The sequence below is a fragment of the Pelecanus crispus genome, chromosome 10, assembly GCF_030463565.1.
Source record: "Pelecanus crispus isolate bPelCri1 chromosome 10, bPelCri1.pri, whole genome shotgun sequence".
Classification (NCBI taxonomy): Eukaryota; Metazoa; Chordata; class Aves; order Pelecaniformes; family Pelecanidae; genus Pelecanus; species Pelecanus crispus.
The window spans coordinates 42,754,241-43,032,996 of record NC_134652.1 but is presented as its reverse complement, the minus strand read 5'-3'; the positions used below and the strand labels follow the sequence as shown (position 1 = coordinate 43,032,996).

The window sequence follows — 278,756 nt, the reverse complement described above, 5'->3', positions numbered from 1 at the left end:
GCACGGGGCTTGCAAACGTCCGGGGATTTCTCCCACACCAAAGAGCCCAGCCCCCAAAGCTGTGGCCAGCCCTGTGCACCCACTGCCGCCGCTTCCACGGCACCACTAAGACTGGGGCTGCGGTCGCACCTGTGCTGCCTATGCCCCGACGTACGAGGCACGCTCGGCGGCGTTTTTTGCCCGAACCCGGCACGGGGCTTGCGAACGTCCGGGGATTTCTCCCACGCCAAAGAGGCCACCCCCCAAAGGTGTGGCCAGCCCTGTGCCCCCACTGCTGCCGCTTCCACGGCACCACAGAGACTGGGGCTGCGGTCTCACCTGTGCTACCTATGCCCCGACGTACGAGGCACGCTCGGCGGCGTTTTTTGCCCGAACCCGGCACGGGGCTTGCAAACGTCCGGGGATTTCTCCAACACCAAAGAGCCCAGCCCCCAAAGCTGTGGCCAGCCCTGTGCCCCCACTGCTGCCGCTTCCACGGCACCACAGAGGCTGGGGCTGCGGTCGCACCTGTGCTGCCTATGCCCCGACGTACGAGGCACGCTCGGCGGCGTTTTTTGCCCGAACCCGGCACGGGGCTTGCGAACGTCCGGGCATTTCTCCCACACCAAAGAGGCCACCCCCCAAAGCTGTGGCCAGCCCTGTGCACCCACTGCCGCCGCTTCCACGGCACCACAGAGACTGGGGCTGCGGTCGCACCTGTGCTGCCTATGCCCCGACGTACGAGGCACGCTCGGCGGCGTTTTTTACCCGAACCTGGCACGGGGCTTGCGAACGTCCGGGGATTTCTCCCACACCAAAGAGCCCAGCCCCCAAAGCTGTGGCCAGCCCTGTGCACCCACTGCCGCCGTTTCCACGGCACCACTAAGACTGGGGCTGCGGTCGCACCTGTGCTGCCTATGCCCCGACGTACGAGGCACGCTCGGCGGCGTTTTTTGCCCAAACCCGGCACGGGGCTTGCGAACGTCCGGGGATTTCTCCCACGCCAAAGAGGCCACCCCCCAAAGCTGTGGCCAGCCCTGTGCACCCACTGCCGCCGCTTCCACGGCACCACAGAGACTGGGGCTGTGGTCGCACCTGTGCTGCCTATGCCCCGACGTACGAGGCACGCTCGGCGGCGTTTTTTACCCGAACCCGGCACGGGGCTTGCGAACGTCCGGGGATTTCTCCCACGCCAAAGAGCCCAGCCCCCAAAGCTGTGGCCAGCCCTGTGCACCCACTGCCGCCGCTTCCACGGCACCACAGAGACTGGGGCTGCGGTCTCACCTGTGCTACCTATGCCCCGACGTACGAGGCACGCTCGGCGGCGTTTTTTGCCCGAACCCGGCACGGGGCTTGCGAACGTCCGGGGATTTCTCCCACGCCAAAGAGGCCACCCCCCAAAACTATAGCCAGCCCTCGGCCCCCACTGCCGCCGCTTCCACGGCACCACAGAGACTGGGGCTGCGGTCTCACCTGTGCTACCTATGCCCCGACGTATGAGGCACGCTCGGCGGCGTTTTTTGCCCGAACCCGGCACGGGGCTTGCGAACGTCCGGGGATTTCTCCCACGCCAAAGAGGCCACCCCCCAAAACTATAGCCAGCCCTGTGCACCCACTGCCGCCGCTTCCACGGCACCACAGAGACTGGGGCTGCGGTCGCACCTGTGCTGCCTATGCCCCGACGTACGAGGCACGCTCGGCGGCGTTTTTTGCCCGAACCGGGCACGGGGCTTGCGAACATCCGGGGTTTTCTCACACACCAAAGAGCCCAGCCCCCAAAGCTGTGGCCAGCCCTGTGCACCCACTGCCGCCGCTTCCACGGCACCACTAAGACTGGGGCTGCGGTCGCACCTGTGCTGCCTATGCCCCGACGTACGAGGCACGCTCGGCGGCGTTTTTTGCCCGAACCCGGCACGGGGCTTGCGAACGTCCGGGGATTTCTCCCACGCCAAAGAGGCCACCCCCCAAAACTATAGCCAGCCCTGTGCCCCCACTGCCGCCGCTTCCACGGCACCACAGAGACTGGGGCTGCGGTCTCACCTGTGCTACCTATGCCCCGACGTACGAGGCACGCTCGGCGGCGTTTTTTGCCCGAACCCTGCACGGGGCTTGCGAACGTCCGGGGATTTCTCCCACACCAAAGAGGCCACCCCCCAAAACTATAGCCAGCCCTGTGCCCCCACTGCCACCGCTTCCACGGCACCACAGAGACTGGGGCTGCGGTCGCACCTGTGCTGCCTATGCCCCGACGTACGAGGCACGCTCGGCAGCGTTTTTTGCCCGAACCCGGCACGGGGCTTGCGAACGTCCGGGGATTTCTCCCACACCAAAGAGCCCAGCCACCAAAACTATAGGCAGCCCTGTGCCCCCACTGCCGCCGCTTCCACGGCACCACAGAGACTGGGGCTGCGGTCGCACCTGTGCTGCCTATGCCCCGACGTATGAGGCACGCTCGGCGGCGTTTTTTGCCCGAACCCGGCACGGGGCTTGCGAACGTCTGGGGATTTCTCCCACGCCAAAGAGGCCACCCCCCAAAACTATAGCCAGCCCTCAGCCCCCACTGCCGCCGCTTCCACGGCACCACAGAGACTGGGGCTGCGGTCTCACCTGTGCTACCTATGCCCCGACGTATGAGGCACGCTCGGCGGCGTTTTTTGCCCGAACCGGGCACGGGGCTTGCGAACGTCCGGGGATTTCTCCCACACCAAAGAGGCCACCCCCCAAAACTATAGCCAGCCCTTGGCCCCCACTGCCGCCGCTTCCACGGCACCACAGAGACTGGGGCTGCGGTCGCACCTGTGCTGCCTATGCCCCGACGTACGAGGCACGCTCGGCGGCGTTTTTTGCCCGAACCCGGCACGGGGCTTGCGAACGTCCGGGGATTTCTCCCACACCAAAGAGGCCACCCCCCAAAGCTGTGGCCAGCCCTGTGCACCCACTGCCGCCGCTTCCACGGCACCACAGAGACTGGGGCTGCGGTCTCACCTGTGCTACCTATGCCCCGACGTAGGAGGCACGCTCGGCGGCGTTTTTTGCCCGAACCCGGCACGGGGCTTGCAAACGTCCGGGGATTTCTCCCACACCAAAGAGCCCAGCCCCCAAAGCTGTGGCCAGCCCTGTGCACCCACTGCCGCCGCTTCCACGGCACCACAGAGACTGGGGCTGCGGTCGCACCTGTGCTGCCTATGCCCCGACGTACGAGGCACGCTCGGCGGCGTTTTTTGCCCGAACCCGGCACGGGGCTTGCGAACGTCCGGGGATTTCTCCCACGCCAAAGAGGCCACCCCCCAAAGGTGTGGCCAGCCCTGTGCCCCCACTGCTGCCGCTTCCACGGCACCACAGAGGCTGGGGCTGCGGTCGCACCTGTGCTACCTATGCCCCGACGTACGAGGCACGCTCGGCGGCGTTTTTTGCCCGAACCCGGCACGGGGCTTGCAAACGTCCGGGGATTTCTCCAACACCAAAGAGCCCAGCCCCCAAAGCTGTGGCCAGCCCTGTGCACCCACTGCTGCCGCTTCCACGGCACCACAGAGGCTGGGGCTGCGGTCGCACCTGTGCTGCCTATGCCCCGACGTACGAGGCACGCTCGGCGGCGTTTTTTGCCCGAACCCGGCACGGGGCTTGCGAACGTCCGGGGATTTCTCCCACACCAAAGAGCCCAGCCCCCAAAGCTGTGGCCAGCCCTGTGCACCCACTGCCGCCGCTTCCACGGCACCACAGAGACTGGGGCTGTGGTCGCACCTGTGCTGCCTATGCCCCGACGTACGAGGCACGCTCGGCGGCGTTTTTTACCCGAACCCGGCACGGGGCTTGCGAACGTCCGGGGATTTCTCCCACGCCAAAGAGGCCACCCCCCAAAGCTGTGGCCAGCCCTGTGCACCCACTGCCGCCGCTTCCACGGCACCACAGAGACTGGGGCTGCGGTCTCACCTGTGCTACCTATGCCCCGACGTACGAGGCACGCTCGGCGGCGTTTTTTGCCCGAACCCGGCACGGGGCTTGCGAACGTCCGGGGATTTCTCCCACGCCAAAGAGGCCACCCCCCAAAACTATAGCCAGCCCTCGGCCCCCACTGCCGCCGCTTCCACGGCACCACAGAGACTGGGGCTGCGGTCTCACCTGTGCTACCTATGCCCCGACGTATGAGGCACGCTCGGCGGCGTTTTTTGCCCGAACCCGGCACGGGGCTTGCGAACGTCCGGGGATTTCTCCCACGCCAAAGAGGCCACCCCCCAAAACTATAGCCAGCCCTGTGCACCCACTGCCGCCGCTTCCACGGCACCACAGAGACTGGGGCTGCGGTCGCACCTGTGCTGCCTATGCCCCGACGTACGAGGCACGCTCGGCGGCGTTTTTTGCCCGAACCGGGCACGGGGCTTGCGAACATCCGGGGTTTTCTCACACACCAAAGAGCCCAGCCCCCAAAGCTGTGGCCAGCCCTGTGCACCCACTGCCGCCGCTTCCACGGCACCACTAAGACTGGGGCTGCGGTCGCACCTGTGCTGCCTATGCCCCGACGTACGAGGCACGCTCGGCGGCGTTTTTTGCCCGAACCCGGCACGGGGCTTGCGAACGTCCGGGGATTTCTCCCACGCCAAAGAGGCCACCCCCCAAAACTATAGCCAGCCCTGTGCCCCCACTGCCGCCGCTTCCACGGCACCACAGAGACTGGGGCTGCGGTCTCACCTGTGCTACCTATGCCCCGACGTACGAGGCACGCTCGGCGGCGTTTTTTGCCCGAACCCTGCACGGGGCTTGCGAACGTCCGGGGATTTCTCCCACACCAAAGAGGCCACCCCCCAAAACTATAGCCAGCCCTGTGCCCCCACTGCCACCGCTTCCACGGCACCACAGAGACTGGGGCTGCGGTCGCACCTGTGCTGCCTATGCCCCGACGTACGAGGCACGCTCGGCAGCGTTTTTTGCCCGAACCCGGCACGGGGCTTGCGAACGTCCGGGGATTTCTCCCACACCAAAGAGCCCAGCCACCAAAACTATAGGCAGCCCTGTGCCCCCACTGCCGCCGCTTCCACGGCACCACAGAGACTGGGGCTGCGGTCGCACCTGTGCTGCCTATGCCCCGACGTATGAGGCACGCTCGGCGGCGTTTTTTGCCCGAACCCGGCACGGGGCTTGCGAACGTCTGGGGATTTCTCCCACGCCAAAGAGGCCACCCCCCAAAACTATAGCCAGCCCTCAGCCCCCACTGCCGCCGCTTCCACGGCACCACAGAGACTGGGGCTGCGGTCTCACCTGTGCTACCTATGCCCCGACGTATGAGGCACGCTCGGCGGCGTTTTTTGCCCGAACCGGGCACGGGGCTTGCGAACGTCCGGGGATTTCTCCCACACCAAAGAGGCCACCCCCCAAAACTATAGCCAGCCCTTGGCCCCCACTGCCGCCGCTTCCACGGCACCACAGAGACTGGGGCTGCGGTCGCACCTGTGCTGCCTATGCCCCGACGTACGAGGCACGCTCGGCGGCGTTTTTTGCCCGAACCCGGCACGGGGCTTGCGAACGTCCGGGGATTTCTCCCACACCAAAGAGGCCACCCCCCAAAGCTGTGGCCAGCCCTGTGCACCCACTGCCGCCGCTTCCACGGCACCACAGAGACTGGGGCTGCGGTCTCACCTGTGCTACCTATGCCCCGACGTAGGAGGCACGCTCGGCGGCGTTTTTTGCCCGAACCCGGCACGGGGCTTGCAAACGTCCGGGGATTTCTCCCACACCAAAGAGCCCAGCCCCCAAAGCTGTGGCCAGCCCTGTGCACCCACTGCCGCCGCTTCCACGGCACCACAGAGACTGGGGCTGCGGTCGCACCTGTGCTGCCTATGCCCCGACGTACGAGGCACGCTCGGCGGCGTTTTTTGCCCGAACCCGGCACGGGGCTTGCGAACGTCCGGGGATTTCTCCCACGCCAAAGAGGCCACCCCCCAAAGGTGTGGCCAGCCCTGTGCCCCCACTGCTGCCGCTTCCACGGCACCACAGAGGCTGGGGCTGCGGTCGCACCTGTGCTACCTATGCCCCGACGTACGAGGCACGCTCGGCGGCGTTTTTTGCCCGAACCCGGCACGGGGCTTGCAAACGTCCGGGGATTTCTCCAACACCAAAGAGCCCAGCCCCCAAAGCTGTGGCCAGCCCTGTGCACCCACTGCTGCCGCTTCCACGGCACCACAGAGGCTGGGGCTGCGGTCGCACCTGTGCTGCCTATGCCCCGACGTACGAGGCACGCTCGGCGGCGTTTTTTGCCCGAACCCGGCACGGGGCTTGCGAACGTCCGGGCATTTCTCCCACACCAAAGAGGCCACCCCCCAAAGCTGTGGCCAGCCCTCGGCCCCCACTGCCGCCGCTTCCACGGCACCACAGAGACTGGGGCTGCGGTCGCACCTGTGCTGCCTATGCCCCGACGTACGAGGCACGCTCGGCGGCGTTTTTTGCCCGAACCTGGCACGGGGCTTGCGAACGTCCGGGGATTTCTCCCACACCAAAGAGCCCAGCCCCCAAAGCTGTGGCCAGCCCTGTGCACCCACTGCCGCCGCTTCCACGGCACCACTAAGACTGGGGCTGCGGTCGCACCTGTGCTGCCTATGCCCCGACGTACGAGGCACGCTCGGCGGCGTTTTTTGCCCAAACCCGGCACGGGGCTTGCGAACGTCCGGGGATTTCTCCCACGCCAAAGAGGCCACCCCCCAAAGCTGTGGCCAGCCCTGTGCACCCACTGCCGCCGCTTCCACGGCACCACAGAGACTGGGGCTGCGGTCTCACCTGTGCTACCTATGCCCCGACGTACGAGGCACGCTCGGCGGCGTTTTTTGCCCGAACCCGGCACGGGGCTTGCGAACGTCCGGGGATTTCTCCCACGCCAAAGAGGCCACCCCCCAAAACTATAGCCAGCCCTCGGCCCCCACTGCCGCCGCTTCCACGGCACCACAGAGACTGGGGCTGCGGTCTCACCTGTGCTACCTATGCCCCGACGTATGAGGCACGCTCGGCGGCGTTTTTTGCCCGAACCCGGCACGGGGCTTGCGAACGTCCGGGGATTTCTCCCACGCCAAAGAGGCCACCCCCCAAAACTATAGCCAGCCCTGTGCACCCACTGCCGCCGCTTCCACGGCACCACAGAGACTGGGGCTGCGGTCGCACCTGTGCTGCCTATGCCCCGACGTACGAGGCACGCTCGGCGGCGTTTTTTGCCCGAACCCGGCACGGGGCTTGCGAACATCCGGGGTTTTCTCACACACCAAAGAGCCCAGCCCCCAAAGCTGTGGCCAGCCCTGTGCACCCACTGCCGCCGCTTCCACGGCACCACTAAGACTGGGGCTGCGGTCGCACCTGTGCTGCCTATGCCCCGACGTACGAGGCACGCTCGGCGGCGTTTTTTGCCCGAACCCGGCACGGGGCTTGCGAACGTCCGGGGATTTCTCCCACACCAAAGAGCCCAGCCCCCAAAACTATAGGCAGCCCTGTACACCCACTGCCGCCGCTTCCACGGCACCACAGAGACTGGGGCTACGGTCGCACCTGTGCTGCCTATGCCCCGACATACGAGGCACACTCGGCGGCGTTTTTTGCCCGAACCCGGCACGGGGCTTGCGAACGTCCGGGGATTTCTCCCACGCCAAAGAGGCCACCCCCCAAAGCTGTGGCCAGACCTGTGCACCCACTGCCGCCGCTTCCACGGCACCACAGAGACTGGGGCTGCGGTCTCACCTGTGCTACCTATGCCCCGACGTACGAGGCACGCTCGGCGGCGTTTTTTGCCCGAACCCTGCACGGGGCTTGCGAACGTCCGGGGATTTCTCCCACACCAAAGAGGCCACCCCCCAAAACTATAGCCAGCCCTGTGCCCCCACTGCCACCGCTTCCACGGCACCACAGAGACTGGGGCTGCGGTCGCACCTGTGCTGCCTATGCCCCGACGTACGAGGCACGCTGGGCAGCGTTTTTTGCCCGAACCCGGCACGGGGCTTGCGAACGTCCGGGGATTTCTCCCACACCAAAGAGCCCAGCCACCAAAACTATAGGCAGCCCTGTGCCCCCACTGCCGCCGCTTCCACGGCACCACAGAGACTGGGGCTGCGGTCGCACCTGTGCTGCCTATGCCCCGACGTATGAGGCACGCTCGGCGGCGTTTTTTGCCCGAACCCGGCACGGGGCTTGCGAACGTCTGGGGATTTCTCCCACGCCAAAGAGGCCACCCCCCAAAACTATAGCCAGCCCTCAGCCCCCACTGCCGCCGCTTCCACGGCACCACAGAGACTGGGGCTGCGGTCTCACCTGTGCTACCTATGCCCCGACGTATGAGGCACGCTCGGCGGCGTTTTTTTGCCCGAACCGGGCACGGGGCTTGCGAACGTCCGGGGATTTCTCCCACACCAAAGAGGCCACCCCCCAAAACTATAGCCAGCCATTGGCCCCCACTGCCGCCGCTTCCACGGCACCACAGAGACTGGGGCTGCGGTCGCACCTGTGCTGCCTATGCCCCGACGTACGAGGCACGCTCGGCGGCGTTTTTTGCCCGAACCCGGCACGGGGCTTGCGAACGTCCGGGGATTTCTCCCACACCAAAGAGGCCACCCCCCAAAGCTGTGGCCAGCCCTGTGCACCCACTGCCGCCGCTTCCACGGCACCACAGAGACTGGGGCTGCGGTCTCACCTGTGCTACCTATGCCCCGACGTAGGAGGCACGCTCGGCGGCGTTTTTTGCCCGAACCCGGCACGGGGCTTGCAAACGTCCGGGGATTTCTCCCACACCAAAGAGCCCAGCCCCCAAAGCTGTGGCCAGCCCTGTGCACCCACTGCCGCCGCTTCCACGGCACCACAGAGACTGGGGCTGCGGTCGCACCTGTGCTGCCTATGCCCCGACGTACGAGGCACGCTCGGCGGCGTTTTTTGCCCGAACCCGGCACGGGGCTTGCGAACGTCCGGGGATTTCTCCCACGCCAAAGAGGCCACCCCCCAAAGGTGTGGCCAGCCCTGTGCACCCACTGCTGCCGCTTCCACGGCACCACAGAGGCTGGGGCTGCGGTCGCACCTGTGCTACCTATGCCCCGACGTACGAGGCACGCTCGGCGGCGTTTTTTGCCCGAACCCGGCACGGGGCTTGCAAACGTCCGGGGATTTCTCCAACACCAAAGAGCCCAGCCCCCAAAGCTGTGGCCAGCCCTGTGCACCCACTGCTGCCGCTTCCACGGCACCACAGAGGCTGGGGCTGCGGTCGCACCTGTGCTGCCTATGCCCCGACGTACGAGGCACGCTCGGCGGCGTTTTTTGCCCGAACCCGGCACGGGGCTTGCGAACGTCCGGGCATTTCTCCCACACCAAAGAGGCCACCCCCCAAAGCTGTGGCCAGCCCTCGGCCCCCACTGCCGCCGCTTCCACGGCACCACAGAGACTGGGGCTGCGGTCGCACCTGTGCTGCCTATGCCCCGACGTACGAGGCACGCTCGGCGGCGTTTTTTGCCCGAACCTGGCACGGGGCTTGCGAACGTCCGGGGATTTCTCCCACACCAAAGAGCCCAGCCCCCAAAGCTGTGGCCAGCCCTGTGCACCCACTGCCGCCGCTTCCACGGCACCACTAAGACTGGGGCTGCGGTCGCACCTGTGCTGCCTATGCCCCGACGTACGAGGCACGCTCGGCGGCGTTTTTTTGCCCAAACCCGGCACGGGGCTTGCGAACGTCCGGGGATTTCTCCCACGCCAAAGAGGCCACCCCCCAAAGCTGTGGCCAGCCCTGTGCACCCACTGCCGCCGCTTCCACGGCACCACAGAGACTGGGGCTGTGGTCGCACCTGTGCTGCCTATGCCCCGACGTACAAGGCACGCTCGGCGGCGTTTTTTACCCGAACCCGGCACGGGGCTTGCGAACGTCCGGGGATTTCTCCCACGCCAAAGAGGCCACCCCCCAAAGCTGTGGCCAGCCCTGTGCACCCACTGCCGCCGCTTCCACGGCACCACAGAGACTGGGGCTGCGGTCTCACCTGTGCTACCTATGCCCCGACGTACGAGGCACGCTCGGCGGCGTTTTTTGCCCGAACCCGGCACGGGGCTTGCGAACGTCCGGGGATTTCTCCCACGCCAAAGAGGCCACCCCCCAAAACTATAGCCAGCCCTCGGCCCCCACTGCCGCCGCTTCCACGGCACCACAGAGACTGGGGCTGCGGTCTCACCTGTGCTACCTATGCCCCGACGTATGAGGCACGCTCGGCGGCGTTTTTTGCCCGAACCCGGCACGGGGCTTGCGAACGTCCGGGGATTTCTCCCACGCCAAAGAGGCCACCCCCCAAAACTATAGCCAGCCCTGTGCACCCACTGCCGCCGCTTCCACGGCACCACAGAGACTGGGGCTGCGGTCGCACCTGTGCTGCCTATGCCCCGACGTACGAGGCACGCTCGGCGGCGTTTTTTGCCCGAACCCGGCACGGGGCTTGCGAACATCCGGGGTTTTCTCACACACCAAAGAGCCCAGCCCCCAAAGCTGTGGCCAGCCCTGTGCACCCACTGCCGCCGCTTCCACGGCACCACTAAGACTGGGGCTGCGGTCGCACCTGTGCTGCCTATGCCCCGACGTACGAGGCACGCTCGGCGGCGTTTTTTGCCCGAACCCGGCACGGGGCTTGCGAACGTCCGGGGATTTCTCCCACACCAAAGAGCCCAGCCCCCAAAACTATAGGCAGCCCTGTACACCCACTGCCGCCGCTTCCACGGCACCACAGAGACTGGGGCTACGGTCGCACCTGTGCTGCCTATGCCCCGACATACGAGGCACACTCGGCGGCGTTTTTTTGCCCGAACCCGGCACGGGGCTTGCGAACGTCCGGGGATTTCTCCCACGCCAAAGAGGCCACCCCCCAAAGCTGTGGCCAGACCTGTGCACCCACTGCCGCCGCTTCCACGGCACCACTAAGACTGGGGCTGCGGTCTCACCTGTGCTACCTATGCCCAGACGTACGAGGCACGCTCGGCGGTGTTTTTTGCCCGAACCCGGCTCGGGGCTTGCGAACGTCCGGGGATTTCTCCCACACCAAAGAGCCCAGCCCCCAAAGCTGTGGCCAGCCCTGTGCACCCACTGCCGCCGCTTCCACGGCACCACAGAGACTGGGGCTGCGGTCTCACCTGTGCTACCTATGCCCCGACGTACGAGGCACGCTCGGCGGCGTTTTTTGCCCGAACCCGGCACGGGGCTTGCGAACGTCCGGGGATTTCTCCCACACCAAAGAGCCCAGCCCCCAAAGCTGTGGCCAGCCCTGTACACCCACTGCCGCCGCTTCCACGGCACCACAGAGACTGGGGCTACGGTCGCACCTGTGCTGCCTATGCCCCGACGTACGAGGCACGCTCGGCGGCGTTTTTTGCCCGAACCCGGCACGGGGCTTGCGAACGTCCGGGGATTTCTCCCACGCCAAAGAGGCCACCCCCCAAAGCTGTGGCCAGACCTGTGCACCCACTGCCGCCGCTTCCACGGCACCACAGAGACTGGGGCTGCGGTCGCACCTGTGTTACCTATGCCCCGACGTACGAGGCACGCTCGGCGGCGTTTTTTGCCCGAACCCGGCACGGGGCTTGCGAACGTCCGGGGATTTCTCCAACACCAAAGAGCCCAGCCCCCAAAGCTGTGGCCAGCCCTGTGCACCCACTGCCACCGCTTCCACGGCACCACAGAGACTGGGGCTGCGGTCTCACCTGTGCTACCTATGCCCCGACGTACGAGGCACGCTCGGCGGCGTTTTTTGCCCGAACCCGGCACGGGGCTTGCGAACGTCCGGGGATTTCTCCCACACCAAAGAGCCCAGCCCCCAAAGCTGTGGCCAGCCCTGTGCACCCACTGCCGCCGCTTCCACGGCACCACTAAGACTGGGGCTGCGGTCGCACCTGTGCTGCCTATGCCCCGACGTACGAGGCACGCTCGGCCGCGTTTTTTGCCCGAACCCGGCTCGGGGCTTGCGAACGTCCGGGGATTTCTCCAACACCAAAGAGCCCAGACCCCAAAGCTGTGGCCAGCCCTGTGCACCCACTGCCGCCGCTTCCACGGCACCACAGAGACTGGGGCTGCGGTCTCACCTGTGCTGCCTATGCCCCGACATACGAGGCACGCTCGGCGGCGTTTTTTGCCCGAACCCGGCACGGGGCTGGCGAACGTCCAGGGATTTCTCCCACGCCAAAGAGCCCACCCCCCAAAGCTGTGGCCAGCCCTGTGCACCCACTGCCGCCGCTTCCACGGCACCACAGAGACTGGGGCTGCGGTCTCACCTGTGCTACCGATGCCCCGACGTACGAGGCACGCTCGGCGGCGTTTTTTGCCCGAACCCGGCACGGGGCTTGCGAACGTCCGGGGATTTCTCCCACGCCAAAGATCCCAGCCCCCAAAGCTGTGGCCAGCCCTGTGCACCCACTGCCGCCGCTTCCACGGCACCACAGAGACTGGGGCTGCGGTCTCACCTGTGCTGCCTATGCCCCGACGTATGAGGCACGCTCGGCGGCGTTTTTTGCCCGAACCCGGCACGGGGCTTGCGAACGTCCGGGGATTTCTCCCACGCCAAAGAGGCCACCCCCCAAAACTATAGCCAGCCCTCGGCCCCCACTGCCGCCGCTTCCACGGCACCACAGAGACTGGGGCTGCGGTCTCACCTGTGCTACCTATGCCCCGACGTATGAGGCACGCTCGGCGGCGTTTTTTGCCCGAACCCGGCACGGGGCTTGCGAACGTCCGGGGATTTCTCCCACGCCAAAGAGGCCACCCCCCAAAACTATAGCCAGCCCTGTGCACCCACTGCCGCCGCTTCCACGGCACCACAGAGACTGGGGCTGCGGTCGCACCTGTGCTGCCTATGCCCCGACGTATGAGGCACGCTCGGCGGCGTTTTTTGCCCGAACCCGGCACGGGGCTTGCGAACGTCCGGGGATTTCTCCAACACCAAAGAGCCCAGCCCCCAAAACTATAGCCAGCCCTCGGCCCCCACTGCCGCCGCTTCCACGGCACCACAGAGACTGGGGCTGCGGTCTCACCTATGCTACCTATGCCCCGACGTATGAGGCACGCTCGGCGGCGTTTTTTGCCCGAACCCGGCACGGGGCTTGCGAACGTCCGGGGATTTCTCCAACACCAAAGAGGCCAGCCCCCAAAGCTGTGGCCAGCCCTCGGCCCCCACTGCCGCCGCTTCCACGGCACCACAGAGACTGGGGCTGCGGTCTCACCTGTGCTACCTATGCCCCGACGGACGAGGCACGTTCGGCGGCGTTTTTTGCCCGAACCCGGCACGGGGCTTGCGAACATCCGGGGATTTCTCCCACACCACAGAGGCCACCCCCCAAAACTATAGCCAGCCCTGTGCACCCACTGCCGCCGCTTCCACGGCACCACAGAGACTGGGGCTGCGGTCGCACCTGTGCTACCTATGCCCCGACGTACGAGGCACGCTCGGCGGCGTTTTTTGCCCGAACCCGGCACGGGGCTTGCGAACGTCCGGGGATTTCTCCCACGCCAAACAGGCCACCCCCAAAACTATAGCCAGCCCTGTGCCCCCACTGCCGCCGCTTCCACGGCACCACAGAGACTGGGGCTGCGGTCTCACCTGTGCTACCTATGCCCCGACGTACGAGGCACGCTCGGCGGCGTTTTTTGCCCGAACCCGGCACGAGGCTTGCGAACGTCCGGGGATTTCTCCAACACCAAAGAGCCCAGCCACCAAAACTATAGGCAGCCCTGTGCCCCCACTGCCGCCGCTTCCACGGCACCACAGAGACTGGGGCTGCGCTTGCACCTGTGCTGCCTATGCCCCGACATACAAGGCACGCTCGGCGGCGTTTTTTGCCCGAACCCGGCACGGGGCTTGCGAACGTCCGGGGATTTCTCCCACGCCAAAGATCCCAGCCCCCAAAACTATAGCCAGCCCTGTGCCCCCACTGCCGCCGCTTCCACGGCACCACAGAGACTGGGGCTGCGGTCTCACCTGTGCTGCCTATGCCCCGACGTACGAGGCACGCTCGGCGGCGTTTTTTGCCCGAACCCGGCACGGGGCTTGCGAACGTCCGGGGATTTCTCCCACGCCAAAGATCCCAGCCCCCAAAACTATAGCCAGCCCTGTGCACCCACTGCCGCCGCTTCCACGGCACCACTAAGACTGGGGCTGCGGTCGCACCTGTGCTGCCTATGCCCCGACGTACGAGGCACGCTCGGCCGCGTTTTTTGCCCGAACCCGGCTCGGGGCTTGCGAACGTCCGGGGATTTCTCCAACACCAAAGAGCCCAGCCCCCAAAGCTGTGGCCAGCCCTGTGCACCCACTGCCGCCGCTTCCACGGCACCACAGAGACTGGGTCTGCGGTCTCACCTGTGCTGCCTATGCCCCGACGTACGAGGCACGCTCGGCGGCGTTTTTTGCCCGAACCCGGCACGGGGCTTGCGAATATCCGGGGTTTTCTCACACACCAAAGAGCCCAGCCCCCAAAGCTGTGGCCAGCCCTGTGCACCCACTGCCGCCGCTTCCACGGCACCACAGAGACTGGGGCTGCGGTCGCACCTGTGCTGCCTATGCCCCGACGTACGAGGCACGCTCGGCGGCGTTTTTTGCCCGAACCCGGCACGGGGCTTGCGAACGTCCGGGGATTTCTCCCACACCAAAGAGCCCAGCCCCCAAAACTATAGGCAGCCCTGTACACCCACTGCCGCCGCTTCCACGGCACCACAGAGACTGGGGCTACGGTCGCACCTGTGCTGCCTATGCCCCGACATACGAGGCACGCTCGGCGGCGTTTTTTGCCCGAACCTGGCACGGGGCTTGCGAACGTCCGGGGATTTCTCCCACACCAAAGAGCCCAGCCCCCAAAGCTGTGGCAAGCCCTGTGCACCCACTGCCGCCACTTCCACGGCACCACTAAGACTGGGGCTGCGGTCTCACCTGTGCTGCCTATGCCCCGACGTACGAGGCACGCTCGGCGGCGTTTTTTGCCCGAACCCGGCACGGGGCTTGCGAACGTCCGGGGATTTCTCCCACGCCAAAGAGGCCACCCCCCAAAGCTGTCGCCAGTCCTGTGCACCCACTGCCGCCGCTTCCATGGCACCACAGAGGCTGGGGCTGCGGTCGCACCTGTGCTACCTATGCCCCGACGTACGAGGCACGCTCGGCGGCGTTTTTTGCCCGAACCCGGCTCGGGGCTTGCGAACGTCCGGGGATTTCTCCCACGCCAAAGAGCCCAGCCCCCAAAACTATAGCCAGCCCTTGGATCCCACTGCCGCCGCTTCCACGGCACCACAGAGACTGGGGCTGCGGTCTCACCTGTGCTACCTATGCCCCGACGTACGAGGCACGCTCAGCGGCGTTTTTTGCCCGAACCGGGCACAGGGCTTGCGAACGTCCGGGGATTTCTCCCACGCCAAAGAGGCCACCCCCCAAAACTATAGCCAGCCCTTGGCCCCCATTGCCGCCGCTTCCACGGCACCACAGAGCCTGGGGCTGCGGTCTCACCTGTGCTGCCTATGCCCCGACGTACGAGGCACGCTCGGCGGCGTTTTTTGCCCGAACCCGGCACGGGGCTTGCGAACGTCCGGGGATTTCTCCCACGCCAAAGAGGCCACCCCCCAAAACTATAGCCAGCCCTGTGCACCCACTGCCACCGCTTCCACGGCACCACAGAGACTGGGGCTGCGGTCTCACCTGTGCTACCTATGCCCCGACGTACGAGGCACGCTCGGCGGCGTTTTTTGCCCGAACCCAGCTCAGGGCTTGCGAACGTCCGGGGATTTCTCCCACACCAAAGAGGCCACCCCCCAAAGCTGTGGCCAGACCTGTGCACCCACTGCCGCCGCTTCCATGGCACCACAGAGACTGGGGCTGCGGTCTCACCTGTGCTACCTATGCCCCGACGTACGAGGCACGCTCGGCGGCGTTTTTTGCCCGAACCCTGCACGGGGCTTGCGAACGTCCGGGGATTTCTCCCACGCCAAAGAGGCCACCCCCCAAAACTATAGCCAGCCCTCAGCCCCCACTGCCGCCGCTTCCACGGCACCACAGAGACTGGGGCTGTGGTCTCACCTGTGCTACCTATGCCCCGACGTATGAGGCACACTCGGCGGCGTTTTTTGCCCGAACCCGGCACGGGGCTTGCGAACGTCCGGGGATTTCTCCCACGCCAAAGAGCCCAGCCCCCAAAACTATAGCCAGCCCTTGGCCCCCACTGCCGCCGCTTCCACGGCACCACAGAGACTGGGGCTGCGATCTCACCTGTGCTACCTATGCCCCGACGTATGAGGCACGCTCGGCGGCGTTTTTTGCCCGAACCCGGCACGGGGCTTGCGAACGTCCGGGGATTTCTCCCACGCCAAAGAGGCCACCCCCCAAAACTATAGCCAGCCCTGTGCACCCACTGCCGCCGCTTCCACGGCACCACAGCGACTGGGGCTGCGGTCTCACCTGTGCTACCTATGACCCGACGTACGAGGCACGCTCGGCGGCGTTTTTTGCCCGAACCCGGCTCGGGGCTTGCGAACGTCCGGGGATTTCTCCCACGCCAAAGAGGCCACCCCCCAAAACTATAGCCAGCCCTGTGCCCCCACTGCCGCCGCGTCCACGGCACCACAGAGACTGGGGCTGCGGTCTCACCTGTGCTACCTATGCCCCGACGTACGAGGCACGCTCGGCGGCGTTTTTTGCCCGAACCCGGCACGGGGCTTGCGAACGTCCGGGGATTTCTCCAACCCCAAAGAGCCCAGCCCCCAAAGCTGTGGCCAGCCCTGTGCACCCACTGCCGCCGCTTCCACGGCACCACAGAGGCTGGGGCTGCGGTCGCACCTGTGCTGCCTATGCCCCGACGTACGAAGCACGCTCGGCGGCGTTTTTTGCCCGAACCCGGCACGGGGCTTGCGAACGTCCGGGGATTTCTCCCACACCAAAGAGCCCAGCCCCCAAAGTTGTGGCCAGGCCTGTGCACCCACTGCTGCCGCTTCCACGGCTCCACTAAGACTGGGGCTGCGGTCTCACCTGTGCTACCTATGCCCCGACGTACGAGGCACGCTCGGCGGCGTTTTTTGCCCGAACCTGGCACGGGGCTTGCGAACGTCCGGGGATTTGTCCCACACCAAAGAGCCCAGCCCCCAAAACTATAGGCAGCCCTTTGCCCCCACTGCCGCCGCTTCCACGGCACCACAGAGGCTGGGGCTGCGGTCGCACCTGTGCTACCTATGCCCCGACGTACGAGGCACGCTCGGCGGCGTTTTTTGCCCGAACCCGGCTCGGGGCTTGCGAAAATCCGGGGATTTCTCCAACCCCAAAGAGCCCAGCCCCCAAAGCTGTGGCCAGCCCTGTGCACCCACTGCCGCCACTTCCACGGCACCACTAAGACTAGGGCTGCGGTCGCACCTGTGCTGCCTATGCCCCGACGTACGAGGCATGCTCGGCGGCGTTTTTTGCCCGAACCCGGCTCGGGGCTTGCGAACGTCCGAGGATTTCTCCCACGCCAAAGAGCCCAGCCCCCAAAACTATAGCCAGCCCTTGGCCCCCACTGCCGCCGCTTCCACGGCACCACAGAGACTGGGGCTGCGGTCTCACCTGTGCTACCTATGCCCCGACGTACGAGGCACGCTCGGCGGCGTTTTTTGCCCGAACCGGGCACAGGGCTTGCGAACGTCCGGGGATTTCTCCCACACCAAAGAGGCCACCCCCCAAAACTATAGCCAGCCATCGGCCCCCATTGCCACCGCTTCCACGGCACCACAGAGACTGGGGCTGCGGTCTCACCTGTGCTGCCTATGCCCCGACGTACGAGGCACGCTCGGCGGCGTTTTTTGCCCGAACCCGGCACGGGGCTTGCGAACGTCCGGGGATTTCTCCCACACCAAAGAGGCCACCCGCCAAAGCTGTGGCCAGACCTGTGCCCCCACTGCCGCCGCTTCCACGGCACCACAGAGACTGGGGCTTCGGTCTCACCTGTGTTGCCTATGCCCCGACGTATGAGGCACGCTCGGCGGCGTTTTTTTGCCCGAACCGGGCACGGGGCTTGCGAACGTCCGGGGATTTCTCCCACGCCAAAGAGGCCACCCCCCAAAACTATAGCCAGCCCTTGGCCCCCACTGCCGCCGCTTCCACGGCACCACAGAGACTGGGGCTGCGGTCTCACCTGTGCTACCTATGCCCCGACGTACGAGGCACGCTCGGCGGCGTTTTTTGCCCGAACTCGGCTCGGGGCTTGCGAACGTCCGGGGATGTCTCCCACGCCAAAGAGGCCACCCCCCAAAACTATAGGCAGCCCTGTGCCCCCACTGCCGCCGCTTCCACGGCACCACAGAGACTGGGGCTGCGGTCTCACCTGTGCTACCTATGCCCCGACGTACGAGGCACGCTCGGCGGCGTTTTTTGCCCGAACCCGGCTCGGGGCTTGCGAACGTCCGGGGATTTCTCCCACACCAAAGAGCCCACCCCCCAAAGCTGTGGCCAGCCCTGTGCACCCACTGCCGCCGCTTCCACGGCACCACAGAGACTGGGGCTGCGGTCTCACCTGTGCTACCTATGCACCGACGTACGAGGCACGCTCGGCGGCGTTTTTTGCCCGAACCCGGCTCGGGGCTTGCGAACGTCCGGGGATGTCTCCCACGCCAAAGAGGCCACCCCCCAAAACTATAGCCAGCCCTCAGCCCCCACTGCCGCCGCTTCCACGGCACCACAGAGACTGGGGCTGCGGTCGCACCTGTGCTGCCTATGCCCCGACGTATGAGGCACGCTCGGCGGCGTTTTTTGCCCGAACCCGGCACGGGGCTTGCGAACGTCCGGGGATTTCTCCCACGCCAAAGAGGCCACCCCCCAAAACTATAGCCAGCCCTGTGCCACCACTGCCGCTGCTTCCACAGCACCACAGAGACTGGGGCTGCGGTCTCACCTGTGCTACCTATGCCCCGACGTACGAGGCACGCTCGGCGGCGTTTTTTGCCCGAACCCGGCACGGGGCTTGCGAACGTCCGGGGATTTCTCCCACACCAAAGAGCCCAGCCCCCAAAGCTGTGGCCAGCCCTGTGCACCCACTGCCGCCGCTTCCACGGCACCACAGAGACTGGGGCTGCGGTCGCACCTGTGCTGCCTATGCCCCGACGTACGAGGCACGCTCGGCGGCGTTTTTTGCCCGAACCCGGCACGGGGCTTGCGAACGTCCGGGGATTTCTCCCACACCAAAGAGGCCACCCGCCAAAGCTGTGGCCAGACCTGTGCCCCCACTGCCGCCGCTTCCACGGCACCACAGAGACTGGGGCTGCGGTCTCACCTGTGCTACCTATGCCCCGACATACGAGGCACGCTCGGCGGCGTTTTTTGCCCGAACCTGGCTCGGGGCTTGCGAACGTCCGGGGATTTCTCCCACGCCAAAGAGGCCACCCCCCAAAGCTGTGGCCAGCCCTGTGCACCCACTGCCGCCGCGTCCACGGCACCACTAAGACTGGGGCTGCGGTCTCACCTGTGCTACCTATGCCCCGACGTACGAGGCACGCTCGGCGGCGTTTTTTGCCCGAACCCGGCTCGGGGCTTGCGAACGTCCGGGGATGTCTCCCACACCAAAGAGGCCACCCCCCAAAACTATAGCCAGCCCTGTGCCCCCACTGCCGCCGCTTCCACGGCACCACAGAGACTGGGGCTGCGGTCTCACCTGTGCTACCTATGCCCCAACGTACAAGGCACGCTCGGCGGCGTTTTTTGCCCGAACCCGGCACGGGGCTTGCGAACATCCGGGGATTTCTCCCACGCCAAAGATCCCAGCCCCCAAAACTATAGCCAGCCGTTGGCCCCCACTGCCGCCGCTTCCACGGCACCACAGAGACTGGGGCTGCGGTCGCACCTGTGCTGCCTATACCCCGAAGTACGAGGCACGCTCGGCGGCGTTTTTTGCCCGAACCCGGCACGGGGCTTGCGAACGTCCAGGGATTTCTCCCACACCAAAGAGCCCCGCCCCCAAAGCTCTGGCCAGCCCTGTGCACCCACTGCCGCCGCTTCCACGGCACCACAGAGACTGGGGCTGCGGTCTCACCTGTGCTACCTATGCCCCGACGTACGAGGCACGCTCGGCGGCGTTTTTTGCCCGAACCCGGCACGGGGCTTGCGAACGTCCGGGGATTTCTCCCACACCAAAGAGGCCACCCCCCAAAACTATAGCCAGCCCTGTGCACCCACTGCCACCGCTTCCATGGCACCACAGAGGCTGGGGCTGCGGTCGCACCTGTGCTACCTATACCCCGACGTATGAGGCACGCTCGGCGGCGTTTTTTGCCCGAACCCGGCACGGGGCTTGCGAACGTCCGGGGATTTCTCCCACGCCAAAGAGGCCACCCCCCAAAACTATAGCCAGCCCTCGGCACCCACTGCCGCCGCTTCCACGGCACCACAGAGGCTGGGGCTGCGGTCGCACCTGTGCTGCCTATGCCCCGACGTATGAGGCACGCTCGGCTGCATTTTTTGCCCGAACCCGGCACAGGGCTTGCGAACGTCCGGGGATTTCTCCCACACCAAAGAGGCCACCCCCCAAAGCTGTGGCCAGACCTGTGCACCCACTGCCGCCGCTTCCATGGCACCACAGAGACTGGGGCTGCGGTCTCACCTGTGCTACCTATGCCCCGACGTACGAGGCACGCTCGGCGGCGTTTTTTGCCCGAACCCGGCACGGGGCTTGCGAACGTCCGGGGATTTCTCCCACGCCAAAGAGGCCACCCCCCAAAACTATAGCCAGCCCTCAGCCCCCACTGCCGCCGCTTCCACGGCACCACAGAGACTGGGGCTGTGGTCTCACCTGTGCTACCTATGCCCCGACGTATGAGGCACACTCGGCGGCGTTTTTTGCCCGAACCCGGCACGGGGCTTGCGAACGTCCGGGGATTTCTCCCACGCCAAAGAGCCCAGCCCCCAAAACTATAGCCAGCCCTTGGCCCCCACTGCCGCCGCTTCCACGGCACCACAGAGACTGGGGCTGCGATCTCACCTGTGCTACCTATGCCCCGACGTATGAGGCACGCTCGGCGGCGTTTTTTGCCCGAACCCGGCACGGGGCTTGCGAACGTCCGGGGATTTCTCCCACGCCAAAGAGGCCACCCCCCAAAACTATAGCCAGCCCTGTGCACCCACTGCCGCCGCTTCCACGGCACCACAGAGACTGGGGCTGCGGTCTCACCTGTGCTACCTATGACCCGACGTACGAGGCACGCTCGGCGGCGTTTTTTGCCCGAACCCGGCTCGGGGCTTGCGAACGTCCGGGGATTTCTCCCACGCCAAAGAGGCCACCCCCCAAAACTATAGCCAGCCATCGGCCCCCACTGCCGCCGCGTCCACGGCACCACAGAGACTGGGGCTGCGGTCTCACCTGTGCTACCTATGCCCCGACGTACGAGGCACGCTCGGCGGCGTTTTTTGCCCGAACCCGGCACGGGGCTTGCGAACGTCCGGGGATTTCTCCCATGCCAAAGAGGCCACCCCCCAAAACTATAGCCAGCCATCGGCCCCCACTGCCGCCGCGTCCACGGCACCACAGAGACTGGGGCTGCGGTCTCACCTGTGCTACCTATGCCCCGACGTACGAGGCACGCTCGGCGGCGTTTTTTGCCCGAACCCGGCACGGGGCTTGCGAACGTCCGGGGATTTCTCCCACGCCAAAGAGGCCACCCCCCAAAACTATAGCCAGCCCTGTGCACCCACTGCCGCCGCTTCCACGGCACCACAGAGACTGGGGCTGCGGTCTCACCTGTGCTACCTATGCCCCGACGTATGAGGCACGCTCAGCGGCGTTTTTTGCCCGAACCCGGCACGGGGCTTGCGAACGTCCGGGGATTTCTCCCACGCCAAAGAGGCCAGCCCCCAAAACTATAGCCAGCCCTGTGCACCCACTGCCGCCGCTTCCACGGCACCACAGAGACTGGGGCTGCGGTCTCACCTGTGCTACCTATGACCCGACGTACGAGGCACGCTCGGCGGCGTTTTTTGCCCGAACCCGGCTCGGGGCTTGCGAACGTCCGGGGATTTCTCCCACGCCAAAGAGGCCACCCCCCAAAACTATAGCCAGCCATCGGCCCCCACTGCCGCCGCGTCCACGGCACCACAGAGACTGGGGCTGCGGTCTCACCTGTGCTACCTATGCCCCGACGTACGAGGCACGCTCGGCGGCGTTTTTTGCCCGAACCCGGCACGGGGCTTGCGAACGTCCGGGGATTTCTCCCACACCAAAGAGCCCAGCCCCCAAAGCTGTGGCCAGCCCTGTGCACCCACTGCCGCCGCTTCCACGGCACCACAGAGGCTGGGGCTGCGGTCGCACCTGTGCTGCCTATGCCCCGACGTACGAAGCACGCTCGGCGGCGTTTTTTGCCCGAACCCGGCACGGGGCTTGCGAACGTCCGGGGATTTCTCCCACACCAAAGAGCCCAGCCCCCAAAGTTGTGGCCAGGCCTGTGCACCCACTGCTGCCGCTTCCACGGCTCCACTAAGACTGGGGCTGCGGTCTCACCTGTGCTACCTATGCCCCGACGTACGAGGCACGCTCGGCGGCGTTTTTTGCCCGAACCTGGCTCGGGGCTTGCGAACGTCCGGGGATTTCTCCCACACCAAAGAGCCCAGCCCCCAAAACTATAGGCAGCCCTTTGCCCCCACTGCCGCCGCTTCCACGGCACCACAGAGGCTGGGGCTGCGGTCGCACCTGTGCTACCTATGCCCCGACGTACGAGGCACGCTCGGCGGCGTTTTTTGCCCGAACCCGGCTCGGGGCTTGCGAACGTCCGGGGATTTCTCCAACCCCAAAGAGCCCAGCCCCCAAAGCTGTGGCCAGCCCTGTGCACCCACTGCCGCCGCTTCCACGGCACCACAGAGACTGGGGCTGCGGTCGCACCTGTGCTGCCTATGCCCCGACATACGAGGCACGCTCGGCGGCGTTTTTTGCCCGAACCCGGCACGGGGCTTGCAAATGTCCGGGGATTTCTCGCACGCCAAAGAGGCCACCCCCCAAAGCTGTGGCCAGCCCTGTGCACCCACTGCCGCCACTTCCACGGCACCACTAAGACTAGGGCTGCGGTCGCACCTGTGCTGCCTATGCCCCGACGTACGAGGCATGCTCGGCGGCGTTTTTTGCCCGAACCCGGCTCGGGGCTTGCGAACGTCCGAGGATTTCTCCCACGCCAAAGAGCCCAGCCCCCAAAACTATAGCCAGCCCTTTGCCCCCACTGCCGCCGCTTCCACGGCACCACAGAGACTGGGGCTGCGGTCTCACCTGTGCTACCTATGACCCGACGTACGAGGCACGCTCGGCGGCGTTTTTTGCCCGAACCGGGCACGGGGCTTGCGAACGTCCGGGGATTTCTCCCACACCAAAGAGGCCACCCCCCAAAACTATAGCCAGCCATCGGCCCCCATTGCCACCGCTTCCACGGCACCACAGAGACTGGGGCTGCGGTCTCACCTGTGCTGCCTATGCCCCGACGTACGAGGCACGCTCGGCGGCGTTTTTTGCCCGAACCCGGCTCGGGGCTTGCGAACGTCCGAGGATTTCTCCCACGCCAAAGAGCCCAGCCCCCAAAACTATAGCCAGCCCTTGGCCCCCACTGCCGCCGCTTCCACGGCACCACAGAGACTGGGGCTGCGGTCTCACCTGTGCTACCTATGCCCCGACGTACGAGGCACGCTCGGCGGCGTTTTTTGCCCGAACCGGGCACAGGGCTTGCGAACGTCCGGGGATTTCTCCCACACCAAAGAGGCCACCCCCCAAAACTATAGCCAGCCATCGGCCCCCATTGCCACCGCTTCCACGGCACCACAGAGACTGGGGCTGCGGTCTCACCTGTGCTGCCTATGCCCCGACGTACGAGGCACGCTCGGCGGCGTTTTTTGCCCGAACCCGGCACGGGGCTTGCGAACGTCCGGGGATTTCTCCCACACCAAAGAGGCCACCCGCCAAAGCTGTGGCCAGACCTGTGCCCCCACTGCCGCCGCTTCCACGGCACCACAGAGACTGGGGCTTCGGTCTCACCTGTGTTGCCTATGCCCCGACGTATGAGGCACGCTCGGCGGCGTTTTTTGCCCGAACCGGGCACGGGGCTTGCGAACGTCCGGGGATTTCTCCCACGCCAAAGAGGCCACCCCCCAAAACTATAGCCAGCCCTTGGCCCCCACTGCCGCCGCTTCCACGGCACCACAGAGACTGGGGCTGCGGTCTCACCTGTGCTACCTATGCCCCGACGTACGAGGCACGCTCGGCGGCGTTTTTTGCCCGAACTCGGCTCGGGGCTTGCGAACGTCCGGGGATGTCTCCCACGCCAAAGAGGCCACCCCCCAAAACTATAGGCAGCCCTGTGCCCCCACTGCCGCCGCTTCCACGGCACCACAGAGACTGGGGCTGCGGTCTCACCTGTGCTACCTATGCCCCGACGTACGAGGCACGCTCGGCGGCGTTTTTTGCCCGAACCCGGCTCGGGGCTTGCGAACGTCCGGGGATTTCTCCCACACCAAAGAGCCCACCCCCCAAAGCTGTGGCCAGCCCTGTGCACCCACTGCCGCCGCTTCCACGGCACCACAGAGACTGGGGCTGCGGTCTCACCTGTGCTACCTATGCACCGACGTACGAGGCACGCTCGGCGGCGTTTTTTGCCCGAACCCGGCTCGGGGCTTGCGAACGTCCGGGGATGTCTCCCACGCCAAAGAGGCCACCCCCCAAAACTATAGCCAGCCCTCAGCCCCCACTGCCGCCGCTTCCACGGCACCACAGAGACTGGGGCTGCGGTCGCACCTGTGCTGCCTATGCCCCGACGTATGAGGCACGCTCGGCGGCGTTTTTTGCCCGAACCCGGCACGGGGCTTGCGAACGTCCGGGGATTTCTCCCACGCCAAAGAGGCCACCCCCCAAAACTATAGCCAGCCCTGTGCCACCACTGCCGCTGCTTCCACAGCACCACAGAGACTGGGGCTGCGGTCTCACCTGTGCTACCTATGCCCCGACGTACGAGGCACGCTCGGCGGCGTTTTTTGCCCGAACCCGGCACGGGGCTTGCGAACGTCCGGGGATTTCTCCCACACCAAAGAGCCCAGCCCCCAAAGCTGTGGCCAGCCCTGTGCACCCACTGCCGCCGCTTCCACGGCACCACAGAGACTGGGGCTGCGGTCGCACCTGTGCTGCCTATGCCCCGACGTACGAGGCACGCTCGGCGGCGTTTTTTGCCCGAACCCGGCACGGGGCTTGCGAACGTCCGGGGATTTCTCCCACACCAAAGAGGCCACCCGCCAAAGCTGTGGCCAGACCTGTGCCCCCACTGCCGCCGCTTCCACGGCACCACAGAGACTGGGGCTGCGGTCTCACCTGTGCTACCTATGCCCCGACATACGAGGCACGCTCGGCGGCGTTTTTTGCCCGAACCTGGCTCGGGGCTTGCGAACGTCCGGGGATTTCTCCCACGCCAAAGAGGCCACCCCCCAAAGCTGTGGCCAGCCCTGTGCACCCACTGCCGCCGCGTCCACGGCACCACTAAGACTGGGGCTGCGGTCTCACCTGTGCTACCTATGCCCCGACGTACGAGGCACGCTCGGCGGCGTTTTTTGCCCGAACCCGGCTCGGGGCTTGCGAACGTCCGGGGATGTCTCCCACACCAAAGAGGCCACCCCCCAAAACTATAGCCAGCCCTGTGCCCCCACTGCCGCCGCTTCCACGGCACCACAGAGACTGGGGCTGCGGTCTCACCTGTGCTACCTATGCCCCAACGTACAAGGCACGCTCGGCGGCGTTTTTTGCCCGAACCCGGCACGGGGCTTGCGAACATCCGGGGATTTCTCCCACGCCAAAGATCCCAGCCCCCAAAACTATAGCCAGCCGTTGGCCCCCACTGCCGCCGCTTCCACGGCACCACAGAGACTGGGGCTGCGGTCGCACCTGTGCTGCCTATACCCCGAAGTACGAGGCACGCTCGGCGGCGTTTTTTGCCCGAACCCGGCACGGGGCTTGCGAACGTCCAGGGATTTCTCCCACACCAAAGAGCCCCGCCCCCAAAGCTCTGGCCAGCCCTGTGCACCCACTGCCGCCGCTTCCACGGCACCACAGAGACTGGGGCTGCGGTCTCACCTGTGCTACCTATGCCCCGACGTACGAGGCACGCTCGGCGGCGTTTTTTGCCCGAACCCGGCACGGGGCTTGCGAACGTCCGGGGATTTCTCCCACACCAAAGAGGCCACCCCCCAAAACTATAGCCAGCCCTGTGCACCCACTGCCACCGCTTCCATGGCACCACAGAGGCTGGGGCTGCGGTCGCACCTGTGCTACCTATACCCCGACGTATGAGGCACGCTCGGCGGCGTTTTTTGCCCGAACCCGGCACGGGGCTTGCGAACGTCCGGGGATTTCTCCCACGCCAAAGAGGCCACCCCCCAAAACTATAGCCAGCCCTCGGCACCCACTGCCGCCGCTTCCACGGCACCACAGAGGCTGGGGCTGCGGTCGCACCTGTGCTGCCTATGCCCCGACGTATGAGGCACGCTCGGCTGCATTTTTTGCCCGAACCCGGCACAGGGCTTGCGAACGTCCGGGGATTTCTCCCACACCAAAGAGGCCACCCCCCAAAGCTGTGGCCAGACCTGTGCACCCACTGCCGCCGCTTCCATGGCACCACAGAGACTGGGGCTGCGGTCTCACCTGTGCTACCTATGCCCCGACGTACGAGGCACGCTCGGCGGCGTTTTTTGCCCGAACCCGGCACGGGGCTTGCGAACGTCCGGGGATTTCTCCCACGCCAAAGAGGCCACCCCCCAAAACTATAGCCAGCCCTCAGCCCCCACTGCCGCCGCTTCCACGGCACCACAGAGACTGGGGCTGTGGTCTCACCTGTGCTACCTATGCCCCGACGTATGAGGCACACTCGGCGGCGTTTTTTGCCCGAACCCGGCACGGGGCTTGCGAACGTCCGGGGATTTCTCCCACGCCAAAGAGCCCAGCCCCCAAAACTATAGCCAGCCCTTGGCCCCCACTGCCGCCGCTTCCACGGCACCACAGAGACTGGGGCTGCGATCTCACCTGTGCTACCTATGCCCCGACGTATGAGGCACGCTCGGCGGCGTTTTTTGCCCGAACCCGGCACGGGGCTTGCGAACGTCCGGGGATTTCTCCCACGCCAAAGAGGCCACCCCCCAAAACTATAGCCAGCCCTGTGCACCCACTGCCGCCGCTTCCACGGCACCACAGAGACTGGGGCTGCGGTCTCACCTGTGCTACCTATGACCCGACGTACGAGGCACGCTCGGCGGCGTTTTTTGCCCGAACCCGGCTCGGGGCTTGCGAACGTCCGGGGATTTCTCCCACGCCAAAGAGGCCACCCCCCAAAACTATAGCCAGCCATCGGCCCCCACTGCCGCCGCGTCCACGGCACCACAGAGACTGGGGCTGCGGTCTCACCTGTGCTACCTATGCCCCGACGTACGAGGCACGCTCGGCGGCGTTTTTTGCCCGAACCCGGCACGGGGCTTGCGAACGTCCGGGGATTTCTCCCACGCCAAAGAGGCCACCCCCCAAAACTATAGCCAGCCATCGGCCCCCACTGCCGCCGCGTCCACGGCACCACAGAGACTGGGGCTGCGGTCTCACCTGTGCTACCTATGCCCCGACGTACGAGGCACGCTCGGCGGCGTTTTTTGCCCGAACCCGGCACGGGGCTTGCGAACGTCCGGGGATTTCTCCCACGCCAAAGAGGCCACCCCCCAAAACTATAGCCAGCCCTGTGCACCCACTGCCGCCGCTTCCACGGCACCACAGAGACTGGGGCTGCGGTCTCACCTGTGCTACCTATGCCCCGACGTATGAGGCACGCTCAGCGGCGTTTTTTGCCCGAACCCGGCACGGGGCTTGCGAACGTCCGGGGATTTCTCCCACGCCAAAGAGGCCAGCCCCCAAAACTATAGCCAGCCCTGTGCACCCACTGCCGCCGCTTCCACGGCACCACAGAGACTGGGGCTGCGGTCTCACCTGTGCTACCTATGACCCGACGTACGAGGCACGCTCGGCGGCGTTTTTTGCCCGAACCCGGCTCGGGGCTTGCGAACGTCCGGGGATTTCTCCCACGCCAAAGAGGCCACCCCCCAAAACTATAGCCAGCCATCGGCCCCCACTGCCGCCGCGTCCACGGCACCACAGAGACTGGGGCTGCGGTCTCACCTGTGCTACCTATGCCCCGACGTACGAGGCACGCTCGGCGGCGTTTTTTGCCCGAACCCGGCACGGGGCTTGCGAACGTCCGGGGATTTCTCCAACCCCAAAGAGCCCAGCCCCCAAAGCTGTGGCCAGCCCTGTGCACCCACTGCCGCCGCTTCCACGGCACCACAGAGGCTGGGGCTGCGGTCGCACCTGTGCTGCCTATGCCCCGACGTACGAAGCACGCTCGGCGGCGTTTTTTGCCCGAACCCGGCACGGGGCTTGCGAACGTCCGGGGATTTCTCCCACACCAAAGAGCCCAGCCCCCAAAGTTGTGGCCAGGCCTGTGCACCCACTGCTGCCGCTTCCACGGCTCCACTAAGACTGGGGCTGCGGTCTCACCTGTGCTACCTATGCCCCGACGTACGAGGCACGCTCGGCGGCGTTTTTTGCCCGAACCTGGCTCGGGGCTTGCGAACGTCCGGGGATTTCTCCCACACCAAAGAGCCCAGCCCCCAAAACTATAGGCAGCCCTTTGCCCCCACTGCCGCCGCTTCCACGGCACCACAGAGGCTGGGGCTGCGGTCGCACCTGTGCTACCTATGCCCCGACGTACGAGGCACGCTCGGCGGCGTTTTTTGCCCGAACCCGGCTCGGGGCTTGCGAACGTCCGGGGATTTCTCCAACCCCAAAGAGCCCAGCCCCCAAAGCTGTGGCCAGCCCTGTGCACCCACTGCCGCCGCTTCCACGGCACCACAGAGACTGGGGCTGCGGTCGCACCTGTGCTGCCTATGCCCCGACATACGAGGCACGCTCGGCGGCGTTTTTTGCCCGAACCCGGCACGGGGCTTGCAAATGTCCGGGGATTTCTCGCACGCCAAAGAGGCCACCCCCCAAAGCTGTGGCCAGCCCTGTGCACCCACTGCCGCCACTTCCACGGCACCACTAAGACTAGGGCTGCGGTCGCACCTGTGCTGCCTATGCCCCGACGTACGAGGCATGCTCGGCGGCGTTTTTTGCCCGAACCCGGCTCGGGGCTTGCGAACGTCCGAGGATTTCTCCCACGCCAAAGAGCCCAGCCCCCAAAACTATAGCCAGCCCTTTGCCCCCACTGCCGCCGCTTCCACGGCACCACAGAGACTGGGGCTGCGGTCTCACCTGTGCTACCTATGACCCGACGTACGAGGCACGCTCGGCGGCGTTTTTTGCCCGAACCGGGCACGGGGCTTGCGAACGTCCGGGGATTTCTCCCACACCAAAGAGGCCACCCCCCAAAACTATAGCCAGCCATCGGCCCCCATTGCCACCGCTTCCACGGCACCACAGAGACTGGGGCTGCGGTCTCACCTGTGCTGCCTATGCCCCGACGTACGAGGCACGCTCGGCGGCGTTTTTTGCCCGAACCCGGCACGGGGCTTGCGAACGTCCGGGGATTTCTCCCACGCCAAAGAGGCCACCCCCCAAAACTATAGCCAGCCCTTGGCCCCCACTGCCGCCGCTTCCATGGCACCACAGAGACTGGGGCTGCGGTCTCACCTGTGCTACCTATGCCCCGACGTACGAGGCACGCTCGGCGGCGTTTTTTGCCCGAACTCGGCTCGGGGCTTGCGAACGTCCGGGGATGTCTCCCACGCCAAAGAGGCCACCCCCCAAAACTATAGGCAGCCCTGTGCCCCCACTGCCGCCGCTTCCACGGCACCACAGAGCCTGGGGCTGCGGTCTCACCTGTGCTACCTATGCCCCGACGTACGAGGCACGCTCGGCGGCGTTTTTTGCCCGAACCCGGCTCGGGGCTTGCGAACGTCCGGGGATTTCTCCCACACCAAAGAGGCCAGCCCCCAAAGCTGTGGCCAGCCCTGTGCACCCACTGCCGCCGCTTCCACGGCACCACAGAGACTGGGGCTGCGGTCGCACCTGTGCTACCTATGCACCGACGTACGAGGCACGCTCGGCAGCGTTTTTTGCCCGAACCCGGCTCGGGGCTTGCGAACGTCCGGGGATGTCTCCCACGCCAAAGAGGCCACCCCCCAAAACTATAGCCAGCCCTCAGCCCCCACTGCCGCCGCTTCCACGGCACCACAGAGACTGGGGCTGCGGTCGCACCTGTGCTGCCTATGCCCCGACGTATGAGGCACGCTCGGCGGCGTTTTTTGCCCGAACCCGGCACGGGGCTTGCGAACGTCCGGGGATTTCTCCCACGCCAAAGAGGCCACCCCCCAAAACTATAGCCAGCCCTGTGCCACCACTGCCGCTGCTTCCACAGCACCACAGAGACTGGGGCTGCGGTCTCACCTGTGCTACCTATGCCCCGACGTACGAGGCACGCTCGGCGGCGTTTTTTGCCCGAACCCGGCACGGGGCTTGCGAACGTCCGGGGATTTCTCCCACACCAAACAGCCCAGCCCCCAAAGCTGTGGCCAGCCCTGTGCACCCACTGCCGCCGCTTCCACGGCACCACAGAGACTGGGGCTGCGGTCTCACCTGTGCTACCTATGACCCGACGTACGAGGCACGCTCGGCGGCGTTTTTTGCCCGAACCCGGCTCGGGGCTTGCGAACGTCCGGGGATTTCTCCCACGCCAAAGAGGCCACCCCCCAAAACTATAGCCAGCCATCGGCCCCCACTGCCGCCGCGTCCACGGCACCACAGAGACTGGGGCTGCGGTCTCACCTGTGCTACCTATGCCCCGACGTACGAGGCACGCTCGGCGGCGTTTTTTGCCCGAACCCGGCACGGGGCTTGCGAACGTCCGGGGATTTCTCCCACGCCAAAGAGGCCACCCCCCAAAACTATAGCCAGCCATCGGCCCCCACTGCCGCCGCGTCCACGGCACCACAGAGACTGGGGCTGCGGTCTCACCTGTGCTACCTATGCCCCGACGTACGAGGCACGCTCGGCGGCGTTTTTTGCCCGAACCCGGCACGGGGCTTGCGAACGTCCGGGGATTTCTCCCACGCCAAAGAGGCCACCCCCCAAAACTATAGCCAGCCCTGTGCACCCACTGCCGCCGCTTCCACGGCACCACAGAGACTGGGGCTGCGGTCTCACCTGTGCTACCTATGCCCCGACGTATGAGGCACGCTCAGCGGCGTTTTTTGCCCGAACCCGGCACGGGGCTTGCGAACGTCCGGGGATTTCTCCCACGCCAAAGAGGCCAGCCCCCAAAACTATAGCCAGCCCTGTGCACCCACTGCCGCCGCTTCCACGGCACCACAGAGACTGGGGCTGCGGTCTCACCTGTGCTACCTATGACCCGACGTACGAGGCACGCTCGGCGGCGTTTTTTGCCCGAACCCGGCTCGGGGCTTGCGAACGTCCGGGGATTTCTCCCACGCCAAAGAGGCCACCCCCCAAAACTATAGCCAGCCATCGGCCCCCACTGCCGCCGCGTCCACGGCACCACAGAGACTGGGGCTGCGGTCTCACCTGTGCTACCTATGCCCCGACGTACGAGGCACGCTCGGCGGCGTTTTTTGCCCGAACCCGGCACGGGGCTTGCGAACGTCCGGGGATTTCTCCAACCCCAAAGAGCCCAGCCCCCAAAGCTGTGGCCAGCCCTGTGCACCCACTGCCGCCGCTTCCACGGCACCACAGAGGCTGGGGCTGCGGTCGCACCTGTGCTGCCTATGCCCCGACGTACGAGGCACGCTCGGCGGCGTTTTTTGCCCGAACCCGGCACGGGGCTTGCGAACGTCCGGGGATTTCTCCCACACCAAAGAGCCCAGCCCCCAAAGTTGTGGCCAGGCCTGTGCACCCACTGCTGCCGCTTCCACGGCTCCACTAAGACTGGGGCTGCGGTCTCACCTGTGCTACCTATGCCCCGACGTACGAGGCACGCTCGGCGGCGTTTTTTGCCCGAACCTGGCTCGGGGCTTGCGAACGTCCGGGGATTTCTCCCACACCAAAGAGCCCAGCCCCCAAAACTATAGGCAGCCCTTTGCCCCCACTGCCGCCGCTTCCACGGCACCACAGAGGCTGGGGCTGCGGTCGCACCTGTGCTACCTATGCCCCGACGTACGAGGCACGCTCGGCGGCGTTTTTTGCCCGAACCCGGCTCGGGGCTTGCGAACGTCCGGGGATTTCTCCAACCCCAAAGAGCCCAGCCCCCAAAGCTGTGGCCAGCCCTGTGCACCCACTGCCGCCGCTTCCACGGCACCACAGAGACTGGGGCTGCGGTCGCACCTGTGCTGCCTATGCCCCGACATACGAGGCACGCTCGGCGGCGTTTTTTGCCCGAACCCGGCACGGGGCTTGCAAATGTCCGGGGATTTCTCGCACGCCAAAGAGGCCACCCCCCAAAGCTGTGGCCAGCCCTGTGCACCCACTGCCGCCACTTCCACGGCACCACTAAGACTAGGGCTGCGGTCGCACCTGTGCTGCCTATGCCCCGACGTACGAGGCATGCTCGGCGGCGTTTTTTGCCCGAACCCGGCTCGGGGCTTGCGAACGTCCGAGGATTTCTCCCACGCCAAAGAGCCCAGCCCCCAAAACTATAGCCAGCCCTTGGCCCCCACTGCCGCCGCTTCCACGGCACCACAGAGACTGGGGCTGCGGTCTCACCTGTGCTACCTATGACCCGACGTACGAGGCACGCTCGGCGGCGTTTTTTGCCCGAACCGGGCACGGGGCTTGCGAACGTCCGGGGATTTCTCCCACACCAAAGAGGCCACCCCCCAAAACTATAGCCAGCCATCGGCCCCCATTGCCACCGCTTCCACGGCACCACAGAGACTGGGGCTGCGGTCTCACCTGTGCTGCCTATGCCCCGACGTACGAGGCACGCTCGGCGGCGTTTTTTGCCCGAACCCGGCACGGGGCTTGCGAACGTCCGGGGATTTCTCCCACGCCAAAGAGGCCACCCCCCAAAACTATAGCCAGCCCTTGGCCCCCACTGCCGCCGCTTCCATGGCACCACAGAGACTGGGGCTGCGGTCTCACCTGTGCTACCTATGCCCCGACGTACGAGGCACGCTCGGCGGCGTTTTTTGCCCGAACTCGGCTCGGGGCTTGCGAACGTCCGGGGATGTCTCCCACGCCAAAGAGGCCACCCCCCAAAACTATAGGCAGCCCTGTGCCCCCACTGCCGCCGCTTCCACGGCACCACAGAGCCTGGGGCTGCGGTCTCACCTGTGCTACCTATGCCCCGACGTACGAGGCACGCTCGGCGGCGTTTTTTGCCCGAACCCGGCTCGGGGCTTGCGAACGTCCGGGGATTTCTCCCACACCAAAGAGGCCAGCCCCCAAAGCTGTGGCCAGCCCTGTGCACCCACTGCCGCCGCTTCCACGGCACCACAGAGACTGGGGCTGCGGTCGCACCTGTGCTACCTATGCACCGACGTACGAGGCACGCTCGGCAGCGTTTTTTGCCCGAACCCGGCTCGGGGCTTGCGAACGTCCGGGGATGTCTCCCACGCCAAAGAGGCCACCCCCCAAAACTATAGCCAGCCCTCAGCCCCCACTGCCGCCGCTTCCACGGCACCACAGAGACTGGGGCTGCGGTCGCACCTGTGCTGCCTATGCCCCGACGTATGAGGCACGCTCGGCGGCGTTTTTTGCCCGAACCCGGCACGGGGCTTGCGAACGTCCGGGGATTTCTCCCACGCCAAAGAGGCCACCCCCCAAAACTATAGCCAGCCCTGTGCCACCACTGCCGCTGCTTCCACAGCACCACAGAGACTGGGGCTGCGGTCTCACCTGTGCTACCTATGCCCCGACGTACGAGGCACGCTCGGCGGCGTTTTTTGCCCGAACCCGGCACGGGGCTTGCGAACGTCCGGGGATTTCTCCCACACCAAACAGCCCAGCCCCCAAAGCTGTGGCCAGCCCTGTGCACCCACTGCCGCCGCTTCCACGGCACCACTAAGACTGGGGCTGCGGTCGCACCTGTGCTGCCTATGCCCCGACGTATGAGGCACGCTCGGCGGCGTTTTTTGCCCGAACCCGGCACGGGGCTTGCGAACGTCCGGGGATTTCTCCCACACCAAAGAGCCCAGCCCCCAAAGCTGTGGCCAGCCCTGTGCACCCACTGCCGCCGCTTCCACGGCACCACTAAGACTGGGGCTGCGGTCGCACCTGTGCTGCCTATGCCCCGACGTACGAGGCACGCTCGGCGGCGTTTTTTGCCCGAACCCGGCACGGGGCTTGCGAACGTCCGGGGATTTCTCCCACACCAAAGAGGCCACCCGCCAAAGCTGTGGCCAGCCCTGTGCACCCACTGCCGCCGCTTCCACGGCACCACAGAGACTGGGGCTGCGGTCTCACCTGTGCTACCTATGCCCCGACATACGAGGCACGCTCGGCGGCGTTTTTTGCCCGAACCGGGCACGGGGCTTGCGAACGTCCGGGGATTTCTCCCACGCCAAAGAGGCCACCCCCCAAAGCTGTGGCCAGCCCTGTGCACCCACTGCCGCCGCTTCCACGGCACCACTAAGACTGGGGCTGCGGTCTCACCTGTGCTACCTATGCCCCGACGTACGAGGCACGCTCGGCGGCGTTTTTTGCCCGAACCCGGCTCGGGGCTTGCGAACGTCCGGGGATGTCTCCCACGCCAAAGAGGCCACCCCCCAAAACTATAGCCAGCCCTGTGCCCCCACTGCCGCCGCTTCCACGGCACCACAGAGACTGGGGCTGCGGTCTCACCTGTGCTACCTATGCCCCAACGTACAAGGCACGCTCGGCGGCGTTTTTTGCCCGAACCCGGCACGGGGCTTGCGAACATCCGGGGATTTCTCCCACGCCAAAGATCCCAGCCCCCAAAACTATAGCCAGCCGTTGGCCCCCACTGCCGCCGCTTCCACGGCACCACAGAGACTGGGGCTGCGGTCGCACCTGTGCTGCCTATACCCCGAAGTACGAGGCACGCTCGGCGGCGTTTTTTGCCCGAACCCGGCACGGGGCTTGCGAACGTCCAGGGATTTCTCCCACACCAAAGAGCCCCGCCCCCAAAGCTCTGGCCAGCCCTGTGCACCCACTGCCGCCGCTTCCACGGCACCACAGAGACTGGGGCTGCGGTCGCACCTGTGCTACCTATGCCCCGACGTACGAGGCACGCTCGGCGGCGTTTTTTGCCCGAACCCGGCACAGGGCTTGCGAACGTCCGGGGATTTCTCCCACACCAAAGAGGCCACCCCCCAAAACTATAGCCAGCCCTGTGCACCCACTGCCACCGCTTCCACGGCACCACAGAGGCTGGGGCTGCGGTCGCACCTGTGCTACCTATACCCCGACGTATGAGGCACGCTCGGCGGCGTTTTTTGCCCGAACCCGGCACGGGGCTTGCGAACGTCCGGGGATTTCTCCCACGCCAAAGAGGCCACCCCCCAAAACTATAGCCAGCCCTGTGCACCCACTGCCGCCGCTTCCACGGCACCACAGAGGCTGGGGCTGCGGTCGCACCTGTGCTGCCTATGCCCCGACGTATGAGGCACGCTCGGCTGCATTTTTTGCCCGAACCCGGCACAGGGCTTGCGAACGTCCGGGGATTTCTCCCACGCCAAAGAGGCCACCCCCCAAAACTATAGCCAGCCCTGTGCACCTACTGCCGCCGCTTCCACAGCACCACAGAGACTGGGGCTGCGGTCGCACCTGTGCTACCTATGCCCCGACGTACGAGGCACGCTCGGCGGCGTTTTTTGCCCGAACCCGGCTCGGGGCTTGCGAATGTCCGGGGATTTCTCCCACGCCAAAGAGGCCACCCCCCAAAGCTGTGGCCAGCCCTGTGCCCCCACTGCTGCCGCTTCCACGGCACCACTAAGACTGGGGCTGCGGTCTCACCTGTGCTACCTATGCCCCGACGTATGAGGCACGCTCGGCGGCGTTTTTTGCCCGAACCTGGCACGGGGCTTGCGAACGTCCGGGGATTTCTCCCACACCAAAGAGCCCAGCCCCCAAAGCTGTGGCAAGCCCTGTGCACCCACTGCCGCCACTTCCACGGCACCACAGAGACTGGGGCTGCGGTCTCACCTGTGCTGCCTATGCCCCGACGTACGAGGCACGCTCGGCGGCGTTTTTTGCCCGAACCCGGCACGGGGCTTGCGAACGTCCGGGGATTTCTCCCACGCCAAAGAGGCCACCCCCCAAAGCTGTCGCCAGCCCTGTGCACCCACTGCCGCCGCTTCCATGGCACCACAGAGACTGGGGCTGCGGTCTCACCTGTGCTACCTATGCCCCGACGTACAAGGCACGCTCGGCGGCGTTTTTTGCCCGAACCCGGCTCGGGGCTTGCGAACGTCCGGGGATTTCTCCCACGCCAAAGAGCCCAGCCCCCAAAACTATAGCCAGCCCTTGGATCCCACTGCCGCCGCTTCCACGGCACCACTAAGACTGGGGCTGCGGTCTCACCTGTGCTACCTATGCCCCGACATACGAGGCACGCTCAGCGGCGTTTTTTGCCCGAACCGGGCACAGGGCTTGCGAACGTCCGGGGATTTCTCCCACGCCAAAGAGGCCACCCCCCAAAACTATAGCCAGCCATCGGCCCCCATTGCCGCCGCTTCCACGGCACCACAGAGCCTGGGGCTGCGGTCTCACCTGTGCTGCCTATGCCCCGACGTACGAGGCACGCTCGGCGGCGTTTTTTGCCCGAACCCGGCACGGGGCTTGCGAACGTCCGGGGATTTCTCCCACGCCAAAGAGGCCACCCCCCAAAACTATAGCCAGCCCTGTGCACCCACTGCCGCCGCTTCCACGGCACCACAGAGACTGGGGCTGCGGTCTCACCTGTGCTACCTATGCCCCGACGTACGAGGCACGCTCGGCGGCGTTTTTTGCCCGAACACGGCTCGGGGCTTGCGAACGTCCGGGCATTTCTCCCACACCAAAGAGGCCACCCCCCAAAGCTGTGGCCAGCCCTGTGCACCCACTGCCGCCGCTTCCATGGCACCACAGAGACTGGGGCTGCGGTCTCACCTGTGCTACCTATGCCCCGACGTACGAGGCACGCTCGGCGGCGTTTTTTGCCCGAACCCGGCACGGGGCTTGCGAACGTCCGGGGATTTCTCCCACACCAAAGAGGCCACCCCCCAAAACTATAGCCAGCCATCGGCCCCCATTGCCGCCGCTTCCACGGCACCACAGAGACTGGGGCTGCGGTCTCACCTGTGCTACCTATGCCCCGACGTACGAGGCACGCTCGGCGGCGTTTTTTGCCCGAACCCGGCACGGGGCTTGCGAACGTCCGGGGATTTCTCCAACCCCAAAGAGCCCAGCCCCCAAAGCTGTGGCCAGCCCTGTGCACCCACTGCCGCCGCTTCCACGGCACCACAGAGACTGGGGCTGCGGTCGCACCTGTGCTGCCTATGCCCCGACGTACGAAGCACGCTCGGCGGCGTTTTTTGCCCGAACCCGGCACGGGGCTTGCGAACGTCCGGGGATTTCTCCCACACCAAAGAGGCCACCCCCCAAAGCTGTGGCCAGCCCTGTGCACCCACTGCTGCCGCTTCCACGGCTCCACTAAGACTGGGGCTGCGGTCTCACCTGTGCTACCTATGCCCCGACGTACGAGGCACGCTCGGCGGCGTTTTTTGCCCGAACCTGGCTCGGGGCTTGCGAACGTCCGGGGATTTCTCCCACACCAAAGAGGCCAGCCCCCAAAACTATAGGCAGCCCTTTGCCCCCACTGCCGCCGCTTCCACGGCACCACAGAGGCTGGGGCTGCGGTCGCACCTGTGCTACCTATGCCCCGACGTACGAGGCACGCTCGGCGGCGTTTTTTGCCCGAACCCGGCACGGGGCTTGCGAACGTCCGGGGATTTCTCCAACACCAAAGAGCCCAGCCCCCAAAGCTGTGGCCAGCCCTGTGCACCCACTGCCGCCGCTTCCATGGCACCACAGAGACTGGGGCTGCGGTCGCACCTGTGCTACCTATGCCCCGACGTACGAGGCACGCTCGGCGGCGTTTTTTGCCCGAACCCGGCACGGGGCTTGCGAACGTCCGGGGATTTCTCGCACGCCAAAGAGGCCACCCCCCAAAGCTGTGGCCAGCCCTGTGCACCCACTGCCGCCACTTCCACGGCACCACTAAGACTAGGGCTGCGGTCTCACCTGTGCTACCTATGCCCCGACGTACAAGGCACGCTCGGCGGCGTTTTTTGCCCGAACCCGGCTCGGGGCTTGCGAACGTCCGGGGATTTCTCCCACACCAAAGAGCCCAGCCCCCAAAACTATAGCCAGCCCTTGGATCCCACTGCCGCCGCTTCCACGGCACCACTAAGACTGGGGCTGCGGTCTCACCTGTGCTACCTATGCCCCGACGTACGAGGCACGCTCAGCGGCGTTTTTTGCCCGAACCGGGCACAGGGCTTGCGAACGTCCGGGGATTTCTCCCACGCCAAAGAGGCCACCCCCCAAAACTATAGCCAGCCATCGGCCCCCATTGCCGCCGCTTCCACGGCACCACAGAGCCTGGGGCTGCGGTCTCACCTGTGCTGCCTATGCCCCGACGTACGAGGCACGCTCGGCGGCGTTTTTTGCCCGAACCCGGCACGGGGCTTGCGAACGTCCGGGGATTTCTCCCACGCCAAAGAGGCCACCCCCCAAAACTATAGCCAGCCCTTGGCCCCCACTGCCGCCGCTTCCACGGCACCACAGAGACTGGGGCTGCGGTCTCACCTGTGCTACCTATGCCCCGACGTACGAGGCACGCTCGGCGGCGTTTTTTGCCCGAACACGGCTCGGGGCTTGCGAACGTCCGGGCATTTCTCCCACACCAAAGAGGCCACCCCCCAAAGCTGTGGCCAGCCCTGTGCACCCACTGCCGCCGCTTCCATGGCACCACAGAGACTGGGGCTGCGGTCTCACCTGTGCTACCTATGCCCCGACGTACGAGGCACGCTCGGCGGCGTTTTTTGCCCGAACCCGGCTCGGGGCTTGCGAACGTCCGGGGATTTCTCCCACACCAAAGAGGCCACCCCCCAAAACTATAGCCAGCCCTCAGCCCGCACTGCCGCCGCTTCCACGGCACCACAGAGACTGGGGCTGCGGTCTCACCTGTGCTACCTATGCCCCGACGTACGAGGCACGCTCGGCGGCGTTTTTTGCCCGAACCCGGCTCGGGGCTTGCGAACGTCCGGGGATTTCTCCCACGCCAAAGAGGCCACCCCCCAAAACTATAGCCAGCCCTCGGCCCCCACTGCCGCCGCTTCCACGGCACCACAGAGACTGGGGCTGCGGTCTCACCTGTGCTGCCTATGCCCCGACGTACGAGGCACGCTCGGTGGCGTTTTTTGCCCGAACCCGGCACGGGGCTTGCGAACGTCCGGGGATTTCTCCAACCCCAAAGAGCCCAGCCCCCAAAGCTGTGGCCAGCCCTGTGCACCCACTGCCGCCGCTTCCACGGCACCACAGAGGCTGGGGCTGCGGTCGCACCTGTGCTGCCTATGCCCCGACGTATAAGGCACGCTCGGCGGCGTTTTTTGCCCGAACCCGGCACGGGGCTTGCGAACGTCCGGGGATTTCTCCCACGCCAAAGAGGCCACCCCCCAAAGCTGTGGCCAGCCCTGTGCACCCACTGCTGCCGCTTCCACGGCTCCACTAAGACTGGGGCTGCGGTCGCACCTGTGCTGCCTATGCCCCGACGTACGAGGCACGCTCGGTGGCGTTTTTTGCCCGAACCCGGCACGGGGCTTGCGAACGTCCGGGGATTTCTCCCACGCCAAAGAGGCCACCCCCCAAAGCTGTGGCCAGCCCTGTGCACCCACTGCCGCCACTTCCACGGCACCACTAAGACTAGGGCTGCGGTCGCACCTGTGCTGCCTATGCCCCGACGTACGAGGCATGCTCGGCGGCGTTTTTTGCCCGAACCCGGCACGGGGCTTGCGAACGTCCGGGGATTTCTCCCACGCCAAAGAGGCCACCCCCCAAAACTATAGCCAGCCCTTGGATCGCACTGCCGCCGCTTCCACGGCACCACTAAGACTGGGGCTGCGGTCTCACCTGTGCTACCTATGCCCCGACGTACGAGGCACGCTCGGCGGCGTTTTTTGCCCGAACCCGGCATGGGGCTTGCGAACGTCCGGGGATTTCTCCCACGCCAAAGAGGCCACCCCCCAAAACTATAGGCAGCCCTGTGCCCCCACTGGCGCCGCTTCCACGGCACCACAGAGACTGGGGCTGCGGTCTCACCTGTGCTACCTATGCCCCGACGTACGAGGCACGCTCGGCGGCGTTTTTTGCCCGAACCCGGCTCGGGGCTTGCGAACGTCCGGGGATTTCTCCCACACCAAAGAGCCCACCCCCCAAAACTATAGCCAGCACTGTGCACCCACTGCCGCCGCTTCCACGGCACCACTAAGACTGGGGCTGCGGTCGCACCTGTGCTGCCTATGCCCCGACGTATGAGGCACTCTCGGCGGCGTTTTTTGCCCGAACCGGGTACGGGGCTTGCGAACGTCCGGGGATTTCTCCCACACCAAAGAGCCCAGCCCCCAAAGCTGTGGCCAGCCCTGTGCACCCACTGCCACCGCTTCCACGGCACCACAGAGACTGGGCCTGCGGTCGCACCTGTGCTGCCTATGCCCCGACGTACGAGGCACGCTCAGCGGCGTTTTTTGCCCGAACCCGGCTCGGGGCTTGCGAACGTCCGGGCATTTCTCCAACACCAAAGAGCCCAGCCCCCAAAGCTGTGGCCAGCCCTGTGCACCCACTGCCGCCGCTTCCACGGCACCACTAAGACTGGGGCTGCGGTCTCACCTGTGCTGCCTATGCCCCGACGTACGAGGCACGCTCGGCGGCGTTTTTTGCCCGAACCCGGCTCGGGGCTTGCGAACGTCCGGGGATTTCTCCCACGCCAAAGAGGCCACCCCCCAAAACTATAGCCAGCCATCGGCCCCCACTGCCGCCGCGTCCACGGCACCACAGAGACTGGGGCTGCGGTCTCACCTGTGCTACCTATGCCCCGACGTACGAGGCACGCTCGGCGGCGTTTTTTGCCCGAACCCGGCACGGGGCTTGCGAACGTCCGGGGATTTCTCCCAAGCCAAAGAGCGCAGCCCCCAAAGCTGTGGCCAGCCCTGTGCACCCACTGCCGCCGCTTCCACGGCACCACAGAGGCTGGGGCTGCGGTCGCACCTGTGCTGCCTATGCCCCGACGTACGAAGCACGCTCGGCGGCGTTTTTTGCCCGAACCCGGCACGGGGCTTGCGAACGTCCGGGGATTTCTCCCACACCAAAGAGCCCAGCCCCCAAAGTTGTGGCCAGGCCTGTGCACCCACTGCTGCCGCTTCCACGGCTCCACTAAGACTGGGGCTGCGGTCTCACCTGTGCTACCTATGCCCCGACGTACGAGGCACGCTCGGCGGCGTTTTTTGCCCGAACCTGGCTCGGGCCTTGCGAACGTCCGGGGATTTCTCCCACACCAAAGAGCCCAGCCCCCAAAACTATAGGCAGCCCTTTGCCCCCACTGCCGCCGCTTCCACGGCACCACAGAGGCTGGGGCTGCGGTCGCACCTGTGCTACCTATGCCCCGACGTACGAGGCACGCTCGGCGGCGTTTTTTGCCCGAACCCGGCTCGGGGCTTGCGAACGTCCGGGGATTTCTCCAACCCCAAAGAGCCCAGCCCCCAAAGCTGTGGCCAGCCCTGTGCACCCACTGCCGCCACTTCCACGGCACCACTAAGACTAGGGCTGCGGTCGCACCTGTGCTGCCTATGCCCCGACGTACGAGGCATGCTCGGCGGCGTTTTTTGCCCGAACCCGGCTCGGGGCTTGCGAACGTCCGAGGATTTCTCCCACGCCAAAGAGCCCAGCCCCCAAAACTATAGCCAGCCCTTGGCCCCCACTGCCGCCGCTTCCACGGCACCACAGAGACTGGGGCTGCGGTCTCACCTGTGCTACCTATGCCCCGACGTACGAGGCACGCTCGGCGGCGTTTTTTGCCCGAACCGGGCACAGGGCTTGCGAACGTCCGGGGATTTCTCCCACGCCAAAGAGGCCACCCCCCAAAACTATAGCCAGCCATCGGCCCCCATTGCCACCGCTTCCACGGCACCACAGAGACTGGGGCTGCGGTCTCACCTGTGCTGCCTATGCCCCGACGTACGAGGCACGCTCGGCAGCGTTTTTTGCCCGAACCCGGCACGGGGCTTGCGAACGTCCGGGGATTTCTCCCACGCCAAAGAGGCCACCCCCCAAAACTATAGCCAGCCCTCGGCCCCCACTGCCGCCGCTTCCACGGCACCACAGAGACTGGGGCTTCGGTCTCACCTGTGTTGCCTATGCCCCGACGTATGAGGCACGCTCGGCGGCGTTTTTTGCCCGAACCGGGCACGGGGCTTGCGAACGTCCGGGGATTTCTCCCACGCCAAAGAGGCCACCCCCCAAAACTATAGCCAGCCCTTGGCCCCCACTGCCGCCGCTTCCACGGCACCACAGAGACTGGGGCTGCGGTCTCACCTGTGCTACCTATGCCCCGACGTACGAGGCACGCTCGGCGGCGTTTTTTGCCCAAACTCGGCTTGGGGCTTGCGAACGTCCGGGGATGTCTCCCACGCCAAAGAGGCCACCCCCCAAAACTATAGGCAGCCCTGTGCCCCCACTGCCGCCGCTTCCACGGCACCACAGAGACTGGGGCTGCGGTCTCACCTGTGCTACCTATGCCCCGACGTACGAGGCACGCTCGGCGGCGTTTTTTGCCCGAACCCGGCTCGGGGCTTGCGAACGTCCGGGGATTTCTCCCACACCAAAGAGGCCACCCCCCAAAGCTGTGGCCAGCCCTGTGCACCCACTGCCGCCGCTTCCACGGCACCACAGAGACTGGGGCTGCGGTCTCACCTGTGCTACCTATGCACCGACGTACGAGGCACGCTCGGCGGCGTTTTTTGCCCGAACCCGGCTCGGGGCTTGCGAACGTCCGGGGATGTCTCCCACGCCAAAGAGGCCACCCCCCAAAACTATAGCCAGCCCTCAGCCCCCACTGCCGCCGCTTCCACGGCACCACAGAGACTGGGGCTGTGGTCTCACCTGTGCTACCTATGCCCCGACGTATGAGGCACACTCGGCGGCGTTTTTTGCCCGAACCCGGCACGGGGCTTGCGAACGTCCGGGGATTTCTCCCACGCCAAAGAGCCCAGCCCCCAAAACTATAGCCAGCCCTTGGCCCCCACTGCCGCCGCTTCCACGGCACCACAGAGACTGGGGCTGCGATCTCACCTGTGCTACCTATGCCCCGACGTATGAGGCACGCTCGGCGGCGTTTTTTGCCCGAACCCGGCACGGGGCTTGCGAACGTCCGGGGATTTCTCCCACGCCAAAGAGGCCACCCCCCAAAACTATAGCCAGCCCTGTGCACCCACTGCCGCCGCTTCCACGGCACCACAGCGACTGGGGCTGCGGTCTCACCTGTGCTACCTATGACCCGACGTACGAGGCACGCTCGGCGGCGTTTTTTGCCCGAACCCGGCTCGGGGCTTGCGAACGTCCGGGGATTTCTCCCACGCCAAAGAGGCCACCCCCCAAAACTATAGCCAGCCCTTGGCCCCCACTGCCGCCGCGTCCACGGCACCACAGAGACTGGGGCTGCGGTCTCACCTGTGCTACCTATGCCCCGACGTACGAGGCACGCTCGGCGGCGTTTTTTGCCCGAACCCGGCACGGGGCTTGCGAACGTCCGGGGATTTCTCCAACCCCAAAGAGCCCAGCCCCCAAAGCTGTGGCCAGCCCTGTGCACCCACTGCCGCCGCTTCCACGGCACCACAGAGGCTGGGGCTGCGGTCGCACCTGTGCTGCCTATGCCCCGACGTACGAAGCACGCTCGGCGGCGTTTTTTGCCCGAACCCGGCACGGGGCTTGCGAACGTCCGGGGATTTCTCCCACACCAAAGAGCCCAGCCCCCAAAGTTGTGGCCAGGCCTGTGCACCCACTGCTGCCGCTTCCACGGCTCCACTAAGACTGAGGCTGCGGTCTCACCTGTGCTACCTATGCCCCGACGTACGAGGCACGCTCGGCGGCGTTTTTTGCCCGAACCTGGCTCGGGGCTTGCGAACGTCCGGGGATTTCTCCCACACCAAAGAGCCCAGCCCCCAAAACTATAGCCAGCCCTTTGCCCCCACTGCCACCGCTTCCACGGCACCACAGAGGCTGGGGCTGCGGTCGCACCTGTGCTACCTATGCCCCGACGTACGAGGCACGCTCGGCGGCGTTTTTTGCCCGAACACGGCTCGGGGCTTGCGAACGTCCGGGGATTTCTCCAACCCCAAAGAGCCCAGCCCCCAAAGCTGTGGCCAGCCCTGTGCACCCACTGCCGCCGCTTCCACGGCACCACAGAGACTGGGGCTGCGGTCGCACCTGTGCTGCCTATGCCCCGACATACGAGGCACGCTCGGCGGCGTTTTTTGCCCGAACCCGGCACGGGGCTTGCGAATGTCCGGGGATTTCTCGCACGCCAAAGAGGCCACCCCCCAAAGCTGTGGCCAGCCCTGTGCACCCACTGCCGCCACTTCCACGGCACCACTAAGACTAGGGCTGCGGTCGCACCTGTGCTGCCTATGCCCCGACGTACTAGGCATGCTCGACGGCGTTTTTTGCCCGAACCCGGCTCGGGGCTTGCGAACGTCCGAGGATTTCTCCCACGCCAAAGAGCCCAGCCCCCAAAACTATAGCCAGCCCTTGGCCCCCACTGCCGCCGCTTCCACAGCACCACAGAGACTGGGGCTGCGGTCTCAGCTGTGCTACCTATGCCCCGACGTACGAGGCACGCTCGGCGGTGTTTTTTGCCCGAACCGGGCACAGGGCTTGCGAACGTCCGGGGATTTCTCCCACACCAAAGAGGCCACCCCCCAAAACTATAGCCAGCCATCGGCCCCCATTGCCACCGCTTCCACGGCACCACAGAGACTGGGGCTGCGGTCTCACCTGTGCTGCCTATGCCCCGACGTACGAGGCACGCTCGGCAGCGTTTTTTGCCCGAACCCGGCACGGGGCTTGCGAACGTCCGGGGATTTCTCCCACGCCAAAGAGGCCACCCCCCAAAACTATAGCCAGCCCTTGGCCCCCACTGCCGCCGCTTCCACGGCACCACAGAGACTGGGGCTGCGGTCTCACCTGTGCTACCTATGCCCCGACGTACGAGGCACGCTCGGCGGCGTTTTTTGCCCGAACTCGGCTCGGGGCTTGCGAACGTCCGGGGATGTCTCCCACGCCAAAGAGGCCACCCCCCAAAACTATAGGCAGCCCTGTGCCCCCACTGCCGCCGCTTCCACGGCACCACAGAGACTGGGGCTGCGGTCTCACCTGTGCTACCTATGCCCCGACGTACGAGGCACGCTCGGCGGCGTTTTTTGCCCGAACCCGGCTCGGGGCTTGCGAACGTCCGGGGATTTCTCCCACACCAAAGAGGCCACCCCCCCTAAGCTGTGGCCAGCCCTGTGCACCCACTGCCGCCGCTTCCACGGCACCACAGAGACTGGGGCTGCGGTCTCACCTGTGCTACCTATGCACCGACGTACGAGGCACGCTCGGCGGCGTTTTTTGCCCGAACCCGGCTCGGGGCTTGCGAACGTCCGGGGATGTCTCCCACGCCAAAGAGGCCACCCCCCAAAACTATAGCCAGCCCTCAGCCCCCACTGCCGCCGCTTCCACGGCACCACAGAGACTGGGGCTGCGGTCGCACCTGTGCTACCTATACCCCGACGTATGAGGCACGCTCGGCGGCGTTTTTTGCCCGAACCCGGCACGGGGCTTGCGAACGTCCGGGGATTTCTCCCACGCCAAAGAGGCCACCCCCCAAAACTATAGCCAGCCCTCGGCACCCACTGCCGCCGCTTCCACAGCACCACAGAGGCTGGGGCTGCGGTCTCACCTGTGCTACCTATGCCCCGACGTACGAGGCACGCTCGGCGGCGTTTTTTGCCCGAACCCGGCACGGGGCTTGCGAACGTCCGGGGATTTCTCCCACACCAAAGAGGCCACCCCCCAAAGCTGTGGCCAGCCCTGTGCCCCCACTGCTGCCGCTTCCACGGCACCACTAAGACTGGGGCTGCGGTCTCACCTGTGCTACCTATGCCCCGACGTACGAGGCACGCTCGGCGGCGTTTTTTGCCCGAACCCGGCACGGGGCTTGTGAATGTCCGGGGATTTCTCGCACGCCAAAGAGGCCACCCCCCAAAGCTGTGGCCAGCCCTGTGCACCCACTGCCGCCACTTCCACGGCACCACTAAGACTAGGGCTGCGGTCGCACCTGTGCTGCCTATGCCCCGACGTACGAGGCACGCTCGGCGGCGTTTTTTGCCCGAACCCGGCACGGGGCTTGCGAACGTCCGGGGATTTCTCCCACGCCAAAGAGGCCACCCCCCAAAACTATAGCCAGCCCTCGGCCCCCACTGCCGCCGCTTCCACGGCACCACAGAGACTGGGGCTTCGGTCTCACCTGTGTTGCCTATGCCCCGACGTATGAGGCACGCTCGGCGGCGTTTTTTGCCCGAACCGGGCACGGGGCTTGCGAACGTCCGGGGATTTCTCCCACGCCAAAGAGGCCACCCCCCAAAACTATAGCCAGCCCTTGGCCCCCATTGCCGCCGCTTCCACGGCACCACAGAGACTGGGGCTGCGGTCGCACCTGTGCTGCCTATGCCCCGACGTACGAGGCACGCTCGGCGGCGTTTTTTGCCCGAACCCGGCACGGGGCTTGCGAACGTCCGGGGATTTCTCCCAAGCCAAAGAGCGCAGCCCCCAAAGCTGTGGCCAGCCCTGTGCACCCACTGCCGCCGCTTCCACGGCACCACAGAGACTGGGGCTGCGGTCTCACCTGTGCTACCTATGCCCCAACGTATGAGGCACGCTCGGCGGAGATTTTGCCCGAACCCGGCACGGGGCTTGCGAATGTCCGGGGATTTGTCCAACACCAAAGAGCCCAGCCCCCAAAACTATAGCCAGCCCTCAGCCCACACTGCCGCCGCTTCCATGGCACCACAGAGACTGGGGCTGCGGTCTCACCTGTGCTACCTATGCCCCGACGTACGAGGCACGCTCGGCGGCGTTTTTTGCCCGAACCCGGCACGGGGCTTGCGAACGTCCGGGGATTTCTCCCACGCCAAAGAGGCCACCCGCCAAAACTATAGCCAGCCCTCAGCCCCCACTGCCGCCGCTTCCACGGTACCACACAGACTGGGGCTGCGGTCTCACCTGTGCTACCTATGCCCCGACGTACGAGGCACGCTCGGCGGCGTTTTTTGCCCGAACCCGGCACGGGGCTTGCGAACGTCCGGGGATTTCTCCCACACCAAAGAGCCCAGCCCCCAAAGCTGTGGCCAGCCCTGTGCACCCACTGCCGCCGCTTCCACGGCACCACAGAGCCTGGGGCTGCAGTCGCACCTGTGCTGCCTATGCCCCGACGTACGAGGCACGCTCGGCGGCGTTTTTTGCCCGAACCCGGCACGGGGCTTGCGAACGTCCGGGGATTTCTCCCACACCAAAGAGGCCAACCCCCAAAGCTGTGGCCAGCCCTGTGCACCCACTGCCGCCGCTTCCACGGCACCACAGAGACTGGGGCTGCGGTCTCACCTGTGCTACCTATGCCCCGACGTACGAGGCACGCTCGGCGGCGTTTTTTGCCCGAACCCGGCACGGGGCTTGCGAACGTCCGGGGATTTCTCCCACGCCAAAGAGGCCACCCCCCAAAGCTGTGGCCAGCCCTGTGCACCCACTGCCGCCGCTTCCACGGCACCACAGAGACTGGGGCTGCGGTCTCACCTGTGCTGCCTATGCCCCGACATACGACGCACGCTCGGCGGCGTTTTTTGCCCGAACCCGGCACGGGGCTTGCGAACGTCCGGGGATTTCTCCCACGCCAAAGAGGCCACCCCCCAAAACTATAGCCAGCCCTGTGCACCTACTGCCGCCGCTTCCACGGCACCACAGAGCCTGGGGCTGCGGTCTCACCTGTGCTACCTATGCCCCGACGTATGAGGCACGCTCGGCGGCGTTTTTTGCCCGAACCCGGCTCGGGGCTTGCAAACGTCCAGGAATTTCTCCCACGCCAAAGAGGCCACCCCCCAAAACTATAGCCAGCCCTTGGCCCCCACTGCCGCCGCTTCCACGGCACCACAGAGACTGGGGCTGTGGTCTCACCTGTGCTACCTATGCCCCGACGTACGAGGCACGCTCGGCGGCGTTTTTTGCCCGAACCCGTCACGGGGCTTGCGAACGTCCGGGGATTTCTCCCACGCCAAAGAGGCCACCCCCCAAAGCTGTGGCCAGCCATCGGCCCCCACTGCCGCCGCTTCCACGGCACCACAGAGACTGGGGCTGCGGTCTCACCTGTGCTGCCTATGCCCCGACGTACGAGGCACGCTCGGCGGCGTTTTTTGCCCGAACACGGCTCGGGGCTTGCGAACGTCCGGGGATTTCTCCCACGCCAAAGAGCCCACCCCCCAAAACTATAGCCAGCCCTCGGCCCCCACTGCCGCCGCTTGCACGGCACCACAGCGACTGGGGCTGCGGTCTCACCTGTGCTACCTATGCCCCGACGTATGAGGCACGCTCGGCGGCGTTTTTTGCCCGAAGCCGGCTCGGGGCTTGCGAACGTCCGGGAATTTCTCCCACGCCTAAGAGGCCACCCCCCAAAACTATAGCCAGCCCTGTGCCCCCACTGCCGCCGCTTCCACGGCACCACAGAGACTGGGGCTGCGGTCTCACCTGTGCTACCTATGCCCCAACGTACGAGGCACGCTCGGCGGCGTTTTTTGCCCGAACCCGGCACGGGGCTTGCGAACGTCCGGGGATTTCTCCCACACCAAAGAGCCCAGCCCCCAAAGCTGTGGCCAGCCCTGTGCACCCACTGCCGCCGCTTCCACGGCACCACTAAGACTGGGGCTGCGGTCGCACCTGTGCTGCCTATGCCCCGACGTACGAGGCACGCTCGGCGGCGTTTTTTGCCCGAACCCGGCACGGGGCTTGCGAACGTCCGGGGATTTCTCCCACGCCAAAGAGGCCACCCGCCAAAACTATAGCCAGCCCTCGGCCCCCACTGCCGCCGCTTCCACGGCACCACAGAGACTGGGGCTGCGGTCTCACCTGTGCTACCTATGCCCCGAGGCACGCTCGGCGGCGTTTTTTGCCCGAACCCGGCTCGGGGCTTGCGAACGTCCGGGGATTTCTCCCACACCAAAGAGCCCAGCCCCCAAAGCTGTGGCCAGCCCTGTGCACCCACTGCCGCCGCGTCCACGGCACCACTAAGACTGGGGCTGCGGTCTCACCTGTGCTACCTATGCCCCGACGTACGAGGCACGCTCGGCGGCGTTTTTTGCCCGAACCCGGCTCGGGGCTTGCGAACGTCCGGGGATGTCTCCCACGCCAAAGAGGCCACCCCCCAAAACTACAGCCAGCCCTGTGCCCCCACTGCCGCCGCTTCCACGGCACCACAGAGACTGGGGCTGCGGTCTCACCTGTGCTACCTATGCCCCGACGTACGAGGCACGCTCGGCGGCGTTTTTTGCCCGAACCCGGCACGGGGCTTGCGAACATCCGGGGATTTCTCCCACGCCAAAGATCCCAGCCCCCAAAACTATAGCCAGCCGTTGGCCCCCACTGCCGCCGCTTCCACGGCACCACAGAGACTGGGGCTGCGGTCGCACCTGTGCTGCCTATACCCCGAAGTACGAGGCACGCTCGGCGGCGTTTTTTGCCCGAACCCGGCACGGGGCTTGCGAACGTCCGGGGATTTCTCCCACGCCAAAGAGCCCCGCCCCCAAAGCTGTGGCCAGCCCTGTGCACCCACTGCCGCCGCTTCCACGGCACCACTAAGACTGGGGCTGCGGTCGCACCTGTGCTACCTATGCCCCGACGTACGAGGCACGCTCGGCGGCGTTTTTTGCCCGAACCCGGCACGGGGCTTGCGAACGTCCGGGGATTTCTCCCACGCCAAAGAGGCCACCCCCCAAAACTATAGCCAGCCCTGTGCACCCACTGCCACCGCTTCCACGGCACCACAGAGGCTGGGGCTGCGGTCGCACCTGTGCTACCTATGCCCCGACGTATGAGGCACGCTCGGCGGCGTTTTTTGCCCGAACCCGGCACGGGGCTTGCGAACGTCCGGGGATTTCTCCCACGCCAAAGAGCCCAGCCCCCAAAACTATAGCCAGCCCTTGGCCCCCACTGCCGCCGCTTCCACGGCACCACAGAGACTGGGGCTGCGATCTCACCTGTGCTACCTATGCCCCGACGTATGAGGCACGCTCGGCGGCGTTTTTTGCCCGAACCCGGCACGGGGCTTGCGAACGTCCGGGGATTTCTCCCACGCCAAAGAGGCCACCCCCCAAAACTATAGCCAGCCCTTGGCCCCCACTGCCGCCGCTTCCACGGCACCACAGAGACTGGGGCTGCGGTCTCACCTGTGCTACCTATGCCCCGACGTACGAGGCACGCTCGGCGGCGTTTTTTGCCCGAACCCGGCACGGGGCTTGCGAACGTCCGGGGATTTATCCCACACCAAAGAGCCCAGCCCCCAAAGCTGTGGCCAGCCCTGTGCACCCACTGCCGCCGCTTCCACGGCACCACAGCGACTGGGGCTGCTGTCTCACCTGTGCTACCTATGACCCGACGTACGAGGCACGCTCGGCGGCGTTTTTTGCCCGAACCCGGCTCGGGGCTTGCGAACGTCCGGGGATTTCTCCCACGCCAAAGAGGCCACCCGCCAAAACTATAGCCAGCCATCGGCCCCCATTGCCGCCGCTTCCACGGCACCACAGAGACTGGGGCTGCGGTCTCACCTGTGCTACCTATGCCCCGACGTACGAGGCACGCTCGGCGGCGTTTTTTGCCCGAACCCGGCACGGGGCTTGCGAACGTCCGGGGATTTCTCCAACCCCAAAGAGCCCAGCCCCCAAAGCTGTGGCCAGCCCTGTGCACCCACTGCCGCCGCTTCCACGGCACCACAGAGGCTGGGGCTGCGGTCGCACCTGTGCTACCTATGCCCCGACGTACGAAGCACGCTCGGCGGCGTTTTTTGCCCGAACCCGGCACGGGTCTTGCGAACGTCCGGGGATTTCTCCCACACCAAAGAGGCCACCCCCCAAAGCTGTGGCCAGCCCTGTGCCCCCACTACTGCCGCTTCCACGGCTCCACTAAGACTGGGGCTGCGGTCTCACCTGTGCTACCTATGCCCCGACGTACGAGGCACGCTCGGCGGCGTTTTTTGCCCGAACCTGGCTCGGGGCTTGCGAACGTCCGGGGATTTCTCCCACACCAAAGAGGCCAGCCCCCAAAACTATAGCCAGCCCTTTGCCCCCACTGCCGCCGCTTCCACAGCACCACAGAGGCTGGGGCTGCGGTCGCACCTGTGCTACCTATGCCCCGACGTACGAGGCACGCTCGGCGGCGTTTTTTGCCCGAACCCGGCACGGGGCTTGCGAATGTCCGGGGATTTCTCGCACGCCAAAGAGGCCACCCCCCAAAGCTGTGGCCAGCCCTGTGCACCCACTGCCGACACTTCCACGGCACCACTAAGACTAGGGCTGCGGTCGCACCTGTGCTGCCTATGCCCCGACGTACGAGGCATGCTCGGCGGCGTTTTTTGCCCGAACCCGGCTCGGGGCTTGCGAACGTCCGAGGATTTCTCCCACGCCAAAGAGCCCAGCCCCCAAAACTATAGCCAGCCCTTGGCCCCCACTGCCGCCGCTTCCACGGCACCACAGAGACTGGGGCTGCGGTCTCACCTGTGCTACCTATGCCCCGACGTACGAGGCACGCTCGGCGGCGTTTTTTGCCCGAACCCGGCACGGGGCTTGCGAACGTCCGGGGATTTCTCCCACACCAAAGTGGCCACCCCCCAAAACTATAGCCAGCCATCGGCCCCCATTGCCGCCGCTTCCACGGCACCACAGAGACTGGGGCTGCGGTCTCACCTGTGCTGCCTATGCCCCGACGTACGAGGCACGCTCGGCAGCGTTTTTTGCCCGAACCCGGCACGGGGCTTGCGAACGTCCGGGGATTTCTCCCACACCAAAGAGCCCAGCCCCCAAAGCTGTGGCCAGCCCTGTGCACCCACTGCCGCCGCTTCCACGGCACCACAGCGACTGGGGCTGCGGTCTCACCTGTGCTACCTATGACCCGACGTATGAGGCACGCTCGGCGGCGTTTTTTGCCCGAACCCGGCTCGGGGCTTGCGAACGTCCGGGGATTTCTCCCACGCCAAAGAGGCCACCCCCCAAAACTATAGCCAGCCATCGGCCCCCATTGCCGCCGCTTCCACGGCACCACAGAGACTGGGGCTGCGGTCTCACCTGTGCTACCTATGCCCCGACGTACGAGGCACGCTCGGCGGCGTTTTTTGCCCGAACCCGGCACGGGGCTTGCGAACGTCCGGGGATTTCTCCAACCCCAAAGAGCCCAGCCCCCAAAGCTGTGGCCAGCCCTGTGCACCCACTGCCGCCGCTTCCACGGCACCACAGAGACTGGGGCTGCGGTCGCACCTGTGCTGCCTATGCCCCGACGTACGAAGCACGCTCGGCGGCGTTTTTTGCCCGAACCCGGCACGGGGCTTGCGAACGTCCGGGGATTTCTCCCACACCAAAGAGGCCACCCCCCAAAGCTGTGGCCAGCCCTGTGCACCCACTGCTGCCGCTTCCACGGCTCCACTAAGACTGGGGCTGCGGTCTCACCTGTGCTACCTATGCCCCGACGTACGAGGCACGCTCGGCGGCGTTTTTTGCCCGAACCTGGCTCGGGGCTTGCGAACGTCCGGGGATTTCTCCCACACCAAAGAGGCCAGCCCCCAAAACTATAGGCAGCCCTTTGCCCCCACTGCCGCCGCTTCCACGGCACCACAGAGGCTGGGGCTGCGGTCGCACCTGTGCTACCTATGCCCCGACGTACGAGGCACGCTCGGCGGCGTTTTTTGCCCGAACCCGGCACGGGGCTTGCGAACGTCCGGGGATTTCTCCAACACCAAAGAGCCCAGCCCCCAAAGCTGTGGCCAGCCCTGTGCACCCACTGCCGCCGCTTCCATGGCACCACAGAGACTGGGGCTGCGGTCGCACCTGTGCTGCCTATGCCCCGACGTACGAGGCACGCTCGGCGGCGTTTTTTGCCCGAACCCGGCACGGGGCTTGCGAATGTCCGGGGATTTCTCGCACGCCAAAGAGGCCACCCCCCAAAGCTGTGGCCAGCCCTGTGCACCCACTGCCGCCACTTCCACGGCACCACTAAGACTAGGGCTGCGGTCGCACCTGTGCTGCCTATGCCCCGACGTACGATGCATGCTCGGCGGCGTTTTTTGCCCGAACCCGGCACGGGGCTTGCGAATGTCCGGGGATTTCTCGCACGCCAAAGAGGCCACCCCCCAAAGCTGTGGCCAGCCCTGTGCACCCACTGCCGCCGCTTCCATGGCACCACAGAGACTGGGGCTGCGGTCTCACCTGTGCTGCCTATGCCCCGACGTACGAGGCACGCTCGGCGGCGTTTTTTGCCCGAACCCGGCACGGGGCTTGCGAACGTCCGGGGATTTCTCCCACGCCAACGAGGCCACCCCCCAAAACTATAGCCAGCCCTGTGCACCTACTGCCGCCGCTTCCACGGCACCACAGAGACTGGGGCTGCGGTCTCACCTGTGCTACCTATGCCCCGACGTATGAGGCACGCTCGGCGGCGTTTTTTGCCCGAACCCGGCTCGGGGCTTGCAAACGTCCAGGAATTTCTCCCACGCCAAAGAGGCCACCCCCCAAAACTATAGCCAGCCCTTGGCCCCCACTGCCGCCGCTTCCACGGCACCACAGAGACTGGGGCTGTGGTCTCACCTGTGCTACCTATGCCCCGACGTACGAGGCACGCTCGGCGGCGTTTTTTGCCCGAACCCGTCACGGGGCTTGCGAACGTCCGGGGATTTCTCCCACGCCAAAGAGGCCACCCCCCAAAGCTGTGGCCAGCCATCGGCCCCCACTGCCGCCGCTTCCACGGCACCACAGAGACTGGGGCTGCGGTCTCACCTGTGCTGCCTATGCCCCGACGTACGAGGCACGCTCGGCGGCGTTTTTTGCCCGAACACGGCTCGGGGCTTGCGAACGTCCGGGGATTTCTCCCACGCCAAAGAGCCCACCCCCCAAAACTATAGCCAGCCCTCGGCCCCCACTGCCGCCGCTTGCACGGCACCACAGAGACTGGGGCTGCGGTCGCACCTGTGCTGCCTATGCCCCGACGTACGAGGCACGCTCGGCGGCGTTTTTTTGCCCGAACCCGGCACGGGGCTTGCGAACGTCCGGGGATTTCTCCCAAGCCAAAGAGCGCAGCCCCCAAAGCTGTGGCCAGCCCTGTGCACCCACTGCCGCCGCTTCCACGGCACCACAGAGACTGGGGCTGCGGTCTCACCTGTGCTACCTATGCCCCAACGTATGAGGCACGCTCGGCGGAGATTTTGCCCGAACCCGGCACGGGGCTTGCGAATGTCCGGGGATTTGTCCAACACCAAAGAGCCCAGCCCCCAAAACTATAGCCAGCCCTCAGCCCACACTGCCGCCGCTTCCACGGCACCACTAAGACTGGGGCTGCGGTCTCACCTGTGCTACCTATGCCCCGACGTACGAGGCACGCTCGGCGGCGTTTTTTGCCCGAACCCGGCTCGGGGCTTGCGAACGTCCGGGGATTTCTCCCACGCCAAAGAGGCCAGCCCCCAAAACTATAGCCAGCCCTCAGCCCCCACTGCCGCCGCTTCCACGGCACCACACAGACTGGGGCTGCGGTCTCACCTGTGCTACCTATGCCCCGACGTACGAGGCACGCTCGGCGGCGTTTTTTGCCCGAACCCGGCACGGGGCTTGCGAACGTCCGGGGATTTCTCCCACACCAAAGAGCCCAGCCCCCAAAGCTGTGGCCAGCCCTGTGCACCCACTGCCGCCGCTTCCACGGCACCACAGAGCCTGGGGCTGCAGTCGCACCTGTGCTGCCTATGCCCCGACGTACGAGGCACGCTCGGCGGCGTTTTTTGCCCGAACCCGGCACGGGGCTTGCGAACGTCCGGGGATTTCTCCCACACCAAAGAGGCCAACCCCCAAAGCTGTGGCCAGCCCTGTGCACCCACTGCCGCCGCTTCCACGGCACCACAGAGACTGGGGCTGCGGTCTCACCTGTGCTACCTATGCCCCGACGTACGAGGCACGCTCGGCGGCGTTTTTTGCCCGAACCCGGCTCGGGGCTTGCGAACGTCCGGGGATTTCTCCCACGCCAAAGAGGCCACCCCCCAAAGCTGTGGCCAGCCCTGTGCACCCACTGCCGCCGCTTCCACGGCACCACAGAGACTGGGGCTGCGGTCTCACCTGTGCTGCCTATGCCCCGACATACGACGCACGCTCGGCGGCGTTTTTTGCCCGAACCCGGCACGGGGCTTGCGAACGTCCGGGGATTTCTCCCACGCCAACGAGGCCACCCCCCAAAACTATAGCCAGCCCTGTGCACCTACTGCCGCCGCTTCCACGGCACCACAGAGACTGGGGCTGCGGTCTCACCTGTGCTACCTATGCCCCGACGTATGAGGCACGCTCGGCGGCGTTTTTTGCCCGAACCCGGCTCGGGGCTTGCAAACGTCCAGGAATTTCTCCCACGCCAAAGAGGCCACCCCCCAAAACTATAGCCAGCCCTTGGCCCCCACTGCCGCCGCTTCCACGGCACCACAGAGACTGGGGCTGTGGTCTCACCTGTGCTACCTATGCCCCGACGTACGAGGCACGCTCGGCGGCGTTTTTTGCCCGAACCCGTCACAGGGCTTGCGAACGTCCGGGGATTTCTCCCACGCCAAAGAGGCCACCCCCCAAAGCTGTGGCCAGCCATCGGCCCCCACTGCCGCCGCTTCCACGGCACCACAGAGACTGGGGCTGCGGTCTCACCTGTGCTGCCTATGCCCCGACGTACGAGGCACGCTCGGCGGCGTTTTTTGCCCGAACACGGCTCGGGGCTTGCGAACGTCCGGGGATTTCTCCCACGCCAAAGAGCCCACCCCCCAAAACTATAGCCAGCCCTCGGCCCCCACTGCCGCCGCTTGCACGGCACCACAGAGACTGGGGCTGCGGTCTCACCTGTGCTACCTATGCCCCGACGTATGAGGCACGCTCGGCGGCGTTTTTTTGCCCGAACCCGGCTCGGGGCTTGCGAACGTCCGGGAATTTCTCCCACGCCTAAGAGGCCACCCCCCAAAACTATAGCCAGCCCTGTGCCCCCACTGCCGCCGCTTCCACGGCACCACAGAGACTGGGGCTGCGGTCTCACCTGTGCTACCTATGCCCCAACGTACGAGGCACGCTCGGCGGCGTTTTTTTGCCCGAACCCGGCACGGGGCTTGCGAACGTCCGGGGATTTCTCCCACACCAAAGAGCCCAGCCCCCAAAGCTGTGGCCAGCCCTGTGCACCCACTGCCGCCGCTTCCACGGCACCACTAAGACTGGGGCTGCGGTCGCACCTGTGCTGCCTATGCCCCGACGTACGAGGCACGCTCGGCGGCGTTTTTTGCCCGAACCTGGCTCGGGGCTTGCGAACGTCCGGGGATTTCTCCCACGCCAAAGAGGCCACCCCCCAAAGCTGTGGCCAGCCCTGTGCACCCACTGCCGCCGCGTCCACGGCACCACTAAGACTGGGGCTGCGGTCTCACCTGTGCTACCTATGCCCCGACGTACGAGGCACGCTCGGCGGCGTTTTTTGCCCGAACCCGGCTCGGGGCTTGCGAACGTCCGGGGATGTCTCCCACGCCAAAGAGGCCACCCCCCAAAACTATAGCCAGCCCTGTGCCCCCACTGCCGCCGCTTCCACGGCACCACAGAGACTGGGGCTGCGGTCTCACCTGTGCTACCTATGCCCCAACGTACAAGGCACGCTCGGCGGCGTTTTTTGCCCGAACCCGGCACGGGGCTTGCGAACATCCGGGGATTTCTCCCACGCCAAAGATCCCAGCCCCCAAAACTATAGCCAGCCCTTGGCCCCCACTGCCGCCGCTTCCACGGCACCACAGAGACTGGGGCTGCGGTCGCACCTGTGCTGCCTATACCCCGAAGTACGAGGCACGCTCGGCGGCGTTTTTTGCCCGAACCCGGCACGGGGCTTGCGAACGTCCAGGTATTTCTCCCACGCCAAAGAGCCCCGCCCCCAAAGCTGTGGCCAGCCCTGTGCACCCACTGCCGCCGCTTCCACGGCACCACAGAGGCTGGGGCTGCGGTCGCACCTGTGCTACCTATGCCCCGACGTACGAGGCACGCTCGGCGGCGTTTTTTGCCCGAACCCGGCACGGGGCTTGCGAACGTCCGGGGATTTCTCCCACGCCAAAGAGGCCACCCCCCAAAACTATAGCCAGCCCTGTGCACCCACTGCCACCGCTTCCACGGCACCACAGAGGCTGGGGCTGCGGTCGCACCTGTGCTACCTATGCCCCGACGTATGAGGCACGCTCGGCGGCGTTTTTTGCCCGAACCCGGCACGGGGCTTGCGAACGTCCGGGGATTTCTCCCACGCCAAAGATCCCAGCCCCCAAAACTATAGCCAGCCCTTGGCCCCCACTGCCGCCGCTTCCACGGCACCACAGAGACTGGGGCTGCGATCTCACCTGTGCTACCTATGCCCCGACGTATGAGGCACGCTCGGCGGCGTTTTTTGCCCGAACCCGGCACGGGGCTTGCGAACGTCCGGGGATTTCTCCCACACCAAAGAGGCCACCCCCCAAAACTATAGCCAGCCCTTGGCCCCCACTGCCGCCACTTCCACGGCACCACAGAGACTGGGGCTGCGGTCTCACCTGTGCTACCTATGCCCCGACGTACGAGGCACGCTCGGCGGCGTTTTTTGCCCGAACCCGGCACGGGGCTTGCGAACGTCCGGGGATTTTTCCCACACCAAAGAGCCCAGCCCCCAAAGCTGTGGCCAGCCCTGTGCACCCACTGCCGCCGCTTCCACGGCACCACAGCGACTGGGGCTGCTGTCTCACCTGTGCTACCTATGACCCGACGTACGAGGCACGCTCGGCGGCGTTTTTTGCCCGAACCCGGCACGGGGCTTGCGAACGTCCGGGGATTTCTCCCACGCCAAAGAGGCCACCCCCCAAAACTATAGCCAGCCATCGGCCCCCATTGCCGCCGCTTCCACGGCACCACAGAGACTGGGGCTGCGGTCTCACCTGTGCTACCTATGCCCCGACGTACGAGGCACGCTCGGCGGCGTTTTTTGCCCGAACCCGGCACGGGGCTTGCGAACGTCCGGGGATTTCTCCAACCCCAAAGAGCCCAGCCCCCAAAGCTGTGGCCAGCCCTGTGCACCCACTGCCGCCGCTTCCACGGCACCACAGAGGCTGGGGCTGCGGTCGCACCTGTGCTACCTATGCCCCGACGTACGAAGCACGCTCGGCGGCGTTTTTTGCCCGAACCCGGCACGGGTCTTGCGAACGTCCGGGGATTTCTCCCACACCAAAGAGGCCACCCCCCAAAGCTGTGGCCAGCCCTGTGCCCCCACTACTGCCGCTTCCACGGCTCCACTAAGACTGGGGCTGCGGTCTCACCTGTGCTACCTATGCCCCGACGTACGAGGCACGCTCGGCGGCGTTTTTTGCCCGAACCCGGCACGGGGCTTGCGAACGTCCGGGGATTTCTCCCACACCAAAGTGGCCACCCCCCAAAACTATAGCCAGCCATCGGCCCCCATTGCCGCCGCTTCCACGGCACCACAGAGACTGGGGCTGCGGTCTCACCTGTGCTGCCTATGCCCCGACATACGAGGCACGCTCGGCAGCGTTTTTTGCCCGAACCCGGCACGGGGCTTGCGAACGTCCGGGGATTTCTCCCACGCCAAAGAGGCCACCCCCCAAAACTATAGCCAGCCATCGGCCCCCACTGCCGCCGCTTCCACGGCACCACAGAGACTGGGGCTTCGGTCTCACCTGTGTTGCCTATGCCCCGACGTATGAGGCACGCTCGGCGGCGTTTTTTGCCCGAACCCGGCACGGGGCTTGCGAACGTCCGGGGATTTCTCCCACGCCAAAGAGCCCAGCCCCCCAAAGCTGTGGCCAGCCCTGTGCACCCACTGCCGCCGCTTCCACGGCACCACAGAGGCTGGGGCTGCGGTCTCACCTGTGCTGCCTATGCCCCGACATACGAGGCACGCTCGGCGGCGTTTTTTTGCCCGAACCCGGCACGGGGCTTGCGAACGTCCGGGGATTTCTCCCACACCAAAGAGCCCAGCCCCCAAAACTATAGCCAGCCATCGGCCCCCACTGCCGCCGCTTCCACGGCACCACAGAGACTGGGGCTTCGGTCTCACCTGTGTTGCCTATGCCCCGACGTATGAGGCACGCTCGGCGGCGTTTTTTGCCCGAACCCGGCACGGGGCTTGCGAACGTCCGGGGATTTCTCCCACGCCAAAGAGGCCAACCCCCAAAGCTGTGGCCAGCCCTGTGCACCCACTGCCGCCGCTTCCACGGCACCACAGAGGCTGGGGCTGCGGTCTCACCTGTGCTGCCTATGCCCCGACATACGAGGCACGCTCGGCGGCGTTTTTTGCCCGAACCCGGCACGGGGCTTGCGAACGTCCAGGTATTTCTCCCACGCCAAAGAGGCCACCCCCCAAAACTACAGCCAGCCCTCGGCCCCCACTGCCGCCGCTTCCACGGCACCACAGAGACTGGGGCTTCGGTCTCACCTGTGTTGCCTATGCCCCGACGTATGAGGCACGCTCGGCGGCGTTTTTTGCCCGAACCCGGCACGGGGCTTGCGAACGTCCGGGGATTTCTCCCACACCAAAGAGCCCAGCCCCCAAAGCTGTGGCCAGCCCTGTGCACCCACTGCCGCCGCTTCCACGGCACCACAGAGACTGGGGCTGCGGTCTCACCTGTGCTACCTATGCCCCGACGTATGAGGCACGCTCGGCGGCGTTTTTTGCCCGAACCCGGCACGGGGCTTGCGAACGTCCGGGGATTTCTCCCACACCAAAGAGCCCAGCCCCCAAAGCTGTGGCCAGCCCTGTGCACCCACTGCCGCCGCTTCCACGGCACCACAGAGACTGGGGCTGCGGTCTCACCTGTGCTGCCTATGCCCCGACATACGAGGCACGCTCGGCGGCGTTTTTTGCCCGAACCCGGCACGGGGCTTGCGAACGTCCGGGGATTTCTCCCACGCCAAAGAGGCCACCCCCCAAAACTATAGCCAGCCCTGTGCACCTACTGCCGCCGCTTCCACGGCACCACTAAGACTGGGGCTGCGGTCTCACCTGTGCTACCTATGCCCCGACGTACGAGGCACGCTCGGCGGCGTTTTTTGCCCGAACCCGGCTCGGGGCTTGCAAACGTCCAGGAATTTCTCCCACGCCTAAGAGGCCACCCCCCAAAACTATAGCCAGCCCTTGGCCCCCACTGCCGCCGCTTCCACGGCACCACAGAGACTGGGGCTGCGGTCTCACCTGTGCTACCTATGCCCCGACGTACGAGGCACGCTCGGCGGCGTTTTTTGCCCGAACCCGGCACGGGGCTTGCGAACGTCCGGGGATTTCTCCCACACCAAAGAGGCCACCCCCCAAAGCTGTGGCCAGCCATCGGCCCCCACTGCCGCCGCTTCCACGGCACCACAGAGACTGGGGCTGCGGTCTCACCTGTGCTGCCTATGCCCCGACGTACGAGGCACGCTCGGCGGCGTTTTATGCCCGAACACGGCTCGGGGCTTGCGAACGTCCGGGGATTTCTCCCACGCCAAAGAGCCCACCCCCCAAAACTATAGCCAGCCCTCGGCCCCCACTGCCGCCGCTTGCACGGCACCACAGAGACTGGGGCTGCGGTCTCACCTGTGCTACCTATGCCCCGACGTATGAGGCACGCTTGGCGGCGTTTTTTGCCCGAAACGGGCACGGGGCTTGCGAACGTCCGGGGATTTCTCCCACGCCAAAGAGGCCACCCCCCAAAACTATAGCCAGCCCTTGGCCCCCACTGCCGCCGCTTCCACGGCACCACAGAGACTGGGTCTGCGGTCGCACCTGTGCTGCCTATGCCCCGACGTATGAGGCACGCTCGGCGGCGTTTTTTGCCCGGACCCGGCACGGGGCTTGCGAACGTCCGGGGATTTCTCCCACACCAAAGAACCCAGCCCCCAAAGCTGTGGCCAGCCCTGTGCACCCACTGCCGCCGCTTCCACGGCACCACAGAGACTGGGGCTGCGGTCTCACCTGTGCTGCCTATGCCCCGACGTACGAGGCACGCTCGGCGGCGTTTTTTGCCCGAACCCGGCACGGGGCTTGCGAACGTCCGGGGATTTCTCCCACACCAAAGAGGCCACCCCCCAAAACTATAGCCAGCCCTTGGCCCCCACTGCCGCCGCTTCCACGGCACCACAGAGACTGGGGCTGCCGTCGCACCTGTGCTGCCTATGCCCCGACGTACGAGGCACGCTCGGCGGCGTTTTTTGCCCGAACCCGGCACGGGGCTTGCGAACGTCCGGGGATTTCTCCAACCCCAAAGAGCCCAGCCCCCAAAGCTGTGGCCAGCCCTGTGCACCCACTGCCGCCGCTTCCACGGCACCACAGAGACTGGGGCTGCGGTCGCACCTGTGCTGCCTATGCCCCGACGTACGAGGCACGCTCGGCGGCGTTTTTTGCCCGAACCCGGCACGGGGCTTGCGAATGTCCGGGGATTTCTCGCACGCCAAAGAGGCCAGCCCCCAAAGCTGTGGCCAGCCCTGTGCACCCACTGCCGCCGCTTCCACGGCACCACAGAGACTGGGGCTGCGGTAGCACCTGTGCTGCCTATGCCCCGACGTACGAGGCACGCTCGGCGGCGTTTTTTGCCCGAACCCGGCTCGGGGCTTGCGAACGTCCGAGGATTTCTCCCACGCCAAAGAGGCCACCCCCCCAAAACTATAGCCAGCCCTTGGCCCCCACTGCCGCCGCTTCCACGGCACCACAGAGACTGGGGCTGCGGTCTCACCTGTGCTACCTATGCCCCGACGTACGAGGCACGCTCGGCGGAGTTTTTTGCCCGAACCGGGCACAGGGCTTGCGAACGTCCGGGGATTTCTCCCACACCAAAGTGGCCACCCCCCAAAACTATAGCCAGCCATCGGCCCCCATTGCCGCCGCTTCCCCGGCACCACAGAGACTGGGGCTGCGGTCTCACCTGTGCTGCCTATGCCCCGACGTACGAGGCACGCTCGGCGGCGTTTTTTGCCCGAACCCGGCACGGGGCTTGCGAACGTCCAGGGATTTCTCCCACGCCAAAGATCCCACCCCCCAAAACTATAGCCAGCCCTCGGCCCCCACTGCCGCCGCTTCCACGGCACCACAGAGACTGGGGCTTCGGTCTCACCTGTGTTGCCTATGCCCCGACGTATGAGGCACGCTCGGCGGCGTTTTTTGCCCGAACCGGGCACGGGGCTTGCGAACGTCCGGGGATTTCTCCAACCCCAAAGAGCCCAGCCCCCAAAGCTGTGGCCAGCCCTGTGCACCCACTGCCGCCGCTTCCACGGCACCACAGAGACTGGGGCTGCGGTCGCACCTGTGCTGCCTATGCCCCGACGTACGAGGCACGCTCGGCGGCGTTTTTTGCCCGAACCCGGCACGGGGCTTGCGAACGTCCGGGGATTTCTCCCAAGCCAAAGAGCGCAGCCCCCAAAGCTGTGGCCAGCCCTGTGCACCCACTGCCGCCGCTTCCACGGCACCACAGAGACTGGGGCTGCGGTCTCACCTGTGCTACCTATGCCCCAACGTATGAGGCACGCTCGGCGGAGATTTTGCCCGAACCCGGCACGGGGCTTGCGAATGTCCGGGGATTTCTCCAACACCAAAAAGCCCAGCCCCCAAAACTATAGCCAGCCCTCAGCCCACACTGCCGCCGCTTCCACGGCACCACAGAGACTGGGGCTGCGGTCTCACCTGTGCTACCTATGCCCCGACGTACGAGGCACGCTCGGCGGCGTTTTTTGCCCGAACCCGGCACGGGGCTTGCGAACGTCCGGGGATTTCTCCCACACCAAAGAGCCCAGCCCCCAAAGCTGTGGCCAGCCCTGTGCACCCACTGCCGCCGCTTCCATGGCACCACAGAGACTGGGGCTGCGGTCTCACCTGTGCTACCTATGCCCCAACGTACGAGGCACGCTCGGCGGCGTTTTTTGCCCGAACCCGGCACGGGGCTTGCGAACGTCCGGGGATTTCTCCCACGCCAAAGAGGCCACCCCCCAAAACTATAGCCAGCCCTCAGCCCCCACTGCCGCCGCTTCCACGGCACCACAGAGACTGGGGCTGCGGTCTCACCTGTGCTACCTATGCCCCGACGTACGAGGCACGCTCGGCGGCGTTTTTTTGCCCGAACCCGGCACGGGGCTTGCGAACGTCCGGGGATTTCTCCCACACCAAACAGCCCAGCCCCCAAAACTATAGCCAGCCCTGTGCACCCACTGCCGCCGCTTCCACGGCACCACAGAGACTGGGGCTGCGGTCTCACCTGTGCTACCTATGCCCCGACGTACGAGGCACGCTCGGCGGCGTTTTTTGCCCGAACCCGGCACGGGGCTTGCGAACGTCCGGGGATTTCTCCCACACCAAAGAGCCCAGCCCCCAAAGCTGTGGCCAGCCCTGTGCACCCACTGCCGCCGCTTCCACGGCACCACAGAGACTGGGGCTGCGGTCGCACCTGTGCTGCCTATGCCCCGACGTACGAGGCACGCTCGGCGGCGTTTTTTGCCCGAACCCGGCACGGGGCTGGCGAACGTCCGGGGATTTCTCCCACGCCAAAGAGCGCAGCCCCCAAAGCTGTGGCCAGCCCTGTGCACCCACTGCCGCCGCTTCCACGGCACCACTAAGACTGGGGCTGCGGTCTCACCTGTGCTACCTATGACCCGACGTACGAGGCACGCTCGGCGGCGTTTTTTGCCCGAACCCGGCACGGGGCTGGCGAACGTCCGGGGATTTCTCCCACGCCAAAGAGCCCAGCCCCCAAAGCTGTGGCCAGCCCTGTGCACCCACTGCCGCCGCTTCCACGGCACCACAGAGACTGGGGCTGCGGTCTCATCTGTGCTACCTATGACCCGACGTACGAGGCACGCTCGGCGGCGTTTTTTGCCCGAACCCGGCTCGGGGCTTGCGAACGTCCGGGGATTTCTCCCACACCAAAGAGGCCACCCCCCAAAGCTGTGGCCAGCCCTGTGCACCCACTGCCGCCGCTTCCACGGCACCACAGAGACTGGGGCTGCGGTCTCACCTGTGCTACCTATGCACCGACGTACGAGGCACGCTCGGCGGCGTTTTTTGCCCGAACCCGGCTCGGGGCTTGCGAACGTCCGGGGATGTCTCCCACGCCAAAGAGGCCACCCCCCAAAACTATAGCCAGCCCTCAGCCCCCACTGCCGCCGCTTCCACGGCACCACAGAGACTGGGGCTGCGGTCGCACCTGTGCTGCCTATGCCCCGACGTATGAGGCACGCTCCGCGGCGTTTTTTGCCCGAACCCGGCACGGGGCTTGCGAACGTCCGGGGATTTCTCCCACGCCAAAGAGGCCACCCCCCAAAACTATAGCCAGCCCTGTGCCACCACTGCCGCTGCTTCCACGGCACCACAGAGGCTGGGGCTGCGGTCTCACCTGTGCTACCTATGCCCCGACGTACGAGGCACGCTCGGCGGCGTTTTTTTTGCCCGAACCCGGCACGGGGCTTGCGAACGTTCCGGGGATTTCTCCCACACCAAAGAGCCCAGCCCCCAAAGCTGTGGCCAGCCCTGTGCACCCACTGCCGCCGCTTCCACGGCACCACTAAGACTGGGGCTGCGGTCGCACCTGTGCTGCCTATGCCCCGACATACGAGGCACGCTCGGCGGCGTTTTTTGCCCGAAACCGGCACGGGGCTTGCGAACGTCCGGGGATTTCTCCCAAGCCAAAGAGCGCAGCCCCCAAAGCTGTGGCCAGCCCTGTGCACCCACTGCCGCCGCTTCCACGGCACCACAGAGACTGGGGCTGCGGTCTCACCTGTGCTACCTATGCCCCAACGTATGAGGCACGCTCGGCGGAGATTTTGCCCGAACCCGGCACGGGGCTTGCGAATGTCCGGGGATTTCTCCAACACCAAAGAGCCCAGCCCCCAAAACTATAGCCAGCCCTCAGCCCACACTGCCGCCGCTTCCACGGCACCACAGAGACTGGGGCTGCGGTCTCACCTGTGCTACCTATGCCCCGACGTACGAGGCACGCTCGGCGGCGTTTTTTGCCCGAACCCGGCACGGGGCTTGCGAACGTCCGGGGATTTCTCCCACACCAAAGAGCCCAGCCCCCAAAGCTGTGGCCAGCCCTGTGCACCCACTGCCGCCGCTTCCATGGCACCACAGAGACTGGGGCTGCGGTCTCACCTGTGCTACCTATGCCCCAACGTACGAGGCACGCTCGGCGGCGTTTTTTGCCCGAACCCGGCACGGGGCTTGCGAAGGTCCAGGGATTTCTCCCACGCCAAAGAGGCCACCCCCCAAAACTATAGCCAGCCCTCAGCCCCCACTGCCGCCGCTTCCACGGCACCACAGAGACTGGGGCTGCGGTCTCACCTGTGCTACCTATGCCCCGACGTACGAGGCACGCTCGGCGGCGTTTTTTGCCCGAACCCGGCACGGGGCTTGCGAACGTCCGGGGATTTCTCCCACACCAAACAGCCCAGCCCCCAAAACTATAGCCAGCCCTGTGCACCCACTGCCGCCGCTTCCACGGCACCACAGAGACTGGGGCTGCGGTCTCACCTGTGCTACCTATGCCCCGACGTACGAGGCACGCTCGGCGGCGTTTTTTGCCCGAACCCGGCACGGGGCTTGCGAACGTCCGGGGATTTCTCCCACACCAAAGAGCCCAGCCCCCAAAGCTGTGGCCAGCCCTGTGCACCCACTGCCGCCGCTTCCACGGCACCACAGAGACTGGGGCTGCGGTCGCACCTGTGCTGCCTATGCCCCGACGTACGAGGCACGCTCGGCGGCGTTTTTTGCCCGAACCCGGCACGGGGCTGGCGAACGTCCGGGGATTTCTCCCACGCCAAAGAGCGCAGCCCCCAAAGCTGTGGCCAGCCCTGTGCACCCACTGCCGCCGCTTCCACGGCACCACTAAGACTGGGGCTGCGGTCTCACCTGTGCTACCTATGACCCGACGTACGAGGCACGCTCGGCGGCGTTTTTTGCCCGAACCCGGCACGGGGCTGGCGAACGTCCGGGGATTTCTCCCACGCCAAAGAGCCCAGCCCCCAAAGCTGTGGCCAGCCCTGTGCACCCACTGCCGCCGCTTCCACGGCACCACAGAGACTGGGGCTGCGGTCTCATCTGTGCTACCTATGACCCGACGTACGAGGCACGCTCGGCGGCGTTTTTTGCCCGAACCCGGCTCGGGGCTTGCGAACGTCCGGGGATTTCTCCCACACCAAAGAGGCCACCCCCCAAAGCTGTGGCCAGCCCTGTGCACCCACTGCCGCCGCTTCCACGGCACCACAGAGACTGGGGCTGCGGTCTCACCTGTGCTACCTATGCACCGACGTACGAGGCACGCTCGGCGGCGTTTTTTGCCCGAACCCGGCTCGGGGCTTGCGAACGTCCGGGGATGTCTCCCACGCCAAAGAGGCCACCCCCCAAAACTATAGCCAGCCCTCAGCCCCCACTGCCGCCGCTTCCACGGCACCACAGAGACTGGGGCTGCGGTCGCACCTGTGCTGCCTATGCCCCGACGTATGAGGCACGCTCCGCGGCGTTTTTTGCCCGAACCCGGCACGGGGCTTGCGAACGTCCGGGGATTTCTCCCACGCCAAAGAGCCCACCCCCCAAAACTATAGCCAGCCCTGTGCCACCACTGCCGCTGCTTCCACGGCACCACAGAGGCTGGGGCTGCGGTCTCACCTGTGCTACCTATGCCCCGACGTACGAGGCACGCTCGGCGGCGTTTTTTGCCCGAACCCGGCACGGGGCTTGCGAACGTCCGGGGATTTCTCCCACACCAAAGAGCCCAGCCCCCAAAGCTGTGGCCAGCCCTGTGCACCCACTGCCGCCGCTTCCACGGCACCACTAAGACTGGGGCTGCGGTCGCACCTGTGCTGCCTATGCCCCGACATACGAGGCACGCTCGGCGGCGTTTTTTGCCCGAACCCGGCACGGGGCTTGCGAACGTCCGGGGATTTCTCCCACACCAAAGAGCCCAGCCCCCAAAGCTGTGGCCAGCCCTGTGCACCCACTGCCGCCGCTTCCACGGCACCACTAAGACTGGGGCTGCGGTCGCACCTGTGCTGCCTATGCCCCGACGTACGAGGCACGCTCGGCGGCGTTTTTTTGCCCGAACCCGGCACGGGGCTTGCGAACGTCCGGGGATGTCTCCCACGCCAAAGAGGCCACCCCCCAAAACTATAGCCAGCCCTCAGCCCCCACTGCCGCCGCTTCCACGGCACCACAGAGACTGGGGCTGCGGTCGCACCTGTGCTACCTATGCCCCGACGTACGAGGCACGCTCGGCGGCGTTTTTTGCCCGAACCCGGCTCGGGGCTTGCGAACGTCCGGGGATTTCTCCCACACCAAAGAGGCCACCCCCCAAAGCTGTGGCCAGCCCTGTGCACCCACTGCCGCCGCTTCCACGGCACCACTAAGACTGGGGCTGCGGTCGCACCTGTGCTACCTATGACCCGACGTACGAGGCACGCTCGGCGGCGTTTTTTGCCCGAACCCGGCACGGGGCTGGCGAACGTCCGGGGATTTCTCCCACGCCAAAGAGCCCAGCCCCCAAAGCTGTGGCCAGCCCTGTGCACCCACTGCCGCCGCTTCCACGGCACCACAGAGACTGGGGCTGCGGTCTCATCTGTGCTACCTATGACCCGACGTACGAGGCACGCTCGGCAGCGTTTTTTGCCCGAACCCGGCTCGGGGCTTGCGAACGTCCGGGGATTTCTCCCACACCAAAGAGGCCACCCCCCAAAGCTGTGGCCAGCCCTGTGCACCCACTGCCGCCGCTTCCACGGCACCACAGAGACTGGGGCTGCGGTCTCACCTGTGCTACCTATGCACCGACGTACGAGGCACGCTCGGCGGCGTTTTTTGCCCGAACCCGGCTCGGGGCTTGCGAACGTCCGGGGATGTCTCCCACGCCAAAGAGGCCACCCCCCAAAACTATAGCCAGCCCTCAGCCCCCACTGCCGCCGCTTCCACGGCACCACAGAGACTGGGGCTGCGGTCGCACCTGTGCTGCCTATGCCCCGACGTATGAGGCACGCTCCGCGGCGTTTTTTGCCCGAACCCGGCACGGGGCTTGCGAACGTCCGGGGATTTCTCCCACGCCAAAGAGCCCACCCCCCAAAACTATAGCCAGCCCTGTGCCACCACTGCCGCTGCTTCCACGGCACCACAGAGGCTGGGGCTGCGGTCTCACCTGTGCTACCTATGCCCCGACGTACGAGGCACGCTCGGCGGCGTTTTTTGCCCGAACCCAGCACGGGGCTTGCGAACGTCCGGGGATTTCTCCCACACCAAAGAGCCCAGCCCCCAAAGCTGTGGCCAGCCCTGTGCACCCACTGCCGCCGCTTCCACGGCACCACTAAGACTGGGGCTGCGGTCTCACCTGTGCTACCTATGCCCCGACATACGAGGCACGCTCGGCGGCGTTTTTTGCCCGAACCCGGCACGGGGCTTGCGAACGTCCGGGGATTTCTCCCACACCAAAGAGCCCAGCCCCCAAAGCTGTGGCCAGCCCTGTGCACCCACTGCCGCCGCTTCCACGGCACCACTAAGACTGGGGCTGCGGTCGCACCTGTGCTGCCTATGCCCCGACGTACGAGGCACGCTCGGCGGCGTTTTTTGCCCGAACCCGGCACGGGGCTTGCGAACGTCCGGGGATGTCTCCCACGCCAAAGAGGCCACCCCCCAAAACTATAGCCAGCCCTCAGCCCCCACTGCCGCCGCTTCCACGGCACCACAGAGACTGGGGCTGCGGTCTCACCTGTGCTACCTATGCCCCGACGTACGAGGCACGCTCGGCGGCGTTTTTTGCCCGAACCCGGCTCGGGGCTTGCGAACGTCCGGGGATTTCTCCCACGCCAAAGAGGCCACCCCCCAAAGCTGTGGCCAGACCTGTGCACCCACTGCCGCCGCTTCCACGGCACCACAGAGACTGGGGCTGCGGTCTCACCTGTGATACCTATGCCCCGACGTACGAGGCACGCTCGGCGGTGTTTTTTGCCCGAACCCGGCTCGGGGCTTGCGAACATCCGGGGATTTCTCCAACACCAAAGAGCCCAGCCCCCAAAGCTGTGGCCAGCCCTGTGCACCCACTGCCGCCGCTTCCATGGCACCACAGAGACTGGGGCTACGGTCGCACCTGTGCTGCCTATGCCCCGACGTACGAGGCACGCTCGGCGGCGTTTTTTGCCCGAACCCGGCACGGGGCTTGCGAACGTCCGGGGATTTCTCCCACGCCAAAGAGGCCACCCCCCAAAGCTGTGGCCAGCCCTGTGCACCCACTGCCGCCGCTTCCACGGCACCACAGAGACTGGGGCTGCGGTCGCACCTGTGCTGCCTATGCCCCGACGTACGAGGCACGCTCGGCGGCGTTTTTTGCCCGAACCCGGCACGGGGCTTGCGAACGTCCAGGGATTTCTCCCACGCCAAAGATCCCACCCCCCAAAACTATAGCCAGCCCTCGGCCCCCACTGCCGCCGCTTCCACGGCACCACAGAGACTGGGGCTTCGGTCTCACCTGTGTTGCCTATGCCCCGACGTATGAGGCACGCTCGGCGGCGTTTTTTGCCCGAACCGGGCACGGGGCTTGCGAATGTCCGGGGATTTCTCCAACCCCAAAGAGCCCAGCCCCCAAAGCTGTGGCCAGCCCTGTGCACCCACTGCCGCCGCTTCCACGGCACCACAGAGACTGGGGCTGCGGTCGCACCTGTGCTGCCTATGCCCCGACGTACGAGGCACGCTCGGTGGCGTTTTTTGCCCGAACCCGGCACGGGGCTTGCGAACGTCCGGGGATTTCTCCCAAGCCAAAGAGCGCAGCCCCCAAAGCTGTGGCCAGCCCTGTGCACCCACTGCCGCCGCTTCCACGGCACCACAGAGACTGGGGCTGCGGTCTCACCTGTGCTACCTATGCCCCAACGTATGAGGCACGCTCGGCGGAGATTTTGCCCGAACCCGGCACGGGGCTTGCGAATGTCCGGGGATTTCTCCAACACCAAAAAGCCCAGCCCCCAAAACTATAGCCAGCCCTCAGCCCACACTGCCGCCGCTTCCACGGCACCACAGAGACTGGGGCTGCGGTCTCACCTGTGCTACCTATGCCCCGACGTACGAGGCACGCTCGGCGGCGTTTTTTGCCCGAACCCGGCACGGGGCTTGCGAACGTCCGGGGATTTCTCCCACACCAAAGAGCCCAGCCCCCAAAGCTGTGGCCAGCCCTGTGCACCCACTGCCGCCGCTTCCATGGCACCACAGAGACTGGGGCTGCGGTCTCACCTGTGCTACCTATGCCCCAACGTACGAGGCACGCTCGGCGGCGTTTTTTGCCCGAACCCGGCACGGGGCTTGCGAACGTCCGGGGATTTCTCCCACGCCAAAGAGGCCACCCCCCAAAACTATAGCCAGCCCTCAGCCCCCACTGCCGCCGCTTCCACGGCACCACAGAGACTGGGGCTGCGGTCTCACCTGTGCTACCTATGCCCCGACGTACGAGGCACGCTCGGCGGCGTTTTTTGCCCGAACCCGGCACGGGGCTTGCGAACGTCCGGGGATTTCTCCCACACCAAACAGCCCAGCCCCCAAAACTATAGCCAGCCCTGTGCACCCACTGCCGCCGCTTCCACGGCACCACAGAGACTGGGGCTGCGGTCTCACCTGTGCTACCTATGCCCCGACGTACGAGGCACGCTCGGCGGCGTTTTTTGCCCGAACCCGGCACGGGGCTTGCGAACGTCCGGGGATTTCTCCCACACCAAAGAGCCCAGCCCCCAAAGCTGTGGCCAGCCCTGTGCACCCACTGCCGCCGCTTCCACGGCACCACAGAGACTGGGGCTGCGGTCGCACCTGTGCTGCCTATGCCCCGACGTACGAGGCACGCTCGGCGGCGTTTTTTGCCCGAACCCGGCACGGGGCTGGCGAACGTCCGGGGATTTCTCCCACGCCAAAGAGCGCAGCCCCCAAAGCTGTGGCCAGCCCTGTGCACCCACTGCCGCCGCTTCCACGGCACCACTAAGACTGGGGCTGCGGTCTCACCTGTGCTACCTATGACCCGACGTACGAGGCACGCTCGGCGGCGTTTTTTGCCCGAACCCGGCACGGGGCTGGCGAACGTCCGGGGATTTCTCCCACGCCAAAGAGCCCAGCCCCCAAAGCTGTGGCCAGCCCTGTGCACCCACTGCCGCCGCTTCCACGGCACCACAGAGACTGGGGCTGCGGTCTCATCTGTGCTACCTATGACCCGACGTACGAGGCACGCTCGGCGGCGTTTTTTGCCCGAACCCGGCTCGGGGCTTGCGAACGTCCGGGGATTTCTCCCACACCAAAGAGGCCACCCCCCAAAGCTGTGGCCAGCCCTGTGCACCCACTGCCGCCGCTTCCACGGCACCACAGAGACTGGGGCTGCGGTCTCACCTGTGCTACCTATGCACCGACGTACGAGGCACGCTCGGCGGCGTTTTTTGCCCGAACCCGGCTCGGGGCTTGCGAACGTCCGGGGATGTCTCCCACGCCAAAGAGGCCACCCCCCAAAACTATAGCCAGCCCTCAGCCCCCACTGCCGCCGCTTCCACGGCACCACAGAGACTGGGGCTGCGGTCGCACCTGTGCTGCCTATGCCCCGACGTATGAGGCACGCTCCGCGGCGTTTTTTGCCCGAACCCGGCACGGGGCTTGCGAACGTCCGGGGATTTCTCCCACGCCAAAGAGCCCACCCCCCAAAACTATAGCCAGCCCTGTGCCACCACTGCCGCTGCTTCCACGGCACCACAGAGGCTGGGGCTGCGGTCTCACCTGTGCTACCTATGCCCCGACGTACGAGGCACGCTCGGCGGCGTTTTTTGCCCGAACCCGGCACGGGGCTTGCGAACGTCCGGGGATTTCTCCCACACCAAAGAGCCCAGCCCCCAAAGCTGTGGCCAGCCCTGTGCACCCACTGCCGCCGCTTCCACGGCACCACTAAGACTGGGGCTGCGGTCGCACCTGTGCTGCCTATGCCCCGACGTACGAGGCACGCTCGGCGGCGTTTTTTGCCCGAAACCGGCACGGGGCTTGCGAACGTCCGGGGATTTCTCCCAAGCCAAAGAGCGCAGCCCCCAAAGCTGTGGCCAGCCCTGTGCACCCACTGCCGCCGCTTCCACGGCACCACAGAGACTGGGGCTGCGGTCTCACCTGTGCTACCTATGCCCCAACGTATGAGGCACGCTCGGCGGAGATTTTGCCCGAACCCGGCACGGGGCTTGCGAATGTCCGGGGATTTCTCCAACACCAAAGAGCCCAGCCCCCAAAACTATAGCCAGCCCTCAGCCCACACTGCCGCCGCTTCCACGGCACCACAGAGACTGGGGCTGCGGTCTCACCTGTGCTACCTATGCCCCGACGTACGAGGCACGCTCGGCGGCGTTTTTTGCCCGAACCCGGCACGGGGCTTGCGAACGTCCGGGGATTTCTCCCACACCAAAGAGCCCAGCCCCCAAAGCTGTGGCCAGCCCTGTGCACCCACTGCCGCCGCTTCCATGGCACCACAGAGACTGGGGCTGCGGTCTCACCTGTGCTACCTATGCCCCAACGTACGAGGCACGCTCGGCGGCGTTTTTTGCCCGAACCCGGCACGGGGCTTGCGAACGTCCGGGGATTTCTCCCACGCCAAAGAGGCCACCCCCCAAAACTATAGCCAGCCCTCAGCCCCCACTGCCGCCGCTTCCACGGCACCACAGAGACTGGGGCTGCGGTCTCACCTGTGCTACCTATGCCCCGACGTACGAGGCACGCTCGGCGGCGTTTTTTGCCCGAACCCGGCACGGGGCTTGCGAACGTCCGGGGATTTCTCCCACACCAAACAGCCCAGCCCCCAAAACTATAGCCAGCCCTGTGCACCCACTGCCGCCGCTTCCACGGCACCACAGAGACTGGGGCTGCGGTCTCACCTGTGCTACCTATGCCCCGACGTACGAGGCACGCTCGGCGGCGTTTTTTGCCCGAACCCGGCACGGGGCTTGCGAACGTCCGGGGATTTCTCCCACACCAAAGAGCCCAGCCCCCAAAGCTGTGGCCAGCCCTGTGCACCCACTGCCGCCGCTTCCACGGCACCACAGAGACTGGGGCTGCGGTCGCACCTGTGCTGCCTATGCCCCGACATACGAGGCACGCTCGGCAGCGTTTTTTGCCCGAACCCGGCACGGGGCTGGCGAACGTCCGGGGATTTCTCCCACGCCAAAGAGCGCAGCCCCCAAAGCTGTGGCCAGCCCTGTGCACCCACTGCCGCCGCTTCCACGGCACCACTAAGACTGGGGCTGCGGTCTCACCTGTGCTACCTATGACCCGACGTACGAGGCACGCTCGGCGGCGTTTTTTGCCCGAACCCGGCACGGGGCTGGCGAACGTCCGGGGATTTCTCCCACGCCAAAGAGCCCAGCCCCCAAAGCTGTGGCCAGCCCTGTGCACCCACTGCCGCCGCTTCCACGGCACCACAGAGACTGGGGCTGCGGTCTCATCTGTGCTACCTATGACCCGACGTACGAGGCACGCTCGGCGGCGTTTTTTGCCCGAACCCGGCTCGGGGCTTGCGAACGTCCGGGGATTTCTCCCACACCAAAGAGGCCACCCCCCAAAGCTGTGGCCAGCCCTGTGCACCCACTGCCGCCGCTTCCACGGCACCACAGAGACTGGGGCTGCGGTCTCACCTGTGCTACCTATGCACCGACGTACGAGGCACGCTCGGCGGCGTTTTTTGCCCGAACCCGACTCGGGGCTTGCGAACGTCCGGGGATGTCTCCCACGCCAAAGAGGCCACCCCCCAAAACTATAGCCAGCCCTCAGCCCCCACTGCCGCCGCTTCCACGGCACCACAGAGACTGGGGCTGCGGTCGCACCTGTGCTGCCTATGCCCCGACGTATGAGGCACGCTCCGCGGCGTTTTTTGCCCGAACCCGGCACGGGGCTTGCGAACGTCCGGGGATTTCTCCCACGCCAAAGAGCCCACCCCCCAAAACTATAGCCAGCCCTGTGCCACCACTGCCGCTGCTTCCACGGCACCACAGAGGCTGGGGCTGCGGTCTCACCTGTGCTACCTATGCCCCGACGTACGAGGCACGCTCGGCGGCGTTTTTTGCCCGAACCCGGCACGGGGCTTGCGAACGTCCGGGGATTTCTCCCACACCAAAGAGCCCAGCCCCCAAAGCTGTGGCCAGCCCTGTGCACCCACTGCCGCCGCTTCCACGGCACCACTAAGACTGGGGCTGCGGTCGCACCTGTGCTGCCTATGCCCCGACATACGAGGCACGCTCGGCGGCGTTTTTTGCCCGAACCCGGCACGGGGCTTGCGAACGTCCGGGGATTTCTCCCACACCAAAGAGCCCAGCCCCCAAAGCTGTGGCCAGCCCTGTGCACCCACTGCCGCCGCTTCCACGGCACCACTAAGACTGGGGCTGCGGTCGCACCTGTGCTGCCTATGCCCCGACGTACGAGGCACGCTCGGCGGCGTTTTTTGCCCGAACCCGGCACGGGGCTTGCGAACGTCCGGGGATGTCTCCCACGCCAAAGAGGCCACCCCCCAAAACTATAGCCAGCCCTCAGCCCCCACTGCCGCCGCTTCCACGGCACCACAGAGACTGGGGCTGCGGTCGCACCTGTGCTACCTATGCCCCGACGTACGAGGCACGCTCGGCGGCGTTTTTTGCCCGAACCCGGCTCGGGGCTTGCGAACGTCCGGGGATTTCTCCCACACCAAAGAGGCCACCCCCCAAAGCTGTGGCCAGCCCTGTGCACCCACTGCCGCCGCTTCCACGGCACCACTAAGACTGGGGCTGCGGTCGCACCTGTGCTACCTATGACCCGACGTACGAGGCACGCTCGGCGGCGTTTTTTGCCCGAACCCGGCACGGGGCTGGCGAACGTCCGGGGATTTCTCCCACGCCAAAGAGCCCAGCCCCCAAAGCTGTGGCCAGCCCTGTGCACCCACTGCCGCCGCTTCCACGGCACCACAGAGACTGGGGCTGCGGTCTCATCTGTGCTACCTATGACCCGACGTACGAGGCACGCTCGGCAGCGTTTTTTGCCCGAACCCGGCTCGGGGCTTGCGAACGTCCGGGGATTTCTCCCACACCAAAGAGGCCACCCCCCAAAGCTGTGGCCAGCCCTGTGCACCCACTGCCGCCGCTTCCACGGCACCACAGAGACTGGGGCTGCGGTCTCACCTGTGCTACCTATGCACCGACGTACGAGGCACGCTCGGCGGCGTTTTTTGCCCGAACCCGGCTCGGGGCTTGCGAACGTCCGGGGATGTCTCCCACGCCAAAGAGGCCACCCCCCAAAACTATAGCCAGCCCTCAGCCCCCACTGCCGCCGCTTCCACGGCACCACAGAGACTGGGGCTGCGGTCGCACCTGTGCTGCCTATGCCCCGACGTATGAGGCACGCTCCGCGGCGTTTTTTGCCCGAACCCGGCACGGGGCTTGCGAACGTCCGGGGATTTCTCCCACGCCAAAGAGCCCACCCCCCAAAACTATAGCCAGCCCTGTGCCACCACTGCCGCTGCTTCCACGGCACCACAGAGGCTGGGGCTGCGGTCTCACCTGTGCTACCTATGCCCCGACGTACGAGGCACGCTCGGCGGCGTTTTTTGCCCGAACCCGGCACGGGGCTTGCGAACGTCCGGGGATTTCTCCCACACCAAAGAGCCCAGCCCCCAAAGCTGTGGCCAGCCCTGTGCACCCACTGCCGCCGCTTCCACGGCACCACTAAGACTGGGGCTGCGGTCGCACCTGTGCTGCCTATGCCCCGACGTACGAGGCACGCTCGGCGGCGTTTTTTGCCCGAACCCGGCACGGGGCTTGCGAACGTCCGGGGATGTCTCCCACGCCAAAGAGGCCACCCCCCAAAACTATAGCCAGCCCTCAGCCCCCACTGCCGCCGCTTCCACGGCACCACAGAGACTGGGGCTGCGGTCTCACCTGTGCTACCTATGCCCCGACGTACGAGGCACGCTCGGTGGCGTTTTTTGCCCGAACCCGGCTCGGGGCTTGCGAACGTCCGGGGATTTCTCCCACACCAAAGAGCCCAGCCCCCAAAGCTGTGGCCAGCCCTGTGCACCCACTGCCGCCGCTTCCACGGCACCACTAAGACTGGGGCTGCGGTCGCACCTGTGCTGCCTATGCCCCGACGTATGAGGCACGCTCGGCGGCGTTTTTTGCCCGAACCCGGCACGGGGCTTGCGAACGTCCGGGGATTTCTCCCACACCAAAGAGCCCAGCCCCCAAAGCTGTGGCCAGCCCTGTGCACCCACTGCCGCCGCTTCCACGGCACCACTAAGACTGGGGCTGCGGTCGCACCTGTGCTGCCTATGCCCCGACGTACGAGGCACGCTCGGCGGCGTTTTTTGCCCGAACCCGGCACGGGGCTTGCGAACGTCCGGGGATGTCTCCCACGCCAAAGAGGCCACCCCCCAAAACTATAGCCAGCCCTCAGCCCCCACTGCCGCCGCTTCCACGGCACCACAGAGACTGGGGCTGCGGTCTCACCTGTGCTACCTATGCCCCGACGTACGAGGCACGCTCGGCGGCGTTTTTTGCCCGAACCCGGCACGGGGCTTGCGAACGTCCGGGGATTTCTCCCACACCAAAGAGCCCAGCCCCCAAAGCTGTGGCCAGCCCTGTGCACCCACTGCCGCCGCGTCCACGGCACCACTAAGACTGGGGCTGCGGTCGCACCTGTGCTGCCTATGCCCCGACGTACGAGGCACGCTCGGCGGCGTTTTTTGCCCGAACCCGGCACGGGGCTTGCGAACGTCCGGGGATTTCTCCCACACCAAAGAGGCCAGCCCCCAAAGCTGTGGCCAGCCCTGTGCACCCACTGCCGCCGCTTCCACGGCACCACTAAGACTGGGGCTGCGGTCGCACCTGTGCTGCCTATGCCCCGACGTACGAGGCACGCTCGGCGGCGTTTTTTGCCCGAACCCGGCTCGGGGCTTGCGAACGTCCGGGCATTTCTCCAACACCAAAGAGCCCAGCCCCCAAAGCTGTGGCCAGCCCTGTGCACCCACTGCCGCCGCTTCCACGGCACCACAGAGACTGGGGCTGCGGTCTCACCTGTGCTACCTATGTCCCGACGTACGAGGCACGCTCGGTGGCGTTTTTTGCCCGAACCCGGCTCGGGGCTTGCGAACATCCGGGGATTTCTCCCACACCAAAGAGCCCAGCCCCCAAAACTATAGGCAGCCCTGTACACCCACTGCCGCCGCTTCCACGGCACCACAGAGACTGGGGCTACGGTCGCACCTGTGCTGCCTATGCCCCGACGTACGAGGCACGCTCGGCGGCGTTTTTTGCCCGAACCCGGCACGGGGCTTGCGAACGTCCGGGGACTTCTCCCACGCCAAAGAGGCCACCCCCCAAAGCTGTGGCCAGACCTGTGCACCCACTGCCGCCGCTTCCACGGCACCACAGAGACTGGGGCTGCGGTCTCACCTGTGCTACCTATGCCCCGACGTACGAGGCACGCTCGGCGGTGTTTTTTGCCCGAACCCGGCACGGGGCTTGCGAACGTCCGGGGATTTCTCCAACACCAAAGAGCCCAGCCCCCAAAGCTGTGGCCAGCCCTGTGCACCCACTGCCGCCGCTTCCACGGCACCACACAGACTGGGGCTGCGGTCTCACCTGTGCTACCTATGCCCCGACGTACGAGGCACGCTCGGCGGCGTTTTTTGCCCGAACCCGGCACGGGGCTTGCGAACGTCCGGGGATGTCTCCCACGCCAAAGAGGCCACCCCCCAAAACTATAGCCAGCCCTGTGCACCCACTGCCACCGCTTCCACGGCACCACAGAGACTGGGGCTGCGGTCTCACCTGTGCTACCTATGCCCCGACGTACGAGGCACGCTCGGCGGCGTTTTTTGCCCGAACCCGGCTCGGGGCTTGCGAACGTCCGGGGATTTCTCCCACGCCAAAGAGGCCACCCCCCAAAGCTGTGGCCAGACCTGTGCACCCACTGCCGCCGCTTCCACGGCACCACAGAGACTGGGGCTGCGGTCTCACCTGTGATACCTATGCCCCGACGTACGAGGCACGCTCGGCGGTGTTTTTTGCCCGAACCCGGCTCGGGGCTTGCGAACATCCGGGGATTTCTCCAACACCAAAGAGCCCAGCCCCCAAAGCTGTGGCCAGCCCTGTGCACCCACTGCCGCCGCTTCCACGGCACCACAGAGACTGGGGCTACGGTCGCACCTGTGCTGCCTATGCCCCGACGTACGAGGCACGCTCGGCGGCGTTTTTTGCCCGAACCCGGCACGGGGCTTGCGAACGTCCGGGGATTTCTCCCACGCCAAAGAGGCCACCCCCCAAAGCTGTGGCCAGCCCTGTGCACCCACTGCCGCCGCTTCCACGGCACCACAGAGACTGGGGCTGCGGTCGCACCTGTGCTGCCTATGCCCCGACGTACGAGGCACGCTCGGCGGCGTTTTTTGCCCGAACCCGGCACGGGGCTTGCGAACGTCCGGGGATTTCTCCAACACCAAAGAGCCCACCCCCCAAAGCTGTGGCCAGCCCTGTGCACCCACTGCCGCCGCTTCCACGGCACCACAGAGACTGGGGCTGCGGTCTCACCTGTGCTACCTATGCCCCGACGTACGAGGCACGCTCGGCGGCGTTTTTTGCCCGAACCCGGCTCGGGGCTTGCGAACGTCCGGGGATGTCTCCCACGCCAAAGAGGCCACCCCCCAAAGCTGTCGCGAGCCCTGTGCACCCACTGCCGCCGCTTCCACGGCACCACAGAGACTGGGGCTGCGGTCTCACCTGTGCTACCTATGCCCCGACGTACGAGGCACGCTCGGCGGCGTTTTTTGCCCGAACCGGGCACGGGGCTTGCGAACGTCCGGGGATTTCTCCCACGCCAAAGAGGCCACCCCCCAAAACTATAGCCAGCCCTGTGCACCCACTGCCGCCGCTTCCACGGCACCACAGAGGCTGGGGCTGCGGTCTCACCTGTGCTACCTATGCCCCGACGTACGAGGCACGCTCGGTGGCGTTTTTTGCCCGAACCCGGCTCGGGGCTTGCGAACATCCGGGGATTTCTCCCACACCAAAGAGCCCAGCCCCCAAAACTATAGGCAGCCCTGTACACCCACTGCCGCCGCTTCCACGGCACCACAGAGACTGGGGCTACGGTCGCACCTGTGCTGCCTATGCCCCGACGTACGAGGCACGCTCGGCGGCGTTTTTTGCCCGAACCCGGCACGGGGCTTGCGAACGTCCGGGGACTTCTCCCACGCCAAAGAGGCCACCCCCCAAAGCTGTGGCCAGACCTGTGCACCCACTGCCGCCGCTTCCACGGCACCACAGAGACTGGGGCTGCGGTCTCACCTGTGCTACCTATGCCCCGACGTACGAGGCACGCTCGGCGGCGTTTTTTGCCCGAACCCGGCACGGGGCTTGCGAACGTCCGGGGATTTCTCCAACACCAAAGAGCCCAGCCCCCAAAGCTGTGGCCAGCCCTGTGCACCCACTGCCGCCGCTTCCACGGCACCACAGAGACTGGGGCTGCGGTCTCACCTGTGCTACCTATGCCCCGACGTACGAGGCACGCTCGGCGGCGTTTTTTGCCCGAACCCGGCACGGGGCTTGCGAACGTCCGGGGATGTCTCCCACGCCAAAGAGGCCACCCCCCAAAACTATAGCCAGCCCTGTGCACCCACTGCCACCGCTTCCACGGCACCACAGAGACTGGGGCTGCGGTCTCACCTGTGCTACCTATGCCCCGACGTACGAGGCACGCTCGGCGGCGTTTTTTGCCCGAACCCGGCTCGGGGCTTGCGAACGTCCGGGGATTTCTCCCACGCCAAAGAGGCCACCCCCCAAAGCTGTGGCCAGACCTGTGCACCCACTGCCGCCGCTTCCACGGCACCACAGAGACTGGGGCTGCGGTCTCACCTGTGATACCTATGCCCCGACGTACGAGGCACGCTCGGCGGTGTTTTTTGCCCGAACCCGGCTCGGGGCTTGCGAACATCCGGGGATTTCTCCAACACCAAAGAGCCCAGCCCCCAAAGCTGTGGCCAGCCCTGTGCACCCACTGCCGCCGCTTCCACGGCACCACAGAGACTGGGGCTACGGTCGCACCTGTGCTGCCTATGCCCCGACGTACGAGGCACGCTCGGCGGCGTTTTTTGCCCGAACCCGGCACGGGGCTTGCGAACGTCCGGGGATTTCTCCCACGCCAAAGAGCCCAGCCCCCAAAACTATAGGCAGCCCTGTGCCCCCACTGGCGCCGCTTCCACGGCACCACAGAGACTGGGGCTGCGGTCGCACCTGTGCTGCCTATGCCCCGACGTACGAGGCACGCTCGGCGGCGTTTTTTGCCCGAACCCGGCACGGGGCTTGCGAACGTCCGGGGATTTCTCCCACACCAAAGAGCCCAGCCCCCAAAACTATAGCCAGCCCTGTGCACCTACTGCCGCCGCTTCCACGGCACCACAGAGACTGGGGCTGCGGTCGCACCTGTGCTACCTATGCCCCGACGTACGAGGCACGCTCGGCGGCGTTTTTTGCCCGAACCCGGCTCGGGGCTTGCGAACGTCCGGGGATTTCTCCCACGCCAAAGAGCCCAGCCCCCAAAACTATAGCCAGCCCTTGGATCCCACTGCCGCCGCTTCCACGGCACCACTAAGACTGGGGCTGCGGTCTCACCTGTGCTACCTATGCCCCGACGTACGAGGCACGCTCGGCGGCGTTTTTTGCCCGAACCGGGCACAGGGCTTGCGAACGTCCGGGGATTTCTCCCACGCCAAAGAGGCCACCCCCCAAAACTATAGCCAGCCATCGGCCCCCATTGCCGCCGCTTCCACGGCACCACAGAGACTGGGGCTGCGGTCTCACCTGTGCTACCTATGCCCCGACGTACGAGGCACGCTCGGCGGCGTTTTTTGCCCGAACCCGGCAAGGGGCTTGCGAACGTCCGGGGATTTCTCCCACGCCAAAGAGCCCAGCCCCCAAAACTATAGCCAGCCCTGTGCCCCCACTGCCGCCGCTTCCACGGCACCACAGAGACTGGGGCTGCGGTCTCACCTGTGCTACCTATGCCCCGACGTACGAGGCACGCTCGGCGGCGTTTTTTGCCCGAACGCGGCACGGGGCTTGCGAACGTCCGGGGATTTCTCCCACGCCAAAGAGCCCACCCCCCAAAACTATAGCCAGCCCTGTGCCCCCACTGCCGCCGCTTCCACGGCACCACAGAGACTGGGGCTGCGGTCTCACCTGTGCTACCTATGCCCCGACGTACGAGGCACGCTCGGCGGCGTTTTTTGCCCGAACCCGGCTCGGGGCTTGCGAACGTCCGGGGATTTCTCCCACGCCAAAGAGCCCAGCCCCCAAAGCTGTGGCCAGCCCTGTGCACCCACTGCCGCCGCTTCCACGGCACCACTAAGACTGGGGCTGCGGTCTCACCTGTGCTACCTATGACCCGACGTACGAGGCACGCTCGGCGGCGTTTTTTGCCCGAACCCGGCACGGGGCTTGCGAACGTCCGGGGATTTCTCCCACGCCAAAGAGGCCACCCCCCAAAACTATAGCCAGCCCTCGGCCCCCACTGCCGCCGCTTCCACGGCACCACACAGACTGGGGCTGCGGTCTCACCTGTGCTACCTATGCCCCTACATACGAGGCACGCTCGGCGGCGTTTTTTGCCCGAACCCGGCACGGGGCTTGCGAACGTCCGGGGATTTCTCCCACGCCAAAGAGCCCAGCCCCCAAAACTATAGGCAGCCCTGTGCCCCCACTGGCGCCGCTTCCACGGCACCACAGAGACTGGGGCTGCGGTCGCACCTGTGCTGCCTATGCCCCGACATACGAGGCACGCTCGGCGGCGTTTTTTGCCCGAACCCGGCACGGGGCTTGCGAACGTCCGGGGATTTCTCCCACACCAAAGAGCCCAGCCCCCAAAACTATAGCCAGCCCTGTGCACCTACTGCCGCCGCTTCCACGGCACCACAGAGACTGGGGCTGCGGTCGCACCTGTGCTACCTATGCCCCGACGTACGAGGCACGCTCGGCGGCGTTTTTTGCCCGAACCCGGCTCGGGGCTTGCGAATGTCCGGGGATTTCTCCCACGCCAAAGAGGCCACCCCCCAAAGCTGTGGCCAGCCCTGTGCCCCCACTGCTGCCGCTTCCACGGCACCACTAAGACTGGGGCTGCGTTCTCACCTGTGCTACCTATGCCCCGACGTATGAGGCACGCTCGGCGGAGTTTTTTGCCCGAACCTGGCACGGGGCTTGCGAACGTCCGGGGATTTCTCCCACACCAAAGAGCCCAGCCCCCAAAGCTGTGGCAAGCCCTGTGCACCCACTGCCGCCACTTCCACGGCACCACTAAGACTGGGGCTGCGGTCTCACCTGTGCTGCCTATGCCCCGACGTAGGAGGCACGCTCGGCGGCGTTTTTTGCCCGAACCCGGCACGGGGCTTGCGAACGTCCGGGGATTTCTCCCACGCCAAAGAGGCCACCCCCCAAAGCTGTCGCCAGCCCTGTGCACCCACTGCCGCCGCTTCCATGGCACCACAGAGACTGGGGCTGCGGTCTCACCTGTGCTACCTATGCCCCGACGTACAAGGCACGCTCGGCGGCGTTTTTTGCCCGAACCCGGCTCGGGGCTTGCGAACGTCCGGGGATTTCTCCCACGCCAAAGAGCCCAGCCCCCAAAACTATAGCCAGCCCTTGGATCCCACTGCCGCCGCTTCCACGGCACCACTAAGACTGGGGCTGCGGTCTCACCTGTGCTACCTATGCCCCGACGTACGAGGCACGCTCGGCGGCGTTTTTTGCCCGAACCGGGCACAGGGCTTGCGAACGTCCGGGGATTTCTCCCACGCCAAAGAGGCCACCCCCCAAAACTATAGCCAGCCATCGGCCCCCATTGCCGCCGCTTCCACGGCACCACAGAGACTGGGGCTGCGGTCTCACCTGTGCTGCCTATGCCCCGACGTACGAGGCACGCTCGGCGGCGTTTTTTGCCCGAACCTGGCATGGGGCTTGCGAACGTCCGGGGATTTCTCCCACGCCAAAGAGGCCACCCCCCAAAACTATAGCCAGCCCTGTGCCCCCACTGCCGCCGCTTCCACGGCACCACAGAGACTGGGGCTGCGGTCGCACCTGTGCTGCCTATGCCCCGACGTATGAGGCACTCTCGGCGGCGTTTTTTGCCCGAACCGGGTACGGGGCTTGCGAACGTCCGGGGATTTCTCCCACACCAAAGAGGCCACCCGCCAAAGCTGTGGCCAGACCTGTGCACCCACTGCCGCCGCTTCCACGGCACCACAGAGACTGGGGCTGCGGTCTCACCTGTGCTACCTATGCCCCGACGTACGAGGCACGCTCGGCGGCGTTTTTTGCCTGAACCCGGCTCGGGGCTTGCGAACGTCCGGGGATTTCTCCCACGCCAAAGAGGCCACCCCCCAAAGCTGTGGCCAGCCCTGTGCACCCACTGCCGCCGCGTCCACGGCACCACTAAGACTGGGGCTGCGGTCTCACCTGTGCTACCTATGCCCCGACGTACGAGGCACGCTCGGCGGCGTTTTTTGCCCGAACCCGGCTCGGGGCTTGCGAACGTCCGGGGATGTCTCCCACGCCAAAGAGGCCACCCCCCAAAACTACAGCCAGCCCTGTGCCCCCACTGCCGCCGCTTCCACGGCACCACAGAGACTGGGGCTGCGGTCTCACCTGTGCTACCTATGCCCCGACGTACAAGGCACGCTCGGCGGCGTTTTTTGCCCGAACCCGGCTCGGGGCTTGCGAACGTCCGGGGATTTCTCCCACGCCAAAGAGCCCAGCCCCCAAAACTATAGCCAGCCCTTGGATCCCACTGCCGCCGCTTCCACGGCACCACTAAGACTGGGGCTGCGGTCTCACCTGTGCTACCTATGCCCCGACGTACGAGGCACGCTCGGCGGCGTTTTTTGCCCGAACCGGGCACAGGGCTTGCGAACGTCCGGGGATTTCTCCCACGCCAAAGAGGCCACCCCCCAAAACTATAGCCAGCCATCGGCCCCCATTGCCGCCGCTTCCACGGCACCACAGAGACTGGGGCTGCGGTCTCACCTGTGCTGCCTATGCCCCGACGTACGAGGCACGCTCGGCGGCGTTTTTTGCCCGAACCTGGCATGGGGCTTGCGAACGTCCGGGGATTTCTCCCACGCCAAAGAGGCCACCCCCCAAAACTATAGCCAGCCCTGTGCCCCCACTGCCGCCGCTTCCACGGCACCACAGAGACTGGGGCTGCGGTCGCACCTGTGCTGCCTATGCCCCGACGTATGAGGCACTCTCGGCGGCGTTTTTTGCCCGAACCGGGTACGGGGCTTGCGAACGTCCGGGGATTTCTCCCACACCAAAGAGGCCACCCCCCAAAGCTGTGGCCAGCCCTGTGCACCCACTGCCACCGCTTCCACGGCACCACTAAGACTGGGGCTGCGGTCTCACCTGTGCTGCCTATGCCCCGACGTACGAGGCACGCTCGGCGGCGTTTTTTGCCCGAACCCGGCTCGGGGCTTGCGAACGTCCGGGGATTTCTCCCACGCCAAAGAGCCCAGCCCCCAAAGCTGTGGCCAGCCCTGTGCACCCACTGCCGCCGCTTCCACGGCACCACTAAGACTGGGGCTGCGGTCTCACCTGTGCTACCTATGACCCGACGTACGAGGCACGCTCGGCGGCGTTTTTTGCCCGAACCCGGCACGGGGCTTGCGAACGTCCGGGGATTTCTCCCACGCCAAAGAGGCCACCCCCCAAAACTATAGCCAGCCCTCGGCCCCCACTGCCGCCGCTTCCACGGCACCACAGAGACTGGGGCTGCGGTCTCACCTGTGCTACCTATGCCCCGACATACGAGGCACGCTCGGCGGCGTTTTTTGCCCGAACCCGGCACGGGGCTTGCGAACGTCCGGGGATTTCCCCCACACCAAAGAGCCCAGCCCCCAAAACTATAGGCAGCCCTGTGCCCCCACTGGCGCCGCTTCCACGGCACCACAGTGACTGGGGCTGCGGTCGCACCTGTGCTGCCTATGCCCCGACGTACGAGGCACGCTCGGCGGCGTTTTTTGCCCGAACCCGGCACGGGGCTTGCGAACGTCCGGGGATTTCTCCCACACCAAAGAGCCCAGCCCCCAAAGCTGTGGCCAGCCCTGTGCACCCACTGCCGCCGCTTCCACGGCACCACTAAGACTGGGCCTGCGGTCGCACCTGTGCTGCCTATGCCCCGACGTACGAGGCACGCTCAGCGGCGTTTTTTGCCGGAACCCGGCTCGGGGCTTGCGAACGTCCGGGCATTTCTCCAACACCAAAGAGCCCAGCCCCCAAAGCTGTGGCCAGCCCTGTGCACCCACTGCCGCCGCTTCCACGGCACCACAGAGACTGGGGCTGCGGTCTCACCTGTGCTACCTATGCCCCGACGTACGAGGCAAGCTCGGCGGCGTTTTTTGCCCGAACCCGGCACGGGGCTTGCGAACATCCGGGGATGTCTCCCACGCCAAAGAGGCCACCCCCCAAAACTATAAGCAGCCCTGTGCACCCACTGCCGCCGCTTCCACGGCACCACAGAGACTGGGGCTGCGGTCTCACCTGTGCTACCTATGCCCCGACGTACGAGGCACGCTCGGCGGCGTTTTTTGCCCGAACCCGGCACGGGGCTTGCGAACGTCCGGGCATTTCTCCCACACCAAAGAGGCCACCCCCCAAAGCTGTGGCCAGCCCTGTGCACCCACTGCCGCCGCTTCCACGGCACCACAGAGACTGGGGCTGCGGTCTCACCTGTGCTACCTATGCCCCGACGTACGAGGCACGCTCGGCGGCGTTTTTTGCCCGAACCCGGCTCGGGGCTTGCGAACGTCCGGGGATGTCTCCCACGCCAAAGAGGCCACCCGCCAAAGCTGTGGCCAGACCTGTGCCCCCACTGCCGCCGCTTCCACGGCACCACAGAGACTGGGGCTGCGGTCGCACCTGTGCTGCCTATGCCCCGACGTATGAGGCACGCTCGGCGGCGATTTTTGCCCGAACCCGGCACGGGGCTTGCGAACGTCCGGGGATTTCTCCCACGCCAAAGAGGCCACCCCCCAAAACTATGGCCAGCCCTGTGCCACCACTGCCGCTGCTTCCACGGCACCACAGAGACTGGGGCTGCGGTCTCACCTGTGCTACCTATGCCCCGACGTACGAGGCACGCTCGGCGGCGTTTTTTGCCCGAACCCGGCACGGGGCTTGCGAACGTCCGGGGATTTCTCCCACACCAAAGAGGCCACCCCCCAAAGCTGTGGCCAGCCCTGTGCACCCACTGCCGCCGCTTCCACGGCACCACTAAGACTGGGGCTGCGGTCGCACCTGTGCTGCCTATGCCCCGACGTACGAGGCACGCTCGGCGGCGTTTTTTGCCCGAACCCGGCACGGGGCTTGCGAACGTCCGGGGATTTCTCCCACACCAAAGAGCCCAGCCCCCAAAGCTGTGGCCAGCCCTGTGCACCCACTGCCGCCGCTTCCACGGCACCACTAAGACTGGGGCTGCGGTCGCACCTGTGCTGCCTATGCCCCGACATACGAGGCACGCTCGGCGGCGTTTTTTGCCTGAACCCGGCTCGGGGCTTGCGAACGTCCGGGGATTTCTCCCACGCCAAAGAGGCCACCCCCCAAAGCTGTGGCCAGCCCTGTGCACCCACTGCCGCCGCGTCCACGGCACCACTAAGACTGGGGCTGCGGTCTCACCTGTGCTACCTATGCCCCGACGTACGAGGCACGCTCGGCGGCGTTTTTTGCCCGAACCCGGCTCGGGGCTTGCGAACGTCCGGGGATGTCTCCCACGCCAAAGAGGCCACCCCCCAAAACTACAGCCAGCCCTGTGCCCCCACTGCCGCCGCTTCCACGGCACCACAGAGACTGGGGCTGCGGTCTCACCTGTGCTACCTATGCCCCGACGTACGAGGCACGCTCGGCGGCGTTTTTTGCCCGAACCCGGCACGGGGCTTGCGAACGTCCGGGGATTTCTCCCACGCCAAAGAGGCCACCCCCCAAAGCTGTGGCCAGCCCTGTGCACCCACTGCCGCCGCTTCCACGGCACCACAGAGACTGGGGCTGCGGTCGCACCTGTGCTGCCTATACCCCGAAGTACGAGGCACGCTCGGCGGCGTTTTTTGCCCGAACCCGGCACGGGGCTTGCGAACGTCCGGGGATTTCTCCCACGCCAAAGAGCCCCGCCCCCAAAGCTCTGGCCAGCCCTGTGCACCCACTGCCGCCGCTTCCACGGCACCACAGAGGCTGGGGCTGCGGTCGCACCTGTGCTACCTATGCCCCGACGTACGAGGCACGCTCGGCGGCGTTTTTTGCCCGAACCCGGCACGGGGCTTGCGAACGTCCGGGGATTTCTCCCACACCAAAGAGGCCACCCCCCAAAACTATAGCCAGCCCTGTGCACCCACTGCCACCGCTTCCACGGCACCACAGAGGCTGGGGCTGCGGTCGCACCTGTGCTACCTATGCCCCGACGTATGAGGCACGCTCGGCGGCGTTTTTTGCCCGAACCCGGCACGGGGCTTGCGAACGTCCGGGGATTTCTCCCACGCCAAAGAGGCCACCCCCCAAAACTATAGCCAGCCCTCGGCACCCACTGCCGCCGCTTCCACGGCACCACAGAGGCTGGGGCTGCGGTCGCACTTGTGCTGCCTATGCCCCGACGTATGAGGCACGCTCGGCTGCATTTTTTGCCCGAACCCGGCACAGGGCTTGCGAACGTCCGGGGATTTCTCCCACGCCAAAGAGGCCACCCCCCAAAACTATAGCCAGCCCTGTGCACCTACTGCCGCCGCTTCCACAGCACCACAGAGGCTGGGGCTGCGGTCGCACCTGTGCTACCTATGCCCCGACGTACGAGGCACGCTCGGCGGCGTTTTTTGCCCGAACCCGGCTCGGGGCTTGCGAATGTCCGGGGATTTCTCCCACGCCAAAGAGGCCACCCCCCAAAGCTGTGGCCAGCCCTGTGCACCCACTGCCGCCGCTTCCACGGCACCACAGAGGCTGGGGCTGCGGTCGCACTTGTGCTGCCTATGCCCCGACGTATGAGGCACGCTCGGCTGCATTTTTTGCCCGAACCCGGCACAGGGCTTGCGAACGTCCGGGGATTTCTCCCACGCCAAAGAGGCCACCCCCCAAAACTATAGCCAGCCCTGTGCACCCACTGCCGCCGCTTCCACGGCACCACAGAGACTGGGGCTGCGGTCTCACCTGTGCTGCCTATGCCCCGACGTATGAGGCACGCTCGGCGGCGTTTTTTGCCCGAACCCGGCACGGGGCTTGCGAACGTCCGGGCATTTCTCCAACACCAAAGAGCCCAGCCCCCAAAGCTGTGGCCAGCCCTGTGCACCCACTGCCGCCGCTTCCACGGCACCACAGAGACTGGGGCTGCGGTCTCACCTGTGCTACCTATGCCCCGACGTACGAGGCACGCTCGGCGGCGTTTTTTGCCCGAACCCGGCTCGGGGCTTGCGAACGTCCGGGGATGTCTCCCACGCCAAAGAGGCCACCCCCCAAAACTATAGCCAGCCCTCAGCCCCCACTGCCGCCGCTTCCACGGCACCACAGAGACTGGGGCTGCGGTCGCACCTGTGCTGCCTATGCCCCGACGTATGAGGCACGCTCGGCGGCGTTTTTTGCCCGAACCCGGCACGGGGCTTGCGAACGTCCGGGGATTTCTCCCACGCCAAAGAGGCCACCCCCCAAAACTATAGCCAGCCCTGTGCCACCACTGCCGCTGCTTCCACAGCACCACAGAGACTGGGGCTGCGGTCTCACCTGTGCTACCTATGCCCCGACGTACGAGGCACGCTCGGCGGCGTTTTTTGCCCGAACCCGGCACGGGGCTTGCGAACGTCCGGGGATTTCTCCCACACCAAAGAGCCCAGCCCCCAAAGCTGTGGCCAGCCCTGTGCACCCACTGCCGCCGCTTCCACGGCACCACAGAGACTGGGGCTGCGGTCTCACCTGTGCTGCCTATGCCCCGACGTACGAGGCACGCTCGGCGGCGTTTTTTGCCCGAACCCGGCACGGGGCTTGCGAACGTCCGGGGATTTCTCCCACACCAAAGAGGCCACCCGCCAAAGCTGTGGCCAGACCTGTGCACCCACTGCCGCCGCTTCCACGGCACCACAGAGACTGGGGCTGCGGTCTCACCTGTGATACCTATGCCCCGACGTACGAGGCACGCTCGGCGGCGTTTTTTGCCCGAACCTGGCTCGGGGCTTGCGAACGTCCGGGGATTTCTCCCACGCCAAAGAGGCCACCCCCCAAAGCTGTGGCCAGCCCTGTGCACCCACTGCCGCCGCGTCCACGGCACCACAGAGACTGGGGCTGCGGTCTCACCTGTGCTACCTATGCCCCGACATACGAGGCACGCTCGGCGGCGTTTTTTGCCCGAACCCGGCTCGGGGCTTGCGAACGTCCGGGGATGTCTCCCACGCCAAAGAGGCCACCCCCCAAAACTATAGCCAGCCCTGTGCCCCCACTGCCGCCGCTTCCAAGGCACCACAGAGACTGGGGCTGCGGTCGCACCTGTGCTACCTATGCCCCAACGTACAAGGCACGCTCGGCGGCGTTTTTTACCCGAACCCGGCACGGGGCTTGCGAACATCCGGGGGTTTCTCCCACGCCAAAGATCCCAGCCCCCAAAACTATAGCCAGCCGTTGGCCCCCACTGCCGCCGCTTCCACGGCACCACAGAGACTGGGGCTGCGGTCGCACCTGTGCTGCCTATACCCCGAAGTACGAGGCACGCTCGGCGGCGTTTTTTGCCCGAACCCGGCACGGGGCTTGCGAACGTCCAGGGATTTCTCCCACACCAAAGAGCCCCGCCCCCAAAGCTCTGGCCAGCCCTGTGCACCCACTGCCGCCGCTTCCACGGCACCACAGAGACTGGGGCTGCGGTCTCACCTGTGCTACCTATGCCCCGACGTACGAGGCACGCTCGGCGGCGTTTTTTGCCCGAACCCGGCACGGGGCTTGCGAACGTCCGGGGATTTCTCCCACACCAAAGAGGCCACCCCCCAAAACTATAGCCAGCCCTGTGCACCCACTGCTGCCGCTTCCACGGCACCACAGAGGCTGGGGCTGCGGTCGCACCTGTGCTACCTAAACCCCGACGTATGAGGCACGCTCGGCGGCGTTTTTTGCCCGAACCCGGCACGGGGCTTGCGAACGTCCGGGGATTTCTCCCACGCCAAAGAGGCCACCCCCCAAAACTATAGCCAGCCCTGTGCCCCCACTGCCGCCGCTTCCACGGCACCACAGAGACTGGGGCTGCGGTCTCACCTGTGCTACCTATGCCCCGACGTACGAGGCACGCTCGGCGGCGTTTTTTGCCCGAACCCGGCTCGGGGCTTGCGAACGTCCGGGGATGTCTCCCACGCCAAAGAGGCCACCCCCCAAAACTATAGCCAGCCCTCAGCCCCCACTGCCGCCGCTTCCACGGCACCACAGAGACTGGGGCTGCGGTCGCACCTGTGCTGCCTATGCCCCGACGTATGAGGCACGCTCGGCGGCGATTTTTGCCCGAACCCGGCACGGGGCTTGCGAACGTCCGGGGATTTCTCCCACGCCAAAGAGGCCACCCCCCAAAACTATGGCCAGCCCTGTGCCACCACTGCCGCTGCTTCCACGGCACCACAGAGACTGGGGCTGCGGTCTCACCTGTGCTACCTATGCCCCGACGTACGAGGCACGCTCGGCGGCGTTTTTTGCCCGAACCCGGCACGGGGCTTGCGAACGTCCGGGGATTTCTCCCACACCAAAGAGGCCACCCCCCAAAGCTGTGGCCAGCCCTGTGCACCCACTGCCGCCGCTTCCACGGCACCACTAAGACTGGGGCTGCGGTCGCACCTGTGCTGCCTATGCCCCGACGTACGAGGCACGCTCGGCGGCGTTTTTTTGCCCGAACCCGGCACGGGGCTTGCGAACGTCCGGGGATTTCTCCCACACCAAAGAGCCCAGCCCCCAAAGCTGTGGCCAGCCCTGTGCACCCACTGCCGCCGCTTCCACGGCACCACTAAGACTGGGGCTGCGGTCGCACCTGTGCTGCCTATGCCCCGACGTACGAGGCACGCTCGGCGGCGCTTTTTGCCCGAACCCGGCACGGGGCTTGCGAACGTCCGGGGATTTCTCCCACACCAAAGAGGCCACCCGCCAAAGCTGTGGCCAGACCTGTGCACCCACTGCCGCCGCTTCCACGGCACCACAGAGACTGGGGCTGCGGTCTCACCTGTGCTACCTATGCCGCGACGTACGAGGCACGCTCGGCGGCGTTTTTTGCCCGAACCCGGCTCGGGGCTTGCGAACGTCCAGGGATTTCTCCCACGCCAAAGAGGCCACCCCCCAAAGCTGTGGCCAGCCCTGTGCACCCACTGCCGCCGCGTCCACGGCACCGCTAAGACTGGGGCTGCGGTCTCACCTGTGCTACCTATGCCCCGACGTACGAGGCACGCTCGGCGGCGTTTTTTGCCCGAACCCGGCTCGGGGCTTGCGAACGTCCGGGGATGTCTCCCACGCCAAAGAGGCCACCCCCCAAAACTACAGCCAGCCCTGTGCCCCCACTGCCGCCGCTTCCACGGCACCACAGAGACTGGGGCTGCGGTCTCACCTGTGCTACCTATGCCCCGACGTACGAGGCACGCTCGGCGGCGTTTTTTGCCCGAACCCGGCACGGGGCTTGCGAACGTCCGGGGATTTCTCCCACGCCAAAGAGGCCACCCCCCAAAGCTGTGGCCAGCCCTGTGCACCCACTGCCGCCGCTTCCACGGCACCACAGAGACTGGGGCTGCGGTCGCACCTGTGCTGCCTATACCCCGAAGTACGAGGCACGCTCGGCGGCGTTTTTTTGCCCGAACCCGGCACGGGACTTGCGAACGTCCAGGTATTTCTCCCACGCCAAAGAGCCCCGCCCCCAAAGCTCTGGCCAGCCCTGTGCACCCACTGCCGCCGCTTCCACGGCACCACAGAGGCTGGGGCTGCGGTCGCACCTGTGCTACCTATGCCCCGACGTACGAGGCACGCTCGGCGGCGTTTTTTTGCCCGAACCCGGCACGGGGCTTGCGAACGTCCGGGGATTTCTCCCACACCAAAGAGGCCACCCCCCAAAACCTATAGCCAGCCCTGTGCACCCACTGCCACCGCTTCCACGGCACCACAGAGGCTGGGGCTGCGGTCGCACCTGTGCTACCTATGCCCCGACGTATGAGGCACGCTCGGCGGCGTTTTTTGCCCGAACCCGGCACGGGGCTTGCGAACGTCCGGGGATTTCTCCCACGCCAAAGAGGCCACCCCCCAAAACTATAGCCAGCCCTCGGCACCCACTGCCGCCGCTTCCACGGCACCACAGAGGCTGGGGCTGCGGTCGCACTTGTGCTGCCTATGCCCCGACGTATGAGGCACGCTCGGCTGCATTTTTTGCCCGAACCCGGCACAGGGCTTGCAAACGTCCGGGGATTTCTCCCACGCCAAAGAGGCCACCCCCCAAAACTATAGCCAGCCCTGTGCACCTACTGCCGCCGCTTCCACAGCACCACAGAGGCTGGGGCTGCGGTCGCACCTGTGCTACCTATGCCCCGACGTACGAGGCACGCTCGGCGGCGTTTTTTGCCCGAACCCGGCTCGGGGCTTGCGAATGTCCGGGGATTTCTCCCACGCCAAAGAGGCCACCCCCCAAAGCTGTGGCCAGCCCTGTGCCCCCACTGCTGCCGCTTCCACGGCTCCACTAAGACTGGGGCTGCGGTCTCACCTGTGCTACCTATGCCCCGACGTATGAGGCACGCTCGGCGGCGTTTTTTGCCCGAACCTGGCACGGGGCTTGCGAACGTCCGGGGATTTCTCCCACACCAAAGAGCCCAGCCCCCAAAGCTGTGGCAAGCCCTGTGCACCCACTGCCGCCTCTTCCACGGCACCACTAAGACTGGGGCTGCGGTCTCACCTGCGCTGCCTATGCCCCGACGTACGAGGCACGCTCGGCGGCGTTTTTTTGCCCGAAACCCGGCACGGGGCTTGCGAACGTCCGGGGATTTCTCCCACGCCAAAGAGGCCACCCCCCAAAGATGTCGCCAGTCCTGTGCACCCACTGCCGCCGCTTCCATGGCACCACAGAGACTGGGGCTGCGGTCTCACCTGTGCTACCTATGCCCCGACGTACAAGGCACGCTCGGCGGCGTTTTTTGCCCGAACCCGGCTCGGGGCTTGCGAACGTCCGGGGATTTCTCCCACGCCAAAGAGCCCAGCCCCCAAAACTATAGCCAGCCCTTGGATCCCACTGCCGCCGCTTCCACGGCACCACAGAGACTGGGGCTGCGGTCTCACCTGTGCTACCTATGCCCCGACGTACGAGGCACGCTCGGCGGCGTTTTTTTGCCCGAACCCGGCACGGGGCTTGCGAACGTCCGGGGATTTCTCCCACGCCAAAGAGCCCAGCCCCCAAAACTATAGCCAGCCCTTGGCCCCCACTGCCGCCGCTTCCACGGCACCACAGAGACTGGGGCTGCGGTCTCACCTGTGCTACCTATGCCCCGACGTATGAGGCACGCTCGGCGGCGTTTTTTGCCCGAACCCGGCACGGGGCTTGCGAACGTCCGGGCATTTCTCCAACAACAAAGAGCCCAGCCCCCAAAGCTGTGGCCAGCCCTGTGCACCCACTGCCGCCGCTTCCACGGCACCACAGAGACTGGGGCTGCGGTCTCACCTGTGCTACCTATGCCCCGACGTACGAGGCACGCTCGGCGGCGTTTTTTGCCCGAACCCGGCTCGGGGCTTGCGAACGTCCGGGGATGTCTCCCACGCCAAAGAGGCCACCCCCCAAAACTATAGCCAGCCCTCAGCCCCCACTGCCGCCGCTTCCACGGCACCACAGAGACTGGGGCTGCGGTCGCACCTGTGCTGCCTATGCCCCGACGTATGAGGCACGCTCGGCGGCGTTTTTTTGCCCGAACCCGGCACGGGGCTTGCGAACGTCCGGGGATTTCTCCCACGCCAAAGAGGCCACCCCCCAAAACTATAGCCAGCCCTGTGCCACCACTGCCGCTGCTTCCACAGCACCACAGAGACTGGGGCTGCGGTCTCACCTGTGCTACCTATGCCCCGACGTACGAGGCACGCTCGGCGGCGTTTTTTGCCCGAACCCGGCACGGGGCTTGCGAACGTCCGGGGATTTCTCCCACACCAAAGAGCCCAGCCCCCAAAGCTGTGGCCAGCCCTGTGCACCCACTGCCGCCGCTTCCACGGCACCACTAAGACTGGGGCTGCGGTCTCACCTGTGCTGCCTATGCCCCGACGTACGAGGCACGCTCGGCGGCGTTTTTTGCCCGAACCCGGCACGGGGCTTGCGAACGTCCGGGGATTTCTCCCACACCAAAGAGGCCACCCGCCAAAGCTGTGGCCAGACCTGTGCACCCACTGCCGCCGCTTCCACGGCACCACACAGACTGGGGCTGCGGTCTCACCTGTGCTACCTATGCCCCGACGTACGAGGCACGCTCGGCGGCGTTTTTTTGCCCCAACCTGGCTCGGGGCTTGCGAACGTCCGGGGATTTCTCCCACGCCAAAGAGGCCACCCCCCAAAGCTGTGGCCAGCCCTGTGCACCCACTGCCGCCGCGTCCACGGCACCACTAAGACTGGGGCTGCGGTCTCACCTGTGCTACCTATGCCCCGACGTACGAGGCACGCTCGGCGGCGTTTTTTTGCCCGAACCCGGCTCGGGGCTTGCGAACGTCCGGGGATGTCTCCCACGCCAAAGAGGCCACCCCCCAAAACTATAGCCAGCCCTGTGCCCCCACTGCCGCCGCTTCCACGGCACCACAGAGACTGGGGCTGCGGTCTCACCTGTGCTACCTATGCCCCAACGTACAAGGCACGCTCGGCGGCGTTTTTTACCCGAACCCGGCACGGGGCTTGCGAACATCCGGGGATTTCTCCCACGCCAAAGATCCCAGCCCCCAAAACTATAGCCAGCCGTTGGCCCCCACTGCCGCCGCTTCCACGGCACCACAGAGACTGGGGCTGCGGTCGCACCTGTGCTGCCTATACCCCGAAGTACGAGGCACGCTCGGCGGCGTTTTTTGCCCGAACCCGGCACGGGGCTTGCGAACGTCCAGGGATTTCTCCCACACCAAAGAGCCCCGCCCCCAAAGCTCTGGCCAGCCCTGTGCACCCACTGCCGCCGCTTCCACGGCACCACAGAGACTGGGGCTGCGGTCTCACCTGTGCTACCTATGCCCCGACGTACGAGGCACGCTCGGCGGCGTTTTTTGCCCGAACCCGGCACGGGGCTTGCGAACGTCCGGGGATTTCTCCCACACCAAAGAGGCCACCCCCCAAAACTATAGCCAGCCCTGTGCACCCACTGCCACCGCTTCCACGGCACCACAGAGGCTGGGGCTGCGGTCGCACCTGTGCTACCTATACCCCGACGTATGAGGCACGCTCGGCGGCGTTTTTTTGCCCGAACCCGGCACGGGGCTTGCGAACGTCCGGGGATTTCTCCCACACCAAAGAGGCCACCCCCCAAAACTATAGCCAGCCCTGTGCACCTACTGCCGCCGCTTCCACAGCACCACAGAGGCTGGGGCTGCGGTCGCACCTGTGCTACCTATGCCCCGACGTACGAGGCACGCTCGGCGGCGTTTTTTGCCCGAACCCGGCTCGGGGCTTGCGAATGTCCGGGGATTTCTCCCACGCCAAAGAGGCCACCCCCCAAAGCTGTGGCCAGCCCTGTGCCCCCACTGCTGCCGCTTCCACGGCACCACTAAGACTGGGGCTGCGGTCTCACCTGTGCTACCTATGCCCCGACGTATGAGGCACGCTCGGCGGCGTTTTTTGCCCGAACCCGGCTCGGGGCTTGCGAACGTCCGGGGATTTCTCCCACGCCAAAGAGCCCAGCCCCCAAAACTATAGCCAGCCCTTGGATCCCACTGCCGCCGCTTCCACGGCACCACTAAGACTGGGGCTGCGGTCTCACCTGTGCTACCTATGCCCCGACGTACGAGGCACGCTCAGCGGCGTTTTTTGCCCGAACCGGGCACAGGGCTTGCGAACGTCCGGGGATTTCTCCCACGCCAAAGAGGCCACCCCCCAAAACTATAGCCAGCCCTCGGCCCCCATTGCCGCCGCTTGACGGCACCACAGAGCCTGGGGCTGCGGTCTCACCTGTGCTGCCTATGGCCCGACGTACGAGGCACGCTCGGCGGCGTTTTTTGCCCGAACCCGGCACGGGGCTTGCGAACGTCCGGGGATTTCTCCCACGCCAAAGAGGCCACCCCCCAAAACTATAGCCAGCCCTGTGCACCCACTGCCACCGCTTCCACGGCACCACAGAGGCTGGGGCTGCGGTCGCACCTGTGCTACCTATACCCCGACGTATGAGGCACGCTCGGCGGCGTTTTTTGCCCCAACCCGGCACGGGGCTTGCGAACGTCCGGGGATTTCTCCCACGCCAAAGAGGCCACCCCCCAAAACTATAGCCAGCCCTCGGCACCCACTGCCGCCGCTTCCACGGCACCACAGAGACTGGGGCTGCGGTCTCACCTGTGCTGTCTATGCCCCGACGTATGAGGCACGCTCGGCGGCGTTTTTTGCCCGAACCCGGCACGGGGCTTGCGAACGTCCGGGGATTTCTCCCACGCCAAAGAGGCCACCCCCCAAAGCTGTCGCCAGCCCTGTGCACCCACTGCCGCCGCTTCCATGGCACCACAGAGACTGGGGCTGCGGTCTCACCTGTGCTACCTATGCCCCGACGTACAAGGCACGCTCGGCGGCGTTTTTTGCCCGAACCCGGCTCGGGGCTTGCGAACGTCCGGGGATTTCTCCCACGCCAAAGAGCCCAGCCCCCAAAACTATAGCCAGCCCTTGGATCCCACTGCCGCCGCTTCCACGGCACCACTAAGACTGGGGCTGCGGTCTCACCTGTGCTACCTATGCCCCGACGTACGAGGCACGCTCGGCGGCGTTTTTTGCCCGAACCCGGCACGGGGCTTGCGAACGTCCGGGGATGTCTCCCACGCCAAAGAGGCCACCCCCCAAAACTATAGCCAGCCCTGTGCACCCACTGCCACCGCTTCCACGGCACCACAGAGGCTGGGGCTGCGGTCGCACCTGTGCTACCTATGCCCCGACGTATGAGGCACGCTCGGCTGCATTTTTTGCCCGAACCCGGCACAGGGCTTGCAAACGTCCGGGGATTTCTCCCACGCCAAAGAGGCCACCCCCCAAAACTATAGCCAGCCCTGTGCACCTACTGCCGCCGCTTCCACAGCACCACAGAGGCTGGGGCTGCGGTCTCACCTGTGCTACCTATGCCCCGACGTACGAGGCACGCTCGGCGGCGTTTTTTGCCCGAACCCGGCTCGGGGCTTGCGAATGTCCGGGGATTTCTCCCACGCCAAAGAGGCCACCCCCCAAAGCTGTGGCCAGCCCTGTGCCCCCACTGCTGCCGCTTCCACGGCTCCACTAAGACTGGGGCTGCGGTCTCACCTGTGCTACCTATGCCCCGACGTATGAGGCACGCTCGGCGGCGTTTTTTGCCCGAACCTGGCACGGGGCTTGCGAACGTCCGGGGATTTCTCCCACACCAAAGAGCCCAGCCCCCAAAGCTGTGGCAAGCCCTGTGCACCCACTGCCGCCTCTTCCACGGCACCACTAAGACTGGGGCTGCGGTCTCACCTGCGCTGCCTATGCCCCGACGTACGAGGCACGCTCGGCGGCGTTTTTTGCCCGAACCCGGCACGGGGCTTGCGAACGTCCGGGGATTTCTCCCACGCCAAAGAGGCCACCCCCCAAAGATGTCGCCAGTCCTGTGCACCCACTGCCGCCGCTTCCATGGCACCACAGAGACTGGGGCTGCGGTCTCACCTGTGCTACCTATGCCCCGACGTACAAGGCACGCTCGGCGGCGTTTTTTGCCCGAACCCGGCTCGGGGCTTGCGAACGTCCGGGGATTTCTCCCACGCCAAAGAGCCCAGCCCCCAAAACTATAGCCAGCCCTTGGATCCCACTGCCGCCGCTTCCACGGCACCACAGAGACTGGGGCTGCGCTCTCACCTGTGCTACCTATGCCCCGACGTACGAGGCACGCTCGGCGGCGTTTTTTGCCCGAACCCGGCACGGGGCTTGCGAACGTCCGGGGATTTCTCCCACGCCAAAGAGCCCAGCCCCCAAAACTATAGCCAGCCCTTGGATCCCACTGCCGCCGCTTCCACGGCACCACAGAGACTGGGGCTGCGGTCTCACCTGTGCTACCTATGCCCCGACGTATGAGGCACGCTCGGCGGCGTTTTTTTGCCCGAACCCGGCACGGGGCTTGCGAACGTCCGGGGATTTCTCCCACGCCAAAGAGGCCACCCCCCAAAACTATAGCCAGCCCTTGGCCCCCACTGCCGCCGCTTCCACGGCACCACAGAGACTGGGGCTGCGGTCTCACCTGTGCTACCTATGCCCCGACGTACGAGGCACGCTCGGCGGCGTTTTTTGCCCGAACCCGGCACGGGGCTTGCGAACGTCCGGGGATTTCTCCCACACCAAAGAGCCCAGCCCCCAAAGCTGTGGCCAGCCCTGTGCACCCACTGCCGCCGCTTCCACGGCACCACAGAGACTGGGGCTGCGGTCGCACCTGTGCTGCCTATGCCCCGACGTATGAGGCACGCTCGGCGGCGTTTTTTGCCCGAACCCGGCACGGGGCTTGCGAACGTCCGGGCATTTCTCCAACACCAAAGAGCCCAGCCCCCAAAGCTGTGGCCAGCCCTGTGCACCCACTGCCGCCGCTTCCACGGCACCACAGAGACTGGGGCTGCGGTCTCACCTGTGCTACCTATGCCCCGACGTACGAGGCACGCTCGGCGGCGTTTTTTGCCCGAACCCGGCACGGGGCTTGCGAACGTCCGGGGATTTCTCCCACACCAAAGAGGCCACCCGCCAAAGCTGTGGCCAGACCTGTGCACCCACTGCCGCCGCTTCCACGGCACCACACAGACTGGGGCTGCGGTCTCACCTGTGCTACCTATGCCCCGACGTACGAGGCACGCTCGGCGGCGTTTTTTGCCCCAACCTGGCTCGGGGCTTGCGAACGTCCGGGGATTTCTCCCACGCCAAAGAGGCCACCCCCCAAAGCTGTGGCCAGCCCTGTGCACCCACTGCCGCCGCGTCCACGGCACCACTAAGACTGGGGCTGCGGTCTCACCTGTGCTACCTATGCCCCGACGTACGAGGCACGCTCGGCGGCGTTTTTTGCCCGAACCCGGCTCGGGGCTTGCGAACGTCCGGGGATGTCTCCCACGCCAAAGAGGCCACCCCCCAAAACTATAGCCAGCCCTGTGCCCCCACTGCCGCCGCTTCCACGGCACCACAGAGACTGGGGCTGCGGTCTCACCTGTGCTACCTATGCCCCAACGTACAAGGCACGCTCGGCGGCGTTTTTTACCCGAACCCGGCACGGGGCTTGCGAACATCCGGGGATTTCTCCCACGCCAAAGATCCCAGCCCCCAAAACTATAGCCAGCCGTTGGCCCCCACTGCCGCCGCTTCCACGGCACCACAGAGACTGGGGCTGCGGTCGCACCTGTGCTGCCTATACCCCGAAGTACGAGGCACGCTCGGCGGCGTTTTTTGCCCGAACCCGGCACGGGGCTTGCGAACGTCCAGGGATTTCTCCCACACCAAAGAGCCCCGCCCCCAAAGCTCTGGCCAGCCCTGTGCACCCACTGCCGCCGCTTCCACGGCACCACAGAGACTGGGGCTGCGGTCTCACCTGTGCTACCTATGCCCCGACGTACGAGGCACGCTCGGCGGCGTTTTTTGCCCGAACCCGGCACGGGGCTTGCGAACGTCCGGGGATTTCTCCCACACCAAAGAGGCCACCCCCCAAAACTATAGCCAGCCCTGTGCACCCACTGCCACCGCTTCCACGGCACCACAGAGGCTGGGGCTGCGGTCGCACCTGTGCTACCTATACCCCGACGTATGAGGCACGCTCGGCGGCGTTTTTTGCCCGAACCCGGCACGGGGCTTGCGAACGTCCGGGGATTTCTCCCACGCCAAAGAGGCCACCCCCCAAAACTATAGCCAGCCCTCGGCACCCACTGCCGCCGCTTCCACGGCACCACAGAGACTGGGGCTGCGGTCGCACCTGTGCTGCCTATGCCCCGACGTATGAGGCACGCTCGGCTGCATTTTTTGCCCGAACCCGGCACAGGGCTTGCGAACGTCCGGGGATTTCTCCCACGCCAAAGAGGCCACCCCCCAAAACTATAGCCAGCCCTGTGCACCTACTGCCGCCGCTTCCACAGCACCACAGAGGCTGGGGCTGCGGTCGCACCTGTGCTACCTATGCCCCGACGTACCAGGCACGCTCGGCGGCGTTTTTTGCCCGAACCCGGCTCGGGGCTTGCGAATGTCCGGGGATTTCTCCCACGCCAAAGAGGCCACCCCCCAAAGCTGTGGCCAGCCCTGTGCCCCCACTGCTGCCGCTTCCACGGCACCACTAAGACTGGGGCTGCGGTCTCACCTGTGCTACCTATGCCCCGACATATGAGGCACGCTCGGCGGCGTTTTTTGCCCGAACCCGGCTCGGGGCTTGCGAACGTCCGGGGATTTCTCCCACGCCAAAGAGCCCAGCCCCCAAAACTATAGCCAGCCCTTGGATCCCACTGCCGCCGCTTCCACGGCACCACTAAGACTGGGGCTGCGGTCTCACCTGTGCTACCTATGCCCCGACGTACGAGGCACGCTCAGCGGCGTTTTTTGCCCGAACCGGGCACAGGGCTTGCGAACGTCCGGGGATTTCTCCCACGCCAAAGAGGCCACCCCCCAAAACTATAGCCAGCCATCGGCCCCCATTGCCGCCGCTTGACGGCACCACAGAGCCTGGGGCTGCGGTCTCACCTGTGCTGCCTATGGCCCGACGTACGAGGCACGCTCGGCGGCGTTTTTTGCCCGAACCCGGCACGGGGCTTGCGAACGTCCGGGGATTTCTCCCACGCCAAAGAGGCCACCCCCCAAAACTATAGCCAGCCCTGTGCACCCACTGCCGCCGCTTCCACGGCACCACAGAGGCTGGGGCTGCGGTCGCACCTCTGCTACCTATACCCCGACGTATGAGGCACGCTCGGCGGCGTTTTTTGCCCGAACCCGGCACGGGGCTTGCGAACGTCCGGGGATTTCTCCCACGCCAAAGAGGCCACCCCCCAAAACTATAGCCAGCCCTCGGCACCCACTGCCGCCGCTTCCACGGCACCACAGAGACTGGGGCTGCGGTCTCACCTGTGCTGTCTATGCCCCGACGTATGAGGCACGCTCGGCGGCGTTTTTTGCCCGAACCCGGCACGGGGCTTGCGAACGTCCGGGGATTTCTCCCACGCCAAAGAGGCCACCCCCCAAAGCTGTCGCCAGCCCTGTGCACCCACTGCCGCCGCTTCCATGGCACCACAGAGACTGGGGCTGCGGTCTCACCTGTGCTACCTATGCCCCGACGTACAAGGCACGCTCGGCGGCGTTTTTTGCCCGAACCCGGCTCGGGGCTTGCGAACGTCCGGGGATTTCTCCCACGCCAAAGAGCCCAGCCCCCAAAACTATAGCCAGCCCTTGGATCCCACTGCCGCCGCTTCCACGGCACCACTAAGACTGGGGCTGCGGTCTCACCTGTGCTACCTATGCCCCGACGTACGAGGCACGCTCAGCGGCGTTTTTTACCCGAACCGGGCACAGGGCTTGCGAACGTCCGGGGATTTCTCCCACGCCAAAGAGGCCACCCCCCAAAACTATAGCCAGCCATCGGCCCCCATTGCCGCCGCTTCCACGGCACCACAGAGCCTGGGGCTGCGGTCTCACCTGTGCTACCTATGCCCCGACGTACGAGGCACACTCGGCGGCGTTTTTTGCCCGAACCCGGCACGGGGCTTGCGAACGTCCGGGGATTTCTCCCACGCCAAAGAGCCCAGCCCCCAAAGCTGTGGCCAGCCCTGTGCACCCACTGCCGCCGCTTCCACGGCACCACAGAGACTGGGGCTGCGGTCTCACCTGTGCTACCTATGCCCCGACGTACGAGGCACGCTCGGCGGCGTTTTTTGCCCGAACCCGGCTCGGGGCTTGCGAACGTCCGGGGATTTCTCCCACACCAAAGAGCCCAGCCCCCAAAGCTGTGGCCAGCCCTGTGCACCCACTGCCGCCGCTTCCATGGCACCACAGAGACTGGGGCTGCGGTCGCACCTGTGCTACCTATGCCCCGACGTACGAGGCACGCTCGGCGGCGTTTTTTGCCCGAACCCGGCACGGGGCTTGCGAACGTCCGGGGATTTCTCCCACGCCAAAGAGGCCACCCCCCAAAACTATAGCCATCCCTCAGCCCCCACTGCCGCCGCTTCCACGGCACCACAGAGACTGGGGCTGCGGTCGCACCTGTGCTACCTATGCCCCGACGTACGAGGCACGCTCGGCGGCGTTTTTTGCCCGAACCCGGCACGGGGCTTGCGAACGTCCGGGGATTTCTCCCACACCAAACAGCCCAGCCCCCAAAGCTGTGGCCAGCCCTGTGCACCCACTGCCGCCGCTTCCACGGCACCACAGAGACTGGGGCTGCAGTCGCACCTGTGCTGCCTATGCCCCGACGTACGAGGCACGCTCGGCGGCGTTTTTTGCCCGAACCCGGCACGGGGCTTGCGAACGTCCGGGGATTTCTCCCACACCAAAGAGGCCAACCCCCAAAGCTGTGGCCAGCCCTGTGCACCCACTGCCGCCGCTTCCACGGCACCACAGAGACTGGGGCTGCGGTCTCACCTGTGCTACCTATGCCCCGACGTACGAGGCACGCTCGGCGGCGTTTTTTGCCCGAACCCGGCACGGGGCTTGCGAACGTCCGGGGATTTCTCCAACCCCAAAGAGCCCAGCCCCCAAAGCTGTGGCCAGCCCTGTGCTCCCACTGCCGCCGCTTCCACGGCACCACAGAGACTGGGGCTGCGGTCTCACCTGTGCTGCCTATGCCCCGACATACGAGGCACGCTCGGCGGCGTTATTTGCCCGAACCCGGCACGGGGCTTGCGAACGTCCGGGGATTTCTCCCACGCCAAAGAGGCCACCCCCCAAAACTATAGCCAGCCCTGTGCACCTACTGCCGCCGCTTCCACGGCACCACAGAGACTGGGGCTGCGGTCTCACCTGTGCTACCTATGCCCCGACGTACGAGGCACGCTCGGCGGCGTTTTTTGCCCGAACCCGGCACGGGGCTTGCGAACGTCCGGGGATTTCTCCCACGCCAAAGAGGCCACCCCCCAAAGCTGTGGCCAGCCATCGGCCCCCACTGCCGCCGCTTCCACGGCACCACAGAGACTGGGGCTGCGGTCTCACCTGTGCTGCCTATGCCCCGACGTACGAGGCACGCTCGGCGGCGTTTTTTGCCCGAACACGGCTCGGGGCTTGCGAACGTCCGGGGATTTCTCCCACGCCAAAGAGCCCACCCCCCAAAACTATAGCCAGCCCTCGGCCCCCACTGCCGCCGCTTGCACGGCACCACAGAGACTGGGGCTGCGGTCTCACCTGTGCTACCTATGCCCCGACGTATGAGGCACGCTCGGCGGCGTTTTTTGCCCGAACCCGGCTCGGGGCTTGCAAACGTCCGGGAATTTCTCCCACGCCTAAGAGGCCACCCCCCAAAACTATAGCCAGCCCTGTGCCCCCACTGCCGCCGCTTCCACGGCACCACAGAGACTGGGGCTTCGGTCTCACCTGTGCTGCCTATGCCCCGACGTACGAGGCACGCTCGGCGGAGTTTTTTGCCCGAACCCGGCACGGGGCTTGCGAACGTCCGGGGATTTCTCCCACACCAAAGAGGCCACCCCCCAAAACTATAGCCAGCCCTTGGCCCCCACTGCCGCCGCTTCCACGGCACCACAGAGACTGGGGCTGCGGTCGCACCTGTGCTGCCTATGCCCCGACGTACGAGGCCGCTCGGCGGCGTTTTTTGCCCGAACCCGGCACGGGGCTTGCGAACGTCCGGGGATTTCTCCCACACCAAAGAGCCCAGCCCCCAAAGCTGTGGCCAGCCCTGTGCACCCACTGCCGCCGCTTCCACGGCACCACTAAGACTGGGGCTGCGGTCGCACCTGTGCTGCCTATGCCCCGACGTACGAGGCACGCTCGGCGGCGTTTTTTGCCCGAACCCGGCACGGGGCTTGCGAACGTCCGGGGATTTCTCCCACACCAAAGAGGCCACCCCCCAAAACTATAGGCAGCCCTGTGCACCCACTGCCGCCGCTTCCACGGCACCACAGAGACTGAGGCTGCAGTCGCACCTGTGCTGACTATGCCCAGACGTACGAGGCACGCTCGGCGGCGTTTTTTGCCCGAACCCGGCACAGGGCTTGCGAACGTCCGGGGATTTCTCCAACCCCAAAGAGCCCAGCCCCCAAAGCTGTGGCCAGCCCTGTGCACCCACTGCCGCCGCTTCCACGGCACCACTAAGACTGGGGCTGCGGTCTCACCTGTGCTGCCTATGCCCCGACATACGAGGCACGCTCGGCGGCGTTTTTTGCCCGAACCCGGCACGGGGCTTGCGAATGTCCGGGGATTTCTCGCACGCCAAAGAGGCCACCCCCCAAAGCTGTGGCCAGCCCTGTGCACCCACTGCCGCCGCTTCCACGGCACCACAGAGACTGGGGCTGCGGTCTCACCTGTGCTACCTACGCCCCGACGTACGAGGCACACTCGGCGGCGTTTTTTGCCCGAACCGGGCACAGGGCTTACGAACGTCCGGGGATTTCTCCCACACCAAAGTGGCGACCCCCCAAAACTATAGCCAGCCATCGGCCCCCATTGCCGCCGCTTCCACGGCACCACAGAGCCTGGGGCTGCGGTCTCACCTGTGCTGCCTATGCCCCGACGTACGAGGCACGCTCGGCGGCGTTTTTTGCCCGAACCCGGCACGGGGCTTGCGAACGTCCGGGGATTTCTCCCACACCAAAGAGGCCACCCCCCAAAGCTGTGGCCAGCCCTGTGCCCCCACTACTGCCGCTTCCACGGCTCCACTAAGACTGGGGCTGCGGTCTCACCTGTGCTACCTATGCCCCGACGTACGAGGCACGCTCGGCGGCGTTTTTTGCCCGAACCTGGCTCGGGGCTTGCGAACGTCCGGGGATTTCTCCCACACCAAAGAGGCCACCCCCCAAAACTATAGGCAGCCCTTGGCCCCCACTGCCGCCGCTTCCACGGCACCACAGAGACTGGGGCTGCGGTCTCACCTGTGCTACCTATGCCCCGACGTACGAGGCACGCTCGGCGGCGTTTTTTGCCCGAACCGGGCACAGGGCTTGCGAACGTCCGGGGATTTCTCCCACACCAAAGAGCCCAGCCCCCAAAACTATAGCCAGCCATCGGCCCCCATTGCCGCCGCTTCCACGGCACCACAGAGACTGGGGCTGCGGTCTCACCTGTGCTGCCTATGCCCCGACGTACGAGGCACGCTCGGCAGCGTTTTTTGCCCGAACCCGGCACGGGGCTTGCGAACGTCCGGGGATTTCTCCCACGCCAACGAGGCCACCCCCCAAAACTATAGCCAGCCCTCGGCCCCCACTGCCGCCACTTCCACGGCACCACAGAGACTGGGGCTTTGGTCTCACCTGTGTTGCCTATGCCCCGACGTACGAGGCACGCTCGGCGGCGTTTTTTGCCCGAACCGGGCACGGGGCTTGCGAACGTCCGGGGATTTCTCCCACGCCAAAGAGGCAACCCCCCAAAACTATAGCCAGCCCTTGGCCCCCACTGCCGCCGCTTCCACGGCACCACAGAGACTGGGGCTGCGGTCTCACCTGTGCTGCCTATGCCCCGACGTACGAGGCACGCTCGGCGGCGTTTTTTGCCCGAACCCGGCACGGGGCTTGCGAACGTCCGGGGATTTCTCCCACACCAAAGAGGCCACCCCCCAAAACTATAGGCAGCCCTTGGCCCCCACTGCCGCCGCTTCCACGGCACCACAGAGACTGGGGCTGCGGTCTCACCTGTGCTACCTATGCCCCGACGTACGAGGCACGCTCGGCGGCGTTTTTTGCCCGAACCGGGCACAGGGCTTGCGAACGTCCGGGGATTTCTCCCACGCCAAAGAGGCCACCCCCCAAAACTATAGCCAGCCATCGGCCCCCATTGCCGCCGCTTCCACGGCACCACAGAGACTGGGGCTGCGGTCTCACCTGTGCTGCCTATGCCCCGACGTACGAGGCACGCTCGGCAGCGTTTTTTGCCCGAACCCGGCACGGGGCTTGCGAACGTCCGGGGATTTCTCCCACGCCAAAGAGGCCACCCCCCAAAACTATAGCCAGCCCTCGGCCCCCACTGCCGCCGCTTCCACGGCACCACAGAGACTGGGGCTGCGGTCTCAACTGTGTTGCCTATGCCCCGACGTATGAGGCACGAACGGCGGCGTTTTTTGCCCGAACCGGGCACGGGGCTTGCGAACGTCCGGGGATTTCTCCCACGCCAAAGAGGCAACCCCCCAAAACTATAGCCAGCCCTTGGCAGCCACTGCCGCCGCTTCCACGGCACCACAGAGACTGGGGCTGCGGTCGCACCTGTGCTGCCTATGCCCCGACGTACGAGGCACGCTCGGCGGCGTTTTTTGCCCGAACCCGGCACGGGGCTTGCGAACGTCCGGGGATTTCTACCAAGCCAAAGAGCGCAGCCCCCAAAGCTGTGGCCAGCCCTGTGCACCCACTGCCGCCGGTTCCACGGCACCACAGAGACTGGGGCTGCGGTCTCACCTGTGCTACCTATGCCCCAACGTATGAGGCACGCTCGGCGGAGATTTTGCCAGAACCCGGCTCGGGGCTTGCGAATGTCCGGGGATTTCTCCAACACCAAAGAGCCCAGCCCCCAAAACTATAGCCAGCCCTCAGCCCCCACTGCCGCCGCTTCCACGGCACCACAGAGACTGGGGCTGCGGTCTCACCTGTGCTACCTATGCCCCGACGTACGAGGCACGCTCGGCAGCGTTTTTTGCCCGAACCCGGCACGGGGCTTGCGAACGTCCGGGGATTTCTCCCACACCAAACAGCCCAGCCCCCAAAGCTGTGGCCAGCCCTGTGCACCCACTGCCGCCGCTTCCACGGCACCACAGAGGCTGGGGCTGCGGTCTCACCTGTGCTACCTATGCCCCGACGTACGAGGCACGCTCGGCGGCGTTTTTTGCCCGAACCCGGCACGGGGCTTGCGAACGTCCGGGGATTTCTCCCACGCCAAAGAGGCCACCCCCCAAAGCTGTGGCCAGCCATCAGCCCCCACTGCCGCCGCTTCCACGGCACCACAGAGACTGGGGCTGCGGTCTCACCTGTGCTGCCTATGCCCCGACGTACAAGGCACGCTCGGCGGCGTTTTTTGCCCGAACACGGCTCGGGGCTTGCGAACGTCCGGGGATTTCTCCCACGCCAAAGAGCACACCCCCCAAAACTATAGCCAGCCCTCGGCCCCCACTGCCGCCGCTTGCACGGCACCACAGAGACTGGGGCTGCGGTCTCACCTGTGCTACCTATGCCCCGACGTATGAGGCACGCTCGGCAGCGTTTTTTGCCCGAACCCGGCTCGGGGCTTGCAAACGTCCGGGAATTTCTCCCACGCCTAAGAGGCCACCCCCCAAAACTATAGCCAGCCCTGTGCCCCCACTGCCGCCGCTTCCACGGCACCACAGAGACTGGGGCTGCGGTCTCACCTGTGCTACCTATGCCCCAACGTATGAGGCACGCTTGGCGGCGTTTTTTGCCCGAAACGGGCACGGGGCTTGCGAACGTCCGGGGATTTCTCCCACGCCAAAGAGGCCACCCCCCAAAACTATACCCAGCCATCGGCCCCCATTGCCGCCGCTTCCACGGCACCACAGAGACTGGGGCTGCGGTCGCACCTGTGCTGCCTATGCCCCGATGTACGAGGCACGCTCGGCGGCGTTTTTTGCCCGAACCCGGCACGGGGCTTGCGAACGTCCGGGGATTTCTCCCACGCCAAAGAGGCCACCCCCCAAAACTATAGCCAGCCCTGTGCACCCACTGCCGCCGCTTCCACGGCACCACAGAGACTGGGGCTGCGGTCTCACCTGTGCTACCTATGCCCCGACATACGAGGCACGCTCGGCGGCGTTTTTTGCCCGAACCCGGCTCGGGGCTTGCGAACGTCCGGGGATTTCTCCCACACCAAAGAGGCCACCCCCCAAAGCTGTGGCCAGCCCTGTGCACCCACTGCCGCCGCTTCCATGGCACCACAGAGACTGGGGCTGCGGTCTCACCTGTGCTACCTATGCCCCGACGTACGAGGCACGCTCGGCGGCGTTTTTTGCCCGAACCCGGCACGGGGCTTGCGAACGTCCGGGGATTTCTCCCACGCCAAAGAGGCCACCCCCCAAAACTATAGCCAGCCCTCAGCCCCCACTGCCGCCGCTTCCACGGCACCACAGAGACTGGGGCTGCGGTCTCACCTGTGCTACCTATGCCCCGACGTATGAGGCACGCTCGGCGGCGTTTTTTGCCCGAACCCGGCACGGGGCTTGCGAACGTCCGGGGAATTCTCCAACACCAAAGAGCCCAGCCCCCAAAACTATAGCCAGCCCTTGGCCCCCACTGCCGCCGCTTCCACGGCACCACAGAGACTGGGGCTGCGATCTCACCTGTGCTACCTATGCCCCGACGTATGAGGCACGCTCGGCGGCGTTTTTTGCCCGAACCCGGCACGGGGCTTGCGAACGTCCGGGGATTTCTCCCACGCCAAAGAGGCCACCCCCCAAAACTATAGCCAGCCCTTGGCCCCCACTGCCGCCGCTTCCACGGCACCACAGAGAGTGGGGCTGCGGTCTCACCTGTGCTACCTATGCCCCGACGTACGAGGCACGCTCAGCGGCGTTTTTTGCCCGAACCTGGCACGGGGCTTGCGAACGTCCGGGGATTTCTCCCACACCAAAGAGCCCAGCCCCCAAAGCTGTGGCCAGCCCTGTGCACCCACTGCCACCGCTTCCACGGCACCACAGCGACTGGGGCTGCGGTCTCACCTGTGCTACCTATGACCCGACGTACGAGGCACGCTCGGCGGCGTTTTTTGCCCGAACCCGGCTCGGGGCTTGCGAACGTCCGGGGATTTCTCCCACACCAAAGAGGCCAGCCCCCAAAACTATAGGCAGCCCTTTGCCCCCACTGCCGCCGCTTCCACGGCACCACAGAGGCTGGGGCTGCGGTCGCACCTGTGCTGCCTATGCCCCGACGTACGAGGCACGCTCGGCGGCGTTTTTTGCCCGAACCCGGCACGGGGCTTGCGAACGTCCGGGGATTTCTCCAACCCCAAAGAGCCCAGCCCCCAAAGCTGTGGCCAGCCCTGTGCACCCACTGCCACCGCTTCCACGGCACCACAGAGACTGGGGCTGCGGTCGCACCTGTGCTGCCTATGCCCCGACATACGAGGCACGCTCGGTGGCGTTTTTTGCCCGAACCCGGCACGGGGCTTGCGAATGTCCGGGGATTTCTCGCACGCCAAAGAGGCCACCCCCCAAAGCTGTGGCCAGCCCTGTGCACCCACTGCCGCCACTTCCACGGCACCACTAAGACTAGGGCTGCGGTCGCACCTGTGCTGCCTATGCCCCGACGTACGAGGCATGCTCGGCGGCGTTTTTTGCCCGAACCCGGCTCGGGGCTTGCGAACGTCCGAGGATTTCTCCCACGCCAAAGAGCCCAGCCCCCAAAACTATAGCCAGCCCTTGGCCCCCACTGCCGCCGCTTCCACGGCACCACAGAGACTGGGGCTGCGGTCTCACCTGTGCTACCTATGCCCCGACGTACGAGGCACGCTCGGCGGCGTTTTTTGCCCGAACCGGGCACAGGGCTTGCGAACGTCCGGGGATTTCTCCCACACCAAAGAGCCCAGCCCCCTAAACTATAGCCAGCCATCGGCCCCCATTGCCGACGCTTCCACGGCACCACAGAGACTGGGGCTGCGGTCTCACCTGTGCTGCCTATGCCCCGACGTACGAGGCACGCTCGGCAGCGTTTTTTGCCCGAACCCGGCACGGGGCTTGCGAACGTCCAGGGATTTCTCCCACGCCAAAGATCCCACCCCCCAGAACTATAGCCAGCCCTCGGCCCCCACTGCCGCCGCTTCCACGGCACCACAGAGACTGGGGCTTCGGTCTCACCTGTGTTGCCTATGCCCCGACGTATGAGGCACGCTCGGCCGCGTTTTTTGCCCGAACCCGGCACGGGGCTTGCGAACGTCCGGGGATTTCTCCCACGCCAAAGAGGCCACCCCCCAAAACTATAGCCAGCCCTCGGCCCCCACTGCCGCCGCTTCCACGGCACCACAGAGACTGGGGCTGCGGTCGCACCTGTGCTGCCTATGCCCCGACATACGAGGCACGCTCGGCGGCGTTTTTTGCCCGAACCCGGCTCGGGGCTTGCGAACGTCCGGGGATTTCTCCCAAGCCAAAGAGCGCAGCCCCCAAAGCTGTGGCCAGCCCTGTGCACCCACTGCTGCCGCTTCCACGGCACCACAGAGACTGGGGCTGCGGTCTCACCTGTGCTACCTATGCCCCAACGTATGAGGCACGCTCGGCGGAGATTTTGCCCGAACCCGGCTCGGGGCTTGCAAATGTCCGGGGATTTCTCCAACACCAAAGAGCCCAGCCCCCAAAACTATAGGCAGCCCTCGGCCCCCACTGCCGCCGCTTCCACGGCACCACAGAGACTGGGGCTGCGGTCTCACCTGTGCTACCTATGCCCCGACGTACGAGGCACGCTCGGCGGCGTTTTTTGCCCGAACCCGGCTCGGGGCTTGCGAACGTCCGGGGATTTCTCCCACACCAAAGAGCCCAGCCCCCAAAGCTGTGGCCAGCCCTGTGCACCCACTGCCGCCGCTTCCATGGCACCACAGAGACTGGGGCTGCGGTCTCACCTGTGCTACCTATGCCCCGACGTACGAGGCACGCTCGGCGGCGTTTTTTGCCCGAACCCGGCACGGGGCTTGCGAACGTCCGGGGATTTCTCCCACGCCAAAGAGGCCACCCCCCAAAGCTGTGGCCAGCCCTGTGCACCCACTGCCGCCGCTTCCACGGCACCACAGAGACTGGGGCTGCGGTCTCACCTGTGCTGACTATGCCCCAACGTATGAGGCACGCTCGGCGGCGTTTTTTGCCCGAACCCGGCACGGGGCTTGCGAACGTCCGGGGATTTCTCCCACACCAAAGAGCCCAGCCCCCAAAGCTGTGGCCAGCCCTGTGCACCCACTGCCGCCGCTTCCACGGCACCACAGAGACTGGGGCTGCGGTCTCACCTGTGCTGCCTATGCCCCGACATACGAGGCACGCTCGGCGGCGTTTTTTTGCCCGAACCCGGCACGGGGCTTGCGAACGTCCGGGGATTTCTCCCACGCCAAAGAGGCCACCCCCCAAAGCTGTGGCCAGCCATCGGCCCCCACTGCCGCCGCTTCCACGGCACCACAGAGACTGGGGCTGCGGTCTCACCTGTGCTGCCTATGCCCCGACATACGAGGCACGTTCGGCGGCGTTTTTTGCCCAAACACGGCTCGGGGCTTGCGAACGTCCGGGGATTTCTCCCACGCCAAAGAGCCCAGCCCCCAAAACTATAGCCAGCCATCGGCCCCCACTGCCGCCGCTTGCACGGCACCACAGAGACTGGGGCTGCGGTCGCACCTGTGCTGCCTATGCCCCGACGTATGAGGCACGCTCGGCGGCGTTTTTTGCCCGAACCCGGCACGGGGCTTGCGAACGTCCGGGGATTTCTGCCACACCAAAGAGGCCACCCCCGAAAGCTGTGGCCAGCCCTGTGCCCCCACTGCTGCCGCTTCCACGGCTCCACTAAGACTGGGGCTGCGGTCTCACCTGTGCTACCTATGCCCCGACGTACGAGGCACGCTCGGCGGCGTTTTTTGCCCGAACCTGGCTCGGGGCTTGCGAACGTCCGGGGATTTCTCCCACACCAAAGAGCCCAGCCCCCAAAACTATAGGCAGCCCTTTGCCCCCACTGCCGCCGCTTCCACGGCACCACAGAGGCTGGGGCTGCGGTCGCACCTGTGCTGCCTATGCCCCGACGTACGAGGCACGCTCGGCGGCGTTTTTTGCCCGAACCCGCCACGGGGCTTGCGAACGTCCGGGGATTTCTCCCACGCCAAGGAGCCCAGCCCCCAAAGCTGTGGCCAGCCCTGTGCACCCACTGCCGCCGCTTCCACGGCACCACAGAGACTGGGGCTGCGGTCGCACCTGTGCTGCCTATGCCCCGACATACGAGGCACGCTCGGCGGCGTTTTTTGCCCGAACCCGGCACGGGGCTTGCGAATGTCCGGGGATTTCTCCCACGCCAAAGAGGCCACCCCCCAAAGCTGTGGCCAGCCCTGTGCACCCACTGCCGCCACTTCCACGGCACCACTAAGACTAGGGCTGCGGTCGCACCTGTGCTGCCTATGCCCCGACGTACGAGGCACGCTCGGCGGCGTTTTTTGCCCGAACCCGGCACGGGGCTTGCGAATGTCCGGGGATTTCTCCCACGCCAAAGAGGCCACCCCCCAAAGCTGTGGCCAGCCCTGTGCACCCACTGCCGCCACTTCCACGGCACCACAGAGACTGGGGCTGCGGTCGCACCTGTGCTGCCTATGCCCCGACGTACGAGGCACGCTCGGCGGCGTTTTTTGCCCGAACCCGGCACGGGGCTTGCGAATGTCCGGGGATTTCTCCCACGCCAAAGAGGCCACCCCCCAAAGCTGTGGCCAGCCCTGTGCACCCACTGCCGCCGCTTCCACGGCACCACAGAGACTGGGGCTGCGGTCTCACCTGTGCTACCTATGCCCCGACGTACGAGGCACGCTCGGCGGCGTTTTTTGCCCGAACCGGGCACAGGGCTTGCGAACGTCCGGGGATTTCTCCCACACCAAAGTGGCCACCCCCCAAAACTATAGCCAGCCATCGGCCCCCATTGCCGACGCTTCCACGGCACCACAGAGACTGGGGCTGCGGTCTCACCTGTGCTGCCTATGCCCCGACGTACGAGGCACGCTCGGCAGCGTTTTTTGCCCGAACCCAGCACGGGGCTTGCGAACGTCCAGGGATTTCTCCCACACCAAAGATCCCACCCCCCAAAACTATAGCCAGCCCTCGGCCCCCACTGCCGCCGCTTCCACGGCACCACAGAGACTGGGGCTTCGGTCTCACCTGTGTTGCCTATGCCCCGACGTATGAGGCACGCTCGGCGGCGTTTTTTGCCCAAACCGGGCACGGGGCTTGCGAACGTCCGGGGATTTCTCCCACGCCAAAGAGGCCACCCCCCAAAACTATAGCCAGCCCTTGGCCCCCACTGCCGCCGCTTCCACGGCACCACAGAGACTGGGGCTGCGGTCGCACCTGTGCTGCCTATGCCCCGACGTACGAGGCACGCTCGGTGGCGTTTTTTGCCCGAACCCGGCACGGGGCTTGCGAACGTCCGGGGATTTCTCCCAAGCCAAAGAGCGCAGCCCCCAAAGCTGTGGCCAGCCCTGTGCACCCACTGCCGCCGCTTCCACGGCACCACAGAGACTGGGGCTGCGGTCTCACCTGTGCTACCTATGCCCCAACGTATGAGGCACGCTCGGCGGAGTTTTTGCCCGAACCCGGCACGGGGCTTGCGAACGTCCGGGGATTTCTCCAACACCAAAGAGCCCAGCCCCCAAAACTATAGCCAGCCCTCAGCCCACACTGCCGCCGCTTCCACGGCACCACAGAGACTGGGGCTGCGGTCTCACCTGTGCTACCTATGCCCCGACGTACGAGGCACGCTCGGCGGCGTTTTTTGCCCGAACCCGGCACGGGGCTTGCGAACGTCCGGGGATTTCTCCCACACCAAAGAGCCCAGCCCCCAAAGCTGTGGCCAGCCCTGTGCACCCACTGCCGCCGCTTCCACGGCACCACAGAGACTGGGGCTGCGGTCTCACCTGTGCTACCTATGCCCCGACGTACGAGGCACGCTCGGCGGCGTTTTTTGCCCGAACCCGGCACGGGGCTTGCGAACGTCCGGGGATTTCTCCCACGCCAAAGAGGCCACCCCCCAAAACTATAGCCAGCCCTCAGCCCCCACTGCCGCCGCTTCCACGGCACCACAGAGACTGGGGCTGCGGTCTCACCTGTGCTACCTATGCCCCGACGTACGAGGCACGATCGGCGGCGTTTTTTGCCCGAACCCGGCACGGGGCTTGCGAACGTCCGGGGATTTCTCCCACACCAAACAGCCCAGCCCCCAAAGCTGTGGCCAGCCCTGTGCACCCACTGCCGCCGCTTCCACGGCACCACTAAGACTGGGGCTGCAGTCGCACCTGTGCTGCCTATGCCCCGACGTACGAGGCACGCTCGGCGGTGTTTTTTGCCCGAACCCGGCACGGGGCTTGCGAACGTCCGGGGATTTCTCCCACACCAAAGAGGCCAACCCGCAAAGCTGTGGCCAGCCCTGTGCACCCACTGCCGCCGCTTCCACGGCACCACAGAGACTGGGGCTGCGGTCTCACCTGTGCTGACTATGCCCCGACGTATGAGGCACGCTCGGCGGCGTTTTTTGCCCGAACCCGGCACGGGGCTTGCGAACGTCCGGGGATTTCTCCCACACCAAAGAGCCCAGCCCCCAAAGCTGTGGCCAGCCCTGTGCACCCACTGCCGCCGCTTCCACGGCACCACAGAGACTGGGGCTGCGGTCTCACCTGTGCTGCCTATGCCCCGACATACGAGGCACGCTCGGCAGCGTTTTTTGCCCGAACCCGGCACGGGGCTTGCGAACGTCCAGGGATTTCTCCCACGCCAAAGAGGCCACCCCCCAAAACTATAGCCAGCCCTGTGCACCTACTGCCGCCGCTTCCACGGCACCACTAAGACTGGGGCTGCGGTCTCACCTGTGCTACCTATGCCCCGACGTATGAGGCACGCTCGGCGGCGTTTTTTGCCCGAACCCGGCACGGGGCTTGCGAACGTCCGGGGATTTCTCCCACGCCAAAGAGGCCACCCCCCAAAGCTGTGGCCAGCCATCGGCCCCCACTGCCGCCGCTTCCACGGCACCACAGAGACTGGGGCTGCGGTCTCACCTGTGCTGCCTATGCCCCGACGTACGAGGCACGCTCGGCGGCGTTTTTTGCCCGAACACGGCTCGGGGCTTGCGAACGTCCGGGGATTTCTCCCACGCCAAAGAGCCCACCCCCCAAAACTATAGCCAGCCCTCAGCCCCCACTGCCACCGCTTGCACGGAACCACAGAGACTGGGGCTGCGGTCTCACCTGTGCTACCTATGCCCCGACGTATGAGGCACGCTCGGCGGCGTTTTTTGCCCGAACCCGGCTCGGGGCTTGCAAACGTCCGGGAATTTCTCCCACGCCTAAGAGGCCACCCCCCAAAACTATAGCCAGCCCTGTGCCCCCACTGCCGCCGCTTCCACGGCACCACAGAGACTGGGGCTGCGGTCTCACCTGTGCTACCTATGCCCCAACATATGAGGCACGCTCGGCGGCGTTTTTTGCCCGAAACGGGCACGGGGCTTGCGAACGTCCGGGGATTTCTCCCACGCCAAAGAGGCCACCCCCCAAAACTATAGCCAGCCCTTGGCCCCCACTGCCGCCGCTTCCACGGCACCACAGAGACTGGGGCTGCGGTCGCACCTGTGCTGCCTATGCCCCGACGTATGAGGCACGCTCGGCGGCGTTTTTTGCCCGAACCCGGCACAGGGCTTGCGAACGTCCGGGGATTTCTCCCACGCCAAAGAACCCAGCCCCCAAAGCTGTGGCCAGCCCTGTGCACCCACTGCCGCCGCTTCCACGGCACCACAGAGACTGGGGCTGCGGTCTCACCTGTGCTGCCTATGCCCCGACGTACGAGGCACGCTCGGCGGCGTTTTTTGCCCGAACCCGGCACGGGGCTTGCGAACGTCCGGGGATTTCTCCCACACCAAAGAGGCCACCCCCCAAAACTATAGCCAGCCCTTGGCCCCCACTGCCGCCGCTTCCACGGCACCACAGAGACTGGGGCTGCCGTCGCACCTGTGCTGCCTATGCCCCGACGTACGAGGCACGCTCGGCGGCGTTTTTTGCCCGAACCCGGCACGGGGCTTGCGAACGTCCGGGGATTTCTCCAACCCCAAAGAGCCCAGCCCCCAAAGCTGTGGCCAGCCCTGTGCACCCACTGCCACCGCTTCCACGGCACCACAGAGACTGGGGCTGCGGTCTCACCTGTGCTACCTATGCCCCGACGTACGAGGCACGCTCGGCGGCGTTTTTTGCCCGAACCCGGCACGGGGCTTGCGAATGTCCAGGGATTTCTCGCACGCCAAAGAGGCCACCCCCCAAAGCTGTGGCCAGCCCTGTGCACCCACTGCCGCCGCTTCCACGGCACCACAGAGACTGGGGCTGCGGTCGCACCTGTGCTGCCTATGCCCCGACGTACGAAGCACGCTCGGCGGCGTTTTTTGCCCGAACCCGGCACGGGGCTTGCGAACGTCCGGGGATTTCTCCCACACCAAAGAGGCCACCCCCCAAAGCTGTGGCCAGCCCTGTGCCCCCACTGCTGCCGCTTCCACGGCTCCACTAAGACTGGGGCTGCGGTCTCACCTGTGCTACCTATGCCCCGACATACGAGGCACGCTCGGCGGCGTTGTTTGCCCGAACCTGGCTCGGGGCTTGCGAACGTCCGGGGATTTCTCCCACACCAAAGATCCCGGCCCCCAAAACTATAGGCAGCCCTTTGCCCCCACTGCCGCCGCTTCCACGGCACCACAGAGGCTGGGGCTGCGGTCGCACCTGTGCTGCCTATGCCCCAACGTACGAGGCACGCTCGGCGGCGTTTTTTGCCCGAACCCGGCACGGGGCTTGCGAACGTCCGGGGATTTCTCCAACCCCAAAGAGCCCAGCCCCCAAAGCTGTGGCCAGCCCTGTGCACCCACTGCCGCCGCTTCCACGGCACCACAGAGACTGGGGCTGCGGTCGCACCTGTGCTGCCTATGCCCCGACATACGAGGCACGCTCGGCGGCGTTTTTTGCCCGAACCCGGCACGGGGCTTGCGAATGTCCAGGGATTTCTCGCACGCCAAAGAGGCCACCCCCCAAAGCTGTGGCCAGCCCTGTGCACCCACTGCCGCCACTTCCACGGCACCACTAAGACTAGGGCTGCGGTCGCACCTGTGCTGCCTATGCCCCGACATACGAGGCACGCTCGGCGGCGTTTTTTGCCCGAACCCGGCTCGGGGCTTGCGAACGTCCGAGGATTTCTCCCACGCCAAAGAGGCCACCCCCCAAAACTATAGCCAGCCCTTGGCCCCCACTGCCGCCGCTTCCACGGCACCACAGAGACTGGGGCTGCGGTCTCACCTGTGCTACCTATGCCCCGACGTACGAGGCACGCTCGGCGGAGTTTTTTGCCCGAACCGGGCACAGGGCTTGCGAACGTCCGGGGATTTCTCCCACACCAAAGTGGCCACCCCCCAAAACTATAGCCAGCCATCGGCCCCCATTGCCGCCGCTTCCACGGCACCACAGAGACTGGGGCTGCGATCTCACCTGTGCTACCTATGCCCCGACGTATGAGGCACGCTCGGCGGCGTTTTTTGCCCGAACCCGGCACGGGGCTTGCGAACGTCCGGGGATTTCTCCCACGCCAAAGAGGCCACCCCCCAAAACTATAGCCAGCCCTTGGCCCCCACTGCCGCCGCTTCCACGGCACCACAGAGACTGGGGCTGCGGTCTCACCTGTGCTACCTATGCCCCGACGTATGAGGCACGCTCGGCGGCGTTTTTTGCCCGAACCCGGCACGGGGCTTGCGAACGTCCGGGGATTTCTCCCACACCAAAGAGCCCAGCCCCCAAAGCTGTGGCCAGCCCTGTGCACCCACTGCCGCCGCTTCCACGGCACCACAGCGACTGGGGCTGCGGTCTCACCTGTGCTACCTATGACCCGACGTACGAGGCACGCTCGGCGGCGTTTTTTGCCCGAACCCGGCTCGGGGCTTGCGAACGTCCGGGGATTTCTCCCACGCCAAAGAGGCCACCCCCCAAAACTATAGCCAGCCATCGGCCCCCATTGCCGCCGCTTCCACGGCACCACAGAGACTGGGGCTGCGGTCTCACCTGTGCTACCTATGCCCCGACGTACGAGGCACGCTCGGCGGCGTTTTTTGCCCGAACCCGGCACGGGGCTTGTGAACGTCCGGGGATTTCTCCAACACCAAAGAGCCCAGCCCCCAAAGCTGTGGCCGGCCCTGTGCACCCACTGCCGCCGCTTCCACAGCACCACAGAGGCTGGGGCTGCGGTCGCACCTGTGCTACCTATGCCCCGACGTACGAAGCACGCTCGGCGGCGTTTTTTGCCCGAACCGGGCACGGGGCTTGCGAACGTCCGGGGATTTCTCCCACACCAAAGAGGCCACCCCCCGAAAGCTGTGGCCAGCCCTGTGCCCCCACTGCTGCCGCTTCCACGGCTCCACTAAGACTGGGGCTGCGGTCTCACCTGTGCTACCTATGCCCCGACGTACGAGGCACGCTCGGCGGCGTTTTTTGCCCGAACCCGGCACGGGGCTTGCGAACGTCCGGGGATTTCTCCCACACCAAAGAGGCCAGCCCCCAAAACTATAGGCAGCCCTTTGCCCCCACTGCCACCGCTTCCACGGCACCACAGAGGCTGGGGCTGCGGTCGCACCTGTGCTGCCTATGCCCCGACGTACGAGGCACGCTCGGCGGCGTTTTTTGCCCGAACCCGGCACGGGGCTTGCGAACGTCCGGGGATTTCTCCCACGCCAAGGAGCCCAGCCCCCAAAGCTGTGGCCAGCCCTGTGCACCCACTGCCGCCGCTTCCACGGCACCACAGAGACTGGGGCTGCGGTCGCACCTGTGCTGCCTATGCCCCGACATACGAGGCACGCTCGGCGGCGTTTTTTGCCCGAACCCGGCACGGGGCTTGCGAATGTCCGGGGATTTCTCGCACGCCAAAGAGGCCACCCCCCAAAGCTGTGGCCAGCCCTGTGCACCCACTGCCGCCACTTCCACGGCACCACTAAGACTAGGGCTGCGGTCGCACCTGTGCTGCCTATGCCCCGACGTACGAGGCATGCTCGGCGGCGTTTTTTGCCCGAACCCGGCTCGGGGCTTGCGAACGTCCGAGGATTTCTCCCACGCCAAAGAGCCCAGCCCCCAAAACTATAGCCAGCCCTTGGCCCCCACTGCCGCCGCTTCCACGGCACCACAGAGACTGGGGCTGCGGTCTCACCTGTGCTACCTATGCCCCGACGTACGAGGCACGCTCGGCGGCGTTTTTTGCCCGAACCGGGCACAGGGCTTGCGAACGTCCGGGGATTTCTCCCACACCAAAGTGGCCACCCCCCAAAACTATAGCCAGCCATCGGCCCCCATTGCCGACGCTTCCACGGCACCACAGAGACTGGGGCTGCGGTCTCACCTGTGCTGCCTATGCCCCGACGTACGAGGCACGCTCGGCAGCGTTTTTTGCCCGAACCCGGCACGGGGCTTGCGAACGTCCAGGGATTTCTCCCACACCAAAGATCCCACCCCCCAAAACTATAGCCAGCCCTCGGCCCCCACTGCCGCCGCTTCCACGGCACCACAGAGACTGGGGCTTCGGTCTCACCTGTGTTGCCTATGCCCCGACGTATGAGGCACGCTCGGCGGCGTTTTTTTGCCCGAAACGGGCACGGGGCTTGCGAACGTCCGGGGATTTCTCCCACGCCAAAGAGGCCACCCCCCAAAACTATAGCCAGCCCTTGGCCCCCACTGCCGCCGCTTCCACGGCACCACAGAGACTGGGGCTGCGGTCGCACCTGTGCTGCCTATGCCCCGACGTACGAGGCACGCTCGGCGGCGTTTTTTGCCCGAACCCGGCACGGGGCTTGCGAACGTCCGGGGATTTCTCCCAAGCCGAAGAGCGCAGCCCCCAAAGCTGTGGCCAGCCCTGTGCACCCACTGCCGCCGCTTCCACGGCACCACAGAGACTGGGGCTGCGGTCTCACCTGTGCTACCTATGCCCCAACGTATGAGGCACGCTCGGCGGAGTTTTTGCCCGAACCCGGCACGGGGCTTGCGAACGTCCGGGGATTTCTCCAACACCAAAGAGCCCAGCCCCCAAAACTATAGCCAGCCCTCAGCCCACACTGCCGCCGCTTCCACGGCACCACAGAGACTGGGGCTGCGGTCTCACCTGTGCTACCTATGCCCCGACGTACGAGGCACGCTCGGCGGCGTTTTTTGCCCGAACCCGGCACGGGGCTTGCGAACGTCCGGGGATTTCTCCCACACCAAAGAGCCCAGCCCCCAAAGCTGTGGCCAGCCCTGTGCACCCACTGCCGCCGCTTCCACGGCACCACAGAGACTGGGGCTGCGGTCTCACCTGTGCTACCTATGCCCCGACGTACGAGGCACGCTCGGCGGCGTTTTTTGCCCGAACCCGGCACGGGGCTTGCGAACGTCCGGGGATTTCTCCCACGCCAAAGAGGCCACCCCCCAAAACTATAGCCAGCCCTCAGCCCCCACTGCCGCCGCTTCCACGGCACCACAGAGACTGGGGCTGCGGTCTCACCTGTGCTACCTATGCCCCGACGTACGAGGCACGCTCGGCGGCGTTTTTTGCCCGAACCCGGCACGGGGCTTGCGAACGTCCGGGGATTTCTCCCACGCCAAAGAGGCCACCCCCCAAAACTATAGCCAGCCCTCAGCCCCCACTGCCGCCGCTTCCACGGCACCACAGAGACTGGGGCTGCGGTCTCACCTGTGCTACCTATGCCCCGACGTACGAGGCACGCTCGGCGGCGTTTTTTGCCCGAACCCGGCACGGGGCTTGCGAACGTCCGGGGATTTCTCCCACACCAAACAGCCCAGCCCCCAAAGCTGTGGCCAGCCCTGTGCACCCACTGCCGCCGCTTCCACGGCACCACAGAGGCTGGGGCTGCAGTCGCACCTGTGCTGCCTATGCCCCGACGTACGAGGCACGCTCGGCGGCGTTTTTTGCCCGAACCCGGCACGGGGCTTGCGAACGTCCGGGGATTTCTCCCACACCAAAGAGGCCGCCCCCCAAAGCTGTGGCCAGCCCTGTGCACCCACTGCCGCCGCTTCCACGGCACCACAGAGACTGGGGCTGCGGTCTCACCTGTGCTGACTATGCCCCGACGTATGAGGCACGCTCAGCGGCGTTTTTTGCCCGAACCCGGCACGGGGCTTGCGAACGTCCGGGGATTTCTCCCACACCAAAGAGCCCAGCCCCCAAAGCTGTGGCCAGCCCTGTGCACCCACTGCCGCCGCTTCCACGGCACCACAGAGACTGGGGCTGCGGTCTCACCTGTGCTGCCTATGCCCCGACATACGAGGCACGCTCGGCGGCGTTTTTTGCCCGAACCCGGCACGGGGCTTGCGAACGTCCGGGGATTTCTCCCACGCCAAAGAGGCCACCCCCCAAAACTATAGCCAGCCCTGTGCACCTACTGCCGCCGCTTCCACGGCACCACTAAGACTGGGGCTGCGGTCTCACCTGTGCTACCTATGCCCCGACGTATGAGGCACGCTCGGCGGCGTTTTTTGCCCGAACCCGGCTCGGGGCTTGCAAACGTCCAGGAATTTCTCCCACGCCTAAGAGGCCACCCCCCAAAACTATAGCCAGCCCTGTGCCCCCACTGCCGCCGCTTCCACGGCACCACAGAGACTGGGGCTGCGGTCTCACCTGTGCTACCTATGCCCCGACGTACGAGGCACGCTCGGCGGCGTTTTTTGCCCGAACCCGGCACGGGGCTTGCGAACGTCCGGGGATTTCTCCCACGCCAAAGAGGCCACCCCCCAAAGCTGTGGCCAGCCATCGGCCCCCACTGCCGCCGCTTCCACGGCACCACAGAGACTGGGGCTGCGGTCGCACCTGTGCTGCCTATGCCCCGACGTACGAGGCACGCTCGGCGGCGTTTTTTGCCCGAACACGGCTCGGGGCTTGCGAACGTCCGGGGATTTCTCCCAAGCCAAAGAGCGCAGCCCCCAAAGCTGTGGCCAGCCCTGTGCACCCACTGCCGCCGCTTCCATGGCACCACAGAGACTGGGGCTGCGGTCTCACCTGTGCTACCTATGCCCCGACGTACGAGGCACGCTCGGCGGCGTTTTTTGCCCGAACCCGGCACGGGGCTTGCGAACGTCCGGGGATTTCTCCCACGCCAAAGAGGCCACCCCCCAAAACTATAGCCAGCCCTCAGCCCCCACTGCCGCCGCTTCCACGGCACCACAGAGACTGGGGCTGCGGTCTCACCTGTGCTACCTATGCCCCGACGTACGAGGCACGCTCGGCGGCGTTTTTTGCCCGAACCCGGCACGGGGCTTGCGAACGTCCGGGGATTTCTCCCACACCAAACAGCCCAGCCCCCAAAGCTGTGGCCAGCCCTGTGCACCCACTGCCGCCGCTTCCACGGCACCACAGAGACTGGGTCTGCGGTCGCAACTGTGCTGCCTATGCCCCGACGTATGAGGCACGCTCGGCGGCGTTTTTTGCCCGAACCCGGCACGGGGCTTGCGAACGTCCGGGGATTTCTCCCACACCAAAGAACCCAGCCCCCAAAGCTGTGGCCAGCCCTGTGCACCCACTGCCGCCGCTTCCACGGCACCACAGAGACTGGGGCTGCGGTCTCACCTGTGCTGCCTATGCCCCGACGTACGAGGCACGCTCGGCGGAGTTTTTTGCCCGAACCCGGCACGGGGCTTGCGAACGTCCGGGGATTTCTCCCACACCAAAGAGGCCACCCCCCAAAACTATAGCCAGCCCTTGGCCCCCACTGCCGCCGCTTCCACGGCACCACAGAGACTTGGGCTGCCGTCGCACCTGTGCTGCCTATGCCCCGACGTACGAGGCCGCTCGGCGGCGTTTTTTGCCCGAACCCGGCACGGGGCTTGCGAACCTCCGGGGATTTCTCCAACCCCAAAGAGCCCAGCCCCCAAAGCTGTGGCCAGCCCTGTGCACCCACTGCCGCCGCTTCCACGGCACCACTAAGACTGGGGCTGCGGTCTCACCTGTGCTGCCTATGCCCCGACATACGAGGCACGCTCGGCGGCGTTTTTTGCCCGAACCCAGCACGGGGCTTGCGAATGTCCGGGGATTTCTCGCACGCCAAAGAGGCCACCCCCCAAAGCTGTGGCCAGCCCTGTGCACCCACTGCCGCCGCTTCCACGGCACCACAGAGACTGGGGCTGCGGTCTCACCTGTGCTGCCTATGCCCCGACGTACGAGGCACGCTCGGCGGCGTTTTTTGCCCGAACCCGGCTCGGGGCTTGCGAACGTCCGGGGATTTCTCCCACGCCAAAGAGGCCACCCCCCAAAACTATAGGCAGCCCTGTGCACCCACTGCCGCCGCTTCCACGGCACCACAGAGGCTGGGGCTGCGGTCTCACCTGTGCTACCTATGCCCCGACGTATGAGGCACGCTCGGCGGCGTTTTTTGCCCGAACCCGGCACGGGGCTTGCGAACGTCCGGGGATTTCTCCCACACCAAAGAGCCCAGCCCCCAAAGCTGTGGCCAGCCCTGTGCACCCACTGCCGCCACTTCCAGGGCACCACTAAGACTAGGGCTGCGGTCGCACCTGTGCTGCCTATGCCCCGACGTACGAGGCACGCTCGGCGGCGTTTTTTTGCCCGAACACGGCTCGGGGCTTGCAAACGTCCGAGGATTTCTCCCACGCCAAAGAGGCCAGCCCCCAAAGCTGTGGCCAGCCCTGTGCACCCACTGCCGCCGCTTCCACGGCACCACAGAGACTGGGGCTGCGGTCTCACCTGTGCTGCCTATGCCCCGACATACGAGGCACGCTCGGCGGCGTTTTTTGCCCGAACCCGGCACGGGGCTTGCGAACGTCCGGGGATTTCTCCCACACCAAAGAGCCCAACCCCAAAACTATAGCCAACCCTCGGCCCCCACTGCCGCCACTTCCACGGCACCACAGAGACTGGGGCTGCGGTCTCACCTGTGCTGCCTATGCCCCGACGTACGAGGCACGCTCGGCAGCGTTTTTTGCCCGAACCCGGCACGGGGCTTGCGAACGTCCGGGGATTTCTCCCACGCCAAAGAGGCCACCCCCCAAAACTATAGCCAGCCCTGTGCACCCACTGCCGCCGCTTCCACGGCACCACAGAGACTGGGGCTGCGGTCGCACCTGTGCTGCCTATGCCCCGACGTACGAGGCACGCTTGGCGGCGTTTTTTGCCCGAACCCGGCACGGGGCTTGCGAATGTCCGGGGATTTCTCCAACACCAAAGATCCCAGCCCCCAAAACTATAGCCAGCCCTCGGCCCCCACTGCCGCCGCTTCCACGGCACCACAGAGACTGGGGCTGCGGTCTCACCTGTGCTGCCTATGCCCCGACATACAAGGCACGCTCGGCGGCGTTTTTTGCCCGAACCCGGCACGGGGCTTGCGAACGTCCGGGGATTTCTCCCACACCAAAGAGCCCAGCCCCCAAAGCTGTGGCCAGCCCTGTGCACCCACTGCCGCCGCTTCCACGGCACCACAGAGGCTGGGGCTGCGGTCTCACCTGTGCTGCCTATGCCCCGATGTACGAGGCACGCTCGGCGGCTTTTTTTGCCCAAACCCGGCACGGGGCTTGCGAACGTCTGGGGATTTCTCCCACACCAAAGAGCCCAGCCCCCAAAGCTGTGGCCAGCCCTGTGCACCCACTGCCGCCGCTTCCACGGCACCACAGAGGCTGGGGCTGCGGTCTCACATGTGCTGCCTATGCCCCGATGTACGAGGCACGCTCGGCGGCCTTTTTTGCCCAAACCCGGCACGGGGCTTGCGAACGTCCGGGGATTTCTCCCACACCAAAGAGCCCACCCCCCAAAGCTGTGGCCAGCCCTGTGCACCCACTGCCGCCGCTTCCACGGCACCACAGAGGCTGGGGCTGCGGTCGCACCTGTGCTACCTATGCCCCGACGTATAAGGCACGCTCGGCGGCGTTTTTTGCCCGAACCCGGCACGGGGCTTGCGAACGTCCGGGGATTTCTCCAACACCAAAGAGCCCAGCCCCCAAAACTATAGCCAGCCCTGTGCACCCACTGCCGCCGCTTCCACGGCACCACAGAGACTGGGGCTGCGGTCTCACCTGTGCTACCTATGCCCCGACGTACGAGGCACGCTCGGCGGCGTTTTTTGCCCGAACCCGGCTCGGGGCTTGCGAACGTCCGGGGATTTCTCCCACGCCAAAGAGGCCACCCCCCAAAACTATAGCCAGCCCTCGGCCCCCACTGCCGCCGCTTCCACGGCACCACAGAGACTGGGGCTGCGGTCTCACCTGTGCTACCTATGCCCCGACGTATGAGGCACGCTCGGCGGCGTTTTTTGCCCGAACCCGGCACGGGGCTTGCGAACGTCCGGGGATTTCTCCCACACCAAAGAGCCCAGCCCCCAAAGCTGTGGCCAGCCCTCGGCCCCCACTGCCGCCGCTTCCACGGCACCACAGAGGCTGGGGCTGCGGTCTCACCTGTGCTGCCTATGCCCCGACGTACGAGGCACGCTCGGCGGCGTTTTTTGCCCGAACCCGGCACGGGGCTTGCGAACGTCCGGGGATTTCTCCAACACCAAAGAGGCCACCCCCCAAAACTATAGCCAGCCCTCGGTCCCCACTGCCGCCGCTTCCACGGCACCACAGAGGCTGGGGCTGCGGTCTCACCTGTGCTGCCTATGCCCCGACGTACGAGGCACGCTCGGCGGCGTTTTTTGCCCGAACCCGGCACGGGGCTTGCGAACGTCCGGGGATTTCTCCCACACCAAAGACCCCAGCCCCCAAAACTATAGCCAGCCCTCGGCACCCACTGCCGCCGCTTCCACGGCACCACAGAGGCTGGGGCTGCGGTCTCACCTGTGCTACCTATGCCCCGACGTACGAGGCACGCTCGGCGGCGTTTTTTGCCCGAACCCGGCACGGGGCTTGCGAACGTCCGGGGATTTCTCCCACACCAAAGATCCCAGCCCCCAAAACTATAGCCAGCCCTCGGCCCCCACTGCCGGCACTTCCACGGCACCACAGAGACTGGGGCTGCGGTCTCACCTGTGCTACCTATGCCCCAATGTACGAGGCACGCTCGGCGGCGTTTTTTGCCCGAACCCGGCACGGGGCTTGCGAACGTCCGGGGATTTCTCCCACACCAAAGAGCCCAGCCCCCAAAACTATAGCCAGCCCTCGGCCCCCACTGCCGCCGCTTCCACGGCACCACAGAGACTGGGGCTGCCGTCGCACCTGTGCTGCCTATGCCCCGACGTACGAGGCACGCTCGGCGGCGTTTTTTGCCCGAACCCGGCACGGGGCTTGCGAACGTCCGGGGATTTCTCCCACGCCAAAGAGGCCACCCCCCAAAACTATAGCCAGCCCTGTGCCCCCACTGCCGCCGCTTCCACGGCACCACAGAGCCTGGGGCTGCGGTCTCACCTGTACTACCTATGCCCCGACGTATGAGGCACGCTCGGCGGCGTTTTTTGCCCGAACCCGGCACGGGGCTTGCGAACGTCCGGGGATTTCTCCCACACCAAAGAGCCCAGCCCCCAAAGCTGTGGCCAGCCCTGTGCACCCACTGCCGCCGCTTCCACGGCACCACAGAGGCTGGGGCTGCGGTCTCACCTGTGCTGCCTATGCCCCGACGTACGAGGCACGCTCGGCGGCGTTTTTTGCCCGAACCCGGCACGGGGCTTGCGAACGTCCGGGGATTTCTCCCACGCCAAAGATCCCAGCCCCCAAAACTGTAGCCAGCCCTCGGCCCCCACTGCCGCCGCTTCCACGGCACCACAGAGACTGGGGCTGCGGTCTCACCTGTGCTGCCTATGCCCCGACGTACGAGGCACGCTCGGCGGCGTTTTTTGCCCGAACCCGGCACGGGGCTTGCGAACGTCCGGGGATTTCTCCCACACCAAAGAGCCCACCCCCCAAAGCTGTGGCCAGCCCTGTGCACCCACTGCCGCCGCTTCCACGGCACCACAGAGACTGGGGCTGCGGTCACACCTGTGCTGCCTATGCCCCGACGTAGGAGGCACGCTCGGCGGCGTTTTTTGCCCGAACCCGGCTCGGGGCTTGCGAACGTCCGGGGATTTCTCCCACACCAAAGAGCCCAGCCCCCAAAGCTGTGGCCAGCCCTCGGCCCCCACTGCCGCCGCTTCCACGGCACCACAGAGACTGGGGCTGCGGTCACACCTGTGCTGCCTATGCCCCGACGTACGAGGCACACTCGGCAGCTTTTTTTTGCCCGAACCCGGCACGGGGCTTGCGAACGTCCGGGGATTTCTCCAACACCAAAGAGCCCAGCCCCCAAAACTATAGCCAGCCCTGTGCCCCCACTGCCGCCGCTTCCACGGCACCACAGAGACTGGGGCTGCGGTCTCACCTGTGCTACCTATGCCCCAACGTACGAGGCACGCTCGGCGGCGTTTTTTGCCCGAACCCGGCTCGGGGCTTGCGAATGTCCGGGGATTTCTCCCACGCCAAAGAGGCCACCCCCCAAAACTATAGCCAGCCCTCGGCCCCCACTGCCACCGCTTCCACAGCACCACAGAGACTGGGGCTGCGGTCTCACCTGTGCTACCTATGCCCCGACGTACGAGGCACGCTCGGCGGCGTTTTTTGCCCGAACCCGGCACGGGGCTTGCGAACATCCGGGGATTTCTCCCACACCAAAGAGCCCAGCCCCCAAAGCTGTGGCCAGCCCTGTGCACCCACTGCCGCCGCTTCCACGGCACCACAGAGGCTGGGGCTGCGGTCTCACCTGTGCTGCCTATGCCCCGACATACGAGGCACGCTCGGCGGCGTTTTTTGCCCGAACCCGGCACGGGGCTTGCGAACGTCCGGGGATTTCTCCCACGCCAAACAGGCCAGCCCCCAAAGCTGTGGCTAGCCCTGTGCACCCACTGCCGCCGCTTCCACGGCACCACAGAGACTGGGGCTGCGGTCGCACCTGTGCTGCCTATGCCCCGACGTACGAGGCACGCTCGGCGGCATTTTTTGCCCGAACCCGGCACGGGGCTTGCGAACGTCCGGGGATTTCTCCCACACTAAAGAGCCCAGCCCCCAAAACTATAGCCAGCCCTGTGCACCCACTGCCACCGCTTCCACGGCACCACAGAGACTGGGGCTGCGGTCGCACCTGTGCTACCTATGCGCCAACGTACGAGGCACGCCCGGCGGCGTTTTTTGCCCGAACCCGGCACGGGGCTTGCGAACGTCCGGGGATTTCTCCCACACCAAAGAGGCCACCCCCCAAAGCTGTGGCCAGCCCTGTGCACCCACTGCCGCCGCTTCCACGGCACCACAGAGACTGGGGCTGCGGTCACACCTGTGCTGCCTATGCCCCGACGTAGGAGGCACGCTCGGCGGCGTTTTTTGCCCGAACCCGGCACGGGGCTTGCAAACATCCGGGGATTTCTCCCACACCAAAGAGCCCAGCCCCCAAAGCTGTGGCCAGCCCTTGGCCCCCACTGCCGCCGCTTCCACGGCACCACAGAGGCTGGGGCTGCGGTCTCACCTGTGCTACCTATGCCCCGACGTACGAGGCACGCTCAGCGGCGTTTTTTGCCCGAACCCGGCACGGGGCTTGCGAACGTCCGGGGATTTCTCCCACACCAAAGAGGCCACCCCCCAAAACTATAGCCAGCCCTCGGCCCCCACTGCCGCCGCTTCCATGGCACCACAGAGACTGGGGCTGCGGTCTCACCTGTGCTGCCTATGCCCCGACATACGAGGCACGCTCGACGGCGTTTTTTGCCCGAACCCGGCACGGGGCTTGCGAACGTCTGGGGATTTCTCCCACACCAAAGAGCCCAGCCCCCAAAACTATAGCCAGCCCTGTGCACCCACTGCCGCCACTTCCACGGCACCACAGAGACTGGGGCTGCGGTCTCACCTGTGCTGCCTATGCCCCGACGTACGAGGCACGCTCGGCGGCGTTTTTTTGCCCGAACCCGGCACGGGACTTGCGAACGTCCGGGGATTTCTCCCACGCCAAAGATCCCACCCCCCAAAACGATAGCCAGCCCTCGGCCCCCACTGCTGCCTCTTCCACGGCACCACAGAGACTGGGGCTGCGGTCTCACCTGTGCTACCTATGCCCCGACGTACGAGGCACGCTCGGCGGCGTTTCTGGCCCGAACCCGGCACGGGGCTTGCGAACGTCTGGGGATTTCTCCCACGCCAAAGAGGCCACCCCCCAAAACTATAGCCAGCCCTCGGCCCCCACTGCCGCCGCTTCCACGGCACCACTAAGACTGGGGCTGCGGTCTCACCTGTGCTGCCTATGCCCCGACGTATGAGGCACGCTCGGCGGCGTTTTTTGCCCGAACCCGGCACGGGGCTTGCGAACGTCCGGGGATTTCTCCCACGCCAAAGAGCCCAGCCCCCAAAACTATAGCCAGCCCTCTCTCTCCCCTGCTTGCATTTTCACACCTGCCCTCGTACTGCATGAGACACTCTTCCCTTCTTTCTTTGTTGTGGAATACATTTCCCCCCGTCACTTCCGCCACACTGCGTAGCACAGGAGAACCCCCACCTCACCCCCCACATCGCCCTGGCCACGCAGGTTCCTGCTCACCTGCATTCCACCCCCCAACCATTCCGTGTCTCCCACACCGACCCCACTGGCCCAACCGCCCCTCCAGTCCATCACTTGGCCCCCACTCACCTTCTCTCTCCCTGCAGCCACTGCCCGGTGACCGGTCTAATCCTTCCTGTGCTCCCACTGGCTCCTTCGCAGCCCCCCAACACAGGGCAGCACCAGCAACATGTCCTCCTCCTCCACCAGCCGCCCCTTTATAGGGAGGGGCCCTGGCCATCAGCCTCACTGCCCTCACCTGGGGCTGCTCCAGCCCCGGCCCACAGCTGGAGCCCAGCAGGAAGAGGGGAGCATCGCTTGAGCCCACAGCACATCACCCCCCACCCCGACATCAGGGTCGGTGCAGAAACTGGGGTGGGGCTGGAGAACCACTGCTCTGGAGCTGGCTGGGCAGGGGTCAGCGAGTGGGGAGCGATTGCACTGTGTGCCACTTGTTTTGCACATTGTTTATTATTATTACTATTATTTCCCCTTCCTTTTTTGTTCTCTTACACTGTTTTTATCTCAACCCAGGAATTTTACTTTTTTTTTCCCTCAATTCTTTCCCCCGGGGGAGGGAGCACACAGCTGTGTGGTGTTTGGCTGCCAACCAGGTTGGACTGCAACACCTGGATCTGTCACAGCCCCTTGCCCTGTGCAAAGGGAGCACAAACACAGCCATGAGGGCAGAGGAGCTGGTCAATGTTTATTCGGTCACACACGTAACAAGTCCTGGGAGGGGGTCTGCTCCGGGGCTTGGGGCCTGTACGCTCCTCCTGCCCCTGGGACACCTCGGCAGTCGTTCTCGGAGCAGCCGATACAGAAAACGAAGAGAGCGCGACAGAGAGCAGGACAGGAATGGAAAGGAAAAAAGTAAACCGAGGGAGAAAGACAGAGGAGCAGAGAAAGGAAGGCACGGGGCAAAGGACAGCGAGATGCGCCCATCAATAAAAAAGGCACGAGGAGCCGTGCAGGGACACGGCTGAGGCAAAAACAGGGTCAGCGAGCACGCCAGAGGGAAAGGGATGAGCAGGGAGCCCAACAGCCGGATCGAGATGGAGAATGGAAAAAAAAAAAAAAAGAGAGGGAGAGGGAGAGGGAGCAGGACAACAGCGCAGAGAGAAAAAGCAAAGGGAGCGGTAGAACAAGCGAGATGAAGGAAGGGAGGAAGAGGGAGTGGGGGAGAAGAACAGAAAGGAGCAGAGAGGTGCAGGGAAGGGGGGGAAATGGCAGCGGCACGGGAAAGCGAGGGGCTAAGGGCAGGGCAGGGTGGGACCCGGACGCACGAGAGGGGACCCAGGGCCTCGAGGGTCTCTCGCTCTCGGGAGAATTTGCCAGCTCGGACGCTGCTTTCAGCTCCTCTCCTCCCTTCCTCCTCTGTAACTCCAGTCACTCGGCCGGCCTCCCCCGGAGAGAATACACGGGGCTCTCCCGAGAGCACAGGGCCAGCGGGCAATGTCCAATGACCCCTGATGTCCCCATCCCTCCCGTGACCCCCGATGTCCCCCTGTCCTCCCGTGACCCCCGATGTCCCCATCTCCCCATGAACCCCCAATGTGCCCCTGTACCCCCGTGACCCCCCCATGACCCCCAATGTCCCCCATCCCTCCCGTGACCCCCAATGTCCCCCATCTCCCCATGAACCCCCAATGTGCCCCTGTACCCCCGTGACCCCCCCATGACCCCCAATGTCCCCCATCCCTCCCGTGACCCCCAATGTCCCCATCTCCCCATGGACCCCCAATGTCCCCCCCATGACCCCCAATGTCCCCCTGTACCCCTGTGACCCCCCCCATGACCCCCCATCTTCCCCATCCCTCCTGTGTCCCCCATCTCCCCCCCAATGTCCCCCCCGTCCCCCCGCCCACCCCTGCGGCCGGCGCACTCGATGTCGAAGCTGAGGACGCACAGGGGGGGAGGCCAAGCCAGGGCCCCTCGGGGGTATGTCCCCACAGCCCCCCCACAGCCCGCATCCGCCTCCAGCTGGCAGAGGGAGGCAGGGGGGGATGACGCAGGGGAGGCCCCCGCCGCAGCCGGAACTGCCCCTGCCCCACCTCCACCCAGCAGCAGCCCACCAGCCCCAGGTCCACCATGAACCTGGGGGAGCCGGTCAGGGGGCACTCAGGGGCGGGGGACAAAGGGGGGACACGGGGGGGGGGGGGGGGGAAATGGGGACCCCCCAGGGGGGAAATGGGGGACACGGGGGGGGGAAATGGGGGACCCCGGGGGGGAAATGGAGATGTCGGCAGGGGAAATGGGGGACACGGGGGGACATGGGGGGGGAGATGGGGGACACAGGGGGGCAAATGGGCGACACAGAAGGGCAAATGGGGGACCCGGGGGGGCAAACGGGGACCTAGAGGGCCAAATGAGGGACCCTGGGGCAGATTGGGACTTAGGAGGTGTAGTTTGAGGACCCCAGGGGCAAGTGGAGACCCCAGGGGGCAGATAGGGGACCCTGGGGACAATTGGGGGACCTCTGGGGGCAAGTGGGGACCCCAGGGAGGGGTGAGGGACCCTGGGGGCAAGTGGGGGGGGCCCACGAGGACAGATTTGGGACCCTGGCAAGGGGGAGGGCAGTCTGGGGACCCCACGGAAGGTTTGGGGACCCCAGGGGAGGGTTTGGGGTGCTGGAGGGTCCCTACCTGATCTCAATGTCGATGTTGGCCTCGAAGGGGGGTGCGGTGTGCATCCCCAGCCCCCCCCAGCGCAGACCCTGCTCCAGCAGCCGCCAGGCAGGGGCCACCAGGCAGGGGCCACCAGCCAGGGGAGGGCCACGACCACCCACACAAAGAGGGCCAGCGGCCCACCCCTGGTACCCCAACATACCTGGGGGGAGGTCCGGGGGGGTCAGCAGCCCCCCAACCCCCCCCCACGGCCACTTGGGGGGCTCCTCCTGCCCCCCAGCCTGGCTGCAGCACGGTTTCCCCAGGCAGGACAGTCCCCAAACCCACCCAGCACCTCCTTGAATGGCGGGGGGGGGGGGGGGCTTGGGGAGGTTTTGGGGGGCTGAGCGGGGCTTGGGGGGCTTCACTCACTCTGTTTGCGGCACAGCTCAAGGGCCAGCATGGCCCGGCTCAGCTTGTCCTTGTTGCCCCGCAGCTCCCGCAGCAGCACCGAGTCCAGCTCCCGCTGCAGCTCCCCCAGGTGTTGCACCTCCAAAACCTGAGCAGGGGGGGTCACGGGGAAAAGGGAGGGCTCACGGGGGGGCCCTGCAGCTCCTCAGGTGGGTGGGGGGCAAGGGAGGGGCACGAGGGGGGCACTGAACCCCCCCCCATCGGGAGCACAACCCTTGTACAAGCCAGTGGAGAATCCACAGATGCAGCTGCTTGGCGGGGAGTTGGGGCGTTCTGGGGGCCTCGGGGGGTGGGGTAGGGGGAGGGCTGGGGGGCTACTCACTGGGGTGGGGGGTCCAGGAAGGCGTGAGAGGACATTTTGGGGAGGCACTGACCCCCCCATATGCCACAGGGAGCACAACCCTTGTACGAGCGAGTGGAGAAACCACAGAGACAGCTAGGGGTGGCTCCCAGGGCATTGGGGGGTGCTCAAAGGAGTTTTGGGGGTGTTGGGAGGATTTGGGGGGGGCACGGAGCCCCCTCCTGCCGTGGGGAGCACAACCCTTACAGGAGGCACTAGAGAATCCCCGGGCGTAGCTGCGGGGGGGTGGGTGTGAGGGGGTGTTCGGGGGGGTCCCCGACTCACGGGGGGCCCCAGGACGTAGAAGTAGGGGGCGAAGCCGTGGCCGTGGAGGCAGACGCTGGTGCCGGCTGCCGTCACCCCGAACATGCGGAGGACGGGGCCGGGGCCGTGGGTGGCCCCCGGCATCCCGGGGAGGGGGGGACCCTGGGAGGAGGGGGGGGGGCACAGCTGGGTGAACCCCCCCGAACTGGGGAGACGGGGCGGCGGGGGGCGTACAGCGGCATCACCCCCCCAGCAGGGGGGAGGTTCGTTGCCCCCCTGGGACCCAGCGGTGCCCCCCTGAGGGACCCATGGGTCTGAGTGGCCCCCCGAGGGCAATTCCCGCCGCTCTTCGGCACTCCCCGGCAATTCCCGACTCCCTTCGGCGATTCCCGCCTACCTTCGGCGATTCCCGCCTACCTTCGGCGATTCCCGCCTACCTTCGGCACTCTTCGCCTGCCTTCGGTGATCCCTGCCGCCCTTCAGCGACCGAGCGCGTCTGGGGCTGCAGTACCCACTTTTGGTCACCGGGCGGCAGCACCGAGCCCTGGAAAGCGAACACCGGAGGGAAGGGGCCGGGGCCGGGGCCGGGGCCGGGGCCGGGGCCGGGGCCGGGGCCGGGGCGGGGGAAAACCACGCAAACCAAACCCCACAGCTACACGCTGCAGGGCAGAGGGGGAAGAATTAAAAAAAATAGGGACAGGGAGCCGGAAAAAAGAGGGCACAAAAGGTAGCTATGCGTACAGAAAGGGGGGGGGGATTGTAAACTAGGGTCCTCGGGGAGCCAGAGACAGCGAGATGGACAAAGGCCAAAAGCGACAGGCGACAGGGCGGAGAGCGAGGAATTCACGAGCAGGGGCAGAGCGCTGGCCAGAGAGAGACGGAGAAAGGCTGGGGCTGCAGTACCCATTTTTTGGTCACGGGGTGGCAGCAGCGAGCGCGGCAAAGCTCGCCCCCGCGCATTGAGCGGGGCTGGAGCTGCAGTACCGCATTGTGCTCACCGGGTGGCAGCACTGAGCGCTGGAAAAGAGCCTCGCTGCGCATGCGCGGGGGCGGAGCTGCAGTACCCGCTTTTGCTCACCAGGCGGCAGCACCGAGCGCAGAGGTGAGGCAGGCAGGGCGGTAGTTCCCAGGGTCCTCCTTGCTTCCCTTTTTTCCTTTTTTCCCAAGGTTCGATCCCTGCGAGCGTGATTGAGACACAAACGAGGTCAGGTGTCGTATGTCCACCCGTTTATTCATAGAATCATAGAATCATGGAATCGTTGAGGTTGGAAAAGCCCTTTAAGATCATCCAGTCCAACCATTAACCTACACTGCCAAGTCCACACTAAACCAGTCAAGGGTAGACCAGACTGAACCATGTCCCCAGGTGCCACCTCTGCCCGTTTTTTGAACACTTCCAGGGATGGGGACTCCACCACCTCTCTGGGCAGCCTGTTCCAATTCTTGACCACCCTTTCCGTAAAGAAATTTTTCCTAATTTCCAACCTAAACCTCCCCCGACGCAGCTTGAGCCCATTTCCTCTCATCCTATCGCTAACTACTTGGGAGAAGAGCCCAACACCCCCTCCTTGCCCCCTCCTTTCGGGCAGTTGTAGAGAGCGATCAGGTCTCCCCTCAGCCTCCTCTTCTCCAGGCTGAACACCCCCAGCTCCCTCAGCTCGGAGAAGAGAGAAAAATAGCAATAGGGAAGGAAGGAAAACAAGAGAGGAAAATTAACCAAGGTTTGGAGAGAGGAAAATTAGCCAAGAATTGGAGAGAGGAAAGTGCAAACAGTCACCACCATGGAGCCGTGGGGTCCGCGCTTCTGGGGTCTTTGGCAGTGGGTGAACCACACCGGGGTCTTCGGTCGCGAGGGATCACACGGGGGTCTGGGGTGGGGGTCTGTTACAGGCTGCTTGCCTGAGGCAGCAACTTCACGCTTGTGCAGAGCTCCCTCGCGTCCTGCTCGCCCAGGCGGATGGCACGTACCCCGCGTCTCCAAGCCCCCCGCGCCCAGGGTCTCAGGCGCCGACCGCGTATGCACGCCCACAGACGATCGTCTGCTCCGGGCAGGCTGTGACCGCGGCCTCGACGCCGTCCTTGCTGCTGTGAGAGCGGGAGACACCTGCACGCTTTCCTGCGGGGTCCTGCCAGCTTTGTGTGGGCAAGCGTTGAGACAAATGTCCGGCCATTTTGTCCCTCACAAGCACCCAGCCCCACAGGGACCCCCAGCCACAGCACCCAAATCCCCAGTACACAGCACCCAAATCCCCAGGGACCCCCAGCCACAGCAGCACCCAAACACGCAGGGACCCCCAGCACACAGCCCCGTATGGAACCCTGCACCCAGGACCTCGGGGACCCCCAGCTCCACAGGGGACCCCCAGCAGGCAGCACCCATCCCCTTGGGGACCCCTAGCACAAAGCACCCGGAATTCGGGGAACCCAGGCCACATCACCCAGCGCCTCTGGGGACCCCCAGCACACAGCACCCAGCAATCGGGAGCACCCAAACACGCAGGGACCCCCAGCACGCAGCACCCAAACACGCAGGGACCCCCAGCCCCGCAGGGACCCCGAGCCACAACACCCAGCACTCAGGGAGCCCCAGCCACAGCACCCAAACACGCAGGGAGCCCCAGCCACAGCACAGACCCTGAGCCACAGTACCCAGCCCCTCGGGGACCCCCAGCCACAGCACCCAAACACGCAGGGACCCACACACACAGCACCCAGCCCCACAGGGACACCCAGGCCCTCGGGGTCCCCCAGCCCCTCAGGGGACCCCCTGCAGGCAGCACCCATCCCCTCGGGGACCCCTATCATGAAGCACCCAGCATTCAGGGACCCCAGGCCACATCACCCAGCCCATCTGGGGACCCCCAGCACACAGCACCCAGCCACAGCACTCAAACATGCAGGGACCCCAGGCCACAGCACCCAAATCCTGAGGGACCCCCAGCACACAGCACCCAGGACCTCGGGGACCCCCAGCACCCAGAACCCAGCACGCAGCATTTGAGGACTCCCACCCACAGCACCCAGCCCTGCAGGGACCCCCAAACACAGCACCCAGGCACTCGGGGCCACCCAGCACGCAGCACCCAACCCCGCAGGGGCACCCAGTTCCCCAACAACCCCCAGTATGCACCACCCAAATCTGCAGGAACCCCAGCCACAGCAGCACCCAGCACTTGCGGACCCCCAGCCACAGCACCCAGCCCCGTACCGACCCCCAGCCACAGCACAGATCCCAAGCCACAGCACCCAGCAATCGGGGACCTCCAGCCACAGCACCCAGCACAGCAGGGACCCCCAGCACAGAGCAGCACGCAGCCACAGCACCCAAACATGCAGGGACCCCCAGTACGCAGCACCCAAACACGCAGGGACCCCCAGTACGCAGCACCCAGGACCGCAGAGGACCCCCAGCATGCAGCACCCAGGACCGCAGGGGAACCCCAGCACGCAGCACCCAAACACGCAGGGACCCCCAGACACAGCACCGAGCCACGAACCGCCCCCCAGCACAGAGCACCCAAATCCGCAGGGACCCCCAGCACACAGCACACAGCCCCACAGGGACACCCAGACCCTCGGGGTCCCCCAGCCCCTCAGGGGACCCCCTGCAGGCAGCACCTATCCCCTCGGGGACCCCTATCATGAAGCACCCAGCATTCAGGGACTCCCAGACACAGCACCCAGCCCCTCTGGGGACCCCCAGCACACAGCACACAGCACCCAGCAACCAGGGACCCTCAGACACAGCACCCAGCCACAGCACTCAAACACGCAGGGACCCCAGGCCACAGCACCCAAATCCTGAGGGACTCCCAGCCACAGCACCCAAGACCGCGGGGGGGACCCAGGACACAGCACTCGGGGGGACCCAGGACACAGCACCCAGCCCCGCAGGGGCACCCAGCCCTGCACAGACCGCAAGCCACAGCACCCAGCAATCAGGGACACCCAGCAATCAGGGACACCCAGCCCCACAGGGGACCCCCGCACGCAGCCCCACAGGGGACCCCCGCACGCAACACCCAGCCCCGCATGGACCCCCAGCACGCAACACCCAGCATCCACAAGGGACCCCCAGCACGCAGCAGCCAGCATCCATAAGGGACCCCCAGCCACAGCACCCAGCCCCACAGGGACCCTGAGTACCGCAGGGACCCTCAGCCACAGCACCCAGCCCCGCAGGGACCCTCAGCCACAGCACCCAGCCCCGCAGGGGCACCCAGTTTCGCAAGGACCCCCAGTATGCAGCACCCAAATCCACAGGGACCCCCAGCACACAGCACCCAGACCTGTATGGACCCCCGCACACAGCACCCAGACCTGTATGGACCCCTGCACGCAGCACACAGCCCTGTATGGACCCCTGCACACAGCACCCAGGACCTCGGGGACCCCCAGACACAGCACCGAGCCACGCACCGCCCCCCAGCACAGAGCACCCAAATCCGCAGGGACCCCCAGACACAGCACCCAGCCACAGCACTCAAACACGCAGGGACCCCAGGCCACAGCACCCAAATCCGCAGGGACCCCCAGCACACAGCACCCAGGACCGGGGGGCACCCACGACCACAGGGGCTCCCAGCCACAGCACCCAGCCCCGCACGGACCCCCAGCACACAGCACTCGGGGACCCCCAGCACACAGCACCCAGCATCTGGGGGCCCCAACCCAAAGCACCCAGCCCTGCAGGGACCCCCAGCCCTGCACAGACCACAGGCTGCAGCACCCAGCAATCGGGGACCCCCAGCACGCAGCACCCAGCATCCACAAGGGACCCCCAGCACGCAGCAGCCAGGCACTCCGGGACCCCCAGCCACAGCACCCAAATCCCCAGGGACCCCCAGCCACAGCGCCCAGTACCTGGGGACCACCAGCCACAGCACCGAGTCCCGCAGGGGCACCCAGCCCCTCGGGGACCCCCACGCCCAGAAGCCAGCCCCTTGGGGACCCCCAGCATGCAGCACCCAAATCCCCAGGGACCCCAGCCACAATACCCAAATTCCCAGGGAGCCACAGCACCCAGGCCCACAGGTGACCCCCAACACGCAGAACCCAGCACTCAGGGACCCCCAATCACAGCACCCAGCCCTCAGAGACCCCCAAGCCACAGCAGCACCCAGCCCTCAGAGACCCCCAGGCGATCGGGGGACCCCCAGTACGCAGCACCCAGCAATCAGGGACCCCCAGCCACAGCACTTAAACACGCAGGGACCCCCAGCCACAGCACCCAAATCCTGAGGGAACCCCAGCACACAGCACCCAGGACCTCGGGGACCGCCAGCCACAGCGCCCAGTACCTGGGGACCCCCAGCCACAGCACCCAGTCCCGCAGGGGCACCCAGTCCCAGCACCCATCACCCTCCCGGACCCCCAGCACGCAGCACTCAGGGACCCCCAGCCACAACACCCAGCCCCGCAGGGGACCCCCAGCCCTGCACATACCCCAAGCCATGGCACCCAGCAATCAGGGACTCCGAGCTGCAGCACGCAAACATGCAGGGACCCCCAGCCCGCAGCACCCAGGCCTGCAGAGGACCCCCAACACCCAGAACCCAGCCACAAACCGCCCCCCAGCACACAGCACCCTAATCCGCAGGGACCCTCAGCACACAGCACCCAAATCAGCATGGACCCCCAGGCACTTGGGGACCCCCAGCCCCGCAGGGTACCCCCAGCAGGCAGCACCCATCCCCTCAGGGACCCCTAGCACGAAGCACCCAGCATTCGGGGACCACAGGCCAAAGCACCCAGCCCCTCTGGGGACCCCCAGCACACAGCACCCAGCAATCAGGGACCCCCAGCACACAGCCACAGCACCCAAACACGCAGGGACCCCCAGCACACAGCACTCAGGGACCCCCAGGAGTCAGGGACCCCCACCCACAGCACCCAGCATTTGGGGACCCCCACCCACAGCACCAAGCTGCGCAGGGACGCCCAGCCACAGCACAGACCCTGAGCCACAGCACCCAAATCTGCAGGGACCCCCAGCCACAGCACCCATCCCCTCAGGGAGCCCCAGCCACAGCAGCACCCAGCCCCAGCAGGGACCCCGAGTACCGCACAGACCCTCAGCCACAGCCCACAGCCCCGCAGGGACCCCGAGGCACAGCAGCACCCAGGCACTCGGGGGCACCCAGGCACCCAAATCCCCAGGGACCCCAGCCACAGCACCCAGTAATTGGGGACCCCCACCCACAGCAACCACCATTTGGGGACCCCCAGCCACAGCAGCACCCGGCACTCGGGGACCCCCATCACACAGCAGCACACAGCCACAGCACCCAAACACGCAGGGACCCCCACACACAGCACCCAAATCCGGAGGGACCCCCAGCCACAGCACTGAACCCTGCAGGGACCCCCAGCCCCAGCACCCAGTCCCTCGGGGACCCCCATTCACAGCACCCAGCACTTGGGGACCCCCAGCCACAGCACCCAGCCCCGCAGGGACCCTCAGAACGCCCCAACACCCAGCCACAGCACTGAACCCTGCAGGGACCCCCAGCCACAGCGCCGAGGCCCTCAGGGACCCCCAGCCACAGCACCCATCCTGGCAGGGACCCCTGCACAGCACCCAGCCCTCGGGGAATCGCGGAATCACAGAATGCTTTGGGTGGGAAGGGACCTTCAGAGCCCACCCAGCCCAGCCCCTGCAGTGCCAGGGACAGCTTTAACCAGCCCAGGGTGCTCAGAGCCCCGTCCAGCCTGGCCTGGGATGTTCCCAGGGATGGGGCATCTCCCACCTCTCTGGGCAACCCCTTCCAGTGCCTCACCACCCTCAGCGTAAAACATTTCTTCCTTATATCCAGTCTAAATCTCTTCTTCTTCAGTTTAAATCCATCACCCCTTGTCATATCACTACAGGTCCTACTGAGAATTTTGTCCCCATCTTTCTCGTAAGCCCCCTGTCAGCGCTGCAAGGCTGCACCAAGGTCTCCCCGCAGCCCCCTCCTCTGCGGGCTGAGCACCCCCAGCTCCCCCAGCCTGGCCCCGCAGCAGAGGGGCTCCTTCAGCCCTCGGAGGGTCCCATCTTAGGAGGACCCCCAGCCCCGCCGCCCTCAGAGACCCCCAGCGCCCCGACGCCGCAGCCTTGCTCGCACCCAGCGCCATCGGCCGCCGCGCCGCGCCGGGAGGCACCGCCAAAGGAACGTTTGCAGGACACCAGCGGAGCGAAGGAAAAAGGGAAAAAACGGCGTTCACGCCTTCACCAGCGTGGGGAAGGAGGGCTGGGAATGTACACGGAGCCCGGAGGCGGTCCGAAAATGGTAACAGCTGGAAAGCAAGGCTGGGAAGTTTGTTAATCGGGATCCTAGATACTAGCCGGGCTCCCGGCCGTCGGCTCGGCAGAAATACCCTCTATTCCGCCTAATTTTACAGTCGAATTCCACAGGGCAGACCCCAGCAGAATCACGTGCGCCGGTGGCAGCTGCTCCAGGTAAAAACTCAAATCAAGGGCTAGAAATCCAGCCAAGGTTTCGCTCACCCTGCTGCATGTGGAATTACCCCGGCTTGGCTCGTTTACAGCTCCTTATCAATTCAGAGCCTCAGTCCTAGGCTGAAATCTTATCAATTTTTTTTCTTTTTTTTTTAAAAAATCCTCCATTTTTAGCTCCCAAATCATCCTCTGGAAACTCCCCCTGCCCTCAGGAGCGCACCAAAACCCAGGGCTCCCCACACAACATTGCACCTCGCCACAGGGGCTTCGTAAGCCAAGATTTTTTTAAAAAAAAAAAAAAAGCACCCCAAAATTCGGGAGGAAAACGGTTGTCGCTCCCCTAAGCTTGGCATCACATGGGCTAAGCCGAACCCAGAAGAGGGGAGCTCCCAAATGCCTCGTCAGTGTTTTTTCATCTTGCTCCTCTCCTCCGTACACACGCTTCAAAATGCGCTGACGTTTCAGAATTTAAAAAAGAGCGGCCACGATCCAGCGCTCCCATTCAGTGGCGGAAGGCAAAATGTCTTATTTTGATTTGCTTTTATTTTTTATTCGCTTTTTATTTTTTAGAAAGCCTTGCTGCCTGTTTCCAAGCAACACAGCTTTCCTCCGGATTTTTTTGCCCCGAGAGCCTTCAGGCACCCCCTTAAGAGAGACCTTGGGTACGAAACAACCCGCAGAGCCAGAATTTGGGAAGAAATCGCAGGAAGGAGCAGCAAGACGCACGCTCTGCACCGGCAGCGGTGCTTGCTCCGAAGGAAGGGGCTTTCCTCGCCGCCTTCTCCACCCCTCCTCCCGCATCCCACTTTTTTTAATCAGGATCGGGCCGGAGAGAAGTGAGAGTATAGTCATGAAAATAATTTAATAGCTATAATTTAATAATAACCCGGGGAGCAATGCGACGGCACAGCCCTTCCCTGGGGTTCCCGGCGGAGCTGCTGCTGCAATATGCGCCCAAATCCACGGGAGGTCACAGCAGGACCACGCCGGGTGCGGCCAAGCCGGGGTGCGCAAGGCGTCGTGTCCCCCCCAAAAACCAGCTCAGCAGCACCCTCGGAGCAGCCCTCCCGGCTTCGCCCGTGGGACCCGAGCGGGCGCGGGTGGTTTTGGGAACACGGCATGCCGCTGCGGTATTTCACACGGGGGGGGTCCGCAGCCCGAAGCGATGCATTTTCCGGAGTAGCGCAGCACGGCGCGGCGGGGGCGGGGGTTGCTGGTAGTTTGCTGCGACACCCATAAAAATTGGGGGACCCCCAGGATCCGTCTGCTGCAGCGGGAAGGAGGGGATGCCCTGCTCCCAGTCAGCCCGCGGCAGCCCTGCTAGGGGGGAAAAGGCTTTTGCGGCTCAGACCCCCCCCAAACAGAGCGGCTGGTATGACAAAAGGCTGACTTTGCCGCTACTTGGTTTAAAACTTTAAAATATAGAATCATAGAATCATAGAATCATAGAATCATCTAGGTTGGAAAAGACCTTTAAGATCATCCAGTCCAACCATTAACCTACACTACCAAGCCCACTCTAGACTAATCAAGGGTAGACCAGACTAAACCATATCCCGAAGTGCCACATCTACCCGTTTTTTAAACGCCTCCAGGGATGGTGACTCCACCACCTCTCTGGGCAGCCTGTTCCAATGCCTGACCACCCTTTCCGTAAAGAAATTTTTCCTAATTTCCAGTCTAAACCTCCCCTGGCGCAGCTTAAGCCCATTTCCTCTTGTCCTATCGCTAGCTACTTGGGAGAAGAGACCAACACCCACCTCACTACAACCTCCTTTCAGGGAGTTGTAGAGAGCGATAAGGTCTCCCCTCAGCCTCCTCTTTTCCAGGCTAAACAACCCCAGTTCCCTCAGCCGCTCCTCATAAGACTTGTTCTCCAGACCCTTCACCAGCTTCGTTGCCCGCCTCTGAACACGCTCCAGCACCTCAATATATACCTATATATTATTAAAGTGACGATTGTCCTGGACCAGGGCGATTTGTGGCCACACATTTATAGAATCATGGAATTGTTGAGGTTGGAAAAGACCTTTCAGATCACCCAGTCCAACCATTAACCCAACGCTACCAAGCCCACCACTCAACCAATTAAGGGTAGAGTCATAATGTCATGTTTCCTGCCTTGGTGGCTGGATTATTTTTAATGAAAGTAAAAACTAGGCATCACTAAGGTTGGAAAGGAGCTCTAAGATCATCAGCCCAACCATCAACCCAACATCACCGTGCCCACTGAACCATGTCCCCCAGTGCCACCTCTGCCCGTTTTTTGAACGCTTGCACCAGCACAGCCCCCTGCAAGGGCGCGAGCGCGGGCTGGGTCCCCCCAGGCGCCGCAGCCGGGGCTGCAGCATGGGCTGAGGGATGCAGCCAGGCCAGGGGCTGGGCTTGAAGGTGCTCCTGAGCACGGGGGGACCCCCGCCGAGGCTGCTCGGGCTGGTCAGGTCCATCAGAAGCCCTCAAGGATGAGCCCGGGCGGGGGCAGCTGTACCCCCACGCTCGTACCCACCGGGTCTCCTCGGCCAGCACCGAATTGCGAAGCAGCTTTGGCTTTGCAGCAGCTTTGCAGCCCCCTGCCCCAGCAACTAAAACCCGGTTTACGCCACGGCTTTAGCAGCGCAGCTGACATTTGGGGAACTCGCAAGGCAGGGACGGGTGCTGCGCGCCGGCGTACGCTCTTTTCGGCGGCGGCTGGAAGGGGTCACCGGGGCGGGGGGTACCCCCGGGCTGTCGCAAATACACATTTAGCAGCAACGCGGGAAATTGCTGGGGGTTTACAATTTACGCTCGGCTTCGGCTCAGGGGTTTATTTGCACGTTTGGAGTCTGGCTTGGACGTGTCCCAAGCCGGAGTTTTCGTTGGCACCTCCCTAGTTTGATGCCCAGGTCTATTATAGGTTTTTGGACCTGGTGGTGCAGGGCAAATGACAACTTTTCAGCAATTCTGTAGGTGGGAGACCTTTCTATGGTAAAAATCGGATTTTTTCCGTACAGGGGATTTTGCAATCGAGTTCCCCCTGAACCCTTGGCTGTCGGTTCTGGGTTTGACCATCCCCTTGCTCTTTGTAACACTGAGCTACGCCCGGCGAGAGGCGGGGGCTCGCTCCCGATTTACTGTCCTTGGCCTGGATCCGCTTTTTTTTCCAAATTAGAAATCTGGAAAGCAACTCACCTAAAGAATTTGGGAGGTGTGCGGGGAGGGGGAACAAAAAAAAAGCTAAAGGGTAAAGGAAGGAGGGTTGACCCACAACAGGGGTGAAGCCCTGGCAGTGTTCGCCCCGAAGGGCAGGAAAAAATTCCCCTCGCGCCCCGAATCACGGTCAGAAGAAACCTCCAGCACCTCGATTTAATAGAACCAAGATCTTTATTGATCTCACTGTAACAGCAACCACTGGCGAGAGCTTTTTCTCCTCCCAAACACCTGCTTGAAGAGACGGTAAAAAAAAAAACCAAAACCCAAATCTATACCCTGACTAGCAGAGGAGCTGCCCCAGCGAGGCCAGGCACTCCCTCCCTGCTCTTCAGCCCCGAGCCCAGTTATAAAAGAGAACCGGGAGAAAGTCGCTGGGATGGGGAACGGAGACAAAAGGAGGTCGGGAAAGGGGGAATTTAGGGGAAGAAAAAAAAAAAAAAAAAAAAGTGAAAAGTGGTTTCCCTCCGGCTCCTGTCCGTAAGTTAAGTTGTCCTCAGATATTTTCTTTTTTTTTTTTTTTTTTTGGCTTGGAGAGCAGGCTTCCCGAAACGAGTCGCTGTGCCGAGGGCGCCGGGTCCCCTGCATCTGCGGCGGCCGTCCCTGCTCCGCAAAGGATGTCCTCGCCCCCCTGCCCCTGCCGCTCCCTCGATCCGAGGGCCTAACAGACCTCCTAGGATCTTTGCTTTAAGGAAAATATATTTATTTATATATAATATATATATTTGTGTGTGTCTCATCACCACCCACCCACACGCAGATACATATTTCTACTTGCACTCACTCACTCATGCGCCTACGACAGCCGGCTACGCGTTCACGTCGCATCCCACCCAGCGCTACCCACACGAGGGAAAAGATGGGAGAGACGTCCCATTCCCTTAGGGGTTTGGTTTGTTGTTTTTTTCGCCTTTTCCCTCCCAAAAACAAGCAGCAGCCCCCCGCCGCCCACCAGAAAAGCAGCTGGAAGACGGAAGCTCGCAACCAGCCGCCGCGCCGACCCGCGCCAAACACACCTAGAGAAATAAATTACCGGACTGGAAAGTGCAACAAAGCCTGCAGCACGGACGCCGGCGCGGGGCGTACCCGTCCCCGGCGCGCGGAGCCACCGCCCCGGCAGGTGACGGGTCCCCCGGGGCTGGGGAACGACCCCGGCGAGGGAGGGAGGGTGGACGGAGCAGGCACTCAGGTGTGGGGGCTGATAAAATGGCACTTGAGAAGGTTGCAAAGCTGTTGACGGCTCCCAACAGGCGGTTAAAAAAGCAATAAAACAACAACAAAAAAAAGTATATATATATATAGGGTGGGCTGGCGGGCTCGGGGGGCAGAACACGGCACGGCCGCGGCGTCCCCGCCGCCGCGCACGCCCGCACTGAACGCTGCTCTTCCAGGCGAGAGTCGCGCCGAGGGAGGAGAAAAAAATCAAAGAAATAATCCCATCTCCGCGGGGTTTCAAGATGCTGGGCGCAGGCGGGACGGCCACCACGCGCCGAGGCGGCAAAGCCACCGGCGGCGGGGAGGTCGACGCGGAAACCCTTTTACCCACGGCAGCGGGAGGCGGCCGGGGGGAAGCCCCGGTGCGAAAAGCAAGCGGGGGGCAGCGCCCACGCCGGCACCCTGCATCCGGAGCGCAGCCCCGGCGCGGCCGCCACGCTCCCGGCCGCGGCATCGCGTCCCGGCGGCGTCTCACCCCGCGTCCCCCCCGGCCCCGGCGCCCGGTTATTCCTGAGACATCCAGCGGCGCCGAGGGATTTTGTTCCTGTATTATTCACATTTTAAAGGGGGGGGGGGGTGTGTGTTTAAAAAAAAAAAAAAAAAAAAAGCACTTTCCCGGAGGCGCTTGTGCCCAGCCCGAAAAAAGCGTTGCCGGTAAAGTGCCCCTTTTTAGTACCAAAAAAAATAAAAGCAAGGGGGGTTGGTTTTTTTTCTTTTTGTAACATATGGCTACGTCGCTCTGAGTCCTGGCTGGTGGGTTGGGGACGCAGCCCCCGGTCGAAGGGCCGAGTCGGAAGAAATCCGGGTAGGAGGGGGATTTGGGCACCCGGAGCGCCGAAGGGAAGGGACTGCCAGCGCTGTCCTGCGCTGAGTGCCAGCAGGTCCCGGGGGAAACTAAAAAAATACCCCGCCCCGGGGTGCAAGCGGGTGCTTGGTTTTCGGAGCAACGCTTTCCCCCTCCTCCCGAGAGCCTGCCCAAATTTTCTGGGAGAAGGGGCAAAGGGGGTGACGCAGCTCCGGATCGCCAAGCTGCCAGCGGTGGGAGGTTTGGGGTAAAGGGAGGGTTTTTTTTTTTTTTTGGGGGGGTGCATGAGGCGGCAGAAGAGGCAAAGGGATGTTTTAAAAAGAAGCCCGATGGTGGAGATCAGGCTGCCGGCGGGCGGAGGAGGAGGAAGAGGGCCGGATCCGGGTGGGATGGCTCCGTCCAGCACATGCTGGGACCGGTCACCCGGCAAAGGGGGAGAAGCCAGAGCTGCACTCCCCGAAACGAAGCGGGGAGGTGGGCAGGGAGGGGGACGCCAGCGGGGCCGGCTGCCGCCTCCGCCTCGCCGGGATGGATCCTGCTAAGCCGAATGGGGTGCGCACAGGTCTGGGGAGTTGCTGCCTCTCCGTGGTTCCCGCTCAGATATCCATCTCGAACTGAGCGTCGTCCCCTGACGAGAGGCAAGGGGAGAGGCGTTAGGAGGGCCGGGGGTCACCCCCACCCCCAAATCCCCCCACCCCACCCTGGGGGGCTCTTACCCATGGATGGCTTCCCCTCCGGGTGATTCAGGCTGTTGGCGTCCGCTTTGGGCTCCTCGCCGGCCGAGCCGGGGCTGGTGACGCCGGGAATATTGGGGAGGTGACAAGGCGGGGTCTGGGCCATGGGGGAGTTGCGGCGGTCCAGCAGGAACTTGCGGTCGTAGATGATCCGGGTGCCTGGCGGGGGGAGAGGAGGAGGAGGAGGATGAGGGGGGGGATCCGGCCCGGCAGCGCCTGTTTGCAGCAGGAGGCTCCCGGCAGGACGGGCACGTCGGCCAAGGACCTCGGCCGCAGCCCAAAGATAGGCCGGGGAGGGCAGGGGGGGTGCGCGCCGCCGCCGCCGCTCTGCCCGCTCTTATCTGGGCACGGCGGGCGATAATTCGGCGCTGGATAAACACCCCCGCCGCCCCCCGGCTACCTGCCGCCCCCCGGGCGCGGGCTGGCGCAGAGGCCTGGCGAACTCACGGCAGGGGTGGGAACGCATCCTGGGGGTACCCCGGGACGCAGCACCCCCAAAAAGTCGCCCGGCCCCTCCCACCTGGGGAGCGGGGATGCTCCGACACCGGGGTGTCAAGGCAGGATGGGGCAGAGCCCCCCCCCGCCCCTTGCCGCAGGCTCCCCGTGAGGCGTCGAGCCCCCGACGCCCGCGTGTATACCCTCCCAGTATACCCCAGTCTCCCCCAATCAGCTCCCAGGGCTGACCAGTATATCCCGGAGCCCCCCCAGTATATCCCAGTCTCCCCCAGTCAGGTCCCAGGGCCTCCCAGTATATCCCAGTATACCCCAGTCTCCCCCAGTCAGCTCCCAGAGCCTCCCAGTATATCCCGGAGCCCCCCCAGTATATCCCAGTATACCCCAGTCTCCCCCAGTCAGCTCCCAGGGCTGACCAGTATATCCCGGAGCCCCCCCAGTATACCCCAGTCTCACCCAGTCAGGTCCCAGGGCCTCCCAGTATATCCCGGAGCCCCCCCAGTATATCCCAGTCTGCCCCAGTCAGGTCCCAGGGCCTCCCAGTATACCCCAGTCTCCCCCAGTCAGCTCCCAGAGCCTCCCAGTATATCCCGGAGCCCCCCCAGTATATCCCAGTATACCCCAGTCTCCCCCAGTCAGCTCCCAGGGCTGACCAGTATATCCCGGAGCCCCCCCAGTATATCCCAGTATACCCCAGTCTCACCCAGTCAGGTCCCAGGGCTGACCAGTATATCCCGGAGCCCCCCCAGTATATCCCAGTATACCCCAGTCTCCCCCAGTCAGCTCCCAGGGCTGACCAGTATATCCCGGAGCCCCCCCAGTATATCCCAGTATACCCCAGTCTCACCCAGTCAGGTCCCAGGGCCTCCCAGTATATCCCGGAGCCCCCCCAGTATATCCCAGTATACCCCAGTCTCCCCCAGTCAGCTCCCAGGGCTGACCAGTATATCCCGGAGCCCCCCCAGTATATCCCAGTATACCCCAGTCTCCCCCAGTCAGCTCCCAGGGCTGACCAGTATATCCCGGAGCCCCCCCAGTATATCCCAGTATACCCCAGTCTCCCCAGTCAGGTCCCAGGGCCTCCCAGTATATCCCGGAGCCCCCCCAGTATATCCCAGTATACCCCAGTCTCCCCCAGTCAGCTCCCAGGGCTGACCAGTATATCCCGGAGCCCCCCCAGTATATCCCAGTCTCCCCAGTCAGCTCCCAGAGCCTCCCAGTATATCCCGGAGCCCCCCCAGTATATCCCAGTATACCCCAGTCTCCCCCAGTCAGCTCCCAGGGCCTCCCAGTATATCCCAGAGCCCCCCCAGTATATCCCAGTATATCCCAGTATACCCCAGTCTCCCCCAGTCAGCTCACAGGGCCTCCCGGTATATCCTAGAGCGCCGCCACATGCCTCCTAGTATACCCCAATACATCCCAGTATACCCCAGTATGTCCCAGTGCCCTCTAGCTACCTCCCAGTGCTCCCCAGTATATCCCAGTCTCCCCCAGTCAGCTCCCAGTGCCTCCCAGTATATCCCAGAGCCCCCCCACATCCCGCCCAGTATATCCCAGTATATTCCAGTACCCTCTAGCTGCCTCCCAGTGCCCCCCAGTACATCCCAGTCTCCCCCAGTCAGCTCCCAGTGCCTCCCAGTATATCCCAGAGCCCCCCCACATCCCGCCCAGTATATCCCAGTATGTCCCAGTACCCTCTAGCTCCCTCCCAGTGCCCCCCAGCATATCCCAGTCTCCCCCAGTCAGCTCCCAGTGCCCCCAGTCCGACCCCCTCTCCCCGCGCCCCAGCGGGGCTGTCACCCCCGGGTTGGGGGGCAGCTCCCGCTCCCGCCGGCACCCCGCGATAACACCCCGGGAAAATAACAAACCTTGCCCCAAGCGCTTGCTTTAAGGCCAGCGGGCGGCAGGCGTTGCGTATCGGCGCGATATAAGCGCGATATAGGCGCGATATAGGCGCGACAGGCGGCGTTGCGAGAGGCGGGGCGGGCGGGAGCGCTCCCCCGGCGCGGCCCCGCGGCCGCCGCCCCGCAGGCCCGGTCCGGGCGGGCTCTTACCTCCCGGGGTGGTGGAGAAGAGGGTGCCGCCGGGGGTGGTGCAGTAGTCCGGGGGCAACTGGGCCGCGTCGCTGAGAGCCACGGTGCGGGTGGGGATGGCCCGGCTCTGGCTGGGCTGGCGACCGCCGGCGGACGACATGGCCCCGCGCTATTGTCCCCGCGGAGGCGGCGCCGAGCGGGCGCCGCCCCCCCTTCCCCGCCCCTCTTCCCCGCCTCCCGCTCGCCCCTTCCCCGCCTCCCGGTCCCCCCCTCCCGCTGCCACCGCCCCCCAAACTCCCGCCCCCCCCCACTGCCCCCGCCATCGCCGCCGCGCAATCGCGCTCCGCCCGCCGCCGCCAGGGGGCAGGCGCGGCGCCGCGCTCGCCTGCTCGCGCCCTCCCACGTGGTCTAGCGGTGAGGATTCCTGGTTTTCACCCAGGCGGCCCGGGTTCGACTCCCGGCGTGGGAAGAGACCTTTTTTTATAGAATCGTAGAATCGTTCCGGCTGGAAAAGACCTTTCAGATCATCCAGTCCAACCATTAACCTACACTGCCAAGTCCACACTAAACCAGTCAAGGGTAGACCAGACTGAACCATGTCCCCAAGTGCCACCTCTGCCCGTTTTTTGAACACTTCCAGGGATGGGGACTCCACCACCTCTCCGGGCAGCCTGTTCCAATGCTTGACCACCCTTTCCGTAAAGAAATTTTTCCCAATATCCAACCTAAACCTCCCCTGACGCAGCTTGAACCCATTTCCTCTTGTCCTATCACTAACTACTTGGGAGAAGTTTGGGTTTGTTTATTTTTTAGTTTTGTTGTTGGGGTTTTTTTGTTTGTTTTTTTTTTCCAGCCAGGTGTCCTGTCCGGAACTCCTCCTTCCAAAATACTTTGGCTGAGGCAAGCTGATCCAAGCCACCAGGAAAAGGGATGAGCTGATCCAAACCACCAGGAAAGGGGACAAGCTGAGCCAAGTTGCCAGGAAAGGGGACATGTCCCCATATCCCAAACATACCAATGCAAAAAGTTGGGGATCTCACACCCCAAGGGCTACACCAGCCCCAGGTCACTGGGAAAGGGGGATGCATCACCAGATCCCAAACATACAGACACAGAAAGTTGGGAATCCTGTGCTCTGAGGGCCACACCAGCCACAGATCACTGGGAAAAGGGGATGCACCCCCATTTCCCAGACCAGGAAAGGGTATGTATCCCCATATCCCACACCAGGAAAGGGGATGCATCCCCAGATCCCAAATGTACCAACACAAAAAGTCGGGACTCCCACACCCCAAGGGCCACACCAGCCCAGGATCACTGCAAAAAGGGGATGCATCCCCATATCCTAAATGTATCAACACAAAAAGTTGGGAATCCCATACCTAAAGGGCTACACCAGCCCCAGATCACCAGGAAAGGGGATGCATCCCCACATCCCAAACGTACCAACACAAAAAGTCGGGACTCCCACACCCCAAGGGCCACACCAGCCCAGGATCACTGCAAAAAGGGGATGCATCCCCATATCCTAAATGTATCAACACAAAAAGTTGGGAATCCCATACCCAAAGGGCTACACCAGCCCCAGATCACCAGGAAAGGGGATGCATCCCCACATCCCAAACGTACCAACACAAAAAGTCGGGACTCCCACACCCCAAGGGCCACACCAGCCCAGGATCACTGCAAAAAGGGGATGCATCTCCATATCCTAAATGTATCAACACAAAAAGTTGGGAATCCCATACCCAAAGGGCTACACCAGCCCCAGATCACCAGGAAAGGGGATGCATCCCCACATCCCAAACGTACCAACACAAAAAGTCGGGACTCCCACACCCCAAGGGCCACACCAGCCCAGGATCACTGCAAAAAGGGGATGCATCCCCATATCCTAAATGTATCAACACAAAAAGTTGGGAATCCCATACCCAAAGGGCTACACCAGCCCCAGATCACCAGGAAAGGGGATGCATCCCCACATCCCAAACGTACCAACACAAAAAGTCGGGACTCCCACACCCCAAGGGCCACACCAGCCCAGGATCACTGCAAAAAGGGGATGCATCCCCATATCCTAAATGTATCAACACAAAAAGTTGGGAATCCCATACCCAAAGGGCTACACCAGCCCCAGATCACCAGGAAAGGGGATGCATCCCCACATCCCAAACGTACCAACACAAAAAGTTGGGAATCCCACACCCCAAGAGCCACACCATCCCTAGATCACTGCAAAAAGAGGATGCATCCCCATATCCCAGGCCAGGAAAGGACATGTATCCCCATATCCCAAACAAGGAAAGGGGACGCATCCTCACATCCCAAACGTGCCAACTCAAAAAGCTGGGAATCCCACACCCCAAGAGCCACACCAGCCCCAGATCACTGGGAAAAGAGGATGCACCCCCATATCCCAGACCAGGAAAGGGCATGTATCCCCATATCCCAAACAAGGAAAGGGGACGCATCCCCATATCCCAAACGTACCAACACAAAAAGTTAGGAATCCCACACCTCAAGGGCCACACCAGCCCAGGATCACTGCAAAAAGGGAATGCATCCCCATATCCCAAACCAGGAAAGGAGACATATCCTCATATCCCAAACATACCATCCTGGAAAGTCGGGAATCTCATACCCCAAGGGCTATGCCAGGCTCAGCACAGCCTCCCTCCCTCCCCTGGGAACGCTGATCCCGCTGGTTATTTTTAGCATCCCTCTCCTGAGAGGCGGGAGCGCCTGGCTTCTCCCTCCAGCCGTGGATCCCCCCGGCCGAAGCACGTCCCCGGCGGGACCGGGCGCCCGCATGCAGAAGAGGATGGGCGAGGCGGTGGCCCGGGTGGCCAGGAAGGTGAACGACACGGTGGAGAACAAAACGGATTCCCTTGGTAAGCCCGGCGCTCCGGCTCGGCTCCCGCTCCGGGCCCGGAGAAGGATCGGGTGTCCGGGAGCAGGGGTCTATTTTTTGCTGCTATGGTCTAAAAAAAGCTGCCGGCCCCCCCTCCGGGTGCTGTGCCCAAGGCTGCGGCTGCCCTGGGGAAGGGAAAGGTTCCCCCAAAGGGCTCTCAGCCCTCCCAGGGGTTGAGTAGGTTCCCAGCAATGGCACATAATCCCGTGGGACATGCCCCAGGGATACAGTCCCCCTTTGCAAGCGACGGCAGGAGCCAGACCTCTCCCCGCGTCACCTTGTCAGATTTGTGTTTTTCTGCGATTTCCCCGTATCTAGCTAATATCTGACACCCACACGCAGTTCATCAAGAGAGAGAGATGAAAGCCACTCGGTTTTCGCCACGCTGGGTTCCCCGGCCTAGGGTATAAACCAGTGTCTGCTGGGAGTCAGAGCTCCATCGCTCAGCCTCTCCACATCCTCCTGAGCAAGACGATAAGCGGGTGGGACCGAGCTTGTGCAGCCCCCACCACAGTTTTGGGGAGGGGGCAGAGCCTGGGTGGGCATCACAGCACTGGGGTACAGGGTTTCCATCCCTTGCCACTTCCCAGGAGGGGAAACACAGAAGGAAAAAACGCCAACAGGTGAGAAGCACAGCCGAATCCTGTTCCCTCCCTGCTGCTTGCAAGCACCCATCACCATGAGAAATCCAGGCAGGAGCACGCCCGGGGAAAGCCCTGCTCCGTCTCCACCAGCAGCAGAGGAAGCGTACCCGTGATGCTCGACCTTTGCCAGGGGGTTAGGGCCATAGGGAAGGGGGATTACTGAAGTTTGGACACAGACGGGCTGGCTGAGGGTTTGCAGGACATCACGGCATGGAGGTAAAGGCAACGTGGTTTGGGGTCAAACACAACACAGAACAGCCGTCGCATTGCTGATGGGAACAAACTACTGGTGCTTGTGGAGGTGACTGCAAAGATCCCTGCAATGGAGAAGAGTAAGGCAGGGGACATTGCGGCATCCATGGGTGGCAGCACCCAGATGGGCAAATCCAGCATTAAGGCGTGGAAAACAAGATGGAAAGCATTGCTCCATCCCAACTTGGGTGCCTTATAAGGGGCCTGGGTCTCTCTGGGGGCAGATCTGGCCAACTGCAAGCTGATGACCTTCCCCGTCGGCATCTACAAAGCCATGAGGAGCGTCACCGAAGGAATCCACCGCATCTCCCTGGCAAACAACGAGCTGAAGTCCCTCACAGGCCGATTCGTCACCACCTTCAGCCAGCTGAGAGGTAAGGGACACCGCTTTGCGACAGCTTCTTCCAAACCCCTGGGACCAGCAAAGAGCCCCCAGGCCGCTGCAGAGGGGGCACAGCACCGGAGAGATTCCCCACTACAGTTTTTGCTCCTCTGTGCTCACACCTCCTTCCAAGCACTAGTCCAGCCCCTGCAAAAATCCATTTTTCTTTACCCTTTCCGGCCCTTGCAGGAAGAGGGCACGGGTTTTGCTCTCACCCGCCTTCCCAAACTCACACCCTGCCACCTCCAGCCGCTCTGGGCAGCGGCCAGGCTGCTGTAGGGTCGCTCCTCATCCTCCAGCTTCCTCTGAGGATGGGACTGGGGATGAAAGAGGACAGGAAAGGCAGCCTGGGTATAACGGGGCATGGCAGAGACGGGGCATTTCAGGCTGCAGAAGGCACGCTGGCTCGCTTGCTGGCTAATTAGCCCCCATTGCAAGACGTGAGTGATAGTTGCTTGCTGCAGGAGGCTGGGACAGTCGTCAGTGTGTGGCTGGTGCCATGGGGACACATCCCTGCGGAGCCCAGTGAAAGCAGCCAGAAACTCATCTGCAAAAACATGCTAAAGCATCCAGAGCATCCAGCACCATGGGTTTGAGTGCTGCGGACTGCACCGGGGCTTTGCCTGCTTGCAGCAGCACCCAGGGCTCTGGCAGCTTTTAAAAGCAAATATTTTGCTCATACAATGTACTGCGCGAGTGCCGCCGTGGTCGTGGGTGTCTGGGGAGGCTGCCCGTGTTGTGCTGGAGCATCATCCGTGGAAACTCCCCTAGGCTGGAGAAAAGAAATGGGTGGAGCAAAGGAAGTTTTCATTTTCTAGACAGCAAGGCGAGCCCCGAGGCGAGAAAAAGGTCTCATTTCCCAGCAAGGGCTTTGCTCCACTGGTGAACAATCACTCCGGTGATGAACATGCCAGGCCTCAGCAGGGCTGTGGCAGGGGAGAGATGCCCCAAGGCTGGGGACAGCCTTGCAGCAGCCTGCATAAGGCAGGACCTATAAATACCAGGTATTAGCAGGGGCAGGGCAGCTTGCGTAGGTATTTATAGAGCAGAAAGCCCTGTGTCACTGGAGAAGGGCACTGGGACAGCAGGATTTGGGTTCCTGTTCCCATGGCTAATGGCTTTTCCTGCAGGAACACTGCTCCTGGCCCCACAGGAGCTCATTGCTGGGGGGAAACCAAGCATCACAGAGGGTTAAACTGTGTAGAATAGATATTTTTCACATATAAATACATTCCTTCCACCACTCAGTTTATACCTCAGAAGGGGTTCAGGCACATGAAGACAGAAAACTAGCCTTAAGCCATGACAAATGTCCATTGCCGGGGGAATAAACATGAAATTGCTACTCTACCCTTAACTGGTTTACTGGTGGACTTGCTAGGGTTAGGTTAATGGTTGGACTGGATGATCTGAATGGTCTTTTCCAACCTAAACAACTCTGTGATTCTATGACTTCACTAATTGCTTATTTCTACAGCCCCTGCTTGCGAAATGCTGCACGGGTTTCATTAGGAAAGCCTGAGGAAGCCAAGAAACATATTGCTCCCCAAAGCGGGATTCACAGCAGGCAAAAGTATGATGACAAACCATGGAGAAGAGCAAAAAAAATCCCATTTTTGGAGTTCGAATCCTGTTGCCAGACCTGGCAGCCCATGGGGGGACAGAGGCTGTAAATTAAGCTACAAACGAATTATTTTCCCACCTTTTTCCTCCCCCATCTCAACACCACTCTCCTCTCTTTCCCAAACCACAGAGCTCAACCTAGCAGGCAACTACCTGCACCGCCTGCCCGAGGAGGTCACCTCCCTGCTGCACCTCCAGGCCATCAACCTCTCCCGCAACAGGTTTCGGCGTTTCCCTGAACCCCTGGCCGCCGTTGCTGCCCTGGAGACCATCGACCTGGAAGAGAACGAGATTGCAGGTGAGAAGGACCTTTTCCCGCTGGAGCTGAGGATGAGCATCGCCCCGGGGCAAGCGCGATTCCCGGTGGCGATGCCAATCCACATCCCTGGGCAGGGAGGGATGCTGGCGTGAAGCTTTTGCTCACGGTCCATCATCCCCTGCGGGTACAGCCGGGCAGAGGGATGGCTTAGCAATCCTTAAGCAAAAGGAGCGTGAGTTTGGCAAGGGGAAAGGCACAGGAGCGCGGGGGAGATGCTAAATGGATGGAGCCTCGTTACCTGCTTGCTTTTGCTAATGCTTGCGCTGCTTCCTGGGGGGAAGCTGTTGCAGGCATAGGGGGAAATCAAGCCCCATTCAAGCTTCCCTAGTCACCACGCTGGGATATGGCTCTCAAAGAGAGCTCCAGCTGCAACTCAAAATCACCAGATTTAATAAAAAAAAAATAAAACAGACCTGACTGCAGATCCCAGTCCCAAGGATGCTGGGCTGGGATGTTTGCTACCAGGCAAAGTAAGGGCACGAGCCCACCTGAACTTTTCCCAGAGCAAATAGGAGCTGTAACACTACAAAAAATCTTCTAAAAAAAGTGAAATTAAAGGAACAGTAAGAGCCACTCGTCCCCCAACCCTGCAGTCAGAGAAAATCTTTCATGCACAAAGCTGAAGCCTTTGGAGTCCCTGAAAGCTGGGCAAAGGGGCAGCTGTTGCACGTAGATAAAAGGGGATTTATTTAGGAGAGAGCTTTCAAAGAGCCCAGGCTGGAGCATCCCACAGCCTGCACGGATCCCTGGGGAGGCGAATATTGAGTCCACTCAATTTTGCTGTTTTATCTGGGATAGCTTCAGCTGCTGCTGGGAAAGCTGCTCCCTGCAACACAAGTTTTATTAACAGCATCAGCTGCTCCCTGGTCTGTAGAAACAAGAGACATTGAATACTGCTTCCATGAGAGCCAGCAAAAGACATGGTTTCCCCCCCGCCCCTTTTTTCTCTCCTGCCTTCCAGAGAGACCTAGCTCACTCTTAGTTCCCTCCATCACTTTGTGAGCTTAATTGGCCAACTCCAATCAGACTTGATACAGGAGCTGAGGTCTCCAAAATTAATTCTTTCCTTCTCATTTCATGCAAGCAGGCTGCCGCAGGAAGGGACTACAGCTTTTTGTTGCATTTTTCCCCTGCTTAAATGCAGGGAGGAAAGGATGCATCAAGGGTTGTACCCAGCTGGATTAATCCTGGGCAAGAAGGCAGCTGCCAGGCTTGATCACCTCCTGCCAGGCTCCCCTCAGCTGCTCTTATCAGACTCAGGAAAAATGACAGGGTAGAAATTAAAAAATTCAAGCTAAAATGTTTCAGGGACATATCTTGGAAATGAGCACAATGCTGTCTGGCTGCAGAAATAGGTAAGATTAGACTCTTTTATGCATTTTCTGGGAAGGGAAGAGGTAGAGATTAGAAAACCAGGGGTGTTGCAGCTAATTTTTGCCAAGGAAACAAAAGTTTGGGTAATCACATCACTCCCAGGTACCTTCTCCAATACCTCATTCATGCAATAGCCTCTCAGGGACCAGAGCATCCCACGAGCTGCAGCAACTCAAAGTCCTTCACATCCACGGAAAAGCATCTCATCCACAACTGCGCCTTCAGGGACCATGGTGAAATCTCCTGGGTTGCCCCCAAAAGCCTTCAAGACTCAGCTAGCACAAGGACCGAGCTCCCTGCTCTTCACAGGCACAGCACAATTACAGCCAGAGGATGAGCCTTGCTGCAAATTACCTGTACATGAGTTCACATTTATATATACACATTTTTATATGCAAATCCAGTCTGGTATATTATTTAGGAGCTTGTACTTATATCTACCACGCTAGCCTGGCACAACAGGGAAGAAGAATTAAGGAGAGCCCATCAGCTTGAATATAACTGGCACAGATGTTGTTTTTTCTTTAACAGCCAAGCAGGATTTGAGCCCTTCACACTCATTTCACCCCAGGAGATCTTAGGTGAGGCTGTAGGAGATGGCATCTTCTCTTGCCCCCTCTGCACACATACACAACTCACCCACTACAACTGGCTGAGGACCCTGTTTTGGCAGCAGAGTCTCCTGAGGAGCAGCAGATGCCTTCTTGAGGAAGTTTTTGAGGCATCTGAATACTCATCCAGGTGCTGTTCTCCAGCAGCAGTGCCTACACACCTCCAGCCAGCTCAGCATAGGAAGGAGTTGCCCCAGTAATGCAAAAAACTGTGCTCTGCTGTCTTTTGCTGCCTTTTATCATTTGGGACCCAGGTTGCGCCGCTTAGCCCAATAATGAGTTAAGGAGCCTGCTCCAGATAAAAGGAGGAGAGAGAAAGATGCTCTACAGATCATGGTTGGGAGATGGAGCTTAGGGAAAGGTCTGGGACCTGCTCCAGCAGCAAGAAGGTTGTAGGTGGTCTGGTCTTTGGTACTGCTGCAGTTATGTGATGTTCCCATTCCTGCCTGTCCTCCTCTGCTGTCTCAGTGATGTTGAAGGAGTTGAGAGCAGGGCTGCAAACCAGATTAAAGGAACTTGTTGAAAGAGGACTGAGTCACCTCCTAAGACATATTGAGCCGGAGATGGTAGGTAATGTTTTCCAGCTAAAGGGAAACAGGAGTAAAAGGAGATTAATTAATACCTGCCTGGAGGTTCTGGGATCTGAAAGGAGACATTTAGTGCCATGTATTGCCCTTTTCATCTCAATGAGCTCTTAACCTGGGAGTGTAATTATGTACATATTAATGTCAGTGCTTTTAACTCTTCCCCTGCCAATTAGAGCAATATCAAATTAGTGTTTTCAGCTCCCAAGATCCATGGGGCTCCTTCATGCCTGAAGCTTCAGTTTCTCTTCCCCTTATTCCTTGATTAATGACTTAATGCAGAAGATGTTGAGATAGCAAGGGGGATGCTGAAGACCATTAGCAAGGCTAGGCAGGTTGCTGCTGGGGGCAACTGTGGCTGATTTTCTCCTCTTGAGCACCAGAGAGAGCCACTCTTAATTTGGGATAATGGTATGGAAAATGCGTCTTTGTTAATAGCTGCAGAGGAGCCAGCGAGTGGGTTCCCATCAGCAGGTTTGGAGGAGGCTGGCAGGAGCTGGTGGCCGCCGAAGGACACGGGTAATGCCAAAATGTGACTGGGAAGCAGCTCCGCTGAGCTGAGCGGGGTCCTTCTGCCTTCAATTTGCAGCCGTACATTGCTGCAAGACCTTCAGGGCTGTTAGTGTTCATTACCCAGCTCCTCAGATGCCTCGGCAGCCCTTTCATATCCATCTCCTTGGATGCTTCCCGATGCCTCGGCAGCCCTTTCATCTGGAGGAGCTAGGTTTCTCACTCACTTATTATCATATTCAGATCTGAGAAAATTACTGCTTGCTTTAATTATGAAAAAGCATTTTTTCCCCCTTTTTTTTTTTTGCTTAACTGGTGAAGCCGGCATGAATAATTCAGGCTGAAATGCGACTGCCTTATCCACTGGGGAGCCAGCAAGCGACACTTTGGGTTGCTTATAGAGGAGTTTGTGGCTCCCACGGCAGGGCCGTATAGCTATAGGCTGCACTGCGTGCCCTGCCTGTCCCTTCATGCTGGGGGTGAGCCACAGCTCCTTACCTTGAATTGAGCTGCAGAGCTGGGCTGTTCCCACCCTGGGCAAAGCTTGCTCCCTAAAATACTTTCCTTAACTCCCTAAATTCAAGCAAAGTTGGGGTTTATGACTCTGCGTAGCCTTAGAAGGTCATTAAACAGGAAGATCTATCAAAAAAAAAAAAGTTTTGTGCATCAAGGGGGGGGAAAAAATGCAAAATTATACAGGAGGAGCAGCAGTGAACAAATCCACTCTAAATAAGAGGTATAAAAAAAAATCCATGTGAAGCTTAGCCTGATAAGACAGATGCACTGCAAAGCAATATATGTATTACAGAAAATAGCACTGCTCTCTGGAGGGGAAAGAAAAAAGCCATCAAGGTGTTTGAGTCGTCTTTTTTTTCCCCAGCGTAAAATAAGTTTCATGTTTTAAAAATCGCATAATCACCCGCCCAGCTATAATTACAACACCACAGTTCTGCTCCAAGTATTGGTAGAAGAAATCAGAGCTGGGGACATAAAAGGCTCTTGTCATTTTGGTGGCCAAATTAAAAAGAAATTGTTCTTGGTAAACTTGTGCAGGTGGGCTTTTCAAGCCCCAAATATTGTGATTTGTAACAAAAAGCTAAATCTGTCATCTTTTAATGGTCTTAACGGTTAGGTGTTGGATCGGTCTCATTCCTCCACTCTCAGTGGATTCACACTGGCACCATCCAGAGACCTGCAGGTTAAGGCATCTTTTTTTTTTTTTTTTTTCCCCCATGTAAAAAGGGATTCCTTTAGAAACCCTTTCTAAAGGAAAACACCTGAATTCATGGGAATTGCAAAATAGGAGGGTGCCTGGCGATAGCCGGGAGCCATTTTGCAGCCTGTCCAACAAGGGCAAAGAGCATGTGCTCTCCCATTAGCCAGGCAAGGGCTCCTGGGCATTGCAACACTGGGAATAAAACAAGGGAATAAGTCTCTGAATACCAGTTTAGCACCCCAGCAGGGTTTTTTTTCAGGACTGGGAGAACTGGAGGGCAGTGTCCACATTTAATATCATTTGCACTTTGCCAAGACGCTTGAATAGTCATGTAATTTAATATTATTTGATGGTGTTTCTGGTTTGATAAAAGCCTGGAAACCAGCGAGATTTGCTCTGGGCTGCCCATGTTGCCGCAGCTTTCGCCCCCTCTGCCGCTCCAAATTCCCTGGCAGCCGACACCGGGGCGGGTGCTCACCTCGCTGCTCTCTTTTGCAGAGGTGCCGGTGGAGAAGCTGGCCACCATGGCATCGCTGCGGAGCCTCAATCTGCGGGCGAACCCCGTCGGCCCCGAGGTGCGGCTGCTGGTCCGGCCCCTTGTCCCTTTTGACCTGCTACTGTCGCCGGAGGAGCCTGTCCCCAAAGCCTGAGAGGGTCTCAGGGTGCCCGGGGGAGCTCTCCCGAGGGGCGACCGCCTGCGAGAGTGGTTTGGCTTAGGTCAGTCCCTGCTACGCCGCTATTTCTGTCCCAAACCCGCAGCGAGGCAGCCAGTCCATCTTTTTTTCTTTTTTTTTCCTTAATAAAAAGCAAGCGGGGCTCCTCCACAAAGGGATGGCTCTGCCAGCTCCCGAGCCGGGGAATCTCCTGCTTCGTGTTTTTGCCAGCACTTGGGGAGGTAGCGGAGCCGGGATGCGCGTACGGTGTGAGGTTTGGGTAAAATTGGGAGATTTGGATGCTTGGCCGCATCCCTCCCACCTGGCTGGTGATAGGCAGCATCTGCTGCCCTGGGCCAGGGCCAGGACGGTGGGGGACATCCCAGCGGCTGTAAAGGTTCTCCCTCAAATTGCTGACGAGGCAAAGTGCCAAATGCCTGATTAAATGTTTTCCTGTGAAGCGTGGGGTTTTTTTTTTTTTTTACTCCATTTGCTAAATTTATGAGTTTTCAGTTGTCTTCTCCTTAAAGAAGCCCCTTTGCACATCCCTGCGGGTGCTCGCTGCAGCTCAGGCTGACGCCTCCCAGCTGGATTCCCCCCCAAACCCGAACAATATTTCTCTGGATTTTCCCAGGGCAATTGTTCTTCCACATCATTTTGCACCATGGGAATCAAAGCAACCCAGCGCCAGCAGGTCCCCGCACACCGCTCACCCCACGGGCGTCCCCAGAAGCGTGCACCCACCTCCTGGGTGGTGTGGGGTCTCCAAGTTGTGCCGCTTGCTTTCCAAGGAAGAAATGGGCTCTTGGGGCTCGGGAGCGTGCACCCGGGGAGGGGGCCTCCTTGGTGGCCGGGAGGCCATCGCTAGGCACGCTGGCATCCTTTGGAAGCTGGCTGCCTGCAAAAAAAAACCAAAATCAAAAACCCTCCAAAAACTCCTGGGAGAAATCGCAGCCGTTACCTCGAAATGCCTTGTTGATACGTCTGCTCTGTTTGCTCCTTCGTGTTTTTAAGCTTCCCAGCGCTGGGGGATGGCTGCGGGCAGCCGGGAATGGTTAATCCTGGAAATATGTGACTTCTAGACTTGCCAAAGCCAAACTTTGATAAAAGATGGTGGTAAGAGGGGGTTTGTTGATGTTGGCAATGATGGAGGAGCTGGAGTCGAGCAGAGCAGCTTTCGGCCAGGACCAGCTGCTTTTCCCCACTGCGTGGGTGATTTACGCGGGGTGGAGGACGGGGGTCCTCCCCACTGGTGTTGGGGGGGTCCCAGCACGTTCCCCGGGACGGGCAGGAGCACTGCTGGGGATGCTGGCCATCGGCGGGAGGAGAGAGGCGCACCAAGTGCCAGCATTGCCGTGGGGACCTCAGGGCTGGCGAGGGGGACCCGACCCAAAAAGCAAACCCGCTCCGGCTCTTTCTTTGCCTCCCATGGGCTGCCCCGCTCCCACGCTGCCTCAGGCGTGGGGGGGTGCGTGCGGTACCCCGGTATCCATGGCAATGGGAGGCTGGCCCCCCGCCGCCCCCCCCCTCTTTCTCCGCTGCAGCCGCCAAGCAGCCGCAACCGGTGCGGCGGCACAGCAGTACCGGCACCGGGGCTCAGCCCCGGGTGGGGGGACCGGGGGAGGGACGGGGACAAACTCCCCCCCCTCCCCCGGCGGCAGACCCCCCCCCCCCCCCCCCGCTGCCTGCATGCCAGCGATGCAGCCCCCGGAGCCGGACCGGGCTGGTGGAGGTGAGTACCAAGACCTGATTTATTTTATTTTATCCCCCCAAAAGGTATCCAGCCCCCCTCCCCAGCCCCCTATTCCATCAGCCCAGCCTTTCCCTGCGGCGCTTTCCGGGGGCCCGTGGCCCCCCCAGCCCCTCGTCACCGCGTCCGAGATGAACGAAGGACGTCTCCATCCATCCGACACCCACCTGGGCGCTTGGCAACCCCTTATTTTCCTTTCCTCATCTTCCACCTCGCTTTTGAAATTGCCTGTGATTCCTCATCCACAGGACACCCACCACCCGCTAACGCTGCGAGACATTGCAAGCCCAAAGAGATAAAGTCCAGCAAAGTTTCGGGCTTAATATCGCAGGTTTCAGGCAATCTCATTACAGTTTTTGCTATCGCTTCTGCTAACGAAGCCGGTTCCTGCGGGTGCACCTGATGCCGACCGGCCAGAGCATCTTGCCCCAGCAGCCCCGCTTGCTTCCTCGCCTCTCCCAGAGGCTTCTTCTCCAGTGCCGGTGCTGCAAACCCCCCCGGCGCCTTTCTGAAGCCCCGCTGGAAACGCGCTGGCCAAATCCTGCACCCAGGGCCAAGGGTACAGAGGCTGGGCAGGGCCTCCGTGCGTGCCGGAGCCATGGGGAAGCCGGTGGTCCCAGCAACTGGGAAAAGCATCTCGGCTGGCGAGCCCGTCGCCGGCACGGGGATGGCGGGATGATACGGCCGCCCACCATGCAGGGGCTTTGCGGTGCTTTCGCGCAGCAGGGCTGACCTGCAGGCAGTTAGGCTGAGCCTTAAAGGAAAAATATGCCTTTTTCTGCCTTAAAATTGCAGCCTGGGTTTGCCTGGAGTATGTCCCGTCACCGCTGCGGGCAGCTCCTTGCCTGAGCCCGGCGTCCTCCTGCGTCCCTGCCTGCGTAAAGCTGGGGAAACCCGCGGGTGCGTGCTGCACAGACCTGCTCCCCCTGCTAAATGTGCAGCGACAAAATGCCACCCCCCCCATCAGAACTCGCAGGGTCCCAGATAATGATCATAATTATGTATAATTATGTCACTTTATAATAATCGCCTTACCTGTAAGGGGAGGCAGGGTCTCCCCTTCCCCAGCCCGTCTCCCTCGGGTACTGTGGCTTTGCCGGCGAGAGGAAGATTTTAGGGAATCTCAAACTGCAAACCTTGGAAGCACAAGGAGAAGCAGCAGCAGGCACCCAGGAGCAGGGATGCTCCCAGGCCGGCCGTGCCGGGAACCGCACGGACACAGCTCCCGTGCACGGCTGGAGCGTTGCGGTGTCCCGACGTGGATTTCTCTTCCTTGCATCATCCCTAAAAAAACCAAACAAACAAAAAAAACCCCAAAAATCCCATGAGAACGGGATGTCTTCAGGGCTGCTTTAATTCCTCATCAAAATAATGGTATGAAATATTAATAATGTAAAGTAATAATGATGTAAAGTAATTCAGCCGAGGAGCTGCGGTACCTTGGGCCGCGTAACCCAACAAGGAGGAGACGTGTTGGGGCACCGAGATGATCCCAGCAGGACGCGTCCCGGCCAGGCTGGGCACTGGGATAAATAGGAAAACCTGTCTCCGAGGGCATTAAGAAATGAAGGGAATAATCGCTTTATCCTCTTCCAGCTTCATTTTCCTGCCTCCCCTTCCCCAGGCCCTTCTAATGGCAGCTGGCCCAACTTCACCGCAAGCCAGAGCCACCTCCCAAGGGAGAACTTCACCTTCCTGGCGTACTACCAGCATTCCTCCCCCGTGGCTGCCATGTTCATCCTGGCCTACACCTTCATCTTCCTCATGTGCATGATCGGCAACATCCTGGTGTGCTTCATCGTGGTGAAGAACCGCCAGATGCGGACGGTCACCAACATGTTCATCCTCAACCTGGCCATCAGCGACCTGCTGGTGGGCATCTTCTGCATGCCCACCACCTTGGTGGACAACCTCATCACGGGTGAGCGGGGCCGGGGGGAGGAGAGAAATTGGTGGGGAAGGAACATCACCCACCTTCTGTCCCCCAACACGAGGCTACCCCCAAATCTCCTGCCCGTGGGTGCTTTTTTTTTTTTTTTGCTGAGGATGAGGAGGGCACAGGGGGGCCACTCAACCACATCTGATGAAAGGGAATCATTTCCTTTAGACCTACTATTTTAGGGGGAAAAGTCCTTTAAGGTTTTGGACATTTTTTGGCAAAGTATGACCTTAACGCTGCATTTACGTATTTATTTAAAGTTCCGCTCTTCTCCATCAAGCAGCACTGAAAAAAACCCCTCTCCTTGCATCGATCTTCTCCCTGTGCTCTCTCAGCTCTGCCCGTTGACCTTTCCAAAGATAAAGCTTGGCATTGGCGGGATGGGCGGAATTTAGCCGGGGCACGGGGCAGAGTCTGTACTTATTTACTACAGGGTGCAATTTATTTATTGCCAACGCCTTAGCGGAGGTCAAGAAACAAGACGAAAGCTCTTCTGATCGAGGATCCCAAGGTCAGCCCCCATAGTAACAGCTAGAGCCCTACGTAAGGGTAGGAGAAATGAGAACCACTGGGCTCCTTGAGTTTCTAAGAAGTGTAAATACGCGTCTTTTTTTACCAATTTGGGGGTTTTTCTCCAAGCATCTGTACTGCTAAAGGCCATCTCTGTATGAGCCAAAAATGCAGCCCCCTCTTAGGAGCAGGGTTTAGCATCCCGTAGCAACAACACGGTGGATGGGGACATCTAGAGAGAGTTGACAACAGACCTGGCCAAGCCAAAGGCACCGACAACCTCCACGGTGTCCCCTCGCAGGTTGGCCCTTTGACAACGCCATGTGCAAAATGAGCGGCCTGGTGCAGGGCATGTCCGTCTCTGCCTCAGTCTTCACGCTCGTGGCCATCGCCGTGGAGAGGTACGTTGGTGCGGGGATGCGGGGACGTGGGGACCAAGCCACCCTCGGTGTGTTCAGGGTGTCCCATGTGGATTCCATCACGGGAAAGCTCCTGGGGACGTCAGGAGCGTGGCCCAGCTCTCCAGGAAGACCACAAAGGTGGCCATGGGGCATCCCAGCAAGGTCTCCTTCCCCACCGTGGGCTGTAAAAACCAAAGCTGGAGAGATCCCAACCTATCTCTGCCACCAAAAGCCATATGAAAAGAGCAACCCACCTTACCCTGCCTTCCCAGCCCTGGCTCCTGGCCACCCTCCTTCCCCAGGGACCTCCCATCAGGTGCCCAAGGCCACCACTGTCCGCCCTCCTGCAGGTTTCGCTGCATCGTCCACCCCTTCCGGCAGAAGCTGACGCTGAGGAAAGCCCTGGTGACTATCGCCATCATCTGGGTGCTGGCCCTGGTCATCATGTGCCCTGCCGCCATCACCCTGACCGTCACCAGGGAGGAGCACCATTTCATGGTGGACACCTACAACAACTCCTACCCTCTCTACTCCTGTTGGGAGGCCTGGCCTGAGACGGGGATGAGGAGGATCTACACCACCGTCCTCTTCTCCCACATCTACGTGGCCCCCCTCGCCCTCATCGTCGTCATGTACGCCTGCATCGCCTTCAAGCTCTTCAAGTCGACGGCGCCCGCCGGCAGCCGAGAGGAGCCGGAGGGGAGGAGGGTCTCGCAGAGGAAGGCCAAGGTCATCAACATGCTCGTCATCGTCGCCCTCTTCTTCACCCTCTCCTGGCTGCCCCTCTGGACGCTGATGCTGCTGACGGACTACGGGCGGCTGAGCGAGGGCCAGCTCCGCCTGGTCACCGTCTACGTCTTCCCCTTCGCCCACTGGCTGGCCTTCTTCAACAGCAGCGCCAACCCCATCATCTACGGCTACTTCAACGAGAACTTCCGGCGGGGCTTCCAGGAGGCCTTCAGAGCCCCTTTCTGCTCGCCCCGCCGCCATCGCCGCCGCGGGCCCTACGCCCCCAGGAGCGTAGGATTCCTTTTCGGCGCCCGCAACCGCGTCTTCGCCCAGGGCCGGCCTAGCGACTCGCTTCCCGCCTCCGAATCGGGGCCGTTAGCGCCAGCGGCTGGGACGCGGCCCGGGGGGCAACCCACTCCGGAGCCGGGGTGGGCGACGGGGATTCGCCGCGTCGTGGGCCAGCAGCCAGCGAAATAAAGGGGACAATTGACGTCGTGCTGCCGTGCCAGCGCCACGCGGACGCGCGTCACACACGCCCCCCCCCCCCGCCAAGCCGTGGCGGGGGGGGGGGAGCGTGTGTGACGCGCGTCCGCGTGGCGCTGGGCGGGAAAAGCTTTGCGCATGCGCATTGCCCCCCCCCGCAGGCCGCGCGCGGGGGGGGGGGCGTGGCGCTTGGCGCCTGCGCAGTGCGGCAGCCGGCGGGCCGCGCGTGGCAGGATGGCCGGCTACAGCGTGGAGGAGCGCGCCGCGCCTCACAGCCTGGAATACCGGCTTTTTTTCAGTAAGTACCCGCCGCTTTTCCTCCTCCTCCTCTCTTTTCCACTCATCCTCCTTCATCCTCCTTCACCCTCCGCGGAGCGGGGGTGGGCGGGGGCCGCGCTTTTTTGGGGTACCCGCCGCCGCCTGAGCGGCCCCCCCCCCCCCCCGCCATTTTCCCCCTCACCTGAGGCGTCCCCTCAGGCTTTGCCTGACTCGCCCCCCCCCTCCTCCTTGCCTTGCAGAGGACGCTGCCGGCCGCTACATCTCCCCTTTCCACGATATCCCTATCTACGCGGATGCCGGCAAGGTAAGGAGGGAGAAGGTCCGGAGAGAAGGAGCCACCATGCCGGGTGACTGGGGTGGCCTCGCTGGCTCGGGGCCGGTGACAAGAACAAACTGCTGGAGCCCCCGGGGTGGGTGTTTTGTCCGTGCTCCTCAGGGAGCGTGGTCCTGCGAGCCTGAAATCCCCGAGGGAGGCTGCCAGTTCCTTGCGCTGCTTCTCGGCAGCAGCACCCTAACAGAAGCATTGCCAGATCGTAGAATCACAGAATCGTTTAGGTTGGAAAAGACCTTTCAGATTACCCAGTCCAACCATTAACCTAACACTGCCAAGTCCACCACTAAACCAATTAAGGGGAGAGTAGCAATTTCATGTTTCCTGCCTTGGTGGCTGGATTATTTTTAATGAAAGTAAAAACTAGGAATCACTAAGGTTGGAAAGGACTTCTAAGATCATCAGTCCAACCATCAACCCAACACCCCCGTGCCCACTAAACCATGTCCCCAAGTGCCACGTCTGCCCGTTTTTTGAACACCCCCAGGGATGGGGACTCCCCCACCTCTCTGGGTAGCCTGTTCCAATGCTTGACTACCCTTTCCATAAAGAAATTTTTCCTAATACCCAATCTAAACCTTCCCTGGCACAGCTTGAGCCCATTTCCTCTTGTCCTATCGCTAACTACTTGGGAGAAGAGACCAACACCCACCTCCCTACACCCTCCTTTCAGGCAGCTGTAGAGCGGTAAGGTGTCCCCTCAGCCTCCTCTTCTCCAGGCTGAACAACCCCGGTTCCCTCAGCCGCTCCTTATAAGAAAGAGATCTTCCAATCTTCTTATGATCTTTCATAAGAAAAACCTTCCAAAAAAAATGGGTGTCCTTTTCTCGTCGTCTCAGCCTCGGGTGGAGCGACGCGGGAGAAGAGAACGGATGATCTCACCCTCCCATTTGTGTCTGAGATACGAGTGGTTGTCTTGAACTTGCCCATGAGGTCCCGTGAAAGTGTTTGGGGTTAAAAGAAGCAGTTTTCTGTTTAGCTAAATATCTACATCTGCTCCCGTGGAGGTACCTACTCACACTGCATGGTATTTTAGGCTTGGGGTTTGACCTCGGTAAGGCTACTTGATGTCTGCAGTGCAATCAGCTGCTGAACAGGAGGTGAGGATGTTAAATTCCTGCTGTAGCAGCGCTGGGGGACCTCTTGCCTCACAAAAACTGCAGCTGGGGAGCCTGCCGCATGCAGTGATGCAGGGCTTTTACATCCTTCTGGCAGCCAGCAGTTAGTCAAACGAGGCTGTTCTGAATCACTGTCTAAAATGCCCCAGCTCTAGGAAATCAAAACGGCTGCGCTTCAGTTTTTGCCGAATGCTTTTTCAGTGGCAACCCGGGCTCCCTGACTGTGTTCCTTACCTTTGTAGCCTGTTTCTTCTTTTAAACACCTACTAAAAAGCTGTCCAGCTTGAGAAACGTAGTGGGTGAACTGTTCTAATGTTTGTGATAAGAGAGAAGTGTAATTTGGAGGTCGAGAGGGGTTACGGGAAAGGAAAAGAGTACGCAGAATTGAGAGATGAACCTCTAAAAAGCAGCTGATTTGGCTTTGGGGTGTGGATGTTGTCAGAATATGCTCTGAGAAGTCTGAGGTGGCTTTTGCTTGCTTAGGAGGGACAAAACGGACTGTAACCATCAGGCGCAGTGGCGAAGCAGTTTCTGTGGCTGACTGGGAAAGCAGTTTTCGAAAGCAGGTGTCCGGAAAGTAACTCGGACAAGGAAAATCCAGATAATACTATGCTTTGCAGACGCTCGCAGAGCAGGGGAGTGAGTATAGGGGTGAGGAGGGTTTCTACAGACTGGTAATAATTAACGAGGGAAACTGGACTACTGGTGTGCCTTCAGGCACTCGGTGCTACTTGCCAGCATCCCCGTGCCAAGTCGTTAAGAGAAGCAAGTTATCACTGAAGGTCGCGGTCCCCCAAGTTACACAATAGTGCTGATCACATTAGACCTCTTTCTGTTCCTGGAGTGCCTCTCTGCAGAGATTTTCCTCGGTACTTAGTGGGTTCATTACCAGCTATGGTAGGGAGCCCAGCTGGGAGAAAAAAAGGTTGTCTTGCTCTGCCTGGGCTCCTTGATCTTTATCCTTAGACTTGTAAGACACTGAGAGGATTGCAGGGTGGTTTTTTTCAGTCTAGGGCTGGCATGTACTGACCTTATCTGTACCTGGGTGTCTTGGCATTGCGAAGGAATGACCTTGGGCTGCTTACTGGGTGCCTTAGACCAAGGCAGATCTGTCAGTTGGACTGGGGGGAAACTGCCCGCCTAACAAAGATGCACCCGCAAGTTGTCTTTCCTTGCCTGCAAAGTCGTAAGCACCCTGCCTAGCCAGTTCGCATTGCCTCGTCCCTTTCCTCAAGTTACTTCTAAATAAAAATAGTATATACCTTTTACTTTTAAATTGCAAATGAGCAGTAACCCCTTGCAGTTAAGGGGATGTAATAAACCTCTGTTAGGGAAGAGTGTGGGCAAAGTCAATGATATAACAGCGCTCGTTGCACAATATCAATCTAATAATGGCGCAATACAGGTGCGAGGGATTTTGCAGTGCTAATACTGCTTAGCATAGGGATTAGAAACCTTGCTGGTGCTAGGGAGCAAGGTCTGGCTTCTTGTTAAAAGCCATAATCTCTTCAAACAGCAAATGTTAAGGTTCAAGTGTGGCAAAGCTTGTTTTCTTGAAGAGGAGACTCTGACATTGAACTCTCAAGAGTCCTCTCAGCCCAGCTGGAGTCAACAAGAGATGTTTTCAAGCATCACCCGTAAACTAGATACTGCAAGATGCGGTTCTACGTTTCTCCCCCACATCTTTATCCTTGCACCCTGCTGCTAACAAGGTCTGTCGGCTTGGAGGGGAGCAACTCGGGCATCTCTCCCTACTTCAGGACGGACTAGAATATTTGGGAGTGATGTTCTCGGTCGTTCAGGTTGGTACGTAGGTACCCTCGTTACTAAATAGGTGGCTGACTCCTGTAAGCCTTGTCTCTTCTAAATTGCCAGGGCGGCTCTTGCTGTAGCATTAAGTGCTTTGTATTTAATAAAGATGCCTAAAACCTCACTTCGTTATGCCCAGGGTAGTTGGTACACAGCTGTCTTTTCCATTCGTTTAAACCTGCTGTTCTGTAACCTAGGAACGTGACGGAGACGTTCGTAGGTGGCAACTGATGGAGCGTGCGTGGGTACCTTCAGTCTGGCTTTTGCTGGTGGCTTTCATGGGGTTCAGCTTTGAATGATGACGTGTCACTGACTGGACTACGGGACTTCTGTCAACTGTATCAAAACCGGCACTGGGAAAAATAGAAAAAAAAGTTACAGTTTTCATGTGAACTGGCTGGTTTTCATGCTTACTTATTTGTGCGCCCTAGTTTAAAGTGCGGTCTTGAGATTCCTTCCCATTCACTGATATTTTGCTTTCTTCAGAATGTGTTCAACATGGTTGTGGAAGTACCTCGATGGACAAATGCTAAAATGGAGGTAACTATATTACAGTTCCTAGCTTAAGTGCTTGAGCTGACTCATCTGTTAATCTTTGGCTTTGCTGATTCTCTCCTTCTCAATTCCACCTCCTGAATCAGAGCAGTTTCTAACTTCTCATGTAAATACCTGCTTAATGCTAGAGGTCTAATATGGAGGCTGGGACTTGCAGAGGTTGCAATAACTTAGTATTCTTCTGTGGCTTCTGATTAAAGCAGCATCTTATGGCTCTCAACCCCATGTGGTTCTGACGTTTGTACGTCTGCTGAAAACTGTATCCCAGGAGATGGCAATGCAACAGGGAATGGAGTTGTCCAAGATCTGGTGTTGGCTTCAGGGTCAGCTCCTGGTCTCTCGGCTTGCCAGTTAGCAGCCAACTTCATGGAAAAAAAAAAAAAATCACTTCGTTTTTCTTACAGAGCAAAGTAGAGAGATTTATGTAACTTTTCTTTCAGATTGCAACAAAAGATCCCTTAAACCCAATTAAGCAAGACGTCAAGAAAGGAAAACTGCGCTACGTAGCGAACGTGTTTCCCCATAAGGGTTATATCTGGAATTACGGTGCTATCCCACAGGTACTGTAACTTGCCTCGGTGGCCCATCCTTTCTGGTGGGGAGGAGGGAGGATGCCTGTGTGTGTCTCTGACTGCCACCGTAGCAAAAGATCAGCTGAAAGCCTGATGTGGAACACAGCAGTTGCAGCTGCGTATATACTCTCGCTAATGAAGAGAACCTGTCAGGAAAGTGGGGGTACTTTTAAGTGGAAATCTCGCGAGGTAGGCTTGTAGCTAATGCTGTAAACAAGCTATTTGAGGATGAGCAGCTGCTGCTGGTGAGGTATCTGCTGTGTCGCTCCTCTCCTCGGCCGCTCAGCAGTTTGGTCAGACAGTAGCTGGCAGGTCCTTGTCTTTAGATGGAGGAAGCCGTCGCTACACAAGGAACTGGGCATCTGGCAATGCAATGCCCGCAGGTCCTGCCTGGTGAAGCATAAAGAGCTCAAGTTTTAAGCTTATGGTACAGGATCTCGGTGTACAGCCCTTAGGCTGAATCTTTACGGAAGATTCTTCTTGCGGTGAATTAGCTGGTTGTCTTTAGACTTGGGATGTGGACAATGAAAATCTGAATAGATCTGAAGACTGTATCTTTCCTGTTTCTGCCCTTTCCTACTGTTCGGGGTGTAAAATGCGCAGCTAGACTAACGTATTGAGCTGTTGGATGGTAGCAGATGCCCTGTTCTCGGTGTTGGATCTGAGTGGCAGAAGGGCACTGGGAAGTCCAGAGATTGCACGAAGCAGAGGTCCGCGGCTGCGCAGACACGCTTTCTCTGAAACAGCTGGCAAGGGGGGGACTGACAAATGGTGACCCCTGGGCAGGTGCTCTTAACTGGCTGGTGGCTGCTAGATAAAGAGGGACTTTGAGCGAGGCTGTGTGCCTCTGATGTTCTCGAAGGTTTGAGTTTCCTTGAGAGAAAGAACTTGTCAGTGCCACTTCACAGGGAAACACGCTGAATTTTGTAATTCTAGTCTTGATAGTAGTGTGTGTCGAGTGTTTTCTCCAAGTGGCTTAAGACGGTGTTTCGAAGTTGAATTGTTTTCTACTGGGATGGATTCTGGAGCTGGTTTCTTTGTACAGAATTACGGCTTTCGAAGCCTTTGCTCAGTCATGTGTTAGTGGATCAAAGGTGTTTATGCATCAAGGGCAAGGGACCGAACTGAACACTTCCTTGTAGAGAAGTGCGATAGCAATTGCAAAGAGTCCTTCCGCACCACCCAGGTTTCAGTACGTCTTCCTGAATGCTCTGGATGCATCACGAGGTCTTGACTATATCAGTCATGTCCTGGCCTGCAGAGATCTGGGAAGAGCGTTCCTCCTTCTTATATCTCAACAGCCTTAGAGGTAGATGCTCCTTACGATGTAAGTGGGCACGCTGTCCTTTTGCTCCTGATCTGAAGCGTGTTTTAAGCAGCTGCTATTTTTGCAGGCCTAGCTGAAATGCCTTCTGGAGCCTTCTCATTCAACTTATACTCACCGCTTCAGGTGAGACGCTCGAGGATGCTGGGTAGCACAGGGTACGGGACTCCGCATTCTTGTCGCTGCTCTAGTGTAATTATGTGCCTTTAATTGTTTAATTGAAAGGAAACAATACAGCCTGTCCGTCTTGCGTCTGTGTTGGACTGCTATCTGGAGTTCAGGAAACTTCTGTTAAGAAATGAATAGGGAGAGGAACAGGCAGGCAGCCAAATCAGTGAGTGTTCTTTATAGATGTGAACTTCACCTTTATGCGGCTGTAGAACGGAGGAGGAAGTCTGGAAAGGAGTCGGGGGAAAAACATTTGTCAGTGGGAGGGAGCAGCTTACCCGTGGCAAGATAAGACCTTTTAACTTGGATTCAAACTGCATTTGCAGGCACAAGTGAAATAGTAGCCCAACCACTAGACCTGAAAGCAAATGTGAAGTGGGCCATCATCTGTATCTTGCGGGCAGTTGCATGCCTGAAATAAACCTGCTTTTTGTTTCCTCTTGAAACCTGGGAGTTCTTATTGGTGTGGGGGGTTTTTTCTTGCAGACTTGGGAAGACCCAGGTCACAAAGACGAAAATACTGGCTGCTGTGGAGATAACGATCCAATTGACGTGTGCGAAATTGGAAGCAAGGTAATGCAGTTTAAGGGGTAACTGTCTTTTGAAACGTGTAATTAACGTCTCTGAAGTCTATTATCTGGAGACATTATTCAGCTCCTACCTCCTCTACCTTAAGAATGTGATGTTTCCCTCCGCTGCCTCTGGAGATTGTTGGTGAGATCTGGCAGCATAAGCCTTGTGAGCCAGGGCTCGTGAACTGCTGATAAGCGATAGCTAATTTCGTGGTGCCCGACTGCTTGCTGAACTCTCACAGCTTGCACGGTCTCCTGTTGCGCATTGCTTGGGGTGCATTGGCACAGACAACGAGGTCTTTCTCCTTGCAGGTCTGCTCTCGAGGAGAAGTCATCAAAGTGAAGGTGCTGGGCACGCTGGCGCTGATCGATGAGGGAGAGACGGACTGGAAAATAATCGCTATCAACGTTGAAGACCCTGAAGCAGACAACTATAATGGTAAGTCACAGGAGGGAGGAGCAGGCTTAGTACTTGCTTTCTCTGTTGAGAGTCTGCAAGGAAGCTTTCAAGTCAGGACACGAGCTTGCTCCTTCTGTGCCATGGCATTCATCAGATGTGATACTGGAAGGGCAGCAGACTGGGATGTTATCAATCCTACAGCAAAATGTTTTACCGCTGTTTATCCCAAACAGTCAGTCCTCTGCACAGCCTGGTGCCTCGAAGAAGCGGGTGGCTGGGCAGCCTGTCCTCTGAGTGGAAGGAAAGGGGTTGTCCAGTGAGTCTCTAATCAAAGCTGTTTAAACGTGTCTGTGCTCCTGGGGCGATCAGGATGGACTGTGAAGATGAAACACTAGCTTTCCTGTGCAGATATCCACTCTGTGTCTTTTCTGTAACCTGTCTGAAATGTTGCTACGGCTGCTTGAGGAGGGGCTGAAAGAGGGGCAGCTCAGAAGAGCGGGGTGGCGGCTAAGTAACTTCTGTTACTAGATCTGGCTAACGAACCTTTTCTCCGTGGCTAGATATCAATGATGTCAGAAGGATGAAACCCGGATACTTAGAAGCTACAGTGGACTGGTTCAGAAGATACAAAGTACCTGACGGAAAGCCAGAAAACCAGTTTGCTTTTAATGGCGAATTTAAAGACAAGGTAGGGTCGCCTTTCTTCATGACTATGAGCGTGCAAAAGCACGCTGTCCAAGACCTGAGCTTGAGGGGCGTGGGGACACGAATGAGTAGTCGCTGAAGGAAGGGGTTTTAATGGGACCACTGGTAGCTGACTTCATTCTTCCTGCTGTTTTTCCAGCCTACCATTCTGCTTGTTTCCAGTCCAGTGCTTGCAGGGATACTAGGAGAAAAAGCACGTAGGGTTATCATCCAGCTGCTGTTGGAGAGTAGCAGTTTTTCTTCTAGATGACGTGCGTGTGGGATCACTTCAGGGCTGGGAGCCTCCGTGTTCTCCCTCGAGAACTGGGATAGAAAGCACCAGGTTTTTATTTGCTCCTGCTCTGGAGCAAAGGGTGCTTGACATCACCCTCTGCCTCCCTTGCTCACTGGCTCTGTTCCACTGCAGCCTGTTGCAAGCTGGCTACTCGGGAGTTAAAATGCTGCTTCTTCCTTCAGGCGTAAAGTGTTCCCTCACGCCCTTTGAGTAAGGCTCTGCCTTGGCAGCGTTACTCCTCTGCCTCTTCTCGGCGTTGGGTCAGATAACTTACTGCTCCTGAACGGGAGAAATCCCGCTTCTGCAGCCTCCCTCCTGCCAGTCCTGGTGTGCCATGGGTGGGTTAGTGAGGCGACTCAACTCCCGGCTGTGGTGCAGAGAAGGGGAGGGCCTGCAAAGCCTGCGGTGGGAAGGGAAGGAAAGGGTAGGGGGGGGGCAAAAAATGGAAGTCACGTGGCAGCGGACTTGTCCCCTTCGACTGTTGCACGGCTCTAGGTTGGGTGGGCAGCGGCCCCTCAGGATAGGTGAAACAGGAATCAAGGCCGAGGCAGAAAAGTAGGGACAAAGAACCTCACGCAGGTTCCGGCGGTGTTTTATTTGGCTCTGTGTGGTATCACACCAGGATATTTATCGCTGGCGTTCATGCTAACAAAGATTTGTTCGTGCTTCCCTTCTCCAGCTGACAGGTTAATGCTTGACCACGGGCTGCTTTTTTTAAGGAAAAAAGCTGTGATACGCTTGGAAGCGGATTAATTTTTAAATAGTTGCAAAGCTAGACCAGGCGCATGGCTCTCCCTGTTGGCCTGCGCGGCAGTTCAGTGATTTGCCTGGAGTGGAAGAAAGCTCACGGATAGGTCAGGATCAACTGGCTGCCGAAGACAAACCGAGTTGGGTGGAGCAGCGGGGTGGAGGTGCCTTTATAATATAGCACTGGCCCAAGACTAGAATGTCTACGTTTGATTTTTTTTTTTTTGCTTCAGGCTCGCTTGGTGACCTTGGCGTATCCTCCCATCTCGCAAGTAAAACAATTGGTATTATAAAATCCCCGTTTTTCAGCTATCGTGCTGGGAGGTCGCTGCTGTTCCTGAAAGGCGCGGTAATGGAAGAGGTCTCTTCGAGTCCCTTCCAGAGTCAGAAATTATCTAAAATCAACCTGTAAATACTGGCCTCTTGTTCCATGTAACCGATAGACTGGAGAAAACAGCCCAGTGCTTACACATAACATGGTGTTTGTTCTCATCTTTGACTTCAGGATTTTGCGGTGAACATCATCAAAAGCACTCATGAACACTGGAAAGCTTTGCTTGCAAAGAAAACTGACGGAGGGGAGATCAACTGGTAGGTCAATACTTGTGGTACCGCGCACATTCCTTTCCCCTAAACAAATAACCCCACAGCTTCCTTTCCCGGGCGGTGCCGTGCTTTCTGTGAGCTGCTGGCTGTCTCCGCGTGCCTTCCTTTTCAACTTGGCAACTAAAACGATGTTCTTAATAGTCCGTTAATTAATACTCTTGGGGGAGAGACTTGGCTTTCACATCCTCACAAGCGACCTTTCTCTTCTAGCACAAATCTGACGGTGTCTGACAGCCCTTTCTGCTGTAGTCAAGAGTGTGCAAAAGCTACTGTGGATGCAGTAAGTACAAATCTGAGCGTCCTACCCCCAACACCAGTGTCAGGCAAAACGATACGATTTGTGTGGTACTGTAAAACTGTCCTCGCTGTGTGAATAGCACGTTGTATGCCTGGAATTTTTTGGATGACTGAAACACAGCACCTGTTTCTGGATAAACAGGGTGGATGTGGAGCAAGCCGGACATTCCTCCAGAGGCTTCTCCTCGCCCTTAGTCATCTGGGAGATGGAATCCAAAACAGAGTTTGCGTGAAGGGCTAAACTTCTGAACCGTAGCTTGGCTGTCAGCTGTTCGGAGAGTGTTTAAATATTTGGCCTTCCAAGAGCTTCACAGCACAGGTCACCCTTTGAGAAGAGAAAATCTAATTTCCGAGAGTCTTGCAGCCAGGGACCTTGCATCCTTTGCAATGAAAAGCTTGAAGTTCCCAGCGTAGTACCCCTGCCATTTCGGGACTTAACTGCATATCCCTGAGCTTGCGCAGTACTGTTGTTGGCAACATGGAAGGGGTTAGAGGAATGGGATGGGAAAATCAGAATGCAAATGTTACCTCGGTGTATGGAAATGTGACTGGAAGCAGAGTCTCTCATAGCCTTCTGTCATCGTCTTGGTTTTAAAAGGGCTTGTAGCTGCTGGTGTCTGAATCACTTGCTAAGTTTTTGAAAGTGTAACCCTCCTGGAGGATATATCACCAGCTAAGGACCCTTGTCTGTCTTTGGTCGCTAAACATGGGGTGAAAGCTCTTCAGAGAAGTTTTTCAAGAGCCCTTTATACTTCTGTTCCACCATCACAATGTAGATTTAAGAAAAGCAGGCTGGCTGCGGCTGTGTGCACGCTGGAGCGGTAACTGCTGGTGGTGAGAAGCAGGTGGCACTGCAGCCCGTGCTTCGAGCCGAGCACCTCCGGCACGTAGGACATGTACGGAATGAAGAGGCCGTGGGGATGACGGGACTCAACACTGCACGTGAGCTCGTTTATTCCCTCGCAGCTGCTAACCAGCGCTGGCTGCTGCAGAGCAATTTACGCTGCTTAGATCTTAAACTGTGCTCAGCAAAGACCGCTGCGGCTCTCAGTGTTGAGGTCAAGGGAGGGGATTCTGCCCCTCTGCTCTGCTCTGGTGAGACCTCACCTGCAGCCCTGCGTCCAGCTTGGGGGCCCTCAGCACAAGGACATGGAGCTGTTGGAGCGGGTCCAGAGGAGGCCACAAAAATGATCCGAGGGCTGGAGCCCCTCTGCTACGAGGCCAGGCTGAGGGAGCTGGGGTTGTTCAGCCTGGAGAAGAGAAGGCTGTGAGGAGACCTTAGTGTGGCCTTGCAGTGCTGAAAGGGGGCCGATAGGAAGGATGGGGACAATCTTTTTAGCAAGGCCTGTTGTGACAGGACAAGGAGAAATGGTTTTAAACTAAAGAACAACAGATTTAGACTGGATATAAGGAAGACATTTTTTACAGTGAGGGTGGTGAGGCACTGGCACAGGTTGCCCAGAGAGGCGGTGGAGGCCCCATCCCTGGAAACATCCCAGGCCAGGCTGGACGGGGCTCTGAGCACCCTGGGCTGGTTAAAGCTGTCCCTGTCACTGCAGGGGTTGGGCTGGATGGCCTCTAAAGGTCCCTTCCCACCCAAAGCATTCTGTGATTCTAAATGATGTTGAGCGAGCTTCAGGCGTGCGGTCAACCTCTGTCAGCAGTTGCTGTCTGCTAATACACTTCTCCTTTCAGGCACCACCGTGTAAAGCTGCCAACCCGATCCCACCCGAAGGTGAGTCCCACAACCCGCATTTGTGTTCCCATGCAGAGTGGAGGCTTCCTCAAAGGAATTAGCGATAGGAAAATGGCAGGTCTTGGTAGCATTAGGTTAATGGTTGGACTGGAATGATCTTAAAGGTCTTTTCCAACCTAAACAATTCTATGATTCTATGTCTTAACCGATCGCTAGGTATATGGCTCTAGCACGAGGAGAAATGAAGGACCTTGTTGGACCTCGCTTGTGTCAGTAATGCTGTTTAATTCCCAAATGACTTCTGTTGTTGCCTTACTCCCTTGTTTGGGGACGTGAGGCGGGTAAATGAGAGGTGAGTAGGAGACCTGAGGTGCCATAGTTTGCTCCAGAAGAGATTAGATTTATAGCAGGTCCTGAAAGAGCAGCACTGCAGAGGACTGAAGCGCAGTGAGAGCAGGAGAGCGGTTTTAGTTCCTCTGAAACAGGGGTTTCGCCAGTGTCCTCAGCGCAGGCAAGCCGAGGAAGGGAACTACTCCCTACCTGCGCAGAGCAGAGGCAGAAATCGGTCGCGTGTTTGGCGCTTCAGTTGCGGCTGAACCCGCTGATCGGAGATCTGTCACCGAACGAGCGTCCACCGCGAGCTAGTAACGAGCCTTTTGATGCCTCGGGACGCGACTCCTTAAGGAAGCAACAGCTGTGGGAGGAATCCTCGCTCCGCTGTTGTCTTTTCCTTCCGCATGAGGTGGCGACGGGCACCTTGGGCGCGAGGTCTGGATGTTGCTGTGGCAGGGCCGAGACCCCCAGCAAGCGTGAGCTAATGGCGGTGTTGAGAACCCACAGAAAGAGGAGCTAGGCTGTCGTTTCCGACCTCTTCGTGGGTAATAAACCTGCAAAGGAATCCATGTCTTCCGTGCAGGAGGCAGAGGCAAAAAGATTTTGCCTCCCTGAGTCAGCTGAGCCAGAGGGAAGCCAAGCCGGCTCTGGCTTGCTGTCCTCGCCTGAACCGAGTCACGCGGAGACCGAGCGAGGGTGACTTCTCCAGGAAAATGACGACGCGTAGACAGGGTGACGCGAGAACCTGTTGGGCGCGTGGCGGCGACGGGAGCGGGAGGAAGCCCCCGCGCTGGAGGCGAGGCGTGCGGTGCCCTGTGGCTGCTTAATAAGTGGGTGGCTAACAGAGGACTAACGACTAACCCCCTCTTTTGGGGTTTTTCTTTGGTGGTGGGTTTTTTTTTTTTTTTCCTGCCCCACACAGTTGACAAGTGGTTCTACTACCAGAAGAACTAAGGCCTGAGGGTTAGTGGCGAAACATCCGCGTCCTTCCCACCGAGGAGTCGTCGCGTGCAGGAATAGACCAGAAAAATAGCTCGGTGTCGACAAGAAGACCTTGCCTGCAACCTCGCCGATTAGAATTAACTGTCTAGCCGTCACGCATCTGCTGCATCGGGGTCTTGTGGAGGCTAGGAGACGTAATTTATGAAATCAGAACACCCTGCTTGTGCATGGTCGTGCAGTGTGCTTTGTAAATCGCGACAGAAGATGACTCGCCTGGTACGTGTATGGATGCTATAAATAAAAACTACTGAAACTGAACTCTGCAAGGCTCCTTCTACTTTCCTTCCCTGTAAGGAAGCCCCGGTGCCGAGGGGTGAGCAGCAGCCTGTGCTTTTGAGGAGCTTTTTTTGAGGCTTTTGAGGAGGGTGAGGGGAGGATCGATCAAATGCTGTGTCCAGTTTTGGGCCCCTCAATACAAGAAGGACATTGAAGTGCTGGAGCGTGTCCAGAGAAGGGCAACGGAGCTGGGGAAGGTTCTGGAGCACAGGGCTGATGGGGAGCGGCTGAGGGAGCTGGGGGTGTTCAGCCTGGAGAAGAGGAGGCTGAGGGGAGACCTGATCGCTCTCTACAACTGCCTGACAGGAGGGGGCAGGGAGGGGGTGTTGGTCTCTTCTCCCCAGGAACAAGCGATAGGACGAGAAGAAATGGGCTCAAGCTGTGCCAGGGGAGGTTTAGGTTGGATATTAGGAAAAATTTCTTCACAGAAAGGGTGGTCAAGCATTGGAACAGGCTGCCCAGAGAGGTGGTGGAGTCACCGTCCCTGGAAGCGTTCGAAAAATGGGCAGAGGTGGCACTTGGGGACATGGTTCAGTCTGGTCTACCCTTGATTGGTTTAGTGTGGACTTGGTAGTGTAGGTTAATGGTTGGACTGGGTGATCTCAAGGGTCTTTTCCAACCTAAACGATTCGATGATTCTATGATTCCTGGTTTTTACTTTCATTATAAATAATCCAGCCACCAAGGCAGGAGACGTGAACTCACTCCTCTCCCCGTCACTGGTTTAGTGCGGACGTGGCCGTGTCGGGTTAATGGCTGCACTGGGTGGTCTGAGAGGCCTTTTCCAACCTGAACGATTCGCGGCCTCCGTGACCGCGTCCCTGCAGCGGGGGCATCGGCCGGGGCCGGGCCTCGAACCCGCGTTCTTGCGGAGCGGGCCGGCCTGGCCCCCCGCCGCGCCGGCGTGGCGTCAGACGCACGGATGACGCACGGAGCCAGCGCGGCGAAGCCGCCGGGCCGGAAGTAGGCGGGGCGCGCGCGGGGCGACGTCTTTCCGGCGGGGAGCTGGCGGCGGCGGCGGCGGCGGCGGCCCAGGAGGGGAGCGGCGGCAGCGGCGGCCCGGGGGCAGCCGGGGGTGAGCGGCGGTGGGCCGGGGCCGCGGCCTCGGGGGGCGGCGGGGGCCGGGGCAGGGCGCGGGGGGGGCGGCGGCGGCGGCGGGGGTGACACGCAGGCAGGGTGGGGGCGGGGCGGGGGCTGGGCCGCGCTCCCGCCCTTGCGGCCGCGGCTGGGGCCGCCCGTCCCGCTCCCCGGTTCCCCCCCCCGGTCCCCATCCCGCTCCCCGGTTCCCCCCTCAGCGCCGCCCGGAGCCGGGCTGGGCGGCGGGGGCGTCGCTGGGCCGGGGGCCGGCGCCTCCCGGGGCTCAGCCGGGGGGTGGATTGGTCCCCCCCCGGGAAAGGCCTCTCCCACCGGGCCGCCCTCGCTGCGCCCACCGGGAGGGCAGCGGGGCCCGCTCCCGAGCGCCAGCATCCCGCGGGGGGCGGGGGGGGGCACGCAGCCGGCTCCCATCCAGCGCCGACGCTTGTAACTCTGCGGGGTGTTTGGGTTTGGGTTTATTATTTTTTTGCTTTTGTTCCCGCAGGCGATTAAATCTTCAGCGATGTCTTTCATTTTCGAATGGATCTACAACGGCTTCAGCAGCGTGCTGCAGTTTCTCGGTACGGCCGCGTTACGGTAGTTCTGAAACGGCTCCGCTGGGGCTGCCGGAGCTGCTCTTGGGTCGCTTTGGCTTGTGACAGTTGCCAGGATCGCTTAAGAGTTAGAGATTGAAGCCCCGGTGCGTTTGGATCCCTTAAAAGTTTGCGATTGAAGCCCGGGTGCGTTTGGATCCCTTAAAAGTTTGCGATTGAAGCCCAGATGCATTTGGATGGTTTTGGAGCGTGCGATAGCTCTGACCGGTATAAAGCCTGGCGAGAAAGCTGCAAATTGACAAAGGGTTGGTTTTGTTTTTTTTTTTTTACGCTAGGAGGAGGAACTTTGAGAATATTTTGGAGGCGTTCGGCTCCCGCTCGGTCTTTCTCTTGGCGTTTAGAAGCGCGAGAGCAGCTGGGCTGACAGCCAGGGCCCGTTTAGCCCAGCGCCCTGCCCTGGGAAGATGTGCTGCCTTGCTGGGGAGGGAACCCCGTCCTCCTTCTTCTCCTTCTCCTCCTCTTCCTCCTCCTCCTCCTCCTGGTATCCAAGCTCACCACCTCTCCCAGACCTCACCCTTATTTCTCGCTGCTGTAGCTGGCTTCTCCTCAAACGCTCGCGTCCCGTTTACCGGCCGCGGCAAGCTGCCGGCCGCTGCCTGATGCCCCCAGCGCGATTTGGGTTTTGCGGAGGTGCTGGCCAAAACGTCGCCCGGTTGAGGGTGAGCCGCGCAGCTGGGCCGGCTGCTTCAGTGCGGGGCGAGCTGCCCTTTCCTGAGTCGTGAATCCCAGCGGAGATCCTTGCTGGAGGACGGGCAGCGCTCTGTCCAGAGTGCCTCGCGAGGGGTAGGGAGGGATGAGAAAAAGTCCTCCTGGAAACCTAAGGGAGCTTTCCTGTGGCAGATGTATACCTGGAAGCGGAAAAAAAAATCAGTTTACCTAATGAAAATGATGTGTTGTTTCATGCTTTGCGCTTTTTCTTCAACAATTTGCTGCTATCTTTTATGAGTTCGTTCGGTTTTCGCATTTAAATACCCCGTTGGGGCGACGGGTCGATCCATAACCCGTTGCACATGAGTAATGCTTTGCTGCATGCCTTTCTGCTAGGACGTATCCGAGAAAAGATTACTCATAGAAATAGCAGCTTAGAAAACGCCTCTTGTTGTAGACGTTACCTCGCGTTGCCTTGGTAGAAACCAGTTCAGGCTGTGCCGTTTTTTTCCGTGCTGGAAGCGCTGTAAATGCGCAGGTGGCAGCCGTCGCTCTGGGAGAGGGGATTCGTGTATAAACAGCGGCAAGCGGCGCGGCGTTCCTGCTCGCATGCCGAGATAAGCCCACTGGAGTTTTTCTCCCTTGTTGGTTGTCCTTCCAGGTTTGTACAAGAAGTCTGGAAAACTTGTGTTCCTGGGTTTGGATAACGCAGGCAAAACCACTCTGCTGCACATGCTGAAAGACGACAGGCTGGGTCAGCACGTCCCGACACTACATCCCAGTAAGTCTGCCAGCGCCCGAGCCCCGCCTGCCTCGCGGCGTGCTTTTCCCTCTCAATTTTGGGGACGCGGCATTGAAAGATGCCTCGGCGATAGCTCTGCGTTGGGGCGACCGACTTTTAAGAGTCTTAAAAGCCCACCCGAGCTTGCAGTCGCGCGTCAGTTGCCCGAGCTGAAGAAGATTTGCGTTTTCCCCTCAAAGATGAAATGGAGAGCCCGAGAACTGGCGCGGTTCAGTTACTACGACGTGCCTGTCCTGGGGAGGGAGTGGGTTTCTAATGAAAAATGTACGTGTGATACTGCAGGTGAATAAGCATGTGCTTAAGTGGGGAGGCAGGAGAAATTATTTTCTCCCGCTCGTGATTTTGTGAAGCGACTCCCTTCCGGTGGCTGGCTTCTCCAGGAAATTGGGAGAATTCCTGAGTTCTGCAGGATATCTTATATGAGGAGGGGGTGTGATGTTAACAAGCACCCCCAAGAAATTCTGTCCGTGACAGCTTCTTTATTTTCCCGCAACACGGCCATGTATTTTTACTTTTCAGCATCAGAGGAGCTGACGATTGCTGGAATGACCTTTACGACTTTTGATCTGGGTGGACATGAACAAGGTAAAAGGGAAGGTGCCGAGTGGGAGCCACCAAATGAGGTTCATTTTCCCATTCCGATGACGTTCTTCAGCCGCCTTAAGAAAAATCTACCAAAAAGCGATACTGGGAAGCGATTGCAGTCGGCAACGCCAAATTATTTGTTGCCTGAAATTGTTTATGGAACGATGCGTGGAAATAATCTCCTGGCTCTAGGGTACCAGTTGTTTCAGTGGTTTAATGCTTCTGCTTAATTCTGGCAGTTTGGGGAGGGGGGGTGGGGGAATGCTGCCAGTTCATGCTCTGCTGCCTGAAATATTTTTAGCTGTGGAAGACTTGAATGTCATGAGCTTATTCTTTTGAATAATCGCTGCATTTTTATTTTTAGACTTTCTAGAAGTTCTGAGTAAAGATTTTCTGCCCTTTTTTTTTTTTTTAAATACACAAAAACATCGGAAGAAAGACACCCTGGCTAAAAAGCAGCCTCGATGCCGAGGCTTTCTTAGGAAAGCAGAGAGAGCGTAACCGGCTCTTGGAACTGCCTGGCTTGCGGCCTCAGCCAGTCCCTTCACCAGAAGGTCATACGCTGCCCTGAGGAAACGATAACGAAGAGGGTGGCTCCCGCTTTTGGGTGTAGTTTTCCCATCGCTTCAGGTAGCGTTTTCACAGGGCTGCATTTGTTGCTTCTGTGTTCCAGCTCGCCGGGTCTGGAAGAACTACCTGCCGGCCATCAACGGGATCGTCTTCCTGGTAGACTGCGCAGATCACTCGCGTCTTATGGAATCCAAAGTTGAGCTTAATGTAAATGCACTTTAATTTTTTTTTTCCTTCCCCAGGACCTCTGAAGAGCTAAATTATAAATAATACTCTTCTTTTTTTTTTGGCTGGAACTCGTGTGCAGCGCGTTTTGAGAGTCTCGTGCTTTGGATTTGCACTTCCAGCGCACCTTCTTTACGCCAGCGATGCGGTGTCCCACAGCGTGCGCTGATAGGAATTTGCATGTTGCTTTACGCAGGGACTGGCTCAGTGTGGATTTATAAGTGTACTCTCCCAGAGCTGGAGAAGCCTGGGTGCCCTTACTGTGGGTCGACTGTAGGCTTTTGAGCAGCTTTTGAAGAAGTTTTGGTGGGTTTAGGTAGGAGCTGCGTCTGAGAAACCTTTCCAGAGAAACTCCTGTTTCGCAAGAGCACTGTAGCACCAAAAAAATAGCCCTTGTTGGTCACAGAGCTTAAACAAAAACATTTTCTTCAAATGGTGAATGTTTGGGGTTTTCTGCCTCTGCTTAACTCTTCTTTTGTCTCGCACGCAGGCGCTAATGACAGATGAAACAATATCCAACGTGCCAATCCTTATCCTGGGTAACAAAATCGACAGACCGGAGGCCATCAGTGAGGAGAAACTGCGGGAGATCTTTGGGCTCTACGGACAGACCACGGGAAAGGTAGGGAGGCATCCAAATCCTGGATTGTCTGCAAGCGAGGGAGTGCTTGCGTCTTTCACCGCAGAAGGAGGCTCCATCTGGAAGCTGATTGAGGTGTTACTGTGAATTTGTCCATGCTATCGACTGAGCTGAATCTTTAATAATAATAATAACACCCTCGGGCAGGTTTTGAAACTGCCAGAATTGTGCAAAACACGGTGCCTCGACAACAATTAGGTAATTAGGTGGTATTTTAACGCGTCATCTGACTCTTCTGGTATCGTTGCTCTGCATTTCCATCCAGTTACCCACCTAACCGTTTTTTCAGTGTTTAAAAACAGTCCACTTAAGAAAGAATCGATCGCAAACGCCGGGTGACGGTCGTAAAACGCTGCGAGGCTGCTTCCTTGCACTAGCTTACCCCAGGCGGTGACGATGGCTGCTCGTGTCGCGCTGCCGCGCTTCGCAGGTGCGCCGTGCCGTGCCTCAGAAGCCGTTTGCTTCGGTGTTTTTTAACGCCCGTTCTCCTGCGCTGCTGGCTCCCAAAGTCCCGTGGGCAGGTCCCCAGGTCCCTCTTGCTGGCGTGCGGCAAAGAGGGGAGACGCCCCGGGCGGAGAGGGGTTCCCCGAGAGGGCGGCGATCCGGTTGCCGCTTTCCCCGAGGGCGGCAGGGCCTGCGGTTCTGACTTCCCTTTTGGATTTCCCTAGGGAAACGTGCCGCTGAAAGACCTGAACGCGCGTCCCATGGAGGTGTTCATGTGCAGCGTGCTGAAGAGGCAAGGCTACGGCGAAGGCTTCCGTTGGCTATCGCAGTACATTGACTGATAACTTGGACATAAAATTTGAGTTTTACTCCGCTGGACTGATCCTGTTCACAGCTTCCTATGGACTTTTCTATTAGAACACGGAAGGCTTTCCAACCGCATACTGGCATTGAACCAAGAGACTCCTGGTTTTCGGCTGCCCTATCGCACAGTGGTGACACAACTCTTTTCCACGCGACGGGGAGACGGCACCGCTTCCGCACACGGGCGCAAGTTGTGCCTTTCAGTTGGGTTACGGCGGGGCTGGTGTGATCGGGGAAGAAAAAAAATCTGCAACGCTGCACTGTAACGGCTGAAAAAGAGAACACGTCTCACCACTGTGGTTAATTGACTTAAAAAAAGGAAAAAGCAATTCTATTTTTTAAAGAAAGTGTTAATGTAAACGGGCGTCCCTTCTAACTTTTTAGTTTAACGTTCATCTTGTTTAGTCCGGAGTCTGGTTAGGGTTTTTTAAAAATATATTTAACGATATTTAGGTATTTCACAAATTGCTGAACCAAGGTATCACGATATTAGAAGTCCTCAATAAACATAGCATTTGGGCTTAACCGAGCTGTAGGGTGGCTGTGCTGTGTCACGCTGACCGACGACAAAGAGGCTGCCGTCGGGACGGACGCGTGCGATCCGAGCTTCTTTCCTTTACGGGGATTTTTTTATTTTATTTTTTAGTTGGAGAGGAGCACCCGCGAGCACGCCTGGTTTAGGCGTTCGGACGCGGTGACCGGCGCTCGCTCCCGGTGGGACGAGCCGCCCGAGCGCGCCGCTTGCTTCCCCCTCGGCCGGGGACGTCGAATCCTCTCACTACGCTGTCACGGTGAGAACCGCGAAGCTGTTTTGGTTGTGGTAGCATGGAAGCGTTTGACATTTGCGTATCACGGGGTTATTAATGTAGACTAAACCGGTTTCTTTTATACTCGATGGATTTTTTTTTTTTTTTTTTTTCCTGTCTGAAGTTTCATTACTGTCTAGCACTCCTTTTCAATTAAATAAAGACATGTTTCTCTCCTCCGAAGGGGTAGCGATCCTCTGGTTGGCCACGCTGCCATTTGGCAGCTGAGCACGTGTGCCTGGCATAGCTGTTCCGTGGGGGAAAGGAACCAAAATGCAAGCAGGAGAGAAACCAAAATGCAAGCAGGAGAGAAACCAAAATGCAAGCGGAAAAGAACCAAAATGCAAGCAGGAAAGAAACCAAAATGCAAGCGGAAAAGAACCAAAATGCAAGTGGAAAGCAGCAGCTCGCTGTCGCCGAGTCGTCTTCCTCGGGCAGCACGCTCCCTCGCTGGTAGTGATGAGCGCTCGACGTCAATTTATACGCTCGGCCCGGGCATGAATCCACCTTTAACCTCTCCCCAGCGAAGCTGGTGAGTATTGGCCGCGACGCGTTGGCGGGGGATGCGGCTTGGGGACAAATCTGTGCCTAGGCGGAGCGGGGGCCCGCGCAAAAAGGGAGTGTGCTGTGAAATGGCCGGTGGCGCGGACCCGGAGAGGCATTTCCCTGGGGAAAGGTGCAGGAGGAGAGGGCTGCCGGTAAGGGATGGAAAAGCTGCTGTGCCTCCGGGCTAGTGAGGAGGCCAAGCTCAGAGCTTGCAGCGGCTTCGTTCCTGGTGTAACAACCCGGCACCGAGGCCTGCCATGCCCGAGCCGGCTGAAATTCTGGCTCCCGCTTGCTCCCAATGCTTTAACTCCCTAAAAGTGATTCCGCACGCCCTGCTACCTCTTTTCCTAGAGGATCATAGCAGCGTGGAATCGTTGAGGTTGGAAAAGACCTTTCAGATCACCCAGTCCAACCATTAACCTAACACTGCCAAGTCCACCACTAAACCAGTTAAGGGCAGAGTAGCAATTTCATGTTTCGTGGCTTGGTGGCTGGATTATTTTTTAATGAAAGTAAAAACTAGGAATCACTAAGGTTGGAAAGGACCTCTAAGATCATCAGTCCAACCATCAACCCAACACCCCCGTGCCCACTAAACCATGTCCCCAAGTGCCACCTCTGCCTGTTTTTTGAACCCCTCCAGGGCTGGGGACTCCCCCACCTCTCTGGGCAGCCTGTTCCAATGCTTGACCACCCTTTCCATGAAGAAATTTCTCCCAATATCCAACCTAAACCTCCCCTGGCGCAGCTTGAGCCCATTTCCTCTCGTCCCATCGCTTCTTCCTTGGGAAGAAGATGCAGCTTTGCTGCTCCTCCACCCCGTGGAGAAGCAAGCCTGCGGAATGGGTGCTCCTTCATCCCGAAACTCCGTGCCGGACGGGGAGCCCTCACCCGGGGGGGGGCCCTGTTTTTGCAAACACCTCCCGCTCCCGGGGAAAGCAGGGAGCCGGTGTTTCCCTGCAGCCAGGCCCCCCGGGACCCCTCAGGAAAGGGTGCGGGCGCCCGGCCTGCGGTCGGGAGCCGCGCAGGGATGGAGGAGTGCGCTGCGGGGGGAGCAGGAGCGGGGCTCAGGGCCCAGAGCGGGCCGGGCCCTGCGGGGAGGCCGCGGGGGAGCCCCGGCCCGGGCGGAGCGGGGTCTGCCGGCATCGCCACGTTGCGCGCCCCGCCGCAGCCAATGGGGAGAGCGCGACGCCCCGCCGCAGCCAATGCGGAGAGCGCGACGCCGCGCCGCAGCCAATAGGCGAGGGGAGGCGGGGGGAAGAGGTGGGGCCGGCGTCAGGCGGAGGGCGGCCCCGGGAGGCGGAGCGGCGCGGCCGAGGGGCTGCGGCGGGTTGCGGCGCGTTGCGTTGCGTTGCACCGCACCGCGGGCTGCCCCGCATGCCGCCCTCCCCGCGGCCGCCGCCATGGCGGAGGAGCAGGCCTGCTGCGTGGTCAGCCTCTCCGGCCCAGCCGCCTCCCCTGGCGCAGCCGCCGGCCCCTGGAGCTGCAGCGGGGTGGTGCTGAGCCGCAGCCCCGGGCTGGTGCTGTGCCATGGCGCCATCTTCGCCCCCTTCCTGCGGGACGGCCTCGACGCCTGGGCGCAGCCCCGCGCCTTGCCGCCCGACGCCCTCCGACCCGGCCTGCGCATCCTCGTCCTGCAGTCCCCGGCGCGCACCCGCGCCCCGGCCCTCGGCCTCGACGCCCCGGTGTCGCCGCCCGGCGCTTTGCGGCGCCACGAAGCCCGGCTCCTGGCCCTGGTGCCCTGCGGAACCTTCCGGCGGGCGCTGGCGCTGGCCTTCGGCCCGGCGGAGCGCTGGTGTTTCGGCGGCGAGGCGGCGGAGGATGAGCCGCGGGCCCTGCACTGGTTCGCCTGGCTGCGGGTGCCCGGCCTCGACGCGCTCAATGGCGGCTGGACAGCCTGGGCCGGCGCCGGTGGCCTCCGCAAGGGAGAATGGCTGGTGGCCTGCGGCTCGCCCTTCGGCGCGCTCTGCCCCGACCTCTTCCTCAACACCCTGAGCAGGGGGGTGGTGAGCAACCTGGCCGGCGAGGAGAACGCCCTCGTCCTCACCGACGCGCGCTGCCTGCCCGGCACCGAGGGCGGCGGCGCCTTCGTGCCCTCGCCCGCCGGCCCGCGCTTGGTGGCCGTCATCGCCGCCTCCTTCTGCTGGAAAGGCGCCGAGTGGGTCGGGCTCACCCTGCTCTGCTCCCTCGCCGCCATCCTGCGCAGCAGCGCGGGCGTCCTGGGCGAAGCGGGGGTGACGGTGCCAACGGTGGCGCCGGTGGCGGAGCGGGAGGCGGGAGACGGGCAGGACTCCCTGGCCTGGGCGGCGCTGGTGGAGTGCGGGGCGGCGTGGGGCTCGGGGGTGCTGCTGGGCCCCCGCCTGCTCCTCACCTGCCGTCACGTGGTGGAGGTGGGCGCCCCGCTCCGCGTCACGCTGGCGCACGGCCCCGGCCGGTGAGTGCGGGCACGTCTCTGTGCGTGCATCCCCCCCCCCCCCCCCCGAAATTGCGTGTCCCCCCACCCCGTGACATCTCATGTGCTGTGTCTGCAGGGCCGCCGCCGTCTTCGGGGGCCGCGTGGTGTTCGCCACCGAGGAGTCGTCCCCCTTCGACGTGGCGGTGGTGGAGCTGGAGGGGAGCGTGCCGCGATTCGTGCCCCCGCGCCTGGCGGACACCTTCCTCCCGGGTAAGCGGCCGGGGCGAGGGGGGCATGCGGGGTGCCGGGGAGGGTGCTCACCCCCTCGCACCCACCTCCGTGTCCCCGTCAGGAGAGGAGGTGAGCGTGGTGGGCTTCGGGGCGCTGGGGCGGGCGTGCGGCCCCTCGGTGACGGCGGGGGTGCTCTCGGCCGTGGTGGCGGTGGCCGGGCGCCCCGTCATGCTGCAGACCACCTGCGCCGTGCACGGGGGCTCCAGCGGCGGGCCCCTCGTCTCCTCCCGCAGCGGACGTCTCCTGGGTAAGCTGGGGGGGGTCCCGTCCGTCCTGTCCCCCCACGTTGGGGGTCCCATGGGGGTACCCCCTCCCGATGACACGGGTGATGCTCCTCTCCCCACCAGGTATCGTGGCCAGCAACACCCGGGACACCGACGCGGGGGCCACCTACCCCCACCTCAATTTTTGCCTCCCCATGACCGTGCTGCGGCCCCTCATCGCACGCTACCGCCGCACTGGCGACCCCGCCGCCTTTGCCGCGCTCAACCGGGCAGGCGAAGGGGTGCGGGCGGCGTGGCGGCTCCAGCGGCAGCCGGGACCCCCCCAGCAAGCTCTGACACCCCCCCCCCCCCCCCCCCCCCAAATCCCAAGGGGTGCTTGCAGCGGGGACCAAGCTGCCACGTCCCAATTTGGCCAGGGCCAAGTGCCTGGACCCAGCGGTGCCGGTGGAGGATGGGCGTCCTGCGGTGAGGGGGACGCGGCACGGCTGCTGGTGCCCCCCCCACCCCAAACTGGGGGGTGTTTGGAGGTTGGCTTGGGTTTATTTTCTTTTCTCCCTGGAGCCTTAAATGCTGTGAATCGAGGCCGTGGGTCCTGTGGTGGCGAGCGGCTGGTGGGGGGGGCGAATGGGTGGGGGTGGGTGCACCTCTTCCCTGCGTGTGTGGGACGTGGGTGGTGGGCGTCAGCCCCTCCCTGGGTATGGGGGTGCCTGAGAGCTGGTTTGGGGGTGACCCCCACATATGGGGGGCGATAAGGTCCTGGCTGGGGTGGGGGTTGGATTGGGGAGGGAGAAACAGGTCTTGTAGGGGGTGGCTTGGGTCAGGGTCCTGCTTGGGGAGGGTGGGGTAAGGGTTGGGGTCCTGTTTGGGGATGGGGGGGGGGGGAGGGGTCGGATGAGCATGCTCAGGGTCCTGGGTGGGGAGGAGGGCGTTAGTTTGGGGGTCCTGGAGGGGGTCAGGGCTGATAGGGGATGGGGGGGATACTATGGTGGTTGTGGGGGGCAACGTGGCAGCTCCAGCCCCACCGCAGTTGAGGGCGGGGGACCAAACTCAGGTCACACCCCCCCCCCCCCCCCAGACCCCGTCCCCACACTGAGGGGATGCCCCCACGGGACACCCCCCACCCCCCCCCCCAGCACCCTGTGCACCCCAGGTGGGGCATGGGGGGATTTTGGCAGGGGGAGAGAAACGGGCGAGTGTTCGACACAGCACGGGGGTATTTATTTCACAGCCGCTACACAACGCCGGGGGGGGCCGTGCAAGCACAGCACGGGGCAAGGGGGATGACAACGTGGGGGTAGCTTATCTATGGGGGGGGTTTTAGGGGTGTTTTTTTTCCTTTTTTTCCCCACTTCTATTAGCGCTGGTTGAAGGCCACGCAGCAGCACACTAGGCCTACAAGGCTCTACCCGCCCCCCCCCCCCCCCCCCAAAAAAAAAAAAACCCCAAAGAAAAAAGCTCGAATTTGCACAAGCATGGTCCCCCCCCTCCCCGCCCCGCTCACCCCCCCCCCGGTCCCCAGGCGAGCACCCCAACACCCTGTCCCGTGCGGGGCTGGGGGGGGATGCACCCACCCCATGCCACGCTGGCAGCGGGGGGGGGGGGGGTGCCGGGGACCCCTGGCTGGGGGGGCTGCCGCCCGGCCGTGCCACCCACTTGGGCTCTCCCGCTCCTCTACCAGATGTAGCCACCATCGTCGCCCTCGCCCGTCTCGCCCTCCTCTTCCTCGCCTTCCTCGCCCGCTTCCTCCGGCTCCTTCTCCTCCTCGTCTTCCCAGCCCACGCTGCTTCCAAAATCACCCGAAAACCCCGTCGCCTCTTCTGTGGGGAGGGGGGGAGTGAGGGGCAGAGGCTCGTGGATGGGTCCCGGGGCGGGTGGGGGGCTCCGCCCCGGCTCCCCACCCCGGTGCTCACCACAGTCGGGGCTGCCGTGGCCACGGGTGCCCGTCAGCTCGGTGCCGTGCTGGTCCACGCACCAGCACTCCCCGCCGCCCCGGTTCACACTGCGCCCGCCGGTAGTACCCATCCTCGTCGCAGCTGGGGATGAAGGTGCCTGCGGGGAAGCGATGCCCACCCCCCCCCCACCCCAAAAAAAAACACGTGCAGTGCAGGAGCCCCCCCCACCCACCCACCAAGCTCACCATCCCATGCAGGGCACTGCCAGGGGTCTGCACCCCACCCCCAACTCACCCGGCTTTTTTTTGGCTGCTTCTTGGATCTGAATCTTCTCCAGCTCCCTGAGACAGGGGGGCTCTGCAGCACCCCACACGCCACTCTTAGGGTGGGCGTGCAGCCCCCCCAATGGCACGCAGCCCCTCCCCAGCCCACGCTCTGCTTCCCCGTGACCCCCACAGCGTGCAACCCGCCCCGAAATCCCATGGCATGCATCCCCCTGCAATGGCGTGCATCCCCTCTGCCCCCGGCACCAACCCCATGGCGTGCACCCCCAGGGCATGCAGCCATTTTCCCCACCCTGTGGTTTGCAGCTCTCCGCCCCAGACCCTACGGTGTACATCCTCCCACAGCAAGAGTGTGTCATTTCCCCCCCCCCCCCCCCCACGGCATGGATCCCCCGTGACCCCCACGGCCTGGATCCCCCCCTGACCCCCACGGCATTGATTCCCCACATCCCCACAGCATGGATCCCCCGTGACCCCACGGCATGGATCCCCCGTGTCCCCACGGCATGGATCCCCCGTGTCCCCACGGCATGGATCCCCCCTGACCCCACGGCATGGATCCCCCCTGACCCCACCGCATCGATCCCCCCAAATCATGCACCCGCCCCGGCGCGACGCACTTTCCCTCCAGAAGCAGAAGCACCACTCGGGAGCGGAGACGCGGCCGTCCTTGGAGGTGTCGCAGGAGTTGAAGAAGGCGCGGATGCACACCTCGTACTTGTCCAGGTTGATGGCGGCCAGCTCGGCCGCTTCCAGGAAAAGATCCCCGCTCGTGTCCAGCCGGGCGAACATCCACCCCACCGCCTCCTTGCAGCTGGCCGCCACGCTCCTCTCCAGTGCTGCGGGGCAGGATGAGGCCCGTGGCGACCTGGTCCCCCCCTGGGGCCAGCACCCCGTGTCCCCCTCCCCATGCAGCGGGGGACACATACGGGTGACAGGGACATGTACGGGTGACAAGGTCACATAGGGGTGACGGGGATGCATACTGGTGATGGGGACACGTATGGGTGACAAGGACACGTGGGGTGACAGGGATGCGTACTGGTGATGGGGACACGTATGGGTGACAAGGACATGTATGGGTGATGGGGATACCTACCGGTGATGGGGACACGTATGGGTGATGGGGACATGTATGGGTGACAAGGATGCGTACTGGTGATGGGGACACATACAGGTGACAACGACATGTATGGGTGATGGGGACACGTACCGGTGATGGGGACACGTACAGGTGACAAGGACATGTATGGGTGACAAGGATGCGTAGGGGTGACAGGGATGCGTACTGGTGATGGGGACACGTACAGGTGACAAGGACATGTATGGGTGACAAGGATGCGTAGGGGTGACAGGGATGCGTACTGGTGATGGGGACACGTACAGGTGACAAGGACATGTACGGGAAGGACACGTAGGGATGACGGGGATGCGTACTGGTGATGGGAACATGTACAGGTGACAAGGACATGCATGGGTGATGGGGACACGTACCAGTGATGGGGACACGTATGGGTGACAAGGACATGTACGGGTGACAAGGATGCATAGGGGTGACAGGGATGCGTACCGGTGATGGGGACACGTACGGGTGACAAGGACATGTACGGGAAGGACACGTAGGGATGACGGGGATGCGTACTGGTGATGGGAACATGTACAGGTGACAAGGACAGGCATGGGTGATGGGGACACGTACCAGTGATGGGGACACGTATGGGTGACAAGGACATGTACGGGTGACAAGGATGCATAGGGGTGACAGGGATGCGTACCGGTGATGGGGACACGTACGGGTGACAAGGACATGTACGGGCGACAGGGATGCGTACTGGTGATGGGGACACGTATGGGTGACAGGGACACATATGGGTGACAGGGACACGTACCGGTGACGGGGCTGGCGGGGAGGCTGCCAGAGCCGTTCTGCTTGGCGTTCTCCCGCAGAAGCTGGAACCAGTCGCGCAGGCGGTCGCCCAGGTCAGCCAGGTCCTGCCCGGTGCACAACTCTGGAGGGTTTTTGGGGGGGTGACGTTAGGCCGGGCAGGGCTCAGGGACACCCCCCCGGTGCCCGTCCCGTCCCGCTCACCTTGCTTGCCGTCGCCGGCGGGGCCGTGCGGGGTCGGGCAGGGGCACTGCCCCTCGCACCGCACCGTCAGCTGCTTGCTGGCCAGGCACGCCTGCTGCTCCAGCTTGCACTGCGGGGCGTCAGCGGGGCGTCAGCATTTTTGGGGACGCGCGCGCACACACACGCAGCGGGCACAGGTCCCCCTCCCCGCGGCGAGGTGCCACCCTCCTTACCGCCGAGCTGTAGGTATGGCCGTCGGAGCCGCAGACGGCGGCGAGCGGGGCGGCGTGGCAGGGCTTGCAGCCCCCATGCCCCTTGGCGCCCGGTGGCTTGATCCTGCGTGGGGCGAGAGGGGCGGGGAGGGGGGACACAAGGGTGCTGAGCCCCCCGCGGCTCGGTCCCCTCGCCGCCGTGCTCGGCCCCGGCCCCGCCGCCTTCCTACCTGTGCTCCAGCTTCTTGCGGCTGATGCACATGGCGCGCTGGTAGCCCTGCGCCACGCACACCTTGTGCCGGCTGCACTTCACCTTCTGGCAGGGGTCCTTGGTGGTGTCCAGGGCTGGGGGGGTGCGGGGAGGGGTTGGGGCAGGCAGGGGGGCAGGCAGGGACCCCCCGGGGGAGCCCCGGCCGCCAGCCGGCCCCGCACAAAGCACCATTCAGGCCGCAGCTGGGCGACCGCCTCGGCACCAGCTGCTGCTTCCCGGCACGCACCGGCCCCCGCTGCCGCTCGCAGCCGGAAGGGAAAAGCCCCCAAAAAGCATCGTCCTCACCCCGCCGCCCAGCCCCTGCTCCGTGCCGGCCGTCACCCCCCCCCCCCCGCGCCCCATCCCAAACCCGTCCCGGGGGTACCTTCGTCCCCGGGCTGGTTGTCCTCCCAGCTCTTGATGTAGTCGTCCTGCAAAAGCGGGGAGAGCCTGATGAGCGCAGGCGACGGGAGAGGTGACACCGGGCCAGGCGTGCCACCTTGGGACCCCCCCATGTCGGGAGGGGAGCAGGCAGGGGTTGGGAGCAGCCTCCCCCCCGCGCCCCCCCCAAAAGGTGCTGCCGGCAGGGCGAGGCAGCCCCTCGACGCTCACCTCCACCTCCTGGCAGCGCGGCGGCGAGACAGCCCCCCGGCCCCCACCGAAAAAAAAGAAAGAGAGAGAAAGAGAGAGCGGGAGCGCCCGCCGTCAGCCCGGGGGCAGCCCAAAACCGGGCCCCGGCCCGCGGCGACGGGCAGCCTGTGCCAGCTGGGCACCCCAAATTTCTGGCATCGGCCCCAGGTGCCGCCGGCACCCGCCACCGAGGCACTCCCCCAATTCTGGCTCTAAACCTCTAATCCCGGAGAGCCTTTACGCGGGATAAAACCTTTCCCTATCGCCCCTTGGCCGGCCGGGAAAGGCAGGGAGGGATGGGGGGGGGGGAGGGGGTGGGAATGGGGGCGAGGGGAAGCCCCCAGGAGCCTGGCAGGGTCCTCGTGGGGCGATGGGCCTCGCGCTGCACCCCGCTTTTTCAACAGTGAGCCCGGAGGGAGCGGGCTAAGATGGATGTCGCTGCCTGGGGAGGCAGAGCTGCTCCCCCGGGACCCCCAAAAAGCATCCCGGGGGTGGTGGTGGTGGGGGGGGGGCGGCGATGGGGACTCCAATTCTCCCGGCGGGTGGCATCGCTCGCCCCGTGGGATGCTTCGGGGTGGGTTTGGTGATGATAAGGGCAGGAGCATCGCTACCACCCCCCGGGGAGAGCGGGCAGGGTTTGGGATGGCAGCTCCGGAGGGAACGTCTCTCATTCCGGCGCGGCAACGTTTGCACCGCAATCGATAACCCGCGTTCCCGTGCCGTGATTAGTAACACTGCGGCGCCCGGCAGCTCCCTGCGGCGCGGCTTTCGGCACGGCCGCCGGCCTCCTCCCTGCCGCACGGTGGGTTGCGCTCCCCCCCGGCACCGGCGCCGCTGGGCCAAACCCCCCCACCCCCCCCCAAATCCACGGGATTTGCTTATTAAGCGGTGTTACCCATCGGCAGGGCCGCAGCCCCCCGGCCCGGCAGCCTTTGGCGATGGTGGCACAGCCGGGCGAGCCCTCCGCGTGATACTAGCACATGGGGATGGGGGGCTCGCAGCCCCAAAACCCACCCCAGGGATGCCCAGCGTGGCGGGGGCACGTCCACGCCCGCTCCCCGTTGGGCGTCCGCAGCCGGCCGGGGTGCCCAGCGCGGGCGGGGGGTCTCCGGGGAGGCGTTTACCCCGTTCCTCGCACCCTTGCCCGTGCTCCATCTCCCTAACTGGTTTATTTGGGGGGGGGGGGCACATCTCCCGGCGGCGCAGCCTTGCCGCCAAGGTGAACCCGAATGTGCGCTGGAACAAAGACCGGCTTGGGGAGGGGGGGCACACGCGGCCCGTCGCCACTCGGCTACTGCAGGTCCCCCCCCGACAGCCCAAAGCCCCCCGCTCCCGGGCAAGGGTGTAAAAATGAGCCCCGTAAAATTAAGGATTGGAGCTAAAGGGCATCGAGGCCGTTCTTAAAGGCTGCGTGAAGGCAAGGGGTTGTTGGATCCCGAGCCGAACGTGCCGGGTCACCTGCCATCGCTCCGGCAGCCTCTGCATCCTCATCCTCGCCCTCCCCGCCTCCGGTCCCCGGGGCCCTGCACCCCGACGGGCACCCTGTGGGGCTCGGGGGAGCGGGGTGCGGGACGGCGGTGCCCCGGCCTGCGCCGAGCCGGCGCCGAGGGGCCGAGGCCGCGGCGCGTCCCCGGGAAGAGCAGGCAGGGCCTGCCTGCGCCCCTCTGCCTGCGCCCCGCCGGGGGGCGAGGGTGGGGGGACAGCACCCCCGGGTGCCTGCTGAGGCTGGCCGGGGCGTCAAACCCCGGCCGCGGCGGCTTTGGCGTCAGTCGCGCCAGCTTTGGCCACGGGCACGGTGGCGATGGGCACGGTGGCCTCGGCATTGGCGCTGCCGAAACTGGGGAGCATCCTCCCACTCCGGGAGCATCCTCCCCCCCCCCCCCCCCCCCGATCCTGGGAGCATCCCCCCGCACCAGGAGCGTCCCCTCACCCCTCGGAGCATCCCCCCCATCCCGGGAGCATTCCCTCACCCCCAGGAGAATCCCCCCCACACCGGGAGCATCCCCCCCATCCCGGGAGCATCCCCCCCGTACCGGGAGCATCCCCCCCCATCCTGGGAGCATCTCCCACACCGGGACCATCCCCCCCGGTACCGGGAGCATCCCCTCACCCCCAGGAGAATCCCCTCACCCCCAGGAGAATCCCCCCCGCACCGGGAGCATCCCCCCCGCACCGGGAGCATCCCCCCCGCACCGGGAGCATCCCCCCCGCACCGGGAGCATACCCCCGTACCGGGAGCATCCCCCCCAGCACCGGGAGCATCCCCCCACACCCCCAGGAGATTCCCCTCACCCCCAGGAGCATCCCCCACACCGGGAGCATCTCCCCCGGTACCGGGGGCTGCCCACGGCCGCGGCGGGCTGCAGGCAGCAGCGAGCATCCCCGGCGGCTGCCGCCGAGCCGGGGCCGGGCCGGGCCGTGCTGCGGCAGCCGCAGCGGCGGGGAGGAGGGCGGGGAGGGGGCTCCCGGTGCCCGGCGGCGCGTCCCGTGTGCGCGTCCCGTGTGTCCCCCCGCCAGCCCCGGCGCGGACTCACGTCTCGGAAGCGGTTCCAGTGCTTGATCCTGCCGCCGTACTGGGAGATGGAGGAGAGCCATTGCTCGTCCTCCATGAAATTCCCGGGGCTCTCCCCCGCCGCGGCGGCGGCGGCGGCGGCGGCGGCGGGCAGGAGCAGGGCCAGCAGGGCCAGCGAGGCGGGGGGCCCGCTGCAGCCCCGCATGGCTGCGGCAGCGCCGGGGGTGCGGAGCGGAGGGGTGCGGGGGTGCGGAGCGGAGCGCGGTGCGCACGGGGAGGCGGCGGCGGCGGCGAGTGCGGCCGCGGGGCGGCACCGGGAGGCGCCGGCGGGAGGGGCCGGGGCGGGGCCTCCGCCGCACCCCCCCGCACCTGCGCGCCGGCTCCGCGGCGGGGGAGCCGCCGGCGAGGCACGGCCCCGGCCCCGCTCCCGAAGTCCTGGGCCCTGCCCTTGTCGCCGTCCCGCGTCCCCCGGTCCCTTCCCCGGCCCCATCCCGCAGCCCCGGTCCCGCCCCGGCCCCATCCCGCAGCCCCGGTCCCGCCACATCCCCACCCCGCAGCTCCGGTCCCTTCCCCGACCCCATCCCGCAGCCCCGGTCCCTTCCCCGGCCCCATCCCGCAGCCCCGGTCCCTTCCCCGGCCCCATCCCGCAGCCCCGGTCCCTTCCCCAGCTCCATCCCGCAGCCCCGGTCCCGCCCCGGCCCCATCCCGCAGCCCCGGTCCCTTCCCCGGCCCCATCCCGCAGCCCTTGTCCCGCATCTCTGGTCTCTGCCACATCCCCATCCCGCAGCCCCGGTCCCTTCCCCAGCTCCATCCCGCAGCCCCGGTCCCTTCCCCGACCCCATCCCGCAGCCCCGGTCCCTTCCCCGACCCCATCCCGCAGCCCCGGTCCCTTCCCCAGCTCCATCCCGCAGCCCCGGTCCCTTCCCCGGCCCCATCCCGCAGCCCTTGTCCCGCATCTCTGGTCTCTGCCACATCCCCATCCCGCAGCCCCGGTCCCTTCCCCAGCTCCATCCCGCAGCCCCGGTCCCTTCCCCGACCCCATCCCGCAGCCCCGGTCCCTTCCCCAGCTCCATCCCGCAGCCCCGGTCCCTTCCCCAGCTCCATCCCGCAGCCCCGGTCCCTTCCCCGACCCCACCCCGCAGCCCTCGTCCCGCATCTCTGGTCTCTGCCACATCCCCATCCCGCTTCCCCTGCCTGCATTCCCAGTCCCTGCTCTGTCCCCATCCTGCACTCCTCATCCCGTATCTGTGGTCCCTGCCCTGTCCCCATGCCGCATCCCCCACCCCTGCCACATCCCCATCCCGCTTCCCCTGCCTTCATTCCCAATCCCTAGTCTGTCCCCATCCCACACACCCTGAAAATGCCCTGTCCCCATCCTGCATCCCCAGTCCCTGCATCCCCTATCCCCTACTACGTCCCCATCCTGCTTCCCCATGACACTGCCCTGTCTCCATCCCGCTTCCCCCACCTGCATTCCCAATCCCTACTCTGTCCCCATCCCACACCCCCTGACACTGCCCTGTCCCCATCCCGCATTCCCCATCCCACATCCCACATCCCCGTCCTGCCCCCCGATCCTGCATCCCCTGTCCCTGCCGTGCCCCCACCCTGCATCCCCACCACATCCCTATCCCGTCTCCTTATCCCGCATCTCCCAGCCCCTCTCCCCATCTTTTACCCTCTGTTCCTGCCCTCTTCCCACCCTGCATCCCCCTTCCTCCAACCCCCACCCCTACAATGCCCACCCTGCGGTCCCCATCCCTCGGCCACCATTTTTGGGGTTCCGGGGAAGATGCCCAGCCTTGTCCCGAGGGAGCCGAGCGGGACAGGCAGCTTTCGGAACCACTGCTTTCGGGTTTTCAGGCGAGGTGGGCACAGAGATCTCCATCCCGTTTGGCAAGGAAGGACGGCGACAACTCCCCCCCGGCCGCAGCTGTGAAGGAGCAGCGGGGGCGCGGAGCCCCGCGCCCCCGCTACTCCTTCGCAGCTGCGGCCGGGGAGCGCCCGGCGCACACACACGGCTTTTATTCTCCCCGCAAAGATGCTCGGGATGGAGAGAAAAACACAGCGCTGCCTTTCCTTACAGGAAAAGCAGCAGCTACGGCCCGGCGTTGTCCCCAGAGCGGCGATGCCGACCCTTAGCGAGGCCGCTGCAATTAGACACGCGGCTTCCGGGCGCTGCGTTTAAGAAAATTGGGTTATTTTCAACTTTACGGTTACGCTCCCAACCCGGGCTCCGGCGAGGCTTTGCTGCTGAGTGAAACGACGGCAGAAAACAACTTTCTTCTTCCTCTGTGCAGTAAGGACGCGGGGATCCGCAAGCAAGGCAGCCGGCCTCCGACGCAGCCTAGACGGGGGAAAGAAGCAGAGCCACAGTTTTCAGTTTTAACGAGTTTTAGGCAAGGTCTAAAGTATTAGGTTGTATCTTGCAAACCCGTAACGCTGCCTGGTTTAACGGGATTTCAATCTGTGCATAAAACACAGTTTTACCACGCCCGATACGAAACTCTTCTAATTATATTTATGAAGAAAGATTAAAAAAAAGGGAAAAACCCTTGGTAAATCCATCACCGTACATTGTCTTCTGGCCCCGACCCCCCGGAAAAGCAGTAGGTGGGTTTTATTTACACGAGTAGCTCCCTCGTGTAAGGGTAAGGGGATACAACACCCACCTCCGCCCCTCTCATTTACACAAATAAGCATTTTTCATTTCAAAAACGCTAGCGGCGACACGGAGCTGCCGCCCTACCACTCACGTGCGTGCTTAACGTTATACAAGAGGATCAAGCGAGGCGTAAATTTAAGTACAGGCACAACAGTTTGCTGGACCGCAGCCTAACCTGCGACTCCGCGGATGAGAGGAATGGGCCAGAACCCTTAATTCCGCCCGGGGACGGAGGTGTGAAACGAATTTAGCTGTGCCAGGCTAGACTGGCGGGGTAAGCTGCTCACCACTGAAATTCGACCGACTTCCAAACGGTCACAAAAATAATTGTCACTAAAACACGTCTACGTTCGTGCGAAGGTGGAGGGGTATCCTCAGATCGGCCCTTCTTTGTAGAAAAGCTGCGTTTGCCCCCGTGCCGAGACGCTGTTTGCGAGGTCAAAGCTACTCCTGCGTTAGGGAGGTGGGAAAGACCGTAAGTCCACCTCAACGAAGAAGAAATCCGAACGGCCAGTATTAGGTGACAACGGAGGAAAGCAGGTGTGGCAGAAATGCCACCAACGCCCTGTGAAGGAAAACCAGAAAGCAAACAGCACCCCATGTCCCGTAGCGCTCAGCTTCTTGGTGAGGGTTGTTAAAAACGCAGCAGGCAGCAGCTTTCCGAGTTGCACCTCCCTTTCCGGCGGCAGGCAGCACGGCTGGCGGCCGCGCGAGCGGCTCCCAGGTCTGTTCTTTGGGCGCCTGATGGGCTTTGGCAAGCACCTCTTCAGGCGACAGCAAGCGGGGCAAAGCGCTCTCCCCACCTCCCCGCGTCGGGCTGCGAGCGAGCGCGCCGGTGCTCTGCTCGCCGAGCGAACGGTTTGGAAGGCGGCCCGTCCTCCTCCACCTGGAGAGCTCCAAGGCATTGGGCTGCAAGGAAAAGCAGAGACAAAAAGCCCGAGGGTTGTAATCGGGTCCAAGCGCAGGCTCCAGGGTGAAGGGCAACTGGCAAAAAACACAGATGATTTGATTTCCGGGCGGGCAGGCTTGCAAGCAGAGGTGGGCGATTTGGTCTTGGAAATACAACCGGAAACGCGTTTGGGGAAAAAAGGAAAGCCGCCTCGAATCCTGACCGCCTCCCACCGCTGTTTGTGCAGGCAGTCAGAGCACAGCCACGCAGCCAGCTCACTTTGGGAGGGAGGAAACGGGATGAAAACCTCTTAAAAACAATTCCTAGTACAAGCGGACGCTGCTGGAGCAGCCCCATCCCTAGCAAACACGCTCTCTGCCTCGATGATGGCGCAATTCCACGTTCACAGCGGCAATTAGGAACGGGCAGCAGCGGCTGCCGCCACCGCCAGTTTGTGGCAAAACACCTCAACACCAGCATAGTCCATTTTTCAAAGCGTTCATCCTCGGGTGAGTTGAAAGCCTGTGTCGCTATTCTTACTGAAAGGGGAGATTTACAAGAAAAAAACCCAGTCGTCTTCAGATCTCCGAAGGATTCACAATGGTATCAAAGAGTTTTGCTCTTCTTTTAATGGAGAAACCACCTACGAGGCACATGTTTTTTGACACGCTCTGCAACGGTCATCACGGAAAGAGCTCTTAACCGTAAATGCTTTCTTATTAACAAAGTTGTGTGCTGGAAGTTTAATTACAGAAACTATCAATGCAACAGGAGATAAACATTTTGCTTTTGAAGGGAATTAATTTATTTGGAGATCTACATCACACAGGCATGCTGCTGGAGATCCAAGCAATGCCCGACCTCAGTATCGTTAAATCACGCTGTGGGGAGCTCTCTTGGATTTTAAATACTTTTTTTCTAAGAACAAACCTCCTCCTTCTGAAATAAAGCCGCACTTAAACATCGGTGATTCCCCACAAGCCACCTGCACTGGTTATTCTAGTTGTTTTCTTGGAAAACAAACAGGCGACAGACATCAAACAGGCAACTTTGTGACATTTTGGTTAGCGATAGGGAAAGGAGGCGGAAGGACTCCGGTTCCTCCCGAAAGGGAGGGCAGGCAATACGTGCAGGAAAAACTGCGGGAAATGCCACGGTTCCCAGCTGCAATGTGCTTTTGAGGAAGTCAGGAGGCATCCCCGCCTGGAGTTCCCGGGTTCCTGTTCAAAATTCGTGTCCTATAAAAACGCGTTTCAGCGATGAGCGGTAGCTGCGTTGCTGCTTCAGAAGGTCAGCTGCCCCGACGTCGTGTAGTAGCCAGAGGCGTCCGTGGAGAACCTCTGGGAAAGCCGCACCGAGTCCAGCTGCACCTCTCCGAAGCAGAAGTTCTCGAAGAGCTGAAAGAGAGGAGAAAAACCATTTGAGGGGCACCTAGAGAAATGCAGCCTGCAGCTGGTCTGTGGATCTCTCGCAAGAGCCGGCCCTGCAAAAAGCCTCCACTCGTAGACTTGTTTTGCCTTTAATGAAACTCTTCTTTAAATTAGTTTTCACCCTAGAGACTGCACTTACCCTTTAAAGCACACGCTATGAAACGAACACCTCTTCTTATCCACAGCGGCGGTCGCTCAAACCTTCCCTACCTTGCTTTCTGACCGCGGCTCGTTTAGGGAGCCTGGGGAGGCTCTTCGCCGCCCCAAAGGCCAGCACCTTGGGGTGGCTCTTGAGGTCGCAGGCTCCACAGGCAGGAGCAAGGATTGAGGCCAGGACGTTTTTTTTTACCAATCCAGGCCACAGGACGTACGACTTAACAGTTACGGCTCAGTCCTAATTCAAACTAGCAGGCTAGAGGCACAAGGCTCTTCATCCCAGCACTGACCCCGCTTCGTTCAACAAACCCTTCTTTGTTCGGCAAAGACTTGAGTGCAAATTAATGAAAGCAGGCCAACTCGGGGAAGCGGAGGGTGTGTTTTGGCCGATTAAACCAATCTACGAAGCAGACCAAAAAAATGGCATCAGAATTTCTTGGGGGGAAGTTCAGCAATATTGCTGGAAAGGCATCGTGTCCAAGCGTAAAGTGCTCCTCCCGTTCCATCAAGAGGCAGGAAATTGCTCTACTTGCAAACGTCAGTCGTGCCGTAGGAAGAGCTCTTCGGTGGAGATGCTAATTTCAAAACTCCGCTTAACGGGAGCGCTGTGAGTCACTGAGGGCCTGAACGGTGACATCTCCCTGTCATGGAGATCTCAGAACTGTCCATTCCGTCTGTCTCCTATTGAATTTTCTATCTGTCCCTGCAGGCATTGGCTCAAGACAGTCGCAGGCTCAAGACAGCTGCACGCCCCTTCCTGCCATTACAGAAGGCACGTTGCTAACGCTAAGGGCCAGCCAGCTTTCCAAAGCCGATGTATTAATTACACCACTTCCTCCTAGAGCCAACGGCGGCGCATCAATTCCTCCACACAGCAAATGATGGAAACCCCAAATACCTACTTAGCATCTGAAAGGCTGCACTTCACCCCCTCCGAAAAGGCATTTGGCTCTGCCTGGCACCGATTTGGGCAGGACTGCTCTTTCGCTGGTTCTCTCAAGGGTATTCGACTCTGCAAATACCCCTTTTTGCAAGGGGACCAGCTAGGTTGCTTTCAGGACAATTCCTGGTTTCGCTGTCATTCCTCCACAAAGGACAACTGCCTTACGGAAAGTGATTCCCTGCCCATCTTGAGGGCAGAGCAAGCGGGGCTTCGGCCAGGAAGCACCACGGAGGCACGCGGGCTGCGGTCCAGACGCCAGGCACCGTGATGAACCCTGCTCCAGGCTGCCAGCTCATCCAGACAACTCTCCGCTGAGGATTTGGCTGAGGCCAGCAATTCCCCGTCGACACACGACAGTCGGAACGGTCCCTCTGAAGAGAAGGGGTATTTATGCATGCCGAGCCAGCTCTCAGCGATCGCTAAGCCCTTGCTTCGGTTTGAAACGGCCGCAGCTGCGGTCAGCGGTGCTGCCAGCAGCCCGCCTGCCAGGGACCACCTCCTCCTCCTCCCTGGACCTGCCCGCGGGGCAGTCGACCCTCAAGCTGCTTCTGCAAAAAGCATCTGGGTTAGCGCAAATGCCGCAAAGAACTGGGTTTCTCTGCGCCGGACCAGTTGGTCACAGTGTGCCTGCCTAGGAGAGGCGGTGGGGCAGCCTCCGTCTCACCTGCACCTCGTCCTACCTTTGGGGTGACGCTCGTCCCTTAAGACCCTAGCGCAAGGATGTACTTTGCGCAGGGCCCGAAGTAATTTGCTGCTAATCACTCAGACTCGTATTAAGCCGCAACTGGCTGCCAGTTCTTCCAAGCGTGTACTCGGCAGGAGCCGGGCGCCCCGCCACGGGGGTCACGCAGGTCCCCGTCCCAGCAAGAGGCCCCACCGCAGCAGCCTGGCTTCAAGGGACGCTCTGTGTGCGGCTCTGCGCGGCTGCTGCCCTAAAGCGGGGCACCCCCTTGACGAGAAGTTGTGCTAAGGGAGCGTCTCGAACAGGGAGAGGAGGAAAAGAGAGAAGAGAAATGACTCTAGCCATACAAACTCCATTTTATACAATTAAAGATTAATTACGTTCCCAAAAGCCTGCATAGTTCATGTTAGAGGACTTAGGATAAAATGTCTCATTAATAAGAGATGGCAGTAAAAAGGGGTTGGGTTCCTTTCTCTCTTTGTTTTGGCTGATCTGAGAAGGAAGGATGATTTCCAGCTCTCCGGGGCTTGCCGCCAGCGTGCCCGTTCAGCCCAAACCTTGACACCCGTCTGTCAGAACAGTTGTTCATGCCGATGCTCCTCTCCTTCACAGAGCACTCTCCACCCAGGAAACACGGAAATAGTTGCTCTCCGTTCCTAACGGAGGGTGCGGGAGGTGCGCTAGTAAGCAAGGAGATACTTGGATTTGAGAAGGATTTTTTTTAAAAGAGAAGGGGGACGAGATGCATTTATTTCCATAGAAAGAAGCCTTTGCAAACATGACGAAAGCAAACGGAACGCTGGGATGCGCCAGTCGCTTCAGCAGCCCTGCAAGTCGAACTTTTACACACAACAGCCAAAGGAAGAGTCTTTCAAATGCTTGTTTATATTATCTCTGCACACCACAACCTGTTTTTCTTACAAAACACCCGTACTTCAAAGCAAAAAGGAGTTAACATGACAAACCCTCCCCCCAGCCCCTCTTGCCTCTCAAGCCTCAGGCACAAGTGGACCAGAAAGACAATCAGAAAGTCCCAGAGGACACTGCCCAGTGTCAAGGGCCCTCCATTTGTACACTGCTAAAAGTGAAGCAAAACCCTTGTACCAAAGCACTTTGTATTCCCTTGGCTTTTTTTAAGACCTACCACCTCTCGTGTGTCCGAGCCTGTGTGTGTTTCCCAGGGAGAATGCTGCTAGAACTATTGATTTTTGGTAATGTAGCTGTACTTTCTGAGAGTAAACACGCTACAAGATTTAGAGGACAACCACAGGCATTTTTTTTCTGCTCTCGTTTCAAGCCGGCTTCTCACCGATGTTTCTTTGCTCCCTGAGGCTTCCCGCGACAGAAGCCACTGGACGGCAAACGCGGGGATCGCAGCCGAGCCACCGCACGGCCGAGATCTGCCTCGGGCAGCGGGGAGGGAGGCCCCTCGAACATCATCCTCCGAGACCCCCGAAACACCGGGAGCTGGCTTCCCATCATGAAAGCATCCTGCGCTCGGGTCCCCGGGGGCTCGGGGAGAGAGATTGCAGAAGGCCAAGCCTCTACTTTCCACTTGCACTTCTATTTATCTTGGGGAGAAGCCAAGCAGAACCGAGAAAGATATTTATATCTCCCCCCCTCTCCCCAGCCACCACGGAAACACTCCGGTTTCAGAGGAGGCCTGCAGCACAGCTGATGAAATGCCTCCTATAAGAGCATTTTAGCATTTTTTACTCTGGGCCAGGAAAGAAGATATCTGGAGGTCATTACGCTTCACGTGCAAACGCCAATAACCGCTAAGGCTTGCCTAGTCCCGCTCCTGTCCCTTCCCGTGGATGCCAAGGGCCCACCTTTCCCCAAAAAGGCTGCAGGGAGCAGGAGGAGGCGCGGATCAGGAGCAGCTAGGAGGGAGGCGGGGGGAGGAAAAACGCAATCACCCGCACGGTTACCGAAAGCCGTGTCATTTGATTGGAGTGGGACGTGAGGCTCAGCGAAAGCGCAGTAATTCTATAAATCCAAACACGCTGAAGGATTTACGTCCTCGCTGCCTAAAGAATAAATAAGAGGTTGGGGGGTTGGGTTTGGTTGGGTTTTTTTTAAAATATTATAAATGAAAATGAACCTGATGGAGGTAAAGGTCAGCTTACGAAGTCAACAGCATGCACGCCGTGCAAGCTACTAACTGCCACCAAGGGAATAGCACTTACCAGACTAAGTGCCCTCTGTCTCCCTACTGCCTTCCCAAATTAAATTAGAACCAAATAAGGAAAGAGCATTGTTAACTTTTAACCCCAGACCCAGCACCTCTGAGCAAACGTGCCAGAGATGTGCCCTGCCTTTCAAACCGCAGCCGAAGGCTCAGAGACCGCCCAGCCAGGATGCCTAGAAGGACACGTCGTCTCCTGGAGAGCAGCACAGCATCCTCTCGGGAGCAGCATCCCAGGATCTGCTGGGGATGGCAGGGACGGCAGCCGCGCCGCCTTTCCCGAAAGCCACGAGCCCCCAAGAGAGGGAGCGTACTGGTCCATGGATAACCCGGACTTCACGTGTCAGCCTGCACGCTACCGTAGGCCCACGCGTGCAAGCGCTCCTCCTTCTCCCTCTCCCTTCTGGGGGGCCGGGTCCAAGGACGCAACCGCGTGGGTAATGACAAAAGGCAGGGTAGCCCTGCGGGAGCTCCCAAAAAGCAAGCTCTTCTCCATTTCTCCCCCAAAGTCACTTATTCTGAGCCAGGAAAAGCCAGCAGCACGACTGGCATTTCTAACACCCCAGTTTCTCTCATTTAAGACAATTCACCCTTCTTCCTCCGAGGTCCATTCCCCTCTATTACCCACAAATTACACAGCACAGCTCCCGTGGGGTGCGACAATAATTTTCTGAAGGAAGACAGAAGCCAAAGACTTGTTTTTGGGAGGGAAAGAATCACACATCAAACCACTCGTTCCTTGCAAACCTGAGCCAAAAACGCTCGTACAAACTTGAGTCCCCAAACCGCAACAACTTCCTTATCAAAGGCAGAGCAACGGATCAAACCCAGGATGCTGCTTTTCTGCATTTTTTTCCCCCTTTTGCCTAAGCCTATAAAGTAGGTTTTACCGAAGTGCCGTAGAAACAAACGCAGAGGAGGACGATTCCTCGATGAAGCAGTTAAAACGTGTGTCTAAATGATGTTGTTGCCTTCCCGAGCGCGGGTATTTGTCAAGCAGCCATCCTCGGGGGCTCGCTTCCCGCAGACAACCCTCCCAGAATGAGACAGCACCTTTGTGTTCAAACCTGGAAACAACAGTCATAAATCACAGCGCTAATCCACGTAAGGACAGCAGCGACGCATTTCAGCTCCGGTTATGAAGAGCGGAGATGCCAACACAAACCGGTGCTTTTAAATCACCTGTCACGGGCTCAACAAGCATGAGAAATATTAATGGATTTGCCTAGAGAGGCGCTGGGCAGCGGGAGGGCAAAATAAGTCCAGACAAGGGAAGGGAGTAAGAGGTATTTAAAACTTCCTTCACGTAATCTCTGGCTTGCGCTCACGCCGCCTGGCTTGGATTTTGCTGCTACCATCAGGATTATTGATCAGTTTTTAAAGCCTTATGTCATCTACGGTAGTCATCCTGAATTAATAAAAAGTCCAAGCAGCTCTGCCGAGAGCCTCAGCGCTCAGAAACGCCGAGGGAACAGCGATTCACTGCAACGCCTTGCAATTAAAAACTACCACCAAAGAGCAGCATTACGACAGGATAAAATGCATACACGCGCACACACGTACCCCCCCCCGCCCCAAGTCTGCAGAGAGCTCGGGGGGAGCTCGTTTTGTTGTGAACTCCAGCCACAGAAAGCAGTGCCTTAGGGTAGGGGTGTTACAGACGAACAGTACAAAACTGTCCCCAGTGAATCAGCGCTGCGGGCGAGCAGAGGCATGTAATGTCGTTAGCCTGTGACCAATCAGCCTAAGAAACCCGGCTGCCCTCGGCAGGGAGCTGAGGGGGGGTCCCGTTTTCCGTATCTGGAACAAGCACAGAAATTAGCAACTTCTGAGACGTGGGAAGGAAGAGGCTCGCAGCTCCGGGAACCTACGGCTGTGGATGAGCTCGCTGTCGTTCCTGCTGCGCGGTCCACGCCGAGGATGGGACACCAGCAATCCCTTCTCCTCTGTTTCGCCCGGGTTGCAAGTGTTTATCCACCAAAAGATCCCTTCCAGGAAGGCATGCGAACAGGCTGAGCGCCACTCGTCTCTGCCTCCATGGGAGGACACGTGCAGGAAGATTGCTTTTGACAGGCAACCCAGCGCTGTGGCCATGCAAGATGACGCCGGGAATCAGGGTCCAGCAGCAGACAGCAGCGTGGAGAGAGCTCAAACCAGGAGATTAAACTCAAGCTTCAGAGGAGCCGCAGGCTTTACAGCTTCATCTGCTCTGCACGCAGTGACAACAGACACCAGCTCGCTTGGCGCGTCCTGATCGGGAGCAGCGGTGAATGAAGGAACGAACTGGGAAAGCCGGGAGGGACAGGAGGTTGCTTTCCATGGGAAATCAGCATGCTACGGTGCTGTTATCCCCTTCAGGGAAGGGAAGAAACAAACAAAATCCCAGGCACCGGCTGACAAGCGCGGAGAAAAATTAAGCGGCGTTTTTGAAGAGGCGCCTCAAGACGGAGAGATGAAACCTGTTTGTTTTCAGACTCTCCGCACCCTCCCCTGCATATTCCCGGCAGCACTCGCAGCACAGCACGACCCCAACTCCCCAAACCCTTCTTGCGCTGTCTTACACTACAGGGGAGGGGAGGGACCCAGACAGGATCAGACCGTGGGCTGTGACTTGCCCAAGTAAACATCAAGCTATTTTTCCCATCTCATAAAGGATGATAGGTTTGAACGAACGCTTGTATAACGCGTCCACAGCTTGGGATGGAAAACACTCTGCAGAGGAGCAGAGAACAACCGCTCTTCCAAATCATCTGGCTAAAGCACGACTGCGGTACCCGTGCCAGCTGCAGCAGGGAAGGAGCTGACTCTTCGGCAAACTGCTGTGTTACAGAGCTGCTACCAGCATTAAGCAAAAAGGATTGGTAGAGGAAAAGCTACTGATGGCAAAAAGCATGCATGGATTAAAAATTAAAAAAAAAAAAAAAAAAAAAAAGATTTAGAAGTGTGAAAGTAACACTCGGAAACACTGATGGACTCTAAAAAGAGTCCACTGAACTCCAGCAAACTCTATCCATTGGAGCTCTTCTGATTAACCTCCTTTGCCGCAAAAAACACAGCCTCCAAGCCTGCTTTTGGGATCCCACCTACCTGCTGAACACGCCTCGCTCCCACGACCTCCCACGCGGACCCGTCGGGGCCCCTCAGGTCTAAGCAGCACCTCCGTCGCTCCTCAGCGGGCTGACTCGTGAAGGCAGTTCAGCAATGGAAAACTGTTGGTAAAAGAGGGACCTCAAGGGCCAGCCTGCCTGTGCCCCGTTTCGGCTTTGCGGATTTGTGCTACCAACACGCCGCTGTTCTACAGAAGGCTGTTACCTCCACAGCACGAAAGGGCAGAAGCTGCCCCAGTTCCCAGGCTGCAGTACGTGCTGGCAGAGCTCCTTCTTCCTCGTCCTGTGAAACGCACCAAAACTCTTTCCGTTTCCGACCTAAACTCCCCCCCAAAACTACGACAGACAAACCCCAACCCAAATCCCGTGGTGGCTCCCAGAAGATGAGACACAACCGGGCAACATGTCAAGATCTGGGGAGGTTGTTCAATGAATAGATTTTTTTTTTTTTTTTTTTTTACCCCCTTCTATTTTCAACTTTGAAAGTATGTTTTCTGAAACAGTTTGGTGCCAAAAAAAGAAATATCTGATTCCTGTATTATTCACTCTGGACACCACTCCGCCAATGATTATCTGTCAGAGGTTTAATTGTGTTTGGAGGCTTGCCAGCCATAACGCACAAGAAGCGCAGGAAAAGCAGGTAGACAGGCACTCATCCAGAGAGGCGGCTCTTCCCGGCATTCCCCACCTCCTCTCCCAATTAGCAACTGCTTCCTTTCCATGGCTTTGTAAAGGACCGCCGGCCGGGGAACCAACACCTTCCCTTACCGCATCAAGTCCTTCCACCCAGATAACGCGAGGAAAGAGCCCTTCCCTCTCGTTTTCTTTCAGCCTCTGCCAGGTTTTAAAAGGTGGCAGCAGAGGCCCTTTCACCTCATTTCCCTTAGGAACAATAAAGCATGCAGACTTCAGGAGGGAGAAAATCTGGCTGTAAAAGTCCCAGCAGCCTATCTTTTGGGAGCGCAGCTGATCTGTATCATAAGCAAAGTGCTAACTCCTTTATCGTTCGCTTTCAGCTTGCTACTGCTCGAGTCATTTATACCCGCAAGCTTTGCCGTGAACCGCCAAGACCCGAAATTACAAACAAGCGGGCATCTTGGGCTCACACGAGCCCAAGAGGGGATCCAAGCCAGCGGTATCTCCTCAGAACACAGGAAAAAGCCTTCCGACTAAATCACCGGTGCCGTCCCTCGGAAAGCAACAACAATATAACCATCTCTATCTGGAAAAGCACCACCAATATAAGAGCATGAAGCACGTATGGAGTTTGGGGAGAAAGATCCTAAGCATATACGATGGGAGGTTTCTTTTTTATATTTTTATTTTACTGAGCCAAAGTAAAGGCCACATAAATGCCAAGAAGCTTTTGGTATCTTCGCAAATGCCATCTCATAGGTGTTTTGCCTATGTTTCACGCAGTAATCATAAAGCGACAGGCTGAAGAAAGGACCCAAAGAGGCCATCGGCTCCACCGTCCTCTCCTTCCCCAAGGCCGCAGGAGCTCATTGCTGACAGATCCTGGAGCAACGCCTCCGCTCCCTCCAAAGAACCGAGACCCCCATTCCTCCCGCTCCTCTAGGCCAGTGCTTCACTACCCTTCCCATTACAAAGATCCTCCTAACACCTCCTTTGAACCTCTTGCTGCAATTTAAGCCCATTATTTCTCGCCCTACCATCGAGTATGGATGATAGAGTATCCGCTGCTGGCAAAAGCTTTCACATGCTTAAAGAGTTCTTCCTATGTGTTGTCCTCCTCCTTACCTTTATTAGCCTCAAAACAAGGCTCTACGTCTCTCAGTCTCAGCTCGCAGACATTTTCTAGCCCTCCGATTATCTTATTGTTGCCTTCTGGGCTCTTTGCACCCCTCCATGGTGCCCAAAACTGGGCGAGTACTTCAGCTGGGGGCCGAGTGCTAAGCAAAGCCAGAGGTTTACTTTACAGACATTTGCCCCTCTCTTTTATTTCCACAGGCCCACTCAGCTGGGTTGTGCTCTGGAGCAGTCCCCCATAACCCAACCCCAGTCCGTGGGGCTGGTATCGAGGCGGTCCTCCATCCTGCCGCGATGCCACCGCTCCCTCCTGGACCTGCCTTTGTTCGCAGCAGCCCATTTGTTTCCGCCCGATTTCTCAAAATCATTTGGAGCTCCGTTTCCTCCTACTAACGTGTGCGATTTTCCTGCCTCTCCCCAGCTGGGTTTCATCTGCAGACCTAAGAGGAGCATGCTTCATACCGTCCATAACACCCTCCTGACCTCCACGGGTGGGAAGGGTACGAGGTTTCCAGCTGAGCTCTGCGAACGTGGAAGCAGCCGATCCTTCTCCTCTGACTGCTGCCATGTGAAAGCTCAGCTCTTCATCAAACTGGAGCAAAGCCACCTCAGCTGCCAGAGGGCGAGGCAGCAGTGGGGAGCATGACACTCAGCAACAGTCTAAATTAATCTGTCAGGCCTGATTTCTCGCAAAGAAAACTATTTGGGGCCAGAGGCAGGCCTTTGTTCAGCTCAGATCCTCTCCCTCCGAGGCCCCCCCCTCCTTCACATGCCAAATCTAGAGATGCTGCTGCCACTGCCATACTGCAAAACCTTTGCCTTAGCTCAGGGTTTTGGGTCCGCTCCCCCCCTCGCCACAAATCCATGAAAATTCATGTGCTTGAGGAAATCAAACCCTAGTTGCTATGGTGAAAGGCATTCTGCAAACTAAGAAACAAATACAAGTGGGACATTTGGAGGTTACCGGATTTTTGCACATCTTTCAGACAAGAATAAAAAAAACCTCCGGCACATTAAAGGCTCTGCTAACTTCCCAGACCCTGCTACGCCTCAAACATGAGGGATTTACAGTACAACTTGTTTAAGGAAATTAATAATCAAGCACTGCGTTTCTCCAAAGAAGCCTCATCCCCATGACTCCTAGCACTGCCTATTATAGCAAAGGCAGCAACAGTTTTTAAGAGCTGGGCTTTGGCTTTGCTACAGAGATGCCAGGAGGCTTGAGACGCATCCGGGAATACTAGGACAAGGAGCTCCCATCAATGTGACCTACTCACTACGCTCTCCAAATCACTAAGAGGAGGAGCCCAGCTATGGAGCCAGTAAATTAATTCGGACGGACCCGGGAAATTATCCAGCAGAAGGGTCACGGCACCTTTGGGATGATCTGCCTACTTTTGCTAATCAATGTGTTCGTTCTTTTTTTTTTTTTTTGGCACTTAATGTGCTGGGTCCCTGTCTTCTATTAAGGCGCTGCTGTAATTCAACCCCTGCCAGCTCCACCGAGAAAAACCATCCTCTTAAGATCAAAGAGGTGATGCTGTCTTGGCTGGCTGCTGGCAGAACAGCGGTCTCAGGGAAATGAGGAGGTGGGATGCCCACTGGGTGGGAGGCAGAGGCACCCACAGCACCTCCAAAACGGCTGAGCTGCTGGGCTGGAGGGGACTGCGGCAGGGCCGGGGGGCACAGAGCAGCGCACCGCAGGCAGCCCTGCCAGGAAGGGGCAAGGGGATTGAGAAACTTTATAACCCTCTCAGCAAATCCTCCCTCTTGCAGCACTCACGGTTCCTGCTAAAATTAAGTCAGAGAGGTGCTGAGCACCTCTAAAAAAAAAAAAAAAAAAAGAAAGAAAAAAAGAGGCTTCTCCCCTTTACAGTAAGGTCACCAAATGGATCTCTGTCACACGCGGCCAAGTTAGCACAAACCTTCTGGGCTCCCTGCACTGCGTTCTCCTCAGCGCGACGTCTCAGCCTTCTCTCAATACCTCCAATGCCGCCTCGTCGCTCTGCTCCGAGGCCCAAACACTCCAGCAAAGATACGCTCCCTCTATTGTCTAGTCTGATTTTTCAAATGCCGCTTGAGATTCCTGTTTCACCGAATGCAAATAATGTGAATAAGCCTTTTTTTTTCCTGAAGAATATCATTCGTAGGAAAGCATTTTCCTGGCAACCCCAATTTAATCTCCTTTTTTCCCCAAGATCATACAGTCTCGTCTGCTCAACTGCCACATCCTCCCATCCCACTGTTGCTCTAATTGTGCACTGCTGACCCCCTCAATCGTTTCAGTATCTCTCGATAATGGCAGGATCAGAACCGAAGGCAAAAATCCTCTCCTCTGCAAAGCAGCATTACAGCCTTTCATTTCTGCTTTTGATTCTTCTGTAAAAGTGAGGCGAGGAAAGCAGTGGCTTATTTCTGATACAGTGATGTTGCACCACAATCTCTTATTCAGTCTGTTCTCACCCCAGTGGATTTTTGTTTGGTATTTTTAACTCTAAACTTTCCAAGCAGCCACCTCCTGTTTGGTATTTGTTCCAGTTGCCAGTCCTACTTCGGATATATACCTTTATCACCTCGCTGAGGATAGCAAGGTGTTCTTACCCTTTCTGAACACCGGGTAGTCTTGATCTCACCTAACGCAGGTTCTTGGGCCCTTTGATTTCACCTCAGCTTAAAAATACACTGGGAAAAGACTCTGTCTCCTTAAATACACTACTAACTAAAAGTTACAGAGGAAAGGCTTGGGTACCGATGGCTGCAGAACACGAGAAGCACTCCTCATCTGCAAGCGGAGTTGGTAAGGGTGGCTCTACACAGGGGCAGACATTAATTTGTTTAGCGCTTGCTGGGTTTGGGTATTTCGAGGGGTTCGGGGGTTTATCCCGGACAAGATTTTTCTTTTTCCTTGTATCTCTCTATACGGCCCTGCATCAAATGTCTTAAACTGAACCACTGCACGCCACAACCACTGCACTATTCTCACCCAGCAAGGTGAAAATGATAACAGAGAACACTACCAGGCTTGTTTGCTACGATCGGCTCTCCGCTAGCCCCGGTGCATCAGTCAGTAAACGCACTTTCCCCCTGCTCCAAGTGAAAGCAGATACGGTCCCATAATTTAATACCCTGTATGCAGGCTTCAGAAGAGAAGGAGTCTCGTCGAATTACACCTTGTCCGACCTAGAAGCCCTGCCAGAGCAGTTCCACAGCCTGGATGCTCTGCTCCGGCTGCCGGGCCAGGGCACGACAGCCTGTGTCACTGCCTCGACTGATCCAGTTCCCAGTCTTGCATCCCAGCTTAAAGTCTCCCCTAATGCCCTAAGACCTAAGATGTGCAGCTTTCCGCTGTTCTACCTCAGTAGCTGTTCCCTCAGTATTTAATCTTGTAAGCTGCTAATGCACAGATCTGTGCCAAGCAGCGGGGTTCGTCTTTTTCTGTCCTCAAAATTTGCCTCCCTCTTGTTTGAATGGGGCAGAGACCACCCTTTTATTCCTCAGACCTGAAGTCAAAAATCATTCCATTTTAACCCAGTGAGAGTCCAGGTGGTCTTCTTCCTACTGTAAGCCGTCCTTTCCTTTAAAAGTATAATAGAAAATTTTGGCCAGGTGGTACCTTCGCATTTCTTTGCATTTTTATTTACTCACCACAGCCTTCGTTTTTTCACTAAGCGAAATAAATAAAAGCCCGGAGGCAGCCAAGCCTGGTCTCCGGAGATGGAGGCAGCTGCCCCAGCCGCCTCCGTGCCAGGGCTGCGTCGCTCGGCCAGCTGCGACACAGGGCACTCAGCCACCGCCCGGGACACAGGAGGAGGCAAGGCAGAGGGGCTGCCAAACCAGCCAAAAAAGCCAAAGCCCGGCCACCCACCTGGCCCGACCCTTCTCTCACGGGGAAGGAGCTGCCGCTTTTTTTCATCCGTGAATTCTGTCCCCTCCCCTCCGCTCTCCAAGAGACGATCCACTTGGTTCCCGACCAGAGCTACAGCTTGCTGCGTGACTCGGACGATCAAAGGCGTTGATCAGCTACCCACTAGCCACCCCAGAAGAAATACATATTGCTCCGTATGAAGCGGTTCATAGAGCATCCCCAGCTTCTTGGGACTAGACTAGACAAGCACAAAGCTCAAGCAGCTAGCACTTTCGTGGGAGACGCAAATCGCTCAGCTGCTGGGGCATATACTCCCTTGGGCTTTCAGCACCAGCTAGGCCAGGGAGCCTTTTCCATGGATATTCTTCAAGACAGAAGTAATTTAAACTCCCGAACGCAACTCATCCTACAGGATCTATTTTCTGAGCCGTGTGGGAAGGTACCGGCCTGCACAACCGTTTATTAGCACAAATAGGAGTGTATGTTTAACTCTGCGGAACGGGTAGAACAAAGGATTATTAAATAAAATTCCGATTAGTTCTGCTGAAAGCAAAATACCAGCTGGAGCCTGGGGTAACGCAGGCACGCTATCAGCAAACATGTGCTGCCAGCGCATCTGCACACACACCCGCCAGCTCTGACCACGGGGGAGCCTCAGGCTGGAAGAGCAGAACCAAGGCATCCCCGTCATGCTCCGAGCTCCGACAGCTCAGGTCCTGCCCTCTGCTCGGCAAAGCCTTCGGCCCGACAGCGCCGGTCAGAGCCGCGCAACGGGAAGGAGAGCGACGAAACCCCAGTTTGCCGACTCGACGCCCTCCCACCAGTAGCCGTGCTTTCTCGGCTTTCCGAGCGGGAACACCGGCACTCAACGCAGCTACTGCAGAGTCCCACCGCCTGGAAAGACGTGTGCGGCATATCGCTCTACCTGCGAGGGGACGGCGCCCGCAAGCCAGCCTGCCTAACTGCAGCCATATTCATTAACAGCCCGTCGTTTAGATCCCATTGCAAAAGTTAATGAAGCCACTTTGCGAGAGGGCAGCCTCCCTGAGCAGAAGATAAATAATGTATATAAAAGGGGGCTGGGAGGGAACCGGCGCATCCTTTGCAAGGTCATGCTAGAATGCATCAGTGGCTGGCTGAGGCTGGGCTCCTCTGGTAAGAAGCCCGGAGCTATTTATGACTCATGTAATTAATTAATGCCAACGGGCGTTCTGCTGCAGGCACGTGGGAGACCGAAGGGAAATACGAAGCAAGCAGGTTAGGAAATGGAGTGGAGGTGGGGGAGAAGGATGACATTTCTTGCGGTAAGACACGCTTTGAAGTAATTATCAACAGTCCAAACAGCCAGCAGCTCTTTTGGCTATCTCAGTACAAAAATCAATTAGGAGCCTCAAAAAATGCATCGGCTCATATTTCAAAGAGCAGCGAGAATAAGTAGCCATCTGAGGTAGGGCAGTTGCATTTCTAAGCGCCGCACGCCACCAGACCCACGGATCCTCAAGACCCCACGGTGTGGTCCACAAATGGTGTGACCAGTAGAGGGAGCATCGTTAATGCCTTCCAAATCGTCAATGTTTTTGGATGAGGTGCATTAAAGCAGACTGAGGGTTTGATTTTATGTCTCTCTAAAGTCCGAGGACAAGTTTAACAGATGCAAGAGAAAGGAGAAAAGGGCAAAGTGAAACGCGGGTGGACGCCTTGCAAGCTGAGTCCCTGCAGGCACCCAGGGCTCCCGACATCACCACCTTCCCGTTCTGGAGCCTAGCTCTCGGGCACCGGCAGCTAACCAAAACTCACAGATCACATTAAGAAAGGGACGTCGCCTGCGGCGTTCCTGCTTCAGTTTGCAATACTGCAGTCTCACATTGAACACTCAACATGTGGCGATGCTGAGTCACGACACCGCGCTTGCACAGACTGTTTGAGGACAATGAGAGCTTAACCTAATTTTGTCCCTTTGTTCGTCCTCTGCGCGGAGGAGATCAATCAGTTCCACTCCCTGCCTTCAGATCCCCGTGCATCCAGTGCCTAATATGTTATACAGCAAAACTGTAAACACAAATAAAACGCACCCTTTCCCTCCTCCAGTGCCCTGAAGTCCTACTGGGCTGTCCAACTCCCACCCAGCCTGCATCCTCTCTCACGTCTCTTTGTTGCCAGAATATCTCCTATCAGCTCCCAAATGTATTCATGCATTCTCCTGTCTCCCTCCTATCATAGCTGCCCGCAACAAATCCCCTCACGCAATGAAGATTGCAAATTTGCTTACAACCCAATGTTGCTTTGTGTTTCTGCTTCTCCGTGCTTGTCTTTTCTCTCTGGACACTTGCAGGGGCCAAGCACCACAGCATCAGGCTGACACTGCCATCTGGATGAGCAGCAGAGGCAGGCAAAGCCTGGGAGGCTGCAGGATGCTCCCCTTTGAGCCCTGCCCACCTCCACGGTCTGGGGGATCTTGCTTCCTACCCTCTGATCACTGCCAAAGCCCTCAGATCCTGGCTGGTGGGACTCCCTATCGCTGTTATTTTGCTGGAGCAAAACCATGCAAATCAATAGCAGGGCTTAAAAAAAAAAAAAAAAAAGAGTAAGTGAAATGGCAGTTGGTTTTAGTTTCATAAATATATATGAGTGAGTAGAACAAGAGCAACAAAGTACTCCTTTTTGGTGGGCTGAGAATCGACACGAGCCTGAGTCTCCAGGGTAAAACACGAGCAAAATAAACGACAACATGAACACCCACTTAGCATTCGTGCTACATACGCCTGATCTGAGCCTCACCAGCTTTAAGAACGCTTCTGTTAAATACTGTAATGCTCCCAATTACGAGTGATCTGGATTATTTCTTTTCTAAACAGATTTCCCCCCCTCCCTGGGAGATCCCATAAGCCTAAGACAAAAGCAGTCTTGAAGAGGTGTTTCAACCTCTTCTGGCTATACAATATCCACAGCTGGCTCGATTTCCCTAACTGTTTCATACTGACCTTGAGGATATTTCGGCCATTAAACGACTCCCGTTCCTTGAAAGATGATTTACCAGTCATTGTACTGTTTCGCTCTTCAGCTGTAAAGAGAAAAGCCACCACCAGAATGAGCTTCAGATGGGAGAACTGTGTGTGCTGTACTTCACCCCCCACTCTCTCCCTCCCCAAAGTCAGCTGCCAGCTAACAAACCATCTTTGCCCAGTTCTTGCTGCAAAAACACTTCCACTTGGGTTTGAAAGAGAACAAGGCTGAACACACAGGCATCGGTGCCTTTATCGGGATTCACCTACGTTACCTGGAGGAAAGACCCTAAATCATAGCTGCTGCTAGGGCGATTCTGTGCAACACATCCCCTTCTCTCTGGCCGGTTTTAATCCCACATCCTGCCAGGGTGAGAGTCAGCAAGCGCGAGCGCTTGGCATGGCCTGGAACAGCACCAAACACCAGGCTGAGCACGCGAGCACGACACCAGGCACGATCCGGCCAGCACCTATACGAACCTCTGCTGCCTGCTCCGGGAAGCACATACGTGCGGTGTGCATGCTTCTGCGGGGCGGGCACGCAGCCACACACACGCAGACATTAAGAATAGCAACCTAGGCCTATAGCAACTGCCAAATGCCTACGTCTTAGATCCATTTCCCCAGAGCATGTCTGGATTTTTATACAATCCCTAAGTACATGATCTGTTCTTTCCACAGGACCTCTGCCTCGCTCGGTGAACATATTCAGTATTTCTTCTTCATCTCCAGCATTAACTATGAAATCCTACTCACACCTAGCACGCTATTCAAACCCTGTATTGAATACAAAGCGACTTCTGTGGCTATCTGTGCAATGCTCTCACCATCGTGCCTGAATGCCTCACACGCCTCACGGGGCTGTTTAGAATATAGACTCGTAACAACGCCAGACGCAGCTGCCTGCGCGCCTCCCCTAACAGAGAGCCACATCAGCACTTTGGGCTTACATTCTCGCCCATTTTCAGGGCTCACTTTGAGAGAGCTAAGCCCCATCTTTTCAGGGTATGCTTATCTGACTTCAGTAGCAGTCATCCCCAAAGCCTGCCGCTGGGCGCACAGAAAACCGTAACGCAAACCATCTGCTGTTATCGCTGTCCGTACAGAGACTCACAGAGGCAGCGACTGGAGAATACTTGACATAACCTATCGGCGTTGCACAGAGGCCGCTACGCCGCAGAAAGCTAGGAGAAGCTTTAGTGCAGCGCCGTCAGGGCTTGCAAACTACACGCCAGTGCCAGAGCGTATGCGTGTTTGCACACGGAGAACAAGGCTGTAATATACTGCCCCTCCCTAAAGGCAATGCATCTGAGGCTGCTTTATAAAGTAACGCGATAAGAATGATGCTACAGACTGCTAGAGCAGACAATCTTTTGGCAGAGGCAGCAGACACTATACACCCAATAATAGCTCATATTCAGCCCCGTAGCCGCCTGAAGCTGATATAACGAGAATAACGCTGGAATCGCGTTCCTAAACCGAGGGGCAATCTTTAACTTGACCAAAGAGGATCACGTTTTCATCTTGTTTAAAGGTCAGCACAGTGCCTCGAGTTGGTACTGAATTTCACTTTAATGTTGGGGTACAGAGAGCCCGAGACCTCCCATGGTACTTGAATGCATTCCTCTCTGGCCCAGATCTTAAGAGTGCTGCTGGCTGATAGTGCTTCTGAAGCTATGACAAAGCATCTTAGAAAAGATCCAGAAAGCGCTCAAAGCATGCCAGCCGTCTCCAGCTCTGCTGATTGCTTTTTCATCGTCTTCTGGGTTTTATTTAGTGACATCCCCCCACAACCTTGTAGGTGTTTTTGAGATTAAGAAAAATCGCAAAATTTAAAAAAAGAAACACAAAAGCCAATAAAAGCATTTTCCCTTCAGAGGTACTACTTTAAATGCATTTATCAGTAAGGACGAGGGATACGCACCACTTGGATCTTTCCTGAAGACGGTGTTCATGACCGTAGCATGCAGTTTCACCCTATCCCACTCTTTAAGCATCAGGCCGGAGGCTACAAACCTTTCCACCAGTTGATCAGCAATCACCTGCAATCTGGGAAGGCAAAACCAGAAAGAACAGAGCAGTGTAAACCAAGGAGAAACCGCTGCGTCGTCAGCTTTTTGCTTTTCAGCCAGGGAGGGCAGCATATGTGAAATGCAGTCTCTGAACACGCACGGTGAAAGGGAGCTAGTCTCTGATGGAAAGCAAAGAGAGCCATCAGGGTTCAGCTCTAACGCAAAAAGTTCTGGCTGTTTCGCAAAGCTTCCTCGGTGATCACTTCTGCTGCAAATATTCCATGAAGAAGGGCAGATTTAGCATAGCAGAGAGCTTGTTCGCAGTGACAGATGTTATTGGGACTTGAAGGACGCATCTTGCTACTGCCAGGAAACACAATGTGACTCTCCTTACAAATGCTAAAATCTGCAGACCCCCAGGGGGGCTTAGGCACCTTGACTCTGGGAGGACCTGCTCCGGTCAGGGACTGCGACCTGTACGGTGCACCTGGCCAGATCTCAGACCCTCTCTGTTCCAAATAAGCACCCCAGTCACTGGGCTTAATTTCTGGGAGAGCCCAGAAAGCGGTGACAGAGGGCACAAACCCAGACAGCACATCCTGGTGAACGCTCCGGCTTTGGAGCTGCTGAGCAAGCAGAATCAAAGGACTTCTTGCCACCGTCTCGTCTGGCCTCAGTCGGAGATGAAAGCGGCTGCAGCTGCCGGGATCGGCGGGCAGACCTGTCCTAGGATAGGCAGCAGGAGCAGGCAGGTGATCAGAGCAATGCACTCACGTATCCTGTGTCTAAAGAGCTGAAGGAACTTCCAGGCTGCTGCTGTCCCCCACAAAACGTCGGCTGTGCCTGAGCGTTACCAAAAGCAGCAAGAATGTGCTAGAACAAGAGCGTCCTGTCCCCGAAAACAAAGCAAAAGGCTATTACTCTATGCGGAAGAATTTGGGCTTCTCTCACCACGTCCAAGGGTTTAGACAGCTTTCTGCTCCACCAGGTCCCACAACTGTGGCGTCTCAGCTGCAGCAGGAGAGGCAGAGCGTGGCCTCTCTGAGGCTGGCCCCCAGAGCCCGGGGCTGCCGCGCTCCCCATGCCAGCTCCTACCCCACCGCCCGTTTTGTACTGCCCCTCACGGGCTGCCAGCCCCCATGTGACGATTTCAGGACTCTCAAACTACCAATTGTCATGGTTTTCTACCACTTTCTGGCTTTACATCAGTGATTTTTAAAATTAGCAATGACAAAGATTAAATGAATATCATTACAGACAATACTAAAACAAATTAACAGAGAATAGCTCAAGTGAAAATGGTGCTTTATTACGTTATAAAGTTAATCAAGGAAATAAAACAAATTAGAATGAATTATAATGGAAATTATTTGCCATGCGGGAGGCATCAGAGCATGATCCCTCTCTCCGTCTGAGCCATTATATGCGCAGAAGGGCTTGCCAACCCCTAATTCTGTCTGCAGTTATGCAAGCTAAGTCAGGGTAAATCAAATCTCCTGCTTTATAGCATAAGCTGATCAAGATCATCCAAAGATCAGGAAGGAACTCCACCCCTCAGCCATGCCAGGAACTACACAGAGCTAGCAAGATGCCTTGCATGAGACAGGAAGGCACACACCTCTCAAACACAGGCTGCAGCAGTCTGATTACATGGCTGCCGCTCTCCTCTAGTATTGGCCTTGCAGCTGAGAAACTCTGCTTTCTACCTGCTTTCCCCATTTCCCTGAGCAAAGCACAGCAGGTTTTAGCGGGCAAGAGGTGCGCGGAGGTGCTCAGCAACGATCCGTCTAGCAGACCAGAAAACAAAGCAGTTTTCTGGAGGGATCACCATTTGTCCGCTCTTTACAATCACCGTTTGGCCAACGCTCTGCTGGAATCTCAAAGGAAGCAAAAGAAGCTTTCACTGCTCTCCATCAACGCAGAAATATCTTCTTTCCCCTCTGCAAAGCTAAATGTTTTCTGGATGCTTGCTAACAGTTAAGGTGCTATATTAGGGGAGAGATGCCAGATAAATTAATTTGCAAGTGAGGACAGGACCGGCCTGGGCCAAGGATAAAAATTTAAAATCGTTTGGCCCTCTCTGAGCACGCTGCTATGCAAAAAGTGAAAAAGGTGTTGCGGAAGAGAAGTCTGGCAGCCTCCGGGTGCCGTGCGAAGCACGAGATCTGGGTTTGCTCAAAACCTCAGCTAATAGGTCTCTGTGAAGGGCAGAGGAGACATCAGCCCTTTCTCGGGGAGGTGGGTGGGGGTGGTTTTCAGTTTCAAGGCAAGGTGGATTTGGAGACCTCGTTTCTCTCCCCCGCCAAAATCGGCTCTGCCACCCCTAATGCACATCAGCATTTTCTACTAGCATTACGGCGAAGCGGGTTCTCACCGAAACGGACACGGCTGGCATCCGAAGCAGACCGCAGGGCTAGCACCAACAATTCAAGTTGTCTCCAGATGCAGGCAGACATCGCTGCCTTGCTTTAGGCCCTACTTATGCTCTACAGGATTTCTCTACCCGCTCCTCAGGTCACAGACGTATTTTCAGATGCAAGCAGACTCGCAAAGCACTGCACCTCAGAGATGATCCAGAGCTCGGTGACTCAAGAGAAAAGAGGCCCCGTGCCTCAGCTCTTAGAGCTGACACTTCGGACGCCTTCTACAAGAAACCCACTGAAGAGCATTTGGGTCACCCGGTGTCTGCCTCCATCTTGTCTTTCTGTGTGCCTTGTTTCTCCCTGCACTTCTCTTCTGTCTCCTGGCTGATCTCTAGCTTGTCCTGGTTCTCCACCCACCCCATTTGTTTTATCTCACCTCTTTCAGGGTAGGACAGACTTCAAAGTGGAAGAGCCGAGAAGAGGAAAAGACTTCAGCTCCTACTGCCTCCCAGCAATTCTTACATTTTCATTTTCCCACCCATTTCCTTATCCCACTTCCGATCTCTTACTTCAACACAGCCTCCAAAGTGCGGTTTTAAGCAGGGGCCCCCCCTTGTCTCCTCAGCCCTCGGGGAAAGAAGATGCCAGAACATCTCCTTTCTTCCCTGAGCCAGTCCCTGCTCACAGCCTCCCTCCTGCAGCTGCACTGCTCCGTGCTCCCCTGCTAGTTCCTGCTGTCCTCTAGCAACGGGAACAGACACAAAAGGGCAGTGCTGCCAGAAAAAGAGAAGGCTAAGGCTCAGGGAGAGAAGGCTAAAGCTCTTTTGGCCACTCCCCTACTCCCTTCCGCACCCATCTCACAACCGGCAGCACAGAGTCCAACAGCTCTTACATTTCCTCGGTCTTCCAGAAAGCACTAAGAGAAAAGACGGTGCTGCCGCTGGTGACGTACTTGTCAAAAACGAGATGGAGGAAGGTTGTCCAGACCCCGCTACATCCCGGGCAGCACCATTTGTAGAGCTAAAGCCATCAGCCACAGCGGCAAACACACGCACTGACACCAACCAGGCTTCGAGATTTCACACCAGCTGCTCAGAAGACAGACGTTTCACACCCAGCGCCTGTTCCGGGCTGCTTTACAGACACAAAACCCAACTCTACAACCAAGTCATGCTTTTCTGAGGACCTTGTGGTGTAACTGGGTTTTAAGAACAATTAAGTGCTGCAGAATATGCCAGATTAATCTGGATTGCAGGTTGGGAACTAGACAGCAGAGGCCAAGTTGTCCTGCCTGCTAAGTCATCTCAGGAGTATCTCCTTGGCCATCTTATCACCGCGCAAGCCATGACACCATTATTCAATCTGACAGCCTGCTACAGAAACAAATGACATCTTTCAGCCGCAACCACCGGTGACTGATTTAAAGAGCAAACACATCACTGCCCTAACCGGTTTAGGAAGCACGAATGACTTCATCTTCCTGACTGCTGGCCCAAGGACTGCTAGCAGTACCCACCAGCTTCAGATGGCAGAGGGTTTCTCCGGCACACCGCTACTGCTGCCGCGGCACATCGAGGAGGAACGAAGGAAAAGAGCTGAGGGAACTCACCTGTCCGAGCCATCCTTCATGTGGACTTTGGCATAAAGGACGTCCGTCATGGCAGGGTCATCGTTCATGTACTCCACTCCTGCCACCTCCACGGTCAGGGGCTTGCCTCCAGTGATTTGGCTAAAATGTGAGAAATCCCTTACGTTAAAAAGCAAAACATCACATCTGCTTTTGAAATACAACGCATAGTACTCCTCGTGCACACACTAAATATTTGGTTTTACTAAGGGAATGACGTAAAAAACATTTTTTGCTATAGTCAAACACAACTTTGAGGTTAAGCGGGACTTAAATGCTATACAGACTATACGGGGCAGTGAACTCCACCGAGGAGTTCTTTTCTTTCCCATATCTTTCAGGTTCTTTGCACTGAAAAAACGCAATCACAAAAAAGGCTCCCTGATTTCTATTGTCTCATCATCTCAAGAAATACCGTAAAAACATTTAAACTCATATATTCAGTGTTTTAGACACACATTAAGTCAACTTGTTAGCGTTCACAGGCCATCTCAACGCAGAGATCTCCATTTACATTTCAGAAAACGCATTGGCGATAAAATGGTACAAGTTTTCATTCCAGAGAAGCTCCTGCCTTCCCTGTGAAGAGAGTGATCGTGACACAAAGTCTCCAGCTTGTTGATTTTCGCTGGAAAAAGTACTCGACACAGAATGCAGTTTTAAGTACATTTCAACATCCATTTACGAATGCTGGAAGTAAATAGAACTGTTTTAAAATCAAACCGAAAATGCGTGCAGGATATAATATGCACTCCCACACCTGCAAACATACTGTGAAGTGTATCTGCTTCCAAGCACGCCGCCTCCTTGCCTCTACCACCAGAACATCTCGGGGAGGCAGGGTGCCGCAGCGAAAGCTCCCTGTGAGTAAGTGCCATTGTCTCATTTAACGCCGAGGTCTTGCGGAACGTACAGGGAGTGTCTGGGCAGGCAGAAGTAATAAACACGAGTTAACAATGTGAGCGTGACTTTGCTCTAACCTTGCTCGCTTCTCTTCAGCCTGCCCTAGAGACTGCTTTTGAGATTCTCAGCGAAGCTTCCCAGGTGGAATAAGGAAAGCGTGAGTTCCCCTTCCAGTAGGTACAAGTACACTGCCATGCACGCGGGACCGAGAGCGTTCGAGGCCGCGTATTCTAAAAAGGGTCAAAGAGGGCACATCCACCTTCACGTGGCCCTGCCTGCATTTAGAAAAGTAAGTGATCGCCTAATGAAGGTTTCTGTGGGTGGAAGGGAGTCTAAATTAATTTTCAAAGTATATTTATTTGGGTACGGCAGGGGAAATAACCTAAAGGTTACATTTGAGTGTTGATTCCCCCTCCACTAAAGGAAATGGAGGGTAGAGATTTTGTCTGCTTCAGTTCAATCCACTTAGGAGGAAGCTGGCACTTCCCAAATACTGCAGGCAGAGCCTTCCCCTGGAAACGCACTTGCATTTCTGTTCAACAGCTGACCAACTGGAGCCGCCGTTTTAAAGGCAGAGGCATGAATTTTGGCCGTGCATTAATTCCCATAGATACGAGCTGGCACAGCGTGGCTAATGCTTCGTGCGCCGAGGCAATAAATAAATAAAAATCAAGGATCCGTGCTCTATGTGCAAAGGATTTGCAGAAATAAATAAATAAACCCATCCCTCGGGCCATCTCCAATTTCTAAGCTGAACAGAGATAAGCTAATTACAGCGTCATTCAACCGCACTTGCGGTTAAAGCCCTAACATCTGCAGCTCGGTGTTAACGGGCAGCGAGAAAGCCCCGGTCCTGGAGCAGCACTGAATGTTTCAGGCTGATTACTCACACGGCTCGCGCTGGCTTCCCTGCACACAGCTCCCCGCATCAAAAAATGCATGTCAAGGACACCTCAGCATCTGCTCTGAGGCAGGAGGGAAGCGGCGTGCCAGAGCCCACTGCAGGCAGCGCGCGAAGGTAGCGGAGCTCATCCCTCCCTCTGCAGCAGGCAGGGGACAACGGCAAGAATCGCTCGCACAGAAATAACGGGGACGCGTGTGAGAGAAAGAAATGAGTAGAGCAGGTTTTCGGGGAATGCTGAGGGTTTGAGCTGAGCTGCGAGATTGCTGTTAAGACTCTTTGTGACTGCTTGGTGATTTCTACTGCTCCCACCTGAAACGTTTCAGCCTTTTTCTAAATTTCTAGAGTTGAGATAGACTATTGAGCTGCTTTTCTCTTTGCTGTCCCCTGTCAAAGACAGCTTGCTGCTTTTCCCCCACTCGTGCCCTTGGTGATGACACATCCCTTTTTTATCACTTACTCCACAAAGTCCTCTTTGCATCGCTGTAGGAGGTCACACGCTTTCCGGATCTCTTGCTCGTTCAGAAGTACCAGCGTCCCAAGAGTCAGGTGAAGCTTTGCAGGGTTCTGGAACAGGCTGCTGCTGACCCCGTGATCCTACAAATGAGTCAATCGATCATATACAGGTGTCTTATCTCATCCACACACCTTCCCCCCGCCTCCATCGGAGGGATGAATACTACAGAGAACAGGTACCAAGCCGCTGGCATCAAAACTTTTATCTCTGCACCACCGGTTGGGCTGGTAGTGACTCGAAGTTGAAAAGAGTAACAAAATTTCCCAGGCTTTGCAAGCAAGCGAGCTCAGCCCAGCAGGCAAGGCGCAGCCCCCCGCCGCATGCACGCAGGCTCCCTGCCTGCCTTTTCGTCGGAGCTGCTGAACGGCAGCCTGGAAGTTCGTTACGACAGGCTCTAACTCAGGACCCAGGAACAGCGGCTCTCACTCCTACGGGGTTTCAAGAGGAGACTTCCACAGCTGTCAAAGCGGCAGCTGCCATCAGCAACAAACTCAATGCAAGTCAGCACAGATTTAAAACTTAAGTTCATTTTTTGTGCAATAAAGCTGGAACCAGCTGTAGTGACAAGCTCTAAATGGTCTCTAAATCCTGTCTAAACACAGGTTGCACCTCACAACACAAGCACAGCTCTGATAATTACATTTTTCTTGTTCCCATGTGCCCTATAGTTTGCCAAGATGAATTAAGTTTAAATTCCCTTTATAAGAAGAGTTACGTGTTGTTGCTGGGGAAGAACTGTTCCCAGGTGGAGCAGCGGTTACATTCAGCTTTAGAAAACATGCTCTTTTGTTGTAGGATATTTATAAAAATACCTTGAGGATGGTTAACACACCCATATTAAAACAATTATTTCCACTTAGTGGCCATTTCCCATCAGCACATTAAATAACCTCCACTCTTAACTCCAAAAGAAGCCAACACCACTTGCCAGGCCACTGCAGCCTTTTTCTGTCTGAAAAAAAAGTCCACTGACTGAGAATGACAGCTTTGAAGTTTCTAGCTACGCCTCAGAGTTTGAAATAAAACCTTTCAGATGTTTAAACACCGCAGTATCTCAGCCCGTCAGAGTTTAATGCCCCACATCTCACTCAGCATTTTTCATGTCTAATGACCGCATCCATACTCTTCTTTACAGCAGTGCTTATGGGCTGGACTAGAGACGAGCCAGAGGCTGGGGGCTTGCTCCAGCAGCCGCAGGCTGGCAAAATGTGGTGGTCCCCAGAAGAGGGAGGGCATTTTACTTTATTTTACTGCTAATTACCTTATTGCTGACTGAAACTCCAAATGGTAGCATGCTAGCAGTGGCAAAGCGGGCTGCAAACCTCAGCATCGTGAAACAAGCACAGACTTAACTATGCCAGGCACATCAGGAACAGAGGAAAGAGGGACGGCTCCATCTGACTTCTCCCCACCTTCCCTTCTCTGTGGTAAAAGCCTTTCGGCTGCCTTTAACTCGTACTGCTGTTAACAGGCGTGACAGGACATGATTTCTCTCCGTCAGCCTTTTTTCTCCAACGGTATCTGTAGCCAGAGGATATCTGGCCCATCACAAAACAACAGCTCGGGTAACAGAAACTGGGAGAAAGTTGGATTTCTCCTTGCCCTGGACAACCAGACGATGTCACTCCCACAGCGCGCACAGATGATGTACAGTAACGAGAAAGTAGTTCGCAGGTCAGGAAGCGAAAGCCCTACCCTCATTTTCTGCCCCAGCACGATTTGTACTGTAAACATCAACCTGCCCCAAAAGCAGCATTTTCCCCTGAGCTTTCCAACACCTGAGCGTGGGCTGACAGCTGACAAAGTGATGGCACGTCACCTCCGCAAGCCACGCTACCGCTGCTCCGGAGATTAGCAGGGAAGAGCAGTGCACAGCGAGCAGGCCAAGACCTAGATAATCTTCCTGGTTTACTCCCTAGTACTTCAGACGGCTTCTAAAAACCCTGCTTACACCCCTACTCTTTCGCAGGCCAGCAGATCCCACTTCTCCCACACGTAAAATAGACGCTACGTCAGAGGTAGCTCTCCCTGGAACAGGCAGTGTTTCTGCGGGCGTCTTAGCAGCCCTTTGTGGCTGGATGCTGCTCGCCGAGATGCAACGAAGCTTGAACCCACTTATTCTAATCCCAGATTATGATATGCTATCAGCAACCGCCGTGCTGCCTCACGGGAAGCCGCCCTGCCCAGCGGTACGAGCCCTCTGCAACCTCACCAGCAGGGCCAGACAACAGCAACGCAGAGCCTAGAAAGACGTGTTCATAACTAAGGAAAAACCACGTTCTCATCCAGGGAGAAGGAGCCCAAGAGCCGTGATCCTGTCAACAATTCTGGGGCTTTATGGACGTCTTCCAAATACCTAAGGAACCCTCCCAAGGTAAGCTACAACCGTAAGAGCAGGGCTGAGATTCAGCATCGGGGATGGGCGCAGGGATCCGCCGGGATCTAAGCCATGCTCTCCCGAGCCTTGCGCTCTCAGCAACAAGCTCCTCTGTCACCAGTTTGCTCCCCCGTGCAGCGGAAGGCAGGCACTCCTCATAGCACAAGTCGCAGTGGCTTGTGGCAAGCGGTGGCTTCCAGCCCTAATGAAAGCAGAGCACCAGATTAGGGGAGGCGAGGTGTCGCAGCAGGGAATCCCCATATTCTACAGGGGAATCTGAAAGCAGCGTATTTGCAGGAACTCGCTGGCAGACACAAACACATAAAACAGACTCTATCGTCTCTCTTAAAAATTTACTGTTCAAACCTGGGTTCTCTAGGAATGTACTGAGAGGCAGGAAGAATATCCCCTTTACGCACCGTCCGTATGCGATGACTGTCCATTTCAGTTTATGCCTCTCCCTGACACTGCCCTGTCATGGCCAAAAAAACAACTCATTTCCACTCAGCCTTAAAAATTCATTTTCTTCCTCCCTCTTGTTACTTAGACTGCTGCCTTTGCTCTCCTCCTTTAGAAGGAACACAGAAAGGGTTTTATCTGGAGCCTTCACCTCTCTTTGCAAAGCCCAAGCACGTTGTTCCTCCAAATCTAAGACCCTGTAGTAGGGAAATCATAGACCGCAATGCACTCCAGGCCTTCTATATGACAAGGCATAGGATCAAACTCCTTAGCTCTTCTTCCCTGGCTGCATCCCCTCTATCGTCTTAAGAGCTTCCAATACTTGCAGACAGCTTCATGGTTTTGTTTTTTTTTTTAATTAATAGCAGAATACTGCATGCCAGCTATATGCCCTCTCCCACCCTGATCCACAAACAAAGGAGCGAGCCAGAAAACCAGCATTTCCTCAGAACCGACTGAAGAGCTGCAGGCTGAAAAACCCCGCCCATTTTCTGTCCCTGCCACTCCGAGATATAATATCTCATTAGCAATGTTTGATATTTACAGGTTGCCATATATTACAGCAATCATATTTCTCTTCCGTGCTACATCTGCAGCCTGTTAAGACTGCAAACGCTGCGTTTGCACAGCCCTGAAAGACCCAACTGTGATTTTTCACGGCAGCGTTACTGCAAAGTCTCTTCCCTTTTCCACCTGCGTACTCAGACAGACGTTTCAGTCCTCCTCACTCTGACACCTACACGACTGTGCGAGGAGACTTCCAAGGTCATCCAGTCATCTGGACCTCTCACTGCACCACATCAGTAATGAGCCTGTCCAGGTGAGCCACCTCCCCACATTTATATTAAATTAGCCTCAAAAGAGTCTCCTCTCGGCCCTGCTTCACTGCCTAGCTGCCCTGACCATACAATAGCGTGAATGACACCTGAAGTATTCCGTATCTCAACACAAGGTTCGTCTCAAAAAAAGGCTTAAAGATGAAGAAAGAAAAAAAAAAAGTTAGAAAGCATATACCCACCGACATAACCCTATGCTATAAAATAGAAATGAATGGTTGTCATGGTAACTGCTTCAGAGAGAAATAGAGTCACTCACAAATGCTCAATGGCCAGAAGAAAACCTCAGACACGCACACCTGGTCCTTTCCCTTCCTTACCATTATTACCGAGCTTCATTCAAAGACTGGAGTTTACCTAATTCTGCCATGTTTCGCACCGGCAAATTGCAACAGGGGGAGAAGCGCACCGCTTCCGTCCCTGAAACCCGTTCAGATTTACTCCAAGTATCCTGAGAAATCCTGTTGCTTTGGACAAATCTATAAGCTCTCTTGTTGCTCGGTGAGGCACCGTTTTGAATTACTGTTTTTCATTACTGATGTGCTTTCTAGCAGACCCTGCTGTGAGATAAAGTGGTATTAGAGTGGCATTACCCGCTGGCGCAGTGATTGAGACACATACGGGGCTGCAATATACTCCTTGAACTAACAGGCAGCAACCTATCTAGAAACCCTTTTGCTAATACCAGGAGAAGGAAGGGCAGAAAAATAAAGCACCGTACATTCCTAGGCTAACGTACGCAAACCCCCAAATACCTGCCACTGACCGAATTCCACATTTCAAATGAAAAATGGAAACTCTAGAGCTGACGTAAGCAGTACCAGCAACATTTCAGGCCCTCCTGAGAGGCACAGGGCACTCAGCAGTGCTAACACGACGCTGCAGCTCCCAGGCCAGGGCACCTTGTGCCCACGCAGCGTGGAGAGCAGGAACTACAGCCCCAGACCTTCCGCCTGCACCCATATGGACGTGCCCTGCTGCAGGACAGCTTCAGCTGCCACCATTTTGGGAGGTTCCCGAAAGCACCTTGATGACTCGGCAGCAGCAAAAGGCATGCTATGTCTTGAGTGCCGCGCTTTCTCGGAGTTATTGCTATTACTGGCTTTAGGAGGATTCATGCCCGGGTGCTGGTTCTGAGTACGGTTCAAGTCTGAGGTTACTGAAAGGCAGAAGTAGATGTTAGGCTGAAATGTGTTCCCACGTGCACGTCCACGCGGCAGGATCCCTAACCACGAAGCAGAGCCTCACAGGACCCAGTGCCATCCAGACACAGAACAGAAACACTGTGAGAGGGACAGAAAGTCAGGCAAGAAGAAGAAAAATTAACATGACTAGCCTGGTCAGCAGTGATCTCGGCACTCCTCTGACCAAGGCTGGGTTTCTGCAGCCTTCCAGGACAAGGAGAACGCAAAGGTTTGCAGATGTTCCCAGGCAGCTCCTTCTGAATGTGACTGACAACACGGGAAAGCCCCACGATAAATTTATGAAAACGTTGCTAAGTGGATGGCAGACCTCCCTGCCTACCCAGGGATGCAAAGTGACACTTACCAGTGAGAAAGAGAAAAACAATGTGATGGAGACAGATCAGGAGGGGTTCAGAGAGCAAGTAAGATTACCAGCAGAAGCTGGGTCAATGGAGGGCCACAGAGATGCGACCAAAGCAGCAGGCAGGAAAAACGAGTGCTCTACAAGGAGAGGAGCGAGTCCTCTGTGAGGCCAGAGTGTTGCAGGAATAAAGACACAGGATGAGAGCAGGGATGACAGCATTAGCTGCAAAGATGAATAAAAGAGGCCACATCATAGAGATGTGACACTGAAAGGATTCGCCTGACACCGAGACGGCCTGGAAGCCAGAAGCCGGCAAGATGCACAGGATGACGCTGAGGTTGCTGCCCTGCGCAGCAGGCGCATCTGGGTTTGCTGTCCACGGGGAGCGAGAAGAGCGATCCACAGGACCTGCTGGCAGACAGCTCGAGGGAAGAGGAGGATCAGATGAACGGAGTCCAGGATGCCAAGACGTCAAGCAGAGCAGGGCCAGCCACGTCTGAGAGGACTGACAGGTTGAGGGAGATCAAGCGAAAGGACCGTAACAGCCATAAGCCCAGTCAGAAGGGGATAAAGGGCGAGAGAAACACCAGGCTGAAAGCAGCGGCCTCAGTCCAGGGACAACAGCTTGAACAGCCGCTACCAGAGCCCCATGCTGAAGCTACCAGCCGCCCGAAGAGCTCCTTCTCTCCCTGTAACTTTGGTGCTTCCCCCCACCAAGAACTGGAACCAGAAACCAACAGGCTCCCAACCAAAGGGAGCCAGGCCAACACTGACGCCAGCCCGAGGTCCAACACTCTCTGTCCCCCTAACACTTTCTCAGGCTGTTTCCATTCCCCTGCCTTCAGGGCTTTCCTTTAATAAAGGTAAGCTTTAATAAAGGTAGCTGCTGCTGGCTAACAGGGGTAGACGATCGAGACAGCGATATCTCCCTAGCCCGAGGAAAGGGTGCTCGTGGCATGGCACTGGTTGCTAATGCCTGGATCTACTGGCCAGTTTCAGTCGTATTTAACATCAGGTGGAAACCTGAGGGATAGAAAACTCCTCAGATGTCATTGAAATAGGCAGCTGGGTGGAGAAGAGGGACTTAAATCAGAACCAGCCAGGAAAGACAAGCCTGCAAAGCCAGCTCAGTTCTGCTCTTAGAGATGAGACAACTGACATGCGACCACGAAAACTTGAGCAAGAACTTCTGTCTCCCCAGATATCAGATAATTCACACCCAGAGCATGAAGACAGAGGAAACTAAACTTCTTCAGCTGGGCTATCTGCAAGATTATATTTTCCCCTTTGAAAAGCACAAATAGAAGCGAGGGACACGAAGGTAATAATATCAGCACACAAAACACTGCTGCGCGTATGCAATCTAACCCGCGGCGGCCACAAAGAGGAACTCTTCTCTCTTGCCTAGAGATGTCCTCCCAGTACTCGGAGGATGCGGCAATTTAATAATACCATTCCCTCTCCTCAGCCTGGCCCTGTGCTTCTGCCAAACTAGAAGCAGGCTGAAATAAGCCAGGGAATACACGGCTTTCACTTCATTCTGTTCCTCGTTTCCCCATGCCTAACTATTTCCTGCTGCTCTCGGTGTAAGATCCGAAGGCAAGGAGGAGGGACTGTCAGCACAGACTCTCATGGGCAAGAAGGCAAGCGATCAGATTAGCAGGATGGCATGCGCTACTGAGTCATTTCTTGCTCAGCTCCGGTAATGACACCCATCTTCCTTCACTGTCAGTAACCAAAAGAGAAGTGAAACAGAAGCAGCAGCACACTTGTGAATTCCTACCTGGTTTCACGGTTACGTAGAGATCATATAAAATGTAGAAATGTCCACTATACTATTTAGTGGCTATTAAAACAAAAAACCCCAGCCCTCTTCTGAATCGCAGATATCCTCCCACCTAGGAAAAACCTCAAAGGAGAACAATTTTACTAACAATTTACTAAGTAAGCCATTCCACTTTCCAGAAGGTTTCGCAACAGCACTCAAATTCACAGCAGATCCGCCAACTTAAGTAAAAGGCCTGTTAAAAATACATTCCTAGGAAATAGAATAGAATAAGGCCTCCAAGGTAAGCACCAAAAAGCTATCTCAATAAATTAAATTCTCGCGCAAATCCTGACCTTTGAGCATTTCTCCAACACTTCCTCCTTGAACTGCAGGAACTTCTCCTGGATGGCGGGCTGGTTGAGAGCGAAGGAGAGGAAGTGTGTGAAGGGCTGCTTCTTACGGAAGCTGTCCAGGAGAACATCGATCCGCGTTCGGGCAGAGATGACGCCGCTGCGATGCTGCCCTGTAATCACTACGAGGAAACAAAGCAATACCTGTCTGGTTTCTGTGAAGCTACAGTGAGACTACCGACACCCATGCCCATGCAAAATAAAGAGTAATTGAACAGATCACGATTTTACACAATATTTATCCATGCACTTTAAAATATCAATATTGGAGCATATTATGACGGTAAGAATATTTCATCCAGGAGATGCTAGGAGGGAATTAGAAAAACCTGCACAACAGCACCTCTCTACTGTTTAGCCCCGGGCTCACTGAAGAAGCGATAGGAATTAAAACCCCCAACCATGCACAGAGAAATCTCGCCAGACTCCCTGTTTGACTTAAAATGCCTGACACAGCTGTGCCTTCCTCTGTAAAGACAGGATGATGCCATCAAAAGTATCCCTCTGCTCTCAAGACAGCCAGCTCTGAGCGCCTAAAAAACAATAACTAAGAGTCTATCACTTCAGCGGCTCTTCAGATTTCTAGAGCATTATTTCAAGTTTTCATAAAGGCAGTCAAAGTGAAAAAGAAACGAAATTCTTTCAAAGATCAAGATGGCCTATATCGTTTGTGCATGCACTTCAAGGCACCAAACAGAGAGCACTTGAGCTTGAAAGGGAAGAACTGCAAGGAGCAAAATCTTCTTGGCTTCCTATTATTACATGTTTTCAGCATCTTTCAACCTTCCTAACAGTCCTTCACGGTTCTCAGGAAGAAGTCAAGACCCACTTCTCGAGAAGTACGACCAGGTTGCTGTGCAGCACGACAGTTGGATCTCCCTGTCACTTACTCGTCACAGCTCTGTCATGAACTTAACTGTACACCGTGCCAATTATCCCTGGAGCGTGCGTAAGGGGCCCTCTGGCTATCTGCTCAGGCAGAAACCTGCGCAGGCCGGCCCTTATGAGCAATGCCTCCTTTCTTTTTAAGTCACTGGAAGCGATGAGAGGGAACATACAGTACAAGAAAGCCCGCTCTCACTATCAGGATCAAGTGACAACACCAGAAAGGCAGCAACGTCATCAAAACACTTCTCATATTAAAGCAGATGCTGAAGTTCATTTCATGCAGAAATATACAACACGGTGTTTCTTCTGGATGTATATTCCAGCTCGTTATTAATGAAAACGGTGTTAATTTAAAAACAAAACCACAATAAAACCCCCCAACACATTCAGCCCCAAAGTCTTCAAGCCAGTCATTTAAGGCCCAGAAGTTACTTCAGTGAGACTATTCATAGACTTAAAATAGATTTCTCCACCCCCCCCGAAGAAAAAACCCCTTACACTGCTTTATAAGGATTATAGACAGGGAAAATAAACTCAGGAGAAAAGTGAAGTGATTTTCCAAGGGCCATAAATTGAGTCAGGGCCATGTCAGAAGCAGGAATTAAAGGAAAAAACATTGCCTATGCCCCCTCTCCGCTCAAATCGTGTCTGTGCAAGCGCTGATGAGAGAACACCCATTTTGTGCATGTTAAACCAATGTGCATGCTCACCAATTTCTCCTTCCACTCCAGGCTTGGGAATGCTGATGGAGGTTCGAGTCTCTGTTTCCAGTCTCTTTTTGGTTTCCCCTTTCTTCCCAATGACGTACCTGGAGGCATAAAAGGGCAAGAGAGTCACTCACACCGCGTCGCTGGGCCACTCTCCATCAAGCGTGTCCAGCCAGCAGATTAACCATGCCACGGACAGCTGCGTCCCCCCAGATTCAGTATCTGCGTGCTAGAGGGATGCACACGCTCAGCCTCACGCGCAGGACCCGGTCTGGGCACGGAGGCTTCTCTTGGGACACAGCGCGTGACCAGGCTAGGGGCACAGGATGATACTGAGCCGTGGCTCACAACTGGCTTAAGCTAAAATCAGTCAGCCGGTCCAGGACAGCTCTGCCCAGCGCATCCTGCCACAGCTGATTCATCAGCTAGGTTATCCCTTTTTCCCATTTCCCCAGCTGACAAAGAACCAAGGGCTCTTTTTCTGCTTTTTGCTTTGCTCAAGGTAGTCATTTGCCAGCATCCAAACACACAACAGAACACCTTTTCCTCTCCACATTGCAGTAAAACTATTCAACCAATAAAACTGTCAAAAATAACTAAGCAAAGCTTTGAACACTAACAGGCTTCCCACTAAACATCAGATTGGAGTCAACAGTCGATTCCAGCCGTGTGTGCTTTCTCTCAAAGCTTTCATAAACTCCCCCTGCCAGGCTGCTCGCCCCAGTTCTTCCTCGCCTTCTCCCACCCTCCCTGATGCTTTTATGTTCAAGGGAAGAGATGCTCAAAAACTCTCCTGCCAGCAAGAAAGCACCACCTGCTGTCTCTGTCACGGGGAAGGCTAGGAGTCAAGCGTGGCCCAACTGCACTAGAAAGGCATTGCCAATTTTCCCTTCCCAAGTGCTAAAATCCACATCCACAAAACAGAATACATTTGAGAGATCTGGCGCTTACCCTGACCTCCAAAAAAAAAAAAAAAAATTCTGCGCTCAACCACTTCCCCAGCCAGCGGCAACTCGGATAAACCAGAAACACGCAAGCTCACTTGTATAAGGGGCTGGGAACCTCCACTCTGCACTGGAAGCCTTTCTCGGTCTCTTCCACCGCAAAGGCGTCGCAGGGTTCGTCTGTGCAGTCACCGGGGCCTACCAGAAAAAAAAAAAAAAAACCCAGACCTTGTACCACCTCTGTAAAGTCTGGCAGTGCTTTATGTAGGACAAGAGTCTCTCAGCCGCCTTCTCCCAAGGTTAAATAAAGGAAGAAATGGACTCCCCTCTGTTGCAGCTAACTGCTTTTTATTTCAGCTTACCACCAGCTCCGGAAAACATAATGACTGCTTCTAAATCTGCAGGGCTGGGAGGCATAGGAAAGCAGCAGTTACAGCCCAGGTTTTCTCTCAGCTGGAAGTTGTGCAACTACCCAGTGGGAATGGCCTCTTCTCCTGGCAGGGTGGAAGCCACCAGCCCATTTAGAGACCCGAGCAGGGATTTAAAGTCGCAGAAGAATACAAATAACAGGTGAGGATAGGTTTGGTTCAAGGGTTCAGGTGCAGCATTTTGGAAAACAGAGAAATTCTCACACCCTCAGCGCAGAGGAATAGATGCACCTTTCACCCGTGGGCCATTCGGTCGTGCCTGTTAGGACCAAACGTGGTTTCCAGAGACAGGCCACGGCTTCCATCTCCTCTCCAACACATCCAGGGACGAATTTGGGTGGTAAGCAGTATATTAAAGCTTTGTTCAATTCACTGAAGGGCAGGGTGGAGGGAGAAACAGGACACAACAGCCACAACCCTTTCCATTTGAGAAATAACAGCTGAGCTTTTCTGTGCCCACAACTCATGCGGAATTACACCAAACACACAAGCAGAAAGATAAAGTAAAATACATCAGAATGGGAAGAATTTTGCCCCCAAAATAGGTAACACCTTCCAAATGCCACATTATAAGAGGCCAATTTTTCAAGGGGCAAACATTGCAAGGACAGAGGGTCTTTAGCAAGCAGCTTCCACTCCTGCCGTATCTGCAAATAATCACACTACTGAAGAGAAAGGCAGTTCAGGAACCTGGGGAAAACAGGTCTACAGAGCTCATTTGTTTTCCCCTTTTACTGGAGATCTTTCACAGCCAGCAAGCAAAATGACAGTCAGCAGCACAGTCACCCAAACCCGCATCAGGGAACCGGGATTAAGTCCACTCTTTGGTCAGCAGGATCATCAGGGACCAATGCAAAGCATTTTTCTCCCTCTCAAACACTCACACCACTGCACGGGCAGGCCCTCGAGCACGTAAAGACAGCAGAGAGAACAGCGAGAGCTCCCTAGGTCCCCAGCGTCGACGCTTTCACCCGTAGCACGGCCTGCCAGCACCGTGGTCACCCCTCGCGCAGCACTCCTTACCTGCGCAGAAATCCTCCTCCTCCTCGTGCTGGTAGGCCTGCTCTTGAATGAGATTCTTCCTGTATACTCGCCCCCCAATCCTTACCAGCATGGGCCGCAGAACGTCCATCTTGCTCCTCCACCTAAGGCAAAAACAAAGACAGCTTTGGTAACTTACGCCAAGGAAAGGTAAATTTCAACGTTTCCTCGTGGATAGTTCATTAAGAGGCATCAGGGGGCTCTGAGGGGCTCGGCAGAAAAGAGCAAGGTCTGTACCTCCAGAAGAGCAATCGCTCCTTCTACACCCGTATATGAGAAGTTTCAGAAAAGCAATCCCTTCTCAAACTTTTCATCACTCACTCAAAGACTAATTTTGTGAGAACTTACAAGCATACTCCTTGTCAGCTCGTAAAGCACAGTCAAGTAAAACCGGGCAATTTAAGCACTGTAAGATATGTAACGAAGCATCAGGTTTTTTGCCCCTGCAAGGAGGTCAGCAACTGATCGCCGCTCTCCCTGAAACTCACGGGTTTTAGCTAAAACTCACTGCGGTCTTGGTCAAGGTGCCATCTTAGCACTGTTCAGGATTCTGAAGAGTTTCACCTTGTTATTTTCCATAGCTGCAGACCAAAGAGACCCCAGCTTCTTGCAAGGAATCCCCTACAACACTGACCTCTCTCAAAATACCTGCCATCCTCCGCTAATTTCTCAAAGGCCTAAGGACTTTTTCAAAAGCACACCCAGTTCCCTGGATCTGCTCAGGAGATATTAGAAGCACGGGGCACCGAGTGAAACTTTTTACGGTGGAGAACATTTAACGGTGCAATAGCAACAGGGCGGTCCAAAGGACTGGGTCTTCTGTCAGAGAATTCACATCTCCAGTACTTCAATTTCTGCGTTCACTGAAATCGTTAACATTGGATACCTCAGTTTGCCTTCTTTTTAAAACAGACATTTCTGTTACTCAGAAAACAAAGTCTCCGCCAAAAAATTTGCCATTGTCAGAACGTTTCCCTCTCTGCTACAGCAGAACCGGATGGGGAAAAATGTAGAGCTTGCCTTTGAAGATGAACTTATCCTAAACTGGATTTACCGTACGGAGTGGCAACAGGTTCAGAAGGTTAATGCTTTTCCCCCTCAATTAAAGCCCCAGCTTCTGAAATGACTCACAACCACCTGAACTTAACATTTAAATAAAAAGGCATTCCTGTGGTTCAAGGAAAGATGCACAGATGTGAACCATGCAGAGAGGAGGACAGAATCTAAGGCATGAAAAAAACTCCATGCTGTCATTGGGGTTTTTTTTGTTTCCAGTCAGGCTTGCTTTTTCCCTTTTTTGAAATTCATAGAACCACAGAATGCTTTGGGTGGGAAGGGACCTTTAGAGGCCATCCAGCCCAACCCCCTGCAGCGAGCAGGGACACCTTTAACCAGATCAGGGTGCTCACAGCCCCGTCCAACCTGGCCTGGGATGTTTCCAGGGATGGGGCCTCCACTGCCTCTCTGGGCAACCTGTGCCAGTGTTTCACCACCCTCACTGTAAAAAATTTCTTCCTTATATCCAGTCTAAATCTATTCTTCTTTAGTTCTAATCCATTATTCCTTGTCCTGCCACAACAGGCCTTGCTAAAAAGATTGCCCCCATCCTTCCTACAGGCCCCCTTTCAGCACTGCAAGGCCACACTAAGGTCTCCCCGCAGCCTTCTCTTCCCCAGGCTGAACATCCCCAGCTCCCTCAGCCTGGCCTCGCAGGAGAGGGGCTCCACCCTCGGATCATTTTTGTGGAAATTGCAGAGCTAGCGTCACAATTTCTTCATCTGGGACTTCCACAAACTCGGGAGCGACCGCACTAGCGATGCCTGACAGAGGGGTCTTGGCTCCAACCGCACCGTGATGCGGAGAAGGGAGACACAAAGCAGCTGGGGCCGGAGCCCGGCTGCAGGATGAGGCCGGGAGACGCAGGCTGAGCAACCGGGCCTCACCACCGCCCCGCCGGCCTCGCCACCGCCCACACCGGGCTCTGCGGGCGGCCGAGGGGCAGGCCCCGCCCGCAGACCCCTACGCTTTAAGGCACCGCCATGTTTAAGGGCCCGAGGAAGGCGCCGGGAGCCGCGGGGTCCCGTCTCAGGCCTGGCGGGTACCGGTTGCCGCAGCCGTTGCCAATGGTTACCGCCCCCCCCAGCTTCCCGCCGCCGGAAGTAGGAAGGGGCCGCGCGCACCCGCCCGCCCCAGCATGCACCGCGAGGGCGATCACGCGCGCCGCTTGCGCGAAGCCGTCCGGGCGCCCAGGTGAGGTTCGGAGGGGCCGGAGCGCCCCGGGAGCGGGAGAGAGGCGGCCCCGGGAAGGAGGAGAAGGGCGCTGGGCTGAACGGGAGCGGGGAGGGGGAGAGGCTGGCGCCGGTAGGGCCTCACTCACCGGGAAGCGGCTCGCTTACGGAAGCGAGGGCGGGGCCACGGCCTGAGGGGGGGGCGGAGGCTGATGCGCATGCGTGGAGGCGGTGATGCGCATGTGTGGGTAGGGCCGCGCTGTGCCGCGCATGCGCCCTGGTGCTACCGAGGCTGCCGCCCCCGCCGGGCGGGAGTGTGGACGAGGGGCGGCGCATGCGCAGTGGCGAGTGGCCGGCGCCGCGGGCCTGAGGCGATGGTGGGGGAGGCATCGCCGTGGCCTGCCGCCGCCGCCCCCCCCCCCCCCCCCCCCCGCCCTCCTTGGCATTTACCTCAGCTTATTTAAAATAAAAGACCCTGCTGCTATACCGAGGAGCCCGCCAGGCTTGTGAGCTCGGGTTGGCGGCGTTTCGGTGAAGAGCGTCATCTGGCTTCCCTCACAGGCGGGAAGCTGGGCCTGCCCAGGTTTGTTGAAGGCGGTGTTGCTGGAAGTATCGCAGCCGTATGAAAGGTTTCTTTTTATCCAGGCATTTTCCTTCCCGTAAGCCCCCAGACTCCTGTGCGCTGCCATTTTGTGTTATACACAGTACACGAAACAACCTTGAGCTTAACTATGAATGAACAAGCAATCCCGAGTTGTGACAGCCTTTTAAAAAAACATTTTCTTCACTAAAACGTTGCGTGCTTTCCAAAGGCGCTGTCTGCATAGCCTAAAGAGGCTGCAGAGCTGTATTAAATAGGTGGGGTAATAGACTTGGTAATGTTAGGTTAATGGTTGGACTGGATGATCTTAAAGGTCTTTTTCAACCTAAACGATTCGATGATTCTGAATGGGCAGGATAATTGGGAAGTGCTTATAAGTGGTTTGGAGGAGCAGCAAGCGCTGTCGCTTATAAGTGCCAAGTGACAGCTTTTTTACTGTCAGACGGGTACGTGACAAGTTTTGCATACTCCATCATGACAAATATGCAGCCGATACCTCTTAAGGCTGAGAAAGGGGTATGCAAGAGGCGACCGGGCTTGTGCTGTACAGGCAGATGGATGCTCGGCCCTTGCCATTTTAGGTCAAATGCAGTATTTTAGAAACAAAAAGCACATCTGGAGCAGGGGCAGAGAGCAGTTGTCGCAAATTAGGCTCAGCGTGGCTTCGTGCAGGATGTGGCACTGGAACTGGCAGTCCTGTGGACTTCCAGCTTTTATGAGGCAGCAGGAGTTTTTCCGTGTTTGTGCTCCTGGAAATAAGGCAAAAAAAGAAAAGGGGGGGAAGAAAAAAAAAAAGTCTTTTTATGACCCTGGAGAGCGGGAAAAGTGCCAGGCAGCTGAAGGCCAGTGAATTCAGGCCAGCAACCTGTGCCAGGTTATTTTTATGCGTGCTCCCATCCTCCCGCTGAATTCCCAGGCCCCTTTGTCCGAGGGGGTCAGAGCATAGGTTACCTTCAGTTTCTGGGTGCCACCGCGTGGTGCGACAGCTAACTGCACCCATCCCCGCAGCGGGCGCGGGCGGCGGGTGCGGGCAGCCTCTCCCACGCACACCGGGCAGCCTCCAACCACCGGTGCTTGGAGTCTGCAGAGCCACGGAGCGGGGGCGGCAGCCCAAAGCTGTGCTCGCTGGCTCTTCCTGGACCACGCCGCCTTCATCTGCCGTCAGATACGTGCGTGGTTGCTGGCTTTGTGCCCTGGGAAACTCCGAGACGCCCTTCCTAACTCTGCTTTGCTCCCTTTTTGTTCTTTCAGGCTGGGACGGGGTGAAATGGCAGCCTCTTCCTCATCCTCTTCAGCCGGTGGAGTCAGTGGCAGCTCTGTAACGGGATCGGGGTTCAGCGTTTCGGACTTGGCACCGCCCCGAAAAGCCCTCTTCACTTACCCCAAAGGAGCCGGGGAGATGCTGGAAGGTGATTGCTCCTGCCCCTCTCCTTCCCCGCTCCTCCTGGTGCACAGGCAGCCCTGCAAGGGAGTTGCCGAGCTTGGCACCCTGCTGCCTTTTCGGATGTTAGCTGGCAAAAGCTGGAGGGAGGAAGGAAGCACGAGGGCTCGGGTAGGTCCCGAGCAGCCCCGGCTCTCCCACCAGTTGTTCACGAGGAAGTGATTTTTCTGGCAGTCACCTGTTTTTTTTAGCTCTGTGACAACACTTCAGACGAGGAAGCGATCTACCTGAAAGGGAACATGAGGGTGTTAATTGCTCATTGTTAGCTAATCCTTTGATGTCGGGCAGGAATTACTGTAAAGACAGCTGAGGCAGGAGTATTTTTCTTGGCAAAATGCGTTCTGGGGTTGGATGTGAGTGGGCTAGTACAGGAGGCAGCTTGTATCCCTGCTGGCCAGGAAACATAAGGCTTGCTTTTGCCCTTGACCCAAGTTAAAACCTCGCCACAGAGGTCTGCGGGAGGATAAATCAGGACTACACCTCTCTTTTAGTGCTTCAAGGCTGAGCGCCTTCCCCTTTTGAGCTCGCTCTTGTCGGGACACTTCTGCGGGGCTGCTGGCAAGGGTTGGAGCTCTGATCCCGTGCGGCATCTCACGTTTGGGTGCCCCAGCCCTGCCACCCGCTTCGTCGGGGTTGCCTGAAGCAGTACCCGGGCGCGTCACAGCTGCACGTCCCTGCCCCTGCTCTGGGTGAGGGAGGAAGGGCAGGTCCTCCAGATGACAGGGTTAAGCCAAGGTCGGTCTGTCTGTCTGTTTCTCTTGAACTTCCCGTGTCACCGTGCGGCACGCTTGCCTGCGTGAGCCTGAAGTTCATTGGGGTGGCCCTGCAGCTCAGAAGCGACTGCATTCTGGTAGAGACAAACGCGGCAGCGCAGGGCAGGTGGGAACCGATCGCTGCATCGTTTAAAGACTGTTTTTATTATGCATTAGAGCCCATATGCCAGTCTATTGAAGTAATTATGACTAAAGGCTTGCTCATAGAACTTAACGAGCCCTCAAAACAAATTAAAATAATGAAGCGCTTCATGTTACCAAATAGGCAGACAGCTGTTCCTCCCGAGAGCCACTCGGCAGGACGGCCAGGCTGGGGCGTCGGAGGAGAGGGAATGGTATGTTTGGAAATAGCACAGTGCAGCGCCAACACGGCATTTCAGCAGCTCGCGAGAGGATGCTCCAAGCACGGCCAGACTCCCACTCTTCCCTCTTACCTGGGGTTCAGCTCCGGGTTACGTTTTCCAGGGCCAGGGGTCTGTTTCTGCCCTTAGTCTGCAAAATTGCTTCTCTTCCTCGTTTTTACAGCATGGAGCTCTTACTTGATTTTGCTTTGGGCTGAGCTGTTTACCAGTAACAGGGCAGTTCGTCTGCTCTGGGTGGCAGCAACAACTAAACACTGTCCCTGTCGCAGGAAGCTTTTAAGTTAGCTTTTTAATTTCTGAGATAAAAGGTGATACACCCATTCTTTCGCCAGGCAGGTGCTAGTGGGGTAGCTGCATACCAGGTTCCCCCTTCAAAAATCCCCACTAACTGACTGATTTTTATTGTAACTTTAGCTATCTCGTTTGGTTTTAAATAAACCCTTAGGTTTTTGGTGGGTTTTTTTAGAAGGAAGGAGTATAAATTATGTCAGTACTTGGCACACGATTAGCTGTGTGTTCCGGATTGCTTTATTTCTTTTTATTTCAGACAGTTGTGTGATCAGTTACTGACTCAGATGGCAAGACACACATTATTTGAAATCCTTTATGGAGGGTTCTGGGCTAAGCCTGTGGGAAATCGTAAAGCATTATAAGGACACAAGAGCCTGAGCCTCCAGGGAATCGGAGACTGCCATAATATTAGCTGGCTTCTCCTTAGCTTATCTTCTATTTAAAATGGACTAAAATTGCTTGATGGAGGGGATGTAAGAGTAGCAGCCAGGATGTCTCCCAGGTAGCACAGCCAGTGGCACCGGGAGCCAGCTACAGCCCCATGCAGGATTTGAGCGCGGGGCCGTACGGGCCAGAAACCAGAGCGCTGCACGCTCGGTGCAGGGGAAGGTGTCGGAATGAGGCAAGCGGGGAAACCCACACCTCAAAACATAAAAATAGAAGGTCAGCGGCACTCGGTTAAGGCTGCTCGGTCTTAAAACTCTCAGATTAAACCACCTCCCTTTTTCTGTTTACAGATGGCTCTGAAAGATTCCTCTGCGAATCTGTCTTCAGCTATCAGGTTGCATCTACGTTAAAGCAAGTGAAACACGGTAAGCACTGAAGCGCCGTCTATTTTAACTGCACGTTGCTCAGGGAAGATGGCTGGGGAGCGCGGAGAAAAGGCTGACACGTTCTTGGGTGCTGACGGCAAAAAAGTGGGATAGCCTTTTAAGTTGGCGAGTTAACACGAAGTCAGACCCTCGTTGAGTCCTTTTGCAAGCCCTATGCAAAGCGACGGGAACCCGCACAGCCTGGGTGGGAACAGGCTGTGCCTTTCGAAGCTTGTTTTTCCATCGCTGTGTGCCGCGCTGCCTTCAGGAGAGGTGAGGCCAGAAGAGGAGGTTATGGGCAGGAAACGCCCACGCTCTGATCTTGGCCCAGCGCTGACTGTCTCTGGCCTTGAGCAAAGAGACACTTCTTGATTCCACCTTTGTTTCTCTGCCGAGCCCTGGTGACACCGGCAGGGTCAAGCGAGGTTTCCAAAAGTGCTCGGGAGATGGACACGGACACGCAGGTGCCTGGCGTGGCATGACGGGGCTGACTCCACTCCCTGCCTCCCCCAAAACACAGAGCCTTACGTCTCGTTTGAACTTCTTCCCTCCTGGGGCCTTCGCCCGCCGCCCAGGTGCCCGTAACTGAACGATGGGCTTGACTGCACGGCAGCTTTCGTTCTCAGGGCGTTGGGCAGAGCTCAGCAGCAGATTGCGTCTGCTTCTTGGAGGGTCACGTCCTTTCTGGTCCCCGCCTCTTCTCAGCTAGAATGGGTTGTCTCAGACAGGAGAGGTTTCCTGTCCTCCGCCAGCGAGGGTTGTCAGGAGGAGGTCTGGGGGCGTGCAGCAGCTTGCAAGGCCGTGATCCTGTATTTCTGCACCCAAAAGCAAAGCCAAACTTGCAGAGCCATTGTTTCCACAGCTCCGGCGCTACTGCGGCTGTAGCTACCAGCTGCTGCTGCACAGACTGGCACCCTGATAAGCACCAGCCTTTGAAACTGGTTCGTGGAGCACCCATCGCCTCCCCTGTAAGAAGGGGGAAAGGCTTAAAAAAAAGATAGAGGTCATCGTTTTTTGGCTTGTTTGTTTGACAGTTCCCAAAAGCGCGTGGTTGCAGGAGGTGGAGTGAGAACAGTCCCTCTTAAGAGCACCCACTGCTGCCGTCAGCATAAATCACGCACGTTTTATGTTACGCCTCTTGCTAGCAAGTCGGCTCGTGCTGTTTTTCCAAGAGGCTGCTGCGTGGTTCAACTTCCAGCAGAGCCGAGAGAGGAAGGGCTATTCTCATCTCCGTACCGCTGCAGCTAATTTAATCGAAAATGGAGCCCGCGCGCCCAACGCGCAGCCGGTTTTAAATAAAGCTGAGAGGAACGTGGTGTCTTGGGGGATCCCCGGGGAGGCAGCTCGTCTCTCCACGGGGACCTTCGTGTCATCGGCGTGCTCTGATTGCAGAGCCTTTCTGCTACGGTCATCCCGGTCCTCCTCAAAGGGCCTTCGCTACAGCGAGGAGTTCCTCGCGCCGCACCCAGCTCTGACTGAGCTCTCCTTGAACTTCTCTGTTCTTTTGCACTATAAATATTAATGCTAAAGAAATGAGCTCCATCTTTTTTTTCCACCCCCATATGCCAATTGGCCTCACGTTTCCCTGGTAGGACGTGAATTTACACGGTACAGGCAGGGATTGGTAAATACGCCTTCAGCGGCAGAAAAGCCTGTCCCTGCTTTCTCCCGTGATCCAGCGAGGTCTCCCCGTTTGCACGGGGAGTCGTGCAGAGTGGGTTTGTATTCAGATCGGCTCAGTGGGTTTTATTCTGCTCTGTTCCCCATTGACAGCTGGGAATTGAAAGGTTTCAGTCTAATTGCAAGGTTTAATTGCGCTGTCGTTGCAAACCACAGTTACCTTTGAACTTCTCGCAGATCAACAAGTCGCGCGGATGGAAAAACTAGCCGGTCTGGTGGAAGAGCTGGAGGCAGATGAGTGGAGGTACAAGCCAATAGAGCAGCTCCTGGGATTCACTCCCTCCTCGGGCTGAGCATGTCTGGATCGCTGCTATCAGGGAGCAGAAGAAAAACATTCTCTGGCCTGGCTTCAAAACACACCCCCATTTATCAGGATGCTGACAGCTGCATCAGCACGACTGGGCCTTTTTTTTTTTTTTTTTTTTTTTTTAAGTTGAGAGTGGGGATCCCCCATAAAGCTGCCAGTGAATGGAAATAACGGAATTCTTTAAGTCATCCATGGTGCTACAGGCGAGCAGGGTTCAATTTCTGTAATTTAGATGGTAGGATCAGTTTTACAGAACTCGGAGAATCAACCTTACTGTTGACACAGGAGGAGGGAAGACTTAGGAGCGTGGTGGCGAGGAAAGTAACCCAGTAACTCAGTCCGGCCTTTCGTGGCTGAAGGACTGGGGGATCCGCGGGCCGGGAAGCTTGCGTCTTTGTACAGCAGAGGTACAACGCCCTGCCAGAAACGCCCTTCAGCCCTAGCCGCTGTTTTTTGGGGGACGAACGGGACGAGAACGGTGCCAGGTCGGTTGAGAGGGGGCAAGCGGCGACGCTTTCTCCAGAGGCACCTCGTGCATTGCCGAAGCTGTTCCCTCTCCATTGCTGTTTCTCTTGCACCTGCGTGGCGAGGGCTGGTAGGATGCCGCTCTCTCAGGCAGAAGCTGTATCTTGAATACCCTGAAACTCTTTTTTTTCCCCTCTTTGTTATGTATTAGATTGCTCTGTGATAATAAAATAATTCTGTCTTTGAAACCATTTATCTTTTCAAAGCTTGGTGCGGGGCTGATGAAAGAAACGATCGGCTGTCCGGTAGGTAACAGGAGGTTTAACGAGGCTCAGAGGCGGCTTGGCTGTTGGGACGGTCAGCTTAAGTTCAATTTAAAAAAACCCTTCTGAGAGGAACCAAACCGCACTTGCTTTACACTCGAAAGTGGATTGATTTAAATCGGATTTTAATCCTGCTTTAACTCTGCCAGCAGGAAACCCTTATTGAAATCCATCCATTTTAATCGTCTTGTTTTTTTGTCTGTACTTCACTTCTGTTCTTGAGGGAACTGGATTTCCATTTTCTGGCATAACCATTTCAGCGTGTTAATTTTCCATTGATTAGAGCCTTAACACCACATTTTTGCTAGCCGGCAGGGGGATCAGCTCAGCAGTGTATTTAAGCAATTTTTGCTTAAATTATTGCTCCAGATGGCTAATTCTTCCATTTTCAACATCTTATTTACGAGACGATTTTCTTTTTACCCACTATTTCGGTCCAACCACATCTGGATTGATGCAGATTAACGTGAGTCCGTCCCCGTCTATCACCGGCAACTTGCGTTAGCTGAAACTAAGGGGGGAAAAAGTACGCGGATGCATTCTGCCTTTCTTTCCGTTTATAAATTAGTTTTAGTTATCGGAGTCAGCTTTTTGTGATCCAGAGCCACATGCCGCCCAAAAGCCAGCCCCCATCTGCAGGTGAAGCCCCAGTTCCAGCCCCTCACCCGTGGAAATTCACCGCGTACGGTTTCTGAAACCACGTATGGGCGTTCTCGCGTTAAGGCTACGGCTTAGCTGAGACATCCCGCGCTGCTTTTTCTTCCCACCACTGCACGGCCCGGAAAACCTCCTCCCCGGGCCTGGAGGGCTGCCAGCCCCTGCTCTGCGGGGGCCTCCTGCGCAGCGAGTGGGGTCCTCGGCCGCTATCGCCTTAAACGTGATGGCATTCGGGTGTTAAAACTCCATCCCAGATGGGAGTTAATCCTGAAAAGAAGGGAGCATTTCCATCGTCAACTTGTTTGTTTGTTTTACGGCGTCTATTTTTAATCCCGCTTCCTCCGGCCACCTCAACTCACGTTGGCCAAACGTGCCAAAAATACCCCCCCCCGCCCCGTATCACGACAGCGTTGCGGGGTTTAGGAACAGAGCCGCACGCCTTCTGCCACCCCGAGCCCCCCTCGCCGACCCTACGTGCCGCAGCCAGCGTGATCAGCTGCAGAAAGAGCCTTTCCTTTCGACTGCTTGACGTGAAACTTTTCCACTCCTCCAGCCCTCCGGGGACGCCGGGAGATCGGCGCCTGCGGCTTTGCCGACGGGATGCGGTGCCTAAACATTGCCCGCATCCCCCCCGCGAGCCCGGTGCGTGCCGAAGGGTCCGAAACGCGGCGGGGCTGACGTTTGCCCGCGGCGGCCCCCCACCCCTCCACCCTCGCTCTGCTCCCAGGCCTTGTTTTCCAGTCGTTTCTCGGCGGCGTGCCGGGCTCGCGGCTGGAGGGAGCAGGAGCAGGGAACGTCCCCGGCTCTGTGCCGTACATGGCTTGTTTGTATGTGTGCCCGGCACCAAAATAGACACATGTGCGAGAGCCATTGAGAGGAAGTGAAAAGTTCAGCTTGTACAGTATTACAAATGCAAAAACATGTTGTTGGCTGTTCCCTCCTCCCGCTCAGTAAACACTTTATGTAGGGCAGCGAAAACCGGAGGGATTGCTGCACGGCAAAATAAAATAAAAAAAAAAAAACACCAACAAAACCCACCCTGCGCTCCCCCTCCTCCAAAAACAGGTCTTCCCTGGCAGCTGGAAGCTCCCCAGCTGCCCTGTTTTTCGCCGTGCAGATCCGTGGGGCAGCGCCGGCGCTAACTATTCCTCCTCAGGGTTTTGAAGCGCCGTTCCCCCTCGCCGCAGGGGTCTCGGCAGCGTGGCCGGGGGGCTTGGCGAGCAATTCGGGGGCTATTCGGAGGCTGCGGCTGGGAGCGGAGCGGCAGGGGGAAGGGAGCCTGTCAGCTGCGAGCAAAAGTTGATGAGAGGAGGGAAAATAAAAAAAAAAGCTGAACAAAGAGCCCTGTTCAGGGCTGCTGGTTGGTTTTCCTGTGGGTGCTCGCGGCAGAACATTATGTACCGGCGCGCGGGCCCCGCTCGCACCTCCCTCCTCGGGCTGCTGGCCGCAGCCCCAACGCCGGGGACGGCGCCAAGGCACGCGCTCGCCTCCCCGCCCGGCCAAAACACCCGGCCGGGGAGGGCCTCTCCCCCTCCGCCGAAGATGTGGGAGTGCGGGGCAGCACCCCCAAAACACCGACTCCCGGCTTTTGCCTGGGACAGGGCAAAAGCATCCAAAGGGGAGATGAATTTCACAGCGGCCACCCTGCAAGCGGCACGGTGCCGAGCCGGCAGCGGGGCTGCCAAAACCCACCCGCCGTCCTCCTCGACCTGCAGCCGCTTGTCCCGGAGGCGAGAGACGGGCCCGAAAGGTTTGGCTGTGGCAGAGACGTGCCCGGCCGGCGGCACGCCGGGACCTGCCGCGGCGTCCCACCCGGCCCGCGGCCCTGCTCCAGCCGGCCGCAGGCTCGCCCCTCGTGTGCCCGTGACCCCCTGCCGCGACCGGGGACCCGGTGACCGAGGACAGGGATGGAGAGGGTGCAAAAGGTGAAAAAGAGGGTGCAAATGCCAGCCTGCAGGCATTTAGGGGACACCCCAAAAAACGCAGGCTCCCCCCCCCCAGCTCTGCCCCTTCGTTACATTCCCCATGTGAATGCTTGGACACAGAGGATCACGCCAGCCTCTGTGCCAACCCCAGCTGGCAATTGCATGCTGAAATAATGTGTAAATCCACCTAAAAGCGTTTTTTTTGGGCCAGGGAGCTGCTGGGAACCAACGTGAAGATGGGGACTACACCATGAGCAGCCCCATGGGGCAGGAATTTGCCCCCCCTCCGGCATACGCGGGGCACGGTTTGCACCCGACGTGCGCCGAAGCACTCACTAAGCCCCCCCCAGTACATCTCCTCCCTTCCTCCTCCTCCTCCTCCTCCCCATCCCCCTCCCCCTGCAGCCCTGCAAAACCGCTGAGCTCAGCACATCCCGGGCAGGGGCCCAGCCAGGACCCTCCCCAACGCCAGCCGCCCCCGCCAGCTCCTGCTTAACCCTTTGCAAAGCCGGCCGGGCTGGAAATCGGAGCGATGGAGCAAATCTCATCATGGAGGCGGGGAAGGGGTGGTGGTGTGGTGTCCCACAAGGCGCAGCCGGCCGGGAACAGGCTGTCCAAAAAGTTTCATCCATCATCCTTGAGTCCCCTCTGCTCTCCCCGGAAAGGATGGCAGGTCGGGGGGAAAGACACGCTGCTCGGCCACAAAAATCACGCTGGGTTTACGCCAGCAGCAAGCACCCTGGGAGGAAAAAAACGCAGGGATTACTAATGCTGTCGTTAAAACTCTGCTTTTTAGCCCCAAACCATCTCCACAGGCTCTGCTGCAGAAAAGCAGCCCGGGTCGCAAGTGTCTTTTGGGACGGAAAATGAGCTGCACGCCCCGCAACGCCTCCCCTCCCTCCCGGCAGAAGCGCGAGCGCGCAGCATCACGTTAGGATTATTTTACTTCAGCGAGCAAAAATTAACGTTTCACTTTAAAACTCGCCGTCACACCAGAGCCTGCTTGCTCCCCTGCCTACCAGGCAATGTTATGGCAAAGAAAGAAAAATATTTATGCTGGGCTTCAGAATTCAAGCTTATTTTTAGCACGGCGCCTTCCCTGCGGTCCTTTTTTTCCTTTATTTGCCATTTTCCCCCTGTTTTCACCCCAAAGCCAGCAGTCCCTCATCTATTTTCAGCCTCACCCAGCAAACCCTCGTACCGATGACTTGGTGGTTGTGGGGAGAAAAGAAACCCACGAGCTAGATTTTGTTAAAAACAGGATCCCAAGCGCTATCCAACCGTTTCAGAGCACACGCGCGCCGTGCATATTTCGCCGTATTGCGCGGCGAGTGCGCAAATATCGCTGTGGATTTTTAACAGCTGGGGTTGGGGTCGGTTCGTTTTTTGTCCTGAAAAGCAGAGCGGTAGCCCTGCATGCCACGGGCGCAAGCCAGGGCTTGTTCCCAGCTCCCCGCACGTCCCCTCCGCCCCACCGCTCCTCGGGATGCTACCCGCTCCCCCGGCTTTGACCTCCGCTCCCAAAACAACGATTCAAGCCCGGCTTCTCCTTTGACCCCTAAAAAGCGATTTCCCCGCTGCTACAGCTGCTGGTGGGGCACCCGGACCCTCCGCACCCACCGCCCCGCAGCTCTTGGGTGGGAGAATTTGTCCCTGCCCCCCCCGCACCGCGGCGGGCGCGATGCTGGCACGGGGGGCCTGTCCCCCTCGCTCGCGGGCCAGCGTTTGCTCTGCGCCGTGTTTACCAGCGGGCTGTTATCAATCTCTGCTCAGGAAGGACAGTACCCAAGATAGCTCCCGGAGTGACTTCAGAGCGTGCTCAGCTCCTCCGATAAAGCAGCAGGCAGCGCGGCGGGAGGACAAAGCAAGCCCTTTATCGCCAATTAATGGGCCTTCGGCTCCCCGCGCTCCTCAGGGTCTGGCTTCGGAAAGGTCACGTACGCAGGGGCAGGCACGCACGCTTCCAGAGCAGAGGGTTCGGAGGAGGACGGCGTCTCGCCCCTGTTTACTGGGTTACCCCCAGCCTGGCACTGAACAAAATCCCCCATCCCAGCCCGGCCGCGCCTCCGCTCTCGCCCTCCTCAGCACCCTCCGATTTTTAACGCGTTCCACTCCAACAGCCCTAATTTTCTTAAGGAACCCGGACAACGCCAGCTCATGGGACACCGGCACCCCGATCACCCGCCACGCCTCGGGCTCTGCTTTTGGTTTCCAAGCCGAAGCGGGGCAGCAGCGAATGTTGAGTCAGCCGCGTCCCGTGCCTGGGCCGCTTGGAAGACGAGGGCCGTCAGCGGGCACGTTAAAAACACCACCAGACGCGGAACCCCCCTGCGGCCCTGTCGCCTGCCGCGGGGTTTTGTGCCAGCCGGGGCCGGCGGTTCACACCCCGCAGAGGGGTCGGGGAGCGCAGGGCACAAAGCGGTCTTGGCGTGTGTATCCCTCGCCGCTGCCGTCCCCGCCGGAACGGCGCCGAGGCCCAAGCGGCGAAGCCCGCGGTGGGGCCTGGCCCTGGGGGTGCCCGGGGGGAGGCCCCGGCCCAGGCCCGGCGCCGAGGCCCAAGCGGCGAAGCCCGCGGTGGGGCCTGGCCCTGGGGGTGCCCGGGGGGAGGCCCCGGCCCAGGCCCGGCGCTGAGGTGGGGGCCGGGGTGAGGCCCAGGCGCTGAGGGGGTGCCCGGGGCCGAGGCCCAGAGCCCGAGGGGGTCCCAGGGGCTGAGTCCCAGGCCCCGAGGGGGAGGCAGGCGGCCGGGGCAGCCCCCCGGTTGCTGCCGAGAGCTGCAGGCGGGTGGCACCGGCCCGGCCCGGCCCGCCTGATGCAACCCCCGCCGCCCTTTGCAGGGCCCGGGCCGGCTCCGCATCGGGGCCGAGCCGAGCGCAGCCGAGCGCAGCCGAGCGGAGCCGAACGCAGCCGAGCGGAGCCGAACGCAGCCGAGGGCGGGGGGGGGGAGAGGGCGGGGCCTCCCGCTGTCACCGGGCAGGAGAGACGCCGCGGACGTGCCCCGCGCTCCTATTGGCGGGCGCGGGCTGGGGGGGCGTGGCCTTCCGCACCGGCCCTATATAAGGCGGGCGGTGGGCGGCTGGCGGAGCAGAGCGGGCGGCGGAGGCGGCGGCGCCATGCCCGGGCTGTGGGAGCGGCTGGCGGGCGGCGAGCGGGGCCGCCTGGAGACTTCTGACTGCGAGTCGCTGGGCAGCGCCTCCGGCTCGGATGGAGGTGAGTGGGGGGGGTCCCGAGGGGCCGGGGGATGTCCCTGAGGGACGGGATAGGGGGTCCATGAGGGACCGGGGTTGGGGGGGGGTGTCCCTGAGGGGGCTGGGATTCCTCTGAGAGACCAGGGTGGTGGGGTGTCCCTGAGGGGGCTGGGGGTGTCCCTGAGGGAGTGGGGAGGGGGGTGTGTGGTGGTGTGTGTGTGTCCCCCTGAGGGATGGGATGGGGCTGCCCCTGAGGGGCCTGGGGTCCCTCAGGTCCCTCTGAGGGGGGCTGGGGTCCCGCTGAGGGATGGGGATGGCAGGGGGGTGGGTCCCTGAGGGGTCTGGGGTCCCTCTGAGGAGGCTGGGGGTGGCTGAGGGTCCCTGAGGAGGCTGGGGGGTGCCCTGCCAAGCCCCTGTGCCCCATCACACCCCAAACCCTTGGGCTTGATGTCCCCCCACAACCGTGAGACCCCTCCGGCAGCGCCCCAGCCCACCCCTCCCCGTGCTGACCCCCCTCCCGTCCCCTCCGCAGAGGCCGAGTACGCCGAGGGGGCTTCCCTGCCGGACCTGGACCTGCTGCAGGACCCTGAGGACGAGCTGCTGTGCGCCAACCTGATGGACCTGGTCCAGGCCACGCTGGGCAGAGCCCCGCTGGGCGCCAAGCGCTGCTCCCGGCTCCTCGTGCCGGCCCAGCTCCTGGCGCAGGTGAGGACGGAGCTGCTGCGCCTGGCCTGCAGCGAGCCCTGCGGGCTGCGCGGGGCCCTCCTTGACCTCTGCGTGGAGCACGGCAAAGCCTGCCACGACGTCGGGCACATCGCCGTCGACCCCGCCGTGGTGCCCACCTTCCAGCTCACCCTGGTGCTCCGGCTGGACTCCCGCCTCTGGCCCAAAATCCAGGGACTCTTCACCTCGGGGCCAGCTTTCACCCCGCTGAAGCTGAGCACGGGCTTCAGGATCATCAAGAAGAAGCTGTACAGCTCCGAGCAGCTGCTCATCGAGGAGTGCTGATGCGCCGGGCCGGAGAAGCCGCTTAACCCGAGCGTTTTGGAAGAGCTGGTTAGAGCGCAGCGGCTCCCGGCAGCCGTGGTAGTTTAGGTTAGGCTGGAGTAGGGCTGTAGATGGAAGTAGTTTGGGCAGGCGGAGCTCCCCGCCGGGTGCCCGCCTGCGCCGGAGCAGACCGGGAAGCAGGCGGAGATCGCTTCGCACCGTCGATGATTATGGGATGATTGCGGTGATGCGGCAGCGGGGCTGCCAAGGGGGGGCAGACGATCTCCTCCTGTTGGCTGATTAATCATGGTTTGGGGTTTTTTTTTTTATTTTTTTGTAACAAGGATTGTAATCAATGGGGTTTCTGGGGAAGGGGGTGCGTGGGAGTGAGCGATGGCTGGGCTGCGTCCGTCACAAAGACGAAAACCCTGCCGCTGGCACCCGGGCGGCTCCGGGTTAGGCGGGAGGGAGCCGAAATCGCGTTGCATCCTCGATCGCGAGAGGAAAGAGTTGGGGGGCGGGGGGGGAGGGCAAAGAGGGGCACGCGAGGTGCTGCGGGGCAGGACCCCTTGCCGGGACAACGCCGCGGGCGCTTCATTGGTTACAGTTTACACTCGTACGCTTGATGTTCAAGTGCAAAATTTCCTATGCAATCGTGTCAGGGTGGGGTTTGTTTGTTTTTTTTTTTTTACTTTTCTAATAAAAGCTGTCTTTGATAACCTGCTCTCTCCTCCTTGTCGCTCAAGCCTGGACAGGGATGATGCAACCGCTCCTGGCCTATCCAAAATCCTTGGGAAGCCTTTTCCCTGGCATGGCAGCTCCTGTGCTGGGAGCTGAAGGTTTTGGGAATGGGGAGGGGGGGAATCCTGCAGCTGACCGCAGGCCACGGGGCTCTGACTCAGGGGGAGCTGACTCAGGCCCCTGCCAGGTACCAGCCTGGGCCCAGCCGCTCCTCCCCGGGGAGCTGCAGCGGGGTTTTGGGTGGAAAACTGGGAGAATGGGCTAAAAGGGGGAGGGAGTGTGATGGGGAGGGTCACACCTGCCAGGGGGGGAGTGCTTCCCCAGCCACCCTCTGCAACAATGAGACCAATTACCCAAGCCTGCAATTAGAGCTACTGGGAGAAAAGGCTTTCACTACTGTGTAATTAAGCTGCTTGGCAAACGATGAGCCAGGCGGAAGGTGTGGGGGATAAAACCAGCCTGAAAAAAAAAAAAAAAAAAAATTAATTTCCATTCACATGCAAGTTTGTTCTGGCTCCAGCTTTGGTTGTTGGGGTGGTGATTTCTTTGGGTTTGGTTTGGGTTTTTTCTTTTTTTTTTTTTTTTTCCCTTCCCCCTGTGGCCAGACACTGACTTTTTGATGAAAATTTTTCACCGAAAAAGTCGTTTCCAAAAAAGGACGCCCCACAACCGGCATGTTCGGAGCCGAGGTCGCTCACCCGTGTAAACACCACCTCGCAGCCGTGGGAGCAACAGCTGGGCGGGTACAGCTGGAAACGCACCTTTACAGCTCCACCTTGTGCAAAAGGAGGGGGATCCCCAAAAATTTTGGGGACGGGGGTGTTGCGCAGAGGGTCACGTGTTGTATCACACCACCACCATCACGTGAGGGGCAGCGCTGTGCCGGGGGGCAAAACTGCCATCGAACCAACCCAGGAGCTGCTGATGGGGCTGGAAAGGAAACACCAAACTCAGAAAGGGGTGTGTGGTGGGTTTTTTGGTTTGGTTTTTTTTTTTTTTTTTTTGGTGTGTGGGGTTTTTTTTGTGGTGTGGTTTTTTTTTTTTGGCACCATTGCAAGAGGAGAGCGTTTTTGGCACCGCCGGCGCGGGACGGGAAACGGCGTGTTGCTCCCCAGCCGCAGCAAGAGATTTACGGCGGCGGTGATGGCAGCAACGCCAGCTTGGGCTGTGCCGTCATCCCCTGCTGAGCCATCTTGTGTCTTGAAGCGCTATATATAGCTCCATAAATATATATATATTTTTTTTTTTTTTTTTTAATATATATATCTCACGCTCCTAAGCTTGCAGAAGGGATCCCCCTGCGCCTACGCTGTGCTGGCAGCAGCAGCGTGGCCCTGGCTTGTCCCCGTGCCAGCCTTCCCGAGGGTGGGCAAGGGACTTGGCATCTTTTTTTTTTTTTTTTTTTTTTTTTTTTAAATTATTATTATGAGGAATAATCAGGGCTTTGCAGAAAACAAACCCAACCCACCCAGTCACAGCTGGTCAGGCAGAGCGCCAGGACAGCCTCATTGCTGGGGAAGGGGTTGCTGAGCAAAACCCTCTGCGCGGGTCTGCATGCCCCCCCCCCCCCCCGAAACGCCCCACGGTCACAGCTCCAGCACGTGAAGCTTTGCTTCTATTTATAGCAAAATGGACTTTCCATGACAAACTTGGGGGGGGGGGGGGATGTCAAGGTCCCCAGGGCTTGGCAGGTCTGTGGAAGGTGCTAGAACCTTCCAGCGAGGCTGGATTTAGCCTCTCCCGGGGCGGGGGGGGGGCAGGCAGAGTGATATTTTGGGCACCGGGATGTGGCAATGGGGCTGTTTGTGGCACCAGTGTTGGGCCGGGGCTCCCAGGTGCCATCACGGTGGCGGGGAAAAGGAGGGTTGGTGGTTTTTTTTTTGTTTTTTTTTTTTTGTATGGGAGTGGGCCATCATCAGCAATAAGGCAAACTAGGATTTAAATCCCAGGGTAAAACGCAAAGCCCTTGTGTTTTGCTGCCAAAAATGATGCTGGTGAGAAGCAGGGTCCCCTTTGCTCCCTACCTGCCGGAGGAGGCTGCTCGTGGGGCACCCGCCTTCCTCTGCTGCGTCACTGCAATTAAAAACTCGGGCTAACGAAGGAAGGAGCTGATGGGCAGCCCAAATCACCCACACCTGTGGTGAGCGGGCAGGGCACAGCGCAGCAAAACGCAGAGCATCTCCCATTGCTCCGGGCTGGGAATGACCCTGAAATGCAGCAAAACCAACAAAAAAAACCCCAAAAAAACCAAAACAACAACAACAACAACAAAAAAAAAAACCCGGAAAAAAACTGGGTGTAGATGCACCCGATTGCAGAATTTAAAAAAAAAACAAACTAATGGCGCAGGGTGTGCAGCAGCAGCACCGCGGGGTTTTGCGTGGCAGCGGCATTGGGCCGTGCCGGACTCTCCTGGCGGGGCTGACTCAGTGCTGGTGCCGGGAACGCGGCACCGAGGGGAAATGGAGGTGACGTGACCCCCTCTGGCCTCTAGAGAAGGGAAAATAAAAGGGAAAAGCGGGGAAAACCCCACCACAAAACTTCCAGCCCTTTGGTGCGTGGGGCTGGGGAGGAGGAGGGGAGCACTGGCTGGGTCAAGCCTGGGAAAAAAAATCTTTTTGCTGTCCCGGGGAGGGGGAACGTGGGAAAAAGAGACCCCTTCGGGAGCGCGGACCCCAAATCCAACCCTCAGGATTTTTGAGTTTCCGAGCCGCCGGCATCGGGAAGCACGGCCGAGCCAGCATTTCCACCCGGGACGAAGGCAGCCGGATGCGGACCCGACCAAAGGGCACCTTAAAACACGGGGATGCTGCTGCGGGGACGGCGGCATTCTGGGATGGGAAGAAAGCATCCCCCAAAAGAGCTGGGCCAGAGGATGCGGGGGACAGCGGCGATCCCCCCGGCACGAGGCACCCCATCCCAGTGCAACCGGTTTGAAATACCAGTTTGAAGCAAAGAGGTCCTGCTGAGCACCCCGCCGTCGCCTCGCCGGGCCCCACGGCTGACGCGGGGGCACCACCTCCTCTCCATCTTCTCCCCGTCCTTTCCTCTCCCACGCTGGGGACGCCGCCGCAGCCGAATTTAATTTAGCGAAATTTAATTTAGGGAATTTCATTTACCGGGCGGATGCGACGAAGGCGGCGTGAAGGAGCAGCTGTAAAACCGGAGCTGGCTGGGGCAAGGATCTGCAGGACACCAACACAGCCGGAGCCTTTCACATTATAAACATTTATTTATAGATGTACAATTGTATAATTCATTCTAAATCGAGAGATACAGCCTCTGCGAGCATCCGTTAGGATCTACGCCTTCTCGCTCGTTATTATCCATGGATATCTACTTAGGGGGGGGAAAAAAAAAAATCAAAAGGTTTTGGCGGGCAGGCTCTGGGCAAGGAATGCTGTTGTGCAAGACACTCAGCACCTTTTGTGAACATGATTTTTGTTTCACCCCCTCCCCAGGATCTCTTCACGCCAGCTAGCCTCTTACGAGCTATTTCCAAACTCCATACTTCCACCCAATTCCTTCCAAAGATGGAGGAATCATTTTAAAAAAACAAAAAAACAAAAAACCCTTAAAGTCAGGTCCAAGTCGTGGTGGCTGTGGGATAATAAGGCTTGCAGGTAAGAGGAGGGCTGGTATTTTGCAAAATAAATAAATAGCCGAAGACAGAGCGCGTGGATTCCCAACAATAACGAAATTAAAACCACCTTACCTCTCGCCTCTTCCAGCCCCTGCCACCCTGCCCGGGAGCCGCCGCGCTTTTGATTCCTTCCCCTGAGGGTGTCGGGGGATGGTTCTCACTGGAAATGTCTTTAGACAAAGATGAACTGCAGCGTGTGTCCCCCTCCCCCGCAAAAAAAAAAAAAAAAAAAAAAAAAATTCCAGTTTATTCCACAGGAGGCAGCTCTGCTGGTGCCAGTTTTGCTTCCAAGAGATGGCTCCGGTCCTGCCCGGCAGCGATGGAGCACGAGACGCGCCGCAGAGCTCAGGCGGGTCCGAGGGGAGATCGGGCGCACCCTCCGCTCTCCCCCACCGGCAAAACTTCTTTCAACAGAAGCAATAGGAAGCTCCGTTTCTTAGGAATTAGCAGTATTTTACAGGTCTCCTCTAGGAAACGTTCGAGATGGGGTGTCAAGGCCATGGCCGCGTCGCCAACAGGAGCGCTGCTGGGTGAGGAACCCCAAGTGCAGGACACACACACACACAAAAAAAAAAAAAAAACCAACAAAGGGAGACGGCTCGTGGAAAGCCCTCTTTACAGAACGCCGATTACGAGGCAAAATTAGAGCGGACTCCGCAAAAAAAGAAGTTACGTGCACAAATAAACCCAACGACCGACGAGCAAAAAGCAGCCGGGACAAGCCCTCCCATCACCGAGCGCGACGCCGGGGCTCGGCTGACCCGCCGCACCCCGAAGCCGGAGAGTTCGCCCCCGTTTCTTTGTTACCCCCTAGAGATTTGGAATTTATTAAAAGCCGAAAGGCAGGTATCGGCATGGCAAGCCGCAGAACGCCGCCGTCCTCCAGAAAGCAAAGTACAGTAACCGCGAAGTGATTCTTGGTTTAGTGTCAGGCAGGAAAGCGCTGCGGAGCGAGACACCCTGGGAAGAGACTTCCCGCTTCCCCGTTTACCAAACCGGGCAGAAAACAAAATAATTTAATCATCCAACCCCTGCATAGTTTAAAAGTACAACATATATACAGCTATAAATTAATTCTAAATAGATCATCTTTTCTTTTCTGTAAAGTTTTCCTCTTATCACCAAATCGTCCCATTTCCCTCTCCGCCAGCGGTGACCGGCGCGGTCGCCAAGGGTCTCCTTCTGCTTCGTGGCTTCTGCGGTCAGTCTGTGTTATTTCACACTCTACGCGTTTGTTCTCGGGGCTGCGGGATCCCAGGAGCAGCGAGACGGTCGCGGGTTAGCGGCGTCGGAAGGGAAGGAGGAAGACGGGCAGCTCGATTTCCTGTCCTAATCGCTGAGCCCGAGACGCAGGTCGAACGGCGGAGACAGGCAGAGAGAAGAAAGAGGGCAGTTGTGCGTCGCTAATTCTCCGATTCCATTTTTTAAGATAAGGTTTGATTCTTTTAAATATCAAGTCTGTCGCCTCGGCTCAGCGCACTTCACCAAAAGTCTTCCGGCATTTCAAGAGTCTGGGAACAAAAGCGGTAGCGGTGTCAGTCTCCGGACAATCGCACGTCACCGTACCTCCCCCTTCCTCCCCCCCGCCACGGTACAGGCGGCGGCTTTTTCAGTCGCACTATGTCAATCCGCAGTGGGTCTCTTTCCAGACCACAGGTAAGAGAGAGGGAATTAAAGAAAAGCAGGGAATTAATGCCGGTCTATTGTGAAAGAAGAGGCGCAGTTATCAAAACAAGAGAGCGGGCGTATCAAGATAAGAACGGTTCCAAAAACAGGATACACCCAAAAAAACGCCAAACGCGACCCAGAGGATTTGCTTTAAGGGCCAAACTTTCAGGCGCGCTCCCTTTGCCAAGGAAAATAAAAACCGAACAAAAAACTCCCCTGCTAAACCTCCTTAGCTTGCGTCTCCAAACCAAGCAGCCCGATGCCCAACGTGCCCAAGAAGTCTTTGCAAGCCTAAACGGCGTCCGCGCAACTAACGCTTGGTGTGAGCTTCACCTCCGATTTATCCTCTATAGAAACCCTGGTTTGAAATCATTTTGTGGTAGGAGGGAGCTGGTTTACAGCCATCCCAACAGCATCTGGTAGGTGACATCAGCCCGCATAATTAAGCAGAAAAGGGACTCCGAACTCCGCGCCGATTTTCTTTCATTATTTTCATGCAGTTGTCCCGTGACCCAGCGCGCCCGGTCTCACGCGTGCTATCTGGGCTCGCCTGAACTCAAACTCTCCGACCCCCTCCCTGAGTCCTCCAGACTCGCCCTCAGCTGTTTTTACTTTGGTTCCCAGTTTCACAGGGTAAGTCGCTTCTACAGCCCGCTGTGAACTCTGGCCATTTGCTTTGTTCTCCTTGAGTGTCATGGGAAGGCGACGGGGGGGCAAGGAACATCTGTTTGGTAGGAGTCCGTTCCCTGTCATCGTATCGCTTTACATGCCAGGGGATAACAGCTTTTGCAGGAAAACAGACAATAAAGCAACCAAAAAAACCCTGGTTCATTACAAGGTGGCGGCTGGCCAGCTGCCACGGCCGGTAAAAAACTTCCAACCAGCTGAGGCGCGCTCGGCCACCGTATCAAATGCGCAGTTGGCAAGACCTCAGCCGAGTTGCCAACACGCCCGCGGCTTTTGCCCTGTTCCTAGAGACCCAACATCGACGGTGCCAGAGAAAACACGGAGCTCGGAGAGAGCCGAGGGTGCTGACATGCAAACTAAAAAAAAAATGGATTTCCCAATGAACAAGCGCACGCTTGACGGAGGGGGGTGCTTCCCCCCCGCGACGCGTGTGCATCTAGAGGAGACTCATGAGGATTCTGCGTCTCAAACAGAGATTTAAGTATGAAAAGCACTATTGTGCCCTGCTCCGCTGCCGGGGGAAGCATCACCAGCTCGTACTTAGACCTCGGCTGAGCAGGCGGGCGGTGACTATCCGTGCAGAGAGGCTTGAACGTCTGACAGTCTGCTACAGCTGGGGGTGCCCATCTTCTGTGCTCGCTGGTACAGACTCGAGTCTCCGAAGTAGCGTGCCCGGTACAACAAACCTTCCTCTGCAAAGAGAAAAGCCCAGCGTTACCGACGCGACGGCGGAAAGGAGACCCACCCGCCAGGCCACGGGCTCCGCTGGGAACAGGAGGCACCTCGAGCTCCTCAAGGCCAGCTGAAGCACAGGATGAGGCTGAGGAAATGCCCCGTGCCCTTTAGGACAGGGCGGGCGGTACCAGCTGCAGAGAGCGCATCCATCCCAGGGAAAGCCTTAGGAACCTGACGGGACCTGCCTCTGCTCCCAGAGGAGGCAGACGCGGCAGCCTATGCACAGGCTGCCCCAGCAGCATGGGAAAGAAGAAACGCAGAGGCTCCGAGCTTGCCGCGCCGGCCTCGTGTGGCATGACTGGGGGCTCTAACAGCCCCTCTGGCGTCCCCGGTGCTCAAATCCTACCCCGGGGCCGCTGCTCCGAGAGCTGGGATCATCACCGGCTAGGAATGGGCGGGCAGAGAAGGCAGGTCACCCCTGGGATTTGGCAAATAGCTGGCTGCCCTCGCCACGCTGCGCTGCCCGGCTTGATGGCCGGATCACCTCGCGCGCTGCCCGGCCGGGCAGCCGTCCCTCCTAACCCTGCGTGCCTTCAGCGGCACGCGAGGCAACGCCGCTGCTGCCGCCCCAGCCTTCCGGGACGGGATGCGGGATGGAGGACAGCACGGGCAGCAAGACTTGCAGGCACGCTCCTCGAACAACTGAAATGTTACACAGAGCTGTCGGAGGGGGCCTCCTGAAAATGAGACGGCTGCAACCTTCCCCCTCCACTGGAAATCGGAGATATCCTACTGACACGGCAGGGAACCTCCGGGGCACAACTCCTGTCTGACCAGTTCTACAGCAGCATTTAAAAAAAAAAAACCCAAACCAAAACAAAAAAAGCCCCACGTACTGGATTTGTCACAAAGCCACAGATAGAAAAAAAGAGCAGGAAATGCGCTTGCACCATGTTAAAATATAACTTTAACATAGCTCAGTCCCCAGTAAAGCACCGTTCCGAAGCCGGCCTCATGCAGCAGCCGAGACCCTCTGCTCCCGACCCCGCGCTACTCACTCTGCTGCTTCTCTTTCCAGCAGTTATTTCGGAGGTTTGCGATATAGTCGTCCTCCACGCTCCTCTCGACGTTTTTCAGGTTCGTGCCCGTGTATTCATCTGCAAAGGTCTCCGATACGTAGTAGACGACTTTCAAGTGCTCTGTCACTCTCTTGTGTATGTGACCCACAGACCTAATTCAGGGAGAAGAGTCAGAACAGTGTAGGACACGCTTCGGGGGCAGAGCAAAAAGCTCCCGGCTCTTTCTAATGCACGCCACGCCACGATACCAAACCGCTGAAAACATACATCACTCCTATGCATCCAGAGACGTGCAGGTTTGGAAAGGAGAAGCATTTCTGGTGGAAACGAAACGCCAACACGGGGAGAACACCTGCCAGGCCTCTAGCTAGGTGGGCAGAGCTCTGAACACAGACAAAACTCTCAGACAGATTGCCCAAGCACTAAACCCACTTAAAATAAAGCGTTCGCTAGAATTTTCAGCAGTAATTAGGTCTCTGCGATTTCCTCGCTGACGACACCATCGTCTGGTTTTGGCGGCGAGCCCCAGGGATGGTGACAAAGCTCGGAGGCTGATGCTGGTGGGGTGCAGGGTGAGAGCAGCCCGCGAGGCAGAAGAGAGGAGCACGGCAGCGCCGAGGCGCGGGCAGAGCAGGGGCTGGCTGTCACAGCTCCCCCGCGCCTCACCCTTGCTCAGCAAGGCTGCCCGGCGGCCGAACCCAGTCCCCTCTGCTGCGATGCTAACCCCAAGAGCGTCAGCTTCCTCTACCACATCACATGCTGCAACCAACGCTGTTGCTGCAAGAACAAAATTAAGAGCCGCTCTGCACCCGAGCCTGCACCGACTAGTACAGGGAGCACTTTCTAGAAGGAAATCTTCTTACCCTAACCCCCGTGGATTTGCATTTCAGAGCCCTGCGCTTATTTTCCCCGACGCTCCAGCAAACCTAGAGATACTCTCACTAGGGTGTGTTTAACACAGGGCCTGTGCCCAAATGCTGGATTCATCAGGAACAGCCCCACCTGGAGACGTGCCCAAAGTCTCCCCTAGTAAATACCAGCTGGCTGCTGCATTAAAAGCGAACCTGATTCTTAAGCCAGGTATAATATAATAATATATATATATGTATATATCTCCGGCTCGCCCTTCAGTCTGTTATCGGGGTTTACGGGAGCGATTCAGAGACTCCTGCACGTTTCATCAAGGTCCAGCACTCAGGGACGAGCGACGGGTAGCTGGATAGACTGAACATGACAAAAAGCTCTCCTGGCATTTCTCGAGACAAAGGCTAACGCATCTCCGGCAGCGCCTGCTGGCAGAGGTGCAGTCTGGAAGAAGCTCAGCCCACTGTTTTACCTGTCAAGACAGAGCCCTCAGCTCTCCCAAAGTTCATATTCCTCTTCTGTATAAAGACAAACCGCAGAGGCTACAAAGCGCGCCCTCAAAAGAGGAGTGTTGAAGCTCGCAGAGCTTCAGCAGCCTGCTTGAGTGTAAAGCATGAAAATAAGGGCAGGACCTGGCGCAAGAAACCTGCCACCTGAAGTCAGACATGCAATTAAGTCAGGCAAATTGGATGAGGTGTTATTGAAGAGCGGGGTGGCACAGACAGGCCCCCAACTAGACAGGTCTTTTGGCAGAAAGCTAGTTTTTGGAAGAGATTTACAAAGGCAACGGAGCGAGAAATGGGTTCCTTAGGACTCTGCCTTTCTCAGCGACAGCTTCACTACCAAGACGTGGCACTAAAATCTCCGCCTGCCATTAAAACCTCGCCGGGTTCAAAAGCTTCTCGCCTCCAGCTCACTGAGTTCAGTGCGGAGAGCTCCAGCTTCCTGCCAAGGGACAGGCCAGCGCAGCATTTCCCTTTACACCAGGCAGCAAAAGGGGCCTGGCTGCCTGCGCGAGCGAGCGAGCAGCACCGCCTGCCGGCACGGCACGCCTCTTGCTCCCAAGATAATTTCATTTCAAGTGCCTTGGTCACTCGGGAAGGATGACGGAGGACTGGAACAGCTCGTTTGCCCCTCTTGTCCAAATCCAAACTCGGAAACTGGTTTGGTTGCTGCTACCCCAGCACGCGGAGACAGGGACAGCACAGGGAACGGGGAACCGAGCAGCGGAGAAACAGCTGGGGCTCAGGGATGGCTTTCCTCCGACGGCTGACAAGGCTGGAAGCAAATTCCTGCCCACTTACAAGCTGAATGTCTTTTCACCCCATAAACTGCCACTTCACCAGTATAAAACAAACCGGTATACCTATATAATGCTTAATTTTTATAGTCCTAATATCAACCGCAGAAATCACATCTCAACACTCTTGAGCCTCACGGAATAATTCTTAACTGCGCCCTCTCCAAAACCGCTCCACCTCTCGGTTCCAAGCACTAATGTCACAGTCTTTACCTAGGACCCAAAAACTAAGCTGGGTTTTATAGTATTTCACATCATTAGTGGCGAATGTTGTCACCTGTGAAACTAAGCAGGGCCCCCTGGCTGTAACCAAGTCTACCCTCTTTAAATACACGTAAGGAACTTCCACCAAAGATACATTAAGCCTTTGTCAAGAATGATGCAAGCAGCCAGAACTCAAGCCTGTTTTCCCATTCTTTGTTGGCACAGCAAAGTGAGTAAGAATAAAGACTCATTTCATTTGTCAGCCAAGCGAGCAGATCAGGGCACTTCCACAGCATCTAGAATGAAACAGCTTCACTTTCCCACAGTAAACGTCTGGCCATAGCTGTTTCGTGGCAAGATTAGAGTTCACGAACAGGGGATTTCTCCGGGAGTGTCTTTTACTCTACAGGAGTGTCTTTTATTCGTTCTTCTCCTCCTCTCTTGCGTTATACTAGGCATAAACTGAGGCTTTCACGAAGAACAGATCTGGCTTTTGTTTTTCACACCCCAATTTAACTCTACGTCTCAATTCATTCTGCATATGGGATCTCGGTGCTGGGCTACAGTCTCTCAAAGTCATTTCGTCTGTCCCTTTCTCGGACAGACTCACCCAGCTGTGGGTACGGGCTGCAGAAGGTCCCCGTCAAAGAACATCCCCCCTTAGGCAAGTGAGCACCCTCCAACCTTCCCCGCACCTTCCGTCTCAAGACCTGTTTGAGAACACCAGGCGGCCTTCACTGATGCGTGAGACATCTGGCAGCAAGAGCCACGGCGTGATGAGATAAAGCAAAAAGCAAAAAAAAAAAGAAAAAGAAAAAAAAAAGAAAAGACAGGAAAAACAGAGAGCCTAGATCCCTATCCCGCCATGCCACCCTGCCCTCCAGAACCCACCCCCCTCCCCAGCTGGGTAAGTTTTAGATTAACAGGTACTAACGGCCTCTGGCTCAGACTGTAGGGTGGGCTGGAGACCATCATCTGGCTGAGAGCAGACACAATGATCAGGATGAGGATAGGCATCAGCTGGACGAACAACCCAAGGCCACCCTGAAGGAACAGAAACACACCGTGGAGCACCATCTGTACGTAAGGATCCCATAGCATCGCCTTCCCTCCCTCCCAGCCCTTACACAACCTCCGTTCTCCTGCTTTTCGCAGGCGTTTGGCTTAGGAGGCACCCCAAAACAACTGGGGGGAACCCAGCAGCCCACAGTTCCCCTCCAGAAAGGGCAGCGTGACTCTGAAGGTCCAAACCCTTCTGCCCCTTCTCTGGACAAAGGCACTGGCAGGGGGAACCTTGTGAGTGAATTTCAAAAGCCTCATGCCCATATTTTGTTTTCCTAGAGCGTACGTGGTTTCTGTCCTGCTTGCGCTAACGAGCGGAACTGGTTTTAAGGAAAGCCTTCTCCCCTCTTCAGTGTCAGATGAAAGTAATTCCCCCTCTGCCTCACCTCCTGAGCTCCCTCCAGTTCCAGCAGAGTACACTTTCCCCCTTAAGCTTGAGAAAAAAATATTCAGGAAGTTCTTGTTTGTTTGCTTGCCTTTTTTTTTTTTTAAATATAATTGGCTATCCCCAGAAAACAGTAATCTTCAATATGTAACCCTGGTCTCTTAAATAGCAAGTCCCCCATTCTCACTTCTCTAGACCAGAGGGCTTGGAGTGCTGGAGATATACTTAGATTTTCTGTGATGGGAAAACATAAAAATAGCTCATGCTATAAAGTGTCTTCCTTGGTTAATGAAGCACCACAGATTAGAAACACCCCATCCTCAATACTGGAATAAAAGGGAGAATGAGTTCACGTTGGGAGGAGCCACGAGTACCCACATTATCTGAAAAGTGGATTTACCTTTTGAAATTACAGAATTAAATCAGAAAGGAAATGCTTATTCTGTGGTAAAGACAGGTACGCTTTACTGGTGCAATCTTATTTCAACGCAGCACTGAAGACACACCAGCGTTTTCCCCACTGGACAACAGCTATGAGAGTCCTGGGAGAACAACCACCAGTAAATTAAAAAGCAACTTGGTGTAAATTCTTGAAGGCAGCTCACTTCCCACGACTCCAGCTTTCTGTTCAGGGGGGTGGAAACAAGCAGGGCTGTTTCAGAAGACTGCCACGCCAACTAGCTCACGATTCACGTCTCAGAAAAACCTTTAGACTCCCAGCCCCCCGCCTGTTCTCCACTTACGTCACCCTGATGTTCTCGTCTGTCCTGCCTCTGATGGTAGGTATATCGCATCCGGCCGTTGCTGTATACGTGAACATTACCTATAGGCAAAAAGAGAACTGTTAACACAAAAGTCAGAGTGCGTAAGACGGTGCTGGCTGGCCAGGAAGGAAGCACAGAAAGTGGCCATGTTCCGTGTCAGCCTCACCAATAAAAAACATGGTAGGAAAAAGTAGACTGGGTGCTGACGAGCAAATTTTAACTTTGAACATTGTCAGAATGGGCTCAATCCGTTTCTTTAGTTCGGGCCAGACTCAGCAAAGATATAAGGACACAGAGATTGTAAAGGAATCCACGCTGCGCTCAGGCTTGGATCCGGTCTGCCGTTACCGGCACTCTCGGTTCAGCCTGCCTCACGCAGCCAGCAGCGTGCCAGCCAGCTCAGAGCTGGAAGGACGACGGCGCACCTGCCCGGCTGGGCTGCTGTCAGGCTGGAGCTGGGATGTCTCAGTGAAATGGTGACTTGACAGAGCCGGGCTATTCCCGAGATCCCTGCGTACGTCCCAGTGCACAAGGTGCATGGCCATGGTTTTGGTTAGCAGGCCACGTGGCCGAAGCTCCTGGCTCGAGCCACTCCATCGCGCTCTCTTGACAGAGATGGTTGTGGCTTTAGGGCGAAGCGGGTATGGGACTCCGCAGGAGACTGCGAGAAGAATTCGTATTAAAAAAAAAAATCTATTCATCACCTGAAGCCAACATTTACAAAATGAGCTACAGCCACAGCTGAAAAAGGAGTATTCCTAAGGCGTACCGAGCAGATATGTCTGAAGGCGAACTGGTTGCGGGCACAGAGATCCGTCTATAGGATTTTATCGGATCGTATGGAAATTCAGGTTGGAAGTGACCTCAGGAAGTCCAACCTCCTGCTCAAAGCAGGGTCAGCTAAGTAGAGAGAATATCTTGTACAGGCCTCCTCGCTTCTAATTGAATTTACTTCAGATTAAAACCAATACAAAAAGAAATAATTTAGGTAGTTTTTCCACCCTAAAAAAAAGAGAGCTCCTCCGTGTCCTGTTTTAAATGTCAAAACTCCAGCTGAAAAGGGAGACGGGCTGAGAAAGCGGTCCTGAATTCTCTTGGGACAGTGAGGAAAGGGAAACAAGACTGAGCTAAAATAGCAACCCTCTGTTTTTACGGGAGTAGCTTTACCTCTCTGCTCTGGCAGAACATGGACGCTGCAAAAGGCTTCAAGGTGCCTTTGCAAGCACTTGATGTTAGTGTGTGAATTCTTACATACCAGATAGGAGAGAGCTACCAGGGTAAATCTTCTCAATTGAAACAAAAATATTTATTTTTCCAAGTTGGTCCACAGAGGTCAAATAACCACTGCCTCCACCGCCAGTCAAATATGACTAGAGCAAATACAAGGGAGCCTTCTAAAATACCCTTATCCTTATATTAAATCTGTGTCTTTTTGATCAGAACTCATCAAGTGAGGGAAGGGTCACTTGTTTCTTCCCTGCTACCCAAACCATGATGAGCACCGTGGATAGACAGGATACAGATTTAATTTTCAACTCAAAAGGTTTAAATTCTGCTCTAGAAATAACACTTTCCTCTTTTTTTATGGGACACACTGGAGAGAAGGAAGCGGACGCTGATCTCGGAGAAACTGCTTCAGCTGCGTGGCAGAGCAGGTAGAGATCAGGAACAAGGCCCAGGCATTACCATAGTTTGTTCTGATGAGAAGATTTAACTTCCAAAACCACCGGGCAGAAAAGCCTTCTTCAAAATAGGATTATTTTTACAACTAGCCTTAAAAGAAGTAACTTTTTGTTCTAACATGCAATGTGGCCAGCAGGCAAACAAACACCTGAAGTTGGGAAGAACTCCAGCTCTGATGGTATTACCTGCTGGGTGCTGAGTTCTCCAAGTACCCATCTGAACAATTTAGAAATCTCTAGGTGTTTAGGTCATGTGTGAAGGAGAACTCTCTCTTATCAAACTCAGCAATCCTTGCACGGCCAAATAAATCGCTAGCACACTGTTGCTCTGTCAAAAGGATCGGGTCCCACGCGAGAGATTAAGGTTTAACGTGCTTACTAGAAGGAAAACCACCACCAAAAAACATGTTGAAGAGGTCCTCGGGGGAGATGTCTGCCTCAAACCCGCGGTGGAAGTCCGAGTGACTGTGTCCGTGCCGAGCAGGGTTGAGTTTCTCGTCTCCAAACTGGTCATATTGCTTCCTCTTCTCTGGGTTGCTCAATACCGCGTACGCGTTACCAATGGCTGAAATATTGACAATAAGGAAGCAATTAGCTTCTTTCTTCTGCAGATAATACATTTGGCCCTGCAAACTGCCAGGACTTGCCTTTCTCATGACACAAATGCGATTCCCAACTACCCACGTCTTTTCAACAGGCTACTCCAGCGGTGCAGCACTAGTACCTGGCACGCTTCTCTGGCAAACGTTGACAGGAGGAAACCACACCAAGAGACTCGATGAAAAAGGCCTTAATTAATTCAGATGAAGAAGTTATGATATGACTGGTATGAATTCGATATGTGTCCCTAGAGAAACCCTCTCAGATGAATGAAACCATGAACTGCGAAGGAAATACTGGTAGGAGAGCGGCTGCACATTTTACTTTAATTAAACTCGTTATTTCTTTTCAACAGCTAACACCCAAATCCTTCAGCTGTACGCAACTGTATAGGAAAATACAGTTTTAGTTGACAAATTTTATTCAAAAGTGGCATTAAGGGAATTCAACGTCACAGCCTAAAACCAGAACTGCAAAGAATTTAAATACAGGCTAGATCACTGAAAGAGACTTTAAAACCTCCCACAAGAGCTAGTAAGGAAACGTTGGCTAGAAGTTGTGTCTGTCAGCTATGAATTTCAAAATTGCCAGATGCCAGAAGTAAGGTGCATAATCACCAGGACTGTTAACCAGTGCCCGTGACAGTGGAAATGTACTGGAACCCAACCCCCACCAGTTCCCCAGGTCACTCCCCTTCCAACCTCAGCACGTTCGAGCCTTTCTACCAGAACGCCTGCCTGCCGCCCTCCTATTTCCGTACTTCTCTCTCGACACATTCCAGCTTACCACTTCCCCTCCGTACCAGCCTACGCAAGAGCCTCCCTACGTGACTGCAGAGCCTATCCTCTCTCCTCCCTGTGTCGCAAGGAGGCAAAAATGTTCATGGCAGGAGTTGCTTGGCGTATAAAAGGCAGAAGTGATAGAAAAGGCAGACACATGCCCTTTGGAGGAGATTAACTCCAAGATTCAACATTTTCCCAGTAGTCAGATCAAGGTGTACGGTTTCTTCTCAGAGCAGAGATTTGGAGCATGGGGGATGTAATGTCAACACACTTTTTCTCCTTCTCGGTTATAATTAGTGCACACAGAGCAAACGTTTCTACGACCAGGCAAGGAAGCCGGACAACAAGGACAGCCTCTCGGCATATTAGCTGCTTCTTTCAAACTGTGCGCTGAAGCAACGCAAATGGAGCAGCTGAGGGTTTTGTTCGTTGTCTGACTTTCTGCTGACAAAGCCCAATAAACGCCTCATTCCAAATCAGGATTTTAGCTCAAAGTAGCCAGGTTCAACTCCTTTTCCAACGTCAGCCAAAGGCAGCGATGCCAATCTGCTACCAGACAGACTGCAGCCAACCGCACCTATAGACTGAAACAAGGTCTCAGGACTAGACGTAACGCTTTATCAGCTGTCACTGGGAAGACGAATGCCAAGACTTGAGCTAATACATCAACGTAAGAAAAAAATTAACTAAAATCCTCATAGCCGTGCACGTTTCCCCCTTCACCCTCTGGAACCAAACAGCTGGACTTCAGCGAGCCCTGCAAACTAGGAGCTCAGCTCGGGGGCTGAAGGAGGGGGGACCCAACGAGGCAAAGCCTGGAGGAGAGATAACCTGAGAGCAGACAGCTCTGCAGCGGAGGATAAAGGGCACCTTGCTTAACGCACGACTTCTGGCATGTAACTCTTGTCAAAGCCTTCGGCAAACATGATTATTTAAGATTATGGGTGAAGAAACCTGCCTTTCGCCACTTAGCAAGGACTGAAGGATAAACTGTCGAGCAGCGGCTTACCGCACATGCGGCGTAGATAGATGTCTGCAGATGCTCACTCTTTAATCTGGCCCCCCTACTGAAACAGGCTCTCCCAAGTAGCTGGGGGTCAGCTCGGTATTTGCTAACAGCAACACGCTTATCAGTTACGGATTTAAGTCTTGAAAGACTTGAACAAACCTTACATAAGACTTTTACTGCTGAATTCATGTCTACTAGAAGCTTACCCCAATACTGTACCAATACACTCGCACCAGGTTAGCCTTGCTCCCTGCTCCAGCAGAAGTCTCACGCGTTTCACTCCCCAGACGGCCAGAATCAGACCACAGTTATTTAAATGGCTTAACACTGCAAAATCAGCGCTGTGCAACTGGCATCAAGAAGTTCCCCGTTTAGCTCAACAATAATAATCAAACTTCCACAGCTTACAAAGGAAATTTGGGTTATATGTTCCAAGCAATAGCGTTTCTCTTGGAAAATTACTCCAGTTTTAAGGTATCTTATTAGCCGGGAAACATCCTTGCCGCATTTGTAGAGAGGCCCTGAGAATCGGGCTCTCTGCAGCAGAACTGAAGCTCCTGGTGACCCGTTTTGAGTTCTGGCTAGGCTCAGCTGTATGGCTGGGGCAGTTTCACCCTAGAAATTTTCACCTGGGGCTTCCAGCCACCAATTCCACCCCGCAGCCTTTTGCAATGGTCAGGTGCCGAGTGCTTTGCTTAGAAACCTGAAGGCTTACTGGCTGCCTGAAATGCTCAATGAGTGGAAGCGTCTAAATACGGGTTCTGAAGAAGATGAGTCTCCTGCCATTGGGCCTGCCCAACCTACTGGGTCTCTACTGGATTTATCAGTAGTCGGGGGTGCACCCCAGCACCTGCCCCGTGCTGGACGGCTGCAGGACTTGGAGCTTCTCCCTGCTATGTGAATGCTCCTGCCTCTCTCCAAAAAAAAGAAAAAGGATGGTTAACATCCCAAGGGAATTCCCTCCTGAGCAGCGTGGCAGGAGGCTGGAGCAACACACAGAAAGGGAGAAAGGGAAGGAAGGCTTCTCCTTGTCCGACTAGCAGAGGTGAAGCCTATCCATGCCAACTGGTGTTTATTACTTTAAGCTGAGAGTATACTTTGTTCGTAATACAACCAGCCCAGAAGAAGAGATATAACTTTACTAAGGGGAGCTTTATTTCACTCTAAACACTCATGAGGTTGTTTTTAAGAGTCCTTGCTAGCCCAGCTCAGCACCATCGCCTGATAGTCGAGCGCAAATCACAAAGTCGGAAATGTTCTTTACCTTTAAATGCCTCTGTAGCCCCTGGTGCATGGTTCTTATCTGGGTGAAATTTTAGTGCAAGTTTCCGGTAAGCCTTTTTCAGGTCCTCATCAGAAGCTTCTCTGTTTACTCCCAGAATTTCATAGTAATCTTTGCATTGCTTTACCCTGCCAGCAGAGAGAAGAGAACATACGGATGGTTAGTTTCAGCTGTGAAAGCCACTTTGCACTGAATACATCAACTCTGCACCATCTCACGCATCGCAGTTTCGATCGATGTTGTTCAGTGAACTCTGGTTTACTCAGCTCTGATGCCTCAGAGGGTGACCCAGTTTTTTTCACAGACTCATTCCCGCTGCGCCTGCATTACTCGCACACAAACACCCTCACAGAACAAGTCAAACCAGTAGAGGTAGAAGGGCCTCTCCTCAGGCGACGATATCAACCGCTCAAGAATGCGACTGGCAAATATGCTTCAGATTCATCACGCTCGTGTTTTGGAGGCTATTTGGGAGGGACTACAGACAGCAGGCCGGGATCTGAAGGATAGCTGGGCTATTGGCTCCCTCCGCCTTCTCTTCAGACTCAGTTAATTCACAGACCTAAAAATAACATCAGCTGAATTCTGGAGGAAGAAAAAGGGAGCTGCCCAGGCCTGGGTGCGCAGCCCAGTTCGTTCTGGGTACACTCACAGCCCAGCGATGGTTTCTCCTTCTCACATGACTTTGAGGAGACAGAATACAGCAGGCTGGCTTTTTGGAGAAATGGATGATGTAACAAGCATCCCCGTAAGTCCACTAGTCAGAGCAGTTCTTGCGCAATTCCGACCATGCCCACAACCTTAAACAAAGTTGACCAAGTGACTGTGCCTGCAGTTCAGTCCTTCAACTCCCAGTATTTGCAAATGGTAGAAAGGAATAAAGAACAGCTTGAAGCAGGGTCGGGAGAACAGGTGACTGGATAAACATGTCCTGGGACTTCCCAGCAGAAGCTTTAGAGGCGTATCGCGCTAACAGAGTGCAGCGTCCTGCGGTGGATTTCTACTTTATCGGGCTCTAAGAGAGACCATGAGCAGCATATTATCAGGAGAGAGGAAGAAGGATGTGCCCCGTCACTTGCTACTAGCGCAAAGCTTAGAGCAGGAAGGCTGCCTACTGCAAGCTAGGAGCCATGACTTCTACCTACAGGATCTCAGGGCCACACGGGACTTTTTCCCAATATTACTGAGTAACACTAAAGCAAACATTCATGTGAAGTCCATGAGATGGATGCATCCAAAATGCCTCTTTGCAGCTCAGCCTGGAAAAGGCCTACAGTTCTAGCCCTCGTACATGCGTTTGCGGGAGAGATCTCGCCCCTCATAGACCCAAGATCTGAGCTGCCTCCCAGGGCTGCCGTAGCTATAAATTCTCCTAGATACCTTTTTAAACACCTAGTGAATTAAAAACCACCCGATACGGTTCAAAGCTGACTGGATCTCCTTACATGGCACAGAACATGAACTGTCGTCCAACTCTATCTACTCTTTCTGCCCTCCTCCTTCATGTTCCACCATTGCATCTTTAAAACATTGCGAAAAACAGACCGGTATCGCACGATAAACGCAAACCGCGAGTTGAAGCCACGGAGAGCTGCGCGCACACCTCTTCACTGCATCCACCTGGTCCTGAGTGTAGCCCTTGGGGGCCTCCCCACCAGCCTCTCCATTGGCCGAGGGGAAGTCTCCGCTCATTTTCTTGAACTGGGGATTTGTGGACTCCCTGGATTGGGACTGGCCATTGGCTGATTGCTCGTTCTTGTTGAGTGATTCAAGCAGAACTGAAATGAGAAAAAGATGAAAAGAAAAAAAAAAAGAAGTTAAGAGACCACCAAGCTCAATCTGCCCTTCCCACTCTCCCATAAAGAGACCCCTCTTCATTTCTGCCACCGCCCTAAGACCCCCACCCTTCATCAGAAAGACCCTCACCTTTTCACCCAACCCTTGAGCTCCTGCTACTTCTTGCCCACATGTGAGGGCTGCTGCTGAAGAAATTGCCTGCTTCTCCCAACGCACGCAACCTTCACCAAAACCCCAGGCCTACCCAGCCGGACAGTCCGGGAGCCGCAGCGGATCACCAAAGCGGTGCATCCTTGTCCTCTCCATTTTTGCCCCCGTCTCTCCTTAATGGCGGAGTATTTCCCTGTTTGTTCTCTAGCATATTCATCTCCTGCCTTTGAGAGTCTACTCTGCTGGGTAAATTATGTGACGACGCCATATCTTTAGAGAGCTTAGAAAATAATACCGTGGGATGCCAGTCACGGGGGGACACTCCCCTTTTGGAGACAAGAGAGCTGCAGCACTGATTGCTGGCAGCGCGACAGGACCCGTAACACGTGAGTCAGAAGGGCGCTTTGTTCTCTTGCGCTGCCTTACCTACGCGTGCTATGTGCGAAGCAGCAGCTGTGAAAACCATCTTCTCCCTCAGTTAAGGAATATGAATTGCATAAATTCAGTTTCCCTTCCCTTAAGTGGGGTGCGCGTGCGTTATCGGGTGAACTGCTGCAGACTACTGCCTCCTCCTCGCAAGGCTCAGGCGCTGTCCTCCGTCCTTTTCAGCCAAGAGGGGACAAACATTCAGGCTTGGCCTAACGGCGCAGGTGACACCGCTGTGAAACCAAGTGAGACTCCTCCAAGCACAGAAGCGCCTTTCCGTCATGCACTTCCCTGGCAGCCGGAGAGCGCCATCTTTTTAAACTACTTTTGTCTTTTTTTAACCAGACATCAGACCGATCTCTTTGTGCCTGTAGTTTCTGAAGTTTATACATTGCATTAAAGAGAACAGGCACACGTAACACGACTGAGACCAGCCGACGTTATTTACAAAGGCATCAGTAACTTGACGAGCTTGCAGTCCTTTATCCAGAGCCTAGAACCGAGAAGGACGTTTCATCTCCTCCCGCAGATTGCACGTTACAGACCTTGCACTATGGGGGTATCACGTTCTTTATGCAAGCGCAAACAACGCTTGCAGGCCAAGAGACAGGCCAAGATATCCTATCTGCCCCGCAGAGCTTGTAGGGGCAAGAAAAAACCGCTCGGTAATCCAACAGCCAATACAGGCAATTGTTACAGGACGAAGGATAAAAATGACAGCAGGCTAACGAGCAGTAACTCACTGGATGACGAGCTTTTGAGCTTGGGGGCTTCACAGACTTCGGCTTTCAGAAAAAGAAATCCTTCCCTTGCTCACATTTACACCACTAGAGCCTTCACAAAATTATAGTAATTGTTTTTATTCCTTCCAATCCTGGAGCAAACCGCCAGGCACTTTTAAACCTCATCTCGTGAGGCTGTCCCTCCAGCCACCCCACTCTTGCTGTTCTGGGCTGAGTTTCCTACAGCTTGTGCCAAGAGATGTTTTTGGTAGCGTAGCTCCCAAACCCAACCACAGAAGTCCGCGTACGGCCACAGCTCAGTCCTGTTTTGCTCTACAGCCCCAGCGCTATTGTTTCTGCATCCCAAAGCCACGCTGGTCCCCCGTGCAGTCACAGCACAGCGCAAATTCATAAACTAGAAGCAGAGACTGCTGAATTAGTTTCCAGTTCTGTCAACTCAGCTCCCCACCAAGCACGTGCTACGGATCACTTTTCCTCGCTTATTAGCCAACGTTTGTTCAACTTCCATTGTTAATTTTTCCGAAACTCCCGCTTAAAGGCGACCAGCGGGACTTTGTCTACACCAGCGTGCCCAGCTGCGTTTGCCCAGGAGAAGCTTTTTGCCAAAATCCCCTTGCAGAACCCTTTGCTGAACCTGTGACGACACCCGTAAGACCCAGCCAGGGTCAGAGTCTGAAGCGCTGGCTGTGCAACGTCCACGTCGCTGATCGTTGCCAAACCCAGCGTAGCTCATGAGAAAGAGAAGAGATTTCCCAGGGGCACACAGGCTACGTAAAGACTCAACGACCACTGCGTAACCGCGGGATCTTTGGCAACATTTCCCAACTGCGGACCCAAAGCGCACGGGTGAGCAACCAGCAGGACATCAAGCTCTGGCCACAAACGAGCACGCTGTACTTAACGTTAACCCGCCCCGCTTTGCCCTGCTTTCCTCCCCTGTGCTCCAGTTCTCTAACAGTACATATCCCACCTTTTATTCTGGCTGGCCCAGGCCACAGGATTAGGGCAAAACATGACCGCTTTACGTTGCAAACTGGTGCTTGCCGTCATCCAGATCTACTTTTCTGGTGCACGCCCTAGCAGAGCTCCTCAGGAAGAGCAATCCTTGTCAGGGTGGGCCTTTCTGTGTGCTATGCCACGCTCTTCCCTCCAAAAGTCACTTTTCCTACCCAGTAATTTCACAAAAGTATATCTGAACGGGGAGGAAAACCACACCACGCGTACGACGGGCTGCTATACTGTGTCTGAGGGAACAGGAAGAGGCCTCGTGCAACCAAAGCAAGAATTACAGGAAGCCTTGGGCTCTCTGCAGGACAGACAAGCTGCAAAACACAGCCGAAAAATCAAAACTCAGATAAGGTCAAAGGAAAAAATAGGGGGGGAAAAAAAAAAATCTACAGCTCCTTGCATAAATTTTTGCAATATAAGAACACACAGAGAAAGAATTGTGCTTGGCTGCTTCTACAAACCACTTCCCAGTTGCTTTTGTGACATGTTAATTACATACATCGTAAAGCTTCCAGGAAATGAGATCGTTCCTCAAAACCCATAAAACCGGCAGGTCTTCAAGAAGGAAGATTGTTTCTTACGCGTGCTGAAACGAGCCGCAGCAGCTGAGCTGTGGCAATCAAAGGGGGTGTACGAAACGAAAAGCAACGCTTGCTGAGCGGAGCAGCCAGGGGAAACAAGCACGCTCGAGCATGTAAGCTCAAACGAGGTCTGTCTGCCCGCCCGCAAACCATGTGAAACCACTGCCCGCTGGCCTGTGGTGCTCGAGGAGGGGAGTCTGCAGCCGTGCCCAGGGCCGGGGCGGCTGCACCTCTGTGGGAGGGACGGAGCTGCAGGACAGGCCAAACGCCAGGAGAGGAGGAGAGGAGAGGGGAGAGGGAGAGGCAAGGCAGAAGGAGATGAAGAAGGAGATAAGATGAAGAAGGAGATGAAGAAAAGAGAGAGAGGAGGAGGAGAGGAAAGAAGAGTAAAGGAGGAGAAGGAGGAGGAGGAGGAGAGAAAGAGGAGAGAAGGAGGAGGACAAGGGGAAGGAGAAGGAGAGGAGGAGAGAAGGAGATGGAGAAAAGAGGGAGAGGAGGAGGAGAGGAAAGAAGAGTAAAGGAGAAGGAGAGAAGGAGGAGGAGAGAAAGAGAGGAGGAGGAGAGAAGGAGGAGGAGAGGAGGAGGAGGAGGAGAGAAGGAGGAGGAGGAGGGGAAGGAGAAGGAGAGGAGAAGAGAAGGAGATGGAGAAAAGAGGGAGAGGAGGAGGAGAGGAAAGAAGAGTAAAGGAGAAGGAGAAAAAGAGAGGAGGAAGAGAAGGAGAGAAAGAGAGGGAGAAAAGAGGGAAAGGAGGAGGGAAGAAAAGAAGAGTAAAAGAAGGAGAGAAGGAGGAGAGAAAGGGAGAAAAGAGGGAGAGGAGGAGGAGAGGAACGAAGAGTAAAGGAGAAGGAGGAGAGAAAGGGATGGAGAGAAGAGGGAGAGAAGAGAGGAAAGAAGAAGAGTAAAGGAGAGAAGGAGGAGGAGGAGAGCAGGGGAGGAGGAGGAGAGGCGCTTTCCGCAGCCCCACCAAGCCCCCTCCCTCCCCACAGCCGCACGCTCGCAGCGCTGCTCGCACCCGCGGCCGTGACGGCGCCCCACGGCCCGCCCGCGGCTCGGGGGCAGGTCGGCAGCGAGCGCGGGGGGAGGCACAAAGCCCGCGGGCGCCTTGCCCGTGGCCAGCCCCCTCACGTCCCCACGCCCGCCCCCCGGGAACCGAAAACGGGCCGCGAATCGCCGCGCCACGGCTCCGGGGAGAGGCACACGCCGCCGGCAGCACCCGCGGCACGGCAGCCCCGGGGTGGGGGGGGGTCCGGTAGCCCGGGGGGGGGGTGTCCGGTGGCCCGTGGGGGGATCCGGTAGCCCCGGGCCCTCACGGGGCGGGGCCGGGCCGCGCCGCAAGGCCCGCTGGGAGCCCCCCCCCGCAGTGCGCAGGCGCGGGTCAAAGGTCAGGCGCGGCGACGCAGGCCCCGGCGCCCCCCCCGCCCCCCCCCACACCCCCCAGGTCCCCCCTTCCCCGTCCGCCGGCGCTCACCGCGGACCCGCGGCGAGGGGTACAAGCGCTGCGCCTTCTCCAGGAAGCGGCGGGCCTTCTCGGGCTGGTTGGCCTTGGCGGCGGCCAGCGCGATGCCGATGCACCGCTCCGCCTCGTCCCTGTTCGACTCCATGGCGGCGGCGGCCGGGCGGGGGGGGCGGAGCCGGGCGCGGCTTGATGACGTCACGGGCGCGCCGCCCGCCCTGGCACGGCAGCGAGGCGGGGCCCGGGGATGGAGCTCGGCGGCCGCGGGCCCCTCCAGGCCCCGGGGGAGGCCGCCCCGTCCCGCTGCCACCGCGCAGGGCAGCGGCAGCCCCCCTGCCGCCTCCTCGGGGCGCGGAGGGGCGGTGCGGCCCCCGGCGGGCGCCCCAGCCACCGTGGGGAGGCCGCG

At 60.3% G+C, this 278,756-nt stretch overlaps 11 protein-coding genes and 1 non-coding gene across 15 annotated transcripts; 8 read left to right on the top strand and 4 right to left on the bottom strand.

The window, feature by feature from the left end:
• Window positions 1–146,645: 146,645 nt before the first annotated feature.
• On the bottom strand, window positions 146,646–149,432 carry EIF4EBP2 (eukaryotic translation initiation factor 4E binding protein 2). Its single transcript, XM_075717823.1, has 3 exons — window positions 149,294–149,432; window positions 146,766–146,942; window positions 146,646–146,677 (listed from the first exon to the last, which is right to left on the bottom strand). The coding sequence occupies exons 1-3, from the start codon at window positions 149,430–149,432 to the stop codon at window positions 146,646–146,648; spliced, it is 348 nt and encodes a 115-aa protein (XP_075573938.1).
• A 237-nt stretch (window positions 149,433–149,669) lies between these two features.
• Window positions 149,670–149,741, top strand: TRNAE-UUC (transfer RNA glutamic acid (anticodon UUC)). Its single transcript has one exon. It is a non-coding gene; the product is annotated as a tRNA-Glu (tRNA).
• A 2,340-nt stretch (window positions 149,742–152,081) lies between these two features.
• On the top strand, window positions 152,082–160,348 carry LRRC20 (leucine rich repeat containing 20). The gene is made up of 4 exons (XM_075717967.1): window positions 152,082–152,163; window positions 153,304–153,453; window positions 155,215–155,382; window positions 160,197–160,348. Exons 1-4 carry the CDS (start codon window positions 152,082–152,084, stop codon window positions 160,346–160,348), a joined length of 552 nt encoding a protein of 183 aa, XP_075574082.1.
• A 1,701-nt stretch (window positions 160,349–162,049) lies between these two features.
• On the top strand, window positions 162,050–166,157 carry NPFFR1 (neuropeptide FF receptor 1). The gene is made up of 4 exons (XM_075717360.1): window positions 162,050–162,083; window positions 163,726–164,022; window positions 164,852–164,951; window positions 165,302–166,157. The coding sequence occupies exons 1-4, from the start codon at window positions 162,050–162,052 to the stop codon at window positions 166,155–166,157; spliced, it is 1,287 nt and encodes a 428-aa protein (XP_075573475.1).
• Window positions 166,158–166,397: 240 nt separating this feature from the next.
• Window positions 166,398–178,905, top strand: PPA1 (inorganic pyrophosphatase 1). The gene is made up of 12 exons (XM_075717643.1): window positions 166,398–166,461; window positions 166,682–166,746; window positions 170,187–170,240; window positions 170,696–170,815; window positions 172,806–172,892; window positions 173,204–173,330; window positions 173,852–173,979; window positions 175,523–175,608; window positions 175,834–175,903; window positions 176,868–176,870; window positions 177,616–177,655; window positions 178,872–178,905. Exons 1-12 carry the CDS (start codon window positions 166,398–166,400, stop codon window positions 178,901–178,903), a joined length of 876 nt encoding a protein of 291 aa, XP_075573758.1. The 3' UTR covers window positions 178,904–178,905.
• Window positions 178,906–180,281: 1,376 nt separating this feature from the next.
• Window positions 180,282–185,721, top strand: SAR1A (secretion associated Ras related GTPase 1A). Its single transcript, XM_075717356.1, has 7 exons — window positions 180,282–180,302; window positions 180,807–180,882; window positions 182,225–182,344; window positions 182,885–182,950; window positions 183,624–183,727; window positions 184,236–184,367; window positions 185,054–185,721. Exons 2-7 carry the CDS (start codon window positions 180,825–180,827, stop codon window positions 185,168–185,170), a joined length of 597 nt encoding a protein of 198 aa, XP_075573471.1. The 5' UTR covers window positions 180,282–180,302; window positions 180,807–180,824; the 3' UTR covers window positions 185,171–185,721.
• Window positions 185,722–187,947: 2,226 nt separating this feature from the next.
• Window positions 187,948–190,822, top strand: TYSND1 (trypsin like peroxisomal matrix peptidase 1). The gene is made up of 5 exons (XM_075717359.1): window positions 187,948–188,978; window positions 189,076–189,209; window positions 189,292–189,477; window positions 189,578–189,779; window positions 190,813–190,822. Exons 1-5 carry the CDS (start codon window positions 187,948–187,950, stop codon window positions 190,820–190,822), a joined length of 1,563 nt encoding a protein of 520 aa, XP_075573474.1.
• Window positions 190,823–191,125: 303 nt separating this feature from the next.
• SPOCK2 (SPARC (osteonectin), cwcv and kazal like domains proteoglycan 2) lies at window positions 191,126–197,507 on the bottom strand. Its single transcript, XM_075717594.1, is given in 12 exon segments — window positions 191,126–191,271; window positions 191,365–191,443; window positions 191,445–191,503; window positions 191,641–191,703; window positions 192,251–192,469; window positions 193,520–193,639; window positions 193,720–193,828; window positions 193,932–194,034; window positions 194,141–194,255; window positions 194,546–194,591; window positions 194,773–194,781; window positions 197,325–197,507. Coding segments are annotated over 12 exon segments (1,251 nt in total).
• A 4,412-nt stretch (window positions 197,508–201,919) lies between these two features.
• ASCC1 (activating signal cointegrator 1 complex subunit 1) lies at window positions 201,920–240,133 on the bottom strand. Its single transcript, XM_075717373.1, has 10 exons — window positions 240,106–240,133; window positions 237,711–237,832; window positions 236,358–236,457; window positions 235,319–235,416; window positions 233,664–233,842; window positions 226,266–226,402; window positions 223,984–224,103; window positions 219,924–220,048; window positions 217,979–218,058; window positions 201,920–202,253 (listed from the first exon to the last, which is right to left on the bottom strand). Exons 2-10 carry the CDS (start codon window positions 237,817–237,819, stop codon window positions 202,140–202,142), a joined length of 1,062 nt encoding a protein of 353 aa, XP_075573488.1. The 5' UTR covers window positions 237,820–237,832; window positions 240,106–240,133; the 3' UTR covers window positions 201,920–202,139.
• Window positions 239,940–246,333, top strand: ANAPC16 (anaphase promoting complex subunit 16). Its single transcript, XM_075717374.1, has 4 exons — window positions 239,940–239,978; window positions 241,809–241,966; window positions 244,162–244,236; window positions 246,094–246,333. Exons 2-4 carry the CDS (start codon window positions 241,825–241,827, stop codon window positions 246,207–246,209), a joined length of 333 nt encoding a protein of 110 aa, XP_075573489.1. The 5' UTR covers window positions 239,940–239,978; window positions 241,809–241,824; the 3' UTR covers window positions 246,210–246,333.
• A 6,370-nt stretch (window positions 246,334–252,703) lies between these two features.
• Window positions 252,704–254,042, top strand: DDIT4 (DNA damage inducible transcript 4). The gene is made up of 2 exons (XM_075717829.1): window positions 252,704–252,800; window positions 253,311–254,042. Exons 1-2 carry the CDS (start codon window positions 252,704–252,706, stop codon window positions 253,784–253,786), a joined length of 573 nt encoding a protein of 190 aa, XP_075573944.1. The 3' UTR covers window positions 253,787–254,042.
• Window positions 254,043–258,940: 4,898 nt separating this feature from the next.
• On the bottom strand, window positions 258,941–278,502 carry DNAJB12 (DnaJ heat shock protein family (Hsp40) member B12). 4 transcript variants are annotated; one of them, XM_075717733.1, is made up of 9 exons: window positions 278,366–278,502; window positions 273,796–273,970; window positions 272,175–272,320; window positions 268,899–269,084; window positions 266,817–266,896; window positions 265,561–265,670; window positions 262,238–262,410; window positions 261,045–261,196; window positions 258,941–259,660 (listed from the first exon to the last, which is right to left on the bottom strand). In XM_075717733.1, the coding sequence occupies exons 1-8, from the start codon at window positions 278,496–278,498 to the stop codon at window positions 261,075–261,077; spliced, it is 1,125 nt and encodes a 374-aa protein (XP_075573848.1). In that variant the 5' UTR covers window positions 278,499–278,502; the 3' UTR covers window positions 258,941–259,660; window positions 261,045–261,074. The 4 variants fall into 4 exon arrangements, with proteins under 4 accessions (XP_075573848.1, XP_075573849.1, XP_075573850.1 ...); XM_075717734.1 differs by having other exon boundaries at window positions 261,051–261,196; XM_075717735.1 differs by lacking the exon at window positions 278,366–278,502 and adding an exon at window positions 276,816–277,030.
• Between the last annotated feature and the right edge of the window lie 254 nt (window positions 278,503–278,756).

What these genes read in the sequence shown, in the direction of transcription:
- NPFFR1 (XM_075717360.1), top strand. Translation starts at nt 162,050, where the DNA reads ATGCAGCCCCCGGAGCCGGACCGGGCTGGTGGAG. An exon ending in GCCGGACCGGGCTGGTGGAG is followed by an intron (nt 162,084 to 163,725) that starts GTGAGTACCAAG and finishes CCCCTTCCCCAG; the next exon opens with GCCCTTCTAATGGCAGCTGG. An exon ending in GGTGGACAACCTCATCACGG is followed by an intron (nt 164,023 to 164,851) that starts GTGAGCGGGGCC and finishes GTCCCCTCGCAG; the next exon opens with GTTGGCCCTTTGACAACGCC.
- LRRC20 (XM_075717967.1), top strand. Translation starts at nt 152,082, where the DNA reads ATGCAGAAGAGGATGGGCGAGGCGGTGGCCCGGGTGGCCAGGAAGGTG. An exon ending in GAACAAAACGGATTCCCTTG is followed by an intron (nt 152,164 to 153,303) that starts GTAAGCCCGGCG and finishes CTCTGGGGGCAG; the next exon opens with ATCTGGCCAACTGCAAGCTG. An exon ending in GGAAGAGAACGAGATTGCAG is followed by an intron (nt 155,383 to 160,196) that starts GTGAGAAGGACC and finishes TCTCTTTTGCAG; the next exon opens with AGGTGCCGGTGGAGAAGCTG.
- TYSND1 (XM_075717359.1), top strand. Translation starts at nt 187,948, where the DNA reads ATGGCGGAGGAGCAGGCCTGCTGCGTGGTCAGCCTCTCCGGCCCAGCC. An exon ending in CTGGCGCACGGCCCCGGCCG is followed by an intron (nt 188,979 to 189,075) that starts GTGAGTGCGGGC and finishes CTGTGTCTGCAG; the next exon opens with GGCCGCCGCCGTCTTCGGGG. An exon ending in GGCGGACACCTTCCTCCCGG is followed by an intron (nt 189,210 to 189,291) that starts GTAAGCGGCCGG and finishes TGTCCCCGTCAG; the next exon opens with GAGAGGAGGTGAGCGTGGTG.
- PPA1 (XM_075717643.1), top strand. Translation starts at nt 166,398, where the DNA reads ATGGCCGGCTACAGCGTGGAGGAGCGCGCCGCGCCTCACAGCCTGGAA. An exon ending in TGAAGCAGACAACTATAATG is followed by an intron (nt 173,331 to 173,851) that starts GTAAGTCACAGG and finishes CTCCGTGGCTAG; the next exon opens with ATATCAATGATGTCAGAAGG. An exon ending in GACGGAGGGGAGATCAACTG is followed by an intron (nt 175,609 to 175,833) that starts GTAGGTCAATAC and finishes TTTCTCTTCTAG; the next exon opens with CACAAATCTGACGGTGTCTG.
- SAR1A (XM_075717356.1), top strand. Translation starts at nt 180,825, where the DNA reads ATGTCTTTCATTTTCGAATGGATCTACAACGGCTTCAGCAGCGTGCTG. An exon ending in CAGCGTGCTGCAGTTTCTCG is followed by an intron (nt 180,883 to 182,224) that starts GTACGGCCGCGT and finishes TTGTCCTTCCAG; the next exon opens with GTTTGTACAAGAAGTCTGGA. An exon ending in TCTGGGTGGACATGAACAAG is followed by an intron (nt 182,951 to 183,623) that starts GTAAAAGGGAAG and finishes TCTGTGTTCCAG; the next exon opens with CTCGCCGGGTCTGGAAGAAC.
- ANAPC16 (XM_075717374.1), top strand. Translation starts at nt 241,825, where the DNA reads ATGGCAGCCTCTTCCTCATCCTCTTCAGCCGGTGGAGTCAGTGGCAGC. An exon ending in AGCCGGGGAGATGCTGGAAG is followed by an intron (nt 241,967 to 244,161) that starts GTGATTGCTCCT and finishes TTCTGTTTACAG; the next exon opens with ATGGCTCTGAAAGATTCCTC. An exon ending in GTTAAAGCAAGTGAAACACG is followed by an intron (nt 244,237 to 246,093) that starts GTAAGCACTGAA and finishes AACTTCTCGCAG; the next exon opens with ATCAACAAGTCGCGCGGATG.
- EIF4EBP2 (XM_075717823.1), bottom strand. Translation starts at nt 149,432, where the DNA reads ATGTCGTCCGCCGGCGGTCGCCAGCCCAGCCAGAGCCGGGCCATCCCC. An exon ending in CTTCTCCACCACCCCGGGAG is followed by an intron (nt 146,943 to 149,293) that starts GTAAGAGCCCGC and finishes TCCCCCCGCCAG; the next exon opens with GCACCCGGATCATCTACGAC. An exon ending in GGAGGGGAAGCCATCCATGG is followed by an intron (nt 146,678 to 146,765) that starts GTAAGAGCCCCC and finishes GCCTCTCGTCAG; the next exon opens with GGGACGACGCTCAGTTCGAG.
- DNAJB12 (XM_075717733.1), bottom strand. Translation starts at nt 278,498, where the DNA reads ATGGAGTCGAACAGGGACGAGGCGGAGCGGTGCATCGGCATCGCGCTG. An exon ending in CAGGTGGATGCAGTGAAGAG is followed by an intron (nt 272,321 to 273,795) that starts GTGTGCGCGCAG and finishes CTCTGCTGGCAG; the next exon opens with GGTAAAGCAATGCAAAGATT. An exon ending in TACAGTCTGAGCCAGAGGCC is followed by an intron (nt 262,411 to 265,560) that starts GTTAGTACCTGT and finishes TCCCTGAATTAG; the next exon opens with GTCTGTGGGTCACATACACA.
- ASCC1 (XM_075717373.1), bottom strand. Translation starts at nt 237,819, where the DNA reads ATGGACGTTCTGCGGCCCATGCTGGTAAGGATTGGGGGGCGAGTATAC. An exon ending in CTTCAGGAAAGATCCAAGTG is followed by an intron (nt 218,059 to 219,923) that starts GTGCGTATCCCT and finishes TTCTCTTTACAG; the next exon opens with CTGAAGAGCGAAACAGTACA. An exon ending in ATGGCCGAAATATCCTCAAG is followed by an intron (nt 202,254 to 217,978) that starts GTCAGTATGAAA and finishes CCTCTCTTTCAG; the next exon opens with CTCTTCGAGAACTTCTGCTT.
- DDIT4 (XM_075717829.1), top strand. Translation starts at nt 252,704, where the DNA reads ATGCCCGGGCTGTGGGAGCGGCTGGCGGGCGGCGAGCGGGGCCGCCTG. An exon ending in CGCCTCCGGCTCGGATGGAG is followed by an intron (nt 252,801 to 253,310) that starts GTGAGTGGGGGG and finishes TCCCCTCCGCAG; the next exon opens with AGGCCGAGTACGCCGAGGGG.